Here is a 288,358-nt window from a genome sequence, read left to right on the forward strand (position 1 = left end):
GATCGTGCAGAAATGTTCTCATGTGAAAGACTCCATCACTCTGAGAAAGAAAAAGGCAATGCAGGTGATGGCAAGGATAAAATCATGCAGATTGCTTAAGCTACTTGACAGCAAGTAACATTCAAGGCTTTTTAAAGATACTCTTTGCATACAATTAATGTGCTGATTACAACAATTCAACAGTTTAAAGCAGCTCCTCAATAACTTACGTTGTCAACACATCTAGAAGAAAAAGCTAGACAAATACTGTTCTGGATAATTGGTTTATGAAAAGTCAAACAAATTGAGTACCCTTTTGTCTTTAGTCATCACCCTGGAGGTTTTATGGGGGAGGGCTAGCTTAGAGACTCATTATTGGCCTGCCTGATGGAACAGTGATGTCCTCAGGGTCACTAAAGGGTCCTGACTCTGAATGCCCTGCTCTGAGCTTTCTGAGGTTGATGTGTTCATCAACCTCTTGGTCATCTCTGCTCTCTGTTGTCATTTTCTGTGTTGACAATGTATTTCTAACATAAGTTGTCATTTTAGCCTCTGTAATCATAACTATCTAAAATTTGACTCCTTGGCTTCCTGGGTTGTTTTTTTTTTTTCCCCTTTGGTGGTTGTATTTTGTGCCTCAGTGTTTTCATCTTAAAATGGGGTTGATAATAAAACCTATCTGATTTGGTTGTTACATGCATTACTTATGCAAACTATAACACAGTTGTAGTATGGCCATCATGTAGTAAGTTCTTAATAAATATTACTTGTCAATGTTGTTTGATGTTATTATTATATCATTATTAGTATCTGTTTCTTCCTGCTCTTCTTGATTTGGGTGCTGGCAGAATTTCACTTTATAGGCATTGACATTCAATGAGAGAGTCTCACTTTCTTTTGGTTAGCAAAATAACTGAATCTCAGCAAATTTCCTGCTTTTGGCTATTTTAGGATATTTTCATTGCTGCTGATGCCTGAAGGACTCTTTGATTACTTCTGGGTTTGTGGGTTTTCTTGGCAGTTGAATTGAATTAAAATGAATTGAGAGATTAAGTGTCTGAGTGCTGAATAAGGAGTGTCCCTGAATTTGAAAATAATAATAAAAGTATATTTCACTAACAATTTTAATAGCCTGGACCTTCCAGTCATTCACTTTTGCCTTATTTCCAGGGTAAAAATGGGACAGACATGAAGGGAAGCAAGTGCAAAGGCCCTGAGGTGAGATTATGTTTAAGAATATATGAAAGGAGCTCAGACACCCACATTTTAAAAAAACAAGGGGAGGGATTTGAGAGATCTACAAGGCCATGGCTAAGCAGATTTGGAACTCATATTTGGACTAGTGAATGTTCCAGATGACAATAAATCATGAATTTTTTTACATTTATGTTTTCAAATAGGCCAAGATCAGGAAGAAGTTTTCATCTCATTTGTCAAATCCAGCTGATTTGAAGTGGCTGTTTGGCACTTTCTGTGGAGCAGGTCAGCTGAATGCTGTGACCAATTAGTTGTGTTCTGTATGTGGTTTTATTGTCATCTGGAACATTTACTTGGTCTGCTAGGCATAAGCTGTGTTTACTGGGGCACACATCTCTTCAGAAGAGGTGAGTGGTTGACCAGTTAGCTTTCCTGGCCCTAGCATCCTGGAACCTGAGGTCAGCTGTAGAGTGGAACTGGAATGACTTACCCATTGTAGTCTCGGTGCCCTAGTCCCTACGGTTGGTTTTCTTCTGATAGGTCTCTAAAACCCCGATACATAACTGTTTCCATCTGTGACCCAAGAGCTACTCTCAGTAGTTTGAAGAGCCAAGTCTTGGCTGGGTACTCAGCCTTCAGACAAAAAAGGGACTTGAGGTGAGTCAATAAAGCAGTGGCCAAATGGAGAAAAAGAAGAGGGAGATGAAAATGCTAAAATCTGCTTAACTCTGTAGGAATGTGGGAAACGAACATAAAGATTTGGATAGCTTTCGTCGTCAACGCTGCTGTACCAGCTTGGCAGATGGCCCTCATGCTTTGGCGGTGATCTGCCACCAGGGGGCGCGCGAGTTCACAGCCGTGTCCTGGTGTTCCTGGAATCCAGGTGGGAGGCATTCTGGGAAAGGAGGGGCAAAGACTTCATTAAAAGGAATCCCAGTAAAATCATTAGGTTGAGTCCGGTGCTTCCTAGTGATGACAGCTGAAGAGGTTGTTTCTTACATGTCATTGGAAGCTCTGTTTGTCATTTCAGTGGCTCTTGAAGAGGATTTTGACTACACTGGTGGAATTGGTCTACAAAGAGCCCTGCTGGGTTTCAAGTGGAGACACCCTGACCATGGCCTCCCTTTCCTGCTCAGTCCCTGCCAGCCTCCTCTTTCCCCTCTTCTCCCAGCCTCCTCTTTCCCCTCTTCTCCCAGCACTTAACCAAATCTGCTGCCGGGTGTTGTTATTTTAAATTTTATTTTTCACTGATAATAACTTTCGATAATTTTTTATTGAGATCCTATCAGCTGTACAATCTGCTCCAGGCATGAAGCCCCTCTTTCCTCTGCAGTTTTGTCTTTCTTAAGTGGTAACCACCAGACAGGTTCAGTCAGGTTTGAGCAGGTAGGGAGTTCTGTGCCCCCTTCTCTCCTGGCCACCGTGGCTTCTTTCTCTTTCCTCAGATACGGTGCTGCCTGGAAAGAATCACGTCTGAGAATTGGGGCTTTCTGCCAGACCAGTGAAAGTGTAACTGTCTCTCACCAGGCCATTGTGGGGCACTCACCGGGTACTTTTATTTTTCTGGGCTCCTTTGTGAGGATGGTGGGTTTGGGTGGGTTCAGTGAAAGTGGGCAAGAGGGACAAAGGCCAGCTAACCTGCATTTTTAAATCTCCCCCCATCCCACCTCCACCCCCAGGCACAGTCACAGAGCCTCCCTGCTGTATGAGGGCAGAGAGAGCTAGGGTCCCAGGCAGTGTGGAGAGTCTCAAGAGTATGAGACCTCAGGAAACTGGTGGTGCCCATTTCTCAGCTTCAGGCCCCATGTCTTTCCCATATCAGTATGTATTGAGCATTTATAGACTTAATTTTTCAGGTGGGCCTTAGGAGGGTCTGTGATCCAATAATCAGAGTGAAATGTTTACCTAATTTTAGACTCGATAAGAGTTATGTATACACAGAAGCCACCCCAGTTACTTGAACAGTGAGGATTTCATATGTGTGTGCTCAGTCACTTGGTCGTGTCTGACTCTTTATGACCCCATGGACTGTAGCCTGCCAGGCTCCTCTGTGGAGTTTTCCAGGCAAGAATACTGGAGTGGGTTGCCATTTTCTTCTCCAGGACCCAGGGATCGAACCCGAGTCTCTTGTGTCTCCTTAATTGGCAGGCAGATTCTTTACCACTAGCGCCACCTGGGAAACCAGAATTAACATAAAGAATAGTTAACTAGGCAGCACATTGTTAATTATGTCACTGAAGAGGCAGGAAGGGAACCCTAGGTTATCATAAATGTAGCAATTGTGGGAGGCCTACCACCCATTGGGCTCTGGGGACAAAGGGAAGAAATTTGAATTATAAAAATTAGGACCTTGGAGGAGAGGCTTGGTGGACACAGGACCCTGCCCTTTGAGGATGGGGCACAGCTGGTTGGAGTGTCTCTGTAGACCTTGAGTAGACACGGGGGAGCTGGCTCAGCAGTGTGAAGATGCACACCAGATCCCGCTGCTCTCGGCGGAGGCATCACTCTTATGCCTTAAGGCATTGCTGGGGTCCCTTAGAGCCATAGGCAGAAGGAAGCACAGGGAAGCAGACTTCCAGGATGAGGTGAATCCCTTCTTCTGTCACCCTGACTTAGAGCCTAGCATGGAAAACATCTGGAAAACACAAGTGTGGTTCACTGAGTTCTGGCCCCAGCAATAAGGCTGAGTTTACAGCTAGGAGAGAACAGCCTAAAAACCGGTACACTGTGCTTTACTGGACTAGCAGACGGGGATCAGGAGTGGGCAAGATGGGAGAAAGACTCAACCTGTATTCTTTTTTTTCCCCTTTCCTTTTTTTTTTTTTTTTTTTTGCTGACAGTTCAAGACTAACACATGTGATGATCAACCACTAAGATGTCAGCCTGGCTGCCTGGGACCAGCAGGCTTACGTGAGTTCCTGCACCGGAAGACAGCCTCATTCTTGACCATCAATCTAGGGAAAGTCCTGCAGGGGCTGGCAAGGCACTGAGGTCTCCGGGGGCTGCTCTCCGAAGCCTGGAAGGACATCTGAGAAACTGCAGACAGGAGAGCTGCCGCCCTCTTGTGGAAATCTGCGGTACTGCAGGAAGATGATGTGACCTGCAGCTGGCTGGCCACTCTCCCCTGCCCACCTTGAACTCCAGGAAGCACCAGCTGGGAAAGGTCGGTTTGATCCCCTGAAGCAGATAAGAGGAGTGCTTCAGCACTGACTCGTGATGGTGATTATGGCTTTCTCCAAAAGGAATAAGTCTCATCACTGAGGTCTGGATCCTCTCTCAAAGAAACGAATGAGCTTCAGAAATAGGTACCCAACACTGAGACAGACAAGCCCATCTCACATAGACATCTGCTTTGGGTCTTGGAGTGTCTTTTAAAACCGAGGTTAGCAAGTTTTTCTGTAATGGGCCAGACAGTAAATTCTTTAGGCTTGTGACTCTACTGCCTGTTTCAACCATTTAACTCCATCATTGTAGTGTGAGAGCAGCCATGGACAGTCATCAGATGAGACAGCAGGTTGTGTTCTGATACAATTTTATTAGGGACACCAAAATTTAAATTTCATTACACACCATGAAATATTATTCTCGTTTTGATCTTACGAAATTTTTAAAAATGTAAAAATCATTCTTAGTTTGTAAGCCTTACAAAAAGTGAGCTGGAGCAGGCCCATGGCTAGAGCTGATGGGCCCTTGACTTGCACTTTGCAGCAACTCAGTCATTGGGTGGTGCCCCTGTGAGCTAAACCCATTGGAGTGGTTTCTGTGCCACCATGCAGTGATTGGGTGCTGACCTGATCTGGCCCCTGGGATCCCATGGGCCAGGGGGCCATCTGAGTGGTTGACCCCTTGTTTAAAGTCTGAGGGGTTATCTGCGGGAGAGGCTCTAAATTTTACTCTTTTCCTAACTGAACTGAGAGCCTTGTTCTCACTGAAATGCATCTCTAGTTCTAACAAATCGAGGCGTTAGCAACTCTGAACCTGACACACAGTTCAGGAGCACCACAGTGTCCAGTTTCCTCACTGATAAGAAGCATTTCACCTGGGTATCTTTAGACAATATACCTGTTAATGCACCAAAATGTCATGGGTTTAATGACAATGTGATTTTTATATGGGCTTCCCTGGTGGCTCAGATGGTAAAGAATCTGCCTGCAATGCAGGAGATCTAGGTTCGATCCCTTGATCAGGAAGGTCCCCTGGAGTAGGAAATGGCTACCCACTCCAGTATTCTTGCCTGGAGAATTCCATGGACAGAGGAGCCTGGTGGGCTACAGTCCATGGTGTTGCAATGAGTGATTTTTATATGATTTCCCAGGAACTCAATCCTTTTTTAAAGCCAGCTGCACCTGTACTGTAACTTACATTAAATGTGTGATCTTATTTGTTTTGTGAGTACTGAAATCTACAAGTTGGACATTCAGAAGGAGATAGTATGAATATTAAGAACTTTGAAGGATTTAAAAGATCTTTTGGTAGAAGAAAAGTTTTGAGTGAGCAATATTACTGCTGGCGTTACAAAGGGCGGAGTTAAGGATCTGTATTTTCTTTGATGTACATAAAGAAAGTCTGGAAGGACACAGAAGAACCAAATATCTGGTGGATGTTGGGGAGAACTGTGGGAGGGGGGTGCCAGGGGGCGAGTCTCCTGCATCCATTTTTATTCCCTGGTGTTTGAACCCTATAAGCATCTGCCTTTTCCAGTCTCCCTCCTTATGGGTCAGCAAGGCCCGACTTGGTCAGGCTCTGAGGACACGGAGCTCCGTGGGACACAGATGTGTGTATTTTCAGTGAAGGAGGCAGGCATCTAAAGAAGAATTGGTCATATTGTGTGATAAATGCTAATCAGCCTGTGAATTTACCCAGGGAAAGTGCTAATTACCTGTCTGAGAGCATCAGAGGTAGATATTCAACACGCCAGAGAGGAAAGAGGAGGGGGTTAGTCCTGACTGAGGACAGAGCCTGCACCCAAGCGCAGGGATGTACTAGGGTGATGTCTGGGTCATGTCTGAGGTGGCAGAGAGAGTTAGTGCATGGAGCTGAGTGGGAGAGGAGAGAAAAGAGCGGGGGAGAGGGGAGACAATGCTAGAAAAGTCAGTGGGGAACCATCTGTGGGAAGAAAAATGTGAGACTTTTCTTGGGATGGAGGATCTCTCAGAGGACCCCACATGCACATCTAAACACCAGTGATGATGACATGGGGCAGTAGCTGCAGATCAGAGGTGCCCCCATCTGGGAGGGGAGAGGTGAGAACCACTGAGCCTGGGGGGTCCCTTCCTTCCAGGGCTGACTTGCCATGACGAGGTCAGTGTTTCTTCTCTTTGTACGATCACCAGCCCTGTCCAGCTGAGGTTCTACCAGGTGTGTGTGGGACCCTCTCATTAATGCCCTCCCATCTCAGGGCACTATCTGCCCTGGTGCTCTGGGGAGAAGATGCAGCCCGGAGGGAAGCCACTTGCTTGTGCCTGGGAATGAATCAGTGATGAAACCACAGTCCTCTGCCCAGTGGGAAGAAAGATGAGACGCTGAAGAAACTCCAAACTCATGGCTGTGCTCCGCCCTCCCCACCCTGCCCAGATGTTCTGGGAGACTCTGGCTGAACTCTGGGGCACACCCATCTGCGTTCCTGGCAAGCATGGCAGCCAGGAGTTTGCACTACCTGGCTTTGAGCTGCTGCTGGCCCAGAACCAGGATGGGTAGCTTAGTCCTTGGGAAGACTCCGGGTTGCTTGGAATGGGTGCAGCACCTTCGGGTGGGTGCCCTGCTGTTGCTGCAAGAACCCGAGGCAAAGGTTTGCTGCTTGAAACTTGGCAGCTCCAAAGAGGGGCAGTGTATTTTTCAGGCTGACGTTTAGGGCGGGTCTCACTCTGCTTGCATATGAAATCAATGAGATAATGAATGTGCAAACATCTTGAAAAGTCACCAAACTTCTTATTGCACCCCATCCAGCTGTTTTTTTCTGCCGCATTTCCCACTTCTGTTTCAACATTACCCCACGCTTCTTCAATTACTTTTCTCCTTCCTTCCTCCTCACCTCACAACTAAACAGACGCTGAGCTTTTTGGACTTGGTTTCTGAGAAGTCTTTTTTGTTCATCCCACTTGATTTCATGGCTGCTGTCCCTGCCCTGATCCAGGCCCTGGACTTCTTATACCAGAGTAGTAAAGTTTATCTAGCCTACCTTCACTTTCTTCTGCTTTTTTTGTTTAGCTATGCCACACAGCATGTGGAATGTGGGATCTTAGTTCTCCAACCATGGATCGAACCCACGCCCACTGCACTGGACACACCGTGTCTTGATCACTGGATTGCAGGGGAAGTCCCTGTTTTGCCTTTGAATTATCAGCCACACCACTACCAGATTTAGTCATTTTAGACCATATGCCTAAATATTTCACTCCTCCAGTCTCCAACTTTCAAAGGCTTTCTATTACCTCCAGGGTAATAAATTCTAATGTGCAGTATCCAGCCCTCCTGGCTTGCCTCACTTCCCTGTGTTCACAGAGATCCTCCAGCAACTCACCTTGGCTTTTTGCCCTTGGTGTGCTCACTCAATCTGCCTGGAATGCCTTCACTTTCAATAACCTCCTGACAGATACCGCCCCCTGCCCCCCACCATTCTTCAAGTTTCAAAAAGGACTGTAGATAAATTATTTATGGGATAAGAAAAGGAAGTGATTATATTTTAGATGCATCAAAGAACCTTTTAATGATCTCATTAATGTATTCATGCAGCAAATATTCATTTTGTGCAAGAAATGCTGAAGATTAGGGTGGAATGGTTGACTGTTTACCTACTTGGGCACAGAGATCTAGCGCTATGAGGACTGCTTACATAAACAAACCCACAATCACAACTCTAATACTGGTGCAAAAGTATCTGTAGACTGGCTATTCCCCTTTTTGCTCTAGCTACCAGGAAACTCCATCTAGTCAAGGCTATGGTTTTTTCTGTGGTCATGTATGGATGTGAGAGTTGGACTGTGAAGAAGGCTGAGTGCCGAAGAATTGATGCCTTTGAACTGTGGTGTTGGAGAAGACTCTTGAGAGTTCCTTGGACTGCAAGGAGATCCAACCAGTCCATTCTGAAGGAGATCAGCCCTGGGATTTCTTTGGAAGGAATGATGCTAACGTTGAAACTCCAGTACTTTGGCCACCTCATGCGAAGAGTTGACTCATTGGAAAAGACTCTGAAGGAGGAGAAGGGGATGACAGAGGATGAGATGGCTGGATGGCATCACTGACTCAATGGACGTGAGTCTGAGTGAACTCTGGGAGTTGGTGATGGACAGGGAGGCCTGGCGTGCTGTGATTCATGGGGTTGCAAAGAGTCGGACACGACTGAGTGACTGAACTGAACTGAACTGAACCAGGAAACTCAAAGACAAATTTGACTTGCAATCACAGTATTCATTTGCTCATTCAAACATTCAAACATAACAGGTGCCAAGAAAGTATTCAGAGCAATGTTAGCTCAAACTAGGTGAGCAAAACATAGACATAGCTCCTGCCCTCAGGAGGTGCCTATTAACTCATATTTAGCATATCTGCATTGTTTCTCTATTCCTGATCTTATAGTTCTATTTTATCATTATCCACCTTCAGTTTTATGTTAAATTCTTTCAGGAAGAAGAGAGAGACAGTCAATATATAAAAGTAAAAATGCTCCAGCACTGTTAGTGAGGTCCCAAATCTGATTTCTATTGCCATGAGTTATATAGTTTGGTTCTTTTATTACAGACTTTCTCCTAAAGCCAACTAGATGTGTAAATACAATTGATACACAGTTAGATGAGATCAGAGCAGTTTTGTAGGGCTTTACTTTCTGTTTCACCTTGTAAACTCAGAATGACATTTAACATCCTATCATGATCAAAAGATTCAGTCAGTTCAGTTCAGTTGCTCAGTCAAATATGACTCTTTGCAACCCCACGGACTGCAGCACGAAGGCTTCCCTGTCCATCACCAACTCCCAGAGCTTGCTCAAACTCATGTCCATCAAGTCAGTGATGCCATCCAACCATCTCATCCTCTGTTGTCCCCTTCTCCTCCTGCCTTCAATTTTCCCCAGCATCAGGGTATTTTCCAATAAGTCAGTTCTTCACATCAGGTGGCCAAAGTATTGGAGTTTCAGCTTCAGCATCAGTCTTTCCAATGAATATTCAGGACTGATCTCCTTTAGGATGGATTGGTTGGATCTCCTTGCAGTCCAAGGGACTCTCAGGAGTCTTCTCCAACACCACAGTTCAAAAGCATCAAGTCTTAGGCACTCAGCTTTCTATGCAGTCCAACTCTCACATCCATACATGACTACTGGAAAGATCATAGCCTTGACTAGATGGACCTTTGTTGGCAAAGTAATGTCTCTGTGCTTTTTAATATGCTGTGTACCAGGTTTGTCATAGCTTTTTCCCCCAAGGAGCAAGTGTCTTTTAATTTCGTGGCTGCAGTCACCATTTGCAGTGATTTTGGAGCCCAAGAAAATAAAGTCTGTCACTGTTTCCATTGTTTCCCCATCTATTTCCCATGAAGTATGAGGTTGGATGCCATGATCTTAGTTTTCTGAATGCTGAGCTTTAAACCAGCTTTTTCACTCTCCTCTTTCACTTTTATCAAGTTGCTGTTTGTTCCTCTTCGCTTTCTGCCATAAGGGTGGTGTCATTTGCATATCTGAGGTTATTGATAAACCTCAAGATTAAATGATTAGCCCTGCATCATTATTTTGGGGATGATTTGCTTTTCTGTTTCCTGTATATAATTGAAATTCCATTTCAATATTGATAGTATTCATATGCGACCTGAAAACTTGTCTGGAAATACATGGGATATGTTATGTAAATAAATTAACAATTGACAATATTAACAATATTAAACAGGGTAGATTTCTCAGAAGAAATGAGAAGGTGTGTAGGTTAAGGAGTCTGCTGCTGCTACTGCTAAGTCGCTTCAGTCGTGTACGACTCTGTGTGACCCCATAGACGGCAGCCCACCAGGCTTCCCCATCCCTGGGATTCTCCAGGCAAGAACACTGGAGTGGGTTGCCATTTCCTTCTCCAATGCATGAAAGTGAAAAGTGAAAGTGAAGTCACTCAGTCATGTCCGACTCTTAGCGACCCCATGGACTGAAGCCCACCAGGCTCCTCTGTCCATGCGATTTTCCAGGCAAAAGTACTGGAGTGGGGTGCCATTGCCTTCTCCGAGGTTAAGGAGTAGGGGCATCCTAAGTATTCTGGCAGCAGCCACTCTGGTTTCATATTCTTGATGGGTGAAGATGACGATGGGGGCCCTTCCTTCCTGAAAATAGCTGTAAGTAGTGGTGGTCTTGCTACTGGGCTGGTGCAGGTGGTCTCTGCACCTGCTCAGTGCTCAGCTGCCTCTGGGTATCACCTGTCCGGGGTGCTGAAGAAAGCTTTAGCCAGCCCCCCAAATGTTGCCCTGGGCCCTGAGTTCGGGGCCCTCCTCCTAACCCACAGAGGGGAGATGGGCAGAGGAGCCAAGCGCAGGATGTTAACAGACCTGTCTCTTCACAGGTCCTTCTCTGTTTAGATGCCTGGGGCGTTTACTCCTTGTACCCGCCGCTCCCTCCCCCAACCCCATACACCATAGCATCCAAGTTCCTGGTACCTAGTGTGAAGTACCACGTGTACATGTCAAGAGGGGGCTTGTCAGAGCCCAGAAATGAGAGGCTTGTGCAGGAAGTCTGCACGAGTATGGGGACTTGTTTAGGAGCATGTGGGATTGTTCCAAAAGAAACTCCTTCCCAGATTGAACATGGAACCTAGAGCCAGCCAGCCCTTGAAATTCACTTACTGCCAAGACTGTCTTCAGTTAGGTATTCTGTTCAGTGTAATTCCAGTCACATTCTCTGGATGCCACCCCCTAAGTGCTAGGTACTAGGGCCACAGATGTAATAAAACACAGTCCTAGAGGTGCTTCGGAGAAGGCAATGGCACCCCACTCCAGTACTCTTGCCTGGAAAATCCCATGGATGGAGGAGCCTGGTAGGCTGCAGTCCATGGGGTCACTAAGAGTCGGGCATGACTGAGTGACTTCACTTTCACTTTTCACTTTCATGCATTGGAGAAGGCAATGGCAACCCACTCCAGTGTTCTTGCCTGGAGAATCCCAGGGACTGGGGAACCTGGTGGGCTGCCGTCTCTGGGGTTGCACAGAGTCCGACACGACTGAATCGACTTAGCAGCAGCAGCAGCAGCAGCAGAGGTGCTTATTGTCTGATGGTGATGACGCCGATGATGGTGGTAGCTGTGGTGGTGGCCACTGAAATTCATCTCACTGTGTGCCTGTCACTATGGTAGGTATTTTGTATGTATTTTTCATTTAACACACAGAGAAACAACTCAATTATTTCACCAATTTATTAAATGGGGAAACTAAGGTGTGGAGAGATAAAGAAACCTACCCAAGGTTCATCCTAAGTGGCAGGATTAAGCTCGACCTTAAGTCTGTGTGACCCCAGGACCCATTCTGTAATCACCTTGTATCCCCTTAGCCAGAGAGCACCCCCTACCCCAAGCACAGGAATATATCAATCACCCAGTGACAACTGCTGTCATTAGACACATGCAGGCTGTCTAAACCCTGGTATGGCTCCTGTTTGTTTGCTCATGTAGACAGGGCAAGGTGAAAATAACCTTCCTTGAGAAACTGTATCTGCTCATTCATGGGGAGTTAGAGTGAGACAGAAACATCACGTTAACCAGATCCATCATCTCTATCAACTCTTGAGGAATATTTTATTCCTCTCCTTGTAGAGGTATGGAAACTGGAAAATGGAGAGATTGAGTGATTTAAGATTAAACCATTTACAAATCTGAAATCAGCCCACTCTGTTCCCAAAGCCCAGGTATGTTCTTTCCAGTTCACTCAGTTATGCCATGGAATATACAAAAACTTTAGGGCATAAGCCTCACTCAGGCACAGGAGAAACACAGCTGAATCTGATATGGATCCTTTTCTGAAAGAGCTCATAGACCAAGACAGAGATAAAGTGGGCATGTATATGGTCCTATTATAAGATGCAAAGAGTGCAATGCTTTAAATGGTGCCTTGTCAGCCTGGATGAGTCTCCTCTGTGTCCAGGGCTGTCCTTATCATGTTGATGGAAGAACCTGGCTCGGACATCACCTGATTTCCCTTCTTTTGGAGCAGCTGATTTGGGATGCTCCCTTTCACCCCAGAAAGCCCCAAGGCACCTGGTCCTCCAGCTCCTTCGAGACATGTTCCTGTCCATGTGGGGCCAGGAAGGTCCCAGGAAAAGACCCTGGAGGTCAGGAGAGCGTGCGTTTGCAGTGTGTCCCTGCCGAACTCCTCTCTGGCTGCCCCGTTTAGCATCAGCGTATTGCCTTTCCTGTCTAGGCAGTAATGTGTCTGCTTTTTTTCCTCTTGCTTGAAATGCACTTTGACATTTTTTAACAAATAACACAATTTTCCCTTTGTGTTTCCCTTAATAAAACACAGAAATGAGAGCAAGAAAAGGAAAGTAAAAAAATATGTTCCTGTCACCTCCACTCTGTAGCCGGACGTCCTTCTCCCTTGCTTTCTGCCTCCCTCTCACCAAGCGTGGGTCCAGTCCTCTCTCCCAATCTCAGCCACAAAGATTCAGGAGTATGGTTGTGCCGATCTCTTTTTTTGGTCATAGAAAGGCGGTAGCTCCACAACTGGTCTGAATGTCTCAACCCCATCTTCTGCAGACTACTGCTTGACTGGACACAGATGATGGGAGAGGACTTGAACGGGATCTGGTCACCTCCCACTGAAAGATGTACCCCCAGGTTACAAGGCTCCTGCGCACCTTCTTGGAGCCCCATGGTGACTCCTCATTCATTGGCTTTTGTCTGCCCTGGGCTTCCCTGATAGCTCAGTTGGTAAAGAATCCGCCTGCAATGCAGGACACCCTGGTTTGACCCCTGGGTTGGGAAGATTCCCTGGAGAAGGGAAAGGCTCCCCACTTCAGTATTCTGGCCTGGAGAATTCCGTGGACTGTATAGCCCATGGGGTTGCAAAGAGTTGGACATGAGTGAGCGACTTTCACTTCCACTTTCACCAATGATGGCAGCTGGAAGGCCAGCCTGGCAAGGGCTCCACATTTTCTCCTGAAAGCAGACCACCAGGCTTACGACACAGCTTTGAAGTTGCAAGATTTCTGATATTTGGAACAGCTGCCTATCTCTTACCAGGGATAAGTAAGTTTCCACACTTGAGGCCAAAGACCAACAGTATAATTGTAACCTGGGGAAGATGTGGCTGATCAGTAGCCTGTATGGAACAGAACTGAGCAATTGAATCAACAGTGACCAGCCCCTGAAAAGGCTAACAAAAAATCTGACTGTGCTAATGAGTGTTTTATGGCCAGAGGAAGGAGATGAGGCCCGGAACACAGGATCGCTGGAAAGTTGCAACAGGTCTGGCTGTCATAATTTATGAGAGATAGAGAAAAACTGGGGCAGGTTCAGAGCAAAGTGAACTGGATGGAGAAGACTACTCTGCCCACATATGACAGATTTTGGAACTAGGATTTGACATTGTGAGTGGCCGGCTCTAAGCAATCAAGGGACCAGAGGTGGCAGTTCTAGGGGAAGCAGTTTGACCATATAAATGGAATGGTTGGACCTGATGAGCCTTAAGGTCACTTCCAATTCAAAAAGTCTGTAATTTGGGATGTCTCTTCTAATGTCTGTTTACCCCCACTTGGACAAACTCTTGGAAAAAAATATTTCTTCCTGATAAAAGGGAGAACCTGGCTTATTTTTCATAAAGAGCTTCTGAATGGTGGCTCTGTGTTATCTTTTTCATTAAAAAGGTAAAATAATAGTGTTTGGAAAACACAAGGCAAAAAAGGATGGTTCACAAATAGAAATATGCCTGTTCACTCATTCATGTCACTGAGTGGATTAAGACCACAGTGAAAGAATGTGGTGTAGGAGTGGGATTCATGATCTCTAATTCATTGGCAGAGGTAAGATAAATCATACAAGAGAAAATTCTGAATAAACAAGGTGTATCTTTCTTGGTTTGGGTTTCACAGGTGGCTCAGTGGTGGAAAATCCACCTAACAAAACAGGAGACTTAGGAGATGTGAGTTCGATCCTGGAGTCGGAAAGACCCCCTGGAGAGATGGCGCACCCCGCCCCCCCACTCCAGTATGCTTGCCTGGAGAATCCCATGGACAGAGGAGCCTGGTGGGCTACAGTCCATGGGGTTGCAAAGAGTGAGACACAACTTGGCTACTAAGCACTGCTACTGCTATCTGTATTGGTTTAGACACCTCACTTATATCAGTGAGTCTACACTTAGATTCTGCAAAGCACATGATAAGGATATACTGGTTCTACTGCCCATCCCGCTGTCCAAAGGTAGTCTGATTACATTAACTTTAGACTATGAGGGCTTTACAGCCCATATTTCAAAAATATAGCCCTCTCATTTCAAAGGGAAGCACTGTTGGCCAGAGAAATGAACTGATGCTGCAACCGACCTAGTGACAGAGGTGCGGATGGAACTGAGGCCCTTTGACTCCTGACCCGCTGTATTTTCACCTTTACTGAGGCGCTCCCTCTCCCTGCCAAAGGGTGGGTGCATCCCTCATCCATCAGTCAACTGCTTGTTGATCACATATATGTGCCTGGCTTTGCATCAGGGACCCTATGACTTACAATGTATTATCAGACACATCTGCATCCTGCCAGATGCCCAAGAACCATCTAGGGAAAAACATCCCCACCAAATCCTTGGGTAATCTACACTAATCGGCCACTTTCCAGATACAAGGCCCATTTGAAAAAGTTGGGCCACAGATGCAATGAGAATCTACCCACTTTCAGGATATCCTCTAACATAAATATTCTCATCACTGGTTAACATATTTCACAAATTCAAGACCTTCAGTGAAACCAAAACTCTGCTGGGCATTTAAAAATATTCTTTATGATTGTATTTGCCTAAACTTTTTTCTTCCCTAACTTCTATTTTATGTATTATCCTAAGAATCCTTGTAATTCATACACATTTTTTTTTTTCCACCTCTTGCTCTACATGAGGTGACAGAAAGGACAAAGGACTGGTGTCAGGGGACATGCCACTAGCCATCTGGGCAACATCAGAGAAATCTCCCAGCCTTGCTAAGCCCTAAAGATTCATCTGAAACAATGGAGAAAACTGTTTGTTCTGCTACCTCACAGGTTTGTTGTAAAGATCAAGCAAAATCACGTGTGTGAAAGGGCCTTGAATAGTGTAAAATAACGTTCAAATGTAAAGCATTAAATTCTTTGCCCTTTTCCCTGCCTTCTCTGAAGTGATATTCAGTGTTTGGCTTGCCCTTACTGGCCTAGCGCACTTACAGTGGGGTCACTGCCCTTAAGCACACTGCAGCAAGCGCTGCCGCTACTTTTTCTTTAAAAATAAGACAGCTGTCCTGTCCTTGGAGCAGGTAATAGGCAACGCTTGTTCAGTGGCATCTCCTCTGCTCAGGTTCGACGTGCCAAAATGCGTGGCAATGGCAATTCACTTCTATTCAGTTCAGACATGAGGGGCCCCCGGAGAACCCCACTGAATGGAACCTTCCCGTAGTATTCAGACGCCCTCAGTGTTTTGTTTTCATTGCCTGTTAACATTGGGATAATGTCTCCACCTCATAGGGTTGTTGTGAAGATTAAATGAGTTAACTGTGTGACCAAGACTGAAACAAAAGAAATATGCGGTTAAGTATTAGCGGCGTCACGATTTTTCTTTCTTAATTAGCATCTACTTGGGACGCAGAACTGTGCTAACCTCCTGGAATACACAGGAGACAGTTTCTGCTCCTACAGGGGTTAAAGTTCTACCACCGGAGGCTAGGGTTAGGAGGTTTAGTGAATTAACATTCTCCCCACCCCACCCCCAGATACTTTGCTCCGCTAAGAATGCCCCCTTAGCTGACTTCCTGCGCGGTGGTATTCGGAGCTCGTCGCCTTGGGGTCAGATCCCATGTAGTCGCTCCCAGGAGCATGATTCAAGTTCTGGCCTTGGATCCTATGGCATCTGCACACCCCATCCTTGAGAGGCTTTCGAACTGAAACGGTAAACGGCGTTTCCAGCCCAATGGAAGTTGGGAACGTGTGGGGGCCCCGGGTGACCAAGAAGGGGCTTGAAGAACTCTGAGCTTCAGGGTCCCGCAGCCACGCGCGGCAAATTGCTTCTTGGCCTTGTTCGCAGCTCATGAGGTTTGCGGTGGCTGGAGAGCGGCCGCGGAACCAGTGTGCGGGCGCCGCGGTCCAGGTGGCGGCGAGATCTCAGCGAAAACGTAGCGGGGGCGCGGAGCCACGGGCAGCAGCGGCGTCAGCGCGGCCAGAGGTAGCAGTACACGTGGAGAGGAGGAAACTTTGCGTGCCCGGGAGGACAGCATCGGCCGAGGAGCTCACCCGGCGGTGGCCGCGAGGCTGGGCTGCGCCGCGGGGCTGGGAAGGGACTACCGCTGGCCCTCCACGGGACGCGCTCCCAGCCCCCTCCCTGCGCACCCCACCCCCTTCCCTCCGCCGCGCACGCAGCGCCGCGGTCCCTGTCAGAAGCGGCCGGATCCGCCCCAGCCAAGCAGGGCCCGACTCGCACCCAGGACCCTGGGCCTCCGCCTTCGCTCTAGACCGGGAGAAGCATCGGGCCCTCCTCTCCTCCCGAGGAGGACGCGAGCGGGCAGGACGTCCCAACAAGGCCGGCCGCCCGCGGCCACGTCCCGGCCCGGCCCGGGCGCGCCGAGGAGCGGAGCCAGGGGCCGGCGCTCGCTTCGGCTCCCTCCCGGGCGCGCCGGAGCCGGGGGCGGCTGCTCCGGCTGCAGCCTCGAGGGCCTGCGCCTCCCCCTGCCGAAGCTTCCCGCAGCGCTCGGCAACTTCTTTTGGCTCCTGCCACGGGGAGCGAGTTCACCCATCAGGTAAGGAAGGCTGCCTGTTCCTAGGCTCCAGCTCGGGCGGGCGTGTTTCTGAAAGTTGATTTGAAATGCATCCAAGTGTGAGCAGGGCCAGCCGCGCTCCTCCCCGAGGCGACTTCTTCGCTCCTGCAGACGTTCCCTGCACCGGCCGACCGGCGGGCGGACCTCCCTGCGCGCCCCGCACGCTCCTGGCAGATCCCAGCGCCCCGAGTTTGGGAGCTGGCGGGACGCTCTCCGGATCGCTTGCTCTGCCCCTTCTCGGCCGGGGCAGGTGAGGGACGCAACGCTGCCGGTCTGGGCGCGGACTGTAGACCTCTTAGTTCCGCGTGCCTGGGCTCGGCCCCGCGAGGGAAACTACCCACTCCTTTATCTCTTACACTAGTAGCTGGGTTCCCGCCGAGGCATCCCTAGGGCCCTGACTGGTATAGGTTGGGGCGGAGTCGAACTCGGGGTGGGGAAACCTGGGGCTGGGGACCTGGTGAGGGGGTGGGGGACAGGGGCAGGAGAAACGCAGTTGGGGGGCGGAGGCCTAAGTACTTAACGCGTTGGCTTCGAATGAAATCAGATCAGTCCGAGCAGTTCGCTGTGACTGCTTTCTCTCTTCCTAGCCCACATTTCTCTTGGCTGAATTCTACCCTCGCAGCTCGTTCTGGTCACCCTGGACACTCCCTCCGTCCTTTCCCAGGAGTGCGGCGGCTTGCGTGTGCCGCGTCCTGAAGGGCTCAGACGCCCAAAGCGTCGTTTCCTCTCGTCTACAGGTCCTCCCCGCGCGGTCCGAACATGCTGGACGGCCTGAAGATGGAGGAGAACTTCCAAAGCGCCATCGAAACGTCGGCCTCCTTCTCCTCGCTGCTGGGTGAGTGTTCAGGCCGTGCGCCTCGGGCGCACAGTCTTTCCTCCACGCCCCAGCTCTGGCGTCCAGCTCGCTGGGACACAGCAGTAGGGGAGCTAGCGCCCCGCTTCGTACACTCAGTTGAGCTTACTCCCTATCTGTCAGAACCTGTGGGTCCTTCCCACCCTAAACCGACCAGCCGCCCCAGGCCTCTTGCGCCGGGCACCGAACTCCCCAGAGCCGCGAGGGGCGGGCGAGCTTGCTCGCGGGCATTTGAATGGCAAGTGATTAAAAATACCCAAGGATGGATTTTTAATCATAGAGCTGATCGACATCTCATAAACGCCGCCCTCTTTTCGGAGACTTAGGGATGAGCACACGAACCCGAGGTCCGAAGCACCCAAGTTCGAGACGGCTTCTTGCCTCCAACTCCAGCCCCAGTCTCAGCCTCGAGCACCGCCAAGAGGCTTTTCCGGGCGGGTGGGCAGCGCATCGCGGGGATTAGCCCGCGCGGCGGGGCCCTAGCCTCGGCTTTAATTAACTGGTGCCGGATCTCTCGTCTCGCGGGTCCCGCTGCCTCTTGGGTCTCCCCAGTCCCTTCGCAGTGACTACGGAGGAGCGGCGAACCCAGGGCCTCAACCCATACGCGGGTCAAACCGAACCGAAGCCAGGGATTCTCACTCCCACCTTGCCGCCCTCGATGCTTTTCAAGTTTGGTGAAGGGTGTTTTAATTTTTTTTAGCGGGGGAGCGGGGTTTCGTTTTGTCATTTAAACTTCTTGCCCCTTTTCCTAACTCGGAACAGCTAGAGCGGGGTGTAGGCGGAGGATGAGACAGTTCGGCTGGAGAAACCGGACTGAGAGAGGATATCCTCCCCCCACCCCGCCCCCCAACTCCCCAGATGAAACGAAATCGCGTGCACCGCGTTCCCCTCTTTCGACCGCCTTTTCAGAAACTTCCCGACTCCATACAGCCTCGGAAGAGCCAGAGAATCAGAGCTGCCCCGGAGGGTCAGGGCTAGCGTTCAGCGGGCATCACGGCGAGTCCGGTGCGCCCTGCCCGCCTCAGGTCCGCTCTCTGTGCCCGGGGTCGCGGCCCTAGATGCCGAGACAGGGCAGAAAAAAATAGGAAACATTTTAAAGAGCTCGCTACCTCTAGCACTGCCTGCCTGAATCCCAAGGTGACTGGGCCCGCTCCTGAGCCGATAGCCGTGTCTCCTAAGGGGAAAGGGGCCAAGTGTAGCAGGGAAACCGGGAAGCGTCAGGCCCTTTGGGACATCTCTCGCAAAAGTATTGTTACCGGGGAACAAAGCCTTCTCTAAATAAAACGTGCCGACAAAGTGACAGAGGTGGCCGAGCATCCCACAACCCTAAAAACAAAAACAAAACTAACCCTCCCAACCCGCACCCGAAAACTAAAGGAACAAAACGGACGCAAGTGCAAAGGTTAGGATTGAGAAGAGTCCTTTTCCCTCTGAGTCGGTTTGGGTTTGGTTTAGCCCTCTTTCGTGGCTGCTAAGCTCGCCTGATTCCAGGAACACTGGCCCGACACTGCAGTGTCTTGGAGTCCTGATTCTTTACTCCCCCCACCCCCCTTTTCTCCGTTTTGATGTTTCTTAATTATGAAAAAACCCATCTGCAATTTGCGGGCCATCCAGCAGTTTGGGGCTCTTTGGTTTGAACAATACCGTTTGCCTAGGGCGGGAATGGTATTTTCTTGCAGGCATGGGACTTTTTAGGAAGCAAAGAAAATGTATAAACTTTTCCTCCAAATAAATAGAACAAAATTGCATTTTAGCAAAGGATAAAACCAAACAACAACAGAAAGAATTATTTTTACACACTCATAGTTTTAATCATAGACAATGGAGACAAGCATGGTGAATTATTTGATGACTAGCTGATTAACCTGGGAGCACAAATTTATTTGTAGGCTGATTTTTACATGAGGTGTGCAGGATTGTGCATACCTGGATAGGTTTGATAATTAAAGGCAACTTATTGATTTCTCCCCCCTCCCCTGGTAGAATTTAAAACCTTCCCAAATAGTCCCTGTTTATCAGAAATGCTATTTTGTTTGATTTTGTTGTGCTCTCCAAATCTCGGCTTGGATGTTTAGCAGGGGGCTTTCCAGGGTGGGGCCCGTGGGGGTAATCCGTGAGTGTGGAGTGATGGATCTGTAGAGGGTCCGGCTGGGTTTGGTGGGGTGCTGGGCCAGCGCGGCTCATCGGTGGACGTCTGTTGCTGCTGTAGGCAGAGCGGTGAGCCCGAAGTCTGTCTGTGAGGGCTGTCAACGGGTCATCTCGGATAGGTTTCTGCTGCGGCTCAACGACAGCTTCTGGCATGAGCAGTGCGTGCAGTGTGCCTCCTGCAAAGAGCCCCTGGAGACCACCTGCTTCTACCGGGACAAGAAGCTCTACTGCAAGTATGACTATGAGAAGTAAGTGCCCGCGCCTCGGATCGCCTCCCCCACACCGCATCAGCGAGCGCGGGAGACCCTGTCCTTCTTTACCCCTCATCTGCTTCTGGAAGGTGCAGGATACACCCGCGTGCTCAGATACGCAAGTGCCCATTCTCTTCCATCCTGTAAGCTCCCCGGGGCAGCGGAGGACTGCGCCCATGGGCGCGGTAGCGGCTGGGGCCCGACAGAAGCGCCAAGGGATGGCTTTCTCTATAGTCTGCTCGTCCAGTTTTCTGGACCTGGCCATTCCCCCGAGGACACTCCATTGTGGACACTCCTATCCCATCCCATCGACCTTGTTTTCCCTTCCCCGCTTCACTGGGGTGCCCTGGGGGCGGGGGAGGGGGGGCGGAGCTGCCAGTGGCCCACCTCTGCTCTCCGGTTCCCTCTCCACCTTACCCACCTGTCTGTGCCACCCAGACGCTTATGCGCAGAGCTGAGGCAGTCTCAGTCCCACAGCTTGGATGCCCTGTGCTCCTTCCTTCCTTAACTTTGTCCACTGGGGTCCCCAACAGATTGAGCTTCAGGCACAGCGCTGTTGCTCCTTTGAACTCCGAGGCGACGCACACCCTGCTGGCTTTTTCGCTCCCTGTATTCTCCCTACCCCTTACACCGTTTTTTCCAAAACCCTCGGGCCACACGGGCAGCCAGACCACGTCTTCCATCCTCTGCCATCTCCCTAATTCCTGTCTGGGGGTGCGTTTCTGCCGCTCGGCAGGTTCGACATGGACCGGTCTTGGCCGGTCGACATGAACGTTCTGGTGTGTGATGAGGAGAGTTACGAACCAGGTATTTAGGGAAGTGGACTATTTCAATTCTAGATCTTCATAATGTCTAAAGCCTGGATGACACTGGGGAATGGAAGTTTGAAGGATTTGCTGGTTCTGGCCAGGCCCGCCCTGGAGTTGCTTAGTAAAGCTAAGCAGAGGGTGGGGTGGGGAGACACTACTTTTCCGGGTCAAAAATGGCTAAATAATGGGGACACTGACTTCACAGAAACGTGGAGGGTATTGAAGCAAAGAAAAATGGCTGAAACGGAGGAGGCCTCTGCTTTTGTACTCTGGACTGGTATAAGTGACGGAGTGCCCTGGGGGCACGTGCGCAGGAAAATTCCGCATTTGTCACTGGTGAATCAAAGGGACAGCAGTATATGAGGAAAATCAAGGGAGGTTTAGTGTTCATGAAAAACAGTTCCTATGATGTTATTAAAAACACACCATGAAATGAGGTGTGCAGGGAAAATCTCAGTATAACACAGAAAAGCTCAGAGAGAGAACAGAAATATCTTCTTTTTTTGCATTGCCTCTGAGGTTTACTGCAAACTGACAAAGTCATCAGATCCAGTGACCACACACAGAAATTCTTTCTGCTACTCACACTCCTTTGATACAGTATTCCTGCATTTTACCCCTATGTGGATGGAGTACTGGACATTTTGCTTTGTTTTGAAAAGATAACTACATTTTTCAGCACACAAAAAATAGAGGTCTGATTTTGAATGAGTTGAGCAATACAGAAATAAGGGGAGAAGCACATCACCATTACCCAAAGTGGTAACATTGGGTATAGTTGTACATTTTTTAAAAAGATGTGCCTGTATCTGGTCTTGATTGTTCATTGCCCTAGTGTCTGAGTGAAAAGTGCGACTTTTAGGTAAAAAAGCAAATTTTGCACACACAACTTAAAGTACCACCTTTGGATAAAGCTTCTGCTCATCCCCCCCGCCCCGCCCCCCGCCCCCGTTGCCATCTGAAAGTTTTGGGATTGCGTAGACCCAATCTTTATCTTTGTGCTTATAGATTACTGAAATGTCCACATCCTTCAGGCACAACACCAGCAAATTCAAAAGTATGGGAGCTTAGGAAAGGATTTGGGTGGTGAATTTCTATTCTGTTTGTGAAAAAAAAATCACGAATCAAAGAAGGCTTACGGGTCAACACAGCTGTCTGGCCAGTCAAATCTTCTTTAAGGAAGTCAGGCTGTGTCAAGAGGAGAAGAAACAGTTGTTGTAAAGTACTTAACACAGCAATGTCCCTTCACTGCAGCCTCCCAGGTTTGGCGGCGGTTTGGGGCTTATTAGCCCACTAGGGTCAGTTCTTCCTGCACAAAGCTATTTCTGCAAAGGGAAAATTGCAGGGATCAACTTGCCAGCTGTTGGCCAGAACCAAGAAGATTTTACAGAGTAGTGTGAGCTACATTGTTCAGAGAGGTGTTGATGTTACCATGAGGGCTTTTAATTTTGATTTTAACACAGATGTCCAAAATGGAGTTGCTTATCTCTTTTGCTCACCATCAGCACTTGTGTGTGCCCAGCGCCGCCATTGTCTTTTAATTTTATTACGGTTTTTCTCCACTGCCCTCCATCCATATCCCATTCTTCTTTCAACCAAACCGGGATGTAGTATATGTGATAATCTTAATGGCATTAGCCTTCATGGTAGTTGCTGTAAAATGGGAAGGGTGGGGGGTTGTTTGTTTGTTTTAAAATTAGGCTCAAGACATTTTCCTTTATTCAGCAAGCTCTTTGAGCTTCTACAGGCAAGGAAGTAGACTTGGTGATGGGAAAATACTGAGAAAATATCTCAAAGCCTGCCTTCAGGAGGCTTATAGCCTATATTATCCTAGCTATTGAGTATTTATTGTAAACCTCTACTTAGACCATAGGACTAAGTATTGAATAGAAGTTGTCTGGAAGAAATTTATCCTCTGGGGGATGCAATTTAGTGTTAGATAATAGTCATAAAACAGAGCACATTTCCTCTTTCACAAATGCATTTATAAAGATAGTTTTTGCCTTTTTCCTAGAATCTTTTTAAAAATTTGAGGCCTAGCCAAGGCAAACGGAGAGGAAATTAAGATAGAAGTTAAAGCTGTAGGACAACACTAGTGGTGAATTATGGAACAATTCATAGAAATGAAATTCAGGCGGTGCCTTTGTCTCTAGAATAAATGAAGTTCAAATGCTATTTTTACACATTAAAAAAAACCATATAGCTAATGTGCAGTCTTCAGTGGAGTTCATAAACATATTGACACAGTGGCCTTATCATATTTATGTCAGCCATTTGTATGTACATTTCTGACTGTTGGGCACTTTTGCATTTGAATTATGAACTGCCTGTTCATGGTGTCAGACAGCCAGTTAAAATGTGAAAATTCTACTCTATCAACTAGTTGTTACATCTTCTTGATGTCAAACACCACATTTGTCTAATTTTTAAAAACTGAATCGACAGTGGCATTTTAGACGTACAACCATCCATTTGAGGACTTCAGGGCATTTCGTTAAATATTTGTCTCATACGTTATGACACTCTTAGGAATAATTTATCTTCTCAGCATCCAAAACAAATAAGCATTTAAAGTTGGAGTGTAGAAAACTGATATATGAATATCCAGAAATTAAGAACTGGAGGTGACCTTTATTGTGCATGACATGCCATCAAAGAAAAATGGCTAGTTCAGTGGGATGATACGTGCACAGAATTGCTGAAGGAGCGTCCTGTCACGTAGAACTCAGGTGTTATAGGTGTGAACGCTTAAACGTTGGACTCAACTGTCTTTGACAGTTCTTGAAAGTTAGCAAATAACCAAAGTGTTTTTCAGCTTGGGGAAACTTCTACTTGTATAACTATTGTTCCCTATTTAACTGAGTCCTCCAGGATCTGGTTAGTTTGGAGTTTTCCCTGAATGTCTTCCAGACAAATACTGTAGCTGGACTTAAGTTGGAGACAGGAGAGGCTGCTGATTAACAGGACTGTGGTGATACAATAGATAATTAAGGCTTCTGGAAGAGATCCCACATTTAAATCAAATTTATATTGTTTCTTTCATGTGTCTGGCGGCTCTGTGTGTCAGGCAGGGCCCTCTCCCCTCACATATGAAGTTTATCATCATCCCTTAGATTGTTCTGGACATCCTAGGAGCAGTGTGGGATAGTATTGCTGTCATCAGGGCTCCTCTTATAGCATGGTAACTCCCCACATGTCAGCAAATCGCAGGTCTTGGGAAACCTTCTCTCAGAGGGCCAGTCCATGTTCCCCCCCCTTCTTTTGGAGCAGACCAACTTTTCTGAAGAAAGGGACTCCAATGAAGTGAGGTGCATATCCCTCATTAGAACTTTCTCTGTATCTTTCTTTTGACCTGCTGATTGGCAGCCCCACGGAGAAAACGGCTGAGGTAATGATCTCTATTAGGATCAGTAATGGACTAATATTGGATTTTATCAAGGTAGTGTAGGAGGTGTGTAGGGAGGAGAGTTAGTTTGGTTTTATTACCGTGACATTACTTGGAGATTAAAATTGGACATCAGTTCCTCATAAAAGGAGCCCGCAGATGAAATTACAGAGGCAGTTGTTAGATTTTTACTTCATCTTCTGTTGGCCCCATGCCTGGCATGGTAAAATTTAGGCATATAAAAATCAGACACAGCTAGGTATTAAATTGATGTGTGCATTAAATTGCAGGGGGCTCTTAGCTTGGGATAAGCATTGTCCATGGTCTGCGACTGTGTTTGTGCAAGCTGACTTATCTCTTTTTTTATTTAAAGGGTGATTGGAAACAGTCTTTGTTCAGAGGTGTTTTCTCTTTTTATATGAATTGGTCCCTAGGTAGGATTTTCTGAATCTCAGACTTCAAATGTTGAAAGAAAATTAGAGAGTAGGAGTAGATATTAATAGTATTCTGGGGATTAGATATGAACATTTCCTTTCAGAGTAGGCTTGTGGGATTCTTTTTATCCTTAACGTAAATTGAGCGCATTAAAAAAAAGTTATTTATTCAACTCAGTTTTGCATACTATAGAATTCTGGGATTTTGTCATCCACCCAGCTAAGGAGCTGCTTTTGCCGTTCAGATTTCAGTGACAAGAGCTCTTCTGATAATTCATTGTTTGTGTTGCTTTTTAGTTTCATTTTTCTTATTTATAACTTTTGTGTGACCCCAAATACTGTTACTAATTTTAGAAAGCCCTCTTCACTGTTGCTTTTATTTCTTGGAGGGTTTTTTGAAGTTAATGAGTAGCTACTGTTTCTCTAATGAGAACAATTCCCTTCATTAAATTATCAGCTAATTATTTTTTATGGTCAAAGAAATGATTTGGGTTCTAATGTTCAGAAGTGAGAAAATAGACAAGAATTTAAAATACTCATTATATTTCCAGGAATTTATTAAAGCATCTTGGGGTAAATTCGTATACAAGATGTCATTGTTGTGTTATATCAAGTTCAAAATAATCCATATTAAATTGATTGTTAAGTATATTGTACAGTACTGGGAAACGGACCATGGCGGGTAAAGTACAATCACAGCCACCGTAGAAAGAGTTAAAAATAATTTGAGTTAAGTATAAAATCTTAGCTGTACTTAAATGCTTTGAATTTTTTTTTTTTTTTAACATCTTTCTAACATGCCCGCCTCTTCAGATGAGAGTTCTTGGTAAGCCACTTACAGGGTGGGATAAGGAAGATTAGGGACTGTGTGGGGTGATGAGTGCCTCCCCCACCCCCAAAAGAAGCAGAAAGTTTCCTGTATGGGATAGTCCTGTCCTATTTCCAGCATAACCTGAGGCTTCCCCCTAGGGAACGAATGCCCTATGTGTTTTTCGGAAAGTTTCTTAGCAATTATAGAACAGTATTGCTTGCAGTCTTTTCAGATTCCATTTGGGAAAGTTGGTAATTTTAGGAGCCAAATGTAGAAAGGTAGTGGAGGAAAGAGGCCCTTTCCCCTTGGTGCTTGTTTCTGAAACTGACAGAGAAACGTGGTGTGCCTTGTAATTTACATTTTCCCCCTTCATCTCCTCCACGACTAGCGCGATGTGGGACAGTTTAGCCAATTCATCACAATTAGAATTAGTCGTGTTATCCTTAACCAATGTCAGCTGCAGCGTTGTGTCTCTTTGTCATATATTAAATGAAACCTAGCCAACTGTCTTGCTGAAATGAAGTGAACACCTTCCAAATGTCAAATTGTTATTTTAGTCAAGCACAATTATCTGTCTCTATATTTTTAACCAAGTTGAAATTAATAAAATTGCTCTGGCCCTGGCATTAATTAGCAGGAGGATTAGAGCTATATCAGCTAAAAACGAGGTGTAAACACTGTAATCTTACTGCATGTTTGTTTTCACACTACTGAAAATAAATAAAATGAGACTTAGGATAGGGATTAAGTTTCTTTTGGCATTAGACAGCAGATGCAATTGGAATGCAGCAGAAACACTGAAGTATTAGTGAAGACGTTATCGGAAGAATACAACTGTGGCTCAGCATTGGTTTCCTACCTTCTGGGTATACATGGTCCCATCGCAAATAGCCCCATCTGGGTAGTTAAAAGAGGATTTAAAAAAACGACTTCCATGCTATACTTTTCAGTGGTGAACAAGGCAACCAGATTATCTGTAGGGCTTGTCACCTGGCTGCCATGCTCGGATTAGCCAGAATTTAATGAAGCCCTTGCCAGACTCCCCATTATTGCACCATAATGTCATAACAACTAAAAATACAGAGTGGACTGTGCTTTTCCTCGTCCTTAACTAAAGTCACATGAAAGAGTTTGGTCTCTTCTAGCCTTTCAAGATTCCAGTTGGGGGATCCTATTTTTGGATAACAGTAAATATGTCTGGCTTTTCTGACTCCTCAGGCCTCCAGTGGCTTTCCACCCTGTTAGATTTGTGTTTTATCATCATTACCCTGTAATGGACAAGCCCTGGCTAGATATCTGGCCACTATGGGTTGGAAACATTTTCTGATGGGCCAGTTAAACTCTTAATATTAAAAAAAAAAATACTTTTGACATTCAGCACATGGAATAGCACGTGGAATGGACCATGTGCTATATCTGACTTCACATCTAGCTGCATCCCATTCAGCCTCCCCTTCACTCCCCTATGTCCTGTGGAATTCTACTAACTTGACTCTTGAAGGCACGTGAGGACTCTTAAATATCATCTCATCATGGCCTCATTTTTCTGCCAGGCCAACCTTATCCTTATGGACTGTTGCATGTGTATGTGCTAAGTCGTGTCCGTCATGTCTGAGTCTTTGTGACCCTATGGATTGTAGCCTGCCAGGTGCCTCTGTCCATGGGGTTCTCAAGACCACAATACTGGACTGGGTTGTCTTGTCCTCCTCCAGGGGATCTTCCTGACCCGGGGATCAAACCCACGTCTCTTGTATCTCCTGCATTGGCAGGCAGGTTCTTTACAACTAGTGCCTCCTAGGAATCCTCTTTTAATTTTTCTCACTTGGAGGAAACAACTTTGTCTTTTAGACGCACAAAATAACGGTCCATCCAGTTATGGGAGCAGAATTCAACTGCAGCAGCTGGTGAGGGACGTTATGCCCAGGTTTGCGTGATCTCATGACCACACTGTCTGGGTGACCAATTAGGGGACCCTGAACATCTTTCTGAGTGTGCCTGGCACTTTCATGGATGCTGCGTTATGTTTTTCGGTGTGTCAGAGATGTGCCTGAGTCTGATGTTGTCACCAATAAACCAGGACAAGGAGTCATTTGGTGAGAAGCCTGGCTAGCATTCTCATAGCGTGTACTCACGCTCAATTTTTTTGGCTACTTCTCGGGTTGTCACACTTCTCCACCTGGAAAGAATCATCTTGTATCTCCCAAGTACTGCTGCTGCAGTGAGAAGGGGTCTTTAGAGCAGCCTCCTCCCATCATCCCTTTCAGTTATACCATAGCCACTCCTTGACTCACAATGCTCTTGCCTCCTCCCTCTCCAGCCTCAGGAACCTTTAAAAGGATTTTTCAAAACAAAACAAAACAAAACACCCCCTCCTGAACTCCAGATTAGCCTCTTAAGCTCATTAAAGTTCCTTTAAATACCAAAATGTTGGGCTCCTGGGGACTATCCCCCCAAACCATATTTTCATTCTTAACATTGCTGTCATTCACTGTGCAGCAGATTAAGGCCAGCTCCCTCTGGGCTCAGAAGCGGTTCCCCCTGTCTCTGCAGGAGGGTCCAAATATGTCTTTGTTTGAGGACTGAACCTGAGTGGAAGCTGATGCCAGCTTGGCTGGGGGCCCCCAGCTCCTGGGTGGAGAGGAGGTTGATGTCTTTGCGGATAGGATGGGGCCCAGAAAGGGGAATGGGCAGGTGAGTGGTCAAGGTGTGGCTCGTACAGTTTGGGGGAGCTTGGTAGTCATGGGGCCCTCTCCCAGTTGCTGGGGAGAACCAGGAATAGGCAAAACTTAGAGGATTGTCCTTGCCCGAGGGAGTTGGGTGGCTTTGGGGTCTCTTTTGATCGGGACCCAACAGAGGCACTAGAGCTCAGTTTCTGTTGACACCCAGGCCTTGCCGGCTGCCACTGTCCAGAGGTGGACTTGTACAGCCACACCTGCCTTTTGCTTGCAGCTTGCTCCCTTCTTCATTTCAACCCCCTTTCCAAAGGGCCTCCATAATAATTCTTCCCCTCTGTCGTTTCAGGCTTCCTTCCCTAAAGCTGGCTCTTGGGGAGAGCTTTCTGGTTTTGACAGTGGAACAAATCCTTTTTAACACAACCGTCGAGAGTTTCCTCCCCTGCTGCTGGCTCCCCCCACCGCTTCTCCCCTGCCCCTCCTCGCGTTGTAGCAGGGATTCCTGTTGTGCACGGATTCCCTGTGCCTGCGTGGTGACAGCCTGCTGCCTTACTGGGATGATGTCGTGGTAGCGCCTCCTCGGTGGTGCCTGAAGTAGCTTTGGAAATCTAAAGGGGAAGAGCATCCCAGGAGACCCTTCCCTGCGCGTGTTTGTGCTTGGTCTCCACACCTGCCTTTCCCCTGGGGATCTGTGTAACTGGAAGCCCCCAATTCAACCACAGCACTGGTTTTCCAACCCCATTTTCAGGGTCTCAACTTTCAGCTCAGCCTTGCATTCTTGCTTATCTTATACTCTGAACCCATCTTATGACCTTTTAATTCCCAAATTATGCTGTATGCAGGTTAGAGCCTACTCTCCACTAGCTGTCAAAATGGAGAGGATATTATGAAATATCACATTGGGATATACATGATAATGTGGACCTTCCAAAGGTACTTTTTAACTGGAAGGGTGTTCTCTCAAAGGAATAACTATCTTATGGTAGAATTTTAGGCCCTAGAATGGGATCAGTAGATAATTTTGGGCAGAATGCAAGTATCACTTTGTCAGACGCTTTCCTGTTTGTATGTGAGGCCAGCCGTGATTCCACACCCACTCCTTTTCTTCTGGATTTTATTTTCTTTTTGTTCTGTTATTGGTTGGGATCTTCGATTTTAGAAGTCCATGTCCATAGATGGGAGAGGATTGGACAGGTGAATATGAATGGCTTGGGCACTCCACAGCTCTCTCCATTACTGGAAAAATAATTTGGAACACATGTCCCACTGTCGAGTGATATCCAAGCCACAATTTCCTCATCCACACAAAGGAATAGAATAATAACAACTTCATAGAGTTGTTGTGAGAATTAAAAAAGATAATGAACTTCGAAAACCTCTTGGTGAAATGTGGAGAACTATATATGCTTGGGTATTATTATTGTTGGTTTTTTAATATGAGTAAAAGAATGCATATTCTTAGGAGCTGTGTATAATAACTCAACACAGTCTCGTGGTTAAGAGCATAAACTCTGGAGCCAGAGTGTCTGGGACCAAATTCTTGCTCTGCTGCTCACTAGCTGTGTTACCTTGGACTGAGGTCATGCTTTCTCTGTGCATGGGGATGAGTTTTCTCTCTTTAAAATGGGGATAAGTACCAGCCTTACAAATTTACAGTTAAAAGATAGATTAGCACTAGAGACATGAAGCACGATATAATAAATAAGACAAACACTGCTATATGTTATATATGAACATTGTTAAGAGTAACAAGGAAAACTATTTTTCCTATTTTAAAAAAGTTTGTATCCATATGAGATGATGAATATTCACCACATTTATTGTGGTAATTTTTTTCTGATGTGTTTAAGTCGGGTCATTATGTTGTACACCTTAAACTTATACACTGCCTGTGTGCGTGCTAAGTCACTTCAGGCGTGTCTGACTCTTTGCAACCTTATGGACTGTGGCCCACCAGGCTTCTCTGCCCATAGGATTCTCTAGGCAAGAATACTGGAGTGGGTTTCCATGCCCTCCTCCAAGGGATCTTCCCCACCCAGGGATTAAATCTTCGTCTCTTATCTCCTGCAGGCAGGTTCTTTATAGCATATTCACTGCTATATGTCAATTATAATTCAATAAAATGGAAATAAAAAATTGTACTGACCTCTTAAGGTCATTTTGGGTTAATGTTTATAAAGCAGATTAATGATTGTCTCATAGAAAATGCCATAAAAGGATATGGTGGGAAAAATGTATATTTTTCAATTTTCAGAGAACCTTCACAGATATTACCTTTATCAGACTTTACAGCAATTTAAGAAGGTAGATATGGAGAGGCTCCCCGCGCCACCCTGCATTTTGTAGATGAGGAAATTGAGGTTCTGCGAGGTTAAGATCTTACCCAGGGTCATGCTGTTGGTAAAGAGAGAAGCTAGGATGCTCTCCACAGCCTCTGACTTCAGGTTCAGTGACCTTTCCACTAAATCACACCATCTGCTCCTTGAATTCTGGTGTTCACACCCCTGTGAGATCACAATTCTCAGTTTGTCCTATTGAACCAGCTCTTGGAAAACAAGTCCCCACCTGCTAGATACTTGAGCTTTCCGGCAGCTTTCCGACAGTCAGCTGTTTATACATTCTGTGGTTCTAAAGGAAGTCTTTTTGGATTTGGGGAATGCCTGTGTGTGTGTGTGTGTGTGTGTGTGTGTGTGTGTGTGAAAGCTGCTAGTGTACACTCGTCATTCCTATTTATCAAACTCTTCTGCCAAAGCAAAGCCATCCTGCCCATCCCTCCTCTCCCATCCCATCCCATCTGCACTGGTCTCCACTGACCCGCTAGCATCCCTGTTCTTCCGCATGGGAAGAATGACACAGAGGGAGACTCACATCCCTTATCCTCCTCTCTAGCTCACAGACTTTGCTATTGGTGACTTTTGTTCTGGGAGCCTGTCTGCACATTTGGCAGCAGAACTGTTAACCATCAGATCTGGAGCCTTCCAGACATACTTCCATTGGGACCAGCCAACAGCTGTCCATCCATTCCTCGGATAACCCTTTCCAAGTTTTCTTCTAAACTGTGTTGTATTTTCAAACAAGCCCCAGCCTCAGCTAGGAAAGAGCCCACTGTGCCCCGATGTGAGGCTGGTTTCCAGAACTGTTCACTCCCTCTTGTTTATCACTTGGCCTGGCTGGATCGAAGAAGGGATCCTAGAACCTTGTGTTTTGAGGAAATTAAGTATTCCTGGATTGTATTATTTCTCTCACCATTGTTGACACTTGTTTCTCTTAAAAATAGTTCCAGTCAATTTTATAGAGATGAAATGTATGTCTGATTTTAATCTCTGTAAACTGGCGGGTAATGAAACTAGAGATTTCGGGTGATATGCCACCAATTGGAATGTGCTTTACCTAGTTGTATGTGGATTTCTCAAATTTAGAATTAAATGGAATCTTATAAACAGTTGGTTCATTAATTAAATTACTCATTCATCCCTTTAATCATCAGACAGACTTATTAAATTCTTGTATGTGCCAGAAATGTAAAAGTGAATAAAACAAAGCACTGATGTATTAACAATCTGGCAGAGACTGCTTAGAGATATAAATTAACGGAGACTAGAGAGAAGAGTAAACTTGTTTTATGAGAGGCATGGCCAGTGAGACTAAGCACCAGTTTAGGTAAATCCCTTGGTTGTATATTACTGTTCATTATCTTTATAGTACCTATCATAATTTGAAATACCTATTTATTTGTTGGTTTACTATTGTTTGTATTACTGAGCCATAAGCTCAGTAATGAGGGCAGGGACCTTCTTTTTGTTTTATTTTTTAACTCCTGTATCTCCAGCATCTTACATGGTTCTTGACAAATAATATCTGTTTGTTAGACAAATATATTTTGGTTAAGTGGATAAATGAATCAATGAATGGCTTGCTTGGGATTGTTGAAAAGGCTTCATGGAAGAGGTGATGTGTTAGCTAGCTCTTGAAGTGTGAATGGAAATGTGAACCATTTAGGTGGAGATGTCCAGGAGACCGTTGCGAAAGAAGATGTAGAAATTAGCCTGGACAAACAGCTTTAGGATATGTTATCAAATAAATATGAGAAGTGCCCAAGGGGATACTACACAGAGTGAGAAGGGGCCCAGGGTATAACTTTGGGGGGCCACTGGCATTCTAGGAGCCCTGGAAGAGGCTGTGATGAAATGACATGGATACAGGAGAAAACACCAGGGTGAGTGGGCTTCTGGAGGACAGAGCAGAGGTGGGGAATTTTAAAAGGAGGGCCACTTATTTGCTTTTGGAACTGGCACTTAGCCATTGGTAAGCTTATCAAGAGTAGCTCTGTCAGAAGCTTGGAGGGAACAGGACAGCATTTTAGTGGGTTTTATAATGAAAAGGAAGAAGTAGAGGGAGTGATGGCCAACTCTTTTGGGAAGATGGGGTAATCTTGAGGCTACATGATGGCTAAGGTGAGTTTCTCCAGGAAAAAGAGGAGGTTGAGGATCCAGGAGAGAGAGGGGCCTCCAGCTGATAGAAGAGAAGCGAGGGGGCAGGGGCAGGGATACACCCAGAGCACATGCTGAGTCCCTGCTTTGGTCTTTTCCAGCCATTCATTTCCTTTGTCCTTTTGTGCGTTTCTCTCTGGATTGGTCAGAACTGATCACCACAGAACAGAGGCCAGCAGAAGGTGGCTCTGCTCCCCATGGCTTCTCAGGATATCTCATCAGGTGGCCACTGCCCCCTCCCACATAGCTTCTTTTCCAAGGTCAGCCTAGTTCAGGGGCCAAGGGGTAGCAGCGGGGTGGTGGAGTGGGGCTCCAGCTCGAGTCCTGCCTCAGATCCCAGTTGTCTTAGTGTAAATCTCAGTTGTCCACCATCTCCTTGTTTCTGCTCCTCATCCATGCAGATCTCTGTTTGGTTACAGGTGCACAGTGGGTGTCTGATTCCCCAGGACAGGAGTGTATGTCTCCCCAGGAAAGGAATTAGTCAGTTGTGCTTGGCAACTAGACCAGTCCACACCCCTGCCCACTGAAGGGCTTTTGCTTCTTGTAATTCTCAGGAGAGAGAAGGGAGCCCTGGATGGGGACCTTGTCCTCCTTATTGACCATACCACGGTGGCCTGGTCCCCTAACTCACTATCATTTGTTTTACAGTCTTATTCACATGGTTGATTCGTATGTTAGCTTTCCCAGATTGGAGGCTAGAGTGACCTAGGAGAAAACAGTGGGTTTTTGGAATCCTGGAGCTGTAGTCCCTCCTTTGCCCCCTGTTTGTCTGGGTGGGCCTGGGCAAATCATTTCACCATTTTGAGATTTTCCCACTGACCTCAGCAACTGTACCTCTCGAGCTCGCTGAGCTATGGAGCATGATCACACATTGCCTGATATGTGGCACAGGTGAGCGGGAATGTTTTTGACAAGAAGTTTTAAGACCAGTGTGTGGTTAAGTGGGAATCCTTCCTTAGGACTGTTGAAACCTATGTGACCTTTGAAGAGAAAAGGTGACAGGGTCATAAGGGGCCAGACCTCTTAACTTAGAAGGGAATCAAACTAAAATTGGTGCTATCAAGGAGGCTGAATATTTTCCAATGGCTTTGCCTCTGTGGTTAGTAAATTCAGTGGAGACTATATCAATGATGGCTTATGTGATATCACAGACAGCCAAAAGATTCATGGGATGAATTTTTCTACTTGTCAACTGGTTGTAAGAGCTCAGTTTAAACCGAGCTCAGTGGTGCTAGGAAGGAGAATTGGGTGGAGAACTGAAATACAAATTGCAGCACTTCATGTGCCTTGTTTTTTCAGTTTCCCTGTTGACGGTGAAAGGGCAAGTGCCAAATGGAATGTACTCTTTCAAATGGCAACATGGACACAGTGGGACTGTTGGAAAGCCATTAGTAGCCAAACCTAGTTAATATCAGCTCAGGTAAACACTCTTCATCACTGGCCTCTTTCCCCCAACTCAATTATTAAAGGATTAAAAAAACTTCCCCAACAAACTCCTTTGAAAATTTAATGATGTGCGGTATTGTAGAGGTTGAACTGTTTCAATGAAGTGATTTCAGCTTCACTCTGACATTGCTGGTTAATCAGAGAGGAAAGAAGGTTCTGAAGCTCGTATTACCTGTAATGTGGTAAGACCAACCATCACTAAAGTCACATGCCATGGAATCCAGGGAACTCATATTCCTGACTTTTTACCAGATTGAGCTAATTCTGAGGACAAGACAGAGGGAGAAGATGTCCTGCCTGTGACCCTCCAACCATTTGTGGCTCCCATCCAGATAGCACTTACTCTTTCTTAGAATTAAATAGTGTTTTTAGGAGAAGCTGATGGAGAAATTTGCATCCAGGGCCTTGGTTTGATGCTGTAATTCTGCTGCAGGTGGTCAGTCCGTCCTCCAGGGTCAGCTTGAACATGAAGCCTTCTTGAACATGAAGCATGTGTTTTGAGTTGCTGTTTCTTGGGCTTGTAACACAGACACACACAGACCATATTCTGTCCCTTTGTGTAACTGAGGATGAACATAAGTGGGATCACTGGGCAAGGTCAGAGGTGTGACTTGTGGCCAGATAACTGCATCGTGTCTCTTGATTTCCATGGAGACCCAACCTGTATCCTCAGGCTCACCACCTCAGGCTTCAGCACTGAGTGATAAATGAATGAACTGGTCAGCTTGAAACCCAAGGGCATCAGAGCACAGTGATCTGCGTATGTAGGGCTGTAATGTGGAATGCAGTCGAGGGTGAGGGTGGTGTGGCACAGTGGCTGGCACTTCCCAGTTTGGTGGCTTTTCTCTTACCTGCCCCGTCTCCATGTACCTCAACTACAACCTAACTGATAGACCATTCAGCATTTAGGAGTCCTGTATTCAAAGGTCCTTTCTACTTTTAAAAGCCTTTTTGGTATTGGATAGGCTGGAGTTTTTTAAAGCCCATTTCTTATTTGGCTTTTTAAAAGTAGGAGTTCAGATTATTATTGTTTTTCATGTATAGTCAGTTTTCAGCTTTCCCTTCTAAAGGTGACCCCAACTTGACTCGGTTTCTTTTTTCTTTGCTTTAAATTTGCTGTTTAATTAAGGGTATTGATATTTTCAGGAAGATTTAGAACTGTGGCCCTAAACCCTCAGTTTTGGCCAGCCCAAAGGTAAATTTAGCTCTTTCATTTGCTTCCCTTGTTTAACTAACGTTTGTTGAGTACCTCTACGTGCACTGTCGTAGGCACTTGGGGTAGAGCAGAGAACACTAGCAGAGAATCCCTAACTCTAGGGAGCCTACCTTCTTTTTTTTTTTTTTTTAAATTAATTTTATTTTATTTTTAAACTTTACATAATTGTATTAGTTTTGCCAAATATCAAAATGAATCCACCACAGGTATACATGTGTTCCCCATTCTGAACCCTCCTCCCTCCTCCCTCCCCATACCATCCCTCTGGGTTGTCCCAGTGCACCAGCCCCAAGCATCCAGTATTGTACATTGAACCTCGACTGGCATCTCGTTTCATACATGATATTTTACATGTTTCAATGCCATTCTCCCAAATCTTCCCACCCTGTCCCTCTCCCACAGAGTCCATAAGACTGTTCTATACATCAGTGTCTCTTTTGCTGTCTCGTATACAGGGTTATCGTTACCATCTTTCTAAATTCCATATATATGCGTTAGTATACTGTATTGGTGTTTTTCCTTCTGGCTTACTTCACTCTGTATAATAGGGAGCCTACCTTCTAGAGGGGAGGAAGGACCATAAACAAGAAATGAAATGTGCGTTCCCTGAGTCTCCCCAGGTTTGATTCCTCCTTCATGTGTTTAGTCAGACATCCAGTTATTTCACATTGCAGCCCACGTTGACACTTGCCACTCCCATAACTTCTATGTATTTCCTTTTTCCAGCTGCTGTTTAGGATGTGCTGTAGTTTACCTTACTGTGTCAATATATTGTTCCCCCCATTAGAATGTAGGCCCCATGACAACAAAGGTAAAGGTCATGCATCGTTTAATAAAATCAGTTCACTCGCTCAGTCGTGTCCGACTCTGCGACCCCATGAATCACAGTATGCCAGGCCTCCCTGTCCATCACCAACTCCCGGAGTTCACTCACATTCATGTGCATCGAGTTGGTGATGCCATCAAGCCATCTTATCCTCTGTCGTCCCTTTCTCCTCCTGCCCCCAATCCCTCCCAGCATCAGAGTCTTTTCCAATGACTAAGCTCTTCCCATGAGGTGGCCAAAGTATTGGAGTTTCAGCCTCAACATCAGTCCTTCCAATGAACACCCAGGACTGGTCTCCTTTAGAATGGACTGGTTGGATCTCCTTGCAGTCCAAGGGACTCTCAAGAGTCTTCTCCAACACCACAGTTCAAAAGCATCAATTCTTTGGCACTCAGCCTTCTTCACAGTCCAAATCTCACATCCATACATGACCACTGGAAAAACCATAGCCTTGACTAGATGGACCTTTGTTGGCAAAGCAATATCTCTGCTTTTTAATATGCTAAGTTGGTCATAACTTTCCTTCCAAGGAGTAAGCATCTTTTAATTTCATGGCTGCAATCACCATCTGCAGTGACTTTGGAGCCCAAAAAACTTAAGTCTGACACTGTTTCCACTGTTTCTCCTAAAGTGATGGGACCAGATGCCATGATATTCGTTTTCTGAATGTTGAGCTTTAAGCCAACTTTTTCACTCTCCTCTTTCACTTTCACCAAGAGGCTTGTTAGTTCCTCTTCACTTTCTGCCATAAGCGTGGTGTCATCTGCATATCTGAGGTTGTTGATATTTCTTACAGCAATCTTGATTCCAGCTTGTGATTCTTCCAGCCTAGTGTTTCTCATGAGGTACTCTGCATATAAGTTAAATAAGCAGGGTGACAATATACAGCCTTGACGTACCCCTTTTCCTATTTGGAACCAGTGTGTTGTTCCATATGCCATTCTAACTGTTGCTTCCTGACCTGCATATAGGTTTCTCAAGAGGCAGATCAGGTGGTCTGGTATTCCCATCTCTTTCAGAATTTTCCACAGTTTATTGTGATCCACACAGTCAAAGGCTTTGGCATAGTCAATAAAGTAGAAATAGATGCTTTTCTGGAACTCTCTTGCTTTTTCGATGATCCAACGGATGTTGGCAATTTAATCTGTGGTTTCTCTGCCTTTTCTAAATCCAGCTTGAACATCTGGAAGTTCACAGTTCATGTATTGCCGAAGCCTGGCTTGGAGTATCAACCTGGCTTGGAGAATTTTGAGCATCACTTTACTAGCGTGTGAGATGAGTGCAACTGTGTGGTAGCTTGATCATTCTTTGGCATTGCCTTTTTTTGGGGTTGGAATGAAAACTGACCTTTCAGTCCTGTGGCCACTGCTGAGTTTTCCAAATTTGCTGGCACACTGAGTACAGCACTTTCACAGCATCATCTTTCAGGATTTGAAATAGCTTAGCTGGAATTCCATCACCTTCACTAGCTTTGTTCGTAGTGATGCTTTCTAAGGCCCACTTGACTTCACATTCCAGGATGTCTGGCTCTAGGTCAGTGATCATACCATTGTGATTATCTGGGTCATGAAGATCTTTTTTGTATAGTTCTTCTGTGTATTCTTGCCACCTCTTCTTAATATCTTCTGCTTCTGTTAGGTCCATACCATTTCTGTCCTTTATTGAGCCCATCTTTGCATGAAATGTTCCCTTTGTGTCTCTAATTTTCTTGAAGAGATCTCTAGTCTTCCCATTCTGTTGTTTTCTTCTATTTCTTTGCATTGATCACGGAGGAAGGCTTTCTTATCTCTCCTTACTATTCTTTGGAACTCTGCATTCAAATGGGTATATCTTTCCTTTTCTCCTTTGCTTTTTGCTTCTCTTCTTTTCACAGCTATTTGTAAGGCCTCCCCAGACAGCCATTTTACTTTTTTGCATTTCTTTTGCATGGGGATGGTCTTGATCCCTGTCTCCTGTACAATGTCACGAACCTCCATCCATAGTTCATCAGGCACTCTGTCTATCAGATCTAGTCCCTTAAATCTATTTCTCACTTCTACTGTATAATCATAAGAGATTTGATTTAGGTCATACCTGAATGGTCTAGTGGTTTTCCCTACTTTCTTCAATTTAAGTCTGAATTTGGCAATAAGGAGTTCATGATGTGAGCCACAGTCAGTTCCTGGTCTTGTTTTTTCTGACTATATAGAGCTTCTCCATCTTTGGCTGCAAAGAATATAATCAATCTAATTTCGGTGTTGACCATCTGGTGACGTCCATGTGTAGAGTCTTCTCTTGTGTTGTTGGAAGAGGGTGTTTGCTATGACCAGTGCATTTTCTTGGCAAAACTCTATTAGTCTTTGCCCTGCTTCATTCCGTATTCCAAGGCCAAATTTGCCTGTTACTCCAGGTGTTTTTTGACTTCCTACTTTTGCATTCCAGTCCCCTATAATGAAAAGGACATCTTTTTTGGGTGTTAGTTCTAAAAGATCTTTTAGGTCTTCATAGAACCGTTCAACTTCAGCTTCTTCAGCATTACTGGTTGGAGCCTAGACTTGGATTACGGTGATATTGAATGGTTTGCCTTGGAAACAAACAGAGATCATTCTGTTGTCTTTGAGATTGCATCCAAGTACTGAATTTCAGACTCTTTTTTTGACCATGATGGCTACTCCATTTCTTCTAAGGGATTCCTGCCCGCAGTAGTAGATATAATGGTCATCTGAGTTAAATTCACCCATTCCAGTCCATTTTATTTCGCTGATTCCTAGAATGTCGACATTCACTCTTGCCATGTCCTGTTTGACCACTTCCAATTTGCCTTGATTCATGGACCTAACATTCTAGGTTCCTATGCAATATTGCTCTTTACAGCATTGGACTTACTTCCATTACCAGTGATATCCACAGCTGGGTATTGTTTTTGCTTTGGCTCCATCCCTTTATTCTTTCTGGAGTTATTTCTCCACTGATCTCCAGTAGCATATTGGGCACCTACCGAACTGGGGAGTTCCTCTTTCCGTATCCTGTCATTTTGTCTTTTCATACTGTTCGTGGGGTTCTCAAGGCAAGAATACTGAAGTGGTTTGCCATTCCTTTCTCCAGTGGATGACATCTGTCAGACCTCTCCACCATGACCCGTCTGTCTTGGGTGGCCCCACACGGCATGGTTTAGTTTCATTGAGTTAGAGAAGGCTGTGGTCCGTGTGATCAGATTGGCTAGTTTTCTGTGATTATGGTTTCTGTGTGTCTGCCCTCTGATGCCCTCTCACAACACTTACCATCTTACTTGGGTTTCTCTTACCTTGGATATGGGGTATCTCTTCATGGCTGCTCCAGCAAAGCGCAGCCACTGCTCCTTACCTTGGACGAGGGGTATCTCCTCATGGTCGCCCCTCCTGACCTTGAACATGGAGTAGCTCCTCTCGGCCCTCCTGTGCCCGTGCAGCCGCCGCTCCTTGGACATGGGGTTGCTCCTCTCAGCCGCCAGCCCCTGACCTCAGACATAATTACTTTGCTTTATTGGACTTCACAGAAATACTTTTTTTTTTTTTTTTTGGTATGAAATGAAGGTTTGTATCAGCCCTTCTATAGTGCCATTTTTCCAATAGCATTTGCTTACTTTGTGTTTCTGTATAATATTTTGATTATTATCTCCGTATTTCAGACTTTTCCACTATTATTAGATTTCTTATGTGATCTGTTATCAGTGACCTTTGATGTTACTATTGCAGAAAGATTACAACTTACTAAAGGCTCAGATGGTTAGTTTTTTTTTTAAGTAATAAAGTATTTATAAATAAAAGTATTCGCATTTTTAAGACATAATGCTATTGCACACTTAGGTTACCATATGGTGTATACATTATTTACATATGTACTGGGAAACCAAAAATTCATGCAGCTCACGATGTTGCGATATTTGCTTTGTTGTGGTGGTCTGGAACTGAAGCTGCAGTATCTCTGAGGCCTGTATTTATTTTGTTCACTGATGAGAGCCTGGACATAGTTTTGTTTACTAGTCTGGTGCCAAAGACGTAATGGGTACCCAGTGGTTGTTGTGAAAGGCTTGGAGTAATCAATTCGTCAATAAAGCTGCCTTAGACCAGTGGTGAACAAAAGTGAAGACAAGAGGATGATTCCAAGACATTCCACCTCAGCTGAGTATTTACTGAGATGGCAGAGATGTGGGAGAGTAAGCAGTGGGTGTGGCAAGACTTTTCTAGGATGTGGACATGTCTCCTTCTCAGCTCCATTATGTTATTCCTTGAAAAGTTACATAGACGTCACAGAAGAGGGGGAAATGTAAAGGAGGTAAGTGAGTGAAAAACCCAGCGGTGTTGATATTTGGAAACTCTATTTGGAATAGAAGTTTTTAAACCTGGGTTTTGGGTCAGGATATACACAAATCCCTTGCCTTATTCTCCCAGAAGTGTGTGTGTGTGTGTGTGTGTGTGTGTGTGTGTGTGTGTTTCTGGGGGAGAGGGTCCATAGATTTTTATCAGATCCTGGAATCTGTTTGTGATCCCCAAATAATTATGAGTTAGTGGTCTGGAAGAAAGGGAACGCATAAGGTTGGCCAAAAATTTCATTTGGGGTTTTCCATAAGGAAAAGAAATGCAAAAAGTCAAAATGGTTGTCTGAGGAGGCCTTACAAATAGCTGAGAAAGGAAGAAAAGCTAAAGGCAAAGGAGAAAAAGGATGAGATACCTATCTGAATGCAGAGTTCCAAAGAATAGCAAGGAGAGATAAGAAAGCCTTCCTCAGTGGTCAATGCAAAGAAATAGAGGAAAACAATAGAGTGGGAAAGACTAGAGAGCTCTTCAAAAAAGTTACAGATACCAAGGGAACATTTCATGCAAAGATGGGCACAATAAAGGATGGAAATGGTATGGACCTAAAAGAAGCAGAAGCTATTAAGAAGAGGTGGCAAGAATACACTGCTGCTGCTAAGTCACTTCAGTCGTGTCCGACTCTGTGCGATCCCATAGATGGCAGCCCACCAGGCTCCCCCATCCCTGGGGTTCTCCAGGCAAGAACACTGGAGTGGGTTGCCATTACCTTCTCCAATGGAAGAAAGTGAAAAGTGAAAGTGAAGTCACTCAGTCGTGTCCAACTCTTAGCGACCCCAAGGACTGCAGCCTACCAGGCTCCTCCATCCATGGGATTTTCCAGGCAAGAGTACTGGAGTAGGGTGCCATTGCCATCTCTGGCAAGAATACACAGACCTATATAAAAAAATCTTCATGACCCAGATAACCATGATGGTGTGATTGCTAACCTAGAGCCAGACATCCTGGAATGTGAAGTCCAGTGGGCCTTAGAAAGCATCACTACAAATAATGTTAGTGGAGGTGATGGAATTCCAGTTGAGCTATTTCAGTTCCTAAAATGATGCTGTGAAAGTGCTGCATGCAATATGCCGGCAAACTTGGAAAAGTCACCAGTGGCCACAGGACTGGAAAAGGTCAGTTTTCATTCCAATCCCAAAGATAGGCAATGCCAAAGGATGTTCAAACTACCACACATTTGCACTCATCTCACACACGAGCAAAGGAATACTCAAAATCTCCAAGCCAGGCTTCAACAGTACAGGAACCAAGAACTTCCAGATGTTCAAGCTGGATTTAGAAAAGGCAGAGGAACCAGATCAAATTGCCAACAACCACTGGATCATCGAAAAAGCAAGAGGGTTCCAGAAAAACATCTACTTCTACTTTATTGACTGCCAAGGTCTTTGACTGTGTGGATCACAACAAACCATGGAAAATTCTTCAAGCGATGGGAATACCAGACCACCTGACCTGCCTCCTGTGAAATCTGTATGCAGGTCAGGAAGCAACAGTTAGAACTGGACATGAAACAACAGACTGGTTCCAAATCAGGAAAGGAGTACGCCAAGGCAGCATCTTGTCACCCTGCTTATTTAACTTATATGCAGAGTACATCATGTGAAACGCTGGGCTGGATGAAGCACAGACTGGAATCAAGATTGCTGGGAGAAATAACAATAACCTCAGATATGCAGATGACACCACCCTTATGGCAGAAAGTGAAGAAGAACTAGAGAGCTTTGTGATGAAAGTGAAAGAGGAGAGTGAAAAGGTTAGCTTAAAACTCAACATTCAGAAAACTAAGATCATGGCTTCTGGTCCAATTGCTTCATGGCAAATAGATGGGGAAACAATGAAAACAGTGAGACATTTTATTTTCTTGGACTCCAAAATCGCTACAGACGGAAACTGTAGCCATGAAATTAAAAGACACTTGCTCCTTGGAAGAAAAGCTATGACCAACCTAGACAGCATATTAAAAAGCAGAGATATTACTTTGCTGACAAAGGTCCGTGTAGTCAAAGCTATGGTTTTTCCAGTGGTCATGTATAGATGTGAGAGTTGGACTAAAAAGAAAACAGAGCACTGAAGAATTGATGCTTTTGAACTGTGGTGCTGGAGAGATTCTTGACGGTCCCTGAACTGCAAGGAGATCAAACCAGTCAATCCTAAAGGAAATCAATCCTGCATATTCATTGGAAGGACAGATGCTGAAGCTGAAAGTCCAGTACTTTGGCCACTTAGTGCGAAGAGTTCACTCATTGGACACTGATGCTGGGAAAGATTAATGGCAGGAGAAGAAGGGGATGGCAGAGGATGAGGTGGTTGGATGGCATCACCGACTCAATGGACATGAGTTTGAGCAAGCTCTGGGAGTTGGTGATGGACAGGGAAGACTGGTGTGCTGCAGTCCATGGGGTGCAAAGAGTCGAAAATGACTCAGCAACTGAACTGAACTATAAGAACTTATGCCCCTGAACGAACTTTTTGCCTATCCCAATGTTAGGCACATTCTCTCATGGAAGATTGTAGCCTAAGAATGGGTGGCAGGAAGACCCCCTGCTCCCTTCACTCCCTACCCCACATAGACAAGTGTTCAAATCCCAGTTCTGTTACTTGGCAAATTAACTCTGAGGAGTCTTCCTCCTTACTATTAAAAGGCAGAAACTATCTTTTCAACATATGTTATAGGGATTAAAAATTGTGCATGTTTATACAGCATCCAATAAGGATCCTCACTAGATGGCAGCTAATTATACTAATAATTTAATCAGTGATGTTAAACAATGCCAGCTAATCGTAAATTATGCCCATATGGACCATTTTGTTCTCATACCAATGGTTTGTGTCTTACATTACTTTTAAACCTCAGCATTACTTTTCTAAGAATTCTCAAGGGATATATCTAATATTTTAAAAGGATATAAAGGCAGACAGATTGCCTTGAGAAGTAAAACACACATCAGATGTCAGAAATAAAAAATAAGGGCAACGGATACTTCATTTGCAAACAGGAGTGTTGAAACAGATAAAATCGACTTACCCCTGTTGGTTTATATGAATTGACTGATAAACTTAAGTTGCAGGCATCCAGTATTTATTTGTTACATTAATCCTAAACTGAAAGATAATTAGCAAATTTGTTAACTAGGCTTATGTTTACTCTTCTTTGCCAACAATTATGATCATTTGTTGGCAACTGAAGGTTGAACTGAGTTCTACTGACTTAATTACAGCTGTCAGGAGGAAGTAATGCATTTGAATTTCACAAACCTGTGAATTTACCAGGTTTCGTATTATATTTAACAGAGGCTCAGTTCAGTTCAGTTGCTCAGTTGTGTCTTTGCGACCCATGGACTGCAGCACACCAGGCCTCCCTGTCCATCACCAACTCCTGGAGTTTATACAAACTCATGTCCGTTGAGTTGGTGATACCATCCAACCATCTCATTCTCTGTCGTCCTCTTCTCCTCCTGCCCTCAATCTTTCCCAGCATCAGGGTCTTTTCCAATGAAAAGCTCTTTGCATCAGGTGGCCAAAGTATTGAAGTTTCAGCTTTAGCATCAGTCCTTCCAATGAATATTCAGGATTGATTTCCTTTAGGATGGACTGATTGGATCTCCTTGCAGTCCAAGGGACTCTCAAGAGTCTTCTCCAAAACCACAGTTCAAAAGCACCAATTCTTTGGTGCTTAACTTTCTTTATAGTCCAACTCTCACATCCATACATGACTACTGGGAAAACAATAGTTTTGACTAGATGGACCTTTGTTGGCAAAGTAATGTCTCTGCTTTTTAATATGCTGTGTAGGTTGGTCATAACTTTTTGTCTTTTATTTTCATGGCTACATTCACCATCTGCAGTGATTTTGGAGCCCCCAAAATAAAATCTGTCACTGTTTCTACTATTTCCCCATCTATTTGCCATTAAGTGATGGGACTAGATGCCATGGTCTTAGTTTTCTGAATGTTGAATTTTAAGCCAACTTTTTCTCTCTACTCTTTTACTTTCATCAGAGGCTCTTTAGTTCTTCTTTGCTTTATGCAGGTGGTGTCATCTGCATATCTGAGGTTATTGATATTTCTCTGGCAATCTTGATTCCAGCTTGTGCTTCTTCCAGCCCAGCATTTCTCATGATGTACTCTGCAAAAAAGTTAAATAAGCAGAGTGACAGTATACAGCCTTGGCATACTCCTTTCCCTATTTGGAACCAGTCTATTGTTCCATGTACAGTTCTAACTGTTGCTTCCTGACCTGCATACAGATTTCTCAAGAGGCAGGTCAGGTGGTCTGGTATTCCCATTTCTTGAAGAATTTTCCACAGTTTGTTGTTGTATAGTCAATAAAGCAGAAGCAGATGTTTTTCTGAAACTCTCTTGCTTTTTCGATGATCCGAGAGGCTCAGTCTCTCTCAGAAGGTACTGTAATGACAAGACTTATCAAGTTATTGATCATCTTTCTAAAACAAGGCCATTGAATAAAGCCTAATTAATGTGGTGCTAATACTAATTTTGTAATATGCTCCAATTTTTAAATATATCTATGACACTACTTAATTTACACATATGTGTGAATGTTTTAGCATTTATGAGAGAGTTCAAAATCTTTGAATTTGTATTGTGTTTTGAAAATCCCATATGGTTTCTTTCAACTCTAATAATAATTTGGAATCTACCATGCAAAACTAATGACCCTGGGCATTGAGAGCCTAAAAGATTAAAAAAAAAACCTAGAGAGTCTGTGCAACCAGATGCTATATTGTGTGATCATCTCCACAGTCTTATCTGAGATGAGGAAATGAGGCTCAGAGCGGCTAAGTGCTGGTCCTAAGGCTGCATGGGTTCCGAGACATGGAGGTGGGGTCAGGCCGGGCTGTCTAGTAGCGAGCCCCGTGTGTGGCGTCCCGTGTCACAGCTGCCTTGTCCATGGCAATGCCCTGGAGATGCTCAGCTCTAATCACCAGGCTGTGTGGAAAGGTCACGCCAGTTTCTTCCATGAAGGTTCAAATTCAAGCAATTCTGAAACAGCTATGTTGCTGAGCAGTTACGGGTTTAAGCCACTTTCCTAGAGTAAGTGAAGTGAGTTTTTCTGGACACAGTAATATGAAACCTCCATCTGGCTACCTGACACAGTGAGCACTGATTGAGAATAAAATCAGTGGTGGTGGTGGTGTGGTAACTTGGAAAATTGTCTTTTCTGTCATTTCTTCTGGGTTTGGGTGCACATATACATTTGACCATTATGTATCCTGTGGGTAGAAAAAAATATGTATATATTGTACATGTACGTGTGTATATATGCATGTATATATGCATATGGAATCAATGGATTTTAGAGCTAGAGGTACTTCATAGGTCATGGATAGTATAATAGTTAAAAGCAGGAGATTCCCAACAGATTTTTAGATTTTTTTAAAAAAATATAAATTTATTTATTTTAATCGGAGGTTAATTACTTTACAATATCGTATTGGTTTTGCCATACATCAACATGAATCTGCCACAGGTATACTTCAAAGTATCACTGAGTCTTGCTTTTTTTTCTTTTTCTTTGATTGAAGTGTTTTGTCCATTAGAATTTAGTGTAGTTATTGATGTATTTGGAATTATAATATGGTTGTAATTATTGATATAGTATAATTATTGATATAGTGCAGTCTACCATTTTTCTATTTTTATTATTTGCTTTCTATTTATACTCTCTTCTTTGCACTCCATTTCTCCTCTAATACTTTCTTTTGCTTAATGAAATACTTGTTTTTTAGACTCTCATTGTAACTTACTTATTGGCTTTTTAATTATACCTCCTTTGCTCCCAGGATTATATTATGCATACATAACTATTCACAGTGTACTTAGAGTTGATGTTGTACCACTGCACATAACATGTAAGAACCTTGGAACCACTCTATATATCCATTTACTCTTTCTCTCTGTTCTTTTTTGCTGTAATTGTCAGGCTTGTTTTTTTTTTTTTTTCTCTTTGTTTGTCAGATTGAATTTCTGTTGACCTATATTTAAGTTCCTTAACACTTTCTTTGTCATCTCCAATCTGCTGTTAGGCCAATCCATTGAATTTTTATTTCTGATTGTATACTTTTTAGTTCTAGAACATGTGGCTCAGTTCAGTTCAGTTGCTCAGTCTTGTCTGACTCTTTGCAACCCCATGGACTGCAGCATGCCAGGCCTCCCTGTCCATCACCAACTCCCAGAGTTTACTCAAACTCTTGTTCATTGAGGTGGTGATACCATCCAACCATCTCATCCTGTGTTGTCTCCTTCTCCTCCTGCTTTCAATCTTTGCCAGCATCAGGGTCTTTTCCAGTGAGCCAGCTCTTCGCATCAGGTGGCCAAAGTATTGGAGTTTCAGCTTCAGCATCAGTCCTTCCAATGAATATTCAGGATTGATTTCCTTTAGGATGGACTGGTTGGATCTCCTCGCAGTCCAAGGGACTCTCAAGAGTCTTCTCCAACACCACAGTTTAAAAGCATCAATTCTTTGGCAGTCAGCTTTCTTTATGGTCCAACTCTCACATCCATACATGACTGCTAGAAAAACCATAGCTTTGACTAGATGAATCTTTGTTGGCATGTGGCTATTTAAATCTAATCTCATTAAAATTAAATACAGTTTAAAATTTAGTTCTTCAGTTGCGGTAGGCACATTTTAAGCACTCAGTGGCCGTATGTAGCTAATGACACTGTTTTGGGCAGCAAAGATATAAAATTTCTATCATTTCAGAAAGTTGTGTTGGACAATGCTATTATAGAATCTCCATTTGATTCTTTTTTACAGCTTGAATTTCTGTGATGTTAGTTCTTATTTTTCATTCTCCTTGAGCATATTTTTATGTCCTTGAGCATAGTTATAATAGATGCTTTAAAATCCCTGTGAGATAATTTTAACATCTGGATCATTATGGGGGTAATCTCTGTTGATTTTCTTTTTTCTCAAGTATGGCTTCCTTGGTGGCTCAGCTAGTAAAGAATCGCCTGCAATACGGAAGACCTGTGTTTGATCCCTGAGTTGGGAAAATTCCCCTAGAGAAGGGAATGGCTACCCACTCCAGTATTCTGGCCTGGAGAATTCCATGGACTGTATAGTCCATGGGGTTGCAAGGAGTCAGACATGACTAAGCAACTTTCACTTTCATGGCTCATATTAATAATTTTATATTGTATTCTGGACATGATATATTATAGATAACCTGAATTCTTATGTTCCTTCAAAGAATATTTGTATTTTATTTTAAGAAATTTCTAGTAGGCAGTTAACTTGGATGAATTCAAACTGCAAACTCTGTCTTCCCTGTGGTGGGCTAGCCTGGAATCTCAGTTTAGTTCTTTGATCCGTAATTGGCAACTTGAAGTCTACCCAGTACACATGGAGTTCTGGGACCAGGTAGAGATTTGGGGCTCTCCCTCTCTGGGTGGGGTTCCTTGGTGGCTCAGAGGGTAAAGAACCTGCCTGCAATGCAGGAGACCTGGGTTTGATCCCTGGGTCAGGAAGGTTCCCTGGAGGAGGGCGTGGTAACCCACTCTAGCGTTCTTGCCTGGAGAATTCCATGGACAGAGGAGCCTGGAGGGCTACAGTCCACGGGGTCGCAAAGAGTCGGACACAAGTGAGTGACTAACACACACACACACACTCTATGGGTACTTTCTGGTTTCTTTTCTCACTTTTAGCTGAGGCGGTTGCCATAAATTCTGTCCTTTGGGGCTTTCAGTCAGTAAGACTGTGGCTTTTTTCATCTGCGTCTCAGTTATTCTGTGTGACTGAAAGCTTCTGAAACAGGAAGATTACCCGGTTCTAGTCCATTCCTCCATCTGCGGATGCCAGCTTTGGGTCATCGTCTGGTATCTTCACATGGTTGCTTCCTGTATTTTGCCTAGAGTTTCTAGTTATCTGTGGGGAAGCTGGTCTGATGGGAGCTACTCAGTCACTGCTGAAGAGGGACCTTGTTTTAGATCCTGACTCAGCCACTTACCATATGACCTTGTTACTACCTTTTGTATCTCTGTTCTCCTGTTTGTAAAATAGGAATACCAATACCAACTTTGCAAGATGAAATACGTGCAGTAAGGGTACTTAGAGTTATTTCTGGCATAGACACATTGCTGTGTGTTAGCTGCTGTTAATATTACGAGTCTGGCCTTCTCATTTAGCACTGGTGGGAGTCATAGAGCTGGTTGGTGACAGAGCCAGCCCTGGAACCCTAATCTCTAACTGGGCTGCACATAGACTCCATGTATATACACAAGAAATGTAGCAGTCTTAGTGATCCATTTGCCCATCAATAACATTTTTAATTAGTCAATGTGCTATCACTCTTTATACATTATTTTGTTTTCATAGGAATGATTTTTTTGAGAGGTGGGTGAGAGGGCAGTCTGCCAGACCCTACTAAAATGTTTATTTCCATTTTGTCCTCTTTATTCACCGGCATCACTGGAAGGCTTTTGGGGAGGAGTTATTTTGGTATGTGGGCCCTTATTACCTTTGACCATGTTGCTCTCTTTTCTTCTCTATTTTAATGAGACTGTTCAGTTCCACTCTCTTTACTTTGTGCATGAACTAGCCTTTGCAGGCCCATGTCATGCTTATGCTGGCCTTCACTGAATGGCCTTCGTGTTGCTGAATTGTTTTAGGGAAGGAGAAACCTAGTCTTGCTTGGAAATCAAGCCAGGTCTTTGCACATCTGCAAAGGTGTGGGTGGGAGGCCTCTCCAGCCCTCAACTTGAAGCATTCTTTTACCCTGGTGTGCAGTCTGCCCCAATGCAGGTCAATATAATCATTTTGTGTTTTGAAGTTTCTGCCCCAGAGAAACATTGCTTTTCTCCTGACTATTGCAATGTGAGTCCACATTGTCCTCAGAACGCGTATTTTTTTCACATGGGTTTGAAATAAAACAAGAGCTGCAAGAGAGCTGGGGATATGGCATGCCTTTCCCTTTGTCGTTCAACAGAACTCATTGGAAAGATGGAGTCTGCCCTCACTCTCTCTGCGAGTGTGATCGAATTGCAGAAACTCAGGCACTTTGCTGAGGCTCATTCTCACAGCTGAGCCTCCAGCGGGCTGCCAGCCATGATGGGCAGAGGTGCACAGGTGAATCTCTTGAGTGTCTTCACCGAGTTCCTGGTCAGGTGCTGGGACAGGCTTGCAGCTGGGTGAGGGCACTGCAGAGGTTTAATGAAACTGAACGTGTAAGTCACTCAGTTGTGTCTGACTCTCTGTGAACCCATGGACTGTTGCCCACCAGGTTCCTCTGTCCATGGGATTCTCCAGGCAAGAATACTGGCGTGGGTTGCCATTTTCTTCTCCAGGGGATCTTTCCCACCCAGGGATTCAACCTGAGTTTGCCACATCACAGGCAGATTCTTTACTGTTTGAGCCACCAGCTGGTGTATAACGGGGAGCCTGTGGGAATTGTATGCTGGGCTCCCTTGTGCCCACTTGTCCACATGAGGGAGGCAGCCCCATGCCCAGTGACAGAATGCCAGCCATGCACACCCCTGTGTCCTGCCTTAGCCTCACACTCACAGGCTATTGCTGGAGCTGGGACTGATGTTGAGCAGAGCGAACCTGCAGGCCCCACACTGATCACAGGAGCAGATATTTGGCCCTGTGGGCACCTTGTCATAATACAGATGCTTCCGTGGGAACTTGGGAGAAAGAGCTGAATGGGGGTGCACCTTGGTGTTGTGGTTAATTTTTCCTTTCTCCCAGTTTCTGTCTCATGCCTTTTCCTCACCTTCCTCTCTTCCTCTCCTCCAGTCTCTATCCCAGAGCCAGAAGGAATGAAACCATGCAATTTCCAGGTCTCCATGATTGATGGAAACATTTTTCCATTAAAGTTCCTTGTTAGACTTGCTCAGTAGAGGTGGTGGCTGTGGCAGCTTTGGCCTGTCCTCACCTTTGAGAATTGCCCAGTCAAGGCCTCTTGGGGAGAAGGATTTACAATTGAGACAATGCTGCTTTCACAGTTTTTAATTACACTTGACTCCTTCCAAAGCCTCCCGCTGGCAGTAGCTACCTTGTTGAAGAGAGCCTGGATTTGGACTGAGAGCCATGTGGGAGGCCCTCCCTGGCTGGGCTGTGCGTCCAGACCATGAATGGCCCCTACCATCCAGCCGAGCTTCTCTCCCTGGTGGTAGAGAGCTTTGGTTGTCCATGGTGGGGTGAGGCCTAAGTGTGCTTCAGAACAGCCAAGGAAGGCTGCACTTGAGTCCCACGTCCTTTCTTTGCTTTGACTGCACCACTCAGCCTGTGGGATCTCAGTTCCCTGACCAGGGATTAACCCATGCCCCGTGCAGTGGAAGTGCACAGTCTGAATCCCTGGACCACCAGGGAAGTCCCCCCATGTCTTTTTGGAGTTCAGTGCTGGGCCTTGAGATTCAGCAGTACTGTGGTTGCCCTACAGACCCAGAGGGCTGGTGTGACAGTCCACGGCTGTCTCTCTGAAATCAGGTTTGTCTCTGTTGAGGTCAGGAAGACCTAGGTCTTTTTCAGGGTGTCTGTATCTGCTGCCACAGCCTCTTGAACGTGGCTGGGGCCTGTAGTTGGTTTGGATCATGTGCAAAGGTTGAATTAGCCCAGGGTTTAGGATGCACTGGGGTGCAACCTCTTCGGGATGCTGCTTTTTTCCTCCCCTTAGTCCCTGGGTGGCCCTTTCCCATGCTCCTCTCTCTCACCCACCTTCTCCCAGCCAGGCATCCGCTCTCCTAGTTGCTGTTGGCATCCCTCAGAAAGTGACTTTTGAATCCCAAACCGAAAAGTTCATCTCTACTCTAGTTTCTGGACTCATGGTATCAATGTCCTAACAAGGAGATTGGAGCCAAGTTGTTGAACCATTGGGTTCAATGGGGTTTCTCTGTCTCAGCCCTGCAGATGTTTTGGGCTGGAGAATTCTTTGTTGAGGGGCGCTGCTCTGTGTGCTGTAGGGCATTCAGCAGCTTCTCTGACATCTCTGCACTAAATGCCAGTCTCATTTGTGGCAATCAGGAATCTCTCTAAGCATTGCTGTGTCTCCCCTGGGGGGAACAATCTCCAAAGAGACCCACTGGGGTGTAATGATACTAGTCACTGAGAGAGGGACCACAGGGAACTGAGCAGATTTGGGGAAACAGATGAGTTAGGTTTAAGGGATATGATACTAAGGATGTTGGTGGCAGACAGGATGAGGAAGAGGTGCGGAAGAAAGATCTAAAGGCGAGGGGTCCAGGCTGGGTGCTCCTCTTACCCAGTCAGCCTAGGCATGTGACTTAGTTGAGCCTCAGTCTCTTTATCCATAAAATGAGGAGTTGGCCTAGACGAATGCTAAAGCTCTGCTGCCCTGTGAGCCTTTCTCCACTTGTTTCATTCCGTTGACCAATTTGAATAGGTTGCCTTCTTCATGGATGGAGGGATTCCTTCAGAGGGAAAGAGAACAGATGAGGGAGGAACATGCTTGCTGGGAGGCTGGAAGGTGCTATGGTTCATACTGCCCTTATTTGCAGGTAATCCTAGCTGATCCTCAAAGAACCCACCGCACATTGCCTAAAGGGTGCAGATGAATACTGAGCCTTAGCAGCCATCATATGGAAATTGGACTCATGACAGCTCACGCATGTCCAAAACCCAAATATCTTCCCTCCCATCTCATTTGCTGGCTTCCCTTTCTCCCTGTCTGCAGCTCCTTTAATCATCATTTCCATCCCAGCTCCTTCAGCCTATTGGAAAGATCTGGGAGGCCGGTGATGGATTTGACTGAACAGTGTGTAATATAAAAGGGCAGAGCTGAGCCTGGAGGGACTGGGGGCTGCCTGAGCTCCAATATTGCTTCTTCCAACAGGGCAGTGCTGGGGAGCCCCTCTGGGATTGCTCACACAATATTACTGCCACCGGTGAGGGTGAAGAGAGGAAGGGGAGGCAGGCAGCATGGGGGAGGGGCTTAGGAGAGCTGCCGCTATGGCCTGGAATAACAACAACAATGGTAATCTCAATATTTGAATAATAGTAAGAAATAGTAATCATTGTGTTTTCCAGGTTTATTAACTTTGGGAAGTCTGGTTTATTAATTCTCCTGGCTTATTAACTCGGAGCTGCCTTTGCTGGTTGCCGCAGATGCCTGAGGCTTGTGGGTGTGTTTGAGTTCATCCGTTTCAGGCAATCCAAGAGAAAGAAGGGCGCAGGAGAGCGGGGAGGAGGCGGGAGCAGTGATATTTGAAGTAATTAGAGAGACTTTATTGAAATCAAATGCACAGGCAAGAAATGGTAATTAACTGAAGGAAGAGGATGCTCTGTTCTCTTTCGTCCAAGGACTGTGGGGCTGTCAGAGATAATCCTCATCTTGGGGGCACTGCATAGACAGTGAAAAAGCAGCACTGGAAAGAATACTTCAAAAAGCAGAGATCTAAAATGAACAATGAAGAAAGGAAGCATCCCTTTCCTCCTCTAGTTACCATTGGTACAACATGTCAAGAAGTAAAGTAAATAAGATAGACTTCATCTTTTAATTTAAACCTTCCTTAATTGGAAATTCAAGCTCTGTCCCTGATGTTATTCACCAGTATAAATAATCCAAGACTCACTAAATAAGGGAGGAAACTGATTACACAGATCTGGGGAGGTCAGATAGAAAACTTGATCAGAATTGCAGTGAGAAGCGGGATCTTGTGCGGGGTGGAATTTTAGTATTTGAATTTAGTATTTGAAGCTGAGGTCATGCTATTGGCACTAGGAATCCAGAAGGTTGCATTTCCTTGGGATCCCTTTGGGTCTGTGCAGGTGCCTTTGGAAGGTTTTGGAGATGAAGGGGGTGGCCATGGGGGCTAAGGAGTGGGATGGGCTCCTTGGAGAAATGTTCAGTCCAGTGTGAGGAAGACCTTCTAACACTGCTTTTGAACTTAGAGTCAACCCTTTATTATTATGGTGGCACAGAGGGTGTTAAATCTTAGGTTGAATGTATATTTATTTTCTATCATCTTTCAGTACAAGAAGGAAAACCGACTTAACTAGATGACTTTGAGATCAAAAGAGCACTGAATTTGGAGACAGAAAAGCAGAGTTTAAGATACCCTTTGAACCTCAGTTTTCCTGGTGGCTCAGATGGTAAAGCGTCTGCCTGCAATGCAGGAGACCTGGGTTCGATTCCTGGGTCGGGAAGATCCCCTGGAGAAGGAAATGGCAATCCACTCTAGCACTCTTGCCTGGAAAAATCCCATGGATGGAGGAGCCTGATAGGCTACAGTCCAATGGGTTGCAAAGAGTCGGAGACGACTGAGCGACTTCACTTTCTTCATGTGTAGAAATGGGCAAATTATATCTCTGGCAAGGTTGGTATAAGAATTGCAAGAGATAATGAAATCTGATTAACACTTGGTAGGCTGGAAAGAGCTATATACCTTTAAGTTAGAAACGATTATTATTATTACTAGGTATTGTTGTTTTATGAATACCAGCCTCCATGGTTCCAGTTGCAAATACTCTTTTTCTCCCAGCATCTCCGGTGGTTTGGCTTTATGTTAGCCCTTCTGGAGCTGGACGGTAAAGAGCTGCTCTGTCAACATTGACACAGGATTGCTCTGTGTCTGGATGTATTCAATCAGTAGTTTCGTTTGCAGCTTCTTTTGTTAGTGCTTTGAGACTCATGGCCAGAATGCACTGAGGATGCACAAAGGCTCTCCTGTGTTACTGGGATTGACTTCTAATTAGGAGAGTATCTAAGCTGAGAGCTAGACCCCTCATCAGCATAGAACCACTCTTGGGTTGGTGGAAGGAGGCTTAAGCTAGAGCCCTAGGTTGCGCTGTGTGGTCCAGGCTCCCATCAAGCGCAGACACTCACTCTCAGGTGGGCCTTCATCTTCCCACCCTGACTAGTCCGTACTCATCCCTCTTATCTTTGCAGGTGGTCTGTCTGAGAAGGAATCATCCCACTTATGCAACATTTATTCCTCCAGATCTACTGAATGCCTGCTATGTGCCACGCCTGGGCCTTATTTTAACAAACCGTCCTTCTCACTGATCGGTGTCTGAGTTAGGCTGTTGATGTGGCTGTACTATAGACTAGGAAATGAGGTGGGTGAATTTGGCTCTATCTTTGAAAGAGAGATGATAACAAGATAACTACTCGTATTTAGTGGGCACTTTTCATCCATTTAAACCTTTATCCATTCAGCAAATGTTTGCTGTACTGTTGTTGGGCCTATGGGAGGGAATAAAAGAAGCAAGATCCTTACATTTTGGTGTTTTATGATCCAGTGAAGGAGTTGAAAGCACAGAGGAGAAAGTATTGGAAACAGTGAAATCAACAAGTGCAAAAGTCATGGAGTGTAAATTGAACGTGCAAGGACTTACCGTGAAGGAGCCGAGGAGTCCCTGTGTGTACATGTTCAGTCGCTCTGTAGTGTCTGACTCTTTGCACCCCCCTGGACCGCAGCCCACCAGGCTCCTCTGTCCATGGAATTTTGCTAGCAAGAATACTGGAGTGGGTTGCCATTTCCTACTCCAGGAGATTTTCTTTACCCAGGGGTTGAACCTGCCTCTCCTGCATCTCCTGCATTGACAGGCAGATTCTTTACCACTGTACCACCTGGGAAGCCCTTCAGAAGCCATTAAAATGAGCTTAAAAATAAGTCAGGGAGGGTTCTCTGGAGTAGGCAAGTTTTGATTCAGGTCTTTAGGAAGGCAGTTGGCAGAGACCAGTGCTTCCCAGATGTGCGGCCAGTGGTGGGTTTCTCTGGCTCATAGGTACACATTTTGTGTTGCGACAGTACTATCTTTACTTTTAACATGTATAGAAAAAGCATCAGTCCAATGATGTCATTGTAGTGATATAAAGTTTAGATCTTAAAATAAATCTGGGGATTTCTCTGGTGCTTCAGTGGTGAACACTTCACCTCCCAATGCAGGGGGTGTGAGTTTGATCCCTGGCCGGGGAGCTGAGATCCCACACGCCTCATGGCCAAAAAGCAAAACATAAACAGAAGCAATATTGTAATGAATTCAATACAGACGTTAAGTAAAATAAGTGAATTGATTACAAACAAAAGGTTATGGTAGTAGTACAGGTAGTGAGATGCCTGCATAAACCATGTCTGTGACATGAAAATTCCTGGAGTTTGTGAAGTACTGGTAAAGATGATATTGTCACCTTAAACATAGGTTTGGTGCTTTATAGGTCACATTTTCATGTACTTTGGGTAATGTATCATCATAACTACCCTAATAGTCCTGTCCTCTGACTGGGCAGGTAATATTACCCTGGCATAAACTAGAATTTTAATATGTATGCTTATTAATTGAATTTTAACTACACATTTTGCGTGTAAGGACATGATGCTTGGAGAAGTTGATTTACCCAAGGTGAGACATCTAGTAAGTAGTGGACTGGGATCAGATCCTGGGTCTTTTGGTTCTGAAACAACGATTTCATGGTAGAGGTTTAAGGGAGGTGATTCTAGGTAATAGGGATGGCATTTGAAGAAATGGTGTTAAAATTAGCAAATTGTGGTCTTATTTAGTGAGTACAGCAAGAAATTGTTGTAATAATTAGGACATGATTACACTTGAATTGAAAAATCAGGAAGGATGCCACCCCTCTGGCCTCATCCCTGGACACACCCCTGCCCTCACCCCATATAAGGAACAAGCTCTCCCCATCTTGGGAGTAAGAAAGCAAGGGAAGGTGTTGTTCTTGCTCCCTGCTGCTGCTGCAGGAGCCCCAGTAAAGCCTTGCCTGAAAATAAAAAAGATGGGAATAAGTGGAGAAGGGTTTTCAAAGACCATGTTGAGGAAACAGGGTAGGCTACCAATTATCATCATCATTATTATTGTTGTGGTAAAAGTCACATATCATGAAGTTTACCATTTTAAAGTATACATTTCAGTAGCTTTTAGTACATTCACAACATCTAATTCCAGAACATTTCCATCATCCCCCAAGGAAACCCTATACCTGTGAAGCAGATCTTGTCTTTCTTTCATTCCCTAGCCCTTGCCCAGTGCTGCTCTTCTTTCCATTTCTGAGGATTTTCCTATCTGTATGTTTAACGTGGGGATGTCCCTGGTGGCTCAGACAGTAAAGCGTCTTCCTCCAATGCAGTCGACCCAGGTTTAATCCCTGGGTTGGGAAGATCTCCTGGAGAAGGAAATGGCAACCCACTTGAGTATTCTTACCTGGAAAATCCCATGGATGGAGGAGCCTGGTAGGCTACAGTCCACGGGGTCGCAAAGAGTTGGACACAACTGAGCGACTCCACTCACTCACTCATGTTTAATGTGAATTGAATCATACAATATGGCTTCTTTCACTTAGCATATTTTTAAAGGTTGTCCATGCCATAGTATGTGTCAGTACATTATTTCTTTTTATGGATGAATAGTATTTCATTGTGTGACTTACCACAGTTTGTTTATCATTCATTCATCAGCTGATAGACATTTGGGTTGTTTCAATCTTTTGGCTGGTATGAAAAATACTGTTATGAACATGCAGGTATAAGTCTTGTTTCACTACCTCACCTGTTTTCAGTTATCTTGGATATATACCAGGGGTGAAATTGTTGGGTCATATGGTATTTCTATATTTAACTTTTCGAGGAATTGTCAAACTGGTTTCTACAAGCAGCTACACTGTCTTATGTTCCCACCAGCAGTGTATACCAGTTCCAACTTTTCCACATTCTCACCAACACTTGTTATTTTCCTTCTTTAAAAAAAAGTATAGTCATCCTAGTGGCTGTGAAGTGGTATCTTGTGATTTTGATTTGTATTTTCCTGATGGCAATATTTTTATGCACAGTTGACCCTTGAACAACACGGGCTTGAACTGCACAGGTCCACTTTATACGTGAACAATTTTCAGTAGAACATGTTGTGTAGTTGCTAAGTCATGTCTGACTCTTTTGTGACCCCATTGACTATAGCTTGCCAGGCTTCTCTCTCCATGGGATTTCCCAGTCAAGACTACTGCAGTGGGTTGCCATTTCCTTCTCCAGGGGATTTTCCCAGCCCAGCAATTGAACCCATGTCTCCTGTATTGGCAGGTGGATTCTTTACCACTGAGCCACCAGAGAAGTGCTCAATAGCAGATACTATAATACTAAATGACCCTCTGTTTCTTAAGTCTGAGGGTGTAGACAATAGATAGCTCAGATGGTAAAGAATCTGCCTGCAGTGTGGGAGACCTGGGTTTGATCCCTAGGTCAGGAAGATCCCCTGGAGGAGGAAATGGCAACCCGCTCCATCTTGTCTGGAGAATTCCATGGACAGAGGACCCTGGTGGGCTACAGTCCATGGGGTCACAAAGAATAGGACGTGACTGACTGACATACACATGCAGATAATGGATCTGGAACAGCTGGGGGGAGGGCCAACTATAAGTGGATTTTTGACTGTTTAGAGCTTAGGTCCTCCGAATCCCAATTGCCGAACAATCCAAATTGTTCAAGGGGCAATGTACTTATTAGCCATTTCTGTTTTCTTTGAAGAAATGCCTATTCAAGATGTTTTTAAATTACGTTTTTTTTAATTGAATTTTTAAGAAGCTTTATATGTTGTGGAGCCTAGACCCTTATAAGTGATAAGGCTTGTAAATGTTTTCTTGTATTCTGTGGGTTGTCTTTCTATGTTCTTGAACATGTCTTTTGGTGCATAGAAGTTTTTAACTTGATTAACTCCAACTCCTTTTTTTTCTTTGTTTGCTTGTGCAATTGGTGTCATATTCAAGACTCCATTGCCAAATCCAAGCCCACCAAGATTTACTCCTATGTTTTCTTGCAAAACCTTTATAGTTTTAGCACTTTTGATTAGGTCTTTGGGTCTGTTTTGAGTGAACTTTTGTATGTATGATGTGAAGTGAGGCATGATAAGTTCTTGACCACAAAAAGTTACTCAGTGGTAACATAGGGAAGATTATTCTGGCGATTATTTTTCTAATGAAATGGAAGAACTGGTAAAAAAACAAGGAAGCTGTTGTAGAGGACAGAGGAATCAAAACATATGGTTTATTTTTAACCTAGCAGTTTTATTGAGATACAATTTGCTTACCATAAGATATACTTTTTAAAGTATACAATTCAGTGGTTCTTAGTGTATTCATGGTGTTGGGCAATTATCACCCCCATTTTCATTTTGGAACACTTGCATCATCCTTGAAATTAAACCCTGTACCCATTAGTAATTCTAACTATCCACAACCCCCCAGACCATGGAAAGCACTAATCTCCTTTCTGATCCTGTGAGTTTGCCTGTTGCAGGCAAATTTTTCAAATTTTGTGTTTGGCTTCTTTCACTGTTTTCAAGGTTTATCCAAGTAGTAGCAAGTATCAGTACTTCCTTCCTTTGTATGATGAATAATATTCACTTGTATGGATTGACCACATTTTGTTTAGTTCAGTTGATGGACATTTGAGTTATTCCCACTTTTTGGCTATTATGAATAATGTTGCTATACCCATTCATGTAAAAGTTCTAGGGTGGATGTAATGTTTAGCTTCTATGTAATACTTATATTACATACTCAGTAGTATTTTTGTTATCTCTCTCTACCTTCATTTTTCCTTATGGTACCTTTGACTGATCTCATGGGATGATTAATCAGGTTCTCCAGTGAGAGTTCCTGTTGCTTCATGCACTTGCCACCATTTGGTGTTTTCAGTATTTGCATTCTGGCCATCCTAATAAATATGTCGTGGCATTGTTTTTCATTGACCATTGTTTTATTAACGAATATTTGATGATTGATAGTGCTACATTGGAGAAGGCAATGGCACCCCACTCCAGTACTCTTGCCTGGAAAAATCCCATGGACGGAGGAGCCTGGTAGGCTGCAGTCCATGGGGTCGCTAAGAGTCGGACACGACTGAAGTGACTTAGCAGCAGCAGCAGCAGTGCTATATTGCATTTTTAGATTACATATATATTTGAAGAATTTTTCAAATGTTTAATGGCCATTTGTATTTTTCTGCTTTTCTTATTCCTTCTTTTATAACATACTTCTCAGTCTCTTTCATGTGATAAATTAACCCATTATCATATTTAATGGGTATGTTTGCCCCAGTTTGTAATTTGATTTGCAAGTTTTTTAATCATAGACACACATTTTATCTTATAATGAAATATTACTTTTTTTTTTGGTAATTTCTTTCATGGTATTAATGCCAATTAGTGAACAAATGTGTATGGAAGCCCTTTTTTATGTCAGGAACTCTGCAAAACACTTGAAAAATTATAGTGCAAGTCAGATGTGGTCTCTGTCTTCATGAAGCTTAGAATTGCTGAGATCACTTATACTGTATTTTTGCCTTTAGGATTTCATTTTTTTATATTTATCTCTTCCATCCATCTAGAATTATATTACTATATATTGTCAAGTGAAGAAAGTACTTTTCTCTAATATTCAGTTTTCCTGACATCTTTTGTAAAGTAGCTTCTCTTTCATTTGTTCATGATGCTTTTGTTATCATCAGCTGAACTCATAGCCATGAGGGGATTTTCCAAGGTGACTTAAATAGATATTTATTTGTCTCTCAATTCTAGGCCTGGCAGTGTCATACCATTTTAACTTATGTAGTTTTATAATGTATGGTTTAATATCTTAATAGAGCAAGACTGCCCTTATTACCATAGTTTAATTTTTTAATAAAGACTTTTTCTCCTTGATTCATTCTTTATGCTGTTTTATTTATTTTATAAAATTAAAGAAAAGGTATGATTATGATCTTCACTGGGATTGTCTTAAACTTTGGAAAATTACTGCCTTCATAAACCAGTCCTCTCATTAAGGAACAGGACATGTCTCTCTTAAAATCTTTTACATCTTTCAGGATGTTGTATTTCATCATAATGAACCCGATACTACTTTTTAGGGTTATTCCTATATTTTGTATGTTTTCCTGCTGCTGTGAATAAAATCCCCCCTTCTATTATAAATTTTATTATTAACACCATAGGAAAAATACTAATTTTTACATGCTGTCTTGTGTCTCTATTTTACTAAATTTAATTTCACGAGTTATTCATTGCCGTTTTGGTTTTACTCATTTTCAAATAGTGACTGTAACATCTCATTAATTCCAGGTGTTGTATATCTGTTTTATCTACTTTTTAGAAAGAACTTTTCCTGTTTTAAAAAGGTTATTTATTTATGTATTTATTTTTGGGCACATGGAGTCTTCATTGCCACGCATAGACCTTCTCCAGTTGCGGCAGGCGGGGCCTCCTCTCTGTTGTGATGTGTGGGCTTCTCACTGCAGTGGCTTCTCTCGTCGCAGAGCACGGGCTCTAGGTGCACGGACGAAGTAGTTGTGGCACACGGGCTCAGCTGTCCTGCCGCATGTGACATCTTCCCTGACCAGGGATCAAACCCATATCCCTGCGTTGGCAGGCAGATTCTTATCCACTGCGCCACCAGGGAAGGCCCTAGACAGAACTTTATATGTAAACAGCAGTGGTTATAGGAAATATTCTTGCCTTTTCCCATGGATTTTAAGGGGAAATGACTGCCTTTGATTTTTCAAAATAGGATGTTGGCTGTAGATGTAAGGTTGGTATTCTTTATTGTGTTAAGGAATAGCTCTATTTTCTATGAAAAGGTTGGTGGGTACTGGTGTGTCTGTGTCTGTGAGAAGGAAAGAAAAAGAAAGAGGGGAAGGAAGTGGGGAGAAAGAGAGAATAAGAGAGGGAGAGTGAGAGTGAGAGAAAGAGACAGAGAGAGATGGAAATTCAGGTGAATTATATTCAGCTTCAAATAACATTGGCACTAGTGATGAAGAACCTGCCTGCCAATTCAGGGGACTCAAGAAACGCAAGTTCAATCCCTGGCTCAGGAAGATCCCTTGGAAGAGGGCATGGCAACCCACTCCAGTATTCTTGACTGAAGAATCCCATGGACCAAGGAGCCTGGCAGGCTACAATCCATAGGGTTGCAAAGAGTTGGACACGACTGAAGCGACTTAGCATCAAGTAATGCTATGCTATGCTAAGTCACTTCAGTCGTGTCCGACTCTGTGCGACTCCATAGACGGCAGCCCACCAGGCTCCCCCTGTCCCTGGGATTCTCCGGCAAGAACACTGGAATGGGTTGCCATTTCCTTCTCCAATGAATGAAAGTAAAAAGTGAAAGTGAAGTCGCTCAGTCGTGTCCGACTCTTAGCGACCCCATGGATTGCAGCCTAACAGGCTCCTCCGTCCATGGGATTTTCCAAGCAAGAGTACTAGAGTGGGGTGCCATTGCCTTCTCCAAGCATCAAGTAATAGAAACCCAATTAACCTGGCTTAAATGGAAATGGAGTTGTTTTCTTTTTTTTCCCACTACCAGAAGTCTAGGGGATAGGTAATACTGAGACAGTGCCATGGCTCATCAGCAGTCAGGCTTTTTCTGTATTTCTTCTTTCCATCCTTAGCTTATAGACCTTTATCCTCATGGCCAAGAAAGACTGCACAGCTCAGCCTCGCAATCATATCCAAGGCAGGAAGAAGAGGTTAAGGGCCAAAGAGACTCACCAACTGAGTCTTTTCTCCTAGGAGCCACCCGAGGGCTTTCACTTACATCTTATTAAGTCAGATGGGTAACCTTTAACAGTACGAACTGGGAGAAGGGGCCTGAATATGTGGGTTGGGTCAGCCAAGCGACAGCAGTACCCCAACTCAGAAGCAAACGGCTTGGAGCCCCTAGAGAAGAGGAGAAATATGCCTTAGCCAGTGTTCTGAACAGGGAGCCAGTGGATGTTGTTTGATTTAACTTCTCATCTGGCCCTCTGTTCTGGAATGGATAAGTTATATAATCTCTCTGCTCATAGGGAGATGTCTGCCTTGGCTGCCTAGGTGCCTGTGAAGTGCAGATGAAATCAAATCCTAAGAGTGCCCCTAGTTTGATTCCTTTTTTTGCATTAGGATAATTTTTTGTGTTAATGAGTAAACTTCTCTTTCTCCATGATTTTCATGGTATTATTACTAAATTACTTTTGCCTGAACTGAGCCGGAAGGTGAACAGCATGTCAAAAAAGGTAGCATGGAGAGCTGTTAGCAACAGGGATGATGTCTCTGAAATGGAATAGAAATAAAGTGCTAAAAGCCAGAAATTCATCTCACCTTCTGCAGAATCAGGGGAGGGAGGCAGATAGAACATGTAACAAAGTAATTTAGTACTTTGCCCCAACCTGCTTTGCCTCCCTTCTCTGACTTGGGGTAAGAGAAGTGCTTTGCTTCACAGTTTTATGGGAGAAAGCACCCTCCATCATGTTGCTCTGTGGCAACTATTAATTGCTTCCTGAATTCATACAGCATAAATGAAGTAGGTTGCCAGCGAGTGAATTACCCAGCAGATAAACGGTGGGTCATTAATGCAGTGTTGACCCTGAACCTGGAGGATGACGTGAGATCTATGAAAGCTCTTAGGAAATTTACCAGAACCCATTTCAGCTGGAGGTGATGTGTTTTAAATCCCTCTGTAATGCCGTGAGGGGAATGAAATTAGATAATAGTTTGCAGAAATCTTCTGGGCCTGGAGCTCCTCTCAGAAGGATTTTATCCCCTTGTGTTATCATGCTTCACATTTTAGGGCTATCCCTGTGTCCCAGTGACTCCCAGAATGGCTTGATTTTCTCCCACATGATGAAACTCCAAATTGACATATCTGAAATGCCTTGTTCTGTAGGAGTTCTCTGTGCCCCTATTTTTTTTTTTATGGTTATTTTGTATTAATAAGTAAATTCCAACTTTGCTGGGAAGGGGGAAGGGATTGCTGGGGTGTTAGGAATGCACGTGTACACATTGGTATATTTAAAATGTATAACCAACAAGGACCTACTGTATTATCACATAGAACTCTACTCAGTGTTATGTAACAGCCTGGATGGGAGGGAAGTTTGGGGGAGAATGGTTATATGTATATGCATGGCTGAGTCCCCTCACGTTTCACCTGAAACTGTCACAACATTGTTAACCGGCTATACCACAATGCAGAATAAAAAAAAAAATTAAGGATTATTTTCAGTTCAGTTCAGTTGCTCAGTCGTGTCCGACTCTTTGTGACCCCATGAACCGCAGCACGCCAGGCCTCCCTGTCCATCACCAACTCCCGGAATTCACTCAAACTCATGTCCATCGAGTCGGTGATGCCATCCAGCCATCTCATCCTCTGTCATCCCCTTCTCCTCCTTCCCCCAATCCCTCCCAGCATCAGAGTCTTTTCCAATGAGTCAACTCTTTGCATAAGGTGGCCAAAGTACTGGAGTTTCAACTTTAGCATCATTCCTTCCAAAGAACACCCAGGGCTGATCTCCTTTAAAATGGACTGGTTGGATCTCCTTGCAGTCCAAGGGACTCTCAAGAGTCTTCTCCAACACCACAGTTCAAAAGCATCAATTCTTCAGCACTCAGCTTTCTTCACAGTCCAACTCTCACATCCATACATGACCACTGGAAAAACCATAGCCTTGACTAGACGGACCTTTGTTGGCAAAGTAATGTCTCTGCTTTTGAATATGCTATCTAGGTTGGTCATAACTTTCCTTCCAAGGAGTAAGCGTCTTTTAATTTCATGGCTGCAGTCACCATCTGCAGTGATTTTGGAGCCCAGAAAGATAAAGTCTGACACTGTTTCCCCATCTATTTCCCATGAAGGATTATTTTGGCTTGTTTTAAAAAATTCCAACTTTGCCTTATTCTGAAGCCTGAGATTTTAACTAACACAAAAGAGAAGGGTGAGTTTACTATGTCAAGTTTACCCACCCTCCTGCCTTCTTTGTAGCCTTCTCCTATAAGAATATTCAGGGTGTTGTTCCCTGGGTATCACACAGTCAGAATAGTTGGAGTGAGTGTATTAATTGCATCTGTGGATAGTTGTATTTCTGTAAGTCTTACAAACAAGACTTGTAACTGTTTAAGGGTTTCATCTCTTTCCTCACTCTGCCTGGGCTCCACAAATTCAGGGCACCCTTGAGGAAGAGAATAATTCCCATTGGTTAAGGGGCTGCCTGTGTGATGTACACGCTGGGTACATGGAGGTGGGTGGGGTCAGAAACGTAGGAGAACGTTCACTTTCTTCTTGGGCATTTGTGAGTATCGATTTCGTAAACGATCCTTTGAGGGTAGTTTTTTTCTTGAGTTCATTTCTTCTTCTGGTTTTTCTAAACTCACTTTCACTGAACCAGATCCTGATGGAGAATGTAACTGAAGGGAAGGGACACCTCAGTCTGTTGAGGGTAGCAGGAGGGAAGGTAGAAACCTTGCCTGGGTCCTGGGGCACCTTGGGACCCAAATGCTGACTCTTGCCAGCTGCTCAACCTCCTTCAGCCTCTTCCTTCTGCACGTCCATTTCCCTTGTGCTGTATGTGAAAGGACCAACGCATCTGCCTCCGTTTTCTGCTTCGTGTGTATAACTCAGGTGTCCCTGGGAGCCCCAGCCGCATGTGGATGCAGGTGGGGACGTATTAACATTGAAGTTCCTGGGACTTCCCCGGTGGTCTGGTGGCTAAGACTATGTGCTTCCAATGCCGGGGGCTGGGGTTTGATCCCTGGTGGGGGAACTAGATCCTCCATGCATCAACTACGTGTTTGCGTGCTACAACTAAAGATCCCACATGCTATAATGAAGATCGAAAATCCCATGTGCCACAACTAAGACCCACAGCCAAATAAATGAAAATTAAAAAAATTAAAGATTCCTTCCTCTGGTTCCACTACTCATGTGGGACCTTTAGGACCCTGAAAACCACCCTCACTCCCATCCAACACACATACTTCCCAGATTACTGGTGCCTATGACTTTAGAGCAGTCTGTCAGCCCCAGTCTCCAGGCAGAATTCTGTTGACCTTTCTGTGCTGGTGCAGCTCCTCCCTGCAGGGCCCCTGTGAAGCGGCTCGAGGAGGGTCACGGCCCTGCAGTCGAGTGCTGGCTGGGAGGGGGTGTGCTGGTGTGCGGCCTCAGGGGCGATGCCAGGCCTCGTGGTGACGCAAGGTGCCGGCTTCACGTCGAGGTGGGCGCTGTGCCCTGTCCTCGGGCCCTGAGGCAGCAACACTGGTGCTCGCAGCCCTGTCTACTCTGCCCTCACCCGTCTCCCCACCAGTTCTCAGCACAAGTTCTTGGAGCTGGGAAGGTGACGGGCACTTTGTGACTGCTTCTGTTGCCCAGAGTCTGTCTGTCTCTCCCTCACATGTGTGTGTGGTCTCCCTCTCTGTCACACACACACTTGTACATACATGAGACAAAACGCCACCATAAGGGACTAAGCCACACAACTGGAAAAGAAAAATCTTCCTTGTTTTTTGAATCGAGAAATGAAACACTCCATGCCCCCACATAACAGAAATAGACTATGGATGAGGAGCGTCCGTTCTTCACAGCCTCTCTGATCCTGGCCCTGCTTTGAGGGACGGACAGCAGGTCCTCACGTGAGCAGCTCGCGTCTGGCTCCGTGAGGGTACCTGAGGCACTGCCGTGGAGAATAGCCCGTAAGACTTGCTGTGTTCAGAACTCTTGATGTTAAACCCACTACTGCTGAGAGGGGCACTCCTTGAATACTTCTAGGCAATACTTGGGTGAGGATACCGGACTCAGCTGCTGGAGTCAGGGTTTTGGTCACGTGTGTCAAGAGAAGTGTCAGGAGTGGATGGGGCCTCTAGACCTTCCTGGGCCTACTTGGCGGTTTTGAGTTCCTACCCAGGGCCCCTGCCAGTCAGAGGGGCCAGCTCTTGACATTGTCAAGTGAGTAAGTGTAGGGTGGGGAAACCCTGCTGTGTGCTTCAGACTAACACCCAGTCAGGGTGACAGGGATTTAGTCTTACAGTGTTGGATTAAGGACCAAATACAAGTTGACATGGACAATTTTCTCTTTGCTGGCTCCTTAGCTACAAGTAATTTATTCTAACCTTCTTTCATAATGCCAATTACAGCTGTTAGCACGTACTTCAAAGGCAGGATTCAAAATACAAAGCTATGGTTAGCATTTCCTGCACTGATATCCCAGGGGGCTTTAAACCAAGGTTGGATTGGTGGAGATGAAAAGGGAGTGGGACTTTTCCTGAGTGTTCTTTGGTCTGTATGGGTGTTGGGAGAGTTTAGGGAGGGGAGGGGAGCCAGTCCAGAGAGGGTGTGGCCAGAGAGAGGACCAATCAGGACTCGTGGATGTGACATCACCTTTGTAAACATAAAGGTTGTGTTTTACTAGAACCCTGACTTTCACTGAATAGTTGAGGGTAGGTTATAGAATGAAAGGTGGCAATGAATAAAGAGAATGAGGCGATTTTGAGATGGAATTCAGTGACAGACATGTCCTGTTGGACAGATCATGAGGGGCAAACAGTAGAACTCCTGGCTCTCATTTCTAGGGCCAGGTTTCTGATCAGTCGCTTAACACTGTGGCTGAGGGGAGGACAGAAAAAGGAGCTGTGTGCCAGCCCACCAGGAGCTCTGGGATGTCAGTTTCCAGGGCTTCTGTCCAGGGGGAGGGGACACTGCCTGTGGTCATTGTGCCCCTAGCTGGTGTGAATGGGTACCATGGACTGTTATCTATTGGCTGTGCCCTAAGTCCCGTGATGGCTCAAAATTGTTGGGTGTTTATTGTGGGGAAAGGTAGGAGGCTTGGCCACCAGAGAAAAGAGAAACTGCCAGTCTTGCATGAAGGAAGAAGGTACTGGAGGGCTTGTGGGTCTGGAGACCGTGAACATCAATGCTGTTTGGTCAGTTGGAGAGACTAAAGAAAAGAAAAAAGGGAATGAATCTCAAAATGAGAGGTAAAGCAGAAAAATAAAGATATAAGGAGAAAAAAATATTTTTTTTCAAGGGAGAGCAGAAACCAGAAGTAAAACAAAGAGAAAGAGAAGCTGAGAGGCAAGGAAGGAAAACAGGACATAGGACTAGCTAGAAGGGGACCAGTCTGTTCCCTGACCTTGAGGTTACTGTATTCTTTCTCTTGGTGGATCATCAAATTAGGAGAAAGTGACTTAGGAAAATGCTACACTGACCTAGAGGTTATTGTTCTTGTTCAGTCGCTCAGCCGTGTCTGAACTGTTTGCAACCCCATGGACTGAAGCATGCCAAGCTTCCCTGTCCCTCACCAGCTCCCAGAGTTTGCTCAAACTCATGTCCATTGAGTTGGTGGTGCCATTCAACCAGCTCATCCTCTGTCATCTCCTTCTCCTCCTGCCTTTGATCTTTCCCAGCATCAGGGTCTTTTACAGCGAGTCGACTGTTCACATCAGGTGGCTAAAGTCTTGGAGCTTCAGCTTCAGCATCAGCATCAGTCCTTCCAGTGAATATCCAGGGTTGATTTCCTTTAAGATTGACTGGTTTCATCTCCTTGCTGTCCAAGGAACTCTCAGGAGTCTTCTCCAGCACCACAGTTTGAAGGCATCAGTTCTTTGGTGATCAGCCATTTTTATTGTCCAGCTCTCACGTCTGTATATGATTACTGGAAACACCATAGCTTTGACTACATGGACCTTTTCAGCCAAGTAATGTCTCTGCTTTTCAATATACTGTCTAGGTTTGTCATTGCTTTTCTTCCAAGGAGAAATGCATCTTTTAATTTTGTGGCTGCAGTCACCATCCACAGTGATTTTGGAGCCCAAGAAAATAGAGTCTTTCACTGCTTCCATTGTTTCCCCATCTATTTACCATGAAGTGATGGGACCAGAGGCCATGATCTTTGTTTTTGACCCAGAGGTACCCAGTGCTTAAGTGCAAACATAGAAACAAGGTTGCTTGAGTCTATTTTGAAGCAGCCTTGGGCGTTTGATTTTTAGAGGCTGAGTCAACGAAGCCCTGTACCCTTTTGGCCACGCTCACTGCTTTGGCCTCCAAGGGCCAAGCTGATGGTATGTCCTGAAGCTCAGAAAAAAGCATGTGGTGACTCTCCCCCCACCCTGTCCCCCTTCTCTGCCCCCCACCCCCGGCCCTGTCCCTGGCTCCCGGCTCCCGACATCTCCCACACAAACGGCTGAGACGGCATTTATTTCTCAAGGAGGTGTCAGCTTGTGGAGATGTTTGCTGCCTCGCTTAGGCGCTGGCTTCATGGCCTCTCTCTGTTTGCTGTTAACTCTCCCTCTGTGGCTGTGGGCTGAGGGCTGGCTCCAGCCAGTTCATCTTAACCCCTCACTGCTCAGTCCAGCCCTGGCTTCTGAGGGCAGCTGAGGAGATGGCAACCAAAAGATATTTCCAGTGACACTGGGCTTGTATCTTAGATGAAAAAATTAAAAGGGCAAAATGTTGAGGTTTTCTAAAGAAGGCTTTCCCAGCTTCCTAACAAATAAGACTTGGCTCTCACATATGTTCCCGTGAGACTGACTTGTGTGCTGTGCCTCTGTGGACTCAGCTGAACTCTGACGTCTCTTGGGTTTGACCAGGAAGAGATGATGCTAGGAGAGCTGGGGTAGAAGGAGGATGAGGCTGGCTATTTATTCCCCTGGCCCCGTTCCTGTGCAGTCCTGACATGCTAGCTTTGTCCTTTGACCAAAGCTTTAGCTGCTGTCAGATGTCTTTTCCACACAGCTTTCTTGGGGGCCTGTAACTGCTCCTCCTCACTCAATCCCTGAGCTTTGAGGTGGACCAGCTCCCTGAAGCTCCCTGCCGTGGGCTGCTGTGCCATCCTTGGTTGCTTTCCTTAAATCCTTCCCACACTTTTGTAAATAGTCCTAAAAACTCTTCTCTATTACCTAGCCCAACAATAACAAAAATGGGAGGATATGTGTGTTTGCCCAGGTATGAAGTTGGTTGCTCATTTCTAAGATGCTTTCTGACACTAGGCGACTTCTTCTGCTTTTTGTTTTTGTCTGGATTTTTGTCTTTTGTTTTTGTCTGGATTCCAGTTTTGTCTGGATTTTTCTAAATGAAAGTATGAGCATAAGGCGCAGAGGAGGTGGCTTTCTAGAGTTTAAGATACATGTGCCTGTGATGTCAACCAAGAAGGCCATTCAGCTGGGATGCAGGGCTGGCTTTATGGATGAGAAACCCATGCAGTTGCACAGAGCCCTGGTCTCAGAAGGGCCCCACATTTAGCTTAATTCTTTGCTGTCCCATTTTGAGATTCTTAATAAGTTTCTATAATTATAATTTTCATATAGAGGGTCTTGCATTTTTATTCTATGACTGGACCCCATACGTTATGCTGGTCCTGTTGGTATAAACTTGCTATGGATTCTATCCTGTCTCCAATGGGCATAAGTTGAGCATGACTCATCCTCTGCCAGTGATGGGGATACAAGGCTGTGACTAGAAGGTTACTCCTCTGGAGACCTTTTATTTCCTGGTATGTAGCCTCTTTGAGATAGAGAGCAATCACTGAAAGGTAATTCCTCTATATTTTGTTCAGTCCCCTTTTCTCCACTTAGAAGTCTGAATATAAGTTCCCATTATTTATGGCTGCATAGCAGAGCACACCAAAAGTTAGAGGCTTGAAACAGCGGCCTTTTATTTTGCTAATGAACCTGCGATTTAGGAGGGCTCAGCAAGGATGGCTTGTTGCTATTGGAGGCAGTGTTGGCTGGAGTAGCTCAGCTGGAGACAGAGGACCTGTTTTTGAGGTGGCTTAAACATGTGGCTGGCAGTTTGGTTCTGGCTTTTGCCTAGGAGCTCAGCTGGGGCTGTTGGCTAGGGGCCCTGGTTCCTCTCCATGTGGGCCTCTCTGCACAGGGTTGCTTGGGCTTCCTTACAGCATACTGGCTGGCTTCCAAGAGTGAATGATCAAGAGACAGGAAGTAGAACCACCAGTCTTCAAATCTGGGCCCAGAAACTGGCACAGCGAGACTTCCATTGTCACTGTCACTGTTACAGTGCCCACGCAGATCCACGGTGAGAAGATATAGTCCCAGCTCTTGATAGGAAGAGAGTCAAAGAATTTATAACCAGATATCCTTAATCTTCTACAATAAGCATACTTGTTAGATATATGGAAAAATTCAAGGCAGCAATGCAATGAAGTCTTTCTCTGAGCAGCCGCAAATCTGGGACAAAGCTGGACTCAGTGCCTGTAAGCTTGTGATTTCCCAGACTGTGCTCTATCTAGCGTATCATTCTGCTGTTTTGCATAATCTAATAAATAGCAATAACTCTCCTCTGTCCTCATGGCCCAAGTTTTCAACCTCAAAGCACATTAGAATATTAATAAGGGAGATGTACCAGTACTTTTGTCTTGAACTACTGAAATAGAGTCTAGGCATTTAGAAAACAAAGGAAAACATCAAAACCATAAAAACAGACAATTCTCATTGTCTTGGTTGATTAGGTGATGTAGGGGATGTAATATGGTAGCCTCAAGTTATAGTGGCAGAGTGGGTAGCCCAGAACCACTTGCCTGAATGCCCATGATGGGACTAGGAGGCCTTTTGTGGGTCATTTTGAGATTATGAGTTCATCTTAAAGGCTTTTGGGGAGCTTCCCAGCCTCATGAATGGCATGCCACATACTGTGCCCTCTGGAAATCTCCAGAAGCTTATAGTAACAGTTGCCTCTGTCTTCTTTGAAAGAGCTTGATTGTCTTTGTGCAGATGGAGCCCCAAAATGAAGAACTCCCTTTCCCAGGAGTCTCTGGGTCAAGCATACCTTTATCCTTCTCCAGTAGTGCAGGTCTATAGGTAAGAACTTTCCCAGCCCAAGGTGACAGCCCTTAACCTGTGATGACAATGCTGGAAAAGAAGTTGATGGTCTCTAAGCTTTGCAGTGCATGGCCCTTCAGTATGGCACCCGAATATATTTTCTCTCTTCAGGCATGTCTGTGCAGTGACTTCAGGGACATGAAGTAGATAAGAGCCAGCCTGTGAACTTTCACATCTGTCAGTTATGGTACCCGGAGTTCAGAGGGATAGGCTACTCCTGTCCTGCCATCTCTTAGGTCGAAGCAGAATGGTCTTGGGAATCCATCGGTTTCAGAATCCAGTTGAGTGGAGATTTCTTGCCATAAAGGGCTTTTTTGATAGCTCAGTTGGAACCGCCTGCAATGCAGGAGACCCCGGTTCAATTCCTGGGTTGGGAAGATCCCCTGGAGAAGGGATAGGTTACCCACTCCGGTATTCTTGGGCCTCCCTTGTGACTCAGCTGGTAAAGAATCTGCCTGAAATGCAAGAGACCTGGGTCCAATCCCCGGGTTGGGAAGATCCCCTGGAAAGGGAAAGGCTACCCACTCCAGTATTCTGGCCTGGAGAATTCCATGGATTGTGTCCATGGGGTTGCAAAGAGTCGGACATGACTGAGTGACTTTTGCTTACTTTCTTGCTACACAAATCCATATGACTGGGAATGTGGTTTAATCATGACTGGACCTGAGACTGCTTTTACACTGGAGATTCTTTTCATTTGTTTATGAACCTGATAAAGTACTTATCACTTCAGGCCTATGTGCCGGGCATATTGTAGAACTCAGAATAATAGATGCAGTTTTAGTCTGTCCTCTCTAATTCCTGCCAGGCATTCAGGGGGACCCAGGGGAAAGGAAAAAAAAAAAAGTGAATCCTGGTGATTGAAATGCTTAGTTCCTGGGATTCCACTACATCTGTGGAGGAGATTTCAGATAAATTTTAAGCTCTTTGAATATTAGAGGACATGGGGAAGTCAGAATAGAGACTTCCAGATTTGGGGGACATTATAGCAAAACTTGGCTTCCCTGGTGGCTTAGATGGTAAAGAATCTGCCTGCAATGTGGGAGACCTGGATTCAATCCCTGGGTCAAGAAGATCCTCTAGAGAAGAGAATGGCTACCCTCTCCAGTATTTTTCCCTGGAGAATTCCATGGACAGAGGAGCCTGGCAGGCTGCAGTCCATAGGGTCGCAAAGAGTCAGACACGAGTGAGTGACTAACACTTTTACCTTCATATAGCAAATACTGTCATGATGGCAGATTTTGTATAGAAAGTTCTTTCCCTGTCCTGTGGGTGATCAGATTTACCCAAGATTATTCTAGGAGTCATAATCAAATATAATATTCTTTCCCAAGTCCTTACCCACATAGCATCCCCTCTGTATTGCCGAGTACCTAAGTCTGCACAAATGAAATGCTCTGAGCTCTCCCAACTCTAGGTTCTGCAGTTGAGCAGTAATTACTTTCCAGTTGATCTCAGTGACCCATGCTGACTGCATGACTCCCCAAATCATCTGCTAAGATAAGGAAAGATTAAAAATACAGGGACAAAGAGAAGGAAAGGTGGGAGAGGGAAGGTGTGTGGGCCACATCTGCACCTCTCTCCTGTTGGGTGCAGGGCCCCTCTGCTAATTGCTCCTTTTGTACAGATGCTGATCTGCTTTATCTCCAGTTCCCGTAGGGGTGAGATGATGTCCAGGTACCTTCAATGACTCTCTTTGAATTACTGCTCCGTCTTGAGTATCCTGTGGATTTTGATGGTGGCAGTTTTGAGTTTGAAATGCTCCATCTTGTGACTTTCTGTTGAGTAAGAAGTAAAAGGAACAGGCAATTGAGGTGCTTCTTATCCCCTTGCCCTGCTCGTTTATTTTATGACTTGAAGCCTGCTAACTCTTCCCATCCAGGAAGAAAGCTTGGATGGCAGGAACAGAAAATGAGGAGTAGCAAGAGATCGAGTCTGGGAAGGAGAGCTAGTATCATCATCACCTATCTGTGATGAGGTTTCAGTTTCTGCTGCATAAAGCTAGGACAGATTGCTGGGGTGTCAAGGGCCCTGCCATCCGGGAACTGTCAGACCACCGGAAGGGTCAAGAATCCAGAGAGCAACAGCCTTTAGTCACCAGACCTGGGTTCATCTGATAACAGCCACTTACTGGCAGGAGAGCTTTGGGCAGCGTTCTGTATTCCTGAGGCTTTTGCTTATTTGTGAAACAGAGAGAATGTGCCATGAGATTGTTGTGAACATCTAATGACACAACTTTGAGAGATGACCATTTAGTGTAGGTAGACAAGTGTTTTTCTCACTTCTGTTTCTTTTTTTTTTTTCTCATTGAGGCAGCAAGATGGGCTATGTCTTCTCTCTGGGCCTTAATATACAGTGACTTTTGCAGAGGTGAATGCTGTGATGTGGTTTGACAAGACCAGCTCGACAGCAAGCTTGTAGCTCCAGATACGAAGAAGTGATGGTTTTCATGGATCATGGGGAAGGTAGATGGTTCACTCGTCTCCTTGAGCACCTGGCCGTGTCAGATCCCCAGCAGTTTTGATTCCTCCCTGGGGAAGCTTCTTAGAGCCATGAAGGGAGTGCAAATTACTCTGAGAGTTTGTAGCAGATGAACTTCCAGGGAGGATTGGGTGGAACTTGACTGGAGGTGGTGGGTGGAAGGGAGGATTCCTCCAGGAAGAAGGGAAGAAGGCACCATGCAGACCATTGTTGCTGTTGTTAGATCCAAGGCAGAGGGCCTGAGAGAAGGTCACAAGTTGCCCTTGCATCTCGGGCTGAGAGGTAACAAATGAGCTGACAGTCTGCCCTCCAGCCCCCTACCAGGACTTCCTTGGTTTTGCCACTGGGAGCTCTTGCTGGGCAGCGATGCCGTCCCTGCCAGGTTTTTGTTATTAAAGTTGATCCCATGTATCAGAGAGTGGAAAGCAAGCCTTGGAAATCGGCATCCAAGTGGGATTCGAGGCTCTCTGTAGCAGTGTGTGCCAAGGGCTGGGGGTGGGGACGTGCGGCGAGCTCTCCGCTCAGCATCCAGGAGCAAGCCCTCAGCATCATTCACTCTGTCAGGGTATCTCGGTGGTAATCACTTCCAAATGGCTATGGGGTGGGGAGGGGGCTCCCCTCCAGTCACCCAAGGAATGCCTTGACTCAGGGCGGAAAGGGAGGTTTTTCCATAAGCAGCTCCTCTTTCCAAAGGGGACCAAAGGGAGAACATGAGACACCCGTAAACCTCTCTTAGCATCATCTATAATAATATCCATGTCAAGAAAACAGAGGGGGAGGCCGCGATAATCCAGGGTGCTGTCAGGTCCCATATGCTGACCTGGGAGGTGCTTTCAGGATGAGCAGTTCACCCCTCCAGAAATGACCATTACGGCTTGAGCATCTTCTGTGACGGAGATTGTTAAGTGTATGCATAGACACAGACTCTGCTCTAAGTGATAGGTGCTATACAAGTCACCGTCACACGTGGACAAGAGCTGCAGAACATAGCACCAGAGTCCAAGTGGCAAGTCTGGGAGACCAAGCCCACACTGTTCCTTATTAGCTATGTGATTTTATCTGAGTCACTTAACCTTTTTATGCCTCAATTTTTCTTACCTGTAAAGTAGGGAGTGTACTCTCTATTTAGTAGAATTGTTACTAGGATTAAGTAATAAAACTTTTCAGAAAGGGTGAATTACTAAGTAGGTGCCCAGTACAGTTTTAAAAAATTATATTAAAGAGATCCAGTGTCTTTCCTATTGCTTTACCTTAGACACCTTGCTGTCTTCAATTTCTGCTGAACACTTTGCAATGTCACACGTAAAGATCATATCCAAAATGTGTCTGGAGCTTTCTTGCATTAAAAACGGTTTCATTTGTTTCATGCCGCAACTCACATCACTTTCATTTGCGGTGAGGAGCCAGAGACTAGTAGAGCTGGAGTGATTTGGCCATGTGACTTGAGTGCCGGGCGTCCTGGGTGTTCCCGGCTGTCCTCCCAGGCATGGGTTCGCAGAGGGCTGACCTGGGGGTCTCTGGGTATCCTGGGTGTTCCTGGCTCTCGTCCTGGGCATGGAATCACAGAGGGCTGACTTGGGGCTCTCCGGGTGTCCTGGGTGTTCCCGGCTGTCCTCCTGGGCACGGGCTCGCAGAGGGCTGACCCGAGGCTCTCTGGGTGTCCTGGGTGTTCTCTGGGTGTCCTGGGTATTCCGGCTCTCCTCCTGGGCACGGATTCGCAGGGGGCTGACCCGGGGCTCTCTGGGGCCCACTGAGAATCCGTCAGTGGCCACTGGCCTGGCTGCCTGCACTGAGGGTGTGTTAGATGCATCAGTCTCACACCTGGACTGATCCTTCCTTTATTAATATGCCTACTGGTGTTTTCCTCAGAACTATTTCTCCCACCGTTGATTCCTTTCTTTCTTTTCCTCTCACACTGGCAAACAGGTTCCAGAAGGCCTTCTCTGACTGCTTGGCCTCCAGCAATAGTTCCGTATCTCGACCTCTATTAGGGAGGAAGGGGAAAGTAGCATTCCTTAACCGTGGTTAGTGGTCTTCACTGTCTTTCTCTGAAAGTTGAAGTTTTACACGCGCTGTTGCTCAGAGACTATTTTCACTTAAGATGTGAGTCCAAACGTTGATGGCAGAATGAGGTGCCTGCTGTTAACTCATTGTATGTCTTCTAGGTCCTTCCATGCATGGGGCAGGCTCCTCTGGGTGGAAATTCCCTGGAGGTGTGTGCAAAGTGCCAAGACCAGCTGACCCAGCACAGGCTGGCTGCCTAGTTGCAGAGTCAGAAGGATCTGTCCTAAGGATCTGGAGGTTGCAAGTGAAGCACCGAGTAACTCACCAGCATCTGTATTAAGTGTGTCCACACTGTGTACATAGACACAAGAGCCTGGCGGGCTACAGTCCGTGGATTGCAAAGAGTCAGACACGACTGACACATACACACTGCACTGCACATCACCTAGAATTCCTTCTGGGTGTAGCATGGCCTGGGGATAGAAGTCCTGCTAGTGTTCTTTTTTCTGTCTCTGGGACAGGCGTGTTTGTGGCTAATGACTGTTTCAAGTTGTACGATGGTCTTGGGCTTGTTCATACCAGCCCTTCCCCCACCCCTTTTACATTTCTATCTGGCACCTGAGCTATCCAAAATTCTTGTGGAATGGCAGCCCAGCTTTCTGAACAGCAGATATCTGCCAGATTTAAGCCTTTTTGGAACTAGATTCGGTGAGGTTTGGATGGACAGAGTTATGAGAACCAATGAATTAATAGAGATTGATGTTCACACAAGAGTTAGAGTTCCTCTCTCACTTTCTTTGTCTCTTGCTCCCTATTATCTTTCCTCTGGCTTTCCCTCCACTTCCAGAGCTGTGCCCTGGCATTGCTTCCTGTGTTGGTCAGCAGAATGAATTTCCTGCCATTTGTTTCACTGTCATTTCTGGAACGGGAAGGGAAGCTTGGCCTGCCTTGCCTGCACCGCCTGATTCCCTTGCATGAAGCCACAGGGAGCTGTCATTACTACTGCCCACATGCACAGACACAGCATCTGTCTTCTGCCCGGGAGGACACAGTGAGCGTAGCTGCCAGCAGCTCAGGCCTGAGCCCCAGCTCCTGCTGACCACTTCACTCTATGTGCTGCCCGGGCAGGGGGTAGAGAAGGAGGAGGGTGGGCTTCCAGTAAGGACTGGAGTGAAAAATCCTGTGATGCTGGAAAGTCTGGTTAAGGCAGCCACCTCCGGCTGCCATATCTCTGGGCAGTATCAGGGGTTGTATCCTGGGTGTGCGATGGTGTTGAGAGACCCGCAGGCTGGCAGTGAGCTTCAGAGACCATCTGTGCTGACCGCACTTGGGAAGGTGCTGTCACCATGTGATGTAGATAAATGGAGAAAGAACAAGCAGATGATCACATTTAGCTTTTTGAGAGTGTATTGGTTAGCTATTGCCACAGGAACACAGCATAACAAAGCATCCTGAGGCTCAGGGACTTAAAAACTCAAGCATTTACTTTTCTCACTCATGGGGCTCTGGGTTGACAGGGGCAGTCTTTTTCGGGCTGTGGGCCACTTGGACTCAGCTCCAGGTGTCAGGTTGGGCTCAGGTCTTGTCTGCATTCTCTTCGGATCATCAGTCATGAGCCACCTTCTCATGAAGGATGATAGCAGTCAAACCACGTGTGTACATTTGCTCACACTCCATTGGCCAGACAAGTCCTGTGGTGAAGCCCAACGTTAATGAGGGAGAAATTTTACTCAATCTCAAAGTGAAGTGGTGTTGAGTGGAGTGAATATTTATTGTGTGTAGCTGGGATATAGGCTTCCCAGGGGGCTCAATGGGTAAAGAATTCACCTGCGGTGCAGAACACACAGGTTCAATCTCTGGGTTGGGAGGGTCCACTGGAGAAGGAAATGGCAACCCACTCCAGTATTCTTGTCTGGAAAATCCCATGGACAGAGGAGCCTGGTGGGCTGCAGTCCATGGCGTCTTGAAGAGTCGAACATGACTGACGTGACTGAGCACATGTGCACACAGCTGGGGAGCAGGTCCAGGCAGCAGTTGGGCAGTGAGAAAGTTCGCTTATTTGAGTGCACATCAGGGCAAAAGGGCTGTCCTGACTTTCCATGTGCTGTGGCTCTTGGCTGATCAGTCCTTGTCTTACACACTGTACCTTATCTCTTGTCTCACGAAATTTTACAGATGAGGAAATGAAGCAGGGAAAGGTTGAGTAAATTTCCCAGAGTTAGGAAAGAGTGGAGCCTGGCTTTACCACCTCAATTCTAACCATCTCCAGACCTGAGCTGCTGACCAGTATGTGACAGAGTGTCTGCCTGTGGCTCCCCCTCCAGGCCCAGAGTCTTTACACTTTGGATGGAGGCTGTGCATTTTAAGAAAACAATATCTGATCTGGGATAATCCCACAGAGATACTAGACAGGACATCCTGTGTAGAAGACATGGAAAGTTTTATGCTTTGTAGCTTCTGCCTTGAAAAATCCACCCTGAGTTCCAAAGCTTGAACCAAAGCTATTAGGCAGAGGGGTCTCAGAACCTGGCAAGGCATTGAGTGTGGAGGAAGTGGCTTCCTTCTCAATCTTACCTTGGCTCCTTACATTCCTATCTGATATTTGTCTGCTTTCCATCATGCTTTCCCTCCTTGGGACCCGGAGGGCTGGTGGTTGGAGGGAAGAAGAAGGCGTGGGCGTAGGTGCTGTCTGGAGGAACAAGTCAGTGGGCTGCCGAAGCCAAGTCCGTGACCAGCAGGATCCCAGGAGGGCCAGCAGTTTGTGGTTACTTGGCCACTCTTCCAGCTGAGGAATGTGTTTCCCCCTTCTCATCTGTCTTGTGTTTTTGTAAATTTTGATGAGGATCCATGAATAACCCAAAGCTCCAGAGTGGGTACAAGGTCAGCCAACCACAAAGTGTTCCCAGCCCCCAGCACATTTGTAGTAAGTCAGATGCCACTGGTGAGCCATAAAGGAGATAAGCATGTGTGGATAAATGCCCATGTAAAGATGGATGCACGGGGAGCCTGTCCTGGATTTACCTTCACATTTGGGAGCATGTTGGAGTTCTCTGTCTGTCTGATAATTGTAGTCTTAGCACAAAAGAAGTGTTCTCACCAGCTCTGTATTAATGGTTTTAGCCTAAGACATATGAAAATTACATATTATCTTTCTCCTCAAAGCTTGAGAATTTCAGTATTATTATTTATAAGATACCCTTCCAAAGATGATTTGAGGCAATTTATAATAATATCAGATGCTATGGACTGAATGAATTTGAGAGGAAGGGACAGTCATATGTTTAACCCTAATCTCCCATGTGATAATATTTGTAGATAGAGACTTTGGGAGGTAATTCGTGTTAGATAAGGTCATGAGGGTGGGGACCCTCATGGTGGAATTAGCGCCCTTATAAGAAAATGAGGAGACCTGGGCTCTCTTGAGGACAAAGCAAGAAGGCTCCATCTGTAAACCAGGGAGCAAGCTATCACCAAAAGTCAGATCTGCCAGCACCTTGATCTTGGATGTCTCCGCCTCCAGAACTTAGGAAATAAATGTTTATGGTTTAGGTCACTCAGTCTATAGTATTTGTTATAGAGTCTGAACTAAGATAACAAAGACACAATAAAATGATTGAAATACGAATGAAAGAGGGAGAAGGGTGGTGTGGAGCAAGAGGTGTTCCAAAAGAAAGGCTCAGAGGAGTTCATTCAGGTGAACCTGTGAAACTTAGTTCTGAACATCCTGGAAGCCAGGGGGAAAAGCAAGTGTGCTGAGTTACATGGGACTCAATAGCTAGCAAATGGCTGCCTCCCTGGGCATCTGGAGAGAGAAACTTCCCCCAGCACTTTTGTCTAAGGAGGAGAAATCATAGAGATGATTATCCTAGAATCGCTAGGCAACTCAGTGGGCAGTGATTTTGTAAAAATGCCTTTGCCACAAATTCAGTAGGAATTACTGCCTCATCAGTCTTCATGGCACCCAGGTAAGGTAAAAAGCAACGGGGCACAGATATGTTTGTTGGGCAGCAGAGGACATTGAAGGCAAGGATGAGCAGTATCGCTGTTAAGGGTAGTCAGGGAATGAGGAGGAAAGGAATCAGCATTGTGGACATCTCACTGTCAAGGGTAGTCAGGGAGTGAGGAGGAAAGGAATCAGCGTTGTGGACATCTCAGAACGTTCTCTTCCTTCAGTGCTGCAGTGTGGCGGAACAGGAGGCAGGAACTTGAGGGTTCCCTCTTGTCTCCACCGTCAGACTGTCTGTGTAGCCTTGGAGAAGTCACTTAACTGTGGTCCAGCACACTGTGGGCCTTGCAGTTTCCTCTTCTATAAAATAAGACGGTTCATGTTCTGAAGACCCCTTTGTACCCCAGCCTTCTATGATTTGGTATTTTTCCCCTTCCCTGAGAGCCATAAACTTAAGTGGAACCCAGTGAAAGAAGTCATCCTACAAAGAAATACTTCACCTTAAAAAAGCAAGTGGCTGGAGCCTATTATACAGAGTGAAGTAAGCCAGAAAGAAAAACACCAATACTGTATAGTAATGCATATATATGGAATCTAGAATGATGGTAGCAATAACCCTGTATATGAGACAGTAAAAGAGACATTGATGTATAGAACAGTCTTTTGGACTCTGTGGGAGAGGGGTGGGGTGGGATGATTTGGGAGAATGGCATTGAGACATGTATAATATCATATATGAAACGAGTCGCCAGTCCAGGTTCGATGCACGATACTGGATGCTTGGGGCTGGTGCACTGGGATGACCCAGAGGGATGGTATGGGGAGGGAGGAGGGAGGAGGGTTCAGGATGGGGAACACGTGTACACCCGTGGCGGATTCATGTTGATACATGGCAAAACCAATACAATATTGTAAAGTTAAATAATAAAATAAAAAAAAAAAAAGCAAGTGGCTTTCCAGAGATAAATAACTTGGCAACAGTTGAAAACAAAGGAGAAAGAGAAAGAACTGATTTAATCTGTGTTCTTTCTTTTTTCGTCCTCTCTGTCTTCACTATCCCACTGCTTTTCCTCCTAATTTTCTTTTCTTCTTCAAGTACCTCTTGGAACCTGGCTGTCAGTTTTGACACTAGGGGAGCATATTTAGCAAAGCGTTCCCACCTTTTTTTCTTTTGACGCTGAATTCCATCAGGTTGGAAGCTGCCTGTCTGTGTAAACTGGGAGGAGGGCAGTACTTGGGTAATAAGGAAGCAGAGAATGGTTACATGAAGAGATGTGGCTCCTGGCTGCTTTAAAAAAAATACATTTCAGAATTTTATTTTTAAAATTTTCTTTATTTATATTAGCATTTGTTTATTTGGCTGTGCCAGGTGTTAGTTGTGGCACACGGAATCAGTAGTTGCAGCACGGGAGCTCTTCCCCTGGAGAAGGGAACGGCAACCCACTTCAGTATTCTGTCTCCATATTCTTCAGTACTCTTCTTCTGTCCTGGAGAATTCCATGGACAGAGGAGCCTAGTGGGCTACAGCCCATGGGGTCTCACAGTGTCAGTCATAAGTGAGAGACTAATACTTTCATTGGGAACTCTTACTTGTGGCATGTGGGATCTAGTTTCCTGACCAGGGATAGAACCCAGGCCCCCTGTATTGGGAGCATGGAGTTTTAGCCACTGGACCGCCAGGAAAGTCCCTGATACCTCCTTCTTGTCCTCTGTGTGTGCCTGCTTTACATAAACTTCAGGTCTTACAGAAATCACAGAGTGTTAAAGTACTGCATTTGCAGAAGAGTGTATGTTTGGGGGGAATGTGTCTTGGACTCAGGCTAGTTTGGTGTGTGTGTGTGTGTGTGTGTGTATGTATGTATGTATGTATGTATGTATATGTGAGTCCCCTGGGATTGCAGTATTCAGCTCCATAGGTGACAGGTGGGATGACTGGCAGGTGGGTGTAACACCCAATAGAACTGGAGTCATAGAAATGTCACTTGTTAAAGGGAAAGGGATATTAAGTGGCCCATCGGGGGTTTCCACAGATGGCACGAGGTAGCTGCCCCACAGCTTCTCACCAGGTTTGGGATTGTGTTAAGCTGGTCCTGAAAGTTGGCAGCTTGGAGTCAGCATCAGGCATATTTGCACAATGAGGAGAATTTACCATGATTTCATATGTAAGGAAAATACAGAATGGGGCTCTCACTTATTTGAGGGTCCAGAATCTACAGCCATCAAACTCCTGACCCTTAGATTCCCTCCCCTTTAGATACCACTCAGAAGTCTCTCTGGTTTAATTCTCCAAGATGCAGGTCCCTCTGTAATTTGCCCACGTCCACAGGCATCCTGGGATTTGTGGATGCAGAGAAGCAGGTGGGGTGGGTGGGGGAGGGAGTGTTCTGGGCATTTCTACAATATTATATGCAAGTGCTGTGCAAATAAAATGCAAATTAAAACTGAGCGCTCTTGCACTGCGCAAAGGTGATGCAAATTTGCTTTTAATTTCTCTTCTGTGCATTTGCAGGCACCACAGAGGCACCGGGGAGCTGTCATGGGAGAGGAAACAGGGAATAGCAGGGAGAAGCTGGGGCTGCTTTTGGTCAGTTGTGGACCTTACTGTGGGGCTTCCTATTTTCAGCGCGAGTAAAGGAGAAAGTGCGGCTCTGCTTATGAGAACTGCTTCCACCCTGGCATTTTTCTCTTTATTTAGAAATGAGGGAGGCCGGGGGGAGTGGAGAAGAGAACTTAATTGAGGTCAGGTCAAGTTTCTGATGGGGAAAGAGGTTGTTTTGGGCACTTTTTTGCATGTCTAGAGGAAAACCTGGAAGCTGTCTGAACATCAGTGATGAGAAAAATCCTTTCCAGAAGGTCAGTGAGAGAGTTAAGACAGTCCTGCATCAGGCCTAAGGTTGTGACTAAGTACATTTTAGTTGACAGCAGGTTCCGGTCAATGTTGAGCTCAGAATGATTTGGTGGGAACTCAGGATGCCAGCTGAGAATAGGATGGGTTTGGAAGGTTGGCTTGGTGAGGAGGCTGGCTTGTTCCCACCGGTTAGTATCAGGCTCAGCAGGCCTTTGGGAATCAGGATCTCCATGTGGCTGATTCTCCCCACAGGGCCCCACGTCAAGAGGCTTTTGATCCAATGGCCTTTGTCCCACAGAAGGTTCTCGGGCAGCCTGTCCTTGATGCCTGAACCACTGATCTGACAATCATGCTTGGTCAAGGTCAGGCCCCTTAAGCAGGATTTAAAATTACCCTGCCTAGGAGGAAGTCTAAGGGAGAAAAGAAAGGATTTGGGAGATGAAGTCAGGAGTCGGGAAGAGCTAACTGCCACCTCTTGGAAGCTACTAATAGTATAGTTCCGAAAAGAATACTTTTTTTTTTTCTCCAGTGTGTTTCTTGGTTGCCCTGTTATCAGTCATACGTGCAGGAGCTCAAAGAGAAATATGTTTTAACATTCTGAAACTGAATTATTAAATGGGGATTAACTTGGTGTTGATTTTTCTTCATGGCTGATTTGCAGTATAAACTGGGTTTAAGGCATCTTTTACTAAACTGTCTGGATTTCAGTGGATCGCCTTGGATGAGGCATTCATTAAAGATTTCATGCTGATGTTATTTGTTTAGGCTTTGGTGCCCTTTGTCTGTTTTCCCTCCCCTTTTATTCAATAATGATATCTTTCAGGCAGAGAATACCTTCCATCCTGTGGTATTAAGGGCTTTCCATGGTGGAGAGCAGGGCCCCATGGCCAACAGCTAGGCAGGAAGTCAGAGGACTTTGGTGGACTCCCTGCCTGATCCCCAGATAGCCAGGCAGCTAGGACCGCAAGGATGAGCAGGTACCAGACACCCTGTTTGGCAGATGCCTCCTCCAGCTGCTCTTTGAAGACTGGGATCCATTAACAAGTGAAGTCACCTTTACATTTCACTCTTAAATGCCCAGAAAGAAATAATGGCTAAAATTCACATGGATATGTGAATGTCCATTACCGCATTCTGGTCAGAGAACAGATAACTAAAGGGAAAGAAGGACAGGGTGTCTGGCGTTGAGATGTACCAGGACACTGGCTTGTTAAAAATCTTGAGTCTGAAACGTGCTACCCTTGAGCAGGTTATTCAGCCTCTTTGAATCTTACTTATTTTTTCATCTACCAAATGCAAAAGTTAAAATCTCTTGGTGTTGTAGGGATTAGTTATAATTATTCTTGTAATGAGCTCAGCAGAGAATAGATGCCCGATATCCACTTCCCATGTGCAGACACAGTTCACATAGCTGAAATCAGAGTGCTGGCATCACTTTACTACATCAGCCTTACAAAACAGGTACCTTCTTCGATTTTGCAGTCCCTCTTTTCTTCATTGTTAATGGCTGGCCACTATTATGTATGGCAGTTTGCTAGACTCATTATTGTTGATTAATTTGGTGTTTCCCAAAAGTTACAGTCTCTTCTGTGGGCCTTGGAGCCTGCCATTTCCGGAACAGCTTGACCTCGTGGGGATTCATAGCCCAAAGTGTTGCCAGGCTTTCCTCTGGAGCATGGTGAGGAAAGGTGATCTCAGCTGGCCTGGCAGCATTTCACCCAGACCAGCTGCCTCGCTCTGGCCAGAGGTCAGCCACCAAAGCGCAGAATGGCACTTGGAATGTCACTCCCAGCCCTTTGGACCCCTGCAGCCAAGCCTTCAGACTGTATGTGTTGGAGCCCCTGCCTGCAGCACCACAGACGCCCTGCTGTCTATTTGGAGCCCTTTGGCTGACTGTGCAGAATTCCTCCCTTTGACCCCGCTGACAGCAGCCTCAGCCCCTGGGTCACATGCCTTTCAGCTGAAAGTTGCACTTGAGCCTCCAGAGTCACTTCAGTCTTCAAGTGATGGAGGTCCTCCCTGGCCATAAATCAGCTCTCATCTCCCCAGCTGGCTCTGTACAAAGCAGCCACGCCAGGGAGGAGCCTGCATCCACCAAGGTGCATGCACACTCCCAGGGAAGGAAAGGAGGCAGGCCTAGGGCTTCAGTACCTGAACTCAAGGAGGTGCTTCCCTGGGACATTTGCAGTGTCAACTCTTATCTCAAGTTTAACTCTCCCCAGTTCTGTAAAGTTACTTCTTCAAGGACCACTTCAGATTGTCTAATGTCATGTATTTTTGCTTTCCTGGCTCAAGAAACAGGAATTGATTTTTTTACAATGGGATAGACACTTGCTAAGCATTGTTACATGTGAAGCCACCCTACAGCTCAGTGCTGTGGGTTGGGTTTTTATTATCCCTGTTTTACAGGTGGAAGAATTTCACAGATGAGGAATCAGGTTTTGAGAAGTTGAATGATACGCCTGAGTTTGCACGGCTATAAATATTTATGTTGTTAATCGGACTCAGTTCCGCTGATTCTGGGGCTTGGAGGTGGCAGAGCAGGCTGAACCTTCTCTCTGGCTTCATGGGCTGCCCTGAGACTGGCTTTAGAAGATCTCAGAAAGGATCATTTGGGGCACAAGTTTGAAGGACATAATAAGAGCCTGAAGTTGGGGCCTGGAGTCTCCTGAGAATCTATTTCTGTTTTGACCAGCATCTAGCTACTAGCTCATCCAGAACCCCACTGTCTCTGTTGAGAAGGTAGAGGCCATTGTCCACCATCTTGCTTTTCCATGGTGAATATTCTGCTCCTTCTGTGCAAACTGAGGAGATCCAGAGACTTTAGACCATTTTAGCATCACTTGGAGGAGAAGGCAACGGCACCCCACTCCAGTACTCTTGCCTGGAGAATCCCATGGATGGAGGAGCCTGGTGGGCTGCAGTCCATGGGGTCGCTAAGAGTTGGACATGACTGAGCGACTTCACTTTCACTTTTCACTTTCATGCATTGGAGAAGGAAATGGCAACCCACTCCAGGGTTCTTGCCTGGAGAATCCCAGGGACGGGGGAGCCTGGTGGGCTGCCGTCTATGGGGTCGCGCAGAGTCGGACACGACTGAAGCGACTTAGCAGCAGCAGCAGCAGCATCACTTGGAGTTGCTTTCAGCTCTGTGTTTGCCTGCTGTGATAAAAGACACAACATTCCATCCTTGGGGAGCTTTAGATGCCCAGGTCTTGTCCAGACCCATTATACCAGGATCTCTGGGGGTGTGGCTTGAACATCTGAGTTTTCAAAGGTTCTTTGGGGATTCTGAGAGTGTGCAACTGGGATAGAGAAAAGACTTTTTAAAAAGTCTCTGAAGGAAAGAGATTTCTAATACATGGGAAGACCCAAGGGCAGAAGTGGGGAGGGTCTGAGTGAGTAGGGATGGGTGTTGCAAACACTGTGCTGGATACTGGGGTGTAGAGATATCTAAGATGCTCACTCTCTTCATGGTCTGATGAGGGAGATAGACACACAGAGAATTAACTGGGCACCTCTTAGGGTTTGTGAATCTATGTACATCCGAATCACCCATGGAGCTCGCTGTGTGTGTAAAAACCCTTTGGTTAACACACACTAAACGCGGGCTTATCCTCCTAAATCACACAAAGTCAAACCCCATAGATTTTCTGAAACCCACACCATAATGGAAAGGAAATACACATTCTTTAGAAACATCGCACAACAAAATAAAGGTGTGACGATACATTGCCTGTGATACCAGCCAGTTCAGGGAGCCCTGTTCTTTGAGATGTCTGTCCTTCATATAAGGAAGAGCATGTGTCAGAAGGAAAAATATCCAAGACCTGGACCCCACTGTACAATATCTGATTTAGTAACTTTGTGGTGGGTAGCACACATCTGCCATTTATCCTTCCTTCGAGGTATAAACAGAATGCTCTAAAGCACGTGGGGAAGAAGAAGTTAACTCTGAATGGAGGCAGTGAAGAAGGCTTAACAGTCAAGGTGATGTCTGGAGCTGGCTGGCTAAGAATAGGCTTCTTCTCTCTGCCGAGCACCGCCCCCCGCCCCCCCACACACATTACGGTGCTTGACAGGGCACAACGTTTGCATATTCAGAGTATGCTGGCACCTCTCCTTTGAGATGGTACCTCTAGCATGCCCTACAGGACCTTCCCAGTTTCCTCTCCTGCCTCTCCCTCCTGACTTGTGGTTCTCTGGTATGCATCTCCGTGCCTTGCCTACTCTCTTCCCTGTCTGTGCTGTCCTTCGTACTTTTTCCTCAACTGTTTGACTCCTGTTTGTTGTCAGGCCCTTTCTGCAGTCAAATACTGTACCAAATACTACCTCCTCTGCTTTCGCACCAAGATTCTGCTATAGCTGAGGAACATCCTATGCAAGTTTGATACTCTCTGTTTCATGGTTATTTTTGTCCAGAGATGGACAAAATTTGACAGAAGGAGGTTGGGAAATAGCATTCAGCAAAGGGGAAGAGTGTAAGCAATAGAGGACAGAGTGTTCTCAAGGACTGGCAAACCCCACAGGTCACAGGGCACAGGGCTTAGTCAGGGTGGTATAAGAGGCTGGGATGGAGGTTTTAATGGGCTAAACTTGAATATGGGGCTCTGGTGTGGGATTGTCAGCAGTACTGTGGGAGAAGGCAATGACACCCACTCCAGTACTCTTGCCTGGACAATCCCATGAACGGAGGAGCCTGCTAGGCTGCTGTCCATGGGGTCGCTGAGAGTCGGACATGACTGAACGACTTCATTTTCACTTTTCACTTTCCTGCATTGGAGAAGGAAATGGCAACCCACTCCAGTATTCTTGCCTGGAGAATCCCAGGGACGGGGGAGCCTGGTGGGCTGCCGTCTGTGGGGTCCCACAGAGTCGGACACGACTGACGCGATTTCGCAGCAGCAGCAGTGATGTGATCAAATCTGTTTTAGAAGGGAAAAGATGTACTTTTGATGGCAACGTAGAGCATCTGATTGCTTCCTCAGATCTCATTAGAAAAGATATTTTGGAGCTAATTATAAATAAAGATAAGAGGCTATATTTTTCAAATGTTTGTCCCATGTGTTTGTGTGTGTTTGTATTTAAGCAATTTGAAAGAACTCACAAGCAAGTTCGATTTTATCAGTTTATATTTATGTGTATAGTTTGAGTGGGATTGCTAAACTGGATTTCAGTCAGGTCTTCCAAGGTTTCAACTATTTCTAATCAGCCTTTTCTGGCTAAAGAAATATATAGATGGAGAGAAAAATAAATGTACAGTATTTTCTGCTGTTGTTCAGGATGGTGCCCAGACTTGGTGTACAGACTTCAGGACGGTCTGTTGGACTCGTTCCTATCAGTAACGTGAGCTTTCTGATCCCGGCTCTCCTCCCATCTTCCTCTGGGGAGGGAGTCTTCTCCTGGGCTTGTATCTGAGAACTGTCACTAGAAGAGTCCTTGCCTTAAAGAGCTGGGACCGCTTGTCTTTCCATTTATAGGTTTAATATCCAGTGTTTCACACTCTCTCGAGGAAAAAAGAATCTCCATTTTTACATACACGTAGGTGGAATTTCAGAGAAGGCAATGGCACCCCACTCCAGTACTCTTGCCTGGAAAATCCCATGGATGGAGGAGCCTGGTGGGCTGTAGTCCATGGGGTCGCTAAGAGTCGGACACAACTGAATGACTTCACTTTCACTTTTCACTTTTCATGCATTGGAGAAGGAAATGGCAACCCACTCCAGTGTTCTTGCCTGGAGAATCCCAGGGACGGGGGAGCCTGGTGGGCTGCCATTTCTGGGGTTGCACAGAGTCAGACACGACTGAAGCGACTTAGCAGCAGCAGCAGCAGCAGGTGGAATTTAATATTATCCACTGATTTTTTTTTTTTTTCAACACAGCACAAGCTTTATTCAGTGGCCAAAGAATAGAGAAGCAGGAACTAAGTTCTCAGATTGACTTCTGATTTTGGTTCTGACAGGGATGTGCTTGTCCTTAGGAGGGCTGGGAGCTTTTATCTGGCAGTAGGGAAAAAATGAAACATCAAGCTTGTTTAGGTGATATCATTAGATTATTCTTTTTAGAAAATCATTATATCTTATTATAAAAGGGCTTCATATCTATTATAAAGAATTTGGAACACATAAAACACTAAAAAGAAGAAACTAAAATCATCTACCATCTCACTCATCTGGAAATCGCTATTAATGTTTGGATTCTAGCTTCCCATCTCCCATGGTTTCTTTTTCCTTCTGCCTATGTATTTTTGTAGGGATCATATTATAACATTATTTTAGAGTCTGCTTTCACATTTGACAGTTTATTGTGAACACTTTCCCGTGTCATTGAAAGTTCTTTCACATTTCCGGCATTGTTTAAACGACTGCATATTAGATTGAATTATGTATCATATTATCCGGGTGTTGGACATGATTGGTTTCTTTTTTCTCTTCAGCGATTCAGAGCTGAAACTCACAGATAGGTTTCAGATTGACATCCATGCATCCTCTGTAATTGCATGCAAACATTCATGGGCATTTGATTTTTGAGGGGAGAAGGACCATATCTTTTATTAGATACTCAAGGGCTTAACTGCTGAAGGGTTGAAAGTAAAGACTTTTACTCAGGTTAGAGTCCCAGAAGGGCAATCACTGGTCTAAGTGGTTTGTACACTACTGCCAGCAGGAGCTAAGGGTGCTCGTTCCCCTGCATGTTGGTCAACCCTGACTGCCAGGACCTCCCCTGGGCATCGCACCTTTTGAGACTGATCATTAAGTTATCACGAGTTGTACTCGCTTTTTTTGAAAAATTGGGCTGTTGTTGCTTTACAATGTTGTGTTAGTTTCTGCTGTACAGCAAAGTAAATACTACACATATCCCACAGTTTTTGGATTTCCTTCCTTTGAGGTCACCGCAGAGCACTGAGTAGAGTTCGCTGCGCTATACAGTCAGCTCTCGCTAGTTACCTGCTTTACACATACAGTGTATGTTTGTCAACCCCAATCTCCCAGTTCATCCCAACCCCGCTTTCCCCCTTGGTATCCGTGTTTGTTCTCTACATCTGTGTCTCTATGGCTGCTTTGCAAATAAGTTCATCTATACCATTTTCCTAGATTCCACATATATGCATAAATATACACTATTTTTCCCTTTCTGACTTCTTCACTCTGTATGACAGACTCTACTTAGAGTACTGACTCTTTACTTGTAATTTACTCTCAAGCCTTACAGAGTTAATGCTACAGTTGGCGTCATACCCACCCAAAAATACGGAGAGGGTTGCCAAGTTCAGCCGAAAGAGCCTGGGTTTGTAACTAGAAGATCTAAGTTGATGTTCTGTGTCATTATGACCACTGCAGTGGAGTGTGTAGGAACTTGGTCACTGTCTTCAGACCCGATTGTGTTTTCACCTGGGACCTCTGCTTCTAGCTGTGTTACCTTGCACAGGGTATGTAAGCACTCTGTCAGTTTCCTCATTTATAGAATAGGGGTCTAACATTAGTCATTTCACTGGTGAAACTGTGGTGAGGACCAGCAAGAAAACCCTTCTATAGCACTTAGTTTAGTGTCTAACCACAGCACATGCTCAGCAGTCATTAATGATCATTATTGGGTGTGTGTCGTTCTTTAGGTCACTTCCTCTGAGTCTTAGTTGTAATGTTGAGAATCATAGCCTTTTAGAACTGGAAAAGGTTTTAGTGATCTTTAGCCCACATCTCTTATCTACCAGACGAGACAACTAGGGGAGAGACGGTGATGTGACTTGTACAAGTAAATATGCCTCCTAGCAGAGAGTTGTTTTGAGGACCAAATATTGAGTGTAAAGTTCTTTTAGACTCCTGCACACTAGTCCAACATTAATTGTGCACTGTCTGTATGGCCTATGAAAAATAGAACTGAATAGAAATTGGCTAACTGGAACTCTGGTTAAACGGACTCTTCTTTAAGCCCTTGTTTCCCCAAGGGCTTCTGGGTCAATGTGTTGCATATAGCTTTGATTCAGTAAGTGTTTTTTGATACTAACAATGAGTGTGAAAAGCGTGTAAATCCCAAGACACCGAGCTATGTAGAGGGTCATCTATATCCCTGGTTGTACTTACTTTTCTGAGTTCCCTCGGTCTTGTTCATCCCTGAAACCCAACAGTTTGCACTTTGCACACATTTTGAGGGAATGAACAAATAAATAATTATATATCTAGAAGAAATAAAGGGAGGTAACTTTCCTCACTGTGTGTTTTAACGTATGGATCAATGAGACCTGTTATCTGGTAGGTATGGACTGAGGCTACAGGCTGGGCGCTCCTGCTGCGCAGGTGGCCTTCCAGGAGAGAGGCTGCTGGCTCTGCTCTGAATGGGCTTTAGAACCACCTTGCCTGTCTAACCTGTCGTCTTCTTCCTTTTCTGCTATTTGGTGTATAAAACTAAATCCTATCCCCGGGATGGGCTTCCAGCTTTTAACACAGACCTCTCATTGTGGTTCTCAGAGCTTTTAAAATGAAAACAGTGTTTCCAGAATTAGGCAAGTATGATGGAAAGCTGCTATGAAATGGATGTTCCCAGTCGCTGTGCTCATTCTGATTCACTTGTTTCAAAAAAAGAGAAACCGTCCAGAATCCTGCAGAAACATGATGCCAAATCCTCCTTTTTATAGTAGGGTTATGTTGGCTTTCAAAGCCAAAAGTAAGTGTTGACTGCCTTTGTGAGGACCATCTTAGTCTACTGTGAGCAGCCAGACAGCAGAGTTGGGTACAGGTTCATCCCTAACCTATGGCTGATTCATGTGGAGGTTTGGCAGAAAGCAACAAAATTCTGTAAAGCAATTATGCTTCAGTTTAAAACCAATACAATATTGTAAAGTAAAAAAAAAAAAATAAAGACTAGATAAAAAAAAAGTAATTATGTTTGAAGAGTGAAATTACGCCCAGTATATCCCACTATATTCCTTTTACGTTTGTTTATAATGTGTGCTTATAAAGTTTTTAAGGACTTTTAAAAGACTTCTCTTGGTTTGGAAATAAAAGCTTTATCACTGGAAAAAAATAAATTAAAAAGTTCTGCTATTAAAAAAAATTTTTTTTTGAAAAAGGGAAAGAAAAAGAGTACAGGTTCAAATCCCAACTCTAGCCGTGTGATATTGGGAGAATTATTTCACCTCTCTAACCAGTTCCTCATGTATAAGAGAGAGATGGTGACAGAAGTGACCTCGTGGGGTTGAAATTAGGACTTAGATGTTTAAGATGGCACTTACTGCAAGTTCCATTCAGGGTTAGGCATCATCGTTTTTTGTTAATAATAATGAGGCCCCATTGCAAGCCATAAATGGTTAGACACCGTCCAGTTCCCTTGCCTCATTTTCTAGATGAGTGATGGCTCCAGATTCAGTCAGCTGGTAAATCATGTATGTGGAAGGAGGCAAGCCCAGGCCTTGAACCCTCCTCTTCATCTCAGGCTGAAGTCCAGCAAACTATGTTTTACCAAGCCTGCTTTAATCCTCTTCATCTCTAAGTGAGGGGCAGAACTCTGCTGCCGCTTTACTTGTATGCGAACTGTACCTTTGATCAGTTTCTCCATTCTGATAGTCACATCCTTAAAGCCACCACCTCTGCATTATAGCCCTTTCTGTCCTCTCCAGTGTCTTGGACAGCACTGTTGACCAGAGGTTGGCATTCAGCATTAGCTGGCTGCAGAGTTACTCAAGCTCTGGGCTGTGCAGATTGGAGTTATTGCTCAGGTGGGGTGTATTGGCAGTATGTGGAGTGCGTAGGGAACAGTAATAACAATCCTTAGATCTTGTGTTAGTAACTTGAAACCATTTCTCACTGATTCAACTGTGAGCAATGAAATGGGTAGGTATATAAAGTGGTGGTATGTAGGCAGAAGCTGGTTATAAATTTAGCAGAGATATTTGAAAAAGAAGTCTAGAATATAGGAACTCCATAATCTCTAGTCCAGTGGTTCTCAGGCATAATCGTGCATCAGAATCACTTGATTAAAGCAGGCTTGGTGAAACACAGATTGCTGGATTTCACCCTGAGTTTCTGATTCAGAAGGGAAGAAAGAGCAAGAATGCGGCTTTTTAATAAGTTCCCAGGTGATGCTGTGGGCTGGGGACCACACTTTGAGAATCACTGCTCTAAGTGTCTTTCAGATCTCAGAGTCTGTAATTCTTAACACTCCTTTAAAAGACTCTTGTTATCTGCTGTATTCTCAGTGCTTAGCACAACATCCGACTATATTAGGTGTAGTGGGCTGAAGATGTCCCCACAAAGATATTAGGTCCTAATCCCTGCAACTTGTCAGTGTGATCTTATTTGGGGAAAGGTTCATTTTCCCCATGTGATAAGGATCTGAAATGAGGACATTACCTTGGTTTAAAGTGAAAGTGAAGTTGCTCAGTCATGTCTGACTCTTAGCGACCCATGGACTGTGGCCTATCAGGCTCCTCCATCCATGGGATTTTCCAGGCAAGAGTGCTGGAGTGGATTGCCATTTCCTTCTCCAGGGGATCTTCCCGACCCAGGAATCGAACCTGGGTCTCCTGCATTGCAGGCAGACGCTTTACCGTCTGAGCCGCCAGGCTCTATAAATGCCATGACTAGTGTCCTTATAAGAAAGAGACAGAGAGATCACTCACACTCACATGCCCTCCCCCCCCACACACAAAATTGATGTGAAGACAGAGGCAGAGGTTGGAGAAATGCAATCATAAACCAAGGAACGTCAGTAGAAGCTGGAAGAATCCTTTTCCCTTGAGTTTCTGGAGGGAGTTGGCTCTGCTGACACCTTCATTTCAGCCTCATGAACTTCCAGCCTCCAGAACTATGTGAGAATAAATTTCTACTGTTTTAAACCAATATGTTTGTGTGACTTTGTTGCAGTGGCCGTAGGAAATGAGTATAGTAGGTATCCAGTAAGCCACTGCAGATGGTGACTGCAGCCATGAAATTAAAAGACGCTTAGTCCTTGGAAGGAAAGTTATGACCAACCTAGATAGCATATTCAAAAGCAGAGACATTACTTTGCCAACAAAGGTCCATCTAGTCAAGGCTATGGTTTTTCCTGTGGTTATGTATGGATGTGAGAGTTGGACTGTGAAGAAGGCTGAGCACTGAAGAATTGATGCTTTTGAACCGTGGTGTTGGAGAAGACTCTTGAGAGTCCCTTGGACTGCAAGGAGATCCAACCAGTCCATTCTGAAGGAGATCAGCCCTGGGATTTCTTTGGAAGGAATGATGCTGAAGCTGAAACTCCAGTACTTTGGCCACCTCATGCGAAGAGTTGACTCATTGGAAAAGACTCTGATGCTGGGAGGAATTGGGGGCAGGAGGAGAAGGGGATGACAGAGGGTGAGATGGCTGGATGGCGTCACTGACTCGATGGATGTGAGTCTGAGTGAACTCCAGGAGTTGGTGATGGACAGGGAGGCCTGGCGTGCTGCAATTCATGGGGTCGCAAAGAGTTGGACACGACTGAGCGACTGAACTGAACTGAACTGAAGCATCATTGAAACGAATGGGGAAGCTACATGCAGGTATCAGGGTGCCCATCTAACTGATATGTAAACCGAGGGCTTGATATATCTGATCGGTGTACTGTATGTACATGTTTATGGCAAGGGAGACCCACGTGTGTCAACTACTTCAGTTTCCATTCCACCAGCCTGCTGGGTTTCACCCCTAGTCACACCATTTGTTGTTATTTAGTTGCTAAGTCATGTCCAAATCTTTTGAGACCCCAGGGACTATAACCTGCTGGGGTCCTCTTCCATGGGATTTCCCAGGCAAGCATACTGGAGTGGGTTGCCATTTCCTTTTCTAGGGGATCTTCCTGACCCAGGGATCTAACCCATGTCTTCTGTACTGGCAGGTGAATTCTTTACCCCTGAGCCACCAGGGAAGCCCCAGTTGCATATTGGAACAATTAAATTGGAATCTCTGGCCATGGGGCCTATGATTTGTTTTTGTTTGTTTTTTTCCTAAAGAACTCTTCTTCAGGCAGAGCTTGTACTTTTTTTTTTTTTTTTTAATTTATCTTAGTTGTGGAATGTAGGATCTTCAATCTTGTTGCAGCACGTGGGATCTTTAGTTGTGGAATGCAACCTCTTAGTTGCATATGGGGTCTAGTTCTCTGACCAAGGATCCCTGGCTCCCTGTATTGGGAGTGTAGAGTCTTAGCCATTGGACCGACCACCAGGGAAATTCTTGGTTCAAAAAGCTCCTCAACTGATTCTAATCTACAGCCAGGGTTGAAATGGCTGAGACCAGGCTTTTCATAGGAGCTGGCTGATCCCTGTGGTGACTATTAAGAGAGGCTTTGAATCTACAAAGTATCCCTATCAAATTGAATCCCTACCATAGCCCTGCGAGGCAGGCAGGGTAGGTGCTGTCCTCTTTTTTCAGATAAATTATAAGGCTGAGGAGAATTTAGGTGATGCAGAGTGATCGGTCCTCCACCCAGGTTCAGTCCTCTGACCCGCACTCAGCACGGCTTGTACCATGCAGCATGTCACCAGCCTAAGCATAAGTTATGATTGTGTGTGCCTAACGATATTCTCATGGATTGTCGGTCCTGACATTCTGGACACTGGAAACAGGAACACTCTTATATATTGAACCACATAAAATGAGCAATAGGAAAAGAGGTTGGTGAGCTTTGAGGCCAGGGAGACAGTGACAGTTATTCAGAAGGAATTTCAGATCCATCCCAAGTCAGTTCCTGGGGCACTCTGCATCTGACTCTGCCCAAGGTTGGGTGGCCAGTGGTCCCAAACATGGTTAGCGTGCTCAATGGCCTCAGGATCCCACTCCAGGGACAACTTGACCCACAGTGCCATTTTGCTTATGTGAATATCAGAACTGCTGGCATCACCAATTCAATGGACATGAACTTTGGCAAACTCCGGGAGATGGTGAGGGACCGCGGAGCCTGGCATACTACAGTCCAAGGAGTCGTGAAGAGTCAGACATGACTTGGTGACAACAGTAGCTGCTTTATAATGCTGTGTTAGTTTCTGCCATACAACAGTGTGAATCAGCCATGTGTATGCATCTCTCTCTCCCTTGTGGCCTCCCTCTCCTGCCATCCCTCTCTAGGTCATCACAGGGCACGGAGCTGAACTCCCTGTACCATGCAGTGGCATCCCACTAGCTCTCTATTTTGCACATTGTAGGGTGTATATGTCAGGGCTACTCTCTCAGTTCATCTCACCTTCCCCTCCCATCACCCTGTGTCCACAAGTCCACTCTCGACATCTGCATCTCTGTTCCTGGCCTGCAAATAGCTTCATCAGTATCATTTTTTCTAGATTCCACACATGTGAGTTAATATATGACGCTTGTTTTTCTTTTTCTGAGTTGCTTCACTTGGGTCTATGGTGTTTAAGGCTGTGGTTCAGACGGTAAATAATCTGCCTGCAATGAGGGAAGACCGGGTTCAATCCTGGGTGAAGAAGATCCCCTGGAAAAGGGAATGACTACCACTCCAGTATTCTTGCCTGAATAATTCCATGGTCAGAGGGACCTGCAGGCTGTATAGTCCATGAGGTCACAAAGAGTCCGACATGACTGAGTGACTAACAACACACAACCACAGCCCTCCTCTAACTCCAGATGGACGCATAATCATAACTTCATAAATATTACCACAAAAGATTAGATGCAGGCACAGGGCAAGGAGGCCAGAGTCTCTGGCATGGGTGTTCCCAAAGGCACCTCCTGTGGGGGGCCAGAAGTCTGTTTGCTCTGTCCACTCAGCCCAGCTGCCAGCTCCTATGATTTGCTCTGCCAATTGGATATTACCTAGTGATTTTTATGGAGTTTAAGCTAAAGGAAATTTGAGGAGGAGATCACTTCCTCTATTTTAATTAGAGTTCTGAGACTGCACCACTGCACATCTGTAGCAGACTGGCTGCTGGGCCAGTAATAAGGCCCGGTGAATTTTAAGTATCTGGAGAGGTTATTTGAAGAGCTGGGTCATGATTGCTGCTGCTGCCTGAGCGTGTATGAGTGCACACACACACACGCACACATGGTGTACCTCGTACAGATGTTTGAACAGTCCCTGGAGAACACACATTTTCTGTTGTAATAAAGGAAAACACAGTCCTCAGCTGTAACCTAGGAGACACAGGGTCCCACCAGAGCTGGAATCTTGAACCGCGTTGTGGCTGCTTGCAGGAGCGGCCCAGGAGGGCTTTTCCTCTTGCAGACGTCCCGTTGCCTTGCAGTTCCCGGTGGCAGCTGCCTGCTGTTAGCTCACACATAAATCCCTGGGGAGAAATAAGAGCTAAGTGGTTGTTACAGAGGGGCGAAAGCTTCGACTCCCACGGCCAGTCACAGACACGTTTCTGGCTCTCACACAGGACAGGCACTGCTGATCCCAAGACACCATTCTGCCCTTCACCTCCGCAGATTTTGGAGTCACAGAGCTGGAAGAGGATTCGGGGGCCACCTACTCGTTTCCTCTGCTGCCTGTCAGTTCTTCCTGTCTGCTGGTCCAGCCCGGGGGAGCTGTCCATCCAGGCCCCCCTGGGATGGGCATAAATATTGTTATCTCCACTTAATAACACAGTGCTAGAGCAAGGTAGAGCGTGTTTGTTCCAGGGGAAATGACAGCGGTTTTAAGCCTAGTGACTTGGAGGTGATTTAAACCCCCTCATCTGGATTTGTTTAACACACTTCAGTTTTATTATTCAGTTTTCATACAGGGAGTTAATGAATAACTCAGTCTGGCTCTATGGCTATACAGCCAAACAAGGGACCCTGGCTGGGAGTTCATTCTTAGGACAGGCGGACCTCGATTGACACAATAATAGCATCCTTGGGAAATTGGCTGTACATCAGATAACTGAAATAAAAGAGTTTTTAAGGAATATAGTGGGCAGTTGGTTTGTTGTTATTGTTTGTTATTGTTTAGCTAAACCAAGAACATGGATAACTTTTCCCTAATTGACTTTTTATAGGTTTGTTGGGAATAGAGTAATCCTCAACAAGACCCTTATATTCTTAAGACTTGTATTTAAAAAAAATACTCTTGTATTTTAAGGCAGGTGTGGCCCTTGTAGGAAATGTTGCCTGGGAGTTGAATGAAACGACACTGTTAGCCACTAGAAGTTTGGGGGTGATCTGGGTGGAAAGACCCAGCTTCACCCTTCCAGGACAAATAACTGGAGTCTCCCAGACCTCTAGAACACAAAGAAACAAAAGAGTTCACGGATGAAACCCATGCCGAGGGCCAGTTCCAGCCTAATCTTGTCACTGCCTCCTTTTTGGCAAATTACTTTCTGAATCTGGGCTTCTCTCTTTAAGGAGCGGTGAGGTCCATGCTCTAATTTACCTACTGGCAGTGGAGTGAGAAGGAGTTCGGTGCTTCAAGCCCCAGAGAGAAGTGGATTCTTTTGTGTGTGAAGAGGATTTCTTAAGTCACTGATCATATTCTGCCAGCAGAACCATCTCTAGGGTCTAATAAATCAGGCTGGATCAGATGGATTTTATGGAAGGCAGCCCGACCCACACTACCTGAGGCTGCTGGCTAGGCAGTGGATAGGAGATCATTTAGACAATATTAGTAGTTTGCATTTTTAAAGTTCCAATGCTTTCTATTATCAAGACAAATACAGTGAGACATTCTTGATTTATTTTTCCTATTAACCTAGTCTTACTGTTAATCCCCATTGTATTTATCTCCTGGATTTCAACCGAGGTGGGTAATAGGAGGGGGTAGAGGATTTAAGGTAGATACACCTTGGATACTGCGCTATTTAAGAATTGTTGGTTTACTTCCAGCATCAAATATTCTCTATAGTGTGATATTATCATTTACTTTCCCCTAATTATTTCTAGACACAATTTTGCAAATACTCAGAACACCTCTTAGAGGTATTTTAAAAATGCAAAAGGACTTGTCTTCAGAGCTGGATAGGTTGAATTTGAATCTTGGTGCCACACCTAATCTGTGTGGTCTCAGGCAGTGTACTTTTTCAAACCTCAGTGTCCTTATCTGCAAAATGACTCAGTAGTAATAAACTTGCAAGATTTTTGAGGATTCAAGGACAGTATGGAAAGTGTTAAGTTTGGTGCCTGGTGCATGGTGGGCACTCTCCCCTCCACTCTGGATAGTCTTGTGACATCTTTACTGAATCAGGGGAAACTGAGGCACAGAGAGGTTAAGGGAATTTGATCAAGACAAAGCCAGGTGGGGAGTCCTCAGATTCTGGTTTCTGAAGCTGTGTGCTTTCAATGCCCAGGCATACAGAGTTGGGGTAATTTAGACCTTTTGAGGGTCCATCATGAAATGAGGCAAGGGAACTTTCAGGTTGACCCTCTCTGGCTCTTCCTTGGCTTCTGTCTTCCTGGTGAGAACTCTGAGGTCAGTGGGGTCAGTTCCTGCACAGATCCAGAGCCTGCCAGGAGGAAAAGAAGCCTGCCACTTACACATTCACTGAGTGTCCATATAACAGGTGCTCTTACATAAGTTATCTGATACAAGAACCTTCCAAGGTGGAAATTACTGATGAAACTTGAAATCAGTTATGATAATTATTGATTATTTATAGATGAGGGGATTAAAGTTCAGGGGTTTTAGGTAGTTTGTCCATAGTCACAGAGATAGTGCAAATGGTGATGGATGCAGTCAATCCAGGCCTCTGGACTTGAACCTCAGCCCACTGGACTTGAGACAGCAGCCTTGCTGCCAACTTCACCTCCATCTGCACAGTGACTGCTCAGGGGTTTTTCCCCTTCTTGGACTCAGCCTTTGAGTCTGGATAAGTCCTGGGTTGTTTTCTTTGTTTGTTTGTTTTTCTTAACTGTCATTTTTAAAATTATTAACAGGTAGTCCACACCCTATCCTACTCCAGGGAGCATCACACGGCTGGCAAAGGTGGGCTATCATATCATAAAGCCCCTGCCCTTCCTCCTGCTTCCATTCCCAGGCAACTGAGGCACCTCAGACAGACAAGTGCTCATCATGCCAGAGAAGGAGCTTGGGAAAGAGGCTTATGATGCTTCTCTTAGTAACCGGTTGCTGTGTTTCACAACCCATCATGGCTAGGAATGCTTCCCTACTTGTAGCCTAAGCCCAGCCCATCAGGCAGAGCCTGCTTCCTTTCATTTGGTTCTTGGTGGAGATGGCGAGCAGCTGGTTCTTGTGGGCTAATCCTTCACAGGGAAGCCTGTAAGCGTGTATTCACCTTGGAGATGTCAACCTCTCTTGTCTTCTGGGCAAGAAGCCTGTCCTTCCTAGCAGCCCTGAGACTCAGAGTAGCTCTTAACCAGAAAAGGCTTGCAGCATCTCAGAGCTATCCCTGACTTCTTTTCAGAATGGTCCATGGTCTTATGGGTGTCATGGGAGGGGACAAGGAGAATTGTAGGGTTGTAGAGCTTAGACTGGAAGGAATGTAATGCCCCGCCTCCTCCACATCTCATTTTACAGAGAAATCTCATCCCACAGGTGCAGACTCACCCATCCTGGGCAGTAAGTAGGGAATGGAGTTCTGGCAGAACTTCCTTGTCCAAGGATTTCGTTCCAGAGGTGGGATGGCCTGTAACTGTGAAGTAAGATGAGAATGCTTTCACTTTCCTCCCTGGATCCCTGCATCCTGGCTGGAGATCCTGCTGCGCATCCCTTATGAACATGTCAACCTGGGAAACACACTTATTCTTTTTAAGAAGAGTAGTCTGAGTGTGTGGCTAAGTTTTAAAGGACATTCTTATAAACATCAAACACTTCGTACCTTTCAGAGCTTGGCAAAGTCAACGTCCGTTTTTCCTGTCACCCACTGCACACGTGGAGAGACTACACCCTCTGGTTCTCCTAAATGACACTGGTGTTGACCCCCATTGGTGGCTCCTAGTTCTGGGGGCCATTGCAGGCTGGTCGGAAATCTGAATACTTTATGCGAGGCTCCCACACACTCTTCTCTGTGGGCAGGAAGATCACCCAGATGGAACTTGCTTTTCTTCGCACCCAGTGCTGAGGCAAGCTCTGTGCAGCTGAGGCTTTGTAAAGGGAAGGACTTCCGTGTTGGCAGACCTGCTCACCCTCAGCAGAGGTGCCCATAAATCTTGCTGAAAACAAACGCTTTAGAAGAGGAGGAAAGTTTAAGAGGCCCTGTGGGCATATTCTAATCAGTGCTCACTAATATCAGCCAGCTCAGATTTACAATGTGGTGCTCCCAGTGGAGGAGGCCTGGGTAGGCACATGTAAAATGCCGCCGGCTGTAATTAACTCTGACCTCCGCTGCCTGCCGGCTCACGCGCTCTTAATATTAGCTTTGACTCCCAGAATATGCTTTCGGTGTTTGTTGTTGGGATGCGTTCTTTAAAATTCATTGTTCGAAGCCCTTCTTTAGCTCTTTTTCCGACCCAAAATACACATATACACAAACATACTGACCCAAGGTGATCAATGCTATCAAATGAAATCAATAATCAGGTAGATCTGCAGTCATTGAAAATTCCATTTATCTCAATAAAGGGCAACAGTCCCTACATTTGTGGCTTACACTGTACAATATGCAGAGTGATTTTACATACTTCACTGTTCCTTATTACAACCGTTTTCAGGTGGGCAGGGCTGGTATGATGGTCATCCGCTTGATGAGAGACGAAGGGCAGAGTGGGCGTGAGGTGTTCGGCATCCCCTGTGTTGTGAGTGGCAGAGGTTCAGATTCAGACTTAGGTCTTTGGCTCTTAAAACTGCTTTTTAACTACTGGTGTTCAAATGGATGATAGAGGTGGTTTGTCATGATGGAGGAATTGCGTCTTTTCCTTACTTCTTGCCAATCTAGGCAATGACTATTCAGCTATTTCTTTCTTCTGCCTCATGGTAACAAAGAGATATTAGATATAAAGTAAGCATAGGCTTGTCATGTGCAATATTTTGTGGACAATGAGAATGATGAGAAAAATTCTACCTAAATACCTGTGACCATGCATTGGAGAGGGAAATGGCAACCCACTCCAGTGTTCTTGCCTGGAGAATCCCAGGGACGGGGGAGCCTGGTGGGCTGCCGTCTATGGGGTCGCACAGAGACAGACATGACTGAAGTGACTTAGCAGCAGCAGCAACCTGTGACCATGAGGGTGTGTTTGCATGTATTTTATTGGTTAGACGAGCCCTACAATTGAAAATGTTTTGAGAACCTGCAACATGCCAGGCTCTGTTCTAGCCACTCAGATGTGATGTCTCTGCTCATTGAATTACATTAGAGCCAGAGGAGACACACCAGGAACAAAGATGCAAATAAGAAAAACAGTGCCATGTAGAATGAGGTAGGAGATGAGCAGGTGGGTATTTTAGGCTGGGTAATTAGGGGGCCTGTTGGACCTGAGATCCGACTGCCGGAAGTAGCCATCCATGTGCAGGAGGAGGAGGAAAAGAAAGGGGGAAGAGGACACAGGAAAGGAGGGAGGGGGAGGAGGGGGTGGAAGAGGAGCAGGAAGAGGAGGCAGAGGTGGCGGTTGTTCTGGACAGTGAAATACGGTCAGTGAAAAGGCCCTGTGTAAGGAACAAGTTGACCCACTTGAGGCCAGAAGGAAGGCAGTGAGGCTGGAGCGCAGCGAAGGCCGGGGGGAGTGGAGGCTGGAGCTGCTGGCAAGGATTGGACTAGAAGTTCAGTCAGTCAGAGTAAGGATTTTGGATTTTATTCTAAATCCCTTGGGAGTCCTTGGAGGGTTTTCCACAGGGGAGTGAGATCTAATTCACATGTTCAGAAAGCCCCTCTGGCTGCTGTGTGGCAGAGTTTAGGAGGGCAAGGAGTGGAGACAGTGAGAGAGGAAAGAGCTCTGCACGTGATGTAGAGACCTCACAGGACTGGCTGACTTAGCCCTTGCGGTGTGGAGGATGACTCCTGGGTGGATGGAGGCCCGCTCCCCCCACCCCCCGGCCCCCCTCACTGCCACGTGGAGGTGTGGAGGATGACTCCTGGGTGGATGGAGGCCCGCTCCCCCCACCCCCCGACCCCCCTCACTGCCACGTGGACAATTTCGGGAGTAGATGGGGGGAAAAAGTTCTGCCCGGCCCTGTGAAGATTGAGATGTGTTTTATATCTAGGTGGCGGTGTCACATGGCAATTGGACATGAGTTTGGAGAAGTAGCCGGAGGCGGGGATTTGGGATTTGTCAGCCTGTGGATACTGCTACCTGTGGGTTCATGAGCCTGAAAGGGTGATCTTTGACAGACAGTCCCTACGTACGCCCGAAGGCACAATACACAGGTGTAGCCATCATCTGTAAAAAGCCTGCTTTCTGCTCTGTCTGCAGTCAGCCTGAAAGCTTCCTGGTCCTCACCTCTAGCAATCCCGGAGTCTCTTCTGCCTCTTGGGGATGGAGTTGGATTCTGTCATTAAGCTCTGTGCTTGACATATTTCCCGGCTTCCATTTTTGCCATGATCACCTCTTAAATCTGCAGTCTGAATCCACGAACATTTAGGTCACCAGTCCAAGTGGACTTCAGCTCACAAACTGTTCAGAGGCACTGCTTTGTCTTTTCGGCTTGGGTATAGCTTCCCAGCTGCAACTTTTCAGTGGAGATATGGGTTCAGGGAAGCCACGTGCAAGAATATTCAAGAACTAGAGAATCTTGGAGATTTTTAAATAAAGTTTAATATCTTGCACTTGTGGATGAAAAATGTCACCTGCCAAATCAGTAAACAAATGATATTATAGCCATCAAACCATGAGTCACTGCAGCAGCTCCTAACTGTGCACTCTGAGGGGATTCAGGATGGCCCTAGACAGTTAAGCTGTGGGCTGCAACTAAAAGACCCTGTTTGCCACAGCTGAAAATAAAAAGGTCCCATGTGCTGCCACAAAGCACCAAGATCCTGGGTGCTGCAGCTGGGGCCCTGTGCAACCAAATAAATAAATATTAAAAAGAAAAAAATAGGAAGAGTGCTAAATTCATTAACTTGAGATATCTACTTTTTCTTTAGTTAACAATAATCTTTTGATATTCCAAATATCTGGTTTTGTTGCAAAAGCTCCTATGTATCCAGGCCCCTCCCTTACCTTCTTGGAGCAATCCTTCAGCGCTATCTGAGAGACTGCTTTCTGGGCTTAAAGCCTCAGCAAGTCCACTGAATAAAACATAATTTTCAACTTTTGTGCATTTTTTTTCCAGGCAACACATCCTTCTCCGAGGCACTAAAAGTATTGGTATTTTCTGCTCCTTATCCCATTCACCCCTAAGCCTTGGAGTGAGAGGTGTTACTCTTGTTTTATGGAGGAGGCCCCTGAGAAAGAATCCTGTCTGAGGTCCCAGAGTTAGTTAGCAGGGGTTGCTGGCGGGGCTCTAGCCGCCAGGACCAGCTTTCCATCTCTTGGAATGAAGAGGTACTTTTTCCTGCAGTAAAAGCTTTTATCTCATGAAATTTGCAGATAGTCCATATATAAGAATCCCAGAGTCTAGTCTCTAAATCCTAAATTCTTGTTCTCTACCAAGCAATACTCAAGTCCTGGGGAATTAGAGGACAGGTTAAATAGGATAACCCGGAGGGGAGGAGGGAAGAGGTGAAAGCTATGCTAAGTAACAGTAGAGTTAGATGATGTTCATGTTTGATCCCATATATAAGCCTACTTCCCTATCTTTTGCCCTCTTTCCCTCGCCCCATACATTCTGCAACAAAAAGCCATTGTTTAATTGCTAAGTTATGTCCAACTCTTTTGTGTCCCCGTGGACTGTAGCCCATGAGGCTTCTCTGTCCATGGGATTTCCCGAGCAAGAATACTAGAGTGGGTTCCCATTTCCTTCTTGAGGGGATCTTCCTGATGCAGGGATCAAACCCACATCTCCTGTGGCTCCGGCATTGCCAGGTGGATTCTTTATCACTGAGCAATCAGGGGTTTCTCAGCTGGCTCTCTGGTAAAGAATCCACCAGCCAAGCAGGAGACATGGGTTCGATCCCTGGGTAAGGAAGATTCCTGTAGGAAATGGTTACTCACTTCAATATGCTTGCCTGAAGAATCCCATGAGCAGAGAAGCCTGGCGGGATATAGTCCATGGGGTTGCAAAGAGTCGGACAGGACTGAGCGACTGAGCATGCACACTCACGTCTAGGAAGCAACAAGAAGCAGGCTGGACTACAAAAAAAAACGCCTACTAGTTTGTTAAGCTAGCTTTCTTTGTGGGTACACAAATGCTAGTCATGGTATTTGTGGCTTTAAAAATAACACCGACAGTGGCATCACCAAAAATAAAGTAACCTCAAGTTTGAACTTTCACAATCCTGGTCATAAACAGTCTGTTGACAGCACTGAATAAATGTGAGAGATGTCATTTGAGGTGGGATGCTGAGACGTGGAGGTGAATCCAAGAACTCCACGGCCTTCATCTCTAAGTGATCATCCTGCAAACCACTGAGGGGACTGGCCTTGGATGATGGCTCATCAGAGTGGGGGGCTTTGGGATGGGGGCCAGGGGTTCTTCAGGGTTAGGATCAAATTGTAAAGCACCATCATTTACCTTGGTTGCTAAGCCCCTCTGAGCCTGAAGTGAGGAATTCTGATTGGCAGAATCTGTAGGAATTTAGACAAGGGGAAGAGCACAGAAAAACGGGAAGCTTAAGATGGGGAGCCTGGCTGCAAAGCAACTCAGTGCTTCAATAAGCCCGAATCTGCTGAGAATACATTTTACGAACATGCAGCTAAGTTGGCTGCCTTTGTTTGGGGGTTTGTTAAGCATTATCTAAAGAATGCCATGGTTCAGCCTGCTCGGTGTGAAGTCTAATTCTTCCCCTTTCTGGAGCCACGGCCTGGTGTGTTCAATTTTTCTCTCTCCATAGGGCTGCAGGCTCTCTGGTACTCCAGCCAAAAAAACACTCATATTTTAGCAAGCTTAGTCCCAGTCTGGTTGCCAGGCAGTAAAACGAGCACTTGCCCGCCCCGGGGAGAGGGGGACCACTGGACAGAAAGCGGTTATGTAAATGGCTCCTCACTCGAGCCCTCCCCGCAAACCCCCATTTGAGAATCTTTGGGGCAGTTGATATGTTTATTGGTGTGGAGAGACGTTGCTGCATAGGCTTGGACTGTGGTCATTTGTCACAACTAATACTGCGAATTATTTTTATTATTATAGAGATGCTAATTGGAAGATAAGTTTGCCCCGTCCTGCTTCTGGAGGGTGTTAAATGTACTCAAGTGACTGATGTGGTCTGGAGAGGCAGTGTGGATCCCATTTAACTAAAGGAGATCCTGAGGCATGAAGCAGCTGAGCTTCTTGTGTTGAGGGAAGAGATGAATCGACTGTCAACACTCCTTCCCCTCACAGGAGGGCAGCCTTGCGGGTGGAGTCCATGCCAGCGTCTCTCTGAGATCTCTCTAGTTCCCTCGCACTGCAAGAGCCTGCGAGAGAGAGAATAAGCCCTGAAAGTCTTCCTAGGGATGATATTAAGAAGAGGGTGTGGAAATATAAAAAAGAGGGTGATGAGCTGGGCCCTCTGGTGCTTCTTCAAGGCTTTGCTGGAGCAGGAAGCAGACCCGGGCCAGTGCCTGCTGACCCTGGCGCTAATTTTCAGGGGCGAGGCTTCTGCCCACTGGATGGAGGCCACACCCGCTTATTTTTAAACAGACCGCAGAGTCCCTGTCAGGGGATAACTGATTTCAGCATGATTGGACAGGTCTGGGGAGTTTGCAACCCACAGTGGAAAGGATCTGAGTTCTGGCCTAGAGCTCAGTGGCAAGGGAAAATGCGTCGAATGCTCACAGGATGTACAGCTGGTGGTGGGCATTTAACTTCTAAGCTCTTCAAGCCCAAATTCCAGAAGGAGCCCTCCCAAACAGAGAGGAGGCCACCTCCTTTGTCGACTTATGCCTCATCTGCAGGGCCCTCTGCTCTGGTCTGGTGAAAGCTCTTGGCCTGGCTGCTGTTGCATAGCAGGCAGGCTTTCTCTGGGTCATGGCTTTTTAATGTGCACTGTCCCTTGAGGGCCTGTGTGCTGAATTTTGTCGAGTCCTACAACCTTCTCTGTGACCACCAGCCACACCAGGAGGTAGTCCTGAATCGGGTGGTGGGGCTGGCCCCCAGGTTTATGGACCAGTGAGGTCTGGCGAGACTGTACAGGTGCAGAGGGAGGACCAGAGAGAGGATGAAGCAGGTGGGCAGTGAGAACACCCGTGGCAGGGAAACCCCCAGGTTTGATGAAGGGCTTGGCATGATGGAGGTGCCAGGAAGAGGTGCGAGGATGTGAGAAAGAGACTGCTCTGAAAGGCAGGAGAAAGCTGCTGGTGGAGAGCCTGGATGATCGTCACTGTCCATTCATCCACAGAGTGGCTGCCGTGTGTCTCCTGGATGCTGGGTGCAGTTCTTAATTCTCAGCATGCAGAGCTCAATAGGGCATAGCCATGTGCTAGATGTTGATATATAGATGCCTCTACGAGGGTCAAGTGTGGTGAGGTCATGGGCCTCTCTGAGAAGGTGACTTAAATTGAGACGGTATGTCAAGGTAGTTTATGAGCTCTGGAACCGGATGTCCTGGTTTGAATCCCGGCTCTACCATCGGTTGGTTCTGTGACCATGGTACCTTGGCCTCTTGGTAACTGTGTTTTCTCCATCTTTAAATGGAGGATAAATGCAGTTTGTATCTCCTCTGTAAGGAGATAAATTAGCTGCTATGGTTTAAGCTCTTGGAATAGTAACTAGGGCACGGTAACTAACATTATATTAGCTATGGTAGTTATTCCTAGGAATTCACATTAAGCACCTACACACAAAACCATGCAATTTCTGGGGGTTCATAGACCTCCTCATGCCCAATTGTACACCCTTGGATATTGGAAGAAGCTGGATTCTTGCCCTGAAAGATAACAGATGCCCTTCTTGATCTGCCATCCTGGCAGGATGCATTTTAGGTGGGTGGGGTGCCATGGGGTGCAGGTGGGGTTCTTTCAACAGAAAGCTGAGACCTGCCTGTGGCCACAGTGAATGGAGGGGGCAGATTCCAGGAATCTGAAGCTCACAAAGGGCTGATGGAGCAAAGGAGGTCTTGGGTTTTTCAGGTACTCATCAGAGCAGTGACAACCCGAGTTAGATCCGTCTCTGATCTGAACATACACTTGCCTGTGATGAGGGAGTGTGAGATGAAGGAGACCTGATGAATGCTGTTATTTCTGGTTACCCTGTTTGTGGGCCCCGAACAGTCTTCCAGATGCTGCCATGGCCCTGGAATGCCCCTTCCTGGGTGGAAGATTTGGCAGAGATGCCTTCTCAAAGCTGGTACCCCTGGTCATGAGCCCTGGCAGAGAGTGGAGGGGTAGGCAGATGCCAAGACAACTTCATTGAGCGGACGTGCCACCCACAGAGCCTTTTTGACTCCACCTCCTCCTGTTGCCCATGTCTCGTCACTCAGCTCTGCCCTGCCTTGGGGATCCAGCAGCCCCAGCAGACTGGCCACACTGCCCTGACCTGCAGCACTCACCTGCAGCTCCCTTCCTGGGGGGTCCCTGTTCCTGCCCTAAACAATGGAATCTAGGTCCCAGAGCTGTTGCACTGTGGCACCCTACTCTCAGCTTCTAATGCTCACTCGTACTCTCTGCAGACACCTCCTCCTCCATCTTCAGCCATGGGTATATACTCTTTTCTAACCTCTCTCTTAAAAGTTGAGGAATGTATTTCAGCCAGGGAAGCTTGTCACCAGTCACACTTAAAAATGTGTGTGTGTGTTTTATTGCATATATGTAGAATATCATTGTCTGAGGTGATTTTAGCAGCCTGAATCCGGACAGTAACTATCACCTCAGGGTTTTGAGTCCTGTGTTCACCATGGGTTAGAGCTTAAGGATGTGGGGTCCGTGGCTGTTCATCCTCTTAGATTATCCATCAGGTCACACATGCAGATTCTTCTCGGGATCCAAGGCTGCGTACTTGGGCTGGGCTTTGCCAAAGACTGTGAGGGTGAGGTTGGAGGGGCAGCTGCCTCTTGGGCAGGGCTGTCTGGCTGGAATCTTTTTATGTTTCAAGAGCTCTTCATCAGCGAGGGGCTGATTTTAAAATCCCAGCCGGCTCTTGTTATCAGAAAAAGAGGGGCTTGTCCTAGCATTAAGGACCTCTTGATGGGCAGGAAAAGGCTAAGAGGGTTTTCCATGATAGGCTGTGACCAGGGAGTTGAAGGCTGGGGAGGAGAGTCAGCAGATGCATTCTCAGGACTGCAGTGTAATGACTTGACCTGAAGGAGCGTCGTTCAGATTTTTCCTCTCTCCTCACGCCATCTCATGACCCCAGCCCACCCAATCCCCTGCCTCCCTCTCCCTCCTCCCAGCATCTCAGGCTGTCCATCCCATCACTCATGCGCTGGCTCCCCTTTGGAACACCTCAGTGATAGTCCTAACACAGTTGTGGCTGACTCCTTGCCTCACCCCAGTCTGCTCTTGTTCTGAGTGGGCTAGTGTTCAAACTCACAGGGAGGAACACACACACACACACACACACACTGGCCCGTGAATGTTCTAGAAACCAGTGGGACAGCAGCACAGTTGTCTTTCCTGGATGCTGTCCTTTTTCATTCTCACTCTTTTCCCTCCCCTTTCATCTGCCTCCCTCCCCGCCCCATCCTAGAGCATTTGACGTATCTGCCTCCGTAGCACCTCTTCTTTCCCTGGAGAAGGATGACTGGGTGTTTGACATCTGGATTTGTTACATTAAAGAAGAGCGGATTTTGCTGAGGAACTGGACATGAGTCAGGGGCACGATACTGAGTGAAGAGAAGAGGTTCTGGCCGGGGTATATGTGAGGGAAGGTACTGCAGTGTGGTTGGACGTCACCTGAAAATGAGTAGACCTCTTCACCCTAGTCAGGTTTAGTGTGACGCTCTTTGGAACCTTTCACTGCTGTATTTCTCACGAATGCTAATAGGCAGTTGCACTGGGCTCTGTAGCAGAGCTTAGACTGCTGCTGGTTGGGGGGTATTATTCACACTTGCTAATGAATAACTCCCGTTAGTGTATTTAGCAACCAAGTCAAACAAGTGACTGTGGGGACCCAGAAGCAAATTACATGCCTGGTGGAGGCCCAGCCTGGGACTGAGATTGGGAGGAGTTGAGTCCTGTAGCTGCTTGGTGGCAGTTTCAGATGTCAGTCTGGCTACGTTTGATCAATGAAGAGCCTCGTTGATTGGAAACCATAGGGTTCCTTCCACCCTTTACTCCAGAGTCCCACAAACTCTGGTCTAGTGTGTGTAAATTAAAAACTGAAATAAGACCCCCCCAAACCTCACTTTCACAAGATGAAATGATAGGAGAACTCCTAAAAACAGGCAAGGAAATGGGAGTTGCTATCAGTTGCTGAGAGCCCACTATGCTGTAGCCTCTGTGCTCTGTCTATTGCTGTATTAAGTTCTCCCAAAGACCTTATGTGATGTGTTATCATCCCCATGTTACAGGCAGGGACACTGAGGCTCAGAGAGGTTGAGTTCCTCACTCTTGCCTGTGAATGAATTCCCATCAGTGTTGCACCTCTAGGGAAATTTCATTTTTTTTGCCTCCGTGGCGCATTACATCCGTGACCTCCATGGCAACACTGCCATAAAGTTTCAAGGGAGTTAGCAGCCCTGAGGCTGTGGCTGGAGACTGCATCCCACAGCTCTTTATGAGGGTGGTGGCCATCCATCAGTCCCGCTGCCGCCTCCGATTTCCGCAGTAAATACTCACCCCTGGAGTTCAGCGCTGGGAAAGGTGGGTTAGCTAGGGCAGTGTGGTCATTCCTCAGTTCTGGGAGAGAATTAGTAATAAACTCTGACTTCCGTACCCTAAAAACCCAAACCCCAAATCAGTTACATTCAAGTTCATTTTAATTCAGTCTGACAGACAGTTGTTAAGTACCTATGATACTGTGCATAGCTAGTTCTCTATATCCTGGGGATTAAAAAAATTAATATTATTCTTCTAGGGACAAAATACAATGAGGGAGACAGATATAAGCTGATGGTTGCAAGTTCAGTGACATAAACCAAAGTAGATGTATAAAGTGTTCTCATATTATGAAGACAGAGTACAAATACATTTGTGTGTAGAGGTGCTGAGAATGGGGATGGAGCATGGCCAGGAGAGGACAAATTTCAGGACCACAACTGGACCTGAAAAGTAGAGAAGAGAGATAAAGTAATTGCAGGAACCCAGGCAGCTGTGCACTGCTCAGGACTCAGGGCGGATACATCACACTCAGGTGAGGATGGGCTTATGCTCCCATAACCTCTCTGTGGGAATGTTTCCTAATCTGTGAGACAGGAATGATCGTCGTGTCTGACTCAGGGTGCGACTCCATCTGGTGCCTTGAAGAGTGTCTTGAGCGTGTGAGGCTTCGGTGAGTGTGACGGTGCTAGAGCTTTTTGTCTCTTGTCTTGGTGCCATCTTGGGGCATTGCCCCATGGTCCCGTGTATTCTCCTAAAGCTGCCAGATTTGTGGTCAGCACACCATTGAATGTTTTCTTGCACTCTTATCTTATTAAACTCCTGTATTGCCAGTAAGCTTTTCCTATGCTTATGTTACGAACTTCTAATTAGATGTTAGACTTCCCTGTGTTTTGTAATAATCAGCATTTGTTGTTGCTCAGTCGCTCAGTCGTGTCCGACTCTTTGTGACCCCAAATAATCAGCATGGAGTGACTCAATCCAATGGGTGCTTAATAAATGCATATTTATTACAAATAAGAAGATAGTATATGTAAGGTGCAATGTGTTTGGTGGGGGCAACATTCATATTAGAAGAGACTAAACAGGTGGTGCTCATTGTATGAACCCATCTTCCCAGATGAGAAGGTGACGTTTGCCTCAGTGGACAAGCTCCAGAGGAACCCTGATGGGTTGACCTGCCTCACTTGACAAACTCCTCCCCTTTGTCAATTACACATTTGTACCTGCTGGATGAACGGTCTTTGCATGGACGCAAAGGATCCCAGAGCTTGCTGTTACTTAGGAGGGGCCGCTGGGTGGTGTTGGGCTGTGCCTCAGGCCCCCCTTATTGCACCACACATGCTACTGACCCTTGAAAGGCCTGGGGATGGCTCTCTAGACGTGATGGGTCATTCAGTGCTGGTGGTGGCTTCACACATCCCTCCTCCAAGAGCTTGCTCAAAAACTGTTCTCCGTCAGCCAGACACAGCACATTTGGAAGGCAATGGCACCCCACTCCAGTACTCTTGCCTGGAAACTCTCGTGGACGGAGGAGCCTGGTGGGCTGCAGTCCATGGGGTCGAGAAGAGTTGGACACGACTGAGCGACATCACTTTCATTTTTCACTTTCATGCATTGGAGAAGGAAATGGCAATCCACTCCAGTGTTCTTGCCTGGAGAATCCCAGGGACTGGGGAGCTGGTGGGCTGCTGTCTATGGGGCTGCACAGAGTCGGACACGACTGAAGCAACTTAGCAGCAGCAGCAGCAGCAGATGGGGAGTGCACAGAATGCTCCCCACACACTGCTTGGGTGCTCTCACCTGAGCCAGAGCAGTCAGTGCTATGTCCCCTCCCACTTCGGGTCTCCAGCTGGGCTGGTGCAAGTCCAAACCGCGAGTGCTCCTCCTGGGACAGGTGGGAATGCGGGTGCAGTGCAGGGGCCTCCTGCTTCCTCTGCCCGCTGCCAGGGATGGACTCACGAACACCTCTCTGTGGCCCATGTAAGAACCTTCATGGGGGATTTAGGTCCTGCCTTCTTCCCAACTATCATGCTGTTTGGGGACTTCCCCAGGCTGCATGCTCAGCTGAGGGCCTTGTCAGCCCCAGGTTGACCCTCACTAGCCTCTTCCTGAACCACGCCATCAATAACTATCACTCATATCCCCAGGCAGACCCCTAACAAGCCAGCCTGACTGCTCTGGGCCTCCTGGGGGCTTCTGGGTTTCTCTGTGCCTCTTATTTCAACACTCACCGGACAGGGGAATATAGCCAGCCCACTTCTCAGGCCATCATCCTTCCGCCCCTTCCTGCCATCATCTCTTCCTGCCCCCACATCCCAGTCCTTCCAACGCCCCCACAGTGGTTTGCAGTCTGTGTTGATGGGGAAGGGGGGTTGCACATTCTTGGACCTGGGGTGCACTTGCTGAGCGCAATGGAGGTGGGAACAGGCTGGATGGGAGGGGGAAATGGGTGGGTGAGGGTTCTTTTCACACTTTGGTTGCCACCCACACATTGGCCCTGCCTCTTCTGATGAGCGAAGGAGGCTGGTTGATGCTTCAGCCACTGGTGTAACCAGATCTCTGTGGGCTCTTGAAAAATGGAGTTCTCTTCAGCAGCAAATGTTTGCAATTAACTTTAACATATGGTGGAATTTGTTTTTGTGTCCGTAAAGCATGATAGGCAGTGAGGATCTGGCAGGGAATGCACCCAGCTCGTCACGCCCCGGGCCGAGCTGCTGGGCGGAATGTTTCCACTCGATTTACAGCACTGAGACGTTCGGTGAGCTGAGTGGTCATTGATGGGGCAGCCGGGGCCCTGGCGCATCCTCTGCCTTCCAGGTGTTTCTGCCTGGCTAGCAGCAGGGTAAAGTGTGGTTCTCTTCCTTTTTATGATAGGGGGCGGCAGCCACTGGCCTTAGTGACCCTTGCTTCTCAGTTTTGGCCACTGCTCCCCTCCTGCCTGCCATTGTAGGGCTATCCTGCAGGGTCCACAGACTTTGATCTGCATGTGATAGGAAACACAGGTCAGCTCTGGGAGTAGACCCCAGGTGACATTAGAACTTAGTAGGTACTAAGCTCCAAATAGCATGAAAATGAATGATCAGGAACAAATCAGGAATAAATCAACAGGAAAGTGATTTTTTTTTTTAATTAACCAGAAATTGGGAGGGATGCATTTCCGTGTTGGTTTGGCCTTTTTACTGTGTTATCATGGCTCCAATCTCTCTCCAGATCCCTACCCTCTGTCCTCTACATGTTGACTTCATTGTCCTGCTTGTCACCCTGTGCCTGCAAGATAGCTTCTTATCCTCACAAGATAGGACCCAGAGTGAGAAGGGAAGGGCTGAGACTAGAGCTTGCTTCCTTGGTTGCTCCCTCGGGGGAAAATCTTTCTCTGAAGCCCCCAGCAGGCTTCCCTTTGTACCTCTTTGGCCATAACTGGGCCACACGCCAAACCCCAGGTTGGTCACTGGCAAAGGGGCAGAGATTGGTCTGCCTGGTTTTGATCAATTGTGGCTCCTCCCTGGAGTGTGGCACATTGCTGCCCAGCAGGCCAGGGTTCCCTTTAGTGAGGGAGACGTGGCGTTGGGAAGGCAACCAACGCTGTCAGCTGTGGGGCTCTTCCACTCTCAGCAATGGCAGGGGTCACTGGGCTTGCAACTGCTGGAAGGGGAGAAGTCACCCCTGGGAAACAGAAGGGTGTGGGGCATGTGATGGCTGTGGTCCCCACCTCCCCAGGATTCTTTTGCATCTGTCCTCTATGATGGCCTGTTAGTTTTCCTCCTATAGTGCTATCAGCCTCTGCTCAAAAGTGTGTCGAGACTCTCCATTTCCTAAGAAATAGAGGTCAAACTCTGCTTAGCATTCAAGGCCCCCTCCATCTGGCTCAAGATAGCCTCACATCTGGCATGAAACACACCTTTCCTATTTTATCTCTTAATGCTCCTCTGTGCCAAGCAGGGAGCAATCAAGCTACTTACTTTTTTTATATAAATTTTTAAATTTTATATTGGAGTATAGCTGATTAACAATGTTGTGATAGTTTCAGGTGGACAGCAAGGGGCTCAGCCATACATGTGTCCATTCTCCCCTCCAGGCGCCAGATTGAGCAGAGTTCCATGTGCTGTACATTAGGTCCCTGGTGGTTATCCATTTAAAGTTTAGCATTGTGTACATGTCCTTCCCCAGATCCCTAACTATTCCTTCCCTCCATGCTTCCCCCTGGCAACCATAAGTTCATTCTCTAAATCTGTGAGGCTATTTCTGTTTTGTAAGTTCCTTTGTATCATTTCTTTTTAGATTCCACATATAAAGAATGTCACATGAAATTTCTCCTTCTCTGTCTGACTTACTTCACTCAGTATGACACTCTCGAGGTCCATCCATGTTGCTTCAAATGGCATTACTTCATTCTTTTTTATGCCTGAGTAATAGTGCGTTGTATACATGGACCGAATCTTCTTTACCCATTCCTCTGTCAATGGATATTTCAGTGGCTTCTGTTTTGGCTGTTGTAAACAGTGCTGCAGTGAACATTGGGGTGCATCTATCCTTTCAGATCATGTTTTTCTCCAGATGGATGCCCAACAGTGGAATTGCAGGGTCATATGGTAAGCTAGGGAGAAGGCAATGGCACCCCACTCTAGTACTCTTGCCTGGAAAATCCCATGGACTGAGGAGCCTGGTGGGCTGCCATCCATGGGGTCACTAAGAGTCGGACACAACTGAGTGACTTCACTTTCACTTTTCACTTTCCTGCATTGGAGAAGGAAATGGCAACCCACTCCAGTGATCTTGCCTGGAGAGTCCCAGGGACGGCGGATCCTGGTGGGCTGCCGTCTCTGGGGTCGCACAGAGTTGGACACGACTGAAGTGACTTAGCAGCAGCAGCAGCAGCAGCATGGTAAGCTAGTCTACTTTCTACCTGTTTCCCTCACCTGAAGTTTTTTGTCTCTGCATCTGCGCTCACTCTGTGCTGTGCTGTGCTGAGTCGCTCAGTCGTGTCCAACTCTGTGTGACTCCATGGACTGCAGCCCACCAGGTTCCTCCATCCATGTGATTTTCCAGGCAAGAGTACTGGAGTGGGGTGCCATTGCCTTCTCTGGTGCTCACTCTAGAGTCCCCATTTGATATGTCTGACTCTGAAACTCAGCATGTTCAGACTCATTATTTAAGGTTCTCTTTAAGTCATCATGTCTTTGGAAAATACCTCCTTGACTGTCCCCAGCTGAAGGTTTCCTGTGTCTTCCGTGGGCTTCTGTAGCTCTCGTTTGCAGTGTACCACAAGAGCCATAGAGAGCACCAAATGGGCAAGGGTGACTCCATGGCGGTAGGTATGAAATGAGGCTTGAGCTGCCCCTTAGAGGCTGGGAAAGTTTGCTGAGAGGACAGAAGCCACACTGTGTATTTGCAGGATAGCATGAGGCTGTGCATAAGAACACAGCAGGGTCCTCACATTTGTGCTTTTGCCCCACCTTCAAGTACCTTAATGCTCTTTCTCCAGGAGCATGTAAATCGGCTCCTGACTACCACATTGGACAGACAGATACAGGGCATTTATATCATTGCAGAAAGGTCCGTGTTGATCTGAAGGGTTACCCAGGGAGGTGTCCAGTGGGGCCCAAATCCTAATGTCCTTTGGTACAGGGGCAGCTCCCACATTTATTCTACTAGTTTGCTAAGCCCTGACCTGGTGGTCTCTAGTGTGGGGATGGAAATGCAGAGCTGCACACACAGGCCGTTGAGAAGCTAGCTCTCACCTGGCTACTCCCGCGTAGCCCTGCTCTCAGCACTGGGATGGGTGATGCCCTCTGGAGCCTGTCTCCAAACAGGCTCAGATGCAGTGTCCCCTCCACCTTTTCAGCATCTCACACTCTTCAAAGGGGCTGAAATGTGCTTAAGGAGGTCGTGGGAGTGAAGGGTGAAACCGGGCATCCATCTCTGGGCAGCGTGTGGTGAGCCTTTGGTGGCTCAGCCAGGGATGAGTTAATGAGTCTAGTTTGTTGAAGAGGTCATACACCCGGGCTGTTGGGGACTTCTCACCGTCCCGTCCTGTGCTTTGACTTTGGCTCCCCTTCTGGGCATTCTTGTTGCTTGTCATAGGGTCTTTACAATTGCTTTCAAATTAAAAAAAAAAAAAAAAGAATGAATTTGAGTCAATTCTATTGAGGTGGATGAACCTAGAGCCTGTTACACAGAGTGAATAAGTCAAAAAAGAGAAAAACAAATAACATATATTACCACATATATATGGGATCTAGGAAAATAGTACTGATGAACTAATTTGTAGGGCAGAAATGGAGATGCAGATGTAGCCAATGGACTTTCGGACACAGTGAGAGAAGCAGAGAGTGGGAAGAACGGAGAAAATATCTTCAACATGTGCACACTGTCATATGTAAAGGGGATAGCTGGTTTTTCAACATGTGCACACTATCATTTGTAAAGGGGATAGCTGGTGAGAAGTTGCTGTATAACACAGGGAGCCCAGCCTGGCCCTCTGTGATGCCTAGATGGGTGGGAAGAGGGGAGAGGGTGAGACTCAAGAGGGAAAGTATATGTATGTAGTTGTGGCTCATTCACATTGCTGTGTGACAGAAGCCAATACAACATTGTAAAAATTAAAAAACAAAAAATAAAAAAGTTGCACAAAAAGAAAAAAAAAAAAACAAACCTGTGAAGCACAGCTAGACAGCTAAAGCCAGGTTGTGTGGGTAACTGTGGAATATTTTACAAACTATTTTTAGTGATGTCCCCTCATTTGCTGCTGGAAACTGGTGATATGGGTATCATTAACCCCAGTTTTTGATTGAGAGATTCAGGCTCAGAGAGGTTAATTAGCTTGACTGAGTCACACAGATAATAAGTGGTTGGGGGCGGGGTGAGTCTCAAACTCAAGCCTTCAGTGCTCTTTCCGCTACAGTATCATTGCCCCTTAAATGATGTTGTAAAAAGATATTTTAGCATCCATTCCACCTTACTTCCTATTTGTGCATATTGGCAGTAGATGTGGGGATTCTGGTGAGATTCTCCTGAGATGGTAACAATATCTCTCAAAGCTATTCCTAAGCCTCGATATTTTGCATGTTGTGGGAGGTGCAGGGCTCATTTTATGCAGTCTCTCTGCTCACTCCTGAGCCAGCTGCTCCACTATTTATGATGTGGCTTTGATGTTAGCCCAAAAATATCACAAGAAGGGTAGATCTGAGGCAAAGGACAATTATTTGGCATATATGGTCAAATATTAGTGCTTTGATTTATGTGATGTTCTGACTTGAGCTTGGCTCCCCTTGTGATTAGATCAGACAATCCAGAGTGATCCAGACTTGGGCTTCTTTCAATATGACTTTCTGAGAATTTTACCTGCAGCACCCGGCAGCTTACCTTGCTCTAGGGTAAGGCCAGTGCTCACTCCACATGTGCCGCTGGGTCCTGAGTCCTTTATTGTGGACATTGCTCCAGCTCCAGCCCTTCTCCCCCACCTCTCACATCCATCCTGAAGATCCCCCTCATAACACATCATTCTTATTAGTAGACATTTCATAATTACTCTCATTAAACCCATCCTTGACTCTTCATCCCCCTCCAGCTATCATTCCCTTTTCCTGTGCCTTTGACAGAAGTCCTTGAAGGAGCTCTTCACTCCTGTGTCTCCCCGTCCCCACCCCCACGGAGGCCCCAGCCATCCGCCTTCCTTCGTCTCCACACTGCTGAGCCCAGTGGTCGGCGCTCAGTGCTCGCCTTCCTGGACCTGTTAACAGCATGAGATGGGTTTCATCACACCTGTTTCCTCGAAATGCTCCCTTCACTTGGTGACCACTTCACTTTCCTGTTTATCTCCCATCTCAGGTCATGTTTTCTCAATGTCTGTATATTCTCACCTGTGGTGTTTCAGAACCTCCTACTGACTTTCCTCCCTTTAGCTCTCAACACAGTGCTGATGGTGATCCCATTAAAACTTCATCCTTATACCCCAGAGAATTGAAAACGGGGACCCAGCCAAGTTCCTGGATATACATTTGTTAGCAGCATCATTCCCAGTAGCCAAAAGGTGGAAACAGCCCAAGTGTCCATCAGTGGATGAATAGATAAATAAATGTGGTATATCTGTACAATGGAATATGACTCAGCCGTGAAAAGGAAGGATTTCAATATTCCATCGTACTCAGCCTTCTTTGGAATGTTACTCAGCCTTCCTTTTTATGGAAAAACAGGAAAGGGAAGTGGACACCAAGTGAAGGGAGTGTTTCAAGAAAACAGATAGGGTAAAAAAATTGCTGATACATGCTTCAAAGTGGGTGAACCTTAGCCTAGTAAATATGCTCGGTGAAAGAAGCCATACAGAAAAGGACAGCTACTGTATGATTCCATATATATGCAATATCAAGAGTAGGTATATTAATAGAGACAAAACAGAATTGGTGGTTGTCCATGTTTGGCAGCAGGGGAAAACAGGAAAAACTGATTAATGTGCAAGAAGTTTCATTTGGTAGTCATGGAAATGTGTTGAAAAGAGAGGTGGTCCTTGTACAACACTGTGAAGTTACTGAATGCCCCTCCATTGTTGAAATATGTTTGGTGAATTTCATCTCAATAAATTAAAAAGAATAAAAAAGAGCTTCACCCAGCACATCACTTCTCTGCAGAACACCCTCCACTGTCTTCCGAAGGAAGAGTTAAAGTCCCCACTGTCACCTGCAGGGTCCTCTCTGGACTATCTAGCTTCTGCCCCTTAACTTCTCCAATCTGGCTTTTTACAAATTTATTTTAGTCTGTTTTTAATTTTATTGAGGTATAGTTGATTTATGGTGTGTGTTAATTTCTGCTGCACAGCTAAGTTGCTCCGTTTTACATCTACTCTTTTTCACATTCTTGTTTCCATTGTGGTTTATCTCAGGATGTTGAATATAGTCTCCTGTGCTTCACAGCAGGACCTTGTCGTTTATCCGTCCTACATTGGATCATTTGCATCTGTGACCTCCAAACTCAAACTATTCAATACTTCCCTTCCTCCCTTCTCGCCCTCGGCAACCCCAAGTCTGTCCCCACGTCTGTGAGTCTGTTTCTGTTCCGGTGACATATTCTTTTGTGTCATAGCTGAGATTCCACACACGTGTTATCATACGATATTTGTCCTTCTCTGACTTACTTCACTTAGGATGATAATCTCTAGGTCCTTCCATGTTCCTGCAGATGGCATTATTTCATTCTTTTTAATGGCTGAGTAATATTCCATTGTAGACATATGCCACATCTTGTTTATCTGTTCATCTGTAATGGACATTTAGGTTGCTTCCATGTCCTGGCTATTGTAAACAGCACTGCAGTGAATATGAGGGTGTGTGTGTCTTTTTGAATTATAGTTTTCTTATTGCACCTCTTTCCGCTCTGCCTCTCAGAAATGCACACAACACCATAAATGTCATAATGTCATCCAGTCACACTGAGCTTGATGCTGTCTCCTCAGCATGCTGGCTGTGCTTCTGCCCCAGGACCTGTGCACCTGCTGTTCTCTCTGCCTCGAATGCACCTCTCACAGAGAGTGTTAGGGCTTGCTGCTTAACAGCTCCCTCAGATCATGGCTTAAACATTAGCTACTCAGTGAAAATTTTAACTCCCCACCCTGACACATCCCATCCTCTTGTATGCCTTCCTTTTAATCTACTGCACTCATCTGACATTCTGTTTGATGTCAATGGAATGATTGGCATCAAATAGATGGTATGTTTTCAATCAAATGTAAACTCTAAGGGTTGGGGTGTTACTTGTTTGTTCACTGTTATATTTCAAACACTTAAAACAGTGCCTTGATATTAGCAGCTAGAATTGTAGACACTCAACAATTATTTGTTATTGGTATGAATGATCTATAATTTGGGCTTCCCAGCTTCCTTTTCAGTATTTTCTAGTTGTGAAGACCTTGTGTGTCTTTGTGAGGAATACCGCAAAATTCATCATTTCCCTACAAGTGTGCCCATAAACTCGTCATGGCCTTCATGTTCTCTGCTTGGTGAGGATGCGTTGTGGTATATGTCCACCCTCTTTTTCTCTGCCCCTCCCATGGCTGCAGTTTGGGCAAAGTTTTTTTTTTTTTTTTTTCTTCATGGAGCTACTGACCTGTTCTTGGAGGGATTCAGCCCACGACAGTAGTCGAGGTAGAAATATGTTTCAGTGACAATAATAATTACCAAATGTACTTCCTGTGTGTCTCTTCTGGGTACAGTTGGGATAGAGATTGATGCTGGTCCATGAAGTGCCTTCCTCACGGTGGAGAAATAAGTAGAGCTCAGGAAACACTCACGTTTGAGTGCAAAATAGTTCTTGCCTTTCTTTCAGAAGTGCGTTCTTCCTGGACAATGTCTATGGGCCTTTTGAGAGGTATCGTCACTAAAGCTCCTCTGCCTACTACTTTGCCCAAGTGAAAAACAAATCCCTGCCTTTGTGCCTAGTTGAAGTAATCTGCCTGGCACCCAATGATGACAGCAGGTATTTCTCCTGTAAGCGGCAAGAGGACCCTCTAGCCTTAGATTTTGACTTGGAAGAACAAGTCTTCAACTTTTTTAATTGTTCTTAAAATTCTGACTGGGATCCTGGAGGACCCCTGGAAGTGGGGAAGTGGTGGGCTCTTTCATTATCATCCTCCTTCTTATCCTTCTTTATAGATTCTGAGCTCAGTGTCTTAAGTGGAATAGAGACAACCCTAAAAGCTCATGTTCCCTTCAAGACTTCCCCTGGCTTGGGGACACCCTAGCTTGTCATTATTCCCATCGTTGGGGGGATTATGAATTATTTCTTCTAACTTTTGGCTATGGTATGCTTATATAAGTAAGCGTCCTTACATGCGTGTGTATAAGGGAGTGTGTGTGTGTGTGCACTCACATCTGTACACATAACTTGTGCATGGAACTGCTCACTGTGAGTCTAAGCCAGGAATCTTGTTTCAATAGATGTTTGTGGTTCTTGAGCTCCTCATGTTTGTCCCTGTTTCTCTAATCCTCTGAATGGAGCTGGCTCTGGGGAGTGGAGCCATATGAAAGGCATCCAAGATGAAAATTATACCCCAGACTCGCACATGAATATTGTGGTTGGGCGTGGGGGCTTGCTGGCTGGTGCTCCACACGCTCTCCTGCTCCTCCTGGCTTTCTGTTTTTCTCCCCATGTTCCACTTGCTTGTTTCTTATGGAAGTTCTGAGGTTGATGCTGTTCTGGGTTAGTTAGACCTGGACTGGGTTGTTGATCTCAGAGACTGAGCTCTTTCTCCAGAGGTGGTGGGCAACGTCTGGCCTTTCCTTTCTCTGTAAGATATTTCAGTAGAGTTGATTGATATTACAATATAGATATAGATGAACCTCATTCATCTAGCTTTACCTTATCTGGATCTTTGGTTGATAATGGTGGCTGATAATAAAGATGCTGGCTGGATATAATTTAGATTTAGGAGAGTGATGTGGGTGGAGATAGAAATGTCACAGTAATTCGCACATACATAATACTTAAAGTAGTGAGATTGGAGAAGATCTCCAAGGGCAGTGGTGTAGGCAGAGAAGGGGATGAAATACTTATAGGTTAGGAGGATGAGGGGAGCTAGCGAGAAGACCAAGAAGCAGTGACCAGTGAGATAGGAAGAACACCAAGAAAGTCAGTGGTCCTGGAAGCCAAGTGATCCCAGTGTCAGATGCTGCTGATGAGTTCAGTGTGATGATGACTGAGAAATACAGAGGCCACCAGTGACCTTTATAGGAAATGAGAAAGAGTATGTAGAACACATGCCTCATTGCATTGGCCTTTAGAGAGACTAGAAGAGGAACTGGAGATAGAAAGCAGTAATTTCTTTTTGAATTTTTCTACAAAGATCATCAAATAAATGAGGACATACCTGGCGGATGAAGTAGTATCAAGAGAAGGGTAATTTTTCCTAGTGTGGGAGAAATTTTAAAAAAAATTAGAATGTTTACAGAGAGAGAAAATATATGACGTAGCTTTTGAGTAAGCCTGAAGTGGTGAGGTCTACTGTTTAAGTGGAGGAGTTGGCCTAGATAGACATTGAATGGGTTGGGGAAGTCCTTCATGTAACACTAGATTTCATATAACTGAATCCTGACTACAGTAGGTTAAATAAAAAGGGATTTTATTTTATTTTGTTGAAAGAGAATCAAGAAATAGGAAGTCCAAGGATGGTACAACTGTTCACAAAAGTTTTCACGAACCCAGGTTTCACTTCTCTTGTATTGCGTCTTTAGCAGGCAGCTTTCATCTTTCTGGTATCATGGTGGCTCTTTCATCTCCAGATGTTGTGTTTCAGTTCCAGACAGAAATAAGGGAAGGGATAAAGAGCAAAATGTCTGTGTGACCTGAGGCTGTCTCATTTTATCAAGAGGACAATAGCTTTTCCAAAACTTCCTACTTGCACCTCCACCCCCAATAGAACCCCATGTACTGCCTCGTATGGCCACTTCTAGCTGCAAGGGAGCCTCAGCAGGTGAGATTTTCAACTAGGAACACAGTCATCTCAATTACAAGAGGTAGAGTATGAATGTGTCTTATAGCTTTTTAATTAATTAATTTTTAAAAATTGTGGTAAAAGACACATGAGATAAAATTTACCATCTCAACCATTTTTAAGTGCGCATTTCAGTGGCATTAAGTGTATTACATTGTTGTACAACCATCACCACCATCCAACCACAGTTCTCCTTTCATCTTGCAAAACTGAAACACTGTACCCATTAAATAATAACTTACCATTCCCTCTTTCCTCCAACCCCAGACAACCACTATTTTACTTTCTACCTTTCTGGATTTGACTATTCAGGTTATCTGATATGAGTGAAATAATAGAATATTTGTCCTTTTGTGACTGGCTAGTTTCGTTTAGCATAAAATGCTCATTATGTTGTAGTATGTGTCAGAATTTCCTTCCTTTTAAGACCAAATAATATTTCATAACATTTAAGGCTGACTAATATTCTAGTATATTCCAATGTATATACAACATTTTGCTTATCCATTCATCTGTGGATGGACATGTGGATTGCTTTCCCTTTTTCGACTTTATAAATTCTGCTGCTATGAATATGAATGTACAGACATCTGAGTCTCTGCCTTAAATTATTTTGGGTATATACCTAGAAGTAGAAATGTTAGATCATATGGTAACAGTATTTAAAATTTTTAGGAAATACCATACTCTTTTCTGTAGCTGCTGAACCATTTTGCTTCCCACAATGCACAAGGGTTCCAACTTATCTTTGCCAAATTGTTATTTTTCCACTTTTGATAGTAGCCTTCATAATGGATATGGTGTCTTCTAGTTTTTAATGGGTGAGGAGGGTGATAAAGGATACAAAGGGTAAAATGTTGAAGGGTAAAAATAAGAACTCTTTCTCTTCCTAATACTTGCATTGGGTCAGACTTTGCTGAAACCTTCCTGGAGGTCTCAAGACAGGTGGAGTCTAACTTGAAAGGAAAGCAATGCAACATTGTGGGAAAGAGGCTGAGGCTCAGAACACCTCGTTTTCTGACTCTGGGCTCCAGCACTGCTGAATTTTGGTGCAGTGTGTAACGCGCCATGCTCTGCTGTGATGCTAGTTTCTGTGTGATGAAGGTAATAGAATCAGATAATAACACTTGACCTACCCACATTTTCTTCAGAGCTGAGATGTTACACAAAATTGTACCTGCTTTGAGGTCTTTGAGCTAAAGGCATTCTGGAAATTCAAATTATCTGGAGATATTTTTCACCTCTCACATGGGAACGGAAAGTCCTACATGGTGCTCCTTTTGGCTTTTATGCCACAGTTGGGGGTTTTTATTCAAAAGGTGAGGCAATGTGCATCTTTCCTTGTCTCTCCCCAAAGAGTGGCTCACTCTTGAGGAGCAGCATTGCGAATGAGCAGAAGGAGAGTAATAGTGACTGGAAATGTTTTAAGCATTGTGGTGTGCTGGTCACTGTACTAGATGATTTAGGAACATCATCACTGATCTTCAGGATACATCTGGTTCCTAATACAGTACAGTTGATATCAGTTGATTATGAGGTACTCTTGGACTGTGACAATATAGCTTTTCCTTCTTCTTTTTTTGGGGACATATCAGTTCAGTTCAGTTCAGTTTAGTCGCTCAGTCATGTCCGACTCTTTGCGACCCCATGAATTGCAGCATGCCAGGCCTCCCTGTCCATCACCAACTCCCGGAGTTCACTCAGACTCACGTCCATCGAGTCAGCAATGCCATCCAGCCATCTCATCCTCTGTCGTCCCCTTCTCCTCCTGCCCCCAATCACTCCCAGAGTCTTTTCCAATGAGTCAACTCTTTGCATGAGGTGGCCAAAGTACTGGAGTTTCAGCTTTAGCATCATTCCTTCCAAAGTAATCCCAGGGCTGATCTCCTTCAGAATGGACTGGTTGGATCTCCTTGCAGTCCAAAGGACTCTCAAGAGTCTTCTCCAACACCACAGTTCAAAAGCATCAATTCTTCAGCACTCAGCCTTCTTCACAGTCCAACTCTCACATCCATACATGACCATAGGAAAAACCATAGCCTTGACTAGATGGACCTTTGTTGGCAAAGTAATGTCTCTGCTTTTGAATATGCTATCTAGGTTGGTCATAACTTTCCTTCCAAGGAGTAAGCGTCTTTTAATTTCATGGCTGCAGTCACCATCTGTAGTGATTTTGGAGCCCAGAAAAATAAAGTCTGACACTGTTTCCACTGTTTCCCCATCTGTTTCCCATGAAGTGATGGGACCGGATGCCATGATCTTCGTTTTCTGAATGTTGACCTTTAAGCCAACTTTTTCACTCTCCACTTTCACTTTCATCAAGAGGCTTTTGAGTTCCTCTTCACTTTCTGCCACTTTCTGCCATGTGGTGTCATCTGCATATCTGAGGTTATTGATATTTCTCCTGGAAATCTTGATTCCAGCTTGTGTTTCTTCCAGTCCAGCATTTCTGATGATGTACTCTGCATAGAAGTTAAGTAAACAGGGTGACAATATACAGCCTTGATGTACTCCTTTTCCTATTTGGAACCAGTCTGTTGTTCCATGTCCAGTTCTAACTGTTGCTTCCTGACCTGCATACAGATTTCTCAAGAGGCAGATCAGGTGGTCTGGTATTCCCATCTCTTTCAGAATTTTCCACAGTTGATTGTGATCCACACAGTCAAAGACTTTGGCATAGTCAATAAAGCAGAAATAGATGTTTTTCTGGAACTCTCTTGCTTTTTCAATGATTCAGTGGATGTTGGCAATTTGATCTCTGGTTCCTCTGCCTTTTCTAAAACCAGCTTGAACATCAGGAAGTTCACGCTTCACATATTGCTGAAGCCTGGCTTGGAGAATTTTGAGCATTACTTTAGTAGCGTGTGAGATGAGTGCAATTGTGCGGTAGTTTGAGCATTCTTTGGCATTGCCTTTCTTTGGGATTGGAATGAAAACTGACCTTTCCAGTCCTGTGGCCACTGCTGAGTTTTCCAAATTTGCTGGCATATTGAGTGCAGCACTTTCACAGCATCATCTTTCAGGATTTGGAATAGCTCAACTGGAATTCCATCACCTCCACTAGCTTTGTTCGTAGTGATGCTTTCTAAGGCCCACTTGACTTCACATTCCAGGATGTCTGGCTCTAGGTCAGTGATCACACCATTGTGATTATCTGGGTCGTGAAGAACTTTTTTGTACAGTTCTTCTGTGTATTCTTGCCATCTCTTCTTAATATCTTCTGCTTCTGTTAGGTCCATACCATTTCTGTCCTTTATCGAGCTCATCTTTGCATGAAATGTTCATCAAGAGGCTTTTTAGTTCTTCTTCACTTTCTGCCATAAGGGTGGTGTCATCTGCATATCTGAGGTTATTGATATTTCTCCCAGCAATTGACATACAGCACAGTGTAACAAATGAAAAGCGATAGTGGCAAAAGCAAACAGGATTGATGAAGAGCTCAGTGTTGCCCCCTGCTGGGATCTCAGAATCTTTCCCATCAAAGCATCATCAATAATGTCCTTGTCCTCCTTACTATTAACACACACACACACACACAGCCCAGGAAACATACATTCTTTGTAAGCATATACATTGTGTTGGCCACGTGCCATCCAGTCAAGCCAAAACTTGTGGAACAATAGGAATCTTTGCCCAGAATATCAGCTAAAAATATCTCATTCCCTCTGCTCTGTTCTTTGCTGGTATGTTTATGAGCGTCCCAGGAGGCTAATGAGGATGAAGGGAAAGGAAAACGGACATTTTTCAAAGGAAACGAAACCTTTAATTCCCTAAAAAGGGAACATGTATGTTCTGTGTGTCTGTTTTATGTTCCTTGCCATTTTTGCATGTCTGTGTGACAACATGGAAAGTCTGAAATGTAAGTCGTGCCACCTTGGCTTGGATTATTGGAATCTATGCTTTTACCGCAGTCTTTTGCTCTATGGCCTGACTCGTAGACAAGTTCCCAGGTTTCAGCAAAGAAGAGGGGGAGGGGAAAGAGAGCTTCTAAGCAAGAGACTCCCTGACACACACTGCTTATTCAGTTCATTAGGATGCTACTTAAGAGCCTGTGTGTGTGTGTGTGTGTGTGTGTGTGTGTGTGCTTGGTTGCTCAGTTGTGTTCAACTGTTTGTGACCCCATGGACTGTAGCCCACCATGCATTCTCCAGGCAAAAATACTAGAGTGGGTTGGCATTTCCTCCTCCAGGGGATCATCCAGACCCAGGGATAGAACCTGGGTCTCCTGCATTGCGGACAGATCCTTTACCATCCAAACTAACAGGGAAGCCCCCACTGAAGAGCCTGGGGGACACATTTCCATCCCTAGTTGGGCCATGCAATAACCTCCTTTATTTATTTATTTAAAAAAAAAGTTTAATTTCATATTGGAGTATAGCCACTTAACAATGTTGTGATAGTTTCAGGTGGACAGTAACGGGTCTCAGCCATACATATACATGTATCTATTCTCCCACCAAATCCCTTCCTATCCAGTCTGCCACATAAAATTGAGCAGAGTTCCCTATGTATTTCTTGATCATTAACTGAGCCTCAAGCTCTGGCTGGTCCTCTCAATCATCTGAAATTTCTTTGTGGTGAGGGGTAGTCACATTTCCTTCTCTGGCCTGAGTTTCTTTCCATTTATAAAATGAGGGGGAAAATGATCTGATCTCTGGGGGCGGGGTCTGTGAGTTAGGGGCACAAGGCAAGAATATCAGCACCCCAGTGTGCGTCCATAGAGTGGTCAGTAGCCTCAGTGAGAAGCGGTTCCCCGAGCAGTGAAGTGATAAGGGGAGAGGATCTGTTCTATTTGTCAGATAATGTCAGCATTAACCAAATAGCAACTGTTGGCTCTGGTCAGTGAAACATGGAGCCATGGACTTCCTGAACATATGCTGGGTGTTGGGCAATGAACGCGAGTGTTGGTCAACACTGGTTGGTTAATGTCAATATTGACCTTAGGTTAGGATAGACCATAGCCATAGTTGCCTGAATGAAATGTACCCTGTTTCCTCTTGAGTATTTATACTTCCATATTTGTCTGTTGGTCTCTTCTCCAGTAACATATGAAAGGCTCATTAAAGTCTGATTTAGTTTATTATATAATGAAGAACAGAGAATTGAGATGCTTATGAAGTTCTATTTTTGGCTCAGTTGGCTGTCTTGAAATAAATGATCTTATACACACACTTACACAGGCAGATATGGTAAACTGATTTCAATAAAGAGAGTTAATAGCTGCCACTTACTGAGACCAGCTAATATGTATCAGATCCTTCAAATACATTATTTTATTGAAGCTCCAAAACCATCTTGTGAGAGTTATGATCTCATTTTACAGATAAAGAAACAGAGGCTTCAAAACAGTCTATAGCTTGCTCAAGTTTTCAAAGATGGAATCCAGACTTGAATCCAGGTTCTATCAGACTTCAGACACCAGGCTCTTCCTGCTAACTTTGCTGATTCTGGAACAGATTCATTGTGACAACAATAACAACAACAAGTATCAGGTTGGCCAAAAAGGCCATTCGGATTTTTCCGTAAGATAGTATGGAAAAACCCAAACACTTTTTGGCCAACCAGCTACTCAGTCCACCGTTTGAGGTCAGAGCTGCCCACTGCCAGCAGCATGTGCCCTGAGTGACGAGCTGTGTGTATTACCCTGTACTCCTCGGTGAAGCCAGCGCCTCACGGAGCCTCTGGGACTGCAGACATCACACACAGCAGTTCTCATCCCATTGTATGGTCCTTCTTACAGCTCCCCAGGAGCCCCGGGGAGACAGACTCTGATTGGCTCTGCCAGCCACTTATTGTTTCCCATTTTCTCCCGCTGCAGAGTCTTGAGACGGTCTCCTATAGAAGATCTTGCCACCCCTATTGTCCCTGCAGACGTTCCCACCGCCCCAGGACCATGGGCTCCGTTGCTCATTGTGGTGGTGTTGGCTCAGCCTCAAGGACAGAGACCTTGAGCCAGCTGACAAGGTTGCTTGTGTCATTACTTGTAAGGCCACAAGCCATGCTTTTGGTTCCCGATACTTTTGAATACTCATCTCTCTCACCATCTCTCCTTCTTTTTAGCCACATGGTCTCCCAGACTCCCAGCAGCAGATTTTCCCGGACAGACAGTTTTGGCATGTTGCCAATCTTTGTCTCAGTGCCTGGATGACCTCAGTTACCAAGTCAACATGGCACTTAATGCATGCTGCTATGCTGCCCCCTGGTGGAGAGGGTGGAAACAGTGCCATGCAGATTACTGCCCGCTTGTTAGAGAACTATACAAAGACTCCCTTCTACTTTCTAGACCAAAGAGTTCATAGACTTGATTAAAACTAGTGCTGTCAGTGACTGTGGAAAGGCAGTATCATCTGTAGTGATCTGCTGTCCAAGGCTAGAAATGGCTCTGATTTCTTATTTTGGTGAGAAAGAAGAGTATACAGTCAGTTGGCCTTAAGTTGGCATCAGGGTTTTTCATGTACTTATTTGTTTTCCATCCTTCTACTTAGTTATCTATGGTGTGGATGCTTTGAGAGGCTCCCTTTGAGGTCTGAAGTACTCTGGGTCAAGGTTAATGAAGATCTCAGTCTTTCCAAACATAAGCTTGGTTCTGGAACCTTCTAGCATGGCATAATGGGGGCTCCCCTTATAATCCTCCTCAGCCTTCATGGGTTTCAAAGCCTTTGTCCTGGGATAAATTTGGGTTTGCATGAGGCTGCCATGTTCTTTAATATTCCTGTATATGGGAAGTTGTATCATCAACCTGGAGACTAAATGTGGGGATAACACAGGATCTAGTGTCTGATTTCTAGAGGATAATGTGGCAGGAGGTGGGAGAGATTGGAGGGAGCCATGGGCTTTCATGGGTGAAAAAGTACTGATACCGAAAAGAAAACTAAGCCTGAGTTAACCTCTTTGATACTTTACGTTGATATACAGAACAAGAGGACATTTCATCAAGCCATGCCAGCAGTGTTAGTTGGGTGAATCCAGACAGATCCTATGTGGATAGGTGGCATGCAAACCCTAGCCTGAGGCCATTAAAGCAGGTGGGAACTCAGACCTTGGTTCCGTTATGTTATCAAGACTGGCCCCCAAGTCTACAATCAGTACCACTAAAAACCTGACTGCTGACATTCTTGCATTATCCATGGCCTTCTTCCTAAATTATTTGCTCCGGTCCTTCTCGTTCCATGCTGCTTTATCTCATCTTGATTCTCCCAGTCTCTGACATTATGACTCATCATTTTTCCCTGCTAATTTCTCTGTCATGTTTCATATTCAGCTCTTTTTCTCCATCCTCCTCCTCATCATCATAGTTCCCATTTTATTGAAGATTTACCACGTGCCAAGCACTGTGCTAAGCAGTTCTGATGTTTCGGTTCAATCAGTTCTTCTTGTGCCCCTCTGACAGAGGCCCCTTGATTATTTCCATTTTATAGATGAGTACACAATTAGTTCTTCTTGTGCCCCTCTGACAGAGGCCCCTTGATTATTTCCATTTTATAGATGAGTACTCTAATGCCACTATGGTCTGATCGAGCTCACATAGCCAGCTAATAAGTGGTGGAGTACTGATTATAGCACATTGCCTCCCTGTCTTTACTGTTTCTATAACTTGGTCTCTCTGGTAGGGCTTTCTTGGGTCTTTCTGGGTCCAGCCCCACTGACCTGCATTTCTGCCTATACCTTGGAAACAGTGACCCAACAAATGCCCCAGTGACTGGGGTTCCTGCAAGAATCATCCTGTTTCCCAATCATCTTGGAATCAGAGTAGACTCTTGGGCATGGTGGTGTTAGGTCTAAGAACATCTCCCAGATACTGTTTGTTCTTAACACAACTCCGTAGAGGATAGACCTCTTACACAGATCCTTTCATATACTTTGGGGCCCAAGAACCAAGTAACTTGAAGGGATCAACTTGGTTCCTAGCTCTTGCTTTTCATTTGCATGCGGGCAGCAGAGTCTCAGAACCTGCTGTGAAGCCAGGGGCATGTCCAGGAAACCTGTCAGGAGCTCAGACCACCATATTAGCTGCTTGATCTGTTTATCTCTCCTGTGAAAGGAGTGCTAGAGAGAATATATGAGGAAGAACTTAAGAATCAGCCATTCCAGAGTCTCTCATTCTCATGGAAGAGAGGCTTCATGAGCAAAGTTGAGTTGGTGAGAGTCTCTGTGAGTTTATAAAGTAGTTCTATTTGCTATTGCTACACAAATTTAGTGAGGGAATGAATATAAGAAATACTGCAGTTCCTGGAAGCAAGTAAGTATTCAGTGAAGACCAGTTTCCTCTTCTTCTATCTTCTATAAGCTTCTTTTTCTTTGTAATAAAATAATTTGGGGGTGAAAAATATTCTAATGATGAGGACCCCAATATTTATAATGTGGAGTGATTGTCTTGCGCTCACATAACCAGCACCGAAGTCCAGGTGTCCACACAGGATCCGGGAACATTGTCGTCTCTCTGCCCTAACTCCGGCTGTGCAGGGTGTGCTGTTGCTTCCCAGCGGTCTGACCTCTGTCTTCATCGCCTTGGTCATGTTCTCTAGGAGTTTCTCAGGTGGCAAGACTTCATATCTGCTTTGGAAACATTCTCCTTACCTACAGAGTAGGATCTCCAACACTATAATAAACACGTGAATCATGAAAATGGAAGTGAGTTAAATTATCCAGCCTAATGGATTTCAAACGTACCTTAGGAGCATTTTGCTATCTTCAAATGAGATCTTTTCTAGAAATAGATATATTTGAAAATTTGTACAATATATATATATGTATGTATATATATATAATGTAAATCCTTTCTGGAAGTACTTACATATTTATACTGTGCAGATAGGAAGAAAGAAAGAAATACGTGAGTGAGTTGTTGGTTTTAGCTGGTGTGTGCATATGTATGTATGTGTTTATATTTGTGAATGAACCATAACATTCAAAGATATGCAAAAATATATATGTATATGCACACACACATACACACATGTGTATGGATGGATGTCTATGAATGGTATGTTTCTGGAAAATACCTTGTTTGGAGAATTACCATAGTAAGGCCCTGTCATGCTGAAACGCTATCTGGAGACCTGGATTTAGGATTTAGTTGGCTTCTCTGGTTAAAAGGAGACAAGCAGAATAGAGACTGACCCCTTCCACAACCTCTAAGAACTTGGTGTAACAGCTGATACAGGGCAGTACTTTCTCGTTAAAGATAAGAAAACAGGCCCAGGAAAAGACAGTGGCTTTTCTGAGGCCTCTTGATAAAAGAAACCTGGAGCCTAGGTCTTCCTACATCAAGTCCTGGTCCTTTCCCTGAATCAGGTCACCTTTTATTTTTCTTCTTTGCTGCCCTCCATGGCACCTAATACAAGATACCTCATTTCCGTTGCATTATCTCAGAGCGTTGTGGTGGGAGGACATGCCTCATCTAAGGCGTGTTCTCTGCATGTCCGCTGTGCCAGCCATGCATCCCCTATTCTTCTTTTGGGTCAGTGCTGCACACTTTGAAAAGGAGGTCGTGCTAATGTCAGAGCCGGGAGGAGTCAGCAAAAGGACTCCTGCTGTCAAGGAAGAAGCCATCTCTCAGGACACAGCTTGGAAACTCGAGCACAGACAGCCACCTTTGGCGGGGGGAAAAAAAAGTCAAAGACAGAGGCAAGGCCCGTTATAAGAACTAAGAATTGTGCCCTTCCTTATGGGTCTCCAGGTCCTCAGACCTGCTGGCATTTCATCCCCAGTAATCCAGGAGTGTAGGCATCACCATCAGAGCAAACTGAGGCCACCAGAGGTTACATGATGAGCCCTGACTCACACGGACTGCCTGGAAGTGGCCGAGCCAGCAGACTCGACTCCAGCTCCCTCACCAAAACTACCAGTTGTGCATCTCAGAGCTGTGGCTGTTCGGGGAGAGAGATAGGCAAGGCCTGGAATGGAGCTTCAGTCAGCCTTGGCTCTCCTGCCTGTGGTGGGAGCAGGAAAGGGCCAGAGGGAAGAAGAAGACAGCTAAATGGAGAGGGAGGGAAGGAAGAGAAGGAAGATGTCGTGACCTCTAGCCCGAGCCAGTTGGGTAGGGCTGTTTGGGGCTCTTCTGGCTGGCCCCCTCCTACATACCCTAAACAGCCTCCCGTGGTCATTTGTTGACAGCCTGATGGAGAATGTGAGCTCCCTGAGGACACAGTGGCCTTGGTTAGTGCTCCACCCCGATGTCTGCCCCATGGAGGACAAAGGACATTTAGTAGAGGAAGGAGAACTCTTAACAGAGGGCTTGGGCCCTGGACATGTCTCCACTGGCTAGAACCTATTATTTCCATTTTACAAATGAAGGAATTAGATGTAACAAAGAGGTACAGAATCATTTACGGAGCCTTCAGGAGTGGAGTGGGTGAATGTCTAGTGGTGGGCAAAGTTGGCAGTTGTTATATGCGCCCAGCAGGGTTGGACGTTTCTGGAAATCAGGCTTAGCTTTCCAGGGCACAGCCAGCCTGCCAGGTTCTGAACCCAGAGTGAAGTCTCATTAGCATTCAGAGGGTGAAGTCACCATGGGGGCCGCCATCCAGGGCATTGAGAAGAGATAGGCTGTGTTTTAATTACGACCTGGACTTTTGAACAAATCCTTTTCTCTGCTTGTCTGAGCCTTAGAGACAACAACTTGTGGGAAGTGTGCAGTCAGCAGCTGGGTCCACAGTAGTACCCGTGCAGCTGTGTACACATCTGGAACACAGGTGGTGGATATGTGTTTTTTCTCCTTGCGCTGCCCTCGGGTTAGTGAAAAGCAGTTAGGTGAGGTCAACCTGGTCTTCACCCAGAGTGGGGAAGCTGATGCAGAGAATGAAGAGAAACAGGACTGCCCCCCTCTTCTAGGTCTCTATACCCCCCCACCCCTGCCCATCATGACCATTACAGCATCGGAGCCCAGGCAACTCCCGCCACTTCCTCCAGCCGTTCTGAGTCAATATGGTGGGATTTCTTTGTTGAGCTCCCCGCAACCCTCCTTTTTCCAACTTGGGGGAAGTTTTTGGAGTGGGGGTTGAAATTAAGAAGGGAGGAGAAAGAGGAGGAGATTAACAGGGTAGAAGTTAGACAAGCACAGATGCCACCACCTGTGACTGTGGATTCTCAAGAGCTTGTTGACTCCCGGGAGCGTTTGCCTTGATTCTGTTTGACAGTTCCTTCCCGGGGAAGGGGAGGAGAAGGAGAGCCTTTGACCAGTTCCTGTTAAAGCCCTGATTCGTTTGCTTAGGTTGGCAAACAGTGTCTGAGGACTCGGGGCTGGGGATGAACTAGGTGGATTTTCTGTCTGATACACGACATCCAGCATTGGGGTGGGGAGTAAAGGCCATCGTTCCTGGGTCGGGTGTGCCCTGAAATTCTGACTTGGAGAGCAGAACCACTCAGAGCAGACGGGGGAAGGGAGAGGGCATGGGCAGAGCAGTGGAGACCTGGAGCTCTGTTTAGAGGGCTGTCACATACCTGCTTAGTGGTGAAAGAGCCAGAGCAGCCCCTGAACTGTCCCCCCAACCTCACCCCCCTTTGTTGAGAGGCAGAAGGCAAGCATATCAGGATGGGTGTTTCTAATGATCGTCAGGTGGTCAAGGGGAGGGGCAGGCTGGTGTCGGGGCCCGAGGTCCAGGTTAAGAGTGAGACTGCATATGTGCTTCTCATCCCGAGCTGTGCTGCATCCCCTGCAGGCTGCCTCTGTCCAGAGAGGCTGTTCCCTAGCAGACTCGCAGGAGGCGGCTTCAGCCCCCTTTCCAGGCCTCGTTTTCCTTCACCTGAAGACACGGCCTTCCTCTCTCTTGTGCCAGCTCCTTTCTTGGTAATTCCTCCTTACCCACGTCTCCACTCTACCCTCAGAACCCTTCTCTTTGTCCAGGAAGTTGCCAAGATAAACACGCTGTGCACGTGTACAGATGTGGCCCTCTACTAGTGTAGCTGCAGGACTGAGACGTGATTAATTGTTACAAACAGGCTAGGGCTTTATGCACCTATTTTGTGTTCATGAAGCACTGCTTCATATCATTCTTATATTCTGCTCCCTGAAGGTAAAGCCCTCTGGGTAGACATGATCTGTTTGTTTCTTTGTTTGCTGTTTCTCTCACTGTTATGGGAGCTCTGTAACAGAGGATGGAGACCGAGGATGAGGACTTTGTTTTGTATTCTTTGGGCCTGCAGCAGACACTCCAGGAGACTCTTAGGATGTGAATGCTGCTGGGGCGGGGTTTCCTTCCCCACCCCGCTGTTAAGACACAGAGTGTCTGGTGTAGTGTGTGGTGGGTGTTTCTGAATCAATGAAAGAATGAATGGGAAGAAGACTAAATGAGTGAGTGAGTGTGTGAAAGGACTTCTGAGATGGGACTGGCCACACTTAGGCTGTCATGGTGGAGGGCCTGTCTATAGAATAATGCTCTGGACCAAGATTTATTGAATGTGCTATAAAATGCAGATTCTCCTGCTGACTCCCTGACAGTTAGTCGTCTCCTCTTCTGTATACTGGGACCCTCTGGTTATCTGGACATGTCTGTCTCTCTTATTAGCCTGAGCTCATTTCTGGAAGGGAATTATTTCATCAACCTTTATATCTCTAGTATCTACTGCCTCCTCCTGACATAGATGGACACCCTCTTCATGGCTAGATGAAAATAAGTGAAATGAGATAGAAGTCCTGAAAGCTGGGCTGAATCCACTGAATATCAGGCTCAGAAGCTGGGATGCAGTTTCTCTTTCAAAAATTAGATGACACCTCAGAATGCCCTGGGGAGCTTGTTAAAAACTCACATTCTGGGTCCCATCCGTTTGCTTGCGACTGGAGTGGGCCTGGACCTTTTTGTTATTGTTATTTTGTTTGAAAAGTCAGCCCTGGGGGACCCTGGGCAGCCTGCCTGGCACCAGTCTGTAGAGCATCCTTTGGGAACACTTTGCCATGGAGCACACCAAATACACTCTGGGCTTCAGCTCACATTTCCTCCAAGGCTGCTCATCCTTCTTTTCTTAAGCCTTTGAGAGAGTAACTCAACTGAATTCTTTGGTTCAACCTCCTCAGGGAATAAAATCACCTAGATTTAAAGCCTATTCCATTCCAAGTCTCCTTATCCCAGTTCTTGAAGTTCCTTTCGCGACTGACGTGAGGGAAGACTTGGGCCTCAGCTGTCTTTCTCACAGACCTTGCTTTGCTTTTTCCCTGCTGCTAGGCTGTTTGCTGTCAAATGCGGGGGCTGCTTTGAGGCCATCGCACCCAACGAGTTTGTTATGCGGGCCCAGAAGAGCGTGTACCACCTGAGCTGCTTCTGCTGCTGTGTCTGCGAGCGGCAGCTCCAGAAGGGTGATGAGTTTGTCCTGAAGGAGGGGCAGCTGCTCTGCAAAGGGGACTATGAGAAGGAGCGGGAGCTGCTCAGCCTGGTGAGCCCAGCAGCGTCAGACTCAGGTGAGTGATGTGTGGTGGGCGGGAAGCCAGGGGCTAGGAGAGTGGGTTGTAGTGGCAGTCTAGGTTGCTTTCTCCCTTAGAAGGCCACCACCAAGGCACCCTGGTTCCATGACAGGGCAGTGCTGTGCATTCCAGCAAGTTTCTTTATAAGTTCAGAGTAAGTTCTTATCAGTCAGGTATTGCTGTGGTGGTGCTATGTAACAAATTACCCCCAAATTCCTTGGCATACAGCCAGAAACATTTATTCACACATTTGCAAGTCTCTGGGTAAACAGAAGTGACTCTGCTTCACACTGAAAGTCTTCAAGTCTCCTGGGATCTGTTGATCTCTGCTGACCTTGGCTCTAGGCTATAGATCAGGTTCAAGTCTGCTCTGTGTGACTGGGTTCAGGCTTGAGAAGCAGCAGCCATGAGGCCTGATCTCCTGGCAGTGGTAAAAGTGCAGGAAGGCATGCTTTACCATTCAATCACGTTTAAAGTTTCTACTCATATGACAGGTGCTAGCACTGTGCTGGTCAAATCAAACCAGATGAAACCTAAAGTCTGAGGAGGGGAAATACACTGCATGCACCTCAAGGCCCAGACAGGGAGATGCATAAAACTATTAAGGAGAACGATCAATGGGAACCAGTAATTCCGTCTGCCACAGTCATGCTGAACTGCTTGAGCCTTTGTTTCCTCACCTGTCGGAAAGCTGGATTTTAACTAAGGTTTGGTGGGTGCATTGGAGAGGAAATGGCAACCCACTCCAGTGTTCTTGCCTGGAGAATCCCAGGGACAGGGGAGCCTGGTGGGCTGCCGTCTATGGGGTTGCACAGAGTCAGACACGACTGAAGTGACTTAGCAGCAGCAGCATAAAGAAAGGATTTAGAATATATTTGCTTCACTCACCTAAGACTCATACACCCTCCCTGCAGAGGTTCAGAAACTTTCTGGATTGGGTTTCACAAGGCCAGAGAAATTTCAACTGCCCAAGTGAAGTCAGTCCCACGGGGCAACATTTGTGTTAACCTGGCCTCCCTTTTTGTGGAAGAATCTATATCACATGAGGGCATGTCCCTGTGAACTTAGTAGTTTTTGCCATTGCCGGTTCTAGTCAAGTTCCATACCACTTACCATGGCTTACAGGGCCTCTGGAATCTCACTGTGCTCATCTCCTCAGCCTCAGGGCAGCCTCTGACCCCTCCCTCTACATTCAGCACGTATCTGTGTCTCCCACTGACTTCCACATCTTAAGAGTTTATTCCCTCTCTGCCTCTCTTGCTCACTCTTTAGTCTTGCCAGTGTATCCCTTAAGCTTCTTTCTAAGACTGACTTCACGGAGGAAGACTCTTATTCCCTTGTGCCTGGGGGGTTTACCCCTAACCTCTCCTGCAGTGACATGGATCCCACTTGATTGGGGTCACTTGTTTAATTGTTGTTCTTGCCAGAGAGCTAAACGCCATGAGGGACTGTGTGCATCTTTTTTTCTTTACTACTGTGTCTGCAGGGTTTAGCACAGGCCTGGAATGCTGAGGGTGCTCGATAAAATCTGTTTTAAAGGATAAATAAACACATGGGACAGAAGCCCTGTGGGTGATGCTTGAGTTCAAGAGCTTTAGAGGCAGTCAGCTGGGACCCTCACCTTAGGTACACCATACCACTTAGATCTGTGAGACTTTGGGCAAGTTTTGGAGCCTTTCCAAGCCCTCATCTTTATAGCTGTAGATCATGGTGCTGTGGTGATCACGGTGTTGTGGTGATCATGGTGTCTTACACTGAGGAATAAAGCATAAATGTATGTTAACAGTCTGGTGTTTAGTAAGTGCCAGTGCCTGCTGGTGCTGTCATCGTCATCACAGTTGTTTCGTTTCCTTTCCCTCCTGAGGGTTGGTTCTTCTTGCCTGACTCTGCAGCCTCAGGTAAGCTGATACCAGGACAATCCCAGCTTCTGTTGGGTTCATTGGACTTCAGTTTTCCTGTATGTTTTAATTTGGGGGAAGTTTCTCCCTATTGAACATCTCACTCTGGGGTAGCCGGGCCCATGCTAAACAGCTGCTTAGTAGATCAGCTCATCCTGTCTTTTCCTCAGGTGCCATGCTGTACCCAACCACTGGGCCTCCTCTGCACCATATTGCAAAATCTTCAAATTCACAAGGGGTTAAGTGCTATGGGGATCAGAATACCAGCATGACCTTGGGAAGACATGCAGACCCAGAAGGACATACCATTCTTTCTGACACGGAAATAAATGCTGTGGTCTAGCCTTTCTTGGTACACAGTTGTGTGACTCTTGGTGACTGTTTTCCAATTACAGATTTTAACTGGGGACAAACAGTGTGTCTTTAGTGTACTGCCTCCTCCCCACACACAAAGACAAAAAGAAGCTGGATCTAAGCACCATCAAAAGTGCAGTGTTCAAGACTTGTGGTTGCCCAGGGGAAGGTTGGAAGGAGGAGGGATGGACTGGAAGTTTGGGGTTAACAAATGATGCTATTATATATAGAATGGATAAATAACAAGATCCTACTGTATAGCACGGGGAACTGTATTCAACATCCTGTGATAAGTCATAATGAAAAAGAATTTTTAAAAGAATGTATATATATATATATATGTGTGTGTGTGTGTGTGTGTGTGTTATATGTGTGTGTGTATGCGTGTGTTTGTGTGTGTGTGTGTATGCGCTTCCCTGATAGCTCAGTTGGTAAAGAATCTGCCTGCAATGCAGGAGACCCCGGTTTGATTCCTGGGTCAGGAATATCTGCTGGAGAAGGGATAGGCTATCCATTCCAGTATTCTTGGCTTCCCTTGTGGCTCAGCTGGTAAAGAATCTGCCTGCAATGCCGGAGACCTGGGTTCAGTCCCTGGGTTGGGAAGATCCCCTAAAAAAGGGAAAAGTTACCCACTCTAGTATTCTGGCTGGGAGAATTCCTTAGAATGTATAGTCCAGGGGGTTGCAAAGAGTCAGACACGACTGAGCAACTTTCACTACACACACACACACACACACACACACGTATATATAGGGCTTCCCTAGTGGCTCAGTCAGTAAAGAATCTGCCTGTAGTGCAGGAGACCCTGGTTCAATTCCTGGGTCAGGAAGATCCCCTGGAGAAGGAAATGGCAACCCATTCCAGCATTCTTGCCTAGAAAATCCTATGGACAGAGAAGTCTGGTGGGCTACAGTCCGTGGGGTCACAAGAGTTGGACATGACTTAGCAACTAAATCACCACATATGTATGCATAATTGAATTATTTTGCTGTGCAGCATAAATTGACACAACATTGTAAGTCGATTATACGTCAATTAAAAAAATAGTATAATGTTCAGAGCAGACAAACTGCAATAGATCAACAAGTCCACTTCTCTGGCCACATTTTTAGCAATGTTTCCTAGTTCCAGGCATTTGTTTTTGAGGCTGATATTGACAAACTAGAGCTTTCCAGTTCACTTATTCATGTACTTGCTCAGTAGGTATATCTTAGGTACTTGCTTTATGCCAGGCATGGCGTTAGGCTGTAAATGACAAAAATAGTCCTCAACCCATGTCAAATTAAGGAATAGTAGATACTTAGGCTAGAGAAGTAGAGACTAAATGGAGATATAATTATTGACTTCAAGTGGTTGGACTAAACCTGTTCTTTTTTTACCTAGCTTCAGAGAGAATTAGAATTCATTCAATTCTTTAACAAAAACCATAGAGTATTTATACTATAGATGAAGAGACAAAGGGAAGCAATTTTGACTTGACATAGGGAATGTTATGATGTCATTCCAATTATTAGGTCTAACACAGTATAGATGGTTGGATGGCATCACCAACTCAATCAATGGACATGGGTTTGGGTAGACTCCGACAGTTGGTGATGGATAGGGAGGCCTGGCGTGCTGTGGTTCATGGGGTTGCAAAGAGTTGGACACGACTGAGCGACTGAACTGAACTGAACTGAACACAGTATAACTGCTTCCCCGGTGGCTCAGCGATAAAGAATCGCCTGCAAAGCAGGGGACATGGGTTCAGTCCCTGCTCAGGAAGATCCTCTGGAGAGGGAAATGGCAACGTACTCCAGTATTCTTGCCTGCCACGGGGTGGCAAAAGAGTTGGGTAGGACTTAGCAACTGGTCAACAGCAACAGTGGAACTGCTCAAGAATCAGACTGTAGTTGTTGAAAGTGATATCGACTAGGTGGGTGGGGAAGATGATGCCCTGTTGCCCGCTTCAGCTCTAATAATCTATCATTGTTTTTTGCAGCTTTAAATAAAATGACATTAAGGTTTTAATCAGAATCAAATATCTTGTCTACCACTCACTTTGTCAATTACATAAATGTTGCCTGTCTTCCGGCATAAAAGCCGCAAAGCCAGAATTACTAATGAGAGGACCAACTTCTTGAGAATAGGGTTGCAAACTTTAATTCTTTTGTTCCTTTAAGAAGGCTTAGCTGATGCCAAGGAAAAAAGTGATCAATAAATACCTAATGAGTTAAATTAAATCTTCAAGGAAAGAAGTCCACCTCATCTTAGCGCTTTAGAGAAAGCAAACTGTTTTAGGATCTGTCCCCATACAAATACGGTTTCTCCTCTCATTTCTGTCCTGAACACTTTACACACTGTAGGTGCTTGATAAATATTTATTGAGTGAACGACTGGATGACTGTCCTCTTTAACATTTATATCAATAACTCGAAGACACTGAAGGCAGGTTTATTCAATTAGCAGATGACACAAACCTGACAGGGAACACCGTCAGGTGACAGGTTTGTCAGCTGATATTTGCCATGTTCAAAAGGATTTTGACAAGCTACCAGAACAGTACAGAGTCAGCAAAATGAGATCTAACCACTGCATTCCAAACTTTAACAGTATTTATATGCTACAGGGCCTCTTTCCATGGAATTTCACGTGGGGTTTTAGTTGATCATAAAGTCAATAGGCACCAAAAAGACTATAAGCTGCATTACTGGAACTAAATTGCTAGAACTAGAACTATTACTGGAACTAGAACTATAATAGCCTTAACTTTATCTACTTCAGACACCCACCAGGAGCTCTCATTCAAGCTCTGTTTGAGCCTGTCCAACCACAGGGAGTTCCTGACCTCACATTCTGAATGTGGATTGTCAAATTGTTCCACTGAACCCAAGTATCTATTTCCATGTGTAACATTAGCTTTGGCATTAGTTCCTCTTTCAGGAACTCAAAGAATACAGTAGTCTCCCTGACATGTGACAGCCCTTCGAGTTAGAGACAGAGTCCCTTCGGCTCCCTAAATCTTTTGTTTTTTTCCTTATTCTTTCACTATCCCTTAGAAAAGACTCTTCACTCTGTCTATAAAAATACTGTATTCTCAAAAAAAAAAAAAAAAAAAATACACCCAGCAGGGTATAAAATCTTCCATATGTAGTCTGAACTGGCACCGTGTTATTATTACTGCTTGTCAGGGATATCATATTCTATTGATGTCACTGGCTTTTTTGACCCAGGGAAGAAGGTGGGGACTCGGGGGCTCACTATATGCAGTCATGGCTCCTGGCTTGTCCGTGTTGCATTTCCTAATTATCTAGCCCTCTTATTGTCACATTTCTTTCAATGTCAGAGTTCATCTAAGAATGTCTCGTATAGTGGTTTTTTAAAACTTTCAACATTTTGAAATAAAATTTTAGATTTATAGAGCAATTGCAAAGTGGGACAGATATTCCCATACATTCTTTGCCCAGTTCCACCTAATGTCAACATTTTACATTTAAATGTACATTTTGATAAATGGACCATGTAAACCAAGAAATTAACATTGGTTCAGAACTATTAACTCTAGCTTATTCAGTTTCAAGATATTTCCTGCTAATGTCTTTATTCATTCCGGGATCCAATCCAGGATACTGCATTGCATTTAGTTTTGTGTTATATTTGTGTTAAATTGCCTTTTTTCCTTCATTTTTGAGATCACCAGAAATGCCTAGTCAGAATTTCATTTTTGCCCCTCCCTCCAGCTGTATCTGTTATGTTTTATTTCCTTTTAGCATCTCCTATCATGGGATCAACCTGTTTTTTTGCTTAGTTGTTTTGGGGTTTGTTTGCTTACCACTTTAAAATTTTCTCAACTGAAGAAGAGAATGAATTTTAGATTGTGCTGAGGATTTCTTCCTTGTCTAAGATTTCCTTCCAGGATTCAAACCATCACACCCTCTTGGTTTACCAGCTCTTCCTTGGTCAGACCAAAATCCAAGAATAGCTGGCCCTGCATTCATTCTTAAAGTTAAAACTGTCAGCAGCCTAAGGCAGGATTCTGTTTGATGCTCTGCGTCTATAGAGAGATTTTCCCAGAAGAAGCCTGGGTCATGAAGTCCCATCATGAGAAACCTTTCTTCAAAGCAAGCATTATGTTGTAGATGACAACAGCAATTCCATCAACAGCCTCTGTTGATCCACTGGTCTGGACTGCACTGAAAGGCATATGGTGCCTCTCTCCTTATGGTCTGCATCCACCTGGTCCTAATGCAGTGCCTGGCATGCGGTAGGTACCCAGTAAATGTTTATCTATCATGTGAATAAGTTACCTTTGTCCTGTCCACGTTAGCCTCTGCGATCCTTATCAGACAAACACTAACCTCCAGTATGACTTTCTTGTTACTGGAGCAGGAGTGAATATTCCTCACACATACCAGAGTTTGAGAATCCTTCTTCCTTCTTAATTTTTCTTAGGATGTGGGATATTGCTGCTTGGAATGATTCAGATAACTCTTACTGTTCTCATTGTGGAATACATCTCTCCTCTTCTGAGTCAGGTTCATTACTACTAATATTTAGATGCTGGTTTTCATTTCCTTCTACAACCTTGGAATTGATTTTTTTTTAATTCATTACAGAAATAGTCCAGCCTATCTTGGAAGTCTTCTTGTTCTTCAATAAATTAGAATAGAGAGTCAGTGGTTACCTCATGAATTCTGGAAAATGCTCCACTGTCCTATGGGATTATCTTGTCAGTTCATAGTCATGAATTTTAAAATGCAAGGAAGAGTCAGCGGGCTCTTTGAGTTAGACTCCTTCTCCACATTGTAGTACAAAGTGCTTGGGACCTAAAGTTAGACAGGTCTGAATTTGAGTTGTGCCTGTACTCACAAGCATTGTGACCTTGGGAAAAATTATAGGCTTGGCAAAAATCACAGCTTGGAGATTTACAAAATTATAGCAGGTTTGATTCCAGACCACCTTAATAAAGAGACTATCTCAAAGTGAGTCACAAGAATTTTTTGGTTTCTCAGTGCATATAAAAGTTATGTTCACACTGTACTGTAGTCTGTTAAGTGTATGGTGGCATTATATCTAAAAACATAATGTCTATGCCTTAATTAAAAAATACATTACTGCTTAAAAAATGCCCAGTTACAATAGTAACATCAAAGATCACTGATCACAAATCACCATAGCAAATATAATAATAATGCAAAATTTTGAAACACTGTGAGAATGACCAGACTGGACATAGACATGAAGTAGGCAAATGCTGTGACAAATACAGCCTAAATAGACTTGCTCAATGTAGGGCTGCCACAAACCTTCCATTTGTTAAAAAAAAGCAATATCTGCGAAGTGCAGTAAAGCGATACACAATAAGATGAGGTTTGCTTGTACTTCTCCTCTATAGGACTCTCTTTCTTGATCAGTAAAAGGGGATTTTAACACTTTTGTGAGTTGCTGGAAGAAGTCAGAGAGGTAATGGGTATCAACGGTGTGAAATTTGGTGCATGTGTGCTAAGTTGCTTCAGTCGTGTCTGACTCTTTGTGACCCCGTGGAGCCCACCATGGGATTCTCCGGCAAGAAGGCAGAGTGGATTGCTTATATCCAGTAAATAGTATCAGTATTATCTACTGGTGCAGAGGCTAGCATACTTCTGGATAGCTCACAGCTCATAAGCTTATTTCCCCAAAGATCTATCATTTTACAAATGTCTCATCTTCTGTCTTTGCACTTCTATTTTAGATGCTTCTGGATAGCTGACCTGAGGGCACCTCAGGGCGGGCCTGTCACTTGGGGTGGCTGGGGTGATGGACTGGAGAGGGATCAATTCACTCCTTGGGCCTTCGTGTCTCAGAGGTGCTCTCCAGTCTCTGAATGTTGTTCGATCCAGCATTGCACCCTGGAAAGTCAGTTCAGAAGAGCAGGAGGAAATGGTCTTGCAGTCACCTCTGGGACTCAGTAGGCGTTTCAAGCAAGAATGGGCAGGGCATACTGAGCTTAGCCCCCATTCTTTCCTGTAGCACTCATCTTTGGGTCCGGGAAGGACACGAGCCGGACAGTTACCCATTAGAGAATTCATTGTATTCCTGCAGGGACCTCCTCGCATTGCTCTGTTACATGCCATGATCTACTTCTGTCCTTCAGGCAGCCACCTAACCAACCTTAATCCAACAGATACTTCTTATGAACCCCTATGCTTTGTCCAGCTCTGCGCTAAATGCTGTGTTTTAGTTGCAGGAAAAAAAAAAGGGCGGGGGGGCAGAATTCAGAAAAACATCTCAAAGCCAGCGCCCATATCGGGGGTACAATGAGGCCAACCTTGTTAATATACAAGGGCTGAGAGCTAGGAAAAGGGACATAGTCTAGAGATCAGCCTTGTCACCCTTTTCGTTAAGAAACAAGGGGGTGAGCCACTAAAACTAAAAGCAAAAACAAAACATCTTGAGTAGATGTTAAAATACTCAGGTAAACATTATTCTTGTTAAGAAATACATTTAAATTCTGTTTTATATTTTCTTGTAAAGCAGTGTGTTCAAGATTCCTCTACAAGAGCATTTTCTTGAAAAATTTAACTGTGGCTTAGTAAAAATACTTTTTAAAAGCCATGCCCTATCATATACATTCATGTGTGTATGTGAAATAAAGTTTCAACACCTCAATTGACTTACTGCTTAACCTACATGCTGATATTACCAATTACATTTGATTTTTTAGCTCTAGTCTTAGGCTACTCTATTAATTTCATAATCTATTTATGGATCATGGCCTGAAATTTGAAAAATACTGCTTCACAGGGCAATTACTTTCAAACCTATTCCCAAGTTTTAGAACTATAAATCCTTTGAATCTCAGGCCAATAAATATGTTTTAATCTTCTGCATATACCCACACTGTGTCAGGTGCTAAGACTAAAACCAAAGACACAGAAAGTATCGTCTGGCCCCAGAGACTTGGCTCAGTGCCTTGCATAGAGTAAACATGTGATAACTGTTATCTGTTTTCATTTTTGTTGGTATTATTAAGGAGACATGAAGAGCACACATATTTATATCATGACTAGCACAAAGGTCTTCATGGACATTTTTGATTTATTAATCTGGCATCTGTGGAAAGCATGCAAGAGGCAGATATAATTGCCTGAGGCTCTCAGGTTTTTTTTTCCAAAATCAAGTTTTGTCTCTTGTTAGTATCACAGCCATGATACCAGAATTATTTGTTGCCCTCAGTCTGAGGCTCCATGCTTCTTTTCTCTTCTGAACCTTTGTCTTCTAGTGTATTTGTTTTGTCTTCATGTTATAGATGGAGAAATAAGGACACAGGATACTTGAGTCAAAGGTAAGCCAAAATAAGAACTTAATTCTACCAATTACCGAGTCAGGACACTTGATACTCAGCCTTTGCTGTAATTGTGAGTTGGGCAGAGTTTATCTTCAGTGCTTGAAAAGTTACAGGCAATACATAAATTGAGATGATGATGCATTATCTCTTTTCCACTGAACTGTAATTTAATTTCAGATATGTGCTCTCACTTAGTAATTTTGGTGAAAAACCATACTTTAAAATGAGCACAATGGCTGCAGATCATATTTCATGTGTAATAGTGTTCTGTGTGCATTCAGTCCCTGTAAGAAAAACAGTTGGTCAAGTGGACAGTTGATCATTGTGATCTTTGCATGGTGATGATGTTATCACTTACGGACCCTCACTCTGCACACGGCATTGCCTTAGGCATTTTACATGAATGAACTGACCTAACTGTTATATCAAGCTGATGAGGAATGTTATGATTATTCCCATTCTATAGATTAGGAAGATAAGCACAAATTATTAATTTTCTTAAGTTCTGTAGCTAGTAATGAAAAGAGCCAGCATTCAAACACAGGCAAAGCAGCTCCAGAGCCAGATTCATTAAGCATTAGGCTGTGTTGCCTGGTTAATAAAAATACGTACACGTATATTAAAATTTTGTTCTCATGTTTCACGGACAGTTCTCCCTGCTGGTTATGGCAGGGCTCCAGGTGTTCAGTCAGACTCCCTACCTGAGAGACCCCAGCTGAAGAATCTTCACACACGGTAAAAACAAGCGATAAAGCAAGGAGATACAGCGATAAAAACAAGATTTCAATTGAGGCTCACTCTTTCAAATCGAGCACAAGGTTGCCGTCTGTCCTCACCTCTGGTCCTTCTTTAATAATTAACCCCTATCACTGTATGGCATATGCACAGCTTTTATAAGGAAGTAGGAGGCTTGCGCGGATGCAAAGCAAACATGGTGTGTGAATGTGGAAGTACTTTAAAAGTTTGCTTAAGATACTATTTTTTTGTGTGTTTGTTTTTACAACTACTCAATACATTTCTATTCTGTTCCCTGTGACTTATTTGATGACAGCAGGAGAAACCAGTTGCTTTTTTTGTGCAGATGAGAATTATCAGCCATGCAAACCAGAGTCCTTGTGAATTAAATGGATAAAAGTACAATGGTGGAATAAATCAGTACACATCAAAACGTTTTCTAACAGGCTTCTACAAGCTGACCTAGAATATCCTACCATCTGTTTAACCCCTTTTTCAGAAAAAATGCACTTTGATTTGTTTTTCCAGTAGCAGTGATGAAATTTGTGCTTCTATCCACCTTTTTATTGGCTCCTTTTGGGGTACAAGGGCGGGGCTTTGCGGTGTGACTGGTGTATGCTAGGGGTGAAATCTCTGGCCATGCAGAGCCAGCCCATGACTTTGACCTTTCATGACCTGAGTTAAATAATCAGATATTCACTTTCCTTTACTATCATGTATCAGTAGTAAAGACGGGGAGGAAGTACAGAAAAGACGCTGGTTTTCTTGCACCGGCATTCAGGCTAAGCCCATCAACTTTTAGATTTCCAACCAAGAATTTTCATGCTGAGTCTGAAGAAGCTTTACTGAGCAAAAGGAAAAATCACCTCCAGTATTTCCATATGCCCTGGTAGTGGTGACCTAGGAAAAACCCAAAGTCCGCTTTACTAAGGATTGGTGGCAAACCAGATATGGCTTCCTTTGAGAACTTTTATATTTGATGCTGTGAAAGTATATGGAAGGCTGAGGATTTAAGAACCATTTGGACTCTTAGTTGTCTAAATCCAGCTTTGCACACCAGGATCCAGAGCCATGCTGTTTTCTTCTTGGGGATGTGAGCAGGGTTTTGAGTAGCATGTGCTTGTGTGCACTGGGGAGGATCAGTGGACCCAGCTGGTGTTCACGGCGGGTGTCCAGGTATTCCTTCTTAGGAATCCATAAGGATGGGAAAGCAGTGAGTGAACCAACTCAGCGTCCGTTCATCCACAGAACGGTGCTGAGTGCCTGCCTTGGGCAAGGACTGTGTTTGGGGCATGGGGGAACATACAGAAGTGTGTGAGGTTCGGCTGATGAGCAAATAGTGTGGAGCACACAGAGTAGCAGCCTGTTTTAGGTGGCGCACTGAGAGCTCTGCTCTTACATAATATTCTAACAGGCGGTGGGGCGGGCCAGGGGAGGGGAGGCAGTCCATAGCCATAACCAAGTAAATAGATAAACCAGATTGTATGTTCAAATGAGAGTTACTCTTCAAAGTAGTCACTCTATATGACTTATTCTACTTATGTATTTAAAAAAAGTACTTTGGATTCCTGTGGAGTGGGCCTTGAGGAGTTAATAAGTCTGGGGTGAAAGCTCCCTGGTTGAGTCTGATGTTCAGACTCAAGGTTGAGAATCACAGGTCCAGCTGAAGGTGAAGTTCAGGGGGACAGAGTGGGGGCTTGTCAATCGGCTGTGAACCAGAGAGAGTCTAGAATTAAGACGAAAGGCAGCTTTTTCAGTAGAATGAGAAGGGTGATGAGATTTAGTAAAAAACAACAAAAAAAAATCTAGTTAAATTTGAATTTCCCATAAATAGTGAATAATATTTTTGGTATGACTATGTCTTCTATCATATAAAATCACTGTTTCTCAGAAATTCAGATTCAACTGTGTCCTATATTTTACCTGGCACCTCTAGATGTAGTAAGAAGATTCTACTTCTTACTGGGGAGAGTGGTAACTAACGGGATGTTGATTGGTGCTGGAGACTGCACAGGTGTATAAATAGATGATCGATCGATTGACTGGTTGGTTGATGCTAGCCAGTTAGGGAGAAATGTAGTTCTGTTCCCAAGACACCCGACTTCTCATTTCTCTTCTGTGTATGGCTTGGCCGCAACCAGGCACGAGGAGGCTCCCTCTCTTGGGCCTCGGAGGAAGGCGGCGGCGGGGTGGGAATCTTCCGTCACCTTGGCAACTCCCTCCTGCAGTCAGCTCACAACACGTTGAGTGACGCCCCCTGCTAGACGCTTACCCGCCCCATTTCTTTTCTTTCACGGTCTCTCTCTCTCGCTCTCTCTCTCGCTCTCTTTTTTTTTCCCCTTCGAGTGCTCAGGCTGAGCCAGCGAGCCCAGGCGGGGCTCCCAGTGCCATCGGGCCGGGAGGGAGCTCAAGGTGCCGGGCGTCCCAGCCCATGCGGGCAACGTATTCACCCGCTCCTCCCAGACCCTTGAGAAACGTACAAGGGTGAGCGCAGAAACACACACCGACGGCAGTTTTATGAGAAAATGCAGATAAAGAGCCCGGCGGTAGGGCCATATGTTCCCCATAATCTCCAAAGCCGTCACTTCAATTAGAGCCTCCCCTGAGTTCTAATGCCCAGTCCTGAGTAAACAAGCCGCTCTGAAAGCAGAACTCGGTTTCCAATTAAAAGTGTACTAACATTTCTCCTTTCCTTAATTCCCGCCGAGCAAAGCCCCGCGCGGGCGGAGGCGCGCCCGGGTCGCGGCGAGGTCGTCGCCGGTCCCCGCCGCCCAGCGCCGCCGCGTTCCCAGGTGACGTCAGGCGGGCCCGGGATTAGGGCCCACCCTGCGCTCCCCGCACCCGCGGCAGAGTTAATTAAAAGTAATGCCACGGTAAATCCGCCGCGCTCTTCTGCTGAAGCCGCCTTCGCCCCCCGGCCAGCCTTGGAGGGAGGGCCTTCCGAAGCAGGTGCTGGGGATTTGCGTCTGTGAGAGAGAGTGTGTGTGTGTGTGTGTGTGTGTGTGTATTTGTTTTAAGAGGGGCGGGCATATTGTTGCATTTTCGAGGCAGAGATGACCTTCCCCCTTCCCCCTCTGCCCGCTCACGTGCACTCAGAAGGGGACAGACGCACAGACACCTGCCACCTGAACTGGGCGTTCCCTGTGGTTCCCAGGCGCCCTATGCGTCCTGGATTGGATTTTGTTCCTGGGACACAGGACTCCTGCACACTGGGGTACAGATATCACTTACTGAGTTGTCTCACCCCGCCCCCGTCCTTCCGCGACCTTGAGAATTTCTAAGGGCATGAATAAATGGTGGCCAGATCTGAGGTTATTAAAATAGCAGGAAAGCAACTTAACACCAACTGGCGTTTTTTCGGAACTCTTTGGAGGGCTGAATTTGAACCTTGCAGACCCTTCAACCCCTACATTATGGCATTCTATAATATGTATATATATATTACTGGTTTTACCGACACTTTCTGTTCAGCATAACTGCTTGAAAGTTGCCTGGTTTAAAATGGGAGAGTGATTGCTAGATTAACTTTCTGGCCTACTCTGTATACTAAAGAAAGAATCAAAGAATTGAAGCCATTATCTGAAAAATTCCAGAAACATCAACAAGCAGAAAATCCTCCATAGAGCATTCAAATGCAAATGGTTTTCCTTCTTTCATGAATTATCTACCCAAGTAATTACTTTAGTCTTCAGCTTGGCCTTGATGGTGAAGACCTCAGAGAATTAGTCTCACTAAGTCCAGGACTGTTTGTTTATTCCTTACTCTCTGATTGATGCTAACTAAATTAAATTGAGGCCAGTTCAGCAAACATTTTGAGGACCTCTCTCTCTGTCAGACTCTGGGTTAGATACTAGTGATTACAAGAGGAAGGGAAACAGCTTCTGTGTTACAAGCACTCAGATTCCTTTGTGGATAAGATACTGCTGTAACAAAATAATCACCATAAAATATAGTCTGGGTATATGTTATAGTACAGATACAAAGGCTATGATTGTAGAGATTGGATCAGTAGTTCCCTTTCGGGTATATACATGTGTACTGGGGCCGAGGGATCAAGGGACTATTTTTAAAAATGCTCATAGTGGATGTGACATTGTCACCTGGTCTTGACAGAGTATGTCATTTTCAGGTGATGAAAGGCAGATAGTACATTGTTAGAAAGGTATAGCTTCGCATGTACAGAGTTACAGAAATAAGGTTGTGTCTGGCATGGGAGGAAGACTGGTATGCAGGGTTCATCTGGGGGACTGAGATCCTGGTGTTGGTGAACAGCAAGATTGATGCCGAAGTGTGAAGTGCTCTGTATAGTATCTTATTTGTTTTGTGTAGCACCTTATGCTGAGAGTTATGCAAAGTCTGATCAGAAGTTTGTAACATCACAATTGTGATGTTAGTCAGTTTGTGCTTTCAACATAGAAGTACAGAGCATTGGAGCTGACATAACACTGCAGGCAGGGAAGCTGGGCAGGAGGTTATTGTCATGGTACAGGTGAGGGATAAGGCTTGACCCACTGCACAGATTAGAGAGAAGTTTCGGGGAATTCATTCCTTCAATACCCGGTGAATTCAGGCATCACTTAGAAGTGCTGGAGATATAATGGTAAACAAAACAGACCAAATATCTGCCATTGGGGAGCTTAAATTCCAGAATTAAATGACATTAAATATAAGAAGAAAAGCTGAAGTTGAAGATGACTTTGAGGTTTCTAAATTGAGTGAATGTTGATATCACAAGCAGAGATAGAAAGTTCAGAAAAGAAGGAAAGATCTAAATAGTGAATTCAGGTGGAACGTGTTGAGTGTGAAGGCTTTTGTGGGCCACATGGATGTGGATGTCTGGTGGGGAGTTGAATACATCTGTTTGGAATTCAAGAGGGAGGTCAGGTGTGGATTTGAGGACCACAGCAAAGCTGAGGGTTTAAAGCTAGGTAGGTTTTCACCAACGTCTCCACTGTTGCAGTTGTTTGAGTTTGCATGGGAAAACAAACAATAGCAACAACAAACATCAAGTCCAACAGTGGTTCTCAAAGTATGTCCCAGGACCAGCAGTGTCAGCATTTCCTGGGAACTTGTTGGAAATGCAAATTCTTAGACTCTACTCAGATCTCCTGAATCAGATGCTCTAGGGGTGGGGCCAGAAATCTGAGTCTATTGCCTTGTAAAGTTTGAGAACTAGTGAACTAGAGCAGCCCACAGAGCAGAGCCCACCAGATACAAGCCATAAATGATGGTAGCCCATGCAGAAGCAGAAGCAGTACTTGTTAGGACCATTGTGTGTGGAAACTGATGTGTCTGTATCCAGGACACCTGTGGCTGTTCTGACTCCCCCAGGGAACATGTGAACCCAGACAGTAAATTAAGCCTTGAAGGATTATGCCTTGATTCTCAACTTTTTTTTCATTCTAGTGTAATCTATGATACTGTGAGACTTCTGCCCTGTCCCACTCTCCTCAAATTCTGATGAATGCAGTCTTCTCTTTGTCCATGCTTTTACTATATCCACAATCATACTGTGAATGAACGGATATGAAAGGACTTAAGCATCAGATAAGGCTTGACAAAACAGTTTCTAACATTCCTTCTAACTCTGATTCTTTGGTATGAATCATGCACACGCACACACACACAAGCACACACATACACACACACTCATTCTGCATCATCTCCAGTGTCATTCATTCAGGCAACACTTAAGCCCAACCTCTGTGGCCAGCCTTGGGCTGGTCACTCAGGGAACATAAAAGATACAAAGACACTGTCTCTGTGATTCAGATGGACTCCAACACGCTAGAATCATTCAGTGAGTAATGAATTATTGTCTGTGGATAAATTGATGATTTATGTATATTCTAGGTGTTTGAATGATTTTAGGGAAGAGAGAAATTGACATGGACAAGAGTAATCAGTGATTCAGTTAATGTATTGTTTTAAAACAAAAACTTTAAGGTTATGCACACCTGGATTTAATTTCTCTTTCTTCCATTTAGATAAGTACTGACATTGGGTAAGAACTTAGAGCTTCCCTTCCCCCACTTGAAAAAAACGGGCTGTTATAAGGCTTGAATAAGATAATACTACATGTGTAATGTGTTTATTGTGGTGTCTGACACAAAGTAAGTGCTCAATAAAGAGAATTTGTCATCATACATACATACCAGGGACTTCAGCTGGTCCTTTCGACATCCTATCCATACACTGACAAAAAGAGAGTGAGTAAATCCAAGAAGTAATGACACTCCAAGGACATCTTCCTGACTCACACGGTGTCCTTCTCATATGGTTGAGAAGCTGTATGTTAGGCAGCCTGTCAGTGATGCAAGGAGCCACAGCTGGCATTACCTCATCTAACAGCTGGGGTGTGATTAGAGGGAATTCAGGCCCTCAAAGGAGGGACAGAGGACACCAGACACAGTGCCTGTGCCTGCAAAATGGAATGTGCCAAAGGGAATGTGACATTGGGTCTAGCACTTTCCCCAGAATTTGTTTAGATTCATGTGAAAGGGGTAATATGCTTTAAATTGTGTTTATTTTCTTCATAAACAAACTATGACTTGAAAAGTTCCTTACCTTTGCAGAAGTATATGCCTCCTCCAAAGCAGATGATGTGATGATATCAGATATCTCCTACCCTGAAAAAAGTACAAGGAAGCATGCACCCTCTATCATTCTGTCCTCTGCTAGTGTCTCCTGGTTCTCTGGGATGCCATAAGCCTACCCCGTATTATCTGTAAGAGAGATCTGTGGAGACTGCGTTTTCCCTTCTAAAGACTCGTAGAACCATGCACTGGCATCTTCTGGTGCTTTCCCTGGGTTGAGAAAGAGAATGTAATGCATCCCTCTCTTCAATGAACCCTGGGTCTTTGAGCCCAGACACAGTAGCTGCCAAAGGGAAAGGCTCACAGCAGGGCTGGACATCTCCCCAAGAGTATCAAGGCTCCCACATGCCTCTGCACACCCTAATATTCAGCTTTTGCTGCCCTGGTATAGGGCCATAGCCCCCAACTTTCCCTGTACCATGGTCCATGGAGACAGGTTTTACAGAGCCTTCCTCAAACTGTTCATTTTTTTTTTTTTCAACCTTGGATGTGCCCAAGGACCAGTGGGACAACAGAAGGAGGCTTCTCTTCTTGTCGGAGAGCTCCTCCTTGAGATTGCTTTGTCAGATGTGTGTGACAGACTGCTTTCAGTCACTGTAATGCCCTGAGTGCATTTAGATGGTCTCTGTAGCAAAGTCTCAGTAACAACAGATTTATAATCCTTAAAGGTTCCAGAAAGTTGGGAGAGACTTGAATCTCAAAGGCTAGAATTCTCAACTTATAAACTACACAATTTATGGTTTTCAGGGTAGGTTAAAATGCTTATTATATCAGTGTTAAGTAGGGGAAAAGGATTATTCAGATATAACAACAGTTTTAATTTTGCATCAAACACAGCTCAATGGAACCCAACTGATTTGAACTCTCAGTGGAGCAGAATATTATTTGAAATTCTCCTTTAGTATAAAGAATGAATGAATCAGAAAGTAAACAGGTATTAAAGATTTATTTCAAGCAAACCTTGAAGTAATGTTTTTCCAGGGTTAGTCCCTACTCAGCCCTGTCTTCTATACTTTCTACCCTTGCAGTTGTATAAAGTAATTGTTTATGTTTAAAAACAATACCCTTTAGGACTTACTGAAAGACCAAGAACCATACAGAAAAGACCAATTAGGTCTATAAACTCTAGTTTGTGAACCAGAAAGATGGCATAATTTACTTTAGAAAACTTTTTATCAACAAATGTTAGGGGTGTTGGTGCTCAGCTCTTCAGTTTGAGCGCATGGAGTTAACAAGAACAGTACTTTTCTACATCAGTCCTGTGGTTCCTGCCCCAAAATACATGATTTAAAATGAATAATGAGGAAGCATCAGACAAAGTCAAATTGGAAGATGTTCTGTAGAACAACTGGTCTGTATTTTTCGTGAGTGAATCTTCATGGAAGTAAAAGTGAGAAACTGTCCTAGATTGGGGAAGATTTTGGTGGCACAGCAGCTGATTTCCTTGTGGGTCCCTGGGTTGGACTGTGGACCAGAAGGAGGCCACTGAAAGATAATTAGCAAAATTTGAATGAAGATTCAAAATTGTATTGATGTCACAATACTGACAAAGAGTAGTGGTAAAGAAACTGCTTGCAATGCAGGAGATGCAGCAGAAGCCGAGGGTCTGATCTCTAAATCAGGAAGACTCCCTGGAGTAGGAAATGGGAACTCACTCCAGTACTTTTTGCCTGGAAAATTCCATGGGTAGAGGAGACTGGTGGACTGCAGTCCGTAGGGTTGCAGAGTCAGACACGACTGCTTGAGCAAACATGCAGACAAGTATGCAAGGATATAATTGTTAGGAAATACTGAAGTATTGGGTCAGCCAAAATGTTCAGGTTTTCTGCAACACCTCACAGGAAAATCCAAATGGACTTTTTGGCCAATCCAATATTTGTATGTGTGTCAGGGGAAGAGTAGCCCATTCCCCAGGCAGTAGGTCAACAAAGTTCTATGCTGAGGTGTTCACCTGTCTGCTGAGCAGAAGCCTGACTCAGAACTGTCGAGGACTTTCGCTCTCTCAACAACTATGATGGACACTTGGTGTGGGGAAAAGCTCTGGACTCTGAGTCAAGAGACTAAAAGCCTATTTGCAGGCTGCCATAACTAGGTGTCGGAGAAGGCAATGGCACCCCACTCCAGTACTCTTGCCTGGAAAATCGCATGGACGGAGGAGCCTGGTAGGCTGCAGTCCATGGGGTCGCAAAGAGTCGGATACAACTGAGCGACTTCACTTTCACTTTTCACTTTCATGCATTGGAGAAGGAAATGGCAACCCACTCCAGTGTTCTTGCCTGGAGAATCCCAGGGACGGGGGAGCCCAGTGGGCTGCTGTCTATGGGGTTGCACAGAGTCAGACACAAGTGAAGCGACTTAGCAGCAGCAGCAGCAGCATAACTAGGTGTATGACCTTGGACACACTCCTTCACCAAAGGAGGGCTCATTTTCTTACCTGAAATGTGAGGGCATTGATCTACAAGTTCTCTGGGCTCCTTTATTCTTCTCAACATGTTCCACCAAGGAGGAGCTGGAAGGTAAGTCATAATGCTATGTGTATGTACTAAATAGTGAACAATATGACAAGGCAGTGGGAAACTTATTTCAACTCATGAAGGAAGTTATTGCCTTAAATGTAGGGCTGGCTTCCTCACCTTAAATGTAGAGCTCATTATACATGTAGGAAAATTGAAACTTGAAAAGTTCCTGGGAGAATGTTAAGATTTAGATTGTCATCTTGAGAGAAAACGTGGGGGCGGTGAACCTTAGGCATTGTGTGAGTGACAATCTTGCTATCTCTCTTGTATAGCTATTGACATTAAATCATTAAATAAAATTAGAAAAATCATAATCGAAACAGAACACAAGCACAGTGGTTTCCGTCCACCATCATAAACACCTTTGCGGAAGACCTCAGTCAGCATATCTCAGTTTGAGCACTATTGGTATTTTGGGTGTAACAGTTTGCTGCTTTGCATCTATGGCTTTCATGTGCTAAATGTCAGTGAAAGTGAAAGTCGCTCAGTTGTGTCCAACTCTTTGCAACAGTAAAGTCCATGGAATTCTCCAGGCCAGAATACTGGAGTGGGTAGCCTTTCACTTCTCCAGGGGATCTTCCCAACCCAGGGATCAAACCCAGGTCTCCCATGTTGCAGGTGGATTCTTTACCAGCTGAGCCACAGCCCAAGAATACTGGAGTGGGTAGCCTATCCCGTGTCCAGCAGATCTTCCCAACCCAGGAATCCAACCAGGGTTTCCTGCATTGCAGGCGGATTCTTTACCAACTGAGCTAACAGGGAAGCCCAAATGCCCGTAAGGCCACCACTTATTGCAACAAGCAGGAGAAAACCATACATTTGACCCTGTGGAACAGAACGTTCCTGACTGAGTACCACTGGTCAGTTGAGTGATCATAATCAGGCAGTGCTTTAGTTAGTATTTTCTCCTTTCATTTAAAAACAGAAGACTGAGTTGAAATGAATCTTAGGACATTATCACTTCATAGTTAAGGAAATTAAGATTAAGTACCTCATCCAAGGCCACATTGTAATTATTGGAGGAGGCACATTTAGTATTAGACTCTCACCCACTGCAAGACTCACTGATATGGTCAAAGAGATATTTAATAATTTAAATGACTGGGGGGCTGTCTATAACTTCTATTAATGAATGCCTTCCCCAAAGCCCCAAGCCTGAGGGTTTTCTAGAATGATCAGTCTTTTAGCCAGTTTACCTAGTTAAACAAACTTAGGTGCCTAAGCAGAGCCAATGCTGTATTTCATATTCTAAGACATTTTTACTGGTTGTATTTTAATATATCCAAAATTGAACCATAACTCACGGTTGGTATGATGAGAAAGCATTGTATCAAACTTAAATTGGTTGCATTCTTTTTCCTTGGTGGCCCGTAAAACAGTAACATATTATATAATTAAAAGCACCTTATATTTGATGAAATATGGTAGATTATTTTCAGGACAGGTTGTAGAGGTATAGAGATCACTTCAGTTTTAACTCTTCCTAGAGTTGTCACTGCTGCTGCTGCTAAGTCGCTTCAGTCGTGTCCGACTCTGTGCGACCCCATAGACGGCAGCCCACCAGGCTGCCCCGTCCCTGGGGTTCTCCAGGCAAGAACACTGGAGTGGGTTCCATTTTTTTCTCCAGTGCATGAAAGTGAAAAGTGAAAGTGAAGTCACTCAGTCGTGTCCGACTCTTATCGACCCCATGGACTGCAGCCCACCAGGCTCCTCCGTCCATGGGATTTTCCAGGCAAGAGTACTGGAGTGGGGTGCCATTGCCTTCTCTGAGAGTTGTCACAGCATGTGGCAAAATCTGCCCTTTTAATTGTTTGGTTTCTGTGTGACACAGTAGTATAGGTATTGAAGAGAAAATTGAAGGGAGGCTCTACAAGTAAAAATGATCAGCTGTCCAGTGTCTCTCCCTTGTCCCTGGAATAAAGTTCTGTTGAAGTCTTTTCTAGACTCCAGTTTTTGTCCCTGGCCTTTGGATCTGGCCATGGTGCTGACTGCTCATACAAATTTATTACTTTATTCCAGTGAATTCTGTACCTAATGTATAAATGCTGGGGTAGATAATTGCCATATCTCATTACCTAACTGATACTCTGGAAGAAGCCTTCAAAACTAATTCCAAGGAAAATAATAAAGGAAGTGAGAGGGTGACTTGAGCTAACTTAGGTTTCAGTAGTGCTAGTAAATGGGGTGTTTGGAGATGCTCACCCGGCAGATGAAAGGACAGTTGCCAAACCTGCGAAATCACTTGTCAGTCTCAAGATCTGTATCGGCCAGGGACCAGCGGGAGGGCAGAACCAATTGTCAGCATTTACAACAGTTTCATACAGAGAATTGATTGCACAGTGATGAGATTGTTGGCAATACAAACAGGTCAGGATGGTGAAACAGCCTATGGACTTGCAACAGAGAGAAGCCTTGGAGTGATAGGTGATGTGACTTCTGTGGACATCTAGTGGAAGCAAACACTGCCGTGGGATTTTTAGGTGGGACTTGGAGCCATTCAGGAGATGCAGAGGAACCACCCAAGGCAGAAGGGGGTCAAGGAAATAGCTTAGTTTCTCCATTTCCTATTCCTTGTAAATGCCTCCCTTTGGCTGAACCCAGGCAGACAAGCAGCCTGCAAGGGTCAGCACCCCAGGTGATACATAGGAGATAAAAGAGAACCAAAGGAGGAATATGAATTCCAAGGAAGTGCACTTAATCTGTAACACCTGTAAAACAGATGAAGAAGAAATTTAGAGACATTTGAAACAGTGGAAAGAAAATTTAAAAATCAATATTTGTTCACTTTTGTGTTAGAGGAAAGGTAAAATCACTGCAGATGGTGATTGCAGCCATGAAATTAAAAGACACTTACTCCTTGGAAGGAAAGTTATGACCAACCTAGATAGCATATTGAAAAGCAGAGACATTACTTTGCCAACAAAGGTCCGTCTAGTCAAGGCTATGGTTTTTCCTGTGGTCATGTATGGATGTGAGAGTTGGACTGTGAAGAAGGCTGAGCACTGAAGAATTGATGCTTTTGAACTGTGGTGTTGGAGAAGACTCTTGAGAGTCCTTTGGACTGCAAGGAGATCCAACCAGTCCATTCTGAAGGAGATCAGTCCTGGGTGTTCTTTGGAAGGAATGATGCTAAAGCTGAAACTCCAGTACTTTGGCCACCTCATGTGAAGAGTTGACTCACTGGAAAAGACTGTGATGCTGGAAGGGATTGGGGGCAGGAGGAGAAGGGGATGACAGAGGATGAGATGGCTGGATGGCATCACTGACTCGATGGACGTGAGTCTGAGTGAACTCCGGGAGTTGGTGATGGACAGGGAGGCCTGGCGTGCTGCGATTCATGGGGTTGCAAAGAGTCGGACATGACTGAGCGACTGAACTGAACTGAACTGAACTGAGGTCTCTTGGCTTCCTAGAGTGGATTAGACATGCAGGAAAGTATAGGAAAAAGCCCCGAAATAAGGAGATAGGGTATGGGGACTAGAACTCTGCTTCAGTCTCTGCTCTGACTTGCTATGGCTTCCCATAGTGTTAAGAACAAACCCAGGTCATGGCCTGTGTGCCCTCACCGGGTCTGGCATCAGCTTCTTCACCTTGTGTTCTGCCTCTCTCCTCCCGGGGACTGTGGCCCTAACCACTGAGCCCACTCAGCTCATTCTGCCCCTCTGCTGGGACATCCTGCCCTGAGCTCTCCCATGGTTTGCTCTTTCTTGTCACCTTCAAATGGTGCTTTCTCAGCAGGGGCTCCACTGACCACCCTATCTAAAAAGTCATCCCTAACTGGATTTCTCCATCACAGTCACCATATTTTAAATCTCTCCTCATTACTTTTCACTATTTAAATTCTGGAATGATCTAGTTTGTTCTTATTTGATATGTTTCCCCAAAGATAGGTAAGTTCCCCAAGAGGAAGGAGTCTCATCTATTTTATTTCCCACTGTAGTCCCCAAATCTAAAACAAGAGTGGCAACATTTTATGGGTTGAGTAAATGTTTGCCAACATAGTGAACCAAAGAATGCCTTTAACTGGTATTTAATTTCTGCTGTTTGACTTTTTCCCTAGTTTGAGACTAAAGATATTCCCCCCTTCCTTCCTTTTTTTTTTTTTTGAAATTAAAAAAAAATTGGCCATTTCTCATATTAATAAGAAAGACTCTTGTGGATAGAGTATGTGATATTACTTTATGAATATGCACTTGTAACTAAGAAAATTAACATTTTAAATTTCTTAAATGTTTCTCTGTGCCCAGTATAGGAAACTGAGATCTAGAGAAATTAATTTACTTTCAAATGAGCCAGCATGGAACCCAGGTCTCTTTGGTTTCAAAGCCCCTATTCTTAATCCTTTCACTGTGGTACTTCTGTATTTTAGAAAATTGAAACACAAGGTCAATTTTGGTCGGTTCCATTTTCTCCTTCTTCACTGTCCATACTCTGCTGTCTCTCCGTGTCTGGAATATCCTTGCTGCCTCCTCCTTTATTTTAATTTATTTTTGTTAAATCTAACCTATTCTTTCCATAAGTCTTCTTGAGTAATCCCACCCTGATCCCCAGTGACCACATTTGATGCCCCTTTACTGAATTCTGCCCAGCATCACACTCTGATGGGGATTCTCCCCATCAGAACACTTCTGTTGATGCTTTGTAAATACTAACCTGCCATCTCCTCCACTAGACTTTATATTGTTGAGCAAGGGCTCTGTCTTGTTCATGGATGTATGCTAAATACTTTGCAAAAATAAATATTTTAAAAATAGAGAATAGAATTCTGGTTACCAAAGACTGGGTGATAGGGAATTTGGGGCAATATTATTTAAGGTTACAAACTGGGAACTAGTAGATGAATAAGTCCTGAAGATGGGATGCACAGCAGAGTGAACAAGACAATAATATTGTATCATAAACTTCACGGTTACTAAACATTTGTTGTTCAGTCACCAAGTCATGTCTGACTCTTCACGACCCTATGAACTGCAGCACGCCAGGCTTCTCTGTCCCTCACTGTCTCCTGGAGTTTGTTCAAGTTCATGTGCATTGAATCAGTGATGCCATCCAACCATCTATATCGTCCTCTGTTACCCTCTTCTGCTTCTGCCTTCAATCTTGCCCAGCATCAGAGTCTTTTCCAGTGAGTTGGTGGTTTGCATCAGGTGCCCAAAGTATTGGTGCTTCAGCTAAACAGATGATGAGATAATTGTTCTCACCACAAAAGAGAGATGACAATTATGCAACATGATAGCTGCTGTTGCTGCTAAGTCGCTTCAGTCGTGTCCGACTCTGTGCGACCCCATAGACAGCAGCCCACCAGGCTCCCCCGTTCCTGGGATTCTCCAGGCAAGAACACTGGAGTGGGTTGCCATTTCCTTCTCCAATGCATGAAAGTGAAAAGTGAAAGTGAAGTCACTCAGTTGTGTCTGACTCTTTGCGACCCCATGGACTGCAGCCCACCAGGCTTCTCCGCCCATGGGATTTTCCAGGCAAGAGTACTGGAGTGGGGTGCCATCACCTTCTCCGGCAACATGATAGAGGTGTTAGCTAATGCTGTGGTGGTGATCATTTTGTTGTACACCTTAAAATTATGCAATGTTATGTTATATGTCAATTATATTTCAATTAAATATTTTTAATTAAAACATTTTAAGATGAATACTTGAATGATGGATGTATTAGGACCCTTGCATACTGAAAAATGTTTGTCTCTGAAAATAAAGAATCTATGAAACTAAGAACTCTTCTTCATGGGGGAATAAAATTCAGCTTTACACAAAAAGCTTGATCCATGCATGCTTCTCAGGTGCACGCTCACTTTATAGAGCAAGACGTGTGATATAAAGAAAACCTATATTAACTTAGACCCTAATAGCAAGGGTAAGCTGCAACTGCCATTATAGTCCATCAGCCACCTACATTTTGCTGAAGCTCAGCTGTACCTGTAACGGCAGGGTATTTCCATGTTGCAAAACAAACAGAACTACCATATGACCCAGCAATCCCACTACTGGGCATATACCCTGAGTAAACCATAATTCAAAAAGACACATGTACCTCAGTGTTTATTGCAACACTGTTTACCACAGCCAGACATGGAAGCAGCCTAGATGTCCATCAACAGAGGAATGAATAAGGATGTGCTACATATACACAATGGAATACTAGCTGTTAAAAAGAATGAAATTGGGTCTTTCCTGATAACTTCTTGTCCCAGCTCTCACTGGGATCAGTAGAGATGAAACAGCTGACTGCAAGGGAGGATGCATTTAGACTTAGTCTAAGACATTAAGCTAAATGGACACATGATGACATCTGTGTTTTGTGAGTGGTTCATAACTTTGAATCATTTTGGTGAGGCAAGCAGAAGGGCCACCCGGCCCTTTTACCTCAATCCTGGAAGAGGTGATCCTGAATAGAGGGGAAAAGAGCAACTCCACACCAGGGTGAGGGAGAGCTGAGCCCTCTTAGGGCTCTCTGCTCTCTTACCAGCTCAAGTATCTGTGGGTTTGGTATTTTGAGGCCATCACACTTGACAAAGAAGAGGCAAATCTGACTCATGTGCTTGGTAGGGTACTTCAAGATGATGGATAACAAGGGCTATCCCTGCTCACGTCAACCCGAAGTCATCGTATATTCAGCCCCAATTTTCCCATTATTCCCATGCACAACCATTATTGTTTTTAAAATTTATTTCAGTGAGAACATTTAAGTGTTACTCTCTTAGTAAGTTTCAGTTATAAAATATAGTGTTATTAACTCTAGTCACCATGTTATATATTAGAGCCTCAGACCTGATTCATCTTGAAGTTTCTATCCTTTTACCAGGCTCACCCCATTTCCCCTATTCCCAAGCCCTTGGCAACTACTTTTCTTCTCCGTGTTTCAATATCTAGTCATTCTTAATGTTGTCAATTCATGTAACAGCTTAAAAGCAAAAATACTTTGAGGGTCAACATCATCAAGGTCAAAGTAGCTAGTTTGCAACCTCTGGCTTATAGACGCACATCATCCTTTTTTATCATAATTTTATTCTCCCCTAATTATCAAAACTGGCAGAAATTACTCTGAAGATTTGGGACTCGTTGGAAAGGTATGATGGCCTCTGTTGACTTAAAGGATGTGTTATTATTGCAGACCTCCCATCCCTGCCCGTATACGTATCCCTGTGTACATCTAGGCATAAGGTGGAGAAAGAGAGCAAGAGGAATGTTCTAGACCAGTGGTTCTCCGAGTGTGGTTCCTGGACCAGCAGCATCAGCATCACCTGGGAAACCATTAGAAATGAAAAACCACAGATTGCATCCCAGACCTACTGAGTCAGAGACTCTGGGGGTGCGCCCAGCAGTCTGTGTCTAACCAGCCTTCCAGGTGATTCTGAGGCATGCTCAGATTGGAGATCCACTTGTCCAGAGTCTAGACTAGAACTCCAGTGATCTTTGGTTCATAATAACAGTATTCTTCCTCTCATCCTTATTTCAACAATAAACTCCCTACTTTACAAGTAATGACAGGATGGCAAAGAAAAGTTTTTAGTATTAGAAATTCAAGGCTAAGTAACTGTAAGAAGCATTCATGATGGTGCTATTAACTATGATTTCATCAAGCTCAAAATCACATTGGGACACCCAATTTCACTTATGAGTAAGAACCATAAATACTCTGTTTAGGTCTGTAAAGGAGTTCACTGAACACAGTTATACTCAGTTGATAGTTAAATTAGGGAGAGCTCTTCCTGTGATAAATATTTATTTTTCTCACCCAGTTCTTGTGTTCTCACCCATGAAGAACCATGGCTAGGGGAAGGTCTGTTGAAGATCTGTCACTTGGGAAGGGCAGCCCAGCCAGATGGGGTCTAGGGCTTCCAGGCCAAGGGCCCATCATTCCCCGAGCTGTCCTTGGAGACTGTGCTTTCCAGTACCCTAAAGGATGGCTGCAGAACAAATTGTACCATGGCACCTGCCCCATCTGGTCCCATCACTTCAAGGCAAATAGAAGGGCAAAAAGTGGAAGCAGTGACCAATTTTATTTTCTTGGGCTCCAGAATCACTGCAGGTGTCTGCAGCCATTAAATTAAAAGACATGCTCCTTGGAAAGAAAGCTATGGCTCCCCCATCCCTGGGATTCTCCAGGCAAGAGTACTAGAGTGGGTTGCCATTTCCTTCTCCAGTGCATGAAAGTGAAAAGTGAAAGTGAAGTCTCTCAGTTGTGTCTGACTCCTAGCAACCCCATGGACTGCAGCCTACCAGGCTCCTCTGTCCATGGGATTTTCCAGGCAAGAGTACTGGAGTGGGCTGACATTGCCTTCTCTGATGACAAACCTAACAGTGTATTAAAAAGCAGAGACATCAGTTTGCTGACAAAGGCCCATGTAGTCAAAGCTATGGTTTTTCCTTTGCCTTTAGCTTCTCTCCTTTTCTCAGCTATTTGTAAGGCCTCCTCAGACAACCATTTTGCCTTTGTGCATTTTTTCTTCTTGGGGATGGTTTAGATCACTGCCTCCTGTACAATGTCATGAACCTCTGTCCACAATTCATCAGATACTCTGTCTATCAGATCTAATCCCTTGAATCTATTTGTCACTTCCACTGTATAATTGTAAGGGATTGATTTTGGTCATACCTGAATGTTCTAGTGGTTTTCCCTACTTCTTCGATTTAAGTCTGAATTGGGCAATAAGAAGTTCACGATCTGAGCCACAGTCAGTTCCTGGTCTTGTTTTTGCTGACTGTATAGAGCTTATCCATCTTTGGCTGCAAAAAAAATAATCAATCTGTTTTCGGTACTGATCATTGGGTGATGTTCATGTGTAGAGTCATCTCTTGTGTTGTTGGAAGAGAATGTTTGCTATGACCAGTGCATTCTCTTGGCAAAACTCTGTTAGCCTTTGCCCTGCTTCATTTTGTTCTCCAGTGCCAAACTTGCCTGTTACTCCAGGCATCTCTTGACTTCCTACTTTTGCATTCCAGTCACCTGTGATGAAAAGAACATCTTTTTTTGGAGTTAGTTCTAGAAAGTCTTGTAAGTCTTTATAGAACCATTCAACTTCAACTTCTTTGGCATTAGTGGTTGGGGCATAGACTTGGAGTACTGTGATATTGAATGGTTTGCCTTGGATATGAACATTGATAATTCTGTTATTTTTGAGATTGCACCCATGTACAGCATTTTGTACCCTTTTCTTTGACTACTCCATTTCTTGTAAAGGATTCTTGCCCACAGTAGAAGATGTAATGGTCATTTGAGTTAAATTCACCCATTCCCATCCATTGTAGTTCAGTGATCACTAAAATGTCGATGTTCACTCTTGCCATCTCCTGTTTGACCTCTTCCAGCTTACTTTGACTCATGGACCTAACATTCCAGGTTCCTATGCAATATTGTTCTTTACAGCATCAGACTTTACTTCCATCACCGGCCACATCTACAACTGGGCTTTGTTTTTGCTTTGGCTCCGCCTCTTCATTCTTTCTGGAGTTATTTCTCCACTCTTCTCCAGTAGCATATTGGGCACCTACCAACCTGAGTAGTTCATCTTTCAGTGACATTTCTGTTTGCCTTTTCATACTGTTCATGGGGTTCTCAAGAGAAGAATACTGAAGTGGTGTGCTATCCCTTTTCCAGTGGACCACGTTTTGTCAGATCTCTCCCATGACCCAGATCTCTCCCATGACCCAGATCTCTCCCATCTCACCCATGACCCATCTGTCTTGGGTGGCCCTACATGACCATGGCTCATAGTTTTATTGAGTTAGACAAGGCTGTGATGCAAGTGATCAGTTTGGTTAGTTTTCTGTAATTGTGGTTTCCATTCTGTCTGCCCTCTGATGGATAAGGATAAGAGTCTTATGGAAGCTTCCTGATGGGAGGGATGGGCTGTAGGAAAATCTGGGTTTTGCTCTGATGGGCAGGGCTATGCTCAATTCAGTTCAGTCACTCAGTCATGTCCCACTCTTTGCATCCCCATGGACTGCAGCGTGCCAGGCCTCCCTGACCATCACCAACTCCCGGAGTTTACTCAGACTCATGTCCATTAAGTCAGTGATGCCATCCAACCATCTCATACTCTGTTGTCCCCTTCTCCTCCCGCCTTCAATCTTTCCCAGCATCAGGGTCTTTTCAAACAAGTCGGCTCTTCGCATCAGGTGGCCAAAGTATTGGAGTTTCAGCTTCACCATCAGTCCTTCCAATGAACATTCATGGCTGATTTCCTTTAGGATAGACTGGTTGGATCTCCCTGCTGTCCAGGGGACTCTCAAGAGTCTTCTCCGCATCACATTTCAAAAGCATCAGTTCTTTGGCAGTCAGCTTTCTTTATAGCCCAACTCTCACATCCATACATGACTACTGGAAGAACCATAGCTTTGACTAGATGGACCTTTGTTGGCAAAGTAGTGTCTCTGCTTTTGAATATGCTATCTAGGTTGGTCATAACATTTCTTCCAAGGAGCAAGCGTCTTTTAATTTCATGGCTGCAGTCACCATCTGGAATGATTTTGGAGCCCCCCCAAATAAAGTCTGTTACTGTTTCCTCTGTTTCCCCATTTATTTGCCATGAAGTGATAGGACACTGAAAGATGAGCTCCCCAGGTCAGTAGGTGCCCAATATGCCACTGGAGATCAGTGGAGAAATAACTCAGAAGGAATGAGAGGGAGGGCCAAAGCAAAAACAACACCCAGTTGTGGGTGTGACTGGTGATGGAAGTAAAGTCTGATGCTATAAAGAGTAATACTGCATAAGAACCTAGAATCCATCCTAGGTCCATGAAATCAAGGCAAATTGGAAGTGGTCCAACAGGAGATGGCAAGAGTGAACATCAACATTTTAGGCATCAGAGAACTAAAATGGACTGGATGGGTAAATTTAACTCAAATGACAATTATGCCTACTACTGTGGGCAAGAATCCCTTAGAAGAAATGGAGTAGCCCTCATAGTCAAAAAAAGAGTCTGAAATGCAGTACTTGGATGCAGTCTCAAAAATGACACAATGATCTCTGTTCATTTCCAAGGCAAACCATTCAGTATCACAAGTCTATACCCCGACCAATAGAAGCTGGAGAAGCTGAAGTTGAATGGTTTTATGAAGACCTATAAGACCTTCTAAAACTAACACCAAAAAAATATGTCCTTTTCATTATAGGGGACTGGAATGAAAAGTAGGAAGTCAAGAGATACCTGTAGTAACAGGCAAATTTGGCCTTGGAGTACAGAATGAAGCAGGGCAAAAGCTAACAGAGTTTTGCCAAGAGAATGCACTGGTCATGGCAAACACCCTCTTCCAACAACACAAGAGAAGACTCTACACATGGACATCACCAGATGGTCAATACCAAAATCAGATTGATTGTTTTCTTTGTAGCCAAAGATGGAGAAGCTCTATACAGTCAGCCAAAACAAGACTGGGAGCTGACTGTGGCTCAGATCATGAACTCCTTATTGTCAAATTCACACTTAAATTGAAGAAAGTAGGGGAAATCACTAGACCATTTAGATATGAGCTAAATCAAATCCCTTATGATTATACAGTAGAAATGACAAATAGATTCAGGGGATTAGATCTGATAGAGTGCCTGAAGAACTATGGGTGGAGGTTTCTGACACTGTACAGGAGGCAGTGATCAAGACCATCCCCAAGAAAAAGAAATGCAAAAAGGCAAAATGGTTTTTTGAGGAGGCCTTACAAATAGCTATGAAAAGAAGAGAAGTGAAAGGCAAAGGAGAAAAGGAAAAATATACTCATTTGAATGCAGAGTTCCAAAAAACAGCAAGGAGATATAAGAAAGCCTTCTTCAGTGATTGGTACAAAGAAATAGAGGCAAACAATAGAATGGGAAAGACTAGAGATTTCATCAAGAAAATTAGAGATACCAAGGGAACTTTTCATGCAACAATGGGCACAATAAAGGACAGAAATGGTATGAACCTATCAGAAGCAGGAGATATTAAGAGGTGGCAAGAATACACAGAAGAACTGTACACAAAAGATCTTCACAACCCACATAATCATGATGGTGTGAACACTCACACTCACCTAGAGCCAGACATCCTGGAATGTGAAGTCAAGCGGGCCTTAGGAAGCATCACTACGAACAAAGCTAGTGGAGGTGATGGAATTCCAGTTGAGCTATTCCAAATCCTGAAAGATGATGCTGTGAAAGGGCTCTGGTCAGTAAATCTTTAATTCAGTTTTCTGTTGTTGGGTGGGGCTGTGTTCCCTCCCTGTAGTTTGGCCTCTATGGTAGAGGTTATGGTGACCTCCTTTCAAAGGCCTTATGCCCAGATGGGTGGATTCTGTGCCCCTGACCCCATGGCAGGCTACTGTCGATTTTGCCCCTCCTACCACGCTTACCCCTTGGAAGAAAATTATGACCAACCTAGATAGCATATTGAAAAGCAGAGACATTACTTTGCCAACAAAGGTTCGTCTAGTCAAGGCTATGGTTTTTCCAGTGGTCATGTATGGATGTGAGAGTTGGACTGTGAAGAAAGCTGAGCACCAAAGAATGGATGCTTTTGAACTGTGGTGTTGGAGAAGACTCTTGAGGGTCCCTTGGACTGCAAGGAGATCCAACTAGTCCATTCTGAAGGAGATCAGCCCTGGTTTTTCTTCGGAAGGAATGATGCTAAAGCTGAAACTCCAGTACTTTGGCCACCTCATGCGAAGAGTTGACTCTTTGGAAAAGACTCTGATGCTGGGAGGAATTGGGGGCAGGAGGAGAAGTGGACGACAGAGGATGAGATAGCTGGATTGCATCACTGACTCGATGGAAGTGAGTCTGAGTGAACTGCGGGAGTTGGTGATGGACAGGGAGGCCTGGCATGCTGCGATTCATGGGGTTGCAAAGAGTCGGACACGACTGAGCAACTGAACTGAACTGAGCCACCTTGTTGGGGCTTTTCCTTTGCCCTTGGATGTGGGGTATCTTTTTTTGTGGAATCCAACATTCTCCTGTCAATGTTTGTTCACTGGTTAGTTGCAATTTTGGAGTTCTCAAAAGAGAAGATGAGTGTATGTCCTTCTACTCTGCCATCTTGTATAAAAACTGTGAGAGAAAACCTTGGGTACAGGGCTTGGTATGGGTAAAAGTATGTTTTCATTAAGTATTTTATACATAGCAGTGTATGTATGCCAACATCTTTCTAGTCTTAATTATTGTATTTTGGGTTTTCTTTGTCATGGTTTTCTCTCCTATCCTTCTTATGGAAACGTAACTGGATGGTACTGATGAGACTGTCAGTGGAATGAATGTCAGCACAAAAAAAAGAAATTCAAATTGTAGTTTAAGGGAAGAATTTCATCCACAGTTCAGTTTATTTCAGTCGCTCAGTCATGTTCGACTCTGCGACCCCATGGACTGCAGCATGTCAGGCTTCCCTGTCCATTACCAACTCCCGGAGCTTGCTCAAACTCATGTCCATCAAATTGGTGATGCCATCCAACCGTCTCATCCTCTGTCATCTCCTTCTCCTCCTGCCTTCAGTCTTTCCCAGCATCAGGGTCTTTTCCAGGGAATCAGTTCTTCGCATCAGGTGGCCAAAGTATTGGAGTTTCAACTTCAGCATCAGTCCTTCCAATGAACATTCAGGACTGATTTCCTTTAGGATGGACTGGTTTGATCTCCTCGCAGTTCAAGGGACTCTCAAGAGTCTTCTCCCACAGCATAGTTCAAAAGCATTAATTCTTTGGTACTCAGTTTTCTTTATTTCATCCTAGCTGAACCCAAGTATGGAAGTAGCTAGTAATTCTATAATAATTTCTATAGCTACTGGAAGTTGGTTGACACTGGTGAATTAATCTCTGAAAAATGGAAAGACAGGACTCCTCAGCATGCCTGTTAATGCACTGCATCACTTTGTTCTGTTTACTTTAGATACAAACTACTTAAAAGTAATTATTAGTCTTCTGAATGTTTAGTGTGGTGGTGTATGTGGAGGATACAAAGATGATTTAGATTTGGTCTCTATAGAAGGGATGCAAAATTGTAACAATGGTAATTAGCCAGCATTTATGAAGTTCTTACCTTGAGTTTAGTACTATACATACTGTATATAAGTTACCCATATAGTTTTTATAACTATCCTATTCAGATCAGATCAGTCGCTCAGTCGTGTCCGACTCTTTGCGACCCCATGAATCGCAGCACACCAGGCCTCCCTGTCCATCACCAACTCCTGGAGTTCACTCAGACTCACGTCCATCGAGTCAGTGATGCCATCCAGCCGTCTCATCCTCTGTCGTCCACTTCTCCTCCTGCCCCCAATCCCTCCCGGCATTAGAGTCTTTTCCAAAGAATCAACTCTTCACATGAGGTGGCCAAAGTACTGGAGTTTCAGAGAATCATTCCTTCCAAAGAAATCCCAGGGCTGATCTCCTTCAGAATGGACTGGTTAGATCTCCTGGCAGTCCAAGGGACTCTCAAGAGTCTTCTCCAACACCACAGTTCAAAAGCATCAATTCTTCGGTGCTCAGCCTTCTTCACAGTCCAACTCACATCCATACATGACCACTGGAAAAACCATAGCCTTGACTAGACGGACCTTTGTTGGCAAAGTAATGTCTCTGCTTTTGAATATGCTATCTAGGTTGGTCATAACTTTCCTTCCAAGGAGTAAGTGTCTTTTAATTTCATGGCTGCAGTCACAATCTGCAGTGATTTTGGAGCCCAGAAAAATAAAGTGTGACACTGTTTCCATTGTTTCCCCATCTATTTCCCATGAAGTGATGGGACCGGATGCCATGATCTTCGTTTTCTGAATGTTGAGCTTTAAGCCAACTTTTTCACTCTCCACTTGCACTTTCATCAAGAGGCTTTTTAGTTCCTCTTCACTTTCTGCCATAAGGGTGGTGTCACCTGCATATCTGAAGTTACTGATATTTCTCCCGGCAATCTTGATTCCAGCTTGTGCTTCTTCCAGTCCAGTGTTTCTCATGATGTACCCTGCATATAAGTTAAATAAACAGGGTGACAATATACAGCCTTGACGAACTCTTTTCCTATTTGGAAGCAGCCTGTTGTTCCATGTCCAGTTCTAACTATTGCTTCCTGACCTGCATACAAATTTCTCAAGAGGCAGATCAGGTGGTCTGGTATTCCCATCTCTTTCAGAATTTCCCACAGTTTATTGTGATCCACAAAGTCAAAGGCTTTGGCATAGTCAATAAAGCAGAAATAGATGTTTTTCTGGAACTCTCTTGCTTTTTCCATGATCCAGTGGATGTTGGCAATTTGATCTCAGGTTCCTCTGCCTTTTCTAAAACCAGCTTGAACATCAGGAAGTTCATGCTTCACATATTGCTGAAGCCTGGCTTGGAGAATTTTGAGCATTACTTTACTAGCATGTGAGATGAGTGCAATTGTGCAGTAGTTTGTGCATTCTTTGGCATTGCCTTTCTTTGGGATTGGAATGAAAACTGACCTTTTCCAGTCCTGTGGCCACTGCTGAGTTTTCCAGATTTGCTGGCATATTGAGTGCAGCACTTTCACAGCATCATCTTTCAGGATTTGGAATAACTTAACTGGAATTCCATCACCTCCACTAGCTTTGTTCGTAGTGATGCTTTCTAAGGCCCACTTGACTTCACATTCCAGGATGTCTGGCTCTAGGTCAGTGATCACACCATCATGATCATCTGGGTCGTGAAGATCTTTTTTGTACAGTTCTTCGTGTATTCTTGCCATCTCTTCTTAATATCTTCTGCTTCTGTTAGGTCCATACCATTTCTGTCCTTTATTGAGCTCATCTTTGCATGAAATATTCCTTTGGTATCTCTGATTTTCTTGAAGAGATCCCTAGTCTTTCCCATTCTGTTGTTTTCCTCTATGTCTTTGCATTGATCGCTGAAGAAGACTTTCTTATCTGTTCTTGCTATTCTTTGGAACTCTGCATTCAGATGTTTATATCTTTCCTTTTCTCCTTTGCTTTTCGCTTGTCTTCTTTTCACAGCTATTTGTAAGGCCTCCCCAGACAGCCATTTTGCTTTTTTGCATTTCTTTTCCATGGGGATGGTCTTGATCCCTGTCTCCTGTACAATGTCACGAACCTCATTCCATAGTTCATCAGGCACTCTATTAACCCCATTTGACAAACCGAAACAATGTAGAGGCATCTTGGCTCAGACTACCAGCTAGTAAGTGATGGAGCACACTGTTGAGGCCAAGGCACTGCTCTTAACCACTGTGTTCTAGTTCTCATAATGAAATTTCATTTATTTATTTATTTATTTTGCTATTCTGAAAGGCATGTGGGATCCCCAACCAGGGATTGAACCCATGCCCCCTGCAGTGGAAGTGTGGAGTCTTAACCACTGTATCACCAGGGAAGTCCCCCATAATGAAATTTTTATATTATTCCAGTACAATTTTTTTTAAAAAATCTGAGCATTTGTCATTTTGTTTTTGTTTAAACGGTTGGAGAATAATGTCGAACAACATATACAATTGTCTTCTAACTTGAATATACTTGAGTAACTAAAACATTGGAGGTAGACAAGCAGGTGCTCTAGGTATTTGGAAAGGGATGAAATTGACTTGGGAAGGAGCTGAGGGAGGCTTCAGGACAAGATAAATGTGGATCTTTTTAGTGGAGAATTATGGAAACAAAAGAAGGTTTCGCCCTGCCCCCCGTCATTTCTTGGCTAATTACTCTGTTTTATTTTATTCTTAACATTTTAACATTGCTAGCAGCTATGCTAAGTTTTTCTTTCCTCCTTATCTCTCTTCTCCCACTAGGGATAGGAGAACAGTGACTTCCTGGACCTTGTCCATGCCTCCTTATCCTGGGTCTAGTACCTGTACACAGGAGGCACACTCATGTGTGGTTGTTGAATGACAGGGATTTTGTATGAGAACTGTGAGTTTCTTAATCAGTGGAAACATATAAGTTCATGAATACCCAAGAGGCATAATAAAGTCAAAATATTTAAAATATCTCACATTTTTATGCTATTTTACGAATATTTTTCAAAGTGCTTTTACCTATTCTTACTGCTGAGTTCATAATTCCATCAGGGTAGCTTATCAGGTCTTTATTCCCCTGATTTTACAAATTAGGAAGGTGGGGCTCAGAGAAGAAAGGTCATTTGCCTTAGGTCACACAGCAGATGAGTGGTGGATGTAATATCAGAGGCTAGGTGTCTGACTTCACTTGGCCCTTTTCTTTTGAGTCTATCAGTGGTTTACAGAATGGTCTAGAGTCTGAAGGCCTGACTGGGTATTGGCCTTGGTTTGTCTTCCAAACCAGCAGAAGGCCTGGCAGAACCAGAACATCTAGACCAAGGGGGTAGGCAGTCAGATCAGCTGTGGTTCTCTAGGCAAATTCTCTTTGTGATTAAGTCCACAGCGAATTCATCCTAATATTTAGAATGTTTTAGCCAATTCACCCCAGCTCCCTAGTCACCTAGAGGATTGTTGGTCTGGGTCTTTTTAACTTAGATAATTAACCCTTTGTCTTCCATTCCAGATAATTTTATCTCCTGAAGACTGGTGATTAATGCAGCAAAATTGGATTATTCCAAAGAGATATGGTATTCAATCCACTTAAGTCAGTTCCTAAGTTTGGAGCAAACACACTCAAACCTTAATAATATAACCAAATACAGTGTCATGCCCATCACACCCCATGCCTAGTAAGCCATCAGGTTAGCGGATTAATGAGCTTGTATTGAGACTGAGAGACTTCCCAGGTGGCTCAGTGGTAGGTAAAGAATCTGCCTACCAACAGGAGATGTGAGTTTGAACCCTGATTTAGGAAGATCCTCTGCAGAAGAAAATGGCAACCCACTCCAGTATTCTTGCCTGGGAAATTCCATGGACAGAGGAGCCTGGTGGGCTACAGTCCGTGGGGTCGCAGAGTCAGAGATGACTTAGCGATTAAACAGCAGTTGAGACTGAGAGCAGAACCCCAGATATCTGATTTGACTTGTTATGAGCTTCCTGACCTTCTCTAAGTCTGGCTGAATAAAAAAGAATGAGTTGTGGTTTAGGCTTCCATGCTTGATTGGAATACAGTGATGGTGGTGGAGAGGTATTTTCTGATGTCCTGATTACCAAGATTTCCAGTACTGACAAAGCTATGCATAGTTCCATTGAACATTTACCTCTGCTTATCAGTTGGGGTTGCATGTGGCCATCTTTTCATTAAAAAGGGGAGGCCAAAGAGATGGGAAAACTCAGAGAGGAAAAGATACAGAGTGTGTGTGCCTGTATAGAAGGGAGAGGGAGTGAGGCAGGGTAAATGTCAACAGAAAGCCTACTGAAATGTGAAAAGACCCCAAACTGATGCAGATCTACAGAAATTCCACTAGTCAGACCAGGACTGTTTCTGTTCCCGACAAACCTCCCAGGCTCAAGGGGAACTTCAGGAACACCAGCCAGCCAAGGAAAGCAAAAGGAGAGGGTGCTAGGCTGTGGGGGGCGCCTGCATTCTCAGAGTGGAGACCGAGCTCCCCTTGGGGGACTACCCGGACGCCTGAGCTGGGTGCCCCTCTCCCTCTGCTTGGCACAGGAGCCTCCATCTGCAGTGGACATCACTAAACAGAGGGGTTCTTCTTGGGACCCCTTACCCGTGGCCTGCTCAGGAGTGTAGCTCTGCTCCTGTCTGCCCTGATCCTGAAATGCTAGGTGCCCCGTGACTGAGGATCCTCCCAGAGTGAGGGTTGGAGTGGCAGGGTGTGCCTGGGGAGAGTGGGGTGGAGTGAGGGGAACCAGGATTTAAAATAAGGTCTGTCCTTTTTGGACTGAAAAGAATGGCTTTTCCAGCAGGAGCTCAGAGTGGAAGATCCATCACCCTGGAAACCCTTCCCTTTTCTCTCCTTACTCTTTAATAACAGTGATGCTGCCTCATCTGGTGATCCAAGTCCCAGGTATCCTTGGATCATCAGAACCCTGGGAGGCAGCGGAGGCAGGAGAGGGAAAATGGAAGTGGAAGACAGAGCATCCCAGCTGTGTGCCCTTTGGCAAAATATCACTCACCTCCCTGGGGCCTGGTTTACTCATGTGTAGTTTAAAAAAAAGGGGGACAGATAATAACACAATTTCTGCCTCCTAGTGTTCCAACAGAAACAATGAAATAATGCAGTTGTAAAGTGAAGCTTTCAAGTGTTAGTTAAGGGAAAGGGCTGTTTTTTCATTTTATAGATAAAGAAATTGAGTCTCAGCAATGTGAGGAATCTATCCAAGGATACACAGCTGAGTAGTAAAACTAGAACTAGAATCCAGGTCTCCTGTTTCATGGCCAGAGTTACCTTCCACCAGGTAGGTAACTGCTCTTTTGATATAAAGAGTGGTCTTTCAGTGGTTACGGGAGACCTAGCTCCTAAACTGCCCCCACTCCTGGGCCAGGGCCCACACAGGTGACTGTCATTTGTTTATGCCTTATTTTCTGGGTAAAAAGTCTGAATCTCTGCTCCCTGCAGGAGTGTTTCTCACCTGGGCTTGGAAGTAGGCAAGCTTGGTGTGAAACTTGGCCCCACCACCTGGACCCTGTGTGTTGGGGGAGGTTCCTGAAGCTTTCTGAAGCTGTGATTATTCCTTAGATAGGAGAGGAGTTCTTCCGGTACCTGCCATGCTGTGTTGCCATGGAGAGGAGGTGAAATGTTTACCCTGGACACAGAGACTGACACCTAACTGGTGCTTGGGATGTGGGCCTTCTCTTTTCTCAGGTTCCTTGTCTAGTGCTTTCTAGACTTCCCTGGTGGCTCAGACGGTAAAGCGTCAGTCTACAATGCGGGAGACCCAGGTTCGATCCCTGGGTCGGGAAGATCCCTTGGAGAAGGAAATGGCAATCCACTCCAGTACTATTGCCTGGAAAATCCTATGGACAGAGGAGCCTGGTAGGCTACAGTCCATGGGGTCTCAAAGAGTCGGACACGACTGAGCGACTTCACTTTTGTCTAGTGCTGAGACTCGAGAGACTTCCTCAGCCCACTCTGCAAAGCGGACCTGAGGGCCGGGTGGCATCATACACATGTAGACACTGGTGTCTGCTTTCCTGGACCTCACGGCCCTTACCCGGGTCCACACTTTCCTCTGTAGCTCCAGCCACAGAACTGCCCCCATGTCTCATTGCTAATGACATTGGCTCAGAAACATCTGGGCCCCTGGAGAAAGCTCCACGTGGCCTCTCCTGCTGTTCTTCTTCCCCAGATGTGCACACCCTCTGAGGCCCTGAGGTCCCCCTACTAGCCTGCATACACATTCTTTCCCCTGTTCTCCAGTCTTAGGCTGAGCCCTTTTCCCCACTCCTGCCCTCTCCCCTGTGCCTGTTCGGACCAACTCCTTCTTCCTCCCTTGCATTTAGACTCCTGCCTTCACTGGCTCGTCTGGCTCATTGACACCCTTCTTTCTTCAATGCCTTTATTTTTAAAAATTGAAGTATAGTTGATTTAGAGTGTTGTGTCAGTCTTGGGTATACAGCAAAGTGATTTAGCTATACATACATATATATTCTTTTTCAGGTTCATTTCCATTATAGTTTATTACAAGATATTGAGTATAGTTCCTCATGCAATATAGTAGGACCTTGCTGTTTATTTTATATATGGTATAAGTATAGAGCTATATAGTATAAATATAGTGCTATATAATACTATACATATAGTATTATCAATATATAGTGTATCTGCTAATCCCAAACTCCTAATTTATCCCTTCCTTCTTTCCCCTTCTAAATGCCTCCATTTTTATTGATAGTCTTTTTTTTACCATGCCTGAAACTCATAACCAAATACTATGTTATATTTATTGTTTCACACATGCTAACTCTCTCACATGCTTGCTTTCTGTTCCTTGAGAGCAAGGGGTCACCTCTGATCTCTGTCATCCCTGGGGCTGAGTACCTGGTGATGTGCAAGTGGACTGTATATTCAATGAGCCTCACTTGCCAGGCCTAGGTCTTGCTCCCCTGCTATTTGACGTTCTCTCTTGACACAAAACACCCTCTCTGTCCTTTCCTGCCTGGCAGCTTCTGTGCACTGCCTGTCATTCACTTGCACCTCCAGTGACACCTGTATTCTGTCGCATTCCCAGCCCCCTCCTCCAGCTCCTGTAAGCAGAGTTATTATTTTGTTACTTGATCGTTATCCTCTGTTAATCTGGGATCTGTAAGAGCAGAAGCTGAATCTCCATCATCTCTGTAGCCCAGAATTGTCCTTCTGCAGTGCCTGACTCGGGAGCCCACAATAGATGCTGAGTGGATGCTGATGCAGAGTCCAAGGCAAATCTACAGAAACGTGATTTGGGTCTGAGTTGAGACCTCCTTGAAGGACTCTGTATGAGGCAGTTTCAAACTGTAGCTGCAGGGACGTCACTATTCTAGACAGCTTGAATGCCTTTTGAATGTGAAATGCTGCCTTGCATCTATGCTCGGGGAGGGTGGAATTCTGATCCTCTAGCACAGGGCAGCAACTGAAATAGTTTCCTATATATTCTGTCCTCATAAATTCCTCCCTTGCTTCTTTCCCTCCCACTCCACCCACCACACGTCCCAGAGCCTTCCTCTTCTCCCCTGCCTGAAGGACATTTATGAGGACCATCACGGGGGGAGCATCTGAGCCCTGTTCCTGCCTCTCCCTTCCCTCACTTAAGGGTCTCTGGTCCCCCTCCCTCACCCTCGCCTCCTGGGCCAAGCTCTTATATCTCTTGCCCAGTTTATGGGCCGTTGGGATTTTTCCAACAACCTGAAATGAATCTGGGAGGCCCCACAGGTAGTACAGCCTGTCTCGGAGCCATAAACCATGGCTGGTCTTTCATCTGCCATTGCTTATGTCACGAATGAGTGGGAGGACCAGGCAAAGGGAAGCTATAGCCCCTGAGCCATTCCAGATTTTCTTTTTTACAAGAAAGCAGGAAGAAAGGCCCTGAGAAACATGCTCCAACTTTGTGCCAAGCAAATTCATTTCAGCCTGGTAGGCTGTGCGTAGAGACTTAATCTCTGGACTTTCCCTCTAGGAGTCAGATTTATGCTGCGTTTGTGTCTAAATGGCCTCCAGGGATGCTGACATTTGTTGTTGGAGACAGCAAGTGGTGTTCCTTTCATCTCCGCTGAGGGGTGTCAGCTTAAATTATGAGGGATCGCTCTGGCCTGCATCTGGGTGTGGGAGCCTCTGGTGAGGCAGAGGGGCCAGCCCTCCCTCCGCTCCCGCGATGTCTCTGCTGTTAGAAGGTTTTTCTTCATCTTCTGCTCTATGGTACTCCTGCTGGCCCAGTGAGAAATCTCCTGGCTCGTTTAGAACTTTCCTTTCTCTTGGACAAATCATTAAGTGTATATTTGAGGCACTGCGGACTTGCATGGAGAAGTCGGCGTCAGAGGCAGGCAGTCCTCCCCTGCTGAAGGAGGCGGCAGGAGCCTGTGTTAACATCCCAGGAGTGGCCTGGAAATTCCCTGAAAGAGTCAGAGGGCACTGCTGCGCTCATGTTCACCACCTGGCAGGCTGAAGCCAGCGATGGTCTGCATTCCCCTTGGCAGCTGGGTTGCGACATCTGTCTGCATTTTGGGAAATGCCCAGAGGCACTCCATTCCTCCGTCTTCAGACTCTCTCTTGCTCAGATCTGCCAAGACACCTGAAATTTCACAGTGGTGACTCTTTGGTTGGAAGCATTTCCTGTTCCATGTCTGTACACTGCTGAGTGTGCCAGAGGACACACCAAACTATGGCAGTCATTAACTCCTCAGTGTTGAACAGTGCTTCCTGCTCGAGTCAGAGCCTGAAAACCTGGGGCACAGGATATGTACGTTTTGATGGAGAACAGGTCAGGAGCGGTCCAGGGCAAGGGTCAGCACACTATGGTATGCAGGCCAAGTCTGGCAGGGTGCCTGTTTGGGAAATAGTTTTATTAGCACCCAGACACGCCTCTTCATCCTGTCTGTGCTGCATTCATGCTACAATGGCAGAGTTGAGTGGTTGCAACAGAGACCATAAGACCTGCAAAGAATAAAATATTTTACTCCCTGGCCTTTGGCAAAAAAAGTTTGCAGATGCCTGCTCTAGAGCATCTAGTGTTTCTTGGAAGGCAAAATGGGGCCCCTTAGGAGACAGAAGAGAAAGACTGAATAGCAACAAGGAGGAATCAAAGGGAGAAAATGCACCACAAAAATGATAGAGGCACTCCAGGGTCAGATCTTAATCTCATCCTCCCTCTCCTCCCACGTCTGCCTGCCCTCCTTCTCCTCCTCTTCTGAAAACAAATGTTTTCATCTCTCCTCTCAGGGATGTAGAGAGAATGAGTGAGCAGCTGCTTGTGATGCCGCCCTAGCAGACGGTTCTCTTTGCCCTCCTCCTAGCTGTTCCATGATGGGATCTTGGGAAATGTGCACGTGCCTTAGCAGGGGTGAGTCCAGAGTACACAGACGGCAGGGGCCCCAGCCAACCACTGCTGGGGCTCTGAACAAACTTCACCCATCACATCTTCCTTCTGGAACCAGCCCTGATCCCCTCTCCTTCTCTTTTCCTCTTCACAAGCACTTGCACACTCACTTTCTATAAAACCAACTCACAGTGCAAGCTAGGGTCATGTCTGCAAAGAGAGAGGAATGAATGCTCGCACTTAAAACCATAACTCAGACTCCCATCAATGTGCAACTGTTAAGAGAAAACACGGATCTCAGATTAAGAACACATCCTTTGAAACGATGATGATTTACTACGTACCTATCATACCTAGACAGTGCTAAACCCTTTACATATATCATCTCATTTAATTCCAACAACACCGTCACCTTCTCCAATAAGAAAATTGAGTCTTGGGAATTTCTTAACAATCACACATCATCACCGGCAAGGCCAGAATTGACACCCGAGTTCCTATGGCTCCAGAGCCCATCTTGTGGACACCGGGCCATCATGCTCTTCTAATGGTTATATGAGCCATTGTCATGGAACCTAGCATTATTTTAGATTTTGCATTTTCAATAGTTGCATCATCCTAGTCATCAATATGCATTTGTATCAAGCTATGTGACTCACTCTGTAAGACATTTACAAATTCCATTTTATGGACAAAACAGGTATAAGACATGTAGTTTCTGAAGGTGATACAACTGCATATTAAAATCAGTTCTGTACTTTGGATTGCTCACTCATTTGTTCCAGACTCAGTAACCTTGTAGTCATCTGCCTTGCAGGAGAGCTGCACAATTCTTGGCATGGGGTGTCAGCCACATTGCCTCAGAAATAGTACCCAAAGCATCAACAGTATCAGAGGAGCATCTTTTGATCCCAAAGAATCCACTCAGAATTATTGGCTTCACAAAAGACTGAGTCTGGGGAGTCTCCGAGCAGCAGGATGTTGGGCCCAGCAAGGATGAATCTGCACCATTAATGGCCTCCTTTTTTCTACCTTTTCTCTCCTTGTGGGATCTCCTTAGTTCCCCAAGGCTTTTAGTTCTTACGTGCTTGTTTTTTTCTTGCCATTCTGAAAACCTCCTTCTAGAAATATCCTAAAACCCCTTACTTCTGACTTAGATCAGCTTACTGAATTCTCCCCTGGGAAAAGAAGCCTAAGAGGTTGAAGAGGCCAGAGTCACCAATCCTTGTCATGAAGATTCTTCTTTAATCTCACCTTCATCCATCTTTTAGGTTTTATCATTTGTACTCTTACAGGGAGTAAGGCAGAGAGGAAAAGATGTCCTTCCCATAACATCTAATAGAAGCCTCCTGTGTGCCTCCGTGTTAGCTGCTTTGGGTATTCTTATCTCCAGGGCAGGCTCAGTGTAGGGCATCCCTTACACAGGGTTGAACTTGAAACAAGAGGCAGAGCTGGATGGAGACCCAGGTCTGCCTGTGTCAGACTGTTCAGTTACACTGCAAGGCTCATGCCATCAAGGAACTCACAGTTCATCTTCCTTCACATTCAGACTGTAAATCTAAAAGTTCATAGAGGAAAGCTTCTTAGCCATTGTCTTTCAGATAAAAATAAGGTTTTTTTTGCTCTAGCAGAGTCAAAAAGTAGGATTAAACTAAGTCTAAACTCCAACATGGTATGCAAAAAAAGCATCTTTCCAGAGGAGGTTGGGATGAAGAAGTAGGATGTGGAGCCCACACCCAGTGGGTCCCCTCATCCTGGACTTCTTGAAGTGGCCAGAAGGGGACCAGAATGAGGGGACTGGAGCCGAGGAGGCTCGTGGGACAAAGGTTTCTCCTGGAGGAAAGAGGGCAGCTGAGCTGTGTAAGGACCCAGAGAGAAATGAGGGTCTTACTAGGGTAATGTGAGCACACAACTGCCTGTGGCTTTTAATGCCAAAAGTAGGAAGGAATCTCTCTCACAGGGGTATTTCCTAGATCCTGGAAGCATCTTCTCAGAAGTGTGAAATCTGTGGGATGCAAAAGGTAGCCTGGGAATGAATGTCATATGTACTAGAGGCTTTATTTCCTTCAAGTTACTCCTTGTATTGATCACTGCTGATAAAGTTGAAGTAAACACATAAATAGTTACTCTACTAGAGAATTATTTATTTTATAGACAGGCAGTTTTGACTAATTGCCTTTTATCTGTCTGTGCATGTAGTTTTATGCTGGTCTTCTGAGGCTTTTTAAACAGTATTGTTTTTTACCTCCTGGCAGTGGCTAATATTTCAGACATAGTATCTAGAAGTTATATATAACTTATCCAGGTCAAGAAAACTACACAAAGTATTAGAACATTAATAACCGTAATTAGTTATAAATAATTCATACTGGGCATTTATTATATGCTTATCAGCCTTCTGAATGCCTTCTTGGTAACCTAATTTAATCCGCAAATAACCTCAGTGAAGTGTTTTCCTCTATCCCGATTTTACAGAGAAGGAAATTGATCCACAGAGAGTTAAGTCACTTGCTCAAGGCCACACAGCTACTAAATGTGGAGCTAGGAGAACGTCCTGGGAGGAAGTCCTGAGATGTGATGGTGGACTTGTGGTTCCTATCTCCAAGTTTCAGAAGTTTTTCCTTAGCCCCTTCTTGGGGGCTTTGGGATCAATACCACACAGGTTGTTTCATTCATATCTTAAGTCATCCTCAGAACGTGGACCTGAGTGTCTTATTATGGAATAACATACAACTCCAGATAGCAGCCTTGAGGGACTCAACATATTACTTCTGCTTCTTTCAGGGAAAAGTGATGATGAGGAAAGTCTTTGCAAGTCAGCCCACGGGGCAGGGAAAGGAGCCTCTGAGGACAGCAAGGACCATAAGCGCCCCAAACGTCCCAGAACCATCTTGACAACCCAGCAGAGGAGAGCATTCAAGGCCTCGTTTGAAGTATCCTCCAAGCCGTGCAGGAAGGTACAGAGGGGAAGAAGGGAAGAAAGGGGATAAGGCCCCTCTTCTCTGTGTGTACCCTGGACTCTGGGGTGTCGATGGGCACCTGGTGGGGATCGGGGTGGGAGTGCTGTTCAGACAGTCTGGGCGGGTGGCCTTGAGCCCCATTGGAGGCTCCAGGGATCCCTGTAGTTGTGGCGGGGGCAGTGGTAGAATTTCCTTTTGCTTTTCAGCATGCACCATTCCAACTGGCTACTTCCTCTTACCTTTCATTTCATGGAGAGCAGGGGTTCCATTTGGGGTATAGGTCAAGATGTTACAATAGAAGAAAAATACAGTGGGTTGTAGCATACGTTATTTTTTTGGTCCAGTTTGTTCTGCTTAAGGTGGTGATTTTGGCATTCATCCATGTTGCTGCTCACCCATTTTTGTTGTTGCATGGTATTCCATGGGTATACCATGGTATACCTGTTGATGGGCATGTGGGTTGTTTCCAGTTTGGGGCTGTTACAGACAGGGCTGCTCTGAATAGATATGTAAAAAAATACAGTGACTTAAAGAGATAAGAGTTCATGTTGCTCTCATATCATAGTCCAGAGGTGAGCAACACAAGATTGGCCGGGAAACTCTGTCTCATCACATGGGTCTAAGGGACTGCTCCAGATGTCACCATTTTTTGCAGCTACCATGGTGGAAAAAGAGGGAGTAGGGCGGGGAGTGGGGGGCAAGCAGTTGCTTTTTAAAGGACATACACACCCTGGGATTTTTTGCATCACTCTCATGTGTTGGCTAGAATTTAATCCCATGATTACAAAGGGACCTGGGAAATGAGTCCATCTGGGTATCCATATAAATCCCTAAAACTTAGGAATTCAGTTGCTAAGAGGAAGAAAGAGAGAATTCATTTTGGAGACAATTAGTAGTCTCTGTCACAAATAGCTGCATTTACTTATTAAGTACCCGCCATTTATTGACTCTGCCAGACCAGATACTGTCTTTTATGCAACAAAGATAAAAAAAGAAACGTTCTTGAAATTGAATTGAAATTCATAGAAGAACGATATTTAAACATTTTAGTGTTGTTTTTCCTCTCTCCTTCTGTGTAGGAATCAGTTTTTGCTGCGGTAGCAAACAAAATCTTAGCGGCTCCAACAAGCATTTATTTCCTACTGCTAGGCTGTGGGTTGGCTGCTGGTTCAGGTTCAGGTCTGCCCGCATGTCTGTCATTAAAGGGTCCAGGCCACAGGAGCAGCAGCCACCTGGGCACATGGGTCTCCTGACAATGGCAGGAGGCAAGAGGCTGAGTCCCACCGGGCATGCCCAGTGGGTCTCCATGGAGATCACTCACTTCACATCCAGTAACAGTCCATGGGCCACAGCAAGTCACGTGAGTAAGCCCACTGTGAGTGCAGGGGAAGCACATACCCATCCAGGAGTGGGAAGGATGGTTATTTGCTGAACCATGATACATCCTCCCACCACTTCTGACTTTTGAAGTTTCAACTGCAGAGTGCTTTCTTTCCCTGACCTCACTGCCCCATAAGTTCCAGCAGAACGAGCTGGTAGAAAGTGAGCCCCAAAGTAGACGTGCATAAGGGCCAATTCCCACCTCCCTCAGCGGTTTGCTTGTTCTGCATGTACTAGACCCCCAGCCTCTGTGTGGCCTGTGCCCACCGCCTGTCTCCGGGCCACCAGCAGGGAGGAGCTGTGTGCTGGGACCCTGGGGAGAAAGCGCAAGGGCCAAGACAGAGGGGCAGCCTGGAGCTGGGAGAAGGGAGAGGCCACTCGTGTCTGGGAAATCAGGCGAGGCTTTGTGGGACAGGTGGCTTCTGAGCCGGGCCTGTGAAGGATGGATAGGGTTTCTGCAGGTGGCCGTGGGCCCCTGCGTACACTGCTGTTTAAGTTGGCTTAGCAGAAGGATGTGCTTTAAAAATTTGCTCTAATTATCCCGTTTCTCCTAAGCTTGAGCCTGAGTGGCATGACAAAGGTAAACGCTTCCCTAGGCCTCCAGCTTGCTCTATTTTCTATATTTACTCAAGGAGCTCCTAAGTCTCATCTCCTCAGAATCTAACCATGAGGGGTCAGTGTGTCTCAGGGCCACTCTTGGGAGATCTGTGCCTCGTCCCTCTTCCCTTCTGGCCCGTCCCTCGCCATGTGCCTGTACAGAGGGCAGACGTTTAAACCCCTCTCTTCACGAGAGGGGCCTTGATTGTCCTGTCTCTTCATAGCCCCAGGCCACGTACCCACCTCAGTGTGGTCTGCCTTGCTTTGTCAGATCCCAGATGGCTCTTATCTTATCTTTTTTGAGGGCTCGCTGTAACTGAATATTCCTGAGACACCCAAAGTGACCTAGAGCTATAAGGAACAAAACCAAACATTTAAGTCAGTGAATTAAGACAGGAGAAGAGAGCAAGCGAGAACTATTTGTTTTTGCAAAGTGATTTTTCACCCTCAGTTCTCCTTAAGTAGGTTATGGCATATACCTGGCATATAGCTGAAACCCCAAAATAGATTTTGCTAGTATCTAAGAACTGCTTGAAGGCCCAGGTTCCAGAGGATGAGAAATCCAGGAACACTTCTTAAAATACAAACCTAAACGAAAGCTTCTTCTTCTCACTTACCTCGGATGCACTGTCTCTCCATACAAACCTAAATGAATGCTGCTTCTTCCCCTCAATTTCCTGGGGACGCACTGTCTCTCCCACTGAAGGGAAGCAATGCTCTGTGTTTGGGATTTCGCTGAGCATTGAATATTCACCAGCTGCTGTGTGGGATGTGGCCTGTTGGGCTCCCTGTGCACTGCACAGGAAGTGTTCTGCCTTCTACTATGACATGCCAATATTTCTCTATTTCTAATGTTACGTATTTTTAAGGTGAGGGAGACCCTGGCTGCAGAGACAGGGCTGAGCGTCCGTGTGGTTCAGGTGTGGTTCCAGAACCAGAGAGCTAAGGTAATCTGCTTCTTACTTCTGTCTCTGTGTGGCCGCTTTCCTGAAATAATAGTAGAATGTTGTATTTGCCCGCAAATTTTCTAACTTCAATTCATTGGATAGACTGGTGCTCTCAATTCAGAAAGTCTATGATGAGCAGTCATTTCAGCCACAGCATACTTGCAGAAGGGCATTTGTTCTAGTGGGATACTGTTATTTTCCTTGTGACTGTGGCTGTCAGTCGTTTTCATGAAGAAATGCCTTTCTGTGTCTTGGTAAAAGCAGGTTCTTCAATTCCTATTCATTTAACCCAGATGCCAGAGTTCCTTTGAAATTTCAGAGGGAAACCAACATAGCACCCATATGATTGGTCTAAGACAACATTATGGCACACGGAATGGATGTCCTAACTCAGCTTTCCTAGTGCCCCGCCTGTCCCTGTTAGATCATGTTGTCCTCTGGATCCTGCCAAGGTGTGCATACCCCTGGCACGGCCTCTCATCTCTCTTAGACCTTTCCTTATTTATCTTCCTACCTGTACACAAGCATGTGTTGGGCTTCCCAGGTGGCACAGTGGTAAAGAATCTGCCTGCCAATGTAGGAGACACAGGAGATGTGGATTTGATCCCTGGATTTAGGAAGATTCCCTGAAGGAAGAAATGGTGACCCACTCCAGTATTCTTGCCCGGAAAACCCCATGGACAGATGAGCCTGGTGGGCTACAGTCCAGGGTGTTGCAAAGGGTTGGATATGACTGAGCACACGCACACACACACACACACACATACACACGTGTGTTAGTGGCCCATTTCTCTAGACCTCTAATCTTTAGTGGGCGATGGATTCATATCTCATTTGCTAATCGTGATTGGTTAAGATACTATTTCCCTAACTGAATTCCTCAGACTGGGCTTCTGGTGTGTAGTCCATGGTCTTTTCTATGAAAGAATTTCATAGTTCAGTAGGTTTGAGAGAACCTATAGCCTATATATTCATAAGCAGGGAGCATATTCGAAGTTCTGAGAAATCTTGCAGTAAAGAAGTTTTTTAAAAATCTAATGTTCCCTACACACACACACACACACACACACACACTCCAGAACCACCTAAAGGCCCAGTTTCCAGAGGATGAGAAACCCAGGAACTCTTCTTGAAATACATACCTAAATGTATGCTTATTCTTCTCTTCATTTACCTGGGGAATGAAGGTTTACCTAATGTTGCCTGCCCCCACCCCACACACACGCACACACACCAAGGATCTCATGGAACCCTAATGTTCCACAGAAGACACTTTGAGAAAGATTGGGTTGATGTGTCCCTTATGGGAAGTTAGTGTGCTTTGGGAGACAAGCTCCTTACCTAAAGGCATGCATGTCCTGGTAGGAGTCTCTGCCACAAGGGCCAGTGGGTGGAACGGCCTCTTGGCTCATGCCAAATCACAGGTGCCAGCAGGCCCTTACTGTACATCTAAGCTGAGCTGCAGACTGCACATCCCTCACTTACACCTCACATTAAACTGTGACGCCATAAGCAGCAGGTTTTATTTGTTGAGAGGGCATCCCTGTTCCTGCCAAGAGCAGCTGCCCTGAGGATTCCTAGCCAGCTGTCTTTCCATGGCTGCAGTGTAGAAATCCCTCAGCCGCCATGCATCAGGCTCAAGGCGCCTGAAACGTGGATTCTCTCCTGAGTAAAAGCTAGGGAAGGGGTCCCTCTGCTTTCCCCCTGAGCCGATGCCCCCTGGCCTAGCTGTGAGAACCTGCTGCAGGCCCCCTGACTTCTAATCCTGAGTTCTCTCCTCCCCAGATGAAGAAGCTGGCCCGGCGGCAGCAGCAGCAGCAGCAAGATCAGCAGAACACCCAGAGGCTGAGTTCCGGTAAGCTGGCACCTCCTCCTGGCCAGGCCTCTCCTGCCAGGGGCCTGCAGCTGCCCTGTCCTTGGAATGACATCTCTGGGCTCCCTGAAGCCCAGTCCACACTCACTTGGGAGAAGGGACCTTCCAGGGAGGACCAAACCATGAGAACTGAGAGAGGTCAGAGGGCGCCAGCTGAAGGCCCAGAACTGTGGCACTAACCAGTCCAAAGCCCCCGTGCCCAGACCCTGCTGTGGTATCCGGGCCTGTGTTGGGGCCTACCTGCAGAATCAAAGATACGCCCTGTTTCTCATCCAGCCTGGCCCTCCTTCTTCTAGGCAAATCAGCTTCATAGAAGACACCACAGTGACTTACAATCCTTTCTAAAATAATATGAAATAGTAAAAATAATGATAGTGGGGAAAAAAAAAAAAAAACTCCTTTGCTGAGCACCTTTGCTCTCACTCATGCTGACCTGACTCACAGCCACCAACCCCCAAGGTGAGCAGAGGAGTTATTAATCTTTCCATCTTACAGATGCACAAACAGAGGTTCTGCAAGGATGGACCACAGTCCTAGGTCAGTGAAGGATGGAGTTGGGCTGGAACCTGTCTCTCTAAGGCCCACTTGGTCACGCTGCCTTAGCTCGCCCTTACCTCCATGTACCTTCATTTTTTTTTTTAATAGGGGTGATGTGAGGATTGGGGAGAGTGTGAAACGGGACAAGCTGTGGGACCCTTTAAGGAAGTTAAAAGAAAAAAAGCAAGAATGACGATGTTAAACAGTATCATTCTTAAAGGGACATGGCCCCAGCCTCAGCTGCCCAGTAGAATCTCCCGAGTGGTCTGTTTGCGCCCTGGATCAGGGATTCTTTTTTTTTTTTTTTTTAGGGATTCTTGCCCTTTAAGGGGCACCGCAACCACCTGGCATTGGTGTAGATTCTGATCCTTGAGATAATGGTGGGCCTGAAGAGTCTGCATTTTTAATAAATTCTCATTCATGCCAGCCTGTGGACCACAGTTGGAAGGCTGTGGAAAGTGGCATCAGTTGTCTGGCCCCCAGACAAAGCCCCTTCCCTTCATGGACCTTGCCTTATGCTTGATGCTGGGGCTAGGCTCCATCAAGAATTTGATTTTTCCAGTCAAGAGTTCTTTCTATTCCTTACCTTTGAGGCCAAATAGTATCTTATGACAAGAGAGGTGCTCTGGTAGAAAAATCAAGCAAGAACATGGGCAGCTGGGCAGGGTGGAGCCAAGCTGGTCAGAGGACCTGAATCTGCCACAGCTCTACGTGCAGTGCTGTTTGGAGATCTGAGACCTGCCTTTCTGTCTCTCTGCACCTCCGGCTTGCGTCCCTAGGGTATGGTAGTGCTGTCGGATAGTCACACAACCCTGTGGGCCTCAGAGAGGGTCACAGATCAGACAGGGCATCAAGAGAGGCCATGTGAGTTGACTCCATACGGGCCAATGTGCTCAAAGGGAGGAGAAGGCATCATGGCATTATGAGAACACAGACTTCTAGTGCTTGGAACTTTGAAGAATTCTAGGGGCAGCTCCTAGGGTGGACTTAAAGTGGAACTAGAGTCTGAGAGTTAATGCAACCATGTTCAGAGAACCACGGCAGGATGTGGAAGGGGGAACTGAGTCCTCCTTTTCTGATGGAATTGTGTACACATCAGAGCAAGTTGCAGACCCAAAGCACACACACACCCTCTCATGGAGTCTTCACATCAGCTCCACAAGGCCCCCTGGATCAATACGATGAACCCACTTGACTGATAGGATCCTAGTGGGGTAATGTTGGAAGGATCTTTAGATGTGTCTACTCCGTTGGCTGCCAAGCCTGTGTGTTGCATCAAAAGCCTTTGTCTTAATGATATGGTTCAAGGAAGCTCTCCAAGTACAACACTCATCCCCCTTCTCTATCCTTCAGCACAGTCACTGGTGGCCCATGGTAGGGCACACGCTGGGAACCACTGATGTCACCTCATCCCTTCTCTCCTGTAAATGAGGAAAGTAAAATGATGTTGCCGTGGCCACACAACATGTGTGGTCCCCAGCCAGTGGGACACATGAGGTTCAGAGTTTGTTCAGAGGCCCTACCCCACCTTCAGCATGAGATACTGGGCTGCACATGGAGAATTATTTATCCTCTTCTTTGTCCCACAGCTCAGACAAACGGTGGTGGGAGCGCTGGCATGGAAGGGATCATGAACCCCTACACGGCTCTGCCCACCTCACAGCAGCTCCTGGCCATCGAACAGAGTGTCTACAGCTCAGATCCCTTCCGACAGGGGCTCACCCCACCCCAGATGCCTGGAGACCACATGCACCCCTATGGTAAGAGGGACTCAAGCCCCGCAGGGACCTCGCACAGCTTGCTTGCGTGAGTTTTTCATCCCCTCCCAGTTCCCCTCCCTGTGCAGTTCCTAGTTGCTCATTAAAGTTCCAAAGCAGAATAAGTGTCCCACAAAATGCTGCTAGAATCACATAACCTATGGCTCCAGAAGTAAGACCAGTACGCATATCCATGAGTCATGTTTCCATCTGTTCTCCTTTTTAAAACCTTTTTGTTTGAAAAGGAGGTTGTGTTTTCACTGTAGACCTTTTTGTTGGGATTTAACTTCCCAAGTCTTCCGTTTCCTGCCAGATACCACACTTCTGGGAGTAGGAAATGGCAACCTACTCCAGTATTCTTGTCTGGAGAATTGAGGAGCCTGGCAGGCTACAAGTCTCTGAGGGCGCAAAGAGTCAGACCTGACTGAGCAATTAAGCACAAACACCACACTTACCTTGCTATGGCACACTCATGCCGGCTACACACTCGTGCAGTGCATGGGACCCACGTGTGATTCCTGGGTTAAGAAGATCCCCTGGAGAAGGGAATGGCTACCCACTCCAGTATTCTTGCCTGGAGGATTTCATGAACAGAGGAGCTTGGTGAGCTTCAGTCCCTGGCGTCGCAGAGTCGGACAGGACTGAGCAACTAACACCATCAGTTTCACTGCATTTACAAGTTCATGAGCATTGCCAGCAGTGATATAGTCAGAGGCCTTAATTATGCAACTCTTACATGGGAAAGAATACATGGAAAAGCACGGAAAACAAAGGTTCTAATTGGACTCTCCTATTATGGACACAAGTACGTATTCTCATGTAATTCCTAAAACATAAGCTGACTTGTGAAGTAAAGTCCCAGTCCCACTTGCAGCCAAAATGGGGTTGCTTTAAAGGCAGGGTGTGGGGGCAGCTGAGATTCCCCCACTTTCCTGGCTTGCTTCTGAAGCCAGTGGACAACAGCTGGGGCCTGGATGCCCTGATGGAGAGGGCAGGCTCTAGAGTTGAAGGCTGAAGTTCAATCTTAGAGTCAAATATACGCCACTGGGTTTTTTATACAGAGAAGGTATATGGCCTATGTAATGCATTTGCCTGTACTGTGAAATCTGTAATCAGTAACCCTGATAGCTAAAAATAAAGTTTTATTCAATACTCCTTCAAAATGTTAGTATCCGAGATACATGCCTCCGTGCACAGATTTTGTCAACTTCTTTTTTGCCTTCATTATAAAATTATCTATATTGTTGAAATCAGCCTTATCTTTCCCTGGGATGCATTCAGCAAACATTTATTAAGATCCAGCCACTTGCAGGGCCATCATCGACTAACCTCATTCACTCATACCCACGTAGATACATATGGGCATGCTCAGTGACGGCCATCCTCTTTGCTTCCTGAGAAGACACATCTACGCCTGTGTGCACTCCTCTGCTATGCAAAAGCAGGACAAATAGCTCTTGTTTTTTTGCCAATTCATACATTTTCAGAGTCCTAGGGGTCTTGTTACGTAAATTACTCCTGTGATGAATCCTTTAGTACAATGAATAATTAAAGCCACATGACGAGTTTTATAAACAGCAGTTTTCCTCTCTCCCATTTACTTGAAGTGGAGGTGACATGTCCCCACCTCCAGGTTCTGGTCACAGTGGTCCCCCAGCTCTTCCTCAATTTGCCCTGCGAGTTTCATTGTCAAAGGTTATACTAGTTGAGTGCGGACACCTAACCTTCCTTTCCTTTGCAGTACAAATCTGGGGAAACAGCTGGCACTCAGTATGTTTGTGCTGTTTGAAAGGACAAGTATTATCACCAGTGGATTCGTGAGCATCATTCACAGAGTCGATGTTTGTTTTCTTACCCTCCCTCCTGCAAGAACCTTTTCTGTGGCCAGAGTCTTCTAGAAGCCCTGTGCCTGCCTCTGCAGCGTCCGGTGCTGGGTCTCGCCCACCACCAGTGTCTAAACACTCTGATATTTGCTTATGCTGGGCTCGGTTTAGCACTACTTTGTCAGATCGTAGTTTATATTATTTTCAGTTGTTACACGTTAGACATAGCCCTCTAAGGAGGTCTTTGGTGGGCAGGGATTCTGCCCCCTCCTAGTCTTCTATGTAGCTCTCCTGTCGCCCCCAGCGCTCCCCCTTCCCAGCACCCAGTAGACGGCTTTCCATGGTGGGGACGGGGTGGTGTGCTTAGACCGCGCGGGCCAAATTCAGCTGTATGTCCCGGCATCGAGTGAGTCCCTCCTTCCGGACCTTCATGGCAGTGTTTCGTCTCCGTTTCAGGTGCTGAGCCCCTCTTCCACGAGCTGGACAGTGAGGACACCTCCCTCAGTAACCTGGGTGACTGTTTCCTAGCAACCTCAGAAGCCGGGCCCCTGCAGGCCAGAGTGGGAAACCCCATTGATCATCTGTACTCCATGCAGAATTCTTACTTCACCTCTTGAGTCCTCCCCTTGAATTCTGTGGCTCAGCTCCCGTTCTGGAACAACTGTGTTACGTGAGGGGTCGACTGGCTTTAGTATGGGGAGGCAGGGCAGAGTGGGGTGGGTGGGAGTTTTGCTGGGGATGCTGTTGTATAATGATATGGTGTAGCTTGGCATTTCCAAAGACTGAATACATTACGGATTGCATAGTTTAATGTTTCTAATAAGAGTCTTAGTGTTAGGTACGAAAATGTGTTTATCATTAAGGACAGGGACTTTTAATATAGGCATTTTCATGCAAACTAGATACTAGAGACCCCTAACAACTTCCCACCATTTTGGGGGGAAGCTCTTGTCGAGAGGTGCATATGTCTACCCATCCACACACCCGTAGACAGACAAACGGATAGATAGATGTGTGCGTGAGTGTGTAACCTTTCATACTTTATCATCAAAGTTTATTCCTAATTATAACAGACACCAACTGTACAGCAAAAAGTAACTTTATTTTCAGTGTGAACTATATTTAAGGAAATGCTTGATGCACTTAAGTTATAAAATGAGATAATTTACTTTTATAAACTTTATTTTGAGTTTGAAGAGACTCGTGGGCAGGGCAGAGAGCGCCGCTCCACCGAGGCCCGTAGCTTTGAGTGCTTGAGTTAATTCTGTTTTCAGAGAGTGTCGTTGAGGTCTGGAAAGCAATTACTCTGTGTGGCTGACAGTATTCACTGGTGGATTCTTGCTCTGTTTGAGGTGGAATCAATCACTGGGCTTGTGGGGGCACAGAACCATTCCTGATCATTAGGGAATTTAAAGCCTAGACTCTTTGGCTTTCTTTGAAATTCAGACATGTGACTGTTGGGAAGTCACACGACTAGGAAATTGACTAGGAAAGTCATTTCTGCTCTTGAACTTCACCATCTGCAAGTGTGGGATGAGGCTGATAGTATTTACCTACCTCACTGGGGACACTGAGGCTTAATTCAACCCCAGGACACATGAGCAGGGCTGAGACTAATATCTATACTTGCTTAAAATCCAGCCAACCAGCCATTTGGCAAAGGAAGATACCTGGGCCTATAGGGCAGGAGCCTGAGGGCAACTCTGCCTGCTATAGTACCCCCGGCAAGCCTGGGCTGCACATACTACGTCAGGGCAGCCCAGGGGGACTAGAGGCTTTCTATGGGGAGGAGGCTGTGACGAATGGGTTGGACAGGTTATTATCATATTTTAGACCAGAAGTTGCAGCCTGCAGGCCTGTATTTTATGGCCTGCCTCCTAAGAAGAGTTTTTCTATTTTTAAAGGGTTGTAAAAAAAAAAAAGGAGGGGGGAGAAAAATATGCAACAGAATATATGTGAGCTGGAAAGCCTGAAATAGTTACTATCTGTAATATCTGGCTCTTTTCATGAAAAGTTGGCTGACCCATGGTCCAGATGCTCTTTCTGCTAACAGCCTCTTGGAGCTCATAGAGGCAGAGGAGGTCCTGGTGGAAACCCAGGGCTCCTCCTCCTGGCTCCCTTTCATGTTGCTGAGCACAGAAGACCCAGCTGCCATTGTAAACAGGGACAGTTCCACACACTGTCCACCAATTGTGGTGCTAAGATGGGATCCTTCTGTGTTAGGAGGCCTCTTGAGAAACCAGAACAAGTTGATGGGGAAGACAGAGGACTCCTCTGAGAGGGGCCAGGACAGGGTTGGCCTCACTCCTAGGGATGTCACCAGTCATCAGAGCTTTGGTCACAGCTACGTGTCCCCATCACTGTCTGCAAGGCCAGAGGGAACACAGCTCCCTATGATAGAATCACTGTTGTGTGATTTTTGTGCTCTTTTTTATAATTTATGCAAACCACCGAGAAACCTAAACCAGTCTGCTAAGTGAAAATCATGCAGACACTCTATGACTACACAGGCGTCCATGGGGGAGATCAGTTAGAGAAAAGCAGTAGATACTGTGTGAGTGAAGATGAGTAGAGATCCTTATTCCGCTCCTTAATGGCATACCAAGATCAAATTAAAAACCTCTTACAAATGAGCTGGTGTTTATTTAGGGGCAGGGGTGGTTGGCAGGGGACTGGGGGGCCTGGATGTTTTGTCAGCAGTGGCTGAAGCTGCCTATACAGGAAAACCTGACCGAGTGATGACAGCAAAACAGAAGGGGAAAGCAGCTTTCACCTTCCTGCCGAGATGGACTCAGAGACCTCAGTCCCTACAGACACCTCTCCAGGAGGAGATGCTGGGAACAGTCCATCCTCCCAGCAAGTTCACTCAAGCCAGGGCAGTCTGTGATATGCATTTACTTGGATATCAGAGCAGAGTCATGGGCAGGAGAAAGATTTCTCATGCAGGACTGCAGGCAGGTGCCTTGCCAGGATCACGGTCAGAACAACAGACAGTGTGGCTCCCCTGATAGACTCTCCCCAAACCCTCAACAATTTTAAATATGATTATGAATGGGCAAAGATTATGCTTATGGAGTAAAGAAGTCAGGAAATAGTATGGCTGGAAGACCATAAGACATACTCAGAGGAGAGGTGGCATTGTTTTGAATGTTCTTTCTACCCACTGCAGTATTCTTGGGCTTCCCTTGTGGCTCAGCTGGTAAAGAATCTGCCTGCAATGCAGGAGACCTGGGTTCGATCCCTGGGTTGGGAAGATCCCCCAGAGAAGGGAAAGTCTACCCACTCCAGTATTCTGGCCTGGAGAATTCCATGGACTGTATAGCCCATGGGGTCACAAAGAGTTGGACATGACTGAGAAACTTTCACTTTCATCCCCTGAAGTTGTTTAGACCCTTCCACCCCTGACCCTGGCTCATGTACACACTGTTAGAAACTGGCTCTGGTTCTCACTGAGGGTCTAGAAGGAGAAATTGGTGGGCAGGTGGTGTCCACCCAGGAAACGTCTATCTCAGACTGGCCTTGACTGGGCTACCCTGGGTTTCATCTCCAGTTTCCAGACAGAGCTTAGGCATGAGACCTTCACCCTCCATGTTTGCCTGCTTGGCATCCACTCATCCTACAGCATCAGCCTAGACTTGGCTCCCTCAGAGAAGTCTGCAGGGCTGGGTTGCATGCCTGCCTGTGTGGAGGAACTGGACTAATGCTACCTGCTGTGACCACCCATCCCAATTTCAGAATAGCTCTAACACAAGAGAAATTTCTATTTTTGCTCACATAAAAGGCCTGGGAGGGGGTTTGTGTGAGAAGGGCACCTCTTTTCCATCCAGGATTCCACTAGGGATTGGTTATTTCCTGTTTTCTTTTCTCCCCACTTCCAGCTGAAAGTGGATATGTCTGGATCCAAACCCAGCTTCTCCCCTTACTAACTGCATGGCTTTGGGCAAGTTACTTCCCCCTGCTTAGCCTCTGACCCCTCATCCACAGGACAGGCTCAGTGCTTTTCACGAGCTACTGCAGAGAGGGTGATGAGGGCAAGTGAGAAAGCTCACGCCAAGAGCTGTCCTGGGCACGTGTGTTAGCTGCTGTGCCAGGGGCCAGACCCTGCTCTCACGGTTTGGTCACTAATGAAAAGCTCCTGGGAGTCTCAGACCACATCTGAAGAAGAAGAACACGCACTGGTTCGCCTGAGAGGGAGGTTCCTGATCACACCTCAGTGCAACTGCCTTTAATCTCAGTGTGGGTCTTTTCTAGCCTGACTTAACAGTTGTTGGGAGTGGTTTGGTTTGGTTTGTGTTTCACAGGCATGCAGATAAAATTCCAATTCCAAAGAGACATCAAGAACTCTGGCCTCCAAGGAGAAGCAGTCAGGTCATAGGTGACTTCTCTAGTCATCTGTCACTTAGATGTTAGGGCTGAGATGAGAGTGAGTGCCCAGATCCACAGGCTGAGCAGGAGAGTTCTGAGTTGACCCAACATGAGTGAAAAATGGGAACAAGGTGGGAATGAATTTGTCAATTCCAAATTCAAAGACAAAATAAATTTTTAACTAGTAAAATCAAGTAAAATCAAAATGCTTCTCAACGTCTCTCCCCTCTTCCATCTCCTTACATACAAATACAAATGTATTCAGTCAATCCAAGTTGACCTGCAAACTGATATGATTTCACTAGAATAAAAACCAAATGAATACCTTGCTTTCCATAATCCTTTTGTTTATTATGTTGCAACATTTCAATGACAAAAAGGAGTGAGCTATCTTTAGGGCTCAAAAAAAAAAAAAAAGACCTTGAGATGTTTATGCTAAAAATATAGTCCCTCTACACAAGGATGATGTGGAGATTCCCTAACCTTGAAGTTTGTGCAATATTTAAAGTTACCTAAATAACCTTAAGCACGACTCTGAGCCTTTATTTCTTCATCTGTGAAATGGGGCCTATCTTACAGGTTGGTCATGGTGAACATCAAAGGAGATAATTAGGAAAGCTTTTTGTAGACCACGGGCTTTCCTGATAGCTCATTTAGTAAAGAATCTGCCTGCAATGTAGGAGACCTCAGTTTGATTCCTGGGTCAGGAAGATCTGCTGGAGAAGGGATAGGCTAACCACTCCAGTATTCTTGGGCTTCCCTTGTGGCTCAACTGGAAATGAATACGCCTGCAATGAGGGAGACCTGGGTTCGATCCCTGGGTTGGGAAGATCTCTTGGAGAAGAGAAAGGCTACCCACTCCAGTATTTTGGCCTGGAGAATTCTATGGACTGTATAGTCCAAGGGGTCTCAAAGAATTAGACACAACTGAGCAATTTTCACTTTGTAGACTACAAATGCTGTACAAATAGGAGGGCTTCTTAGTATCTTGTCTCAGGAAGCAACCACAGAGGGACCACTTGTGGGTCATGGTATCCATGGGTGCTCCTACTTGGGTGGATGCTCCCAGCAGGATGGCCCTGAAGGAAATCATCGTGATGTTATCAGTACAGTGAATGGAGGATCATTAAGACTGTGTCTTATTTCCTCTCCCAGAAGCTGTGGATTACTTCTCCCACTGCCTGATGGGCATTATCCCCTCTAGCAGCAGACTTTGGCAAAAACAAACAAAGAAACAAACAACCAGGGTGGCCCGACCCCTAGAGGATGGTGAATTAGCTAATCTGCCACTCTTTTTAATCTGTTCCATCACCCCATGTGCCTAGAAAGGAAAAGGTGAAACCTGCCCCTGATATGTGATGGGAATGACCCTCCCTAGATAGTTGCGCAACTGACTGCTCTAGCCCTTTGAGCACCTTATTTATTCATGTATTTAATTCATTCAGTAAATATTTACTGAGCATCTAGAATGTGCCAGGCTCTGGGATGGGTCATAAAAACAGAGAGGAGCAGAGACATTGCCCCTGCCCTCATGGAGGTTACAGTTTAATGGAGGAAATAACCAATAATCATAAATGGTAATAATTTAACTTATACAGTATCAAGAGCCACCAAGAAGACCAAGAACTGTAAGAGAGTAGAAAGCACGGAGGCATGACCTAGTCAGGAAGGTTAGAGAAGGTTCTGTGACCCAGGGATGATGGAGCTGTGACTTTATTCATCTGTCCTTGTGCTCTCCCCCGTCAAGTAAGTAGTTCTGCATCTCCTTCCTATAAGGGCATTAATATTTTCACTGCCATGGATGGAAAGAATCTGATGAACTCATGCCCTCCAAGGTGTTTGCTGATAAGGTCTAAAGAAGTTGCTTATATTATCTTTAATGCAAAATGTCTTCAGAGTCAAAGGAGTGGACACTGTCAATCAACACTGTTTATTAAGCCTATTGTAGACATTTGCGCTTTCTGGCCGTCCAGCCTTCTTTCACTCTACTGATAACATCACGTTGATTTCCTTCAGGGCTTTGACCTTTCTGCATGGAGTAGACTCTGTGGGACTCTAAGTCAGGGTGACTCCAGGCTGCTATACCCAAGAAGCAGGTACATACAGAGTTGGAAGCTTGTTCAGAGTTATCTCACTTCTGAAGGTGCTCCCAACGAGATGGCCAAACAGTTCTTGCTGAGTGGACCCTGGAGTTGCCCTGCTGCCCATCTGTTGCCAAGACTGGGTTCCAGACACCTTATGATTCTGCGAGCAATCTTCTCTGATCTTCCAATAAAGACCCTTTTTGCTCAAGTTAGCCTGAGTTGGTTTCAGTTGCTTGCAGTCAAAAAGCCCTGACAAAAGCTTTGTTGTTATTGTTTAGCTGCAAAGTCGTGTCCAACACTTTTGTGGCCCCAAAGACTATAGCCTCCATGGCTCCTCTGTCCAAGGGATTTCCCAGGTAAGAATATTGGAGTGGTTTCCATTTCTTTCTCCAGCGGATCTTCCTGACCCAGGGATCAAACCCACATCTCCTGCATTGGCAGGCAGTTTCTTTACCATTGAGCCACTAGGGAATCCCTACTTACCTACAATTTGTGTAATTGACATTATATAAAGGGTGTGTGTTGTCCTTGCCGCAACCTCTGGGTTAGCCTGGGCTGGTATTCCTTCCTTCCTTTTATTGATAAGAAACCTATAGCTCACAGAAATTAAGCCCACGTTTGTAGAGTTAGTTAGGATCAGAGTGCAGTTTCTAATTCATTCCTTTTGGCTTTCAGTTTTTTGCTGTTTCCCCAACCCTGACTTCTAAGAGTCAAGATACACAAATTTAGAAGTACATGCATGCCAGGGACGGTGAGAGGTATAGAGAATTATGATATCTTTCCTCCTACAAGGAGACTAGTTGAAAGTAAAAGATGTACACACTAACTCAACATTGTTGTTGTTGTTTAGTCACTAAGTCATGTCTGACTCTTTACCACCCCATGGACTGCAGCACACCAGCCTTCCCCGTCCTTCACTATCTCTCGGAGTTTACTCAAACTCATGTCCATTGAGTCAGTGATGTCATCCAACTATGTCATTCTCTGCCGCTCCCTTCTCCTCCTGCCCTCAATCTTTCCAAACATCAGGGTCTTTTCCAATAAGTTGGCTCTTTGCATCAGGTAGATTCAACATAAATGCCTATATATGCGAGGGGTCAGGTCACTGGCATAGGTAATATGTGCTTTGGGCATTCTGAAGAGAGTGAGAAATGGGGAGGCGAGAAGAGGCTTTACCAGGAATATGGGACTTCCACTGAGCCTTCAAAGATGCGTAGAATTTAGAAAAGTACCAAGAGAGAGGACATTCTAAAAAGGACCGGAGTAGGTAGAGAGGAAAGGATGCAAGGCATGTACAAGGACAGATGCACGAAGGCCATTCTGCTCGGTGTGGAGGATTGACTAAGGCACTGGATGAGGTTGATGGTGATGCTGTTGGCGACAGTAGCTTGTTGCCAGTGATTTCATAACACAGATCAAAGACATCCTGTTTCAAGGTGTAGCTGAGGCTCCTAATCATTCCCCTTAATCTATTCTTCCCTAAAGCAATATCTTCCATTTTTAGCTGGTACAAGTTCACGTGGAATAAAGTCTACATTTCTCAAACTCCAGTGCAGCTAAGTGTGTTCATTTGAATAAATCTTGACCAATGAGATAAGCAGAAGTATCACATGACACCTTTGAGGTAACTTCCTTAAAAGACAGCTGGCGTGTGCCCTTCCCCTCTTCTTTTGTGTCACTTTCTTCTTCCTGGCCAGGGATGTAATGTGACGGCTGGAACCGAAGCAACCATCTTGAGGTCGTGAGGTGAATTTGGAGGCGACACATGGTAACACAATAAGGTAGAAGGAACCTGAATTCCTGAGGACATGAGAGCCATGCTGCCATTTTAACCTTGAATGATCTATGCCCTAATGCATATATGAGAGAAAAATAAACTTCTTTCTTTAAGTTACTGTTGTTCTGTATTTCCTTGACTCATAGTTCAATCTAGTCCTAACCCAGTTAAGAAGCAATCTAGGCCTGGTTTGTTCCTCTCCTGTGGATAAAAAGTGAAATGTTCAGACTCCCCAGGTAATGAGGGTCAACTGAGGCAAGGCAGACAGAGGGTAGAAGGATCATTTTGTGATTTTGGAAAATACAGATGATCTAAAAAGCACCAACTTTGGAGCTGGGTCCTCTTGTGGACATCAATGTGGTTTATCTATGTAATCACTTTTATCACAAATTTCTCTACCTTCTTAAATGAATTTACCTGGGCATCTACATGTAGCATTTAGATGTAGATTTACATGGTACATTTAGAACTCAGGGCATTTACCTGGGTGCTACAGTGTGGAACTTGTGCAGATTACTTGGCCTCCTGAAGGAGAATGAACAGGCAGCTCTATACACTGTTTCCTCCATACCCCAGTTTTGGCCACCAGTGCAGCTGTAAAAGTCATTTATATATATATTATGTATATTACATATTATATATTCATATTCATTTTCAATTTTTTCACATATATATTATTTACATATGTAACATTATTTATATACACATATGTATGTACATTGTATATATACACACATACATATTGTTGTTCAGTCACTAAACCATATCTGACTGAGACCCCATGGACTGTAGCACACTAGACTCCTCTGTCCTCTACTATCTCCCAGAGTTTGTTCAAGTTCATGTTCATTGAGTTGGTGATGCTATCTAATCATCTCATCCTCTGCCACCCCCTTCTCCTTTTGCCTTAAATCTTTCCCAGCATCAGGGTCTTTTCCAGTGAGTTGGATCTTCCCATCAGGTGGCCAAAGTACTAGAGCTTCAGCTTCAGCATTGTCCTTCCAATGAATATTCAGGGTTGATTTTCTTTAGGAGTGACTGATTTGATCTCCTTGCAGTCCAACAGACTCTCAAAAGTCTTCTCCAGCACCACAGTTCAAAAGCATCAATTCTTTGGTGCTCAGCTTTCTTTATGATCCAACTCTCACATCCGTACATGGCTACTGGAGAAACCATAACTTTGACTATATGGATCTTTGTCTGCAAAGTGATGTTTTTGCTTTTTAATCCACTGTCTAGGTTTGTCACAGCTTTCCTTCCACGAAGCAGTGAATGTTAGTCACTCAGTCGTGCCCGACTCTTTGCGACCCCATAGACTGCAGGCTACCACGATCCTCTGTCCATGGGATTTTCCTGGCAAGGATTCTGGGGTGGTTTGCCATTTCCTTCTCCAGGGGATCTTCTTGACCCAGGGATTGAACCCAGGTCTCCTGCACTGCAGGCAGATTCTTTACTGACTGAGCTGCCAGTAAAGCCTAATTTCATGGCTGTAGTCACCAGTGGCAGTGATTTTGGAGCCCAAGAAAAGAAAATCCATCACAGCTTCCACTTTTTGCATATAGATACATATTTATGAGGAGGTTTGACCAGAAGTCACACTCCCAGCTGATCAGATATTTTCTCAATCCTAGCCCTAAGCTATAATTTGGACAAATCCTGAGAATGGTTTTATGTCTGTGTTGGGGATCTAGGAGACATGAGAGCTGAAGAAAACCAAAATGCTCTTTTCATTTCCTGTGATACACAGAAAGCTTCTTCCAACCTTTTTCTATAATCTCAAGAAGAAAGCAGAAAGCAACAGGCTAAGCTATTACTCTAAGGAAGTCTGCTCCTACTCTGAAGTAGGAGAAAGGGCATAAAGACATCTAAGGCACCAGGTGTGCCCCATTAGACCCTTGAACAGACAGGCCTGGGTGGGGGCCTCCTATTGGGTGAGGAGGGATCAAGTCATCTGGGAGGCCAAGTGGAGCTGAGTGATCACATATCATACATCATGCCAGTAACCCACTAGGTACTGATTTAGAGAGGAAACTTCATTCCCCTTGTCTCATGCTTCTGTAGAGAAACATGTTTCCCCTAGAGAAACACCCCTGGCCTCTTTTGTCCTCTCTAATTTGCTTATCCTGAAGGAGTGGATAAAGTATGTGATCGATGGTTCGAGGAAAGGAGCTGAGCATGTGTGGACCAGCCCTGCTGAGTTTGTGGGTCTTTGGTGCCTCGGTGGCCTGGACTCAGCACTGGGTGTTCCTGGTTCATCCATGTGGAAGGTCCTGGAACAGAAATGCAGTTTAGGGAACAGTTCCATTCAGAGCGATTGTGTTAGGGACCCTGAATGTGGCTATTAATGGATCACCCTTTAGTTAGATTGACCAATAAAGCTGATTTTTTAACAAAAATCTCCATATGGCTGATTGCTTTGTAATATTTGCAAGTTAGTTACAAACTTGGGAAACAAAACCAACGATGTTATTTATCATTCCCCCAAACTCCAACAATTAAATACCCATTAAATCTACCATAAAAAGTTCAGCAATTGCATGGCAAATCTAAATGTTGATAAATTTATTCATTCATCCATTCAACATTTAACTTAAGGCAAACTTTTTCAGAACCATTGCTGTGTCAGTCACTAGTCTGGAATAGTGAGCATGAATTTTAGTTTGAACTCTCAGCTTTATAAGAAGCATATATGTCTTATTTTCTATATGGAACCTATGTCTAGTTTTTGTCCCTTTTTCCTTAGGCTGGATTTCTCTCTCCAACCCCATGGCTATATGATAGTCTCGGGTCTTGGGCAAGGTCAGCATAGCTGAAAACTTAAGGTTAAGGAACCCATCTGGTGTTGGACGGTATTCTGACGTGTCCAGCACCATGGTCCATGCCATCTTTCCCTTCTTCACAACTGTCATGGTCCCGACCCACCTTGCAGTGGTTTCTCTTGGGTCTTCTGTTAACATTACTAGGACACCTATGTATTCTCCCACCCTTTTCCTTCTCATAATCAAACCAGGGATCCCTTTTTATTGAATAACACTAGAAGAAGCTTTTCTTAATTATGTTTTCAATCAAGATATTCCCACCCCCCTCCATGTCCTGAATCCTCACTCTTTTTCCTTTGCTTAATCCTCCTGCAATAAAATAAAATACTATTTTAGAGTAACATATTTTCCTGCCTCACTAGGTTCTGGAAATAATTAATCTTTCCCCACAGAGCATAATTCTGGCTGGTGAGGAAAGATTTGTAAATAGATCATTATGATATAATTGGACTTTTAACAAGGGTATGTGCAGTGTTCCATAGAGGCAAAGTGAGAAGAGGATTAGGAATGACATCATGGTGGAGGTAATATTTAATCGGGGCCTTGAAAGATGCAGAGAGTGCCAGGAATACAGGGAAGGACAATCCAGAAAGAGGAAATAATTAGTGTAGAACAGAGTGCAGGAGGAAGATGCCTATTGTGGCTGAACAGTGGAGGCAGGGGAAAGGGGTCAGGGAGTGGCTGAGCCAAGGCTGTGAAATTAAATTATGGCTGTGTGGATGGGAAGGACTTCAGATGCCTCCTTAACAGATGGGACTTTATCCACCAGGCATCAGAAAGTATTCAATTCAACAAACCTTTCCTGAACATCGATGGGAAAGAGGCCCTGCTAAGGGATGCCATAAAGATAAGGATACAACTTCCATCCTTATAAAGCTTAAAGGTTAGTAAGGAGGCAAAGCATATTAGTAAATACTTTTAGCATATTTATTTAAGAAAATATTTGACTATTTAATGACCTATATGAGACATACACAAAACAAAACACAGTGAACAATATAAAACAGAGACCTAAGTATAGATGCCAACAAGTCAAGGCTCCAACACGTCAGCCAGCTGGGTCCTACAACCTGCAACAGGCAGATGTTCGGAACACCTAGGTGATGGATTTTTTTCACTTTTCATCCACACATTGACTTATGGAGAAACTGAAACAACTTAGACAGATAGGACCTCAGTTCTTTCTTTCTCATTTCACAGAGATAGGGAAACCAGTGTAGAAGGCGCATAAGAGTACTGTGATCCCAGACATGCTTTCTTTGTCTTTCTGCCACTTCTAGCCACATGTTTAACATTCCCGCCCCCACCCCCCAAATCACTAAAGGGGGATAAAGATTCCTGATTGCCAGACTGGTGTTAGGAGTAGAAGTGTGAGATCAGTAGCCACATGGAACCTGGGGGCCATTGCTGTAGTGACTCTGGGCAGAGTAATGCCTGGTGTAGGGGGATGGGAAGGGGGAGTGAAAGTGAAGTCACTCAGGAGTGTTCAACTCTTTGTGACCCCATGGACTGTAGCCTGCACCAGGCTGCTCTGTCCATGGGATTTTCCAAGCAAGAGTACTGGAGTGGGTTGCCATTTCCTTTTCCAGGGCATCTTCCCAACCCAGAGATCAAACCCAGGTCTCTCACATTGGAGGCAGACACTTTAGTGTCTGAGCCACTAGGGAAGCCAGGAAGATGGAAAGGGGAAGAAAGGGTCCTAACAGGGGAATGATTTAGTGGCAAAAGTCACAGGAGTTGTTCACGATCAGACAAGGGAAGCAGAGAAATTAAAGACCTTTTGGGCCTGAGTGACTGGAAACATGGTGATGCCTTTTGAAACAAGGAATATCAAGTACATCTTACCACATCCTGTCTTCCCTTATGGTAGAAGATTGCCTTTGATGAATACAGACACAGAACACGGAACTGGGTTCTAACTAGCCTTTGCAGGATGTCAGGCCAGTGTCTGGGAGTCAGCCTGACCAGGGGAGAAGCTCAGAGGGAGTTTTTCTAGGGAGGCTTCCATGCCTGCCATGAAACCAGGGCTGCTGCTGAGAACTCTGGCAGAGTAGGAAGGCAGGGAGGCTCAGAGATAGGGGTCTTTGAGGGGAGCTTCTAAGAGGAATGAAGGTTTCCTCAGGTGCAGGAGGACAGGGAGAGGAGAAAGGATGAATTTGGGATTGACCTTCCTCTAAGGCTTGGAACGTTCCATCAACAACCCCTTCTTTGTCCTCAGATTTTGCCTGACAGCCAGCCTGAGATTTGCTGGGAGATTACCTTTCAGGTGGGGGGTTCCACGTGATGTTATCAGGAGACAGGCAAGAGCCTGTTCTGAGTGATCTTAGGTTAATTACCTTGTTTTGCAAAGGCAGGCAGAGACCATGGCTTGGAGTTAAAAGCAGGGCTTTCTAGCCAAGTGAGCAGTCATATGGGACAGAGAAATGACTTGAACCAAGGCCTCTGCTAACCTGAACATCAGATGGTAAAGTGAGGCTGCAGTATCCACTCAGAACACAATATGAGCCACTTGAGGAATTTAAGATTTTCCATTAGCCATGTTTAAAAGTGGTAAGAAGCAATGGATGATAGATGATATAAATTTTAATTACATATTTTTAATAAGTTGCATATATTACAAATATTATTTTTCAACATGTCCCACTAACCACATTTCAACTGCTCAATAGTCACATGTGGGTAGTGTCTACTGTATTGAAGAGCACACATCTACTCCAGTACTCTTGCCTGGAAAATCCCATGGCCGGAGGAGCCTGGAAGGCTGCAGTTCATGGGATCGCTGAGGGTCAGACACGACTGAGCGACTTGACTTTCACTTTTCACCTTCATGCATTAGAGAAGGAAATGGCAACCCACTCCAGTGTTCTTGCCTCGAGAATCCCAGGGATGGGGTTGCCTGGTGGGCTGCCGTCTATGGGGTCGCACAGAGACAGACATGACTGAAGTGACTTAGCAGCAGCAGCAGACCATTTGGGCCAAAAAATTTTCATACACCAAGTGAGTGACAAAAAGGACATTGCTGTGATTCTAGCCTGAAATATCTGAAAAAGCAGTGTATTGGCATTTACCTGCATGTGCCTGGCAAAGAGCACCACAAGTTGAATTCTCTTTTTTGCATCATCTCTTTCTATTGTCTTCTTTGTACCTCCTTTTATCTCATGCCTGCCAGAAAGCAAATGCTAAAATATTGAGGGACTTGGTCACATTTGCATATCATTTTCAAGAGGAATCATAGCTGTTGAATCTGGGTAAATCTGACCACCACCTAGCGTAAGATCTTTTTCACATTTCATTACTGAGGCTAGCTGCCTAGAGTTTTTTTGACTGGATAATTGCTTGCTCCTGGCCCATTTATGTTCTGGGATTAGGACTACATTTGGATGCAGCTGACTGTTCTATGTCCACTGGCCTTGAATGCAATGACCAGTTATTTCCTGCTAGACAGTTTCCAAGATGTAAATTTCATTTAATTCAGATGAAAAGATGGAGTTTCCCTGGTGGCTCAGACTGTAAAGAAGCTGCCTGCAGTATAGGAGACCCAAGGTCAAACCCTGGGTTGGGAAGATCCACTGGAGAAAGGAATGGCTACCCCCTCCAGTATTCTTGCCTGGAGAATTCCATGGACAGAGGAGCCTGGCGAGTCCATGGGGTTGCAAAGAGTTGGACACGACTGTGAGGCTAACACTTTCACTTTCCAAGATGTAAACACTTGGTTTTTGCCCTAGGGAAATGGAGAAAAACAAATTTCATTCAGATGTAAAGCCAGCAGAGATGCCTGATCAGTCTCTGGAAGAGACAGTTTCACTGGGTCAGCTGTTCAACAAACATATCTGGATGCCAAATATATGCCTGGCATTACATTCTGAACCATAGTAGGGTAATGAATCATAGAAGTCCCTGTCCTTGTGCAAGAGAGAAACAGGTACAGGTAATCCTATTAAACCCAAACTTGACAAGTTGTAGCTCCCTAAATGTTATTTGAATCTGAAACCAAGTTCTCTGTTATGTTAAAATCCATGAGTGCTTAGCACCTAGATCTTGATTTCTAATACCATTCTCTAATACAAGGAGCTGGAGGTGCTGAGAAAAATGACTGATTCTAGTAGAGCTGAGGCAGGAACTATACAAGATGAGCCTCAACACTTCACACACACACACACACACGCACACAATGATGGGGACACATCAAAGGGACACGGGAGTCCGTTATGAGAATTGATGGTGCCCAAAACTAAAAAAAAAATAAGGAACAAACTTAATAAAGAAGTATACTGGATTATAACCCAAAGTATAAAATAAATATGAATCCATGTTGATGTACAAGAATGATTGAAAAAACAAATAAATGGAGGAGAAGTGATAAATCTTCCATGTGGACAACTTCAGACAATACATGCATATACTCTGCCTTCAAGGAAGGGGGTGTTTAATTTCCCACTCCTCAAGTGTGGGCTGCAGTTAGCAATTTCCTTCCAATCATGACAGTATGAAAAGAAAGAGTAACTGCATGGTGGAGAAGCCACAAACACTACCGCACCTGTGACTGAAGTGAACATAACAGTCACACCTCAGATGGATAGTGTATACTTTTGATATGACATGGTAAGAACACCACTTTACGTCCATGGTCTTTACCCCCCAAGGCATAACCCCAGTCAAGTCATGAGAAAAATATCAGACAGATTCATACGAGGAACATTCTGCAAAGTACATAACCAAAATTCTTCAAAACTATCAAGGTGATCATCATAAACAAGGGAAGTCTGAGAAACTGTCAGAGCAAGAGGTGACATGGTGACTACATGTAATATGATACCCTGCATGTGGTTCTGGGACAGAAAAAGTTAATTAGATAAAAACTCTGGAACTCTGAATACATAATGGAGTTGGTAATCATGTGTCCATATTGGGTCATTAATCACAACACATGTATTGTGTTAATACAAGATGTCAGTAATAGGGGAAACTGCACTGGTTAAGTGGAAACTCACCAAGCTAGCTTCATAATTTGTCATTTAATCAAGAACTGCTTTAAAACAAAGTTTATTTTTAGACATCGAGAACAGACTTGTGGTTGCCAAGGGGCAGAAGGAGGGAGGATGGATTGAGGGGGATGGATTGAGGATTTGGGATTAGCAGATGCAAGTTACTATATAGAGAATGGATACACAACAAAGCCCTACTGCATAGCACAAGGATCTATTTTCAATATCGTATAATAAACCATACTGGGAAATAATATGAAAAATAATATATATTTGTATAACTGAAGCACTTTGTTGTACAGAGAAACAACATTGTAAATCAACTATAATTCAATAAAATACATTTTAAAAATTAAGTTTATTTTTGAAAAATTCACTGGTCTATCTTGCACTTTGAGTAGATTATTCTAATCCATGGTTGGTTTTGTAATCATGGCTCTGCTTATTGTTTATTGGTCTTTTGAAATCTAGTGATTCTATGAGCTAGACAACTCTTCCCAACGTTGACACATTTCAGTACACCATATTCAACATCACATTTGTCAGTATCACCACTGATCTCATGAGAAAAGTCTTCCAGGACTGGGCAGCTGTCAATCTCCAAAGCACTGGTGTTTAAGAGTCTAATTTTCTTTCGAGTTCTCAAATTCTGTCATTGGCAACAAAGACTGTGAGATTTTCCCCCTTGAATCAACAAATTCACTTTGCTTATTTTTGAGAAAATGTCTAACAAATCACAATCATAGTTTGTCCAGTCATTTTTCCCATGAAGATGGTATTTTCCAGGAAGAACGACTAGTTTAGCTCACAACTTGCACAATCAAATAAGAGCTTTGTGTGGACAAACACCCTTCAGGAAGCAGCTGAAGTGTTTGTGCATCCCACAGCATCACATCAAATCTTAGAACTATGTGTGCTCAGAGGATGACATTTAAGAAAAAACCGTTTTTACTGACTTCTCTGTTACATTCTTAAACTTAAGTGACTTTTTCAAAATTGGGAGCATGTGGAAGTGAAGACTCTGATAACTGCTTGTATAGTGTGGGGCAGCTGACTTACTCCGGTTTAAGGCTTCAGCGGTGTTAACAGCTTTAACAGCACTGAGCAGCTCTGAGCAGACGGAGGATATGAGAGGCTATGTTTCACACCAGATCCCTCTGGCGGCAGTGGGGAGGATGGATTGGAAGGGAAGAGAAACAAGACCTGGCTGCTCCCAACAACTGCTCTGGGCTTGCCAAAACTCTGACCGGGTTGGACCCCCCAACCCAGGGTGGTGCCTGCACGTCGATGCTTCTCCCGAGGGGACATGGGTCCACAAAGACAGGCTGTGGGGTCTTGCCCCCTGAGTTTCTGGCCCTCTTTCCCTCAGCGGCGCCCTCCAGGGCCTTGGTGTGTCCTGCACTGCAGCAGGAGGCTCTGCCAGCCTTCTCGGGACCCTTCCCCAGACCCAGCTTTGAAGCTCCACCCCTGCACCCATGATAACAGTGGCGGTTGTCCCATTGTGGTTCTAGTGGTAAAGAACCCACCTGCCAATGCAGGAGACATAAGAGACACAGGTTCAGTCCCTGGGTCGGGAAGATCCCCTGGAGGAGGGCATGGCAACCCACCCCAGTGTTCTTGCCTGGAGAGTCCCATGGACAGAGCAGCCTGGAGCTTACAGTCCATGGGGTTGCAAGGGGTTGGACTCGACTGAGCAGCTACCACGTTCACTTTTTCCCTGGGGGCCTACTGATCTGTAAGAGCCCACCCTGCTGAGTCTGACTGACTGAAGCAATATGTCACGCATGCCATGCAAGCAGGGAGGGCTGCTCTTTCCCTCTGTGTGCCCTGGAGCCAGAGTGGTCTTTTGAGGTGAACCAAACCTCATGGCTATGCCTTTGAGCATCCACAGCCGCGTTTTCTCTCCCTTCGCTGTGCCCTCCAGGTTCTCGTGCCCAGACCCCCACTTCTGCCAGGCTCTGCACTCTGTCCTACTGCCGGTCTTGCATGGGTTATTTGCCTTACCACATCCCTGTGCCTTCGCCACCACCCCCATGCACCTGGCTACCTTACTCATTCCTCAGGTTTCAAATCAGATAGTACATCCCCAAGAGGTTCACTGAACCCCCTCCCTGTATGTCCAGGCCTCTGTCCTTCTTCAGGCTCTCAGAGCCCCCACTGGAGTATGTCAGGAGCAACAGAGAATGGGATCTGATCTTCCCTTCACTCTTATATGTCTGGCTCCTAGTTGGTGTCAGAATAGAGGATGGGATCTGATCTTCCCTTCACTTTTATATGTCTGGCTCCTAGCTGGTGTCAGGACTTATAGGGATGGTGTGTGCTGTGCTCAGCTGTTTCAGTCCTACTCTTTGCGACCCCATGGACTGTAGCCTGCCAGGCTCCTTCCTCTGTCCATGGGATTCTTCAGGCAGGAATACTGGAGTGGGTTGCCATGCCCTCCTCCAGGTCGGGGATCTTTCCAACCCAGGGATCAAATTCACATCTCCTACATTGGCAGGCGGATTCTTTACTGCTGAACTGCTGGGGGAGCTCTTACAGTAGTTAATATTTGCCAAAATGAGAGGGTTTGGCCTGTTTCTGGTCTGGTTCTGCCTTGGCTTCATAAGAACTCAGAGCCTGACACCCTGTGGTCTCAGATCAGAAACAGATTTCTGTTCTCAGTGGGCTTAAGAGCAGAGGGGAGTGGGTGATGGAGTCAGAGACCCTGAGCTCACAAGACTAGCTCTGGACCTGACTATCCTGTGACCTTGTGGGACTCCCTGTGTCTCAGTAGAATGGGGCTAATGCCAGTTTCTGCACCTAAGGGGGTTGCAAGATTGTAAGGACAACAAATATATAAAACGCTGGGCATATAATGACCAGGGAGGAAAATGTGGCTCTTACGATCTGATTCTTCTTTCTATTATTATCCATCCCTGCTGTCTCTCTTTGACCCTTCAGTCTGGTCAGGGCTGACTTACCCTTTACGTGGCTCTACATCCCACATTCCTGGGGACTATATCTGATGTGAGTCCCATAGATCCTAGAAGCCTCTGAGCCCTGTCCCAGCTCCTGGCCCTTTGGGTCTGAAGTACGTGTATTGACTCAGCACGGGTGCTACCTGGTAGCGGGGAGGGGTGGCAGGGCTAGTGTTCCAGCAGTGTCTCTGCCTAGGAGCTGGCCTCAGGCAGACCTCCTGAGGGCACGTGGGCTCCTCCGGCTGCTGTGGCCCTGGGAGAGCTGCCCCAATTCTTCTGGCATGGCCTCTGCTGTACGGATGGAAGGGCTGCCTTCCTGTCCCTGTGTGTCTAGTGGCCCACCTGCCTGCTACTGTGGCTAAGCTCAGGTGGAATGACATTCCTAAACCTCCAGCCTTTCAGACTGGGGAGAGGGGGGGTGTTGCTGGGGAGGGTCAGTGAGTGGCACAGGGGAAGGCCTTTCTCCTAAGGTGAACAATGGGTTTGGATTGCAGTCCTCCCCCAGCCCCCAGGGCCGTCTCAATTTCTTGACCTGAGCCCAATCATGACCTGACTCTGCCCCTGGGGGAAGTGGGTATCTTTGCTCCATCACAGTCTTCATTCATGCTCATTCAGCGATACAGGACGTGCCTGCTCCCGTGAGGCAGGTGAAGCTTATTGTCAACACCCTTTCTGCATCCTTATCTTTGATTGCAGGAGAAAGATTCTGTCTGCCATTCAAGGGGTGCAGAGAGCAGTCAGTAGGAGGGGAGGGGTTTATAGTCCTAGAGGCCTCTGGCGGCAAATGATCCAGAAACATGTTTACAGGGAGGTCTAAGACCTTGGGGCCGAAGCATTCAGTGGACCAAGGAATATTTGCATAAAGCTTCAGGAGGTGATCGGCCACTTTCTAAGCACAGCTGCCCCTGATGGGGCTGGGGAAAAAGAATTCCCACTGATTAATTGATTTGCCTAAGATTCTAATGTTTAGAGCCTGGACTTAGTCCTAGGCTTTCATCTCCACAGACTAGATTTGAGATTTAAGGCTCTAAACATGCAAACACCTGGAATATAATCCGTACTCTGTCTTTCCTCCCTTCCTTGCTTTTCTCCCTTCCATCAAGTATTTAATGAGTATATGCTAAGTGCCAGGCACTATAGGTGCTGAGAATATAATGAGGAAAAATCCCACCATCCTTTTCATGGAGTTTACTTTGACAGAAGTTCTCAGTGGCCTGGAGAATTGCATGGACAGAGGAGCCTGGCAGGCTACAGGAATCAGACACGACTGAACGCTGTCTTTGTTTCTTCTCAGTGGAGGGAGGGAGCCCCTGAGCATTCCATTTGGAAAAGTAAAAGTACTTTCCAACAAAATTTTACATTTGCATTTCACAATTTACATTTACCTTATTCAGAATGCTAAATTATTTATTTTATTTTATTTTTTTAGTTTACAATATTGCATTCGTTCTGCCATACATCAACATGAATCCACAACAGGTATACACGGGCTCCCCACCCTGAACCCTCTTCCCCCCTCACTCCCCGTATTTTTAAATTGTCGAATAGTGAAAAGTTTTTTTGTTGTGATTTTCATTTGCATTTCTCTGATTATTAATGTGCTGAGGCATAATTGTCACAGGTGTACCAGCCATTCCTGTTTCATCTGTGAAGTGCCTAGGTTGAGTTTTTGGTCCTTTCTTAAAATTGTTTTGCACTGATATGTAGAGTGCTGTTAGCAATCTGGATAAAGTCTTTTGTTTCTATATGTTGCAAAATATTCTTCCAGTTTTGTGGTTTTCTTCTCACTCTCAATTCTGTAGATGAAAAGAAAGCGTTAATTATTTTACCACTTTATTGAGGTATGACTGAAGACCAAAAACCACACATATTTAATGTATACAATTTTGATACACCACCATAGCATCGTAAGAATCAAAGTAGTAAACGTATCTATCACCTCCAAAAGTTTCTTTATGCACCTGTGTGTGTGTGTGTATTGTAAGAACAGTCAACATGAGATTCGTCATCTTAAAATGCTTTTTGGTGCACTGCATTGTATTGTTAACTAGAGGTGGTGCATTGTTGAACTTGCTCATCTTGTATAACTTTAGCTTTATATCCACTCAACAACTCCTTAATCTCCACAGCCCCTCCCCTGGTATGCACCTTTCTGTTTTCTACCTCTAACTTTTGACTATTTTGGATAACTCATATATAAGTGGCAGAGAAGGCAATGGCACCCCACTCCAGTACTCTTGCCTGGAAAATCCCATGGATGGAGGAGCCTGGTGGGCTGCAGTCCATGGGGTCGCTAAGAGTCGGACACGACTGAGCGACTTTACTTTCACTTTTCACTTTCATGCATTGGAGAAGGAAATGGCAACCCACTCCATGTTCTTGCCTGGAGAATCCCAGGGACGGGGGAGCCTGGTGGGCTGCCGTCTATGGCGTCACACAGAGTCAGACACGACTGAAGCGACTTAGAGCAGCAGCAGCATATATAAGTGGAGTCACATAGTCTTTGTCCTTCTGTGACTGGCTTATTTTACTGAGCATAATATCCTCCAGATTTATCCACATTGTTGCAGACTGCAGCCTTTCCTCAGTTTTCAAGGCTGAATAATATTTTGTGTATTAATTTGGCTGCATCGGATCTCACCCGTGACATGCAGGGTCTTTTGTTGCAGCACTGCGACTCTCCAGCTGTGGCGTGTGTGTTTAGTGACTCTGAGGAACGTGGGATCTTTGTTCCCCGACCGGGGGTTGAACTTGAGTGACCTGCACTAGAGGTGGATTCCTAACCACTGGCCCACCAGGGGAGTCCCAAGACTGAATGATATTCCACGGTATACGTATATCACATTTTCTTTATTTGTTGGTGGACATTTGCACTGTTTCCGTATTTTGGCAATTGTGAATAATGCTTCAATGACCATGGGAATGCAGGTGCTTCTTGAAGATCCCAATTTTAATTCTTTTGGATATCTACTCAGAAGTGGAACTGCTGAGTCATATGGGTAATTCTATTTTTAAGTTTTTGAGGAATTTCAAAATTGTTCTCCATAGTGGCTGTGCCATTCTACATTTCCACCAAGAGTCTGGGAGAAATTGAGTCAGAACTCAAGATGGCTCTCCTGAGGTTTCCCTTGAGTTCTGTTAACATAATTTCTTTTTATTTGTAAATGTGTTCTTTCTCAGGCTTTCCTGTCAGCTTAGCAGTAGAGAATCCACCTGTAATATAGGAACCACAGGAGACGTGGGTTTGATCCCTCAGGGTATGGCAATCCACTCCGATATTCTTGCCTGGAGAATCCTATGGACAGAGGAGCCTGGTGGGCTTCAGTCCATAAGGTTGCAAAGAGTCGGACAGTATTAAAGTGACTTTACATGTATGCATGCATGTTCACCCTCCTCCCAGACACTATCCCTTGTCAAAATGCTGGCCTTGTCTCACTTTTCAGAGTATAGCCATCCTTATAAAATACCAACCACATTTTAGTTTCTCAGACTTCCAGTGGTGAACAAGTCTCTCACATTGCTTTTGTTCATAAAGGGCACCAAATGGAAAATGTTGATATGCTTTTAAAAATTTGAGGTATTCTTGACATATAACATTAAATGAGTTTCAGGGGTACAACATAATGATTCAGTATTTGTAGATGGTGCAGGATGGTCACCACAGTAAGTCTAGCTAACCTCCTGGACAACCACTGGACCACCAGGCGACTATACTAACTATAATCACCACATAGAGTTACAACTGTTTTTCTTGAGATGAAGACTTTTAAGATCTACTCTCTTAGCAACTTTCAAATATGCAATGTAGTATTATTAACTATAGTCAACATGCTGTACGTCACATCCCTCTACCTTAATGATTTTATAACTAGAAGTCTGTACCTTTGGACAGCCTTCACACATTTCTCCCACCCCTGCTCCCCACTTTTGACAACCACCAGTATGTTCTCTATCTATGAGCTTGGTTTGTGGTTGTGTTTGTTGCTTAATTCCACATATTAGTGAGATCATATGTTTTTCTCCTTCTGACTTATTTCACTTAGCATAATGCCCTCCAGGTCCATCCGTGTTGTCACACATGTCATGCAAGTTTTTATGGGATGTGACAAAGGGAGAGTTAATTTCAAGCGAGAGGATGGTATTTCAACTGCGTCTTCAATGATGAGTCTCAATAAGCAAAGATTAGCTAGTGCATTTTAAATAGAGGGAACAAACTCCTTGAGCAAAGGCAGGGAGAACTATGAATTTGAGGTGAGAAGAAGGTTGAAGGCTGAGCATCGTTCTGGTGATGCAGTGAGAGGAGCGTGGGGTCTACAGTCAGACTGATAATGATGTTGTCAGGTGCAGTGAATGTAGGCCTCGGCTCTTCACTGAAATGGAAATAGCAATACTTCATTTATAGTGTTGTTGTGGGTATTTAGGGAAGTTCACATAGCAAGCAAGGCACTTAAAAAGCACAAACACCGTCTACAGTGTAAACTCTATTCTTAAAAAAGGAGGAAACAAAGATCCAGAGAGGTTGTAACTTGGTGCTGCTGCTGCTAAGTCGCTTCAGTAGTGTCCGACTCTGTGAGACCCCATAGACGGCAGCCCACCAGGCTCCCCCGTCCCTGGGATTCTCCAGGCAAGAACACTGGAGTGGGTTGCCATTTCCTTCTCCAATGCATGAAAGTGAAAAGTGAAAGGGAAGTCACTCAGTCGTGTCCAACTCTTAGCGACCCCATGGACTGCAGCCCACCAGGCTCCTCCGTCCATGGGGTTTTCCAGGCAAGAGCACTGGAGTGGGTGTAACTTGCTGAAACCACATAACTGGCTGGAGGCAAGACTTCTTTTCACTATATTTTTAATGTTAACTCACAACCCCTCACACAGTTTCCTTCTTCAGAAAAGTCGTGCGCTCTTTTATTAACTCACATGGTGACCATCTACACATATAACTGCTCAAAGAGTTGTTGACAAATAGATGGTTAATTGCCTGGATGTTTGGTCCAGCCACCTGTATTACAGGCAGGACTTTGGGGGTTTTCTTAACTGTCTCCTCTTTACACCTGTTGTAAATTCCTTTTAACTGAGAGAAACTGGACTGGATTCTTGTATGCAATGTTAGCATTAAATGGAATAATGACTTTTCTTAGAGAAACTATAGAATATCCAGAAAAGTGTGCTTGGAAGCATGACATGAGCTCCATGTTTGGAAGGTACATGAGAGTAGGGGATCTCATTTTGGCAGGAAAGCAGCAGAAGGAGCTGGACTCAGATTGCAAGCACTTGCATCAGTTTCCTGTTGCTTCTGTAACACCTGATCACAGGGACTTCCCTGGTGGTCCAGTGATTAAGAATTGCCTTGCAATGCAGGAGACACAGGTTCGATCCCTGGTCAGGGAACTAAGATCCCACAGGCTGCAGGGCAAATGAACCCATGTGCCGCAACTAGAGAACCTGTGTGCCCCAATGAAAGATCCCACGATGCCGGGAGCCGGCCTATTGCATATTGAGTGCATATTGCATATTGAGTGCAGCACCTTCACAGCATGATCTTTCAGGGTCTGGAATAGCTCAACTGAAAGTCTATCACTGCCAGGAGCCAGCGTGAGGAGCTCCGCCCGTGGCAAAGGTCATGAGGAAAGAGGCTCAGCATACGCAAAGGCGTGATCGAGCCTCAGGAGTTCCCCTGGAAATTCTCGAGCATCTACCTCCCAAACCAGAGTCTGCCTACTTTCTGCTTTGTGCTCTCACCTACATCTCTGACTTTATGGGGGGCTGTCCCCCACTACCTCTCTCTGAAAAAAGAGTTAGCTTACAGCTCCAGTTAATAATTCCTCGGTGTGACAATGTTTCAACCTACAAACTCCTTTGGAAGTCCTCTAGCCTGCCTGAATAGGTTTTTCCGGCCACAGGTGATTGCTCAAAGCCTCCCAACTGTGAGAGGCATGAGATGTTCTAAACTGTCTAAGATTCCTTTGAGCAGTTAAAAGATTGATTAGAAATTGTATTGGTGAAGGGATTTTCACTTCTTGGGCCAATGTTTGCTGCTAAGTTTCCATATCCCTTATCTGCTGTGTCCCTGGCAGTGTATTGATTAATATAATTGGTGTAAGTAGTAGCTTTAATGTTTGTAATCTGGGACCCTTGAGTTAATTCTTTTTCTTGTTATAGCCCACCACACCCTTGCTCTGTAGGAATGCAACTTTATCTAATGCTTTTGGAGGGTGGCTCCTGACCAATCACCTTTAGAGAAAAATAAGTCTTCTGAAGAAAGGGTCTTAAAATGTTAACAGGCCTCCGGGCCAGAAGATGATGCAAATCACCTAAGCTTTTGCATATGATAAGTTTGCAGGAAGAAAGCGTGGCTTACTGCATGACTCTACCCCTTCCCCCATTATCCTCTATGCATAACTTAAGGTATAAAAACTACTTTGGAAAATAAAGTGCGGGCCTTGTTCACCGAAACTTGGTCTCCCCATGTCGTTCTTTCTCTCACCTTCTGGCTGAATTATTCAGCCTCTTTTCTCCACTGAATTTCCTCACTGAGCTATCCTTATTTCAGCCTCTTTTCTTCACTGAATTTTCCTACTGAGCTATCCTTATTCTATTACTCTTTATATCCTTAATTAACGTTTAATTAAGCAGTTGTTTCCTGATCCTCGCCGACGCCGTCCCCGCTTCGAATTCCCTGGATGCACCGGGGCTGGACCCCGGCACCACATGACACGCTGAAGAGCCTGAGTGCCACAAGTAAGACCTGATGCAGCCAAGGTAAATAAATTTATACATTAAAAAAAAACCAAACAACGGATCACAAACTTAGTGGCTTAAAACTATGCAAGTTTATTCTCTAGCAGTTCTGGCAGTCAGAAGTCTGCACTGAGTCTTCTAGGACTAAAATTAAGGTGTCAGCAGGGATGGTTTCTCCCAGGCGACTCCAGGACAGAACATCTCATTCCACCTTTTAGTGACTGCAATCATTCCTTGGCACTCCTTGGCTCATCAGATCACTCCAGTCCATGACTTCCATTGTCACATCTCTTACTTGGATAGTCAAGTTTCCCTTTGCTCCCTTATAAGTAAAGACCTTGTGATAACATTTAGGATCCACCTGGTTACACAGGATAATCTCCCCATCTCAAGATCATGAACTTAAACAAAGGCTCTTTTGCCATATATGGTAACATTTATAGGTTCCAGGTATTTAGGATGTGGCTGTATTTGGGGCCACTCTTCAGCTTTCCATACCCTCCAAAGTGCCTCTTATCTGGGTGCATCATCCTCTCCCGGACACAGAGGATATCACAAAGTCTCCCCCTTGCAGGTATATAGCCCTTGACAGTGTTCACATGGATCATCTCATTCCATCCCTTTGACAGCCTGTGTCACTTCATACATGAGAAGAGATGCTCAGGGAAGTTACATTGCTCGCTCATTGTCACACCATGAAGTCAGGAATCTTGTAAGTGAGTCCAGGGCCCTTTCTTCTATATTTTATTGAGCAAATAGTTTTACAGTGGGGTACCCCTCCCCTCATCAGATCTGTGACACGACAGGCCCAGTGTTCAAATGTTGGGTGTTCTCAGAACTAAGAAAAACCACACATTCTCAGATCTCAGCTCTTTAGGAAGATTAAGAGAAAGGGATTATTAGATTCCTCCATTCTCCTACTTTTACAAATAGGAGAGAGATTAGTTTTCTCTAACATTCTCAAGATCTGATCTGTGACCTTCCTATATGTACATGATCTTAAGCAGAGGGAGTTCAGTTGCAGAATTAGAACACAAATGCTTAGGAACTTAATTTTGTAAACCGAAAAAAAAAATATTTCTAAAAATAAGAATACTCAGGCAGAGCAGAGCATGGGAGGAGGGTCACCAACCCAGGTGACTGCTTGCTTGATCCCACCAGGCAGTCTGTGAAGCCCTCAGAAGTGCATCTCAAGACCAGCCACATGGGGAATAAAGGGGGAACATTTACCCACTGGCTCCTGTCTATCCTTGGTCCAAGTTTTGCCTTTGAAATATTAACTCTATTGCACTTCTGGGTTATGTGGGTTGGAGCTCCAGGGAGGTGTCCAGCATCAACAGAGAAGGAGGTAGAAGGTGAGGGGTGAGGGCTGGAGGTAAGGACCATCCAGTCAGACCTACAAGAAGCTGGTTGCAGCAGTCAGGGGAGAGGGTTTGAAGACAGGCTAAAGGAGATGTCCAACAGAGGGCATTAAGCACACATCTTAGTAAGTGCTTTTATTGCACCCAAGACACTGTTGTTGCTGTTTAGTTGCTAAGTCATGTCCAAGTCTTTTGTGACTCCATGAACTATAGCCCACCAGGCTCCTCTCTTCATGGGATTTCCCAGGCAAAAATACTGGAGTGGGTTGCCCTTTCCTTCTCCCCAGGACACAATACACCTGGATTGAAAGGCTGGAATATTTTCTTTTCAACCAGTTCTCTTAACACTGCATAGCAGGGCTCTGAGAAAAGGTACACAGCTAAATGTTGCTATTTTTGTATTTTCCTTCCCACTAGTGGTTGCTGTAACTAAATCAAACTCCTTAAGGAAGTTCTTACCTCTATTGTCCAGTGAATATATCCATTCTATTAAGTGGCTACACCTGGTGCAGTGGCAGCTGATTTGAGTTGGCTTCAAGCTGGGTTCATATTAGCACTCTTCTTGATGAGGCCCTGATCCCCACCTTCCCATTCCAGTATACCGTGCCCTGGGCCTCTGGGTCGTGCCTGATGGACAGTTGTGAGCACCCCACCCCCACCCCATCTGGTAGGTTGCTGGGATCCATCCAGACCCCTCCCTCTCAGAGCACACTCTGTTCTCAGGACACTATCCCGTGCCAGCTTCTATGATGGAGAATGATGTGCCCAGCATGGCCCTCTTCTCCAGGTGCACACACATGACATTCCTTGCCACCTCTGTGCTGCTCTACAAATGTGCTGCCCCTCCGTCTGAAATGCTTTTCCCACACCCTCTGCCGTATTTCATGATCCACCTGCAGACTCGTACTTTTCATGATGCTGCCCTGCTTGAACCTCATCCTGCAATGTTTCTTCCTTTTCTCTGAATACCAGCCATATTTGATAGATGCTCAGTCTCCATTTCGGAGAAGGCGAATGGCACCCCACTCCAGTACTCTTGCCTGGAAAATCCCATGGAAGGAGGAGCCTGGTGGGCTGCAGTCCATGAGGTCGAGAAGAGTCGGACACGACTGAGTGACTTCCCTTTCACTTTTCACTTTCATGCATCGGAGAAGGAAATGGCAACCCACTCCAGTGTTCTTACCTGGAGAATCCCAGGGACGGGGGAGCCTGGTGGGCTGCCGTCTATGGGGTCACACAGAGTCGGACACGACTGAAGTGATTTAGCAGCAGCAACAGCAGCAGCAGTCTCCATTTATACTGTGTCTGGGCTGTGCTTAGTCACTCAGTTGTGTCTGACTCTTTGTGACCCCGTGGATTGTAGCCTGCCAAGCTCCTCTGTCCATGGGGATTCTCCAAGAATACTGGAGAGAGTTTCCATGCCCTCCTCCAGGAGATCTTCCCAACCCAGGGATGAATCAAGGTCTCCATCATTGCAGGTGGATTCTTTACCATCTGAGCCACCAGGGAAGCCCGAGGAACCATCAATTTAGTTTGTGTGCTCATTAACCTGCTGTCCCTTTTAAAAGAGAAAAACCTGATTTGTAGTGTTTGCCAGTTCCCACAAGGTGAATACTTCCATCATGGCCTATTTCAAGCTGCCAACAGCTTAGCAACCAGCTAGCAAAGTCCTGAGTATCTTACCATGTGTTTGTGGCAGAGGACATCACTGATTCAGTTCTCTGATGGTGCTGATCACCCTAATTCTAGTTGTTGTACTTAGTAAACTATACTGATCCAGTTTCTTGCTGTACAGCAGAGCATAAAGTAATAAAACAGGTTCTGGAATTAGGTGATATGGGTTCATAATCCTGGTTCTGGCACTTGCTGGCTGTATAATCTTACTCAATTTACTTATCTCTCTATGTCTCAGTTTTCCAATCTATAAAATGGTTATATTAGTTTTCTATTGCTATACAGCAAATCACCACAAATTTAGCAGCTTAACAGCACTAATTTTTTAGCTCAAAGTTCTGTCCATCAGAAGTCTGAACACAGCATGATTGATTTCTCTGCTCAGAGTCTCACCAGGATGAAATCAAGGGGGTGGGCTGGGCTGTGTTCTCCTCTAGAAGCTCGACTAAGGAAGAATCTGATTCCAGACTTATTCACCTTTTTGGCAGAATCCTGTTCATTGGGCTGAGGTTCTTGCCTTCCTGCTATTGACAAGAAGTTGCTCTCAACTGCTTTAGGAGTTGCTCACATTCCCTCACCCAGTGACCTCTTCTTTTTTTTTTTTTTTAAACAAAATATTATTATTATTTTCTGACTTGAGTGGTTTTGGACCAAACTAGATAAAGGTTATACAGAACATAACATTTTATGTATGAGAGGGGTTGAAAAGGGAAGACAAAATCCTGTATCACTTTTTTTTTTTCTTTTTTCTTTTTTTGAAGACCTCTTCTGTCTTCAAAGCCAGCAGTGAAGAATTGCCTTTACATCAAATCTCTTACTCTTTGAATCTCCTCAGGAGCTGCTCAGTCTCTTAAGGTCTCAGCTGACTACGTCTGGCACATTCATAACAATCAAAGTCAACTTATCAGAGACCTTGATTTTGTTTTAGTTTGTCTTGGTTTTTTAATGCTTGGTATAAGTTTATTTGAGTCTGAGAGCAAATTTGCGTTTACAAACTTTCACTAAAGGCAATTTGACTATGCAGAATAAAATGGTTTCATTCTGTGGTTTCAGATGCCTGTTTGGTTCTGCAAAAATGAAACAACAGCTAAGTTTTAAATGGTGGGAAATTGCTGGCACTGAGTTTTTGCTGTCTGTTGGCACCATTAAACACTGGTGTTGGAAAATAGTCTATTTTACATTTTCCAGAGCAATTTTTTGAATTGAACATATTTTAAAATAAAAATTTGATATAGTCAAGGTTAGCACGTGAAGATAGTTATCCTAATATAGGTATCATTTTTTGTGAGTGTGATGAGAGAACCTGAAATCTACCCTCTTATCATATTTCCAGTATTCAATACAGTATTATTAACTGTAGTCATTATCCCTGCACACAGACCTCTGGACTTGTGCACATATGTACCTTTAGTTCTTGTGAAAGTAGTTTTGTGCATGGTTAGTTGTTCAAATTAATGTTTTTGTAAGAAGATACATTGTGGAAACTTCTATATTTCCAGCTTGTTGACATCACTGTTTCTCCTGATTCGGGATTTTGACTCCGTCTACAAATTCCTTTTGTCATATAGTATAGCTTAATCGCAGAAGTGACATCTCATCAAATTTGTAGGTTCCACCGTCATTCAACAGGAGGACATTCTATAAGGACAGGAGCCATTGGGGTTCTCTTAGAATTCTGCCTCCTGAAATGGGGTCAATAATAGTATCTTCTTCAAAGAGTTGTGAATTATATACGGAAAGCATTCAGAATAGTAATTGCTCAAAAAATGTTAGTCTAAAATGCATTAATAAATGTGAGATTTTTTTCAGAGAAAGTTTTCTAGATTATTTGTCTTGCGTTCAGCGCCAAGTATTAATATCATTGGGAACTCAGTAGATGTTTATTGAGTGAATGCATAAACCTGTATCGTATAAATGTAAAAAAATAATATTTCACCAATGTAAACAACCTGAAGGTCATCTGGTCCAACATCTGCATTTTAAATGTAACAAAATTGAGCCTAGGTTGGTGCAGTCATGGCACAAAACCACTGACTAGGGGCAGAATGTCCCCTAGGTAACAAATCTCATGATTCTCTAGTATCTTTCCCTGTATTCTGTTGCACTGCAGACATTGACCTAGAATTATTCTCTTAGCTATTTTATCCAGTAAGACCCTCAAGCGCCTTAGGCAAGGGCAATGGTTTCTACTTCAGTGTATCCTAATAGTACCCAGTGGAGAAGGCGATGGCACCCCACTCCAGTACTCTTGCCTGGAAAATCCCATGGATGGAGGAGCCTGGTGGGCTGCATGCAGTCCATGGGGTCGCTAGGAGTCGGACACGACTGAGCGACTTCACTTTCACTTCTCACTTTCATGCATTGGAGAAGGAAATGGCAACCCACTCCAGTGTTCTTGCCTGGAGAATCCCAGGGATGGGGGAGCCTGGTGGGCTGCCGTCTCTGGGGTCGCACAGAGTCGGACACGACTGAAGCGACTTAGCAGCAATAGTACCCAGAGTAGTGTTAGGCAAACAAGGGGTGGGTGGACTGAATTATCCTCTAGGTGACATCACGGGAGGAATCTGGCTATGTAATCAGTTATGACACCAAAGATCAACTCTGCATTTCCCTACTTACCTGCATGATTCTCAGTATGATCATTTGTAGTGAAACAGAGGACTTTAAGAGCAGATAAGCCCTTAGACACTTTCCAGGAGAGGGATGCCCAGGTTATGTTTTTGCACAACATCAAGTCCAGAGAGATTAATAAGAATTATTCTTAAAGATTACTGATCACTCAACCTCCTTTTTACCAAGTCTCTTCCTTGGTTTATTTTATTTCATAATACTTTCCATCACTTTTCATATACTATATACTTTACAATTTTTCATTTTGCTTTCAGTGTCTCCCCCATTAAAACATAAGTTCCTTATGGGAAAGCATATCAGTGTGTTTTGTTTCCTGCTTAATCCCTAGCTCCTGGAACACTGCTTTAAAGTAGATGCACAATAAATAATTATTGAATGGATAATGAAATGGGCTTGGGAAAACTTGGCTTGAAAATAGTTAGACTAGCATCTTTCCTTCAGAATCTTTCATCAGATCAGATCAGTCGCTCAGTCGTGTCCGACTCTTTGCAACCCCATGAATCACAGCACGCCAGGCCTCCCTGTCCATCACCAACTCCTGGAGTTCACTGAGACTCATGTCCATCGAGTCAGTGATGCAATCCAGCCATCTCATCCTCTGTCGTCCCCTTCTCCTCCTGCCCCCAATCCCTCCCAGCATCAGAGGCTTTTCCAATGAGTCAACTCTTCGAGTGAGGTGGCCAGAGTACTAGAGTTTCAGCTTCAGCATCATTCCTTCCAAAGAAATCCCAGGGCTGATCTCCTTCAGAATGGACTGGTTGGATCTCCTTGCAGTCCAAGGGACTCTCAAGAGTCTTCTCCAACACCACAGTTCAAAAGCATCAATTCTTTGGTGCTCAGCCTTCTTCACAGTCCAACTCTCACATCCATACATGACCACAGGAAAAACTATAGCCTTGACTAGACGAACCTTTGTTGGCAAAGTAATGTCTCTGCTTTTGAATATGCTATTTAGGTTGGTCATAACTTTCCTTCCAAGGAGTAAGCGTCTTTTAATTTCATGGCTGCAGTCACCATCTGCAGTGATTTTGGAGCCCAGAAAAATAAAGTGTGACACTGTTTCCATTGTTTCCCCATCTATTTCCCATGAAGTGATGGGACCGGATGCCATGATCTTCATTTTCTGAATGTTGAGCTTTAAGCCAACTTTTTCACTCTCCACTTGCACTTTCATCAAGAGGCTTTTTAGTTCCTCTTCACTTTCTGCCATTAGGGTGGTGTCATCTGCATATCTGAAGTTATTGATATTTCTTCTGGCAATCTTGATTCCAGCTTGTGTTTCTTCCAGTCCAACGTTTCTTATGATGTACTCTGCATATAAGTTAAATAAACAGGGTGACAAGATACAGCCTTGACAAACTCCTTTTCCTATTTGGAAGCAGTCTGTTGTTCCATGTCCAGTTCTAACTATTGCTTCCTGACCTGCATACAAATTTCTCAAGAGGCAGATCAGATGGTCTGGTATTCCCATCTCTTTCAGAATTTCCCACAGTTTATTGTGATCCTCACAGTCGAAGGCTTTGGCAGAGTCAATAAAGCAGAAATAGATGCTTTTCTGGAACTCTCTTGCTTTTTCCATGATCCAGCGGATGTTGGCAATTTGATCTCAGGTTCCTCTGCCTTTTCTAAAACCAGCTTGAACATCAGGAAGTTCACGCTTCACATATTGCTGAAGCCTGGCTTGGAGAATTTTGAGCATTACTTTACTAGCAGGTGAGATGAGTGCAATTGTGCAGTAGTTTGAGCGTTCTTTGGCATTGCCTTTCTTTGGGATTGGAATGAAAACTGACCTTTTCCAGTCCTGTGGCCACTGCTGAGTTTTCCAGATTTGCTGGCATATTGAGTGCAGCACTTTCACAGCATCGTCTTTCAGGATTTGGAAGAGCTCAACTGGAATTCCATCACCTCCACTAGCTTTGTTCATAGTGATGCTTTCTAAGGCCCACTTGACTTCACATTCCAGGATGTCTGGCTCTAGGTCAGTGATCACACCATCGTGATTATCTGGGTCGTGAAGATCTTTTTTATACAGTTCTTCTGTGTATTCTTGCCACCTCTTCTTAATATCTTCTGCTTCTGTTAGGTCCATATGATTTCTGTCCTTTTTTGAGCCCATCTTTGCATGAAATGTTCCTTTGGTATCTCTGATTTTCTTGAAGAGATCTCTAGTCTTTCCCATTCTGTTGTTTTCCTCTATTTCTTTGCATTGATCGCTGAAGAAGGCTTTCTTATCTTTTCTTGTTATTCTTTGGAACTCTGCATTCAGATGTTTATATCTTTCCTTTTCTTCACCTTTCGTAGCCTTTATTATAAGAAATCTGTCAAGATTCTCTGAGACAGGATCTGGTGTATGGCAGCATTTCCCATGAATGGTCACTAACATATCAAGGCGAAACACAGTGCATGAAGCACTCAAATTTTCTATGTTATTTTTCCAGTGAGGAAACTGAGATGCAGGAGAATGAGTGACTCACCCAGTGTTTCAAACTCATTCTTTGGAATGGAACCTCAAATCTGCTGACATGCAGACCACGGCCCTCTCAACTTCTCTCTTCCTGAGGGATCATTAAATTAATTTATCTGCCAGATAATAGCTAATGTTTTAAAAGATTACCTTGGTCCAAAAATCTTTTATCAGGTGGAAGCATGAAACTTGATAGAACAGTTCTCAACTATAAGGAAGCACAAAAGATACTTAAATGGGCATATAGATCAAATCTCAGTATTAAGAAAAAAAATGCTATTAGTCATCTAAATTCCTTTTCCCATAATGATATTTAATTATGATTATATTCATCTGAAATTGAACTTTCAGGAATTTAAAAAGAACATATCAAGCATGTAAACTTCAGGATGAATTTGAAAATAAGACAAAATGTACTGAGCACAAGAAGTATAAAAAAAGGGAGCTCTCTGCTTCTGTCTCTTTCTCTGTCCCTCTCTGTCTGTATCTGTGTCTGTCTATCTGTCTCTGTTTCTGTATCTCTCTGTCTCTGTCACACACACTTATTTCACTCTTTTTGCACGAAGATCCTGGAACTCTTGATCAGTGGTTAGAACTCTTTGGAAGGAAGGAATGATGGTGGTCGAAGGATCACACAGCATGATGCAGTAGAAACAGACCTGAATCTGCAAGCGGGAAGCTTGGGTTTCCTTCTCTCTCTTTCATTAACCAGCTGTGAGCTTCCTGGCAAATCATTTCCTTGGGTCTCAATGGACAGTGGAAAAAGGTTATCTTAGTGCTACGAATAGTCAGCAAGAGCTGATGAATGCTTTTCTATCCTCTCTTACAATAGTCGAAATAGTACTAAACAGCCTCTGAGGCTAAGCTTAACCTATAAGACAATAGCTCTCATGAGAATCACTTGGACTGCTTGGCTTCCAGGCCACATTTCCAGGAATCTCTATTTAAGAGCTCTGGGATGGGGCCCAAGAATCTGCACTTTTAGCAAACATTTCTAGAGATTCTGATGAAGCTAGACTGAATACCATGCTTTTGGAGGTGTTATTTTAAAGCTGTGGAATTTCTGTTCAAATTGATCAGAAAAAGCACCTGTATTTTCAAGATTAGGCTACCATGTTACATATTTATTGCAACCTCACTAGGAACACTATTATAGGGGGAAGATTAAAGCCAGGGAAAATGGAAAGATAATAGTAAAAGTGGCTAACAAGAGAGGTTAATGTCCCCATAATGTCCTCCAGTCCCCATAGCTGAGCTGTGTCCAGGGGTTTATTGAGGGTTCTGGTTAGGCTCAGATAGAGATAGAGGAGAAAGGAGAAATGGTTTGGTGTGACCCCATGGTATCAACCAGGCTACATTGACTCTTGACAGCTCTCGGCTAACATTGGTATAACTTATTATTCTCACTTTTCAAAGGAGAAAAATAAGACTAGTGATTTGTCCGAAGTCACATAGCCACTAAGCAATGGTGACTGCAGCCATGAAATTAAAAGACACTTACTCCTTGGAAGGAAAGTTATAACCAACCTAGATAGCATATTCAAAAGCAGAGGCATTACTTTGCCAACAAAGGTTCATCTAGTCAAGGCTATAGTTTTTCCCGTGGTCATGTATGGATGTGAGCGTTGGACTGTGAAGAAGGCTGAGCACCAAAGAATTGATGCTTTTGAACTGTGGTGTTGGAGAAGACTCTTGAGAGTCCCTTGGACTGCAAGGAGGTCCAACCAGTCCATTCTGAAGAAGATCAGCCCTGAGATTTCTTTGGAAGGAATGATGCTAAAGCTGAAACTCCAGTACTTTGGCCACCTCATGCGAAGAGTTGACTCATTGGAAAAGCCTCTGATGCTGGGAGGGATTGGGGGCAGGAGGAGAAGGGGACGACAGAGGATGAGATGGCTGGATGGCATCACTGACTTGATGGACATGGTCTGGGTGAACTCCGGAAGTTTTTGATGGACAGGGAGGCCTGGCGTGCTGTGATTCATGGGGTCGCGGAGAGTCGGACACGACTGAGCGACTGAACTGATCTGAACTGAAACAAAGCCTTACTGTTCATCATATACCACTTGGCCCTTATGTTAAAGAATGCCCATGAACATATGTATGGTTGTTTCTGCAGCCTTGGGATAGATGAAGTATAGAGAAAAACAGGGAAGAAATTGATTGAAAGGAGAGAAATAATGGAGGGAGAGAGGTAGAAAATGCACAGAAAGAAAAATAGTATTCATAGTGAAGAGTGTCATAATATTACAATATTTCTAGTTGGGGCCGGAACAAGAGCACTTAGAATATTTGAAAAGGAGGTGACCATGACTTTGGGACTTGAAATCCTCTTTAGAGTACTCCCAACTATTCTGACTCAGGTAGCAAATCCTGATGTCTGGAGTGGATTATACCAAGTAATATAAAGGGTAAATGATGGATACAATTCAAAGCACAGACTGCCAGGGATGTTTGCATTTTAACAGGGAAGGAAATATTAAGCCAAAGGAATGCATGTCTAATTGTGGAATTTCAGATCATCATGGACAATTAAGAGAAGTGAAGTGGCCTCCCTACTGTATCTAAAAGAAAAAAATCCCATGACAGAGGCTTCCTGCTCTGCTTCTGCCTACCACAGAGGAGAATGAGGCTTTATGAAGCACAGGTTAGACACTTTTCTGAAGAAAAGTTGATTTGTGGGCAACATCCTGAACCTTAGGGATGAATGAATTGTCCGGTTGAAAGAAGGTTGACCTCAGGCTATTGTCTTCTGATTAATGACCCATTTCTTTCCCCCACTTCTATTCCTGTGTTCCCATAGCATGCAGAGTCCTTCTTCCTGTTCAGAGTAGCCCCAGGCTGGCCATTGAGTGAGCACACACCTTATACAGCCACCTGCAACTCCTTTAGGTGGCTGGTCACCTGGCGATCAGAGAGGCCTCTGTTATCAGGGCACCTGGCCCTGACCTATACAAGCTTCCTTCACTTAGTTCAACCACTCTGCAAATTCTTTGAGGTCTGGGGTCAATGACTCCAGCGTTTGGTATCCATGCTCCTTGAAGAGATGCCTCTAGGGAGTGAGGCTTTCACCCTCTGTCATCCGAGAGGAGAAAGTTTACTTTGCTCAAGCCAGTCAACTGCCCAAGATCAATCCCAGAGGATGCTGCCTAATGCTGCCTCTTCCAGATGCCACTGAGGGATTGTACGGTCAGCTATTTTTTTTTTTTCCTTCCTATTTTCACTTATATATCCATTGACAAATGGCTATTGAACCTAGTGTTTGCTAGCCACTGCACTATACACTGTGAGTCCTCAAAGAGCCCACAGGCTAGTGGGGGATGATAGATAAATGAGCAGATAATTATAATCAGTGTGCCAAGAGCAGAGACGGAAGAAAAGCAGGGTGCTGTGGGGACCCATGGGGGTAGGGGTGTACCATAGACTAGGGAACACATGGGTCACAGACCAGGGCTTCGGAGACAACATCCTGGAGGAAGTTTCAGGTCCTGCATCCTGCAGGACCATCAGAAGGTAGTGAGACAAAGGGAGGAAGTGTGGGGATAAGAGTCTTCCGGACAGACGGACCAGCATGAGAAAAGGCCCAGAGGCCAGAGAAAGGCTGCATGGTGAAGAGCTCTGTAGTCCAGCAGCAAGAAAGGAGGATGGGGTGTTGGAGAGAAAAGTTTTAGAGATGAGGTAAAGTAGGAGAGATAAGTAGGGCTAGCCCACGAAGGACCTCATAATCTTTGTTCAAAGATTGACTATTATTCTGAGGGCAATCCACGGTTGTTTCAAAGACTCACTTGCTTCTTTGTCCCCAATGTCATAACCAGTGAGTGTGAAGGACACCTCCATGGATACTGCCATCACCAGATCTGCTGTGGGCATGACAACTGTTTGGTGGCTTCCAAGAACCTTCCCAGCCATCACCTCACACCATTCTCCCAAGAGCCCCAGGAACATTCTCTGTTTTAGCCCCATTTCATATATTTTCCTACAGAAATGCAACCAAGTTTGATAGACTTGATCAAGTTACATAGGTAGTAAATGGTAAAGACAGGGCATAAATGCAGGATAATGGTAAACAACCATATAATAGGTTAATGAAGAAAGGTAATACAAGGGGCAGAGCTCCATAAAGCTGATGAATCTTCAGTCTGAGGACAGCTCACCCCCAAGGTGTCTTCAAAGAGCCTGGAGAAGTTCTAGGAATGTGTTCAAGTGGTCATGGAATTTTGTAAAATTTGCATGATTAAGACACTTAAATGGAATCAGTTAAGACCTTCTCTTCTACTCTCCTTTCTTTCCATCCCATCTCCCAGGGCTGGGTGATGCTACAAGAGCAGCTTTGAGATTGGGTCAAGGCACAGGAGAGTGGGCATAATAGTTGTTTTGAGATTAGTGCTTTCACCGTGTACAGTGAGGTTGGTACAGAAATGGCTCCCACAGATACACCCACCACCTACATTCCAATTCATTGATGAAACAAAGATGCAGGGTCAGAGGTCACATCACACCTGGCACCAGAGGTGTGTAGATTGTGGGAGAGAAAGAAGACTTGAAATATACGGACCGAGAAACCAGTCTGAAAAATTCTTTCCAAACATCAAATTGGGAGTGGAGGGTTTGACTTTTGTCAATGACTAACCAAAATGGAACTTTTCCCAGGTCAGGAATATAGTTAAGGATGAGATACACACAATTATAAACATATCCACACCCACTCTACTTACATAGGTAGAATGTGTGAGTGTGTAGTGAGAATTACATACTAATGAATTTATCAGAATTCCTGATTCCTGTGTTTGCAGGAACAAACTGTAGCTGTAGCACAGTGTTGAGTAAATCTCTGTATGTTCATATGTTTTATGCATCCCACCTATTAATTGTAACAAACAAATTTTAATTAACCATGCTCAAAGAAAGATGAAATTATCTTTCTATTCTCTTTAGTAGAAGATGCTACGAGAATACGTATGCATACAAAATAGTATATAGCTAAAAAGGTAGGAAAAATATAAAAATGTATCAGGCAGTTAATTCATGAAACTGAGTTTATTTCTGCATTTTTGCAATGTCTGTTGTACTGACCAGCTTTTAATCTTTTATAGTTTATTATTTCTTTTTTCATTCTATATAAATATTTATCTTCCTGTCAAATTTGAATTATAATTTTGTGTTTCTTCTTTGAAAAAGTCCTTCCCTTCCTTCTACCTCTCCTAAATTGCATAAACTTACTCTTAGACAACCCAATCTGCTCCGGCCACCTGTATTGTGTAGTTCACTTCAGTTCAGTCGCTCAGTCGTGTCCGACTCTTTGCGACCCCATGAATTACAGCACGCCAGGCCTCCCTGTCCATCACCAACTCCCAGAGTTCACTCAAACTCATGTCCATCGAGTCAGTGATGCCAGCCAGCCACCTCATCCTCTGTCATCCCCTTCTCCTCCTGCCCCCAATCCCTTCCAGCATCAGCGTCTTTTCCAATGAGTCAACTCTTTGCATGAGGTGGCCAAAGTACTGGAGTTTCAGCTTTAGCATCAGTCCTTCCAAAGAACACCCAGGACTGATCTCCTTTAGAATGGACTGGTTGGATCTCCTTGCAGTCCAAGGAACTCTCAAGAGTCTTCTCCAACAGCACAGTTCAAAAGCATCAGTTCTTTGGCACTCAACTTTCTTCACAGTCCAACTCTCACATACATACGTGACCACTAGGAAAACCATAGCCTTGACTAGATGGACCTTTGTGGGCAAAGTAATGTCTCTGCTTTTGAATATGCTCTCTAGGTTGGTCATAACTTTCCTTCCAAGGAGTAAGCGCCTTTTAATTTCATGGCTGCAGTCACCATCTGCAGTGTATTGTGTGAACACTGGACAATTATGGACCTGGGAAGTTGAAGCTTTTGCTGAGGAGGTGTTATCTGAGCTGGGCTTTGATGAAGGATGAGATTTTCTATTAAGTGTTCTAAACAGTTCTGTACCAATGAGTTTTAGCCATGAGCACATTATGTAGAATCAGAAGAGGATCCTACAGCAGGAAGAGGATTCTAAGCAGCCATCAGGGTCCACTATAGCCATAGGGAGATAGGGAGTCTTTTGTCCGTGAGCCATGCGAATGTCGAGGCTTTCCTCATACATAGAATTGAAGCCAACGCCTGTAATCTTTGTCAGTAGGAGGTTCAGTTCTGCCTTAAGTGGGAAAGGCAGTCTAAGGCTCAATAACCCAAGGTTGTATAGTTCCGAACCTTGTAAAAGACACTATTTCCCTCTATGATGACCAAATCTTTTCTGCTCTAACCCTCCCCTATCAAGCTTTCAGTCCTATGGTCCGGCCACAAGGTTTGCTCTGCATCACACATTACAGGGTGTTCTGTGTCCTGAGGGGCCCACAAATATTGAGGCCAAATAGAGCCACACCACGTTTTCCATCCAATGTCACCTCCAGGGTTGATCTGCATCCTATAGAAGCCTATCAGGATTTTGGCACTGGAAGTCAGGAAAGAAAATGCTCTGATGACTGCAATGTTAGTAAGGAACCCACCTAAATATGATTTGTCCCTCACAAAGGCCACTCTGTCCTTGATCGGCCGCGTGGGAATCCTGTTTCAGCTCTGGGTCTGGCCACCCTGGCTTGGCTTCTGTCTTCCCATGTGGAGCAGGCCAGGCCCGCCTGATAGCATCACTCCGGCACAGTGGTGCTTTGTGTACATTGAGGGCTCCGGTTACCTGGGGCAGGCGTGACGCAGGCTCGGTGCTGGAGGCCAGGAGGGAGGCAATGACTCAGTAAAAACAAGCATGAAAGGGGAGTGTTTTGGAAACCCGAAAGGAAGCTTTCTTCTCCCTGGTATCCTCAAGGTGCTTCCCAAGGAGGCTGCTTGTTTACTGCCATCAAATTCAACCAAGGAAAGGAATTTGGGCAAGATGTTTCGACCATCAGCTGCCGTGGTGTGTGTGCTCCTGCCCACAGCGGGATGTGTGCCAGCTTGCTGATTCAGACACTTCTCCTTAGTCCCTGGAGCCTTCTTGGTGTGACAAATCACAGACGAACTGCCTTCCAAACTAGGGTTGGGTTGCCTGCGACTTCTTCATCTGAAGCCAGCAGCCGTCTGTTTCCCTTCGAGCACAAGTCAGACGGTTCTTCAAGTTGTTACTTCAGAGAAATGCAGCCTAAGAACACTTTTCATAAATCTTTTTGCTCAGCCCAGGGCTTATTCCAATGAGACTGAATTGGTTCAACAGCTTGTTTGGGGAGAGCCAAAGTCCTTTCTGGCAATGAGGTCCATTCTGTTAACCTTGGGTGAGAAGCTGCAGAGACATAAAACTGCGAGAACATCAAGTGCAGGCTGTGGGGACTCAGAAAACCAACTTATGGTTACCAGAGGGGAAGGGCAGGGACAGACTGGAAGTCTGGGGTTCACATATCCTCACTACTGTATTTAGAATGGGGCTTCCCTGATAGCTCAGCTGGTAAAGAATCTGCCTGCAATGCAGGAGACCTGGGTTTGATCCTTGGGTTGGGAAGATCTCCTGGAGAAGGGAAAGGCTACCCACTCCAGTATTCTGGAGTAGAGAATTCCATGGACTGTATAGTCCATGGGGTTGCAAAGAGTCGGACATGACTGCGCCACTTTCATTCACTCACTCATATTTAGAATAGATATCCAAAAGGTTTCCCAGGTGGCACTAGTGGTAAAGAACATGCCTGCCATGGCAGGAGACCTAAGAGATTCAGCTTGGATCCATGGATCGGGAAGATCCCCTGGAGGAAGGTACAGCAACCCCCTCCAGTATTCTTGCCTGGAGAATCCCATGGACAGAGGATCCTGTTGGTCTATGGTCAATAGGGTCGCAAAGAGTTGGACATCACTGAACCGACTTAGCACGGTACAACCACAAACCTACTCTTTACATCTATGTCTCCTTTTCTGCCCTACACATAGGCTCAGTGGTACCATCTTTCTAGACTCCCTTTATATGCATTAATATATGATATTTGTCTTTTCCTTTCTGACATTTCACTCTGTATAATGGGCTCTAGGTTCATCCACCTCATTAGAACTGACTCAGATGCTTTTCTTTTTATAGCTGAGTAATATTCCACTGTGTATATGTACCACAATGTCCTTATCCATTCATCTGCCAATGGACTCAGTGGGAGACAGGGTGGGATGATATGAGATAGTATTGAAACATACACATTTCCATATGTAAAATAGATAACCAGTGTGAGTTTGACGTATGATGCAGGACACCCAAACCTGGAGGGCTGGGTGGGGAGGGAGCTGGAAGGGGTTTCATGATGGAGGGGACACACGTATGATTCCTGTTAATGTATGACAAAAACCATCACAATATTGCAAAGGAATTATCCTTCAATTAAAATAAAGTTTTAAATTAAAAATAAATAAGAAAATTTTAAAATAGAATAGATAAACAAAAAGGACCTACTGTATAGCATAAGGAACTCCACTCAATATTCTGTAATAACATATATGGAAAAAGAATTTGAAAAAGAGGAGATATATGTAAAAATAAAAATAACAGCTTTATAGAACACATGTGAAGTCAGAATAAAGAGCACCGATATATTCAGGCAATATGCTATGTACAGTAACAAAAGTTATGCTCTCTTGGAATGCAAAAACTAAATAAGTAAAAATTTAAAAGTAGAAAATAAAAGACTGTCATTACCCCATTAAAAAAAAAATAGTGTAGGCTGCAGTGTCAGCTATCATTTCCCTGGGAGTCCAGGCCCTGCTCCTTCTTGGCACCACTGCCCCTGGTGCCCAAGTCCTCCTGTTCCCCAGAGTATTCTGTGATCCTTCTGCCACCTTTTGGGCCTCACCTGGGTCTGCTGGTCACAGTCCCCTCCACCAACAGTTTCTAATGCATTTCCCTTCCCTATGAGATGTGTAAATGTCCCACATCCCAGAGTTTTGAGGTCCAGAAGAAAAGAAGAAGCAAATATAGTAAATGTAATGCTAAATATAAAAATATAATGCAAGGTGTTATTTGAGTTTCCTGGAATTGCTGAAACAAATTACCAAAAACTTCGTGAAAAAGTGAAAGTCGCTCAGTCATGTCCGATACTTTGTGACCCCATGAGCTATACAGACCATGGAATTCTCCAGGCCAGAATGCTGGCGTGGGTAGCCATTCTCTTCTCCAGGAGATCTTCCCAACTCAGGGATCGAACCCAGGTCTCCTGCATTGCAGGCAGATTCTTTTCCAGCTGAGCCATCGGGGAAGCCCCTACAAACTTGGTAGCTTACAACAAAACACTATTCTCTCACAATTCTCTCACAGTTTTCTCATAGTTCTGGAGGGCGAAAGTGCAAAGTCAAGGTGCTGACCAGGGCTCACACTTGGAAAGCTGCAGGGGAGGGTTCTTATTGGCTTCTTCCAGCATCCTGTGGCATTCCTCCGTGTGTGGCCATGTCACGCCCTCTCTGCCTCTTTTTTCACCTGGCCTTCTCTTCTGCATGTGTGTTTTCTCCCCTTATCTCTCTCACAGGGACACTCGTTCTGTTCACAAGTTCTGGGGTTAGAACATGAAAATACATCTTGGGGGGCCAGGATTCAACTGGTGCAAAAAGTTGAATTGCAAACTTTGTAATTACAAAGAAATTAGAAACCATTACACTCTAATGTTACACTTTATCAACACTGTGCCATATTTGTATTTTTTAAAAGGAACTTCACTGTTTTAATTCAAAAGAATCCCAAATACATGGTAGACACTTCAGGCATCCTCATAGGCAGGCCTGTTCAGAATTTTTGGAGTAGACATTTTTGCTTGGTTGATCATTTCCTTCTGATCACACCAGTGCTCTGCCTTAAAAAGGCTCTAGGGGAGATGGACTTCAGGATTGCCTGAGAGTAAGAGAATGTGGCTCCTGAACCAAGTTGGGAGTAGCCAGTGGGAACCTTGCCTCCCTGAGTTGCTTTGGAAGAAGCATCATCATCTTCCAAGGAGCTGGAAGAGGCCATTGGGACTATTCCAGAGCTCTGCACAAGAGAACCACTGGAACGAAGAGGGCCTGTTTGCAGCTGTGCTCTTGGAAAATCACTGCCCACACAAACAGATGGCTATATTCCAGCTGGTCCTGGAAGGAGTGAGGAAGAAAAGGAGAGATCCTTTTTTCCCTAGCTCTCAGTACTTGGTCTTTCCAAGACGGAGCTGGCCTAGCCTTCACACATCTACAATTTCTAAAGGAACCAGACTTTGGGAGGCTCTCTTGCCCCTTAAGTGGAAATGTGTACAGAATGCAGTTCAAGGATGCAGAGAATGTACTGTTCTTCCTGCTTCCTGGGTTGCCTTTCCCCCAGGCATCCGTGTGGCTCTAGAGTGACCATCCTTCCAAGAACAGCATCCTCTCACCACTCTGCCTCTTTCCTGTTCACTTTTCCTTTTAGCACTCACTATCACCTTGAGGATAAGACTTTGTCTGGAGCTATAGACATTTGGGAAATACTTTTGACTCTATAAACAAACTATGTCCTGACACAATAAAGAGTATGTACTGTGTGATTCTATTCTGTAAAGTTCTAGGAAATGAAAACAATGTATGCTGATGGGAGGAAGAGATCACAAAGTAGTGTGAAGAGGAAACTTTGAGGGTGTTGGATGTGTTCATTGTCTTAATGGCGGTGCTTGTTTCATGGCTATATGCACTTGTCAAAATTAGCAAATTGTTTTCTTTAAATATCTACAATTTATTGCATGCCAATCATATCTCAGTGAGACTGTTTAAAAAAGAATGAAAATTAGATATAAAAAAATAAACTGTGGAACTGGAAGGGATTCATAAAGCCATTTATTTGACATGGCCACCTGCCATCAGGTAGGCAAAGTTTCATCATTACCTTTATTTTCTTGTAGAGGCTTGAGATTACAGTAGCTTAGGCTATGAGGAAATAAAGCTTGATTCTTGTGATTTCCAGTTCAAGGATCTTTCTACTAAGCAGTGAATCATTGCATCACTTTCTCTTTGGTTTAATTTAACCTAACTTTCCATCTTTATTATCAAGTGGTTTTCCACTGGGGGTGATATAAAGAAGACTGGAGGGGTAGTGGGAGAGGTGTGTAGACATGTTCTTCCGACAGGAACAGATGCTCAGCTAAACTCAGAGTTGCTGAGTTCAGAGTGCTGAGAGCAGTTCTCAAGTACTTTGAAATGAAACGTGTTGTTTTGTTTTTCAGTCACTAAGTTATGTCCAAGTCTTTGCGACCCCATGGACTGCAGCACGCCAGGATCCCCTGTCCTTCACTATCTCCTGGAGTTCATTCAAGTTCTTGTCTATTGAGTCAGTGATGCTATTTAATCCTTTTGTCCGCTGCCACCCCTTCTCCTTCTGCCTTCAATCTTCTCCAGCATCAGGGTCTTTTCCAATGAGTAAGCTCTTAGCATCAGTTGGCCAAAGTGTTGGAGCTTCAGCTTCAGCATCAGTCCTTCCAAGAAATATTCAGGGTTGATTTCCTTTAGGATTGACTGTTTTGATCTCCTTGCAGTCCAAGGGACCAGCGAGAGTCTTCTCTGTAATGTATTGTTACTATGATAATAATATCAGCTGCTGGTGTGTGTGTAGGGGTGGAGTAGGGTAAATGAATGCATGTTGAAAGGAGGTTGTATAGTGAACAGAGTAGTCAAATGTTTTCACAGTAAGCTAGTAATTTTATTGACTCTTCTCTGCCTGTCTTATCTTTGTAAGAATCAAATTTTTCTCCCAGCAGCCTTATTCCCCAAGCTCTTTGGAAATTAAGATTTCATTTCTACTCCCACTCCCCTGTGGCCAGTCCTCATGCCCACTGATCCTTACCAGGAGGGATAACCTGGGGCGGAGGCAGCTAGCGTGTGTTTCCCTCTTCCCCCGCCAGAGCTGCCCATGATCAAATGCATGTTTATTTCTCTCCTAATTCAAGAATCACTCTTTATATGAAAAAAAACAAACAAAAAAACCCAGAGAGGCCTGTGTCAATGATGAAAGGCTTGGATAAGTGCCCTAGGGAAAAAACAAAAAACAAAGAATTGATGCTCTTTGCCCTGTAAAGAGGGGATCCTAGCGGAGGCGATCAACAGGGCTGGGCAGATGCATGACAGGGTACTGGACATGGCCTTGACTTAGTGTGTGGGGTGGAAATGGGGTGGACGGGCAGCCAGGTCTAGATGCAGCCACCATACGCTAGCAACTTCCATGGACATTCTTGGATCTTGATTTCCTTGTTTTTAAAGTCTCTAAACACTTGCAGCTCTGTCTTCCTGTGATTCTAGACATCCCCTTCATCAATCTTAAAAGTGAAAGCAGAGAAGTAATACTCTGATTTTTGTTCGTTCTTCTGTGCTCAGTAAAGAAGTAGTGACATTTACAGCGCAGATTTGGGTTAAAGTGTGGTGTATTGCCGAGAGTGTGGACTCACTTATCAGACAAACTCAGTTGAAAATCTTGGATTGACCTCTTACTGGGGACAAGTGCTTAACTCTTTTTAGACTTGTCTTCCACACCCTTTCCACAAGGGCTTCCCTTGTGGCTCAGATGGTAAAGAATCTGTCTGCAATGGGGATCCTGGGTTAAGAAGATTCCCTGGAGAAGGGAAAGGCTACCCACACCAGTATTCTGGCATGGAGAATTCCATGGACTGTAGAGTCCATGGGGTCACAAAGAGCTGGACATGACTGAGATTTTCACTTCTACATCTAGGAAATTGGAATAGTGATGTTTCCTTATTAGCTTGTTGAGAGGATTAAATGAGATAAGTGATAATAGCTAGTATTTATTGTACTAATTTAGGTACTTGGTTAAATGTTTTTCATGGATTTTTCATTTAACCTTGTGAATTAAAATTTTTGGATGAGGGATAGAGATCAGCATAATGCCTAGGTTTATCTGGGTTCAAACCCCCAGTTTACAACCATGATGTGACAGCATCCTCACTAACTTCCATCTCATTGGAAATTTGCCATAAACACACATTAGGTTTCTTTTTAATCTCTGTAGGCTTCTGAGTGACATTTTGTTTTTAGAACTCTTTGCATAAAAGGAAAATAAAGAATTTTCTTTGACTGCAAAAATATGCAGGCATAATATTTATGCTTTTAAAAAAACACAAATTTAAAAGGCCAAAAGAAGAAAATGGTATTATTTAGGAACTGTCTAGTGAAGAAAACCATTGTAAACATTTTGTTGTATGCTATTCCATACTATTATGTATATTACATTATTATATACATGAAGATACACATCTAAATGAAGATGCACGATTTTTCCCGAAATAGCATCACTTTGCTTTCCTGGTTTTGCAACTGGCTTCCCCTTTCCCAACAATGATATATTATGAATAATCTTAAATGTCAATTTTTCATTCAACAAATTTTATTGAATATTATGTGTTGTAATAAATCATAAATCTAAACAAATTAAAATAATACTTCTTGTGGAATGTGCACTGTGTTGTGCCAGACAACTAACAGCTTAATGAAAAGCAAATCATATAGTATCTAAAAAGATGATATGTGTGATCAAAAGAAAAAACACAGCAGCATTTGGGTTACATATTTAACCAAAGACCTTATTGAGAAGGTGGCATTTGAGCACAGACTTGAAGGAGGTGAGAGATTTAGACAGTGGTTGTCTGAGCATGCTGGTCAGAGAAACCAGCCAGTGGCAGCAGTAAGAGAAGGGAGAATGTGATTGATTGCTATGCATGTTTGAAGCATAACCAGTAAGGTTTTCTGACATATTGAATGGGGAGGCATGAGAGAAAAAGAGGAGTCATGAAAGACTCCAGGGTTTTGGTGTGAGGATATGGAAGTTTGGAGAAACATCAGCTGAAAGAAGGGGAGGCTGAAGATGGAATAGGTTTAGGGGAAAGATCAGTAGTCAGTTTCAGACACAGTGAATCTGTGATGTCTACTGGGTGTCCAGATGAAGATGTTGGATATACACTCTGTAATCCAGGAGTGAAAGTGAGACTCGGGGAGAGATAGACATTTGGAAGTTATCATCATATACATGGTACTCAAAGTGATGCACCTGCCTGGAATCACCAGAGGAGAGCAAGTAAGAAGAGAAGAGGATGAAGGGTTGAATCCTCGGGGGATTCCAATGTTGAGAGGTGGAGGAGAGAAGGAAGAACAGGTAAAAGAGCCCAAGAAAGCGGAAGCAATGAAGTAGAAGGAAAACCAGGAGACTGTTGTGTTCTGGAAGGTCAGAAAGTTTTTTAAGTGTTTAAAGGAAGAAGGAGGAAATCAACTGTGTTGTATGATGTTGTTGAATCAAGTAACATGAGGACTGAGAACTGACCATGTGCCTACAACTGCAATGAGTGCCGAGGGTGAAGGAACCTCCGAGAGTGTCTCTGGTTCTTATTTTATTTAACAGATTGTAGCCCATTACTCTTGCCTGGGAAATCCCATGGATGGAGGAGCCTGGTAGGCTGCAGTCCATGGGGTTGCTAAGAGTTGGACACGACTGAGCGATTTCACTTTCACTTTTCACTTTAATGCATTGGAGGAGGAAATGGCAACCCACTCTGGTGTTCTTGCCTGGAGAATCCCAGGGACGGGGGAGCCTGGTGGCCTGCCATCTATGGGGTCGCACAGAGTCAGACACGACTGAAGCGACTTAGCAGCAGCAGCAGCAACCCATTACTATTATTTTATTTATTTATTTATGGCTGTGCTGGTGTTCATTGCAGTAAGCAGGCTTCTCATGGGGATGGCTTCTCTTGTTAAGGAGCATGTCCTCTAGAGTGAGGGCTTCGGTAGTTGTGGCACGTGGGTTTAGCTGCCTCAAGGCAAGTGGAATCTTCCCAGACCAGGAAGTGAACCTGTGTCCCCTGCTGTGGCAGGTGAATTCTTAACCACTGGACCACCAGGGGAATCCCCACTACTATTATTATTAATTTTAATGTTCAGTGTCCTAGATTCGGTCATTGGGAGCCCCTTCCACCTGTCCCTGTGTCCTTTTCACAAACCCATACTATTCTTGGTACTCATTTATTTTCTAATTGACATTTCAAATTGTCCACTATCATTAGCGCTCTTATGGAATACCCTTGTATCTTAGGCCACTTGTTAAACTTGCTCTTATTTCAGAACATATACTGACTATTTTCTTTTCATTTTCTCCCATACATGCTTTCTGTTAGTATTCTCTATTTCATTCCCTTATAGTGAGCATCTGTGTTTTTTTTTTTCCAAAACAAAAGTTGCTTTATTGTTTCTGATTATCATGCTTACTGAAAATATGTCAAATGAAATAAGAAAATAAAATTTGAAAAGTCATGTGAAAGCTCACCAGACTGAAATAATTTACTAATAACTTCTAGTGGAACACATTTATTTCTCTTTGTATAGCATATAACTATGTCTGGTGTGGTGCATACATCCATGACTTTGCTTAAATGAGATTATAACCACACCAAACAGATGTTCTATAATCTACTGGTCCTCTACTCGACAGCATAGAGCATGTATTTTAACACATGTTACAACAGAAAAGAACTAGCTTTGCAAGTAGAAAGATAATGATAGTGGTTTCCTCACACGGGTGCTACATGTTCTCATTTTATTTATCCAATAAATAATTATTGAGTTCATAGTTTGTGGCAGCCTCTCTGATACCCTCTTCCTGGTTTTGTTAGATGTGAGGGAGTGTTTGGATAATCATTACTGTTATTCCTTAATGTTTCAGTTTTGCTGTCCTTCTAGACCTGTAGCATGATCACATGACCCTCTAGAGTCTGGACGTGGTCATTGGAAGTGATCGGATGTCATTTCCAGGCCAAAGCCTTGTGACCAGTGCAAGACTTGACACCTCTTCTCCCTGGCGTGGGTCCCTGGAAGCACGTGTTTATATAAAACTTCTCCAGCCTGTTTCCACAAATGAACCAAGGCTCCTGCCAAGTCCACTGAGGAAGAAATACACTCTGCAACATCAAGTCACTGGGATATTGTGGTTAATTGTTACTGCAGCCTACCCTCTCCTATGCTGATTGATAGTGTCTAACAATAAACTGTGGAAAATTCTTCAAGAGATGGGAATACTAGACTACCTGACCTGCCTTTTGAGAAACCTATATGCAGGTCAGGAAGCAACAGTTAGAACTGGACATGGAACAACAGACTGGTTCCAAATATGAAAAGGAGTACGTCAAGGCTGTATATTGTCACCCTGCTTATTTAACTTATATGCAGAGTACATCATGAGAAATGCTGGGCTGGAAGTGGCACAAGCTGGAATCAAGATTGATGGGAGAAATATCAATAACCTCAGATATGCAGATGGCACCACCCTTATGGCAGAAAGTGAAGAGGAACTAAAAACCCTCTTGATGAAAGTGAAAGAGGAGAGTGAAAAAGTTGGCCTAAAGCTCAACATTCAGAAAAATAAGATCATGGCATCTGGTCCCATCACTTCATGGCAAATGGATGGGGAAACAGTGTCAGACTTTATTTTTGGTGGCTCCAAAATCACTGCAGAAGGTGATTGCAGCCATGAAATTAAAAGACGCTTACTCCTTGGAAGGAAAGTTATGACCAATCTAGACAGCATATTCAAAAGCAGAGACATTACTTTGCCAACAAAGGTCCGTTTAGTCAAGGCTTTGGTTTTTCCAGTAGTCATGTATGGATGTGAGAGTTGGACTGTGAAGAAAGCTGAGCACCGAAAAATTGATGCTTTTGAACTGTGGTGTTGGAGAAGACGCCTGAGAGTCCCTTGGACTGCAAGGAGATCCAACCAGTCCATTCTAAAGGAGATCAGCCCTGGGTGTTCTTTGAAAGGACTGATGCTAAAGCTGAAACTCCAATACTTTGGCCACCTCATGCGAAGAATTGACTCATCAGAAAAGACTCTGATGCTGGGAGGGATTGGGGACAGGAGGAGAAGGGGACATCTGAGGATGAGATGGCTGGATGGCATTACCAACTTGATGCACATGAGTTTGGGTGAACTCCGGGAGTTGGTGATGGACAGGGAGGCCTGGCGTGCTGCAGTTCATGGGGTCGCAAAGAGTCAGACATGACTGAGTGACTGAACTGAACTGAACCAGCTATTAATTTACCTAATTGTGCTAATAAGATATTTTGACACTTGCCTTTTGAATACCAGATATATGATGTTTGCAATTTGTGACTGATCTACTTAGCTAATAATTTTCTAGATGTGAAATGGCAAATTACCCTATACCCTGAGCATGATGGGAAAGAAGGCTGCAGGTTAGTCACTGTTCATCAAAGTGTATTATGAGGAACATTAACATCAGAATCACCTGAATGCTTATCTACAAATGCATATATCTAGACCCTACCCATAAAAGAGTCAACAGCTCTGTGATCTGCATTTCTAACAAACTCTCTAGCTGATTCAAAGGCACTGGTGTGAGTGAGTAAGGTCACACAATGACTCAGTTTTTGGGGGTTGTTGCAAAAGCAGTTCATTAGCACCAACTGAGTACTTCGTACATGTCAGAGGTTATGCTGGATCCTGGAAACACAAAAACTGACAAAGTTCCTGCTCTCAAGAAGTTCAGAGCAAAATAGTTTAATTTTGATGATGTCCAATGTATCAAATTGTTGTTTTATGACTCATGCTTTTGGTATTGTATCCAGGAATTCTTTGCTTAACCTAAGCTAGCAATGACTTCCTTCTGTTTTCTTTTAAAAGTTGTATAGTTTTAGTTTTTATATTTATGTTTATGATCCATTTTGAGCTAATTTTTGTATATGGTGTAATGGCTGAAATTCATCTTACTGCATGTGGATAGCCAATTGTTCAGTGCCGTTTGTTGAAATCTTACATATCTTGTCAAAAATCAGTCACCCATATATGTGGTTCATAAATATAACATTTCATTTTGGCAGTTTTATAAAAAATCTTGAAATATGCTCTGTTAATCCTCCAACTTTTTCATCACTTTCAAACTTATTTTGGCTATTTAGAGCCTTTGCATTTTCAAATAAAATTTAAGATAAATTTGGCAATTTCTGGGGGGAAAAAGTAGAAGCTCAGAGATTTTTACTGTAGGAGACATTTGTGTAAATAAATATCTTAGATCATGTGTCAGGATGGAAGCCTTTTCAAATATGCAGAGCAAGCCCCAAGGTAGAAGTGGTCCTTCGTATATAGAAGGCACAGAGGTGACTTCAACTGAGGGGACTAGGTCTGTTGTGAAAGCTAATATCAATAACAAGTGCCTGATAGGATGTGTGGTGAGGAAGGAATCCTGGGGTGGTTTCTGAAAAACAAAAAAATACATGGTTAAGAGTGACTGGAGAGTATATTTGAAGAGAGTTACTAAAATCAAATACAACATCTTCAGAGATTTGTGAGGAAGGGAAGCAATTGGTTTTATGGTGCATTTTGGTGGAAGTAAAGAGGCGAGGGCTGGATACAGGTAGGACTAAAAATAGATGCTGTCTGACCTATCCATTGACCTATGCAATCACAGAAAACTAATCAAACTGATCACATGGACCACAGTCATGTCTAACTCAATGAAACTATGAGCCATGCTGTGTGGGGCCATCCAAGATGGATGGGTCATGATGGAGAGTTCTGACCAAATGTGGTCCACTGGAGAAGGGAATGGCAAACCACTTCAGTATTTTTGCCTTGAGAACCCCATGAACAGTATGAAAAGGCAAAAAGATATGACAATGAAATTGAACTCCCCAGGTCGGTAGCTGCCCAATATGCTACTGGAGAAGAATGGAGAAATAGCTTCAGAAAGAACAAAGAGATGGAGCCAAAGTGAAAACAATGCCCAATTGTAAATATGACTGGTGATGGAAGTCAAGTCTGATGCCGTAAAGAACAATATTGCACAGGAACCTGGAATGTTAGGTCCATGAATCAAGGTAAATTGGAAGTGGTCAAACAGGAGATGGCAAGAGTGAACATTGACATTTTAAGAGTCAGTGAACTAAAATGGAGTGGAATCAGTGAATTTAACTCAGATGACAATTATATCTAATACTGTGGGTAAGAATCCCTTTGAAGAAATGGAGTAGCCCTCAGAGTCAAAAAAAGAGCCTGAAATGCAGTACTGGGTGCAATCTCAAAAATGACAGAATGATCTCTCTTTGTTTCCAAGGCAAACCATTCAATATCACAGTAATTCAATCCTATGCCCCAACCACTAATCACAAAGAAGTTAAAGCTGAACGGTTCTATCAGGACCTACAAGACCTTCAAGAACTACCACCAAAAAAAGATGTCCTTTTCATCATAGGGGACTGGAAAGCAAAAGTAGGAAGTCAAGAGATACCTGGAGTAACAGGCAAATTTGGCCTTGGAGTACAGAATGAAGCAGGGCAAAAGCTAACAGAGTTTTGTCAAGAGAACGCACTGGTCATAGCAAACACTCTCTTCCAACATCACAAGAGATAACTCTACACATGGACATCACCAAGTGGTCAATAGTGAAATCAGACTGACTATATTCTTTGCAGCCGAAGATGGAGAAGCTCTATACAGTCAGTAAAAACAAGACTGGGAGCTGACTGTGGCTCAAGTCATGAACTCCTTATGGCAAAATTCAGGTATGACGTAAATCAAATCCCTTATGATTATACACTGGAAGTGACAAATAGACTCAAGGGATTAGATCTAATAGGCAGAGAGCCTGAAGAACTATGAACAGAGGTTCATGACATTGTCCAGGAGGCAGTGATCCAGACCATACCCAAGAAAAAGAAACGCAAAAAGTCAAAATGGTTGTCTGAAGAGGCCTTATAAGTAGCTGAGAAAAGAAGAGAAGCTAAAGGCAAAGGAGAAAAAGAAAGATTTACCCATCTGAATGCAGAGTTCCAAAGAATAAAAAGGAGGGATAAGAAAGCCTTCCTCAGTGATATATTCAAAGAAATAGAGGAAAGCAATAGAATGGGAAAAACTAGAGATCTCTTCAAGAAAATTAGAGATACCAAGGGAACATTTCATGCAAAGATGGGCACAATGAGGTACAGAAATGGTATGGACCTAACAGAAGCAGAAGATATTAAGAAGAGGTGGCAAGAATACACAGAAGAACTATACAAAAAAGATCTTAGTGACCCAGATAACCATGATGATGTGATCACTCACCCAGAGCCAGACATCCGGAATGCAAAGTCAAGTGGACCTTAGGAAGCATCACTACAAACAAAGGTAGGGGAAGTGATGGAATTCCAGTTGAGCTATTCAAATCCTTAAAGATGATGCTGTGAAAGTGCTGCACTCAATATGCCAGCAAATTTGGAAAACTCAGCAGTGGCCACAAGACTGGGAAATGTCAGTTTTCACTCTAATCCCAAAGAAAGGCAATGCCAAGGAATGTTCAGACTACTGCACAGTTATACTCATCTCACATTCTAACAAACTAATGCTCAAAATTCTCCAAGCTAGGCTTCAATAGTATGTGAATTGAGAATTTCCAGATGTTCAAGCTGGATTTAGAAAAGGCAGAGGAACCAGAGGTCAAATTGCAAACATCTGTTACATCACAGAAAAAAAACAAGAGAATTCCAGAAAAACATCTACTTCTGCTTCATTGACAACACTGAAGCCTTTGACTGTGTGGATCACAACAAACGGTGGGAAATTCTTCAAGAGATGGGAATACCAGACCACTTTACCTGCCTCATGAGAAATCTGTATACAGGTCAAGAAGCAACAGTTAGAACCAGACATGGAACAATGGACTGGTTCCAAATCGGGAAAGGAGTACATCATGGTTGTATATTATCACCCTGCTTATTTAACTTATATGCAAAGTACATCATGAGAAATGCCAGGCTGGATGAAGCACAAGCTGGAATCAAGATTGATGGGAGAAATATCAATAATCTCAGATATGCAGATGACACCACCCTTATGGCAGAAAGCAAAGAAGAACTAAAGACCCTCTTGATGAAAGTGAAAGAGGAGAGTGAAAAAGTTGGCTTAAAACTCAACATTCAGAAAACGAAGATCATGGCATCTGGTCCCATCACTTCTTGGGAAATAAATGGGGGAACAGTGGAGTCAGTGACAGATTTTATTTTGGGGGGCTCCAAAATCACTGCAGATGGTGACTGCAGCCATGAAATTAAAAGATGCTTGCTCCTTTCAAGAAAAGCTATAACCAACCTAGACAGCTTATTAAAAAGCAGAGACATTACTTAGGACAAAGGACCATCTAGTCAAAGCTATTGTTTTTCCAGTGGTCATGTATGGATATGAGAGTTGGACCATAAAGAAAGCTGAACACTGAAGAATTGATGCTTTTGAACTGTGGTGTTGGAGAAGACTCTTGAGAGTCCCTTGGATTACAAGGAAATCAAATCAGTCAGTCTTAAAGGAAATCAGTCGTGAATCTTCATTGAGAAGCCTGATGCTGAAGCTGAAGCTTTGGCCACCTGATGTGAAGGACTGACTCATTGGAAAAGACCCTAATCCTGGGAAAGATTGAAGGTGGGAGGAGAAGGGGATGCCAGAGGATGAGATGGTTGGATGGCATCACTGACTCAATGGGCATGAGTTTGAGCAAGCTCCGGGTGTTGGTGATGGACAGTGAAACCTGGTGTGCTGCAACCATGGGGTCGCAAGTGTCAGAGACAACTGAGCAACTGAACTGAACTGACCTATGGATAAAAACCTGGACTTGAGGATTCAACACTGGTGATACTAATCTGAGTGCAGTTTGTATGGCTCTTTGGCCTCAGGTCTAATTTTTCATTTGGAGAAGGCAATGGCAACCCACTCCAGTACTCTTGCCTGGAAACTCCCGTGGATGGAGGAGCCTGGTAGGCTGCAGTCCATAGGGTTGCGAAGAGTCAGACACGACTGAGTGACTTCACTTTCACTTTTCACTTTCATGCATTGGAGAAGGAAATGGCAACCCATTCCAGCGTTCTTGCCTGGAGAATCCCAAGGATGGAGGAGCCTGGTAGGCTGCCATCTACAGGGTTGCACAGAGTCGGACATGACTGAAGCAACTTAGCAGCAGCTAATGTTTCATTAGTTGGGGCATAACAGAATCTTCCCTTGAGATAGGCTTGAAGGAAAATTCGATGTCCTACTGAAGTACTGTGCTTGGTACTTAGGAAAAGTGTTGACCTATTTTCCTAATCCTTTTTATCTGTCCTCTGTAAGACTGGAGGCTTCCCTTGTGGCTGAGTGGTAAAGAAACTGCTTGCAATGCAAGAGACTACCTACAATGCAGGAGACACAGGTTTTATCCTTGGGTTGGGAAGATCCCCTGAAGAAGGAAATGACAACCCATTCCAATATTCTTGCCTGGGAAATCACATGGACAGAGAAGCTTCGTGGGCTACAGTCCATGGGGTCACAAAAGTCAGACATTACGTAGTGACTAAACCACCACCATCTAAAAGACTGAGCAGCTGTCACATGCTATCTGGTGAGCCATTGCATTCCAAGGGCAGATAATGGACCTCACCACATGAGTTTCCTTTAGCTTCTCCAAGGTAAACCCATGCAGAACTAGCAGAATGGAGAGCTGAGGTCCTAAAGCCACATCTGCTGAGGAAGTATTGCTCAGGGTTAAGCTGAGCAGGAGAGGATCACAGGAATCATGAGGACTGCAAGTATTAGAAGGATGGTAAATGAAAGAACAAACGAAGTTTATGTAAAGCTGTCCAGAGGAGTGTTTAGCAAAGAGTGGAAATTTGACAAGCTCTAGCTTCCTGTTGGCCCTTTGCCCACTGTGTGGAAAATGCAGGAAATAAGACATGGGCTCAACATAAGGATGGATATTTAAACAATTATTGCTGTTTAAATATGGTATAAGCTATCTTAGGAGAATACACTCATCTTCATAGTCAATGATGATTATTGGAACATCTAAGTGTCAGGTGTTGTATTAAGAGTTGAGGATACAATTATGAATAATATGGAAAGCTCTCAGGAAAAGCTCAGAGGCCATAGGAGAGACAGGCATGCATATAAATAGATAAATTCGAATGCAGTAGGCTCTTACAGACTAAAGGAAAAGTGCTGAGGGATCACAAGTTATACAGTAACTGATCTGCCTAGGGGAACTGGGAAAAGCTTTACCAAGCAAATGACATTTGAGCAAGGTCTTGAAGGATGAGTAGGAGTCTGCTATTCAGTGGTATGGAGTTCCTTATCACTGGAAGGGTTCAGACAGAGGCTGAATGGCCACCTGTCAAGGCATTGCAGACAGATTGCTGAGTAGGTGGGAAACTGTCCTGGGTGACCTCAAGGTCCTTCCAAATCCAAGATTCTATGAAAGAGCCCCAGGAATAGAACATTATTGTACTAACATATATATTACCATCCATCAACACAGTATTCCCAATACTCTGCCTTATGGGGCTAGAGGAGAGTTGCTGTCAACCCAAGAGGGTTTATGCAGGGATCAAGGGGGAGAATTTATCTTTGCTGTGCCCTAAGGGGATGTATCTCTTTACACTTCTCAACTGAGTGTACTGACATGGGATGATAAGATGGACTAAACAAGAAAACAAGGAGAGTTGGGGGTGGAGAGGAAAGCTTTGCTCCTCTGCACACTTGGCAGAGTTTGGGGATGTTCCCTTATGTCCAAGTGGGCTCCTGGTTGTACAGAACAGCTGAAGCTGCCTCCTTTGCTGTAGATCTGCTTGCCTTAGCCAAGGCAGCCACCCGAGGCTCTCTGTCTGCCATCCAGCACAGACTGTGCCCTTCAGTCAAGAAAAGCAATGGAGACAAAGGAGAAATTCCCAAAGAGAAAAGTGCATCCAGAGTCTCTCAGCCTCGCAGCTGAGTTTCTCTGCTGGAGAATACTTGAATTGTTCACATTCTTGACTCTGCTCAGGTGAACACAGGTGCAGTCAGGCGGAGCCATCGTCCTTTTTCTTCACCTGTGGGGCTGAGAGGCCCCACTGACAGGTGGGCAGACAGACCTGCCATTGTCGCTTGCATACGGTGGTATATCGAATGCATCTTAAGAAGGGCTTGGGGCTTGAGACTCTTGGGTCTCCTAAGTAGAGCCTTATAGGGAAACTTAAATGTGTAGACTTTTTTTTTTTAATTGAAGGATAATGTGTAGGCTCTTTTTCTTGGGATGAAGTGGAGGAAGAGCTCTGAAGCTACTGAGTCAATCTACTTTATGAGTGACTTCTTCTGTTCAGTCAAATGTTGAAATAAATCACTTTACTTCCAGCCTCTCAAGCACAAACCTTGACTTTCACACCATTAAACTCTGGAATTAGTTAACACATCAAGTTTCTTCTGGGATGTCTGTCAAGAAGGATTAACAGCCAGTTGATGGATGTGGGTTCAGACTACAGTGAACTTGTAATATCCACTCAGCTCATGAGAGCTGGCTCTGTGCCCCCTGCTGACTCCTGCAGGCTCCTCTGAGTCAGTAGGAAATACAGCCTGATCAGACAAACTATAAGGTGTGTGTACTGTCTGTGTCTTTCCTGTAAGTCAGTAATAATCTAATTTTTCTAAGGAAATATACATGCATCTGCTTATTTTTTTTTTGCCAAAAGAAACATGGAAAGAATAAACGCCAAGCTAGCGAGATTAGTTATTTGCAGGGAGTGGTGGGAATAGAGTGCAAAGAATTGGGGGAGTCATACTTTAAAAATACATTTCTGTATGATTTTAACTTTGGAGCCAGGTCGATGTTTTGCTGTGCAAAAAAAAAAAGTTAAGCAGGAAGAATGGGGAAGAAACATAAAATGGAAAACAGACAGAAACAAATGGGTCTATTTACATTTCGTATGAAAAACGTAATCACACCAAAGGAGGAAATAAAACTAATCTAAGTAACATTTGACCACAGTATTTTCACTATATAACCTCAATTGAAGTCAAAAACAGCCATCAATAAACTCTGCCCAGTAGGTTTGGTTTTCAGAGTGGTGTGGGTTAGCATTTTTTTTTTCCTTTTTTAAAATTGAAGAGTTGATTTACAATGTTGTGTTAGTTTCGGGTATATAGCAAACAATATATATGTGTGTGTGTATATTCTTTTTCAGATTTTCCCTTATAGGTGGTTATAGTATACTGTGTATAGTTCCCTGTGTTATACAGTAGGTCCTTTCTGAGTATCTATTATATATAGTAGTGCATATGTTACTCCCAAACTCGTAATTTATCCTTCCTCCCCTTTCCTCTTTGATAAGTTTGTTTTCTATGTCTGTGGGTCTATCTCTGTTTTATTAATAAGTTTATTTGTATCATTATTTTAGATTCCAGATATAGGCGATATCATACGATATTTATCATGCTAAGTGAAGTAAGCCAAACAGGATTCGCAGTTTTGAAACTACTGTGTGAGTGTTCCAAGCCTGGGTAAGTAAGTATTTTGTGAATGGGAGCCAGGTTACTCACTTTCAGGGAAGGAAGTTAAAAATTCGGGAAGGGGAAGGACTAGAATGCATTGGTAGTATTGATTTGATGGCACCCCACTCCAGTACTCTTGCCTGGAAAATCCCATGGACGGGGGAGCCTGGTAGGCTGCAGTCCACGGGGTCGCGAAGAGTCGGACACTTACTGAGAGACTTCACTTTCACTTTTCACTTTCATGCATTGGAGAAGGCAATGGCAACCCATTCCAGTGTTCTTGCCTGGAGAGTCCCAGGGACGGGGGAGCCTGGTGGGCTGCCGTCTATGGGGTCGCACAGAGTCGGACACGACTGAAGCGACTTAGCAGCAGCAGCAGCAGAAAACATGAGTTTATACTGGCTGCTGCTGCTGCTGCTAAGTCGCTTCAGTCGTGTCCGACTCTGTGCGACCCCATAGACGGCAGCCCACCAGGCTCCCCCGTCCCTGGGACTCTCCAGGCAAGAACACTGGAATGGGTTGCCATTGCCTTCTCCAATGCATGAAAGTGAAAAGTGAAAGGGAAGTCGCTCAGTTGTGTCCGACTCTTTGCGACCCCATGGATTGCAGCCCACCAGGCTCCTCAGTCCATGGGATTTTCCAGGCAAGAGTACTGGAGTCGGGTGCCATTGCCTTCTCCGTCTTTATATGCATATTACACTTAATATATACATGGCTGACCCTTGGAAAACACAGGTTTGAACTATACAGGTTCACTTATACAGATTTTTTTTTTCCAGTAAACACATACTACAGAACTATACAATCTGTGGTTGGTTGAATCTGCTGATTTTGGTAATTGTACTGAGGTGATATAAGAGAATGAAATATATAATAAGGTATTTAGGGGTAAAAGGACCTGATATCTGCAAAGAGAGAGAGACAGAACAAAAAAACAAAAACAAAAAACAAATGGGGCAACTTATTACTAATCGATACATCTGGGTATAGGACATACAGCTTCTTTTGTACTTTCTTATAGCTTTTCTATAACTTGAAATTATATCAAATAAAAAGTTAAAACATACATACAAGGGAAAATTTTTAACTATTAGGATGATTATTCTTGCCCCATCTTTCACTGGCTTGAGGAGAATTAAATACCGAGGACATTAAAAGAAACTCCATTTGCATACAACTTCAGTGTGTCCAAGATGCTTTCACATGTGTTAACCTTATCTGATTCTGATTCTCACAACAATCTTTCAGAGTAAGCAAGGCAGGTATTTTACAGGAACTCCACGTAGATTTCTTTCTCTTGTTTTAGTTTATTTTTTAATTGAAGGATAATTGCTTTACAGAATTTTGTTATTTTCTGTCAAGCGTGAATCAGCCATAGGTATACATATGTCCCCTCCCTCTTGAATCTCCCTCCCATCTTCCTCCCCATCCCACCCCTCTAGGTTGATACAGAGCCCCTGTTTGAGTTTCCTGAGCCATACAGCAAATTCTCCTTGGCTATCTATTTTACATATGGTAATGTAAGTTTCCATGTTACTCTTTCCGTACATCTCACCCTCTCCTCCCCTCTCCCCATGTTCATAAGTCTGTTCTCTATGTCTGTTTCTTCATTGCTGTCCTCTAAATAAATTCTTTGGTACCATCTTTCTAGATTTCATATATATGCATTAGTATATTATATTTATCTTTCTCTTTCTGACTTACTTCACTCTGTATAATGGGCTCCAGGTTCATCCATCTCATTAGAACTGATACAAAGATGTTCCATTGTGTATATGTACACAATGTATCCATTCATTTGTCAATGGACATCTAGGTTGCTTCCATGTTCTGGCTATTGTAAATAGTGCTGCAATAAACATTGGGGTACATGTGTCTTTTCCAATTTTGGTTTCCTCAGGGTATATGCCTAGGAGTGGGATTGCTGGGTCACATGGTGGTTTTATTCCTAGTTTTTAAAGGAATCTCCATACCATCTTCCATAATGGTTGTATCAATTTTCATTCCCACCAACAGTGCAGGAGCATTCCCTTTTCTCCATACCCTCTCCAACATTTGTTTGTAGACTTTTTGACGATGGCCATTCTGACTGGTGTGAGGTGATGTCTCATTATGGTTTTGATTTGCATTTCTCTAATAATGAACATTGTTGAGCATCTTGGCATGTGTTAAACATCTGTATGTCTTCTTTGGAGAAATGTCTGTTTAGGTCTTTTTCCCACTTTTTGATTGGGTTGTTTGTTTTTCTGGGCTGCTTGCATATTTTGGAAATTAATCCTTTTTCAGTTGTTTCATTTGTTATTATTTTCTCCCATTCTAAGGGTTGTTTTCTTCACCTTGTTTATAGTTTCCTTTGTTGTGCAAAAGCTTTTAAGTTTAATCAGGTCCTACTTCTTCACTTTTGTCTTTATTTCCATTACTGTAGCAGGTGGGTCATAGAGGATTTTGCTTTGACTTATGTCATCAAGTGTTCTGCCTATGTTTTCCTCTAAGGGTTTTATAGTTTCTGTCTTACATTTAGGTCTTTAATCCATTTTGAGTTTATATTGTATATGGTGTTAGGAAGTGTTCTAATTTCATTCTTTTACATGTAGCTATTCAGCTTTCCCAGCACCACTTATTGAAGAGGCTGTCTTTGCCCCATTGTCAAAAATTAGGTACCCATAGGTGCAGAGGTTTATTTCTGGGATTTCTATCTTGTTCCATTGGTCTATATTTCAGGTTTTGTGCCAGTACCATACTATTTTGTGACTGTAGTTTTGCAGTATAATCTGAAGTCAGGAAGATTGATTCTTCCAGCTCCATTCTTTCTCAAGACTGCTTGGCTATTCAGGATATTTTGTGTTTCCATATGAATTGTGAAATTTTTTGTTCTAGTTCTGTGAAAAATGCCATTGGTAATTTGATAGGGATCACATTGAATCTGTAGATTGTATTTGGTAGTATAGTCATTTTCACAGTATTGATTCTTCCTACCCAGGAACATGGAATATCTTTCCATCTGTTTCATGTGTTTTTGATTTATTTCATCAGTGTCTTATAATTTTCTTTATATAGTTCTTTTTACTCCTTAGGTAGGTTTATTCCTAGATATTTTATTCTTTTTGTTGCAATGGTGAATGGGATTGATTCCTTAATTTCTTTTTCTGATTTTTCATTGTTAATATTTAGGAATGCAAGTGATTTCTGTGTATTGATTTTATATCCTGAGACTTTGCTAAATTCACTGATTAGCTCTAGTAATTTTCTGATAGTATCTTTAGGGTTTTCTATGTATGGTATCATGTCATCTGTAAACAGTGAGAGCTTTACTTCTTTTCTGATCTGGATTAGTTTAATTTCTTTTTCTTTTCTGATTGCTATAGCTAGGACTTCCAAAACTACATTGAATACTAGTGGTGAGAATGGACACCCTTGTCTTATTCCTGATCTTAGGGGAAATGCTTTTAGGTTTTCACCATTGAGAATAGTATTGGCTGTGAGCTTATCATACATGGCCTTTACTATGTTGAGGTATGTTGTATGAACTGCTTGCATATTTTGGAAATTAAATCTTTTTCAATAGTTTCATTTGTTTTATGTTCTCCCATTCTAAGGGTTGTTTTCTTTTTTCTTTTGAACTATTTCATTTTTTATTTTTATTTTTATTATAAATTTATTTAATTGGAGGCTAATTACTTTACAATATTGTATTGGTTTTGCCATACATCAACATGAATCTGCCACGAGTATACAAGTGTTCCCCATCCTGAACTTCCCTCCCACCTCCTTCCCCGTACCATCTGAGAAAAGGGAACCCTCTTACACTGTTGGTGGGAATGCAAACTAGTACAGCCACTATGGAGAATAGTGTGGAGATTCCTTAAAAAACTGGAAATAGAATTGCCTTATGACCCAGCAATCCCAGTGCTGGGCATACACACTGAGGAAACCAGAATTGAAAGAGACACGTGTACCCCAATGTTCATCGCAGCACTGTTTATAATAGCCAGGACATGGAAGCAACCTAGATGTCCATCAGCAGACGAATGGATAACAAAGCTGTGGTATATATACACAATGGAGTATTACTCAGCCATTAAAAAGAATACATTTGAATCAGTTCTAATGAGGTGGATAAAACTGGAGCCTATTATACAGAGTGAAGTAAGCCAGAAAGAAAAACACCAATACAGTATACTAACACATATATATGGAATTTAGAAAGATGGTAACAATAACCCCGGAGAAGACAATGGCACTCCACTCCAGTACTCTTGCCTGGAAAATCCCATGGGTGGAGGAGCCTGGAAGGCTGCAGTCCATGGGGTCGCTTAGGGTCGGACACGACTGAGTGACTTCACTTTCACTTTCATGCATTGGAGAAGGAAATGACAACCCACTCCAGTGTTCTTGCCTGGAGAATCCCAGGGACGGGGGAGCCTGGTGGGCTGCCGTCTATGGGGTGTCACAGAGTTGGACACGACTGAAGGGACTTAGCAGCAGCAGCAGCAATGATAACCCTGTATGCGAGACAGCAAAAGAGACACAGATGTATAGAACAGTCTTTTGGACTCTGGGAGAGGGAGAGGGTGGGATGATTTGGGAGAATGGCATTGAAACATGTATAATATCATATATGAAGTGAATCGCCAGTCCAGGTTCGATGCATGATACAGGATGCTTGGGGCTGGTGCACTGGGGTGACCCAAAGGCTAATCAATGAATATAGTAAAGTTGCAGGATGTAAAATCAACACACAGAAATCCCTTGCATTCCTAAACACTAATAATGAGAAAATAAAAAGAGAAATTAAGGAAACAATTCCATTCACCATTGCAATGAAAAGAATAAAATACTTAGTAATATATCGACCTAAAGAAACTAAAGACCTATATATAGAAAACTATAAAACACTGGTGAAAGAGATCAAAGAGGACACTAATGGATGGAGAAATATGCCATGTTCATGGATCGGAAGAATCAATATAGTGAAAATGAGTATACAACCCAAAGCAATCTATAGATTCAATGCAATCCCTATCAAGCTACCAACGGTATTTTTCACAAAGCTAGAACAAATAATTTCACAATTTGTATGGAAATACAAAAAACCTCGAATAGCCAAAGCTTAAGAAAGAAGAATGGAACTGGAGGAATCAACCTGCCTGACTTCAGGCTCTACTACAAAGCCACAGTCATCAAGACAGTATAGTACTGGCACAAAGACAGAAATATAGAGCAATGGAACAAAATAGAAAGCCCAGAGATAAATCCATGCACCTATGGACACCTTATCTTTGACAAATGAGGCAAGAATATACAATGGAGAAAAGACAATCTCTTTAACAAGTGGTGCTGGGAAAACTGGTCAACCACTTGTAAAAGAATGAAACTAGAACACTTTTTAACTCCATACACAAAAATAAACTCAAAATGGATTAAAGATCTAAACGTAAGATCAGAAACTATAAAACTCCTAGAGGAGAACATAGGCAAAACACTCTCTGACAAAATCACAGCAGGATCCTCTATGACCCACCTCCCAGAATATTGGAAATAAAAGCAAAAATAAACAAATGGGACCTAAATAAAATTAAAAGCTTCTGAACAACAAAGGAAACTATAAGCAAGGTGAAAAGACAGCCTTCAGAATGGGAGAAAATAATAGCAAATGAAGCAACTGACAAAGAACTAATCTCAAAAATATGCAAGCAATTCCTGCAGCTCAATTCCAGAAAAATAGATGACCCAATCAAAAAATGGGCCAAAGAACTATGGGCTGTTTTCTTCACCTTGTTTATAGTTTCTTTTGTTGTGCAAAAGCTTTTAAGTTTAACCAGGTCCTACTTCTATGCCCATTTTTTGAAGAGTTTTAATCATAAACAGGTGCTAAATTTTGTCAATGGCTTTTTCTGCATCTATTAAGATTATCATATTCTTCCTATCTTTCAATTTGTAAACATGCTGTATCACATTGATTGATTTGCATATATTGAAGAATCCTTGCATCCCTGGAATAAACCCAACTTGAGCATGGTGTATGAGCTTTTTAATGAGTTGTTGAATTATGCTTGCTCTATCTTTCAATTTGTTAACATGGTATATCACATTGATTGATTTGCATATATTGAAGAATCCTTGTATCCCTGGAATAAACCCAACTTGAGCATGGTGTATGAGCTTTTTAATGGGTTGTTGAATTATCTTTGCTAGAATTTTGTTGAGGATTTTTAATCCATGTTCATCTGTGGTATTGGCCTGAAATTTTCTTTTTTTTGTATTGTCTTTGTCCGGTTTTGGTATCAGGGTGATGGTGACCTTGTAGAATGCACTTGGAAGTGTTCATTCCTCTGCAATTTTTTTGAAAGAGTTTTAGAAGGATAGGCATTAGCTCTTCTCTAAATGTTTGCTAGAATTCACCAGCAAAGCCATCTGGTCCTGGGCTTTTGTTTTTTGGGAGATTTTTTTTTTTTATCACAGTTTCTATTTCAGTGCTTGTAATTGGGTTGTTCATAATTTCTATTTCTTCCTGGTTCAGTCTTGGAAGATTGAAATTTTCTAAGAATCTTCATTTCTTCCGGATTATCTATTTTATTGCCATATAGTTGTTCATAATAGGCTCTTATAATCCTTTGTATTTCTCCATTGTCTGTTGTAAACTCTGCTTTTTCATTTCTAATTATGTTGATTTGATTCTTCTCTCTTTTTTCTTGATGAGTCTCACTAGTTCAATTCAGTTCAGTCACTCAGTCGTGTCTGACTCTGCAATCTCATGGACTGCAGCACACCAGGCTTCCCTGTCCATCACCAACTCCCAAAGCTTGCTTAAACTCATATCCATCAAGTTGGTGATGCCATGCAACCATCTCATGCTCTGTTGTCCCCTTCTCCTCCCGCCTTCAATCTTTCCCAGCATCAGGGTCTTTTCAAATGAGTCAGCTCTTTACATCAGGTGGCCAAAGTATTGGAGTTTCAGCTTCAGCATCAGTCCTTCCAATGAATATTCAGGACTGATTTCCTCTAGGATGGACTGGTTGGATCTCCTTGCTGTCCAAGGGACTCTCAAGAGTCTTCTCCAACACCACAGTTCAAAAGCATCAATTCTTCAGCACTCAGCTTTGTTTATAGTCCAACTCTCACAACCACACACAACTACTGGAAAAACCATAGCTTTGACTAGATGGGCCTTTGTTGGCAAAGTAATGTCTCTGCTTTTTAATATGCTGTCTAGGTTGGTCATAGCTTTTCTTGTCATGGCTGCAGTCACCATCTGCAGTGATTCTAGAGCCCCCCAAAATAAAGTCTCTCATTGTTTCCATTGTTTCTCCATCTCTTTGCCATGAAGTAATGGGACCAGATGCCATGATCTTAGTTTTCTGAATGTTGAGTTTTAGGCCAGCCTTTTCACTCTCCTCTTTCACTTTCATCAAGAGGCTCCTTAGTTCTTCTTCACTCTCTGCAACAAGGGAGGAGTCATCTGCATATCTGAGGTTACTGATATTTCTTCCGGCAATCTTGATTCCAGCTTGTGCTTCATTCAGCCCAGCATTTCTCATGATGTACTCTGATATAAGTTAAATAATCAGGGTGACAATATGCAGCCTTGATGTACTCCTTTCAAGATTTGGAACCAGTCTGTTCCATGTCTGGCTAAAGGTTTGTCAAATTGTTTATCTTCTCAAAGACCCAACTTTTAGTTTTATTAACCTTTACTATTTTTCAATTGTTTCTTTCTTTTTCATTATTTCTGCTCTGATCTTTATGATTTCTTTTCTTCTGCTAAATTTTTGTTGTTCTTCTTCTTTTTCCAGTTATTTTAGGTTTAAAGTTAGGTTGTCTATTTCATGTTTTTGTTGTTTCTTGAGGTATGATTGTATTGTTATAAACTTCCCTCTTAGAACTACTTTTGCTGCATCCCATAAGTTTTGAGTTGTCGTGTTTTCATTATTATTTGTTTCTAGGAATTTCTTGATTTCCCTATTTTATCTCTTCAGTAACTTGTTGGTTATTTAGAAAATTATTGTTTAATCTCCATGTGTTTGTATTTTTTACAGTTTTTTTCCTGTAATTGATAACTAGTCTCGTAGCATTGTGGTCAGAAAGGATGCTTGATAAGATTTCAATCTTCTTAAATTTACTGAGGTTTGATTTGTGACCAAAGATGTGGTCTATCCTAGGGAATGTTCCATGTGCACTGGAAAAGAAGTTGTATTCTTCTGCATTTGGATGGAATGTCCTGAAGATATCAATGAGACCCATCTCATCTAATGTATCATTTAAGACTCATGTTTCCTTATTAATTTTCTGTTTTGATGATCTATTCAATGGTGTCAATTCAGTTCAGTTCAGTCACTCAGTCGTTTCTGATTCTTTGTGACCCCATGGACTGCAGCATGACAGGCCTCCCTGTCCATCACCAACTCCCAGAATTTACTCAAACTCATGTCCATTGAGTCAGTGATGCCATCCAATCATCTCATCCTCTGTTGTCCCCTTTTCTTCATGCCCTCAATCTTTCCCAGCATAAAGGTCTTTTCAAATGAGTTGGCTCTTTGCATCAGGTGGCCAAAGTATTGGAGTTTCAGCTTCAGCATCAGTCTTTCCAAAGAATATTCAAGGATGATTTCCTTTAGGATGGACTGGTTGGATCTTCTTGCAGTCCAAGGGACTCTTAAGAGTCTTCTCCAACACCACAGTTCAAAAGCATCAATTCTTTGGCACTCAGCTTTCTTTATGGCCCAATTTTCACATCCATGCATGACTACTGGAAAAACTGTAGCTTTGACTAGATGGACCTTTGTTGGCAAAGTAATGTCTCTGCTTTTTAATATGCTGTCTAGGTTGGTCATAGCTTTTCTTGAAAGGAGCAAGCATCTTTTAATTTCATGACTGCAGTCACCATCTCCAGTGATTATGGAGCCCCCAGAAATAAAGTCTGACACTGTTTCCACTGTGTCCCCATCTATTTCCCATGAACTGATGGGAGTCGATGCCATGATCTTAGTTTTTGGAATGTTGAGTTTTAAGCCAACTTTTTCACTCTCCTCTTTCACTTTCATTCAGAGGCTCTTTAGTTCTTTATTTTCTGCCATAAGGGTGGTGCCATCTGCATATCTGAGGTTATTGATATTTCTCCCGGCAATCTTGATTCCAGCTTATGCTTCATCTAGTCCAGGATTTCTCATGATGTACTCTGTACATAAGTTAAATAAGCAGGGTGATAATATACAACCTTGATGTACTCCTTTCCTGATTTGGAATCAGTCGATTCTTTCATGTCTAGTTCTAACTGTTGCTACTTGACCTGTATACAGATTTCTCATGAGGCAGTTAAAGTGGTCTGGTATTCCCATCTCTTGAAGAATTTCCCACCGTTTGTTGTGATCCACACAGTCAAAGGCTTCAGTGTAGTCAATAAAGCAGAAGTAGATGTTTTTCTGGAACTCTCTTGCTTTTCTTGGTTATCCAACAGATGTTTGCAATTTGATCTCTGGTTCCTCTGCCTTTTCTAAATCCAGCTTGAACATCTGGAAGTTCACCGTTCATGTACTATTGAAGCCTAGCTTGGAGAATTTTGAGCAATACTTTGCTAGCATGTGAGATGAGTGAAATTGTGCGGTAGTTGAGCATTCTTTAACATTGCCTTTCTTTGGGATTAGAATGACTACTGACCTTTTCCAGTCCTGCGGCCACTGCTGAGTTTTCTAAATTTGCTGGTGTACTGAATATAGCACTTTCACAGCATCATCTTTTAGGATTTGAAATAACTCAACTGGAATTCCATCACCTCCACTAGCTTTGTTCATAGTGATGCTTTCTAAGGCCCACTTGACTTTGTATTCCAGGATATCTGGCTCTAGGTGAGTGATCACACCATCATGATTATCTGGGTCATGAAGATCTTTTTTTGTATAGTTCTTCTGTGTATTCTTGCTATCCCTTCTTAATAGCTTCTTCTTCAGTTATGTCCATACCATTTATCTCCTTTATTGTGCCCATCTTTGCATGAAAATTTCCCTTGGAATCCTTAATTTTCTTAAAGAGGTCTCTAGTCTGCCCTATTCTATTGTTTTTCCTCTATTTCCTTGCATTGATTGCTGAGGAAGGCTTTCTTTTCTCTCCTTGATAGTCTTTGGAACTCTGCATTCTAATGGGTATATCTTTTCTTTTCTCCCTTGCCTTTTGCTTCTCTTCTTTTCATAGCTATTTGTAAGGCCTCCTCAAACAACCATTTCGCCTTTTTTGCATTTCTTTTTCTTGGGGATGGTCTTGATCACTGCTTCCTGTACAACATCATGAACCTCTGTCCATAGTTCTCTGTCTGTCAGATCTAATCCCTTGAACCTATTTGCCACCTCCACCATATAATCATAAGGGATTTGATTTTGGTCATACCTGAATGTTCTAGTGGTTTTCCCCACTTTCTTCAATTTAAGTCTCAGTCAGTTCAGTTGCTCAGTCGTGTCCAACTCTTTGCAACCCCATGAATTGCCGCACGCCAGGCCTCCCTGTCCATCACGAACTCCCGGAGTTCACTCAAACTCATGGCCATCGAGTCGGTGATGCCATCCAGCCATCTCATCCTCTGTCGTTCCCTTCTCCTCCTGCCCTCAATCCCTCTCAGCATCAGAGTCTTTTCCAATGAGTCAATTTTTCCCATGAGGTGGCCAAAGTATTGGAGTTTCAGCTTTAGCACCAGTCCTTCCAATGAACACCCAGGACTGACCTCCTTTAGAATGGACTTGTTGGATCTCCTTGCAGTCCAAGGGACTCTCAAGAGTCTTCTCCAACACCACAGTTCAAAAGCATCAATTCTTCAGCGCTCAGCTTTCTTCACAATCCAACTGTCACATCCATACATGCATGACCACTGGAAAAACCATAGCCTTGACTAGACGGACCTTTGTTGGCAAAGTAATGTCTCTGCTTTTTAATTTGCTATCTAGGTTGGTCATAACCCTCCTTACAAGGAGTAAGCATCTTTTAATTTCATGGCTGCAGTCACCATCTGCAGTGATTTTGGAGCCCAAAAAAATGAAGTCTGACACTGTTTCCACTGTTTCCCCATCTATTTCCCATGAAATGATGGGGCCAGATACCATGATCTTCGTTTTCTGAATGTTGAGCTTTAAGCTAACTTTTTCACTCTCCTCTTTCACTTTCAAGAAGCTTTTTATTTCCTCATCACTTTCTGCCATAAGGGTGGTGTCATCTGCATATCTGAGGTTATTGATATTTCTCCCGGCAATCTTGATTCCAGCTTGTGCTTCTTCCAGCCCAGTGTTTCTCATGATGTACTCTGCATATAAGTTAAATAAGCAGGGTGACAATAGACAGCTTTGATGTACTCCCTTTCCTATTTGGAACCAGTCTGTGGAGTTCATGATCTAGGCCATAGTCAGTTCCCGTCTTGTTTTTGCTAACTGGTATAGAGGGTCTCCGTCTTTGGCTGCAAAGAATATATTCAATCTGATTTCAGTATTGACCGTCTGGTGATGTCCATGTGTAGAGTCTTCTCTTGTATTGTTGGAAGAGGGTGTTTGCTGTGACCAGTGCTTTCTCTTGACAAAACTCTGTTAGCCCTTGCCCTGCTTCATTCTGTACTCCAAGGCCAAACTTGTCTGTTACTCCAGATATCTCTTGACTTCCTACTTTTGCATTGCAGTCCCCTATAATGAAAAGGACATCTTTTTTGGGTGTTATTCCATTGGTGTATGTGGGATGTTAAAGTCTCCTGTTATTATTGTGTTACTGTCAATTTCTCCTTTTATGTCTGTTAGTTTTTGTCTTATGTATTGAGATTCTTCTATGTTGAGTGCATAGATATTTGCAATTGTGTTCTTTCTCTTGAACTGATCCCTTGATCATTATGTGCTATCCTTCCTTATCTTTTGGAACATTCTTTATTTCAAGGTCTACTTTGTCTGATATGAGAATTGCTACCCCAGCTTTCTTTTGCTTCCCATTTGTATGGAATATATATTTCCATCCTCTCACTTTCAGTCTATATGTGTCTTTAGGTCTGAAGTGGATTTCTTGTAGACAGCATATATATATAGGTTTTGTTTTTGTATCCATTCAGCCAGTCTGTGTCTTTTGGTTGGCACACTTAATCCACTTACATTTAAAGTAATTATTGATATAAATATTTCTATTGCCATTTTCTTAATTGTTTGTGGTTTGTTTTGTAGATCTTTTTCTTCTCTTGTTTTTCCTGACTATATAAGTCCCTTTAGCACTTGTTGTAAACCTGGTTTGGTGGTACTGAATTATTTTAACTTTTGCTTGTCTGAAAACTTTTTGATTTCTCCATCAATTTTGAATGAGATCCTTGCCAGGTAGAGTAATCTTGGTTGTATATTTTTCCCTTTCAGTACTTTACATATATCATGTCATTCCCTTCTGGCCTGCAGAGTTTCTGCTAAAAGATCAGCTGTTAAACATATGGGCTTTCCCTTGTATGTTACTTTTCCCTTGCTACTTTTAATATTCTTTCTTTGTTTTTAATCTTTGTTAGTTTGATTAGTATGTGTCTTGGTGTGTTTATCTTTAGGTTTATGCTGTATGGGACTCTTTGCACCTCTTGGAAGTGACTGGCTATTCCCTTTTCCATGTTGGGGAAATTTTCAACTATAATCTTCAAAAATTTTCTCATATCCTTTCTTTTTTTCTTTTTCTGCGAGCCCTATAATTTCAATGTTGGTGTGTTTAACATTGTCCAAGAAGTCTCTGAGGCTATCCTCATTTCTTTTCATTCTTTTTACTTTTTTCTACTCTTCAGCAGACATTTCCACCATTTTATCTTCCAGCTCTCTGATCCATTCTTCTGCTTCAGATATTCTGCTATTGATTTCTTCTAGAGTATTTTTAATTTCAATAATTGTGCTGTTTTTCTCTGTATGTTTATTCTTTAATTCTTTTGGGTCTTTGTTGCATTTTCTCCATTGTGTTTTCAAGCTTTTGATCATCTTTACTATCATTATTTTGAATTCTTTTTCAGGTAGTTTGCTTATTTCCTCTTCATTTATTTGGACTTGTGGGTTTCTAGTTTATTCCTTCATTTGTGTAGTATTTCTCTGCTTTTTCATTATTTTCTTTTTTTTTTTTTAACTTATTTTGTTTGAGGTCTCCTTTTCCCAGGCTTCAAGATTGAATCCTTTCTTCCTTTTGGTTTCTGCTCTCATAAGGTTGGTCAAGTGGTTTGTGTAAGCTTCATGTAGGGTGAGATTTGTGCTTGTATTCTGTTGGGAAGAGGTGAGTTTTGTTTATTTTTTCTCTCTGACGGGCAGGGCTGAGTGAGGTAGTAATCCTGTCTGTTGATGATTGGGTTTGTATTTTTGTCCTGTTTTTTGTCTGAATGAAGTGCCCTGCACAGGGTGCTATTGGCAGTTGGGTGATGCTGAGTCTTGTATACAAGTGGTCGCCTTTGTGGGAGTTCTCACTATTCACAGGTGGTTTATTATGTCATTAAATGGGATTAAAACAAATACCCAAAAATGAGAAACCAAAGATAAACCCCAGACAAATGGCAATTACAAAATCAGGCAAATAATAATTAAAATAATGGAATATACACATATGTAAATACGCCCATAAGCAAACTCAGAACAGTCCAGCAAAAATAAAGTACAATAGATTGACCTGGCAAACAAAAGAAACCAAAAAATATATCCACCAGTCAAGAACAAAACTAACTAAAGCACAAACTAGAAAACAAACCTAAGGCAAGGTGCCAACTGGGGAATAAAGCAATGAAAACAAAACTAACAAATATGATAAGAAAAAGAATAGAAAAAAGAAAAGAAAGAACAGAAATGCAAACTTAAATAGAGAAAGATAAAGAAGATTCCCTTGTGGCTCAGCTGGTAAAGAATCTGCCTGCCATGTGGGAGACCTGGGTTCGATCCCTGGGTTGGGAAGATCCCCTGGAGAAGGGAAAGGTTACACACTCCAGTATTCTGGCCTGGAGAATTCCATGGACTGTATGTCCACGAGGTCGCAAAGAGTCAGATATGACTGAGCAAATTTCACTTTCACTTTCAAAGAAGATTTACATATATTAAAGATTAACTGCAAGGGGAAAAGAATAGTGGGGAAAAGAATAGTAGGTAAAACAGACAAAGGAAAAAATGTAGAAAGAATAATAATATGTTAAAAAATTTTTTTAATTAAAATTTTAAAAAGAGAAAAAAAACAGAAAAGGAAAACTCCACATAACTCCAAAAGGCTAATGTAGAGGCAGAGGTTTATAACACCAATAAAAAGTGTGATTGAAAAGAAAAAATAAAAAATCTCGAAAGATTACAAAGATTTATTTCATAGTGCTAATAAAATTGGCAACTATAACAGATGTGGGGAAAAATGGAAAAGAAGGCCCTTCAACATTGCACTGGTCCCTGGACCTGCTGTGGGGGCAGCTCAGACTCTAATCTGGTCCTATTCCTGTGTGTTCTTGCCTCAAATGTCCACAGCTATCAGAGCTAGTGCTTTTTTTTTTTTTTTTTCTGGTGGGAGTGCTCAATGTCCTTTTATGTATTCCATAGACACAGAGTCTGCCTAGTTGATCATGTGGATTAAATCTGCAGGTTGTACAGCTGGTGGGAAGGTTTTGGGTTCTCTTCCTTGGCCACGCTGCCCCTGGGTTTCAATTGTGGTTTTATTTCTACCTCTGTGTGTGGATTGTCCACCAGGGTTTTCTCCTGAGGCTACCCTGGAGGACTTCGGTCTGCCCCCGTGAGGGCCAGGTGTGGAGGTGGTACAGCTGTTTGGGTAACAGGGGCCCTGGCAGCAATAGGTACTCAGGGGAGTTGGTGGCTAGGGCACCAGGGAATATAATACTCTATAAGAGTATGGAAACCCACTCCAGTATTCTTGCCTGGAGAACCCCACTGACAGAGAAGCCTGAAGGCCACAGTTCATGCAGTAGTGAAGAGTTGGACACAACCTAAGCAACTCCACATGCATAGATGCAAGACATTTTTTGCCTGTGGCAGCTCTGCCCCATTGAGGGTTGATCGTGAAGGTGGCACAGCTGCTTGGGTCACAGGGACCATGGCAGTGCCAAGTGTGCAGGGACTACCTCAGCTGCAAGAGTTATGGCCATATCAAAGTCTTTTTTCAAGCTTCCGGCAGCTGGTGATCAGAAGGCCTCTATGGTTAGTCTTTCACTGTAGCTCCAAACATTCAGGCACTTACAGGGCTCCCTTGCCTGGGGTCCTTGTCTGCTTTTCAGCACATCAGGCACATAGAGGGTCCTCCCCTGGCTGGGGTCCTACTCTTGTTCTGCACATCAGGTGCATGATGGACCAGTCTCTCTATTGCTCAGCTGCTGATACTGGTGTGCAGGGAGAGAGAGAGACTATGGTGATGGCTCCACCCTCTATGCATGACTCAGCAGTATTGCCTTGCTTCCATGGCTGCCTGGCTTTTCCTCCACAGGTTTTTCCCATCACAATCTCCTCCCTCATGTCCCCTTGGTCTGTCTCTCCACAGTCAACATCAGCCCTTGCCCTGGGATTGCTCTACAATCCCTATGTGCCAGCTCCCAGCTGTTGTGACTTCTAGGGAACCTGCATCCCTGTCCAGGGTATGTATGGCTGTGGCAAGGATTGTCTTATTATTCCATTTAGGCTGCTACAGATCAGCTGCTTCATTCTCAGCCTCAAATGTTTCTCCTCTGACACAGAAAATTGCCCTGATGTGGGGATCAGACTTCTGCTTTAGTTCCCCCACCCGCTGAAGACAGGTCCTACTAACACTCCTGTTTTTCCCTCTAGTTCCTTCATCCTACCAAGTTTTGTGTGGTTCTATATATTCTTTTCCGGTGGTCAGGTACTCCGGCCAGCTCTCAGCTGGTGTTCTGCAAGCACTTCTGTTTCTGAAGGTGCATTCTTAATGTATCCATACAGAGAGATGTAGTCCACGTCCGTCTGCTCCTCCGCCATCTTGTTGCTCCCCACATAGATTTCTTAAGTGCATTTCTCAACGTCAAAGAACTAGAAAGTACTGAGGTCAGGACTTGGGCCTGGTCACTCTAACTTTTAGTTTCACACTTGCCTTGTTGCATGGAGATCCTACTTTGACCTAGGGGCATGCTCGCCCCCTTCCCATCAGGCATCGAGGGCACTGAATAGACTGTGAGGATCTGGGGCACTCCACCCTGTGTTGCTGCACCCATTTTTGATGAAACCTTCCCACAGTGCAGCGCAGTGTCATCTGCATTGTGCTCTTTAATAACTGTCTTGTTGTAAGTTGTCATATCAGGGTCAGAGCCTGAACTTTACTATCCACACAGATTCAGGCCCCTTCCCCCACACACTTGCCCACACCTTCTGGCTGTTTATTAAGTAAAAGACTAGCAGCCTGGGATACATTGAGCTTCTTCAATTGTATGGCTGCTTTCTTTCAGCTTGTTTCATCCCAAGTAATAAAACTATGCCTCAGAGGAAGGGTCCTAGGCAAGTGGACAGGTATTATAGGATGGACAGATAAACCAACGAGAAAGTCAACAACAGACTTTGGTGGTTGGTTTAAGGTGTAGGTCTTGAAAATATTCACTCTATAGTCCTAGACTCTTCTGCACAGAAGACTCAAGATTAGAATTTCAGAAAGCTTTCTCTTAAAGCTAAAGGAGGCAGGGAATGTCCTGGGATAAGACTGTTTAAACTTGTAACCAAACTTCCCAGATTTAATTCCATTAAGGCCCACCAAGGCTTGATTTTTCTGTATAGCCTTTCATGCTCCTGTTAATACCACAGTGTCTTCCTGTTCAGAAGTTTTGATTTTCTGATCATCTGTGCCCCTCATTTAACTCTGGTCACATATTACCTGTCCCTAGTCTTTTTCCTCCACCATTTACCTTGCAGGCCTTCCTAACCTTTGAGGATGTGACCAGGATCTATATAGCACATACACCATTTTACCTGTAATTTAAATCATCTCTTTCTTCTTAATTCCTTTCATTAAGAGTATTAGAGACAGGTGGTGGGTTTTTGGTTTGTTGTCTTTGTTTTTTTTTAAACCATCTTACCTTATAAAGAATCCCTGTATTTTGCTTCAGGCCACAGCACTGGGTACTATAGACATTGCGTCCGCCCTAGAAGCAGCCAGAAGTCCTCCCCCTTCTGCTTGTCCCTGGCCAAGCTTGGTTCTTAATGGACCTGGTTTAGCACTATCCCATCACAAAGAGTCACACACAGCTGAGTGACTGAACTGAACTGAATCTCACTGGATTTCTAGGAAGTGTTGAATTCTCTGTCCCCTTGAGAAAGCTGGGTAAAGAAAAGATGGAGACAGAAAGCATGTCTCCTAACTCAGTTTTCACCTCCAGATTCTTTTCTACCAGTCAATCCAGCGTCAAAACACCTGGATTGTTTTCCTCTGTGATGGCAAATACCAACATTGAATGCTGAGTTCTAGGAACTGATTAAATATTTCAATACTGGGCAGACACACCTTTAAAAATTACACAATGACCTTCTGAAGCACTTCCTGTTTCCTCGGTTTGTTGTTTAGAGATAGATTACACACCATCTGGGAATGAAGTTGGAACTTCTTGGGAGAAATTATTATTCAGCCCTCTTTTGAAAATCTTATCCAGGATTGCCAGTTGGCCAAAATTTTATTCATTCTACAAAGTTGACATTAACCTCCCCCTCCCGTGTTTACCCACATCACATTTTAATCACCAGGCTGTCTCTTCCTATTTCTCCTCACTTCACAAAGATAAACGAGAACTCAGTGCTTCTACTTCTTTGTCCAGAGTAACTTCAGGGCATAATGCAGTCTGAACAATAATGTGGTTACAAAGAAATACACCCTATAGTTCTGCCTTGAGGAATACATGATGTAGTTTGAGAAGGAGATTCCTGTGTGCCAAATCTAATTCTGTGTGTCATTGTTTTCTAAAGTTTTCTAAAGGCATTCTCATTTCCCAGAAATCTGATAGATTCTGCATCGGAGAGAAGCCTCGCCTATTTACACTTGGTGAAACAAACTAGCCAATCATTAGCCACTCACCTTCAGGATATGTTGGCACATAATAAAAACTCAGTAAAAGACTGTCGAATGAAGGCATGAACAAAATCCTGGGTGAAACAAGTTGAGTAGTATGGTGAGTCGGGTTCCCCAGAAACAGACCCTGAGGTGAGGACTCAAGGGCAGGAGTTTATAAAGGAAGTGCTCCCTGGAGAAAGCAGTAAGGGAGGAAGGAGCTAGGACACAGTGGAAGTTGAGGCAGGGCATAGTTTCAGTCTCAACCCCAGAAAACTCCAGGGCTCATGGTACTTGGAAGAATTTGTCCCACTCCACGGCAAGGAGCTAGGTTTCTAAACTCCAGTCCCGGTCAGCACTGGCCTCAGGCTTCCCAGGGGAATATCAACTTGGACTCCCCGTTCTCAGCACATCCCACCCTGCTCCCTGCAGTTCTCTGAAGAAAGCTGTGGGGGACAGAGGCTGGATCTTGGAGGTCTGGACAGAGAACTGATAATGCAATTCCTCAAAGTCTTTACTGTATCGATATGTTGTGAGGGGCCAGGAGAAAAATCACTCAATGTTTTTCAACTTTATTTGGACACGAAGTCCATTTTTTCCCCCTCAATACTTCTCTAACTGGTTTTCTGTGAAATGTTCTATGAGAAATGCTGCTTACATATTGCTTTCTCTTGCAAATTTCAAGGGTTTAAGGAGACCTAAGGTTAAGATTGTGTAAATGGTTTGGGGTTGGCCAATAATTCCCTGATTTACAGTTCTTTTCAAGTGATTAGCCTGCAGGTAGTTGATTGATGTAACAGTTTTGAGAGTGGAAGATATTTCAGGTTATCTGAAGAAAGTGAGGGAGTGATGGTCCTTCGGATTTAGATATTGGACTTTGTTCTTGGATTTTAAAGTCCTAAAGAACAAATATACCAATGAAATAGGTAAATACAAAATTTTTATACATATAAAAAATTAAAAATGGTAAAACACTGCATAAAAGGACATTTTAAACACCTCTCTTTCTAAATATTCAGCTGAATATGGTCTAGTAATTTTTTCTCTTTATGATACCACTGCCTGCTGTTAACACAAGGTGGAAGTCTGGAGAATTAGTAGAGACTGTTCCAATTTTGAGCAATCAATATCACATTGAAAGAAGAAGAGTAGGAAGGGAAGAAGGATGGGAGGATGGAGGGAGGAAAACCCACACTGACATCAGTGAGACAAAAGAACCAACTACTCTCAGGGCAGGTTCTACTTACACCCCTGTCCTGAGGGGGCACAGAAGCCTGTTGAGTTTATATTTCTAACCCCAAACATTTCCACATTCAGGAGTACAGCAAATTTATCTTGTCCCTCCACACACCAAATGGTAGAGGCAATAAATGTGTCCTGGACAATGTTATTCCGCAAATGTAAAGTTGACAGATGGATTTTTCACACTGAGATTATTTGCAAAATGACAGTAATGCCAGTGCCCAGCTACAATAATGGTCAACTTTCTGATTACAATGGCTCTTCATGTGAGATGATTCACAGGAAAACTCAAACAGTGAAACGTAAATACTCACACTGACTAATGTCCCAGAAGGGATGGTGATTTTCAAATGTTTTTGATATAGTTCCTGTCGTGGAGGTGGACGATTTGTTTACTAGGAGCCTGCTGCTTTAATGAGAGGGTTATCTCTCTGAAATGCTTGTGAAGCACAGTGTTTGATTTACCATATTTACTGATGGAGGGCAGGGTAATTCTATGCCATGGGACTTCAGCTTTTCCATTTGGGTGATATCTGTGTCTGTATACATTAATCTGCTCTAAGTGTGCGCCTGTGTATATCCACACACAAATGTGCAGTATGCATCTATTGTCTCTCACTGATGTAAAACTACTATACTACTTTAGCGTAAGCTTTCTACATACTCACCAAATTCCAAGATGACCAAGAAGGGAAATTTCCCCCAATTATGAACACTTTCACAAGTGGGGATGGGAGAGTTCACATAGATTCTGTCATATAAATCTTCGCTTTCCACGCGTTTGTTACCCCTGGTTCAGCACTGGATGCTAATATATCTTGATCCTTGCACACTTCTTTCCGTGTTTTCTGGGGTATGTGAGTGCCCTCTGGTGGGCATTTGGCTGGAAATGTTGAACTGAGTCTGCTTCTTGCTTTGGGATGCAGGACAGACAGATAATGGTGTGCATGGACCCCAATTTCTGTGACGAGCAGGAGCCAAAGGGAGTGGGAAACAGCTCTCTCCACTTTTCTGCACTCCTGCGATCTCCGCACAGTAGTTTCAGAAGCCATGCGTATCTAAATCAGCACTGCGCACTAGGACTTTCTGCAGTGATGGAGATGTAGGCTATGTTGTGCTAGTCTCTGCTGTACAATGAACTATGTGTAAAATAGATAGTCAGTGGAAACCTGTTATACAGCTCAGGGAGTCCAGCTCAGTGCACTGTGGTGACCTGACTGGGTGAGATGCAGCGGGGTAGGGGGCGGTTGGGAGGAAGGTACAAGAAGGAGGGGACATGTGTACATATATGGCTGATTCAGTTCTTTTTACAGCATAATGTCTTTAAAGCTCATCCATGTTGTAGCCTTTGTCAGTATTTCAAAACTTTTGATGGCTGGATAATTTTCGTTTAAATGTACATACTACATTTTGTGCATCTTTTTATCTATTGATGGATATTCAGATTGTTGCAACTTTTACCTATTGGAAGTAGTGCTTCTATGAATATATGTGTGTACAGAGATCTCTTCAAATAGCTATTTTCAACTTCTTTGGCTATATACTTAACAGTGGAATTGCTGGGTCATATAGATAGCATATTGAAAACGAGAGACATTACTTTGCCAACAAAGGTCCGTCTAGTCAAGGCTATGGTTTCTCCAGTGGTCATGTATGGATGTGAGAGTTGGACTGTGAAGAAAGCTGAGTGCCGAAGAATTGATGCTTTTGAACTGCGGTGTTGGAGAAGACTCTTGAGAGTCCTTTGGACCGCAGGGAGATCCAACCAGTCCATTCTGAAGGAGATCAGCCCTGGGATTTCTTTGGAAGGAATGATGCTAAAGCTGAAACTCCAGTACTTTGGCCACCTCATGCGAAGAGTTGACTCATTGGAAAATATTCTGATGCTGGGAGGGATTGGGGGCAGGAGGAGAAGGGGACAACAGAGGATGAGACGGCTGGATGGCATCACTGACTCGATGGACGTGAGTCTGAGTGAACTGCGGGAGTTGGTGATGGACAGGGAGGCCTGGCGTGCTGTGATTCATGGGGTCGCAAAGACTCGGACACGACTGAACGACTGAACTGAACTGAACTGATGGTAATCTTGTGTTTAACTCTTTGAGAACTCACCAAACTGTTTTCTGAGGAGGTGAATTTTTAATTTTATGTAATTTTAATTAACAATATAATAATTTAATAAAATAATTTAAATCTTGATTTTGTGAAAGTCCTAATGATTCTATAGCACCTTGATTCATTCTAAGCAATAGAGCAGGATCCTCAAGAACTATCCAGGCAATATTTAAAAATATACTCCTGCAGGAAAGAACATCCCATGGATTTCCATAACCTTAGCTTTTTTATTGTCTACATTATAAGGAAGTAGATCACAGATCATAGAAAACAAGGATTGGAAGTGACCTTAGAGGACAATTATCCCAGCTCTGACATGTTATAGATGGAGAAACTGAGACCACTTCTTCATAAACATTTGATGTGCACCCCGCTCAGGGCAAGCTGGGGAGATTCTGAGGTAGCTTGTGAATGCTGGGTGGCAGCTGAAAGCTGGGGGAGGAAAAGAGGGGCTGGAAGGGCTGATGCAATAAGACCAGCCTATGGTATTGGCCAAGGGATGGGTGTGGGGATATGGCTCACCTGCTTAGGTATAGAGCTAGACTTCATTGTATCCAAAAGCCAATCCCATTGAACCTACATTCAGATATAACCTGAATCCAATCTGTTCTCACTGCTTCTATCATTACCATGGCTAGCATACTGTTCACCAGTTGAATCATCACCACATCCCCCATCCCATTCTACTATTGTCCTTTTGCAGTCAATTCTGCCCCAACAACCTGATGTATTTTCATTGCACTCTAAGTCCAGGTTCTTCCCATGGCTTCTAGGACCCTGTATGTGTGTGCTGTGGTTACCCTCCAGCCTCATTCTCATCACTGTCCCTCCTGTTCTCTGCTCTTAAAACAGCAGCCTCTTCGGTCTTCCTCAAACCCACAAGCATGTGTGCACCTGCTGATCTCTTTGTCTATGATACTCTTTCCAAAGATATTCTTAAAATTTTTTAAGTTGAAGTATAGTTTATTTGAAACGCTGTGTTAGTTTGAAGTATATAGCAAAGTGATTCAGTTATTATCTATCTGTATAAATACATATATACTTTAAATATATATATACTTTATATATATAACTATATTTGGCTTCCCAGGTGGCTTAGTGGTAAAGAACCTGATTGTCAATGCAGGAGACACAGGAGACACGGGTTCATGCTCTGGGTTGGGAATATCCCCTGGAGAAGGAAATGGCAACCTGTATTCTTGCCTGGAGAATCCCATGGACAGAGGAGCCTGGTGGGCTACAATCCATAGGATCACAAAGAGTCAGACACAACTGAGCAACTGAGTATGCACTCATGCATAAATATATATGTAAATGTTTTTAGATTCTTTTCCTTCATAGGTTATTATAAGATATTGAGTAGAGAACTCTGTGCTATGCAGTTGGCCTTTGTTGGTTATCTATTCTATATTTAGCAATGTGTATACATTAATAGTTCCCTCCAGCCCTTCATTCAGGTTGATGCTCAATGTTACCTTATCAGAGAGCCCTTTCCTGGGCACCTGTATTAGCAGAAGCCTGTTCACTACCATCATCTCTCTGTCTCCCTCTCTTGGTCATCATCGTGCTCTGCAGCTCTCGCTGCATGGAAGCATGCTATACATATTATACAAAGTTAGTTTATCACACTAGAGTGTGAACTCTATAAGGACCATTACTGTCTTTTCATTTTCTGTTGTGCCTAGAACAGTGACTGACACACAGAAAGTAAAGAAAATGAGGAAACTGTAAAGGAGGAAGAAAAGAAGAGGAAAGGAAGTCTGGCAAATGAACCCTCTCAAATCTCAGTTGTGTCATTTGAAAAATGAGATTAAGAATCATACCTGCTTCATAGGGTTGTTGAATCTTGAAATGGCTCTCCATTTGTTTAATCCAGTGCTGAGCACTTAAAAAGTGCTAGATAAATACAACATTTTGCCATAACTTTTCCTTTGGATGTCGTGTCCTCATCACCTGTGCTCTGTCTGCAACAGCCTGGAAAATACACTTACTCCTTCCTCTTCATTCTTTACCCAGCTTAACCCATCCAACCGCTATTTCTACTTCTAGATGGCGCTCTTGACTCCTCTGTTACACCGCATTCCTTTACCTCTCTGCTCAGGATTTGATCTCGAACATTTATGAGGATATGTACCTCTGGGAAATGAGAAGGACTTCAGGAGCCTGGGAATGTATGCTGAGCCAGCCCCACAAGTAAGACATTTCATGGAGATTAATATTTGATCTCAACTTTTCAACTTCTCAACATTCTTTTAGAATCTTTGTGGGAATTCCCTGGTAGTCCAGTGGTTAGGACTCCACGTTTCCATCCCTGGTCAGGGAACTAAGATCCCAAAAGCTGCATGGCATAGAAAACAAACCAACAAAAATTAACTCTCTGATTTATATAATGAGATAAATTAATATCATTTTCTTACAACTGCCTCTCCCAACAGTAAGAATGGGGCAAGGTGGTCTGTCCTCATTAGACAGTGACTGGGGCACAAATGTCTAAGATTAGTTTCCTGGGCTGGTCTCTTTCCCTGAAGAAGAAAGGGGCTGGTGCCCTGTCTTCTGGCCAAGACACTGCATTCTTTGCCCTTGGTTCTCAAGCTGGAGGACCAATCCTCTGGGGTACACAAGGTTAACTCCAGAACAAGTATTCCAAACATCCCTGGAGCATCAATTTTAGGGGAATAAGTAATTTAAGTCATTGTTAGAAGTGGAACACAGATATATTAGGAAGTAGACTGTAATATCCTCATAAATGTTCGAGATCAAATATTAATCTCCACGAAAATGTCTTACTTGTGGGGCTGGCTCAGCCTACATTCCCAGGCTCCTGGAGTCCTTCTCATTTACCAGAGGTACATATTCTCACTCTCTTCTGCTCTTTGAATATTTCAATTAAACAATCTGAGGTGTATTATTGGGATAATATGTACTTCTGTAGAAATATGAATGCTTTTCACAATCACATAGAGAAAAAGAGCAGTCCATAGTCAATGGTTTATCTAATTAGTAACTATGGCTCATATGAAATAGGGTCTAGTGATCCTTAAACTAACGTCTATTCCCGTCTCCCAAGAGTATTATCAGATTACCAAGCCTGGAGCTGATGCACACTTTTTTTTTTTTTTTTTTTAGGGGCAGAGAAACTTCAATTATTTTTCAATAATTAATATTGGGAAAGAATGTTGCATTAAACACATCTTTAGTGTTTTTAAGTGGGGTCTGGGCATGCTTAGCTTTGAAGATTCTAACAATGGATGTCTTATATTCTTTAGTATCCTATCAAGGTCTTTGGGCATTTGGAGCCACCTTGACCCAACTATCACCCTGGAATTCATAACCTGCCAATTGGCAAGATGATTGTGCATGAAAAAGTATAGCTCACCTTAGTGGTACCTACAGCAAACACTTGGGGCCTCTGTAGGGGCCCCGGGGCTTGTGCCTGGGGCCGGTAATTACACTTAATAATAAGGTTGGTTCCGGGATTGTATAGTCAGAAATGCAGTCTGGAGAGTTCAAAAATTCATCCTGTGGCTGCCTCCCTGTTCTTCATTCCTGGACCAGCTTTCTCAAGTTACTCTCCTTTTGACCAAAGAAAATCATAATCACAGGGAAGGAACTTCAACCAAACATCTGCTGGGGAAACAAGTAGAGCTATTCACCTGCATAATCAAAGAGGCTCCTGAATTACACGGGGCACAGAGGTGACCTGGAATCCAACCACAGGAGCAGCCATACTAGGGGTCCTTCTTGCTAATAGAAGAAATTGACTGACGGGGAAAATTGCTTATGGAGTGTGCTTAGGCCACATAACCCCCAAGTTACCTCAGTTCAGAGTCCCAGGCTAGCATAGCTCCTCTCTTAGCTGAAATTACACTTAGGAATTGGGGGGAGTGGGTGGTAAGAGATTGAAGAATGATGCTTAATGGAATACACACCAATGACAAAAGACATTTGAAATCTACTTCTGAACTGGAATCACTCCTTTGATCTTCTGGCTGTTGAAAGCTTGCTTTTCACAGAAATGGTCTACTCAGATAGATTGTTTGCTAGGCTCTGAGACATTAGTTGCTTTGAAAAAAAATTAGTCTTCCCATTACTCACTGGCAGGGTGGTCCTACATTAACTTTTCGTAGCAAGATAGTTTTCCTAATGGGGTTCCCCTTTTAAAGCTCCTTTCTTTCAACTTATAGAACCTAGCTAAGAAGCTTGGGGCGGGGGCGGGGGGGTGTTGGTGATAGAGCTTCTGACTGACGTGTACACCTCCTAACTATGGCTTTCTGGAAACAAGGAGTCCTGGTCTTTCCCTAACCCACGTGTGAAACCTGTGGAGTTGTGAAGCCACACCCCAACCTCTGGACTGGGGGCAGAACAGATGGGGGGACTTTGGGTGCCCCTCAAGCCAGAGCAAAGATCAATAAACTATCCTGTCTCCCAACCAGGGGACATTTGTCCCTGAGTAGAAAGAGAATCAGGCAGATGGTCAGCCACAAATGGGGTGCTTGGGAAGAATACGGGAATTTTCCCTCCTCTGAAAGAATGTCTTTTTTGCTGTCACCTGATAGCTGCACCACTGGGCACCCCTTCTGAGCTCTGGAGGCCGTCATGCACACACCAGGATGTTCGGCTGACATCTCTGTCACCCCTTCTAATTGTTCTTCTGGCAACTTCCCCTCCTGTAGTCTATGCCATCTCCTTTCCTCCCTTTCTTCCCTCCTTCAGTGATTCCTTCATTCACTCATGACACAGGTTGGTGGAAGAGAAAAGTGAGAAGCAGCCTTGGATGACCACACTGAGCAGCAATGATTGCTTTTGCTGCCTGTCTTCAGGCTGTCTGCCATTTCCAAGTCCCAGTTCAAGAAGTTCGGTTTCACGAACCTTCTCCTAAGTGCCCCCAAGGACAGCCACCTGCTGCCTCCTTTGATCTCCACTGTCCTTATGCAAACTCCTCTCGTCGTATTTGCTGCTTTGTATTATCTTATTCCATGGGCTCTCCCTACTGGACAGTGAAAACTTACAGGGCAAGGATTAGTCTTAACCAATTTCTAAGCCCGCAAGGGAACCCTGTTGTTGGCCCACAGAATGGGCTCCATGAGGGATTAGACAGATGAATGAATGAAATGCATGCCTGATCTGGAAAATAATGCCAGAATTCTTAAGGACGGCCTTCAGCGGTTTGCTCAGTCTCTTCTCAACCTGATGTATGTAGTTCAAACCCTTTGATTCAACCAAGATAAACTGTGTATTGCTCTTCAATGGGCTTCCCTGGTGACTCAGATGGTAAAGAATCTGCCTGCAACCCAGGAGACCTGGGCTTCGATCCCTGGGTCAGGAAGATCCTCTGGAGAAGAAAGTGGCAACCCACTCCAGTATTCTTGCCTGGAGAATTCCATGGACAGAGGAAGCTTGTGGGCTACAGTCCGTGGGGTCACAGAGTCAGACATGACTTAGCGAATAACACACATGCTACATATATTCCCACCTTTCTAGATAGAACTTAGATTGTATTGAACTGTTTAACTGCAGTTTGTTATTCATCTTTGTACCCTCAGCTTAGTATATATAGCACCTGACTCTCGTTGAATGTATCAAACTCAAATGAATCTTATTTTTAATAGTGATTTGAACACAACACTTAATATTTACCATAAAGACGAGTGGCCTTCAGAGTATGGGCCCTGAGCCAACAGCATCTCCATCAGCTGAACATTTGTTAGAACAAATCAAAAGCTCTGGGAGTGGGCCCAGTAATCCAGGTGACTCTGATGCATGCTCAAATTGGAGAACCACTGACAGTTGGTTGAACTTTTTCAGTAACTAGTTGTTATGCACTAAGGGATGCAAGAACTCAATCCAGGTTTGTTCACACTCTCGCTATAACATGGTTCTTGTACTCTGTGTGTAAATACGCAGGGGCCAGTGTAGCAGCTGGAGCTTGTTTGCAGTCTCTTGATGTTCTATCAGTTGGAGAGAGAGCTGCCTGTCTGTCACCACACACCCGCTGGTCTTACTTTGCTGCCCTTGATTTGCACTTAGCTGTTCTGTCCTCAGCATCCAGGGGATAAGAGGAGTAATAAAGACGGTGCTTGACTGGAGCAAGCCCTCCTCTGGCCCCCTGTGCTATGCATGGCATTTCTCTATCCTGGCCAAGCCGCCCAGGCCCCTGTTCTGCTGAGATTCACCTGCACCAGGTAGACAGTGAGGGATTGTTCACAGTGAAACACTGTGCAATCAACTGGAGATAACAGAGCACAGGGGTCAGGCGAGCTGCCCGGAGCATCTTTCATCTTTGACTTATATTGGTAGGGTGTAAAGTGTGGCATCAGCCTGGCCCACTCAGTGGTCAATGATGGCCTTGTTCTGCCTCCCACTTATCTGCCATCGCTCTGATGTCACAAGTTTCATTTGGGTAGCTGACTTCAAAGGTGCTTTTCAAATTTTTTTAATTTTTCTATTTCAGGGATAATAGCCCAGCTTTTCAAAAGCATTTTGCTGTGCAATCAAATCAAATATTCTTAAATGGATGGGGCCAAGTTAACCCAGCCCAGGCACAGAGGATCCCAAGAGATTGCCAAGAACTTGGTGCCAGTTCGACAGATGGACAAAGGGAAGCAGTGTTTGCTCTCCTCCTCAACTCTTTTCTCCCCTCAAATCCGTCTGTGTGCTGAGATTTAAAAAACAAAAGCCACTCTTCACCATTCCCTCCTCTCTGTGCAAACCAAAGCAACTGGGATATTTTCCACCAGAATCTGCAATATACTTACTACCCAGCAATAACTGGGCAATCGAGTCAAATATTAATAACCGAATCACGGAGTTTTTTTGATGGATTGACTACTAGTTGCATAGAAAAAGCCAAGCTGAGCTCTGGCCCTCATGTCTCATAAACTCCACTTGCATTTGAAGTTGATCTGTAAATGGGCCACAGAATCTATCACCCTGTAGTCTGTTTCTTTCGTTTTCTTCTTTTGTCACATTAAGGGCCAAATGCTCCATGGTGGGTTGCCTGAACCTGTCTTTTAGGTAAGGCTGAATTATCCAACACAAGCTCTAACCTTTACATGGGAGGGGCATATTTCTAGCAAGTGATAATGACACACATGAATTGACATTTGTTATTTTATAGACACTGTGCTAAGTGGTTTTCAGGTGTTATTTAATTCTTATACATCCCTCTGTGATGGGTTCTGTTAACCAAATATTACAGATGATAAAAAGAAAAGTAAGGCTCAAAAAGGCTGGAATTTAACCTCATGTCTGTCTGCTTCCGGAGCGAGGCTCTTATCCATAGTGTTTCATGGCTCCTTGGTCCTGCTGTAGGCACATATCTGAGAAAAGGGAAGTATAGAAAAGAAAGAATATGACCATGATTTTTAATCAGGGAATATTTTTCTCTGAGCTTCTGAGCAAATAACTCAGCAAGAACAAGGGATGAGAGGCGGCATTACTCTTTTGCTTTCAGCCCCCCAGGGTCTGCTTTTCCTCTGGGGCTAAGGAGATTCCTCCCTCTGGGAAGGAAGGAGATTTCTTTACTATTTAGATGCTGGGGATTGGGGAGATGTTAAGCTAAAGTTGTGTCTAAAGAGCTAAGACCAAACTTTACTTTTACAAGCTCCAAATTGTGGGCACTTGACTATTCATGGCACCAAAGAGCATAGGGCAAAGTTAGACACGAACTTTATATGAAATACTTTAGAAATCTGAACTGAGTTGTTTTCAGGGAAGGTAACTACAAGTTCAGACATTAAAGTCACAGAGATAGGTGCCGAAAGACAGCAAAGGAGTCACAGATGTAAAGAACAGACTTTTGGACTCGGTGGAGTGATGTGAGAGAATAGCTTTGAAACATATGCACTACCACATGTAGAATGGATGACCAGTGTGAGTTCAGTGCATGAAGCAGAGCACCCAGGGTCTATGACAACCTGGATGGATGGGAGGGGGAATATGGAGGGGTTCAGGATTGGGGAGACGTGTTGATGTATGGCAAAAGCCATCACAATATTGTAAAGTAATTATCCTCTGATTAAAATAAATACCACTACTATTCAACATAGTTTTGGAAGCTTTGGCCACAGCAATCAGAGCAGAAAAAGAAATAAAAGGAATCCAAATTGGAAAAGGAGAAGTAAAACTCTCACTGTTTGCAGATGACATGATCCTCTACATAGAAAACCCTAAAGACTCCACCAGAAAAGTACTAGAGCTAATCAATGAATATAGTAAAGTTGCAGGATATAAAATCAATATACAAAAAATCCCTTGCATTTCTATACACTAATAATGAGGAAATAGAAAGAGAAATTAAGGAAACAATTCCATTCACCATTGCAATGAAAAGAATAAAATACTTAGGAATATATCTACCTAAAGAAACAAAAGACCTATATATAGAAAACTATAAAACACTGGTGAAAGAAATCAAAGAGGACACTAATAGATGGAGAAATATACCGTGTTCATGGATCGGAAGAATCAATATAGTGAAAATGAGTATACTACCCAAAGCAATCTATAGATTCAATGCAACCCCTATCAAGCTACCAACGGTATTTTTCACAGAGCTAGAACAAATAATTTCACAAATTGTATGGAAATACAAAAAAAACCTCGAATAGCCAAAACAATCTTGAGAAAGAAGAATAGAACTGGAGGAATCAACTAGCCTGACTTCAGGCTTTACTACAAAGCCACAATCATCAAGACAGTATGATACTGGCACAAAGACAGAAACATAGATCAATGGAACAAAATAGAAAGCCCAGAGATAAATCCATGCACCTATGGGCACCTTATCTTTGACAAAGGAGGCAAAAATATACAATGGAGAAAAGACAATCTCTTTAACAAGTGATGCTGGGAAAACTGGTCAACCACTTGTAAAAGAATGAAACTAGAACACTTTCTAACACCACACACAAAAATAAACTCAAAATGCATTAAAGATCTAAATGCAAGACCAGAAACTATAAAACTCCTAGAGGAGAATATAGGCAAAACACTCTCTGACGTAAATCACAGCAGGATCCTCTATGACCCACCTCCCAGAATATTGGAAATAAAAGAAAAATAAACAAATGGTACCTAATTAACCTTAAAAGCTTCTGCACAACAAAGGAAACTATAAGCAAGGTGAAAAGACAGCCTTCAGAATGGGAGAAAATAATAGCAAATGAAGCAGCTGACAAAGAATTAATCTCAAAAATATGCAAGCAACTCCTGCAGCTCAATTCCAGAAAAACAAATGACCCAATCAAAAAATGGGCCAAAGAACTAAACAAACATTTCTCCAAAGAAGACATACAGATGGCTAACAAACACATGAAAAGATGCTCAACATCACTCATTATCAGAAAAATGCAAATCAAAACTACCATGAGGTACCATTTCACGCCAGTCAGCATGGCTGCAATCCAAAAGTCTACAAGCAATAAATGCTGGAGAGGGTGTGGAGAAAAGGGAACACTCTTACACTGTTGGTGGGAATGCAAACTAGTGCAGCCACTATGGAGAACAGTGTGGAGATTCCTTAAAAAACTGGAAATAGAACTGCCTTATGACCCAGCAATCCCACTGCTGGGCATACACACCGAGGAAACCAAAACTGAAAGAGACACATGTACCCCAATGTTCATCGCAGCACTGTTTATAATAGCCAGGACCTGGAAGCAACCTAGATGTCCATCAGCAGATGAATGGATCAGAAAGCCATGGTACATATACACAATGGAGTATTACTCAGCCGTTAAAAATAATACATTTGAATCAGTTCTAATGAGGTGGATGAAACTGGAGCCTATTATACAGAGTGAAGTAAGCTAGAAAGAAAAACACCAATAGAGTATACTAACGCATGTATATGGAATTTAGAAAGATGGTAATGATAACCGTGTATGCAAGACAGCAAAAGAGACACAGATGTATAGAACAGTCTTTTGGACTCTGTGGGAGAGGGCAAGGGTGGGATGATTTGGGAGAATGGCATTGAAACATGTATAATATCATATATGGAACGAATCACCAGTCCAGGTTCAATGCATGAGACAAGGGGGCTCAGGGCTGGTGCACTGGGATGACCCAGAGGGATGGTATGCGGAGGGAGGTGGGAGGGGGGTTCAGGATGGGGAACATGTGTACACCCATGGCAGATTCATGTTGATGTATGGTAAAACCAATACAATATTGTAAAGTAATTAGCCTCCAATTAAAATAAATAAATTTATATTTAAAAAAAATTTAAAAAGACGATGGACAAAACGCAATGCCATTGACCTCGGGAGGCAATTTGCAAGTCAACCAAAAGGCATCAAATTATGAAAGATAGATTCTTTTAGAATTAGAATTTGAGCAAACTTGGAGAGATATTGAAGGACAGAGGAGCCTAGCATGCTGCAGTCCATGGGGTCACAAAGAGTCAGATGCAACTTAGCAACTGAGCAACAAAAACAACTGGAATATCAGTAGACAGACACTCTGATGGGCATATCACAAACCTGCTTGTGAGAAGAACAGTGTGTACACAGATCCTTTGTGCCTACATCATCTTTAGCCTTCAGACTGGAATGAGCTGGCCTGATTTATATTTTTTCTCTTTTAAAATTATTCCTCAGAACCCTGTTGAACACCTCCTTGTGTGTCTTTGTCTGGGCTTCTATAACACATACTGCAGGTTGGGTAGCTTATAAAAAATTTTTTTCTCATGGTCCCAGAGGCTGGGAAGTCCAAGATTAGGGTGTTAGCATGGTTGGATAAGGGCCTTCTTTTGTGTCACAGACATCTCACTGTGTCCTTACATGATGGAAGGGCCAGGGGACCTCTGTGTGGTCTGTTTTTATAAGAGCACTAATCCCGTTTATGAAAACTCCACCCTCACAACCTAATCATCTCCCAAAGACTCCATCTACTAACACTGTAATCTTGGAGGATTGGATTTCAACATGTGAATTGGAGAGGGACACAGATGCTGAGACCATAGCACTATGTAACTTCCATAGCTGCCGCTAAACAGGGGCAATGCGTGCATGCCGACATCCGTGAGGATGACAAACGGAACTGCCATCACAAGCAGGAACGTGGGGTCCTCACTGTAGTTTACAAAGCATGATTCCAGGCCCCTTTACTGCATTCTGGGAATTCATAGCATCCATGCCGAATATTAGGGCAATTCTTCTATATAACTTTGCGGTATATATACCCCATCACTCACACATCTCAAAGTCATCACCTCCCTTACACATCATCTTTTGTTTCAGGTATACCAAAAACCCTGCAAATGGCAATGTATTTGCTGTAACTTGAATTTATTTCACAGAATTGAATGAATACTCCTAGGGCAGAAGCCAGGCAGAAATTCTCAGAAGTACTGCTGAAGAATTCTTAATAATGAAAGTAATCAAAATTCTTTTCCTGTGTGTGTACATGACATGTGTGACTACCTATATGTGTGGGTAGCTGCATATAAATATTAATACTTTGCCTTCACCACTTAGATTTAGGGTGCTTTATTTACATTATCTCATTTCATCTTCACAGTATGGTGAAAAAGGCAGAGGCTAGTGGTATTATATCCATTTTGTCAAATTAAAAAAAAAAAACAGATTCAGAGAGTTTATATCTTATTCAAGGTTACAGCTGGTGAAAGCCAGAGCCTACATTGAAACTCAAGTGTCTCACACTAAATCCAGGGCTCTCTTGTATGTAATATTTAGGGAGCCTAGTGCATTCTTCGGCAATTCACACCCCATGACATTCCTAAGGAGTTTGTTGCTTCTATTACCTTCCTACGTTTGGAGTTTCTTCTTGATGTGAAGTACAGACTGAGGGGCCTGCCCTGTTGGTTTCTCCTTGAATATTTCATGTTTGTTTCTTTGGGAGGAGATACCTACCCAACCATTTATTAATGCTTGAATGTGGCTCTTGTTCTAAGAATTGCTTAGTAATTCTGGTGATCCATGGCCATTGCTACCTTTCCCCACTATGTTTACTGCTGGCAATGGCTCTCTGTGGCTCACAGAAGGACGTTTGCAAATTGCTTACCTTGCCTATATAAGGCGAGTCTACCATTAATATAAGGGATTAAGAGTGTGATAGAAAAAAATATGTATTTTGGTTGGGATAAACAGGAAGGAGATAAGATCGTGACTGTAGGGCTCACACGACCCTGTCCATTGTAGCTGTTGCCATTTACAGTAATGATCTACATGGATTAAGCCTGCTGGCTTAGAAGTTGCTGGGTTGGGATAATTTTGCCTTTATGAGTTTCACCCTGAGGTCAGGAAATAAATGTCACAGGCACCTAGAAAAGCAAGTTGAAAAGGTGAGGGACATGAAGTCATGCCTCCAGGGTGACTGAAGGGTGTCCCAGACAACATCCTTCGCTGTTTGTCCTCATGTGCAGGGGGACGGGTTCCCTGGAGCCTGTGATGATTAATGGTGCACCAGCTGCTCTTATCTTTATTGCTGTCAGTCACAGTGTCTGCCCTGCCTGTCCCCAGAGATTTGTCTTCCATGTCAGAGTGCAGGGCGCTCATCAGTGTCTGCCTTCTCTCTGTCTTCACCTACCTTCTGCACCAGCTCTGCCTTTCTTAGGTTAACATTTCCCTTGATTGCATGAGCTGCTTCAGAGACAACTGATGTCCAGCTTCATCACCTGCTAAACCCAGGAGCAGCGTTTAAAATTAGGATGCTGTGCACATCTAAATGGAGCTGGCCTGCTATCCTCCCTGTCCACTCCACATCTGTGGCTGGGTGGCCTAGCTTTAAAAGGCTACCTGAAAATACAATTTGAGGTAGAGACAAAAAGTAGGATGGTTGTTGCCAGGGTTTGAATGCAGGGGAAAATTGAGAGTTATTGTTCACAGATACAGAGTTTCAGTTTTGCAAGATGAAAAGGGACCTGAAGACAGACGCTGGTGATGGTTACATTCCAATGCAATGTACTTAATACCACTGTACATTTTAAAGTGTTAAGGTGGTAAACTTTGTGTTATGTGTATTTTACCACAATTAAAAGTTCCATAGAACTATATGAAGTGAAAGTCACTCAGTCATGTCCAACTCTATACAGTCCATGGAATTCTCCAGGCCAGAATACGGGAGTGGGAAGCCTTTCCCTTCTCCAGGGGATCTTCCCAACCCAGGGATTGAACCCAGGTCTCCCACATTGCAGGTGTATTCTTTACCATCTGAGCCACAAGGGAAACCCTATATGAACTATATGAAGAAATTATATAGGAAGAACATATAGAAAGAACTATGTGAAAGAATAGATTTTTCAGTAAATGAGATATCTTATTTGATCATCAAAAATACATACAAACATACATAAATAGTTTGAAGTTCTTCCCTGTATTCAATACCCTGTCCCACAAAGCTCTTCACATCTCATTAATCTTGAAACTGGTAATGGGAGGGCACAGTCATTCATTTGGTAAAGTGGCAGAGTAATAACTGAAAATGACCCATATCATGGGAGTTGGGTTCTGATCCCCAGTTCCATCACCAGCCATATACACTGCTATATGTAAAATAGATAGCTAGTGGGAAGCTGCTGCATAGCACAGGGAGCTCAGCTTGGTTCTCTGTGACAACCTAGAGAGGTGGGATGGGGGGAGAGAGGCTCAAGAGGGAGAGGATATATGTGTACATATACCTGATTCATGTTGTACAGCAGAAATTAACACAACATTGTAAAGCAATTAAACTCCAATTTTTTAAAGTGAGTTTAATGCTAAAAAAGAACTCACTATGCTAATGAGATATACTGAGATACTTTCAAATTGACAGTATACTAATGAAATATACTGGTATAGTTTCAAACTGACAGTGCAGTTGAAATCCCTCAGAGTTTATGGCTATATACTTTAAGTTCTGTTAAGAGTGTAGATCTCATGTTAAGTTTTCTTGTGCTCAGTCGCTCAGTTGTGTCTGACTCTTTCAGGACCCCATAGACTGTAGCCCAGGATTTCCTGGTAGATCAGCTGGTAAGGAATCCACCTGCAATACAGGAGACCCTGGTTCTATTCCAGGGTTGGAAAGATCCCCTGGAGAAGGGAATGGCTACCCACTCTAGTATTCTGGACTGGAGAATTCCATGGACAGAGAAGCCTGGCAGGCTACAGTCTATGGGGTCACAGAGTTGGCCACAACTGAGCGACTAAGCACAGCACAGGCTGTAGACCACCAGGCTCCTCTGTCCATGGGATTTTCCAGGCAAGAATATTGGAATCGGTTGCCATTTCCTTCTCCAGGAGATCTTCCTGACCCAAGGATTAAACCTGTATCTCCTGCACTGGAAGGTGGATTCTTTACTGCTGAGCCATTTGGGAAGCCACACAGTTTTCTTCCACAATAAAATAAATTAAAAGAAGAACTTATCCTTTCTGGATTTATTTGTCAACTCACTTATTAAAGAAAAAGAGATCTGAGTTTTCTTTCAGCTCTAAGGCTAAAAAAATTCAAGTATTTCCTGTGAAGGTAAAAATTTTACACAAAGTCTCAATAGGTTGAAAGTGAATGAAACTTTCTTAAGTGCAGACTTTAGTTAAGGAGAGAGCACAAGGGGAAAGAGGATTTTAAGGCAAAAAGGGAACAGTAATGATGGGACAGTTTTCAAATGGAGAGTTCTAATTCATTAGTGGGTCATGAAAACAGTTTATCAGCTTCCAATCAGCATTTTATAAAAGGAAGTAGAACAGAAAATACTTGAATGAGTTGCATGTAGTCATGGTGAATGTAATGTGAGACTTTTATATGATTTCTCTATGTATGGTATTCTCTTCTAGTTTATGAGTCTGGGAAGGAAAAGCATATCAGAAGTTCTAGGAAGAGCTGGGTTTGAGAGGTCATGACTGCATTCTGAGGCCCCAACACCCGGGCCATATCCCTTGACTGTTGGACTTCCCATTCTGTTGTGCCATGCCACATCTAACCTGATGGTGTAGCTTCTCATAAATAAGACATCTGAAGGCTTGGAGGGCATGGGTGGGAAGAACTAAACAGTCAAGCTATTGGTGCTGCTGGATTTTCCAGACGTTACAGAGCATTCCTATTAAAAATGTACATGTCCCCAGTGGCTTCACTTGCTATCTCTTCCAACATTCCACTCAGTAAACTAGGCAATTGCCTTTGAGAGACTTTAATTTCCAAATTATGCACAAAATCTTTGCCAAAATGCACTTAATTTGGGGTTGTTCTCATTCTTTGGTGAGAGTCTGTTGCGTAAAGTTTTTCAGATCCCCAGAGACTCTCACAAACCCCCAATATTTTCTAATAAAGTTACATTACAATGTAATAAGATCATAATAGTGGAACCAGTTACCTGTAATAAATGAGAATTTTGTTACCCCCAATCCTACATATTAAGTATTAATCAGGATAGGTTAAGTGTTGTAGCAAAACAACCCCCAAAATCTGTGATTTAGCAAAATAAGATATTTTTCTTGATCACATAAAATCCAGGGCAGTGCTCCAGGTTCAGTGTTTCTCCTGGCAGGCTCTCCAACAAGTGGTGACTCAAAGGTCCAGGCTCCTTCCATCTTGTGATGCCACCACCTTTAACAAGTCTCCAAAGTTAAAACAGAAGGAAAGAAAAATGGGGATGGATAGTAACAGACTTGGCTTGTAAGTAGCACACATCACTTACACTCACATTGCTTGGGCCAGAATTGGTCACTCATTTGTACAAGAGCTCAAGCATGTAGTCCTGGCTGGCAGCCCTGTTCCAGCAACAACTCTACATTTAGAAAAGAGACACCAGTCTTTGATGATCTGGTAGTGGCCACAGTCACATTCTGCACTTAACACAGTCAATTAGAGGCCCTCAATAAATATTTGCCAAATTTACAAAGGGATGAATGAATGAATGGTAGAGACTATTTTATTTCATAATTATTTTATTTCCATGACCAAAGTTTTATTTCCTATTTTAAATTGTTTTTAAAAATAATACAGAGCAAGCGTTCATTTAGCTATTTAATCATTTTGGTAGCCTTCAAATGTTTCTATACTAAGTCTCAAGATAGCTTAGGTGGAATTTTCCTTAGGAACTAATACAGGGGTCTGATAAATGGACTTCAAATCCTTTCCAACTTGGACCTCTGTAAGTTACACAAACATAGCTTTGGCTTTGCTCATAGTCAATGACGTATTCTCTTGTAATAATTTTAGTTCAACTAATTATGGGACTTGGCTGGGGAAGCCAAGGCTATGGTTGTAGCCAATATAGAAGAAGTGTCCCTAGAATTATTTGAGGCTAAGAAAACCAATTAAACTGCAAACCATTCAACTTGATTATAGCTTGTCTCATATTATACATTGAAGTTATAGTAACTTTAAAAACCAGAACTGGAAATTTAAAATCATCAGCAGTTTTTAGTACTACCAGAGAGAAAATAAAATGATGGATCCAGTGGTTCCAAGAATTCTATTCACAAGAGAGATGTACTTATTGTGGAATAGAGACATTTATTAAGCCTTTCTGTAACTTGAATGACATGTCTTTTAACTCTAATTTGCTTGTTCTGGACTTCTGCTCAGTCCAGAATCTGATTACTCTGCAAATGCTCTTAATTGATCACCCCTTAATAAATATGTTGAATTGAAAAACACTCTCCATTCCTTGCATAAAACTTACATACTGATGCCCATGGTATCTTTCCAGGAACAGAAGCTTGGAGGCAAGCAATCAGACTCAACTGACAGTTTCATGAGATTGCTATGGATCCAGTCTTCCTCCAGGTTTCTGCTTTACTATCCTTGAAAAGTGACTGTCATCCTAATTGTCCAATATGGCTCACAGAGTGCCAATCACCTACCACTTTCGTTAGACTTCCATGAAGTATTCACTTACAATACAATAAAATGTTGAATGCAGCATGCTTCTATCACTTCAAAACGATTCTCCACTTTAACCAACTCATTTAAATTAACAACCAACCACCAATCTTAATATTATCTATTAACAGAGCTTCTAATCCAGTTTCCCATAATACTGAATAGGAAAAAGATACTCAGTAGAGAGAATTATACATTCCTGTTTGGGGAAATGTAGAGTAGGCAGCAGGAATGACAAAGTAGCATTTGATTTACACATCAATCATATGCACAGTTGGCAGCCTGATTCTACTAGAGCACAGTCTGAGTAGATATGACAAGGAAACCCCCAAAACGCAATGGCTTATATTTGATAGAAATTTATTTTTATCTTATGTCACAGTCCAGCAGTAATTATAGTGCTCAAGACTGGTAGAACAGCTCTGTTCTCAT

At 44.2% G+C, this 288,358-nt stretch overlaps 1 protein-coding gene and 1 long non-coding RNA gene across 2 annotated transcripts; one reads left to right on the top strand and one right to left on the bottom strand.

Moving 5' to 3' along the window:
• Positions 1 to 17,869: 17,869 nt before the first annotated feature.
• LMX1A (LIM homeobox transcription factor 1 alpha) lies at positions 17,870 to 191,278 on the top strand. Its single transcript, NM_001191325.1, has 8 exons — positions 17,870 to 17,945; positions 20,173 to 20,359; positions 135,857 to 136,089; positions 181,572 to 181,744; positions 184,594 to 184,671; positions 186,457 to 186,526; positions 188,671 to 188,841; positions 191,118 to 191,278. Exons 1-8 carry the CDS (start codon positions 17,870 to 17,872, stop codon positions 191,276 to 191,278), a joined length of 1,149 nt encoding a protein of 382 aa, NP_001178254.1.
• On the bottom strand, positions 175,957 to 188,434 carry LOC132344814 (uncharacterized). Its single transcript, XR_009493821.1, has 3 exons — positions 187,668 to 188,434; positions 183,968 to 184,075; positions 175,957 to 178,405 (listed from the first exon to the last, which is right to left on the bottom strand). It is a non-coding gene; the product is annotated as an uncharacterized lncRNA (long non-coding RNA).
• Positions 191,279 to 288,358: the final 97,080 nt, after the last annotated feature.

Source organism: Bos taurus, chromosome 3 (assembly GCF_002263795.3).
Source record: "Bos taurus isolate L1 Dominette 01449 registration number 42190680 breed Hereford chromosome 3, ARS-UCD2.0, whole genome shotgun sequence".
NCBI classification, from domain to species: domain Eukaryota; kingdom Metazoa; phylum Chordata; class Mammalia; order Artiodactyla; family Bovidae; genus Bos; species Bos taurus.

Bases quoted from the DNA above. Each gene is read 5' to 3' on its own strand.
- LMX1A (NM_001191325.1), top strand. From the start codon at position 17,870: ATGCTGGACGGCCTGAAGATGGAGGAGAACTTCCAAAGCGCCATCGAA. The intron at 17,946-20,172 runs GTGAGTGTTCAG...TTGCTGCTGTAG, and splicing joins CTCCTTCTCCTCGCTGCTGG to GCAGAGCGGTGAGCCCGAAG. The intron at 20,360-135,856 runs GTAAGTGCCCGC...CCCTGCTGCTAG, and splicing joins TGCAAGTATGACTATGAGAA to GCTGTTTGCTGTCAAATGCG.